The sequence below is a fragment of the Gigantopelta aegis genome, chromosome 6, assembly GCF_016097555.1.
Source record: "Gigantopelta aegis isolate Gae_Host chromosome 6, Gae_host_genome, whole genome shotgun sequence".
Lineage (NCBI taxonomy): Eukaryota > Metazoa > Mollusca > Gastropoda > Neomphalida > Peltospiridae > Gigantopelta > Gigantopelta aegis.
Genome location: NC_054704.1, coordinates 26698635 through 26941090, shown reverse-complemented (window position 1 = coordinate 26941090; position 242456 = coordinate 26698635). Strand labels below are relative to the sequence as shown.

Genomic DNA, 242456 nt, shown 5'->3' with positions numbered 1-242456 from the left:
AAGGCTTTTTGGAGGCTGCTTCAAAAGCCTTTAAGCATATCGCTCAGTTATCTTGCCGATTGTTTGCGAAGTCTTTTGTTACGGCGTGACCATTACCTGGCGGGTTTGAGTGCGTCAAATGCACATGTTCGGTATGGGGAAAACTTGTCGTGACCAGTCCCGAACACTCAACCTTCAACCTCTGGTAAACGTCGGTCCACGTTTTCGGGGTTCAAGCCTTCTCCTGTGAAAAAGGCTGCTTTTTTACAGTCTGCTCAGATCCCTAGGGTTCTTGACACTATAAGGCAACCAGATAACAACCCGCCTTCTACTAAGCGAGGACGCAAACGTCGTAATGCGTTCCGTTCTCAGTCCACCAAAGGCGGTGCACCTACGGGTGGTAAGCGGTTGGGGTGAGGGTACGTAAACGATTGGCTGTTGCTTTTGGAGGTACCGTTAGCAACCATACCCGTGGGCGGCAGGCTCCGCCATTTCCTTCGAAATTGGTGCACGCTGCTGGGTCTCGACCCCTGGGTTCTGTCAGTCGTTCAACACGGTTACAAAATACCCTTTTCTTTGAGCCCACCTCTTACTTCCACTCCGAGAATGCCACCGTTACCATCCGCGGATCGGCGGGTTTTAGTGAAGAGTATGATTGCCGAGTTTCTTGACAAAGGGGCCATCCAGAGAGTCAGTCTGGACACTCCGGGATTTTATTCTCATCTTTTCTTCGCCCAGAAGAAAAATGGGGAATGGAGACCAATCCTAAATTTGAAGCCACTGAATGTCTTCGTCGACGTTCCTTCCATGAAAATGGAAACGGTTCATTCGGTCTGGAACCTGCTTCACATTGGGGAGTGGGCTGTGTCTATCGATCTGCAAGATGCATACCTTGATTTTGGACATGATCCTTCAATTGGGTGAAATTGGTTCGTCCCACTGATGCACGTATCCACGATTTTCAAACGTCGGTGCGACGTTTGATTGGGGAGCAAAGTACTACAGTACGATCTCTCCACGTGGTGTTAGGGCACCTCGAATCTCTGGCCACATTGATCGTGCGGTTCAGACGATTCAAACGACCACTCCATTGGCATTTGTCCCCACGGTGGGACGGTCACAATTGGGACACGATAGTGTCTCTGGGCCCGTTTTAACTCATCTGATACAGGAGTGCCTGTCGGACAAGTGCATGTCCCTATCGATTCTGTTGCACACACACACACACACACACACACACCCTTGCTCTGGATCTGATCCTTTTCACGGATGCATTGATGCACAGGTATGGGGCGCATCTGTTGGATCAACACATTTCATGGGTATGGAATCTCTCCGAGAGGAAGCTTCATATCAACTGTTTGGAGATGGAGGCAGTGCATCGTGCCCGTCTTCATTTCCAGTGTGTTCTTCGACACTGTCGAATTCTGTTGAGATGCGACAATACGTCGGTAGTGGCATATCTCAACCGTTGGGGTGGTACCAAATCGGAGACTTTGGGTCGCAAAGCTCTTACGATTTTGGAATTCTGCGACCAACTAGGGACAACCCTGTGGGCGAAACACATTCCTTCTTCGGTGAATGTGTTAGCCGATGCCCTCAGTCGACATACCCCTGTTCAGACGGAGTGGATGTTGAACAAAGGGGTGGTCGCAGCGGTTCTCTGTGTTTGGGGCAGTCCACAGGTGGACATGTTTGCCACATGATTGATCAACTGATTGCCGATGTTCGTGTCCCCGGTACCGACACATTGGCGTTGGAGTACACGCGTTGAGTATGGATTGGACGGGACTGGATTTTTATGCCTTCCCTCCACCTGTCTTACTCGGCAAGGTGTTGACCAAAGTGGTCCAGGAACCTTGTCACGTGACATTGATAGCTCCTCTGTGGGTGGTGCAGCCCTGGCTCCGTATTCATAAACACACTTAAGTATACTTAAAGTATACTACTCAAAAGCATTTAAGGGTCAAAAATTTATAACCAAATAAGTTTCAGTGTATTAGATTGATGATGTAAACTACACCAAATTTTTTATTTATTGTTCCATATTTACAAAAAACCACAAATAAACGTCACTGTATACAAGAAAGTCACATGACATGCTGTCAAAGTTGAAGGTTGTCAAACATGGATTTTACACATTAGAACATTCGTTTAATAGTGTGTGAATCCACCCCTGGCGCGAATACACTCGACACATCGTTGCCTCATGCTGCTGATCAGACGTCTGAAGAACTCTTGGGGAATGGCCTGCCACTCTGCCATAAGAAGTTGACCCAGATCATGAAGGTTGGCCGGAGGGGCATGGTTATCCCGAACTCTCCTGCCTAATTCGTCCCAGGCGTTCTCTATTGGGGCTAAGTCAGGCGAATATGCTGGCCAATCCATCCTGGCGATACCTTGTTGTCTGAGAAAGTCCGTTACCACCCTGGCGCGGTGGGGTCTGGCATTGTCATCCTGCAGAACTGCCCCGCCGCCAATCTGCTGAAGGCCTGGGAGAACCAACGGCCGGATAATCTCATTCAGATAGCGGATTCCATTCACGTCACATTAACGTCAGCGAAGCGCTCCCCAGGACGTCTGTAGACACGAACCCGACCGTCGTTGAACTGGAGACTAAACCTGGACTCATCAGTGAACATCACTCGACCCCACTGAACACGTTGCCACCGCAGATGAAGGTGCACCAGTGACGTCTGGCCGTTCTGTGACGTGGTAGGAGTGGTGGTCGAACAGCCTGGCGACGGCAGCATAGATTATTGGCTCTCAGACGATTGCATATGGTTTGATCAGACACTCGAGTTCCAGTCGCAGTCCGCAGATTGTCACGTAATCGGCGTGCAGTGGTTGTGCGTTGACGTAGAGCCATATTGGTGATGTAGCGGTCCTCTCTATTTGTAGTGCTTCGGGGTCTTCCCGAACGTGGACGATTTCGAACAGAATTCGTTGCTTGGTACCATTGCCACAGTCGGCCAACGACACTCTGACTGACACCAAGTCTCAGAGCAACATTTCTTTGCGTATTGCCATCCTAAAGCCAAGCAATAGCCCTTCCTCGATCTTCGATAGTCAGTTGAAGTCGTACCATTGTCGAATTTGGAGTGTGCACCCTACACGAACGCAAGCTCCAATTATACGGAAATTCAGCATTGGGAACATGGAATACACGTGCAAAGCGTGCAAATGAAGCGCTTTGTGAAAAAGCAAGTTATGGGCACTTAGCAGACCTTTCGCTTTCGCCCTAATTTACGTGCAAATGTAAGCATGTTTTCGCCATTAGAACTAGTCGACAGTGTCAATGACAGTGGATTTTAATTCATTTATGGGTTGCTTAGACCCACTTTCGTCAAAATGGAACAATACCATGCGTGACATTATGGTCTAGCTAATATAATTGACATTCAGAAAATAATGTCGAAAATATCGTCTGACCTATAAATTCTTTTGAATAGTATACATAGATAAGTATCATACATTCACTTAAGTACATTTATGAATACAGAGCCTGGTTTCCACAGCTCCTGTCACTGTTAGTGGCAGTCCCGTTACGGTTACCTGCGTTGCCCGATCTTCTCTGTCAGTGATTTCGATCCCTTATCACCTACTGTCAACGATTTAGCGGAGTACTTTCTGGCGTTGCTCTTAAACAGTGTGGATGTCGTGACTTTTCTACGAACTTGGTGTTGCATGATTTACTTAAATCATTGCAATCCACGGTTGAACGACCTTCCATTATTCCGAAATGGAATGTCTTTCTTGTGTTACACACTCTTAAGGGTGCGCCTTATGAGCCGTTGAGGTTTGCTAGTCTTCACGCCTTGGTGTGGAAGACTGTTTCTGGTTTCACTGGCGGCTTTTCGTTGGATCAGTGAGATACATGCTTTTTTGCATGACTTGGTTGATTACAATTTGGATGGGTCTGTCACTTTACGTACCAACCCTATCTTTGTTGCTAAAAACCAGTCTCTGGGGGAAGAGTTTCCACCTACTGTCATTCACAGTTTATTTCGTACACTGTCATCTGACAACTCTGATAGACTTCTTAGCCCGGTGAAAGCATTGAAGTATTATATGGAGCATACGGGGGGAAAAAGGCGGGGTAAAAAGAGATTGTTTATCTCTTATACCATTTGGTCTGGTGATGTCACAAAAAAAGCTTTGTCTCGATGGATAGCAGCTACCATCAAGATAGCATATGAGATGGTGCGTGATCATCTGTTCCGGAATTTCTCTGTTAAACCACATGAAATCCGAGCCATTTCTGCTTTCCTGAACTTTCATGACTCTTTAGATATTATAAAGGTCATGAATGCAGGGGTTTGGAAAGGTTAGCACACTTTTGACTGTTTTTATTTCTGTGATATGGCGGTTGGTCCTGATGGTATGCGCAGGATCCAGACGGTCATTGCAGCTCAACACATCGCGTCTGTGCGCAGGGTAACGAAAAGGGGTAGACCTCTTTTCCATCCGACTGCCATCGATTCATGCTTTGGACATATTTAACACTCCACCCTTTTCTCAGGGATGGGGTTTTTGTAGTGTTGTCTACCATTTCCTCTCCTTGGGGAGATGTTTTTCCTCCCTTTCATGGGGATGAATTTGTTCTTTTCGGAAGCCCCTTTTTATTCTCAAAAGTCTTTTGACTCCTTGTTACCGTATGTCGTGGTTAATCCTATCTCCATGCCATTACTTTAAATGAGCTTTTTGGGTATGGGCAAGTTCTCTATTTTCTTACCTCCTCCAATTAATGCTGAATTCACATGCTCTAACGGTGCCTCTGCACGTCCGTTATAGCATGTTTGTTTGGGTGGACTTTTTGAACCGAGAATGAAGTTACAGGTAGCCTGTGCAAGGATAGCATTGCACATATCCGGCAAGGGAGAGAATTCGGCAGTGTCAAGTTATGACTCAGGTTGAATAGCATATTTGTGCTAGCACTAGGTAAGTATGAATAATAATGAAAATTAGAAACAAATTTTCAAATTATTTGTAAGGAGGGTGGGAAGGAGCTTTTAATAGCATGCAACTGTTAGATGTTAAACTAAAGACAATAATAATTATGGTCATGAATTTTAGCAAAGACTACATGCATTTCTTCAAATTGGCAGCAGGGGCGATATGTAGCCCAGTGGTAAAGCGCTCGCTTGATGCGTTGTCGGTTTGGGATCGATCCCTATCAGTCGGCCCATTGGGCTATTTCTCGCTCCAGCCAGTGCACCACGACTAGTACATCAAAGGTCGTGGTATGTGCTATTTGCCTATTGGATGGAATGAATGAATGAATGTTTAACAACACCCCAGCACAAAAAATACATTGGCTATTGGGTGTCAAACTATGGTAATGCAAACAAATGATGATCAACATCAATATAAAAATATTTAAATAAAAACAGTGTAAAGAACTGTGCAAAAATACAAAAATCACAGATAGATACTGACTTTTACTCAAAATTTCAATTTGTGCTGTACTGGCCATTCTCAAAGAGAATGTTACACCCCTGCACCACGGTGAGGTTACAGCATGCACAGGGGTCTATGGGATGGTGCATATAAAATATCCCTTGTTGCTAATTAAAAAGAGTAGCCTATGAAGTGGCGACAGCATGTTTCCTCCCTCAGTATCCTTAACCATATGTCCGACGCTATATAACCATAAATAAAATGTTAAATAAGCCATTTCCTTCTTCAAATTGGCAGCATGGAATCCTTTATTTGTTGTTATCCATTGACATGTACATTGGTCTTCACGATAACAGTCATGAATCATATGACCAGTTCCTATATTGTCAAGCAATGATCTTCATGTGTAACTGGGGATCTGGCTTAGTAAAGCACTTGCTTGAGGAGCTTTAGTTGTCTGATTTTTTTTCCCACATACAGGACAGTGCCCCATAACTGGTATATCAAAGGCTATGGTCTGTGGGAAAGTACATTTTAAAAATCCATTGCTGCTAATGAAAAAATATAGCAGATTTCTTCAGATTATATGTTAAAATTACCAAACGTTTGACATCCAAAAGTCAACGATTAAAATAAACCAGTGTGTTCTAGCAGTGTCATTATTTTGATATTCTGGTTGTAGTATCAATGTTATATTTAATGATACTTTTTGACTTCGGAATCATGTTTTTATACTAAGACAAAAACGTTTAACAATTTGGGAGATTAGCTTAAGTAAAAGAAAACTTTTGACTTTCAAAGAGAAACCAAACACTGAATTTAGATGATGCATCATTTGTCGGTATAAATAACAGGAGATTTTCAATACAAAATGAAATTGGTAACTGCAATGTCATTGGATGTAGCTTGGGGTTTAAAGTACAAAGAAAGAAACGCTTTATTTAATGACGCACTCAACACATTTTATTTACGGTTATATGGCGTCAGACATATGGTTAAGGACCACACACATTTTGAGAGGAAACCCGCTGTCGCCACTTCATGGGCTACTCTTTCCAATTAGCAGCAAGGGATCTTTTATTTGCCTTCCCACAGGCAGGATAGCACAAACCATGGCCTTTGTTGAACCAGATCACTGGTTGGTGCAAGTGGTTTACACCTACCCATTGAGCCTTGCAGAACACTCACTCAGGGTTTGGTATCGGTATCTGGATTAAAAATCCCATGCCTCGACTGGGATCTGAACCCAGTACCTACCAGCCTGTAGACTGATGGCTTAACCACGATGCCACCGAGGCCGGTGGTTTAAAGTACAATGCAGTAGTATCAAATTGTTTGTCTTAGTACATTAGGAAAGGTTGAAAACAAAATAGCAGTGAAGAAAACAAAAGAACAGAAAGCTGTAGACAAAACAAAAAACAAACTGCATTTTGTGTAGAGGTTTAATTGTAATAATAAAAAAAAATATTAGCAACAAATTTACAGATATTGCAGTGGTTATTTTCTTTATCAAATAATTATTATTGCAGCTAGATTGGAAAAAAGTTATACATATTGTATAAAAAAGCGCCATCCCTTAAGGAACATATTTAAATACACATTTAAGAAGTGGTTTTTTTAACACCGTATATATCACTAAAACATTATGATTCCTTCCAAGATTGTATTCAACATCTATTGCTGTAGTTACAAGAAACGTGTGTACATGAGACAATTCAACAATTATGAAATTTTCAATGAAAGCGAAGTAAGGAATGAATTTTTTTTTGCATTGACAGTGTTGAAAAGCAATACATTATTGTTGAACAGCCTTCATGTAGAACACGTTTGGACTTTGGCTCATACTTTAATGTAAACTTTTAGCACCCTTTAAATTTATATCATGGTAATTTGTATTTTTGATTCATTATGTTCACTAGCATTACTCACTTAGTCATTTAACTACAGGGGTAGTTAGAAAAAAGTGCACCTCCAACATATTTGGCATGAAGATTCAAATTCACCCAAATTACATTGTAAATTTTAATCGATAATTATTAATTGATCATTGAGCAGTTTGTGAAAGTGATAATTAGTGACAATTTTTCATTTCATATGCTTCAGGTCTTACATGAAAGGACTTGTATGAATCTGAGGTCTAAACCAAATGTGAGCCAGAGTCCAGACAGTGCACTTTTTATAGGCACAGGGCCTGATATCTTTATAAGATAAACAAACATACTATATCTATGTCCACTTGTGGTTTTATGTAGCACCAGTATACAAAATGAAGTAAATTTTTCATTTCATTTTAACTTATTTTCGTGCTTATATCCAAATTAATGTTCAAGCACGCTGTCCTGGGCACACACACACATACATCTCAGTTATCTGGGCTGTCTGTCCAGGACAGTGGGTTAGTGAGAGACAGAGGGTGTTGTGGTATTACACCTACCCACTGAGTTGTTAAAACTCGTTCTGGGTGGAAGCCAGTACCGGGCTGCAAATCCTGTACTTAACAGCCTTATGTCCAATGGCTTAACCAGGACACCACTGAGGCTGGTACAGATCTTTGTGTTTCTTCAAAACAGTTGTGAAAATGATAACAAAACAAACTCAAGCAGCCTGCACACCAAGAAGAATTAAATTGTCAAGTATGTACTTGAGGAAAGACTACCCTGTATCTCTAAAAAGTCTTGTCATTATAATCTTGACGTCAACTTTTTTTTTATCAGAATGAGAAATGCTTTATAATTGTCCTCAACTTAATGATCAAGGCTTCAAAATGAACCAACTTTGCCATACATGATAGCATTGCATGGGGAACATTGAATATTGTGGGCCATCGCATGGTCACTATGACATGCGATCATTATGGAGTTCCTAGGTCTCACTACATTGATGTCATCTGCCATTAAAATCCATGTTAAATTGCCCAACTTCAAATGAAGACTACCAATAGAACTGGTTCTCGTTGGCACTAACAACATACACCATTGTGAACATACATTATATAAGCATTTATTTTCACTCCAAAATTTAGAACATTTCCGTCTCAGTTTATTGCTATATGACCACATCTGGCGTTAGTACCAGCCCGAACAAGTGGTTCATTAACCGATTCACTCCGGCTGTCTCTTCCGCCAGACACCCATTACTGATTAATGAAGACCACACTGGAGTCCTGTGATTACCTGTAGCATCCCCTCTTAGAGCTATCTATAGATGAAGATGCAAGCAGATTGGATGGAGATGACATTCTCAAAGTAGTCTTAAAACACTTGGTACTTGGACATCAATAAACATGTTTCAATCCATTGTCTTGGTGTGCAGGACACTGCAGTTTCATCACAGACTCAAAGAGATTCCAAATAGGATTAAGTAAAATCCTGCACTAAAGCCAGTTCAGTTTTTAAATCTGCTGGTGTCAATTTTTCTCTCGAAACATAATGAATGAATTTTAAGCCCACTCTACAACCAATATCATTTGTTAGAATGTTGTACACAGTTTCTCGATACACATATATATATTTATCCTGCAACCACTGTTTCTATTGACAGATTATGATCACCGATTAAAACAAAGTCATAAACGTTTGCAAGCAGATTATGAATTTTGACATCACGCAACTGATGTCACATGCATAGTTACATTACTAAAGTCGCTCACTTGGCCTCTAGGTCATCATACAATGTCACTGAAATAACAGAAATAATAGTTTTTCACCTTAATTTTATGGACTGCAGGATAAAAATAATAACTAGGTAATGACGTCGGATATCAGCTTTATCCTGTGAAGGTAAGAATAGGAAATTCCACAAGACTTGCCGAGCAGAATTTCCCATTCAGCCTAAACAGGATATTATCTATTTATTTCTATTACAAATTATCTTACTTTGTTTAAAATTAGCATGGGATATTTGATTTCAAATATAAATACGTATGGGCTGAAGAATCATACAAATCACAAGAATATCAATACACTACCATAACCAGTCTTAAACCTGAACCTTTTCCTTCGTTTAACATATGTGGGACATCGTCAGGTAATATTGCAGGTAATATTGCGGAAAGTTTGGTCGTGCTACAGGAGGTAATGGACAGGATATCTACTGGAGGTTTTATATGATGCATGGCATGTTGGATTCATACTTGTTTAGAGCACCACAATGTTTTTATGCATTATTAATGCATAAATAGATAACTTGAACTTCACAAGCTTCACTCTTACTGCCCATCACAATCTGGTTTGAGCATACCTCTGTATCACTTGAAAGGTTTGTCACATCATTGCTTTTGCCTTGCTACTCACTGCAATTATTACTATAAATATTACACACTACTGCATTGTGTTAAATTTGAATATTCTCTTCTTATTTTGAATAGCATATAAATGGCACTAACAAGCAGATTCCTCCTTTGATTTAGCTTCATCTTTTATTTGTGAATGTTCATTCTGTTTGGCCTTTTGTTTTTCACTTGTTTCAGAATTTTTCAAAGGTTTATCTTCATCTTTGCTTTCCATTGGTTTGGCCTTCTCTTTGCTTTCATTTGACAAAGAATGTTCCATAGATTTGACCTTATCTTTGCTTTCACTTTTTTCAGAATGTTTTATTGGGTTGGCCTTCTCTTTGCTTTCACTTGCCTTGGACATTTCTGCAGCCTCATTTTCTTTTTCACTTGCTTTAGAATTCTCTAGAGCTTTAGCCTTTGATTTGCTTTTATTTTTCCTTTTCTTGGCCTTGTCTTTGCTTTCACTGGTTTTGACTGGACTTTCTGTTGATTTTGCTTCATCTTTGCTTTCACTGGTTTTGACTGGACTTTCTGTTGATTTTGCTTCATCTTTGCTTTCACTGGTTTTGACTGGACTTTCAGTTGATTTTGCTTCATCTTTGCTTTCACTGGTTTTGATTGGACTTTCTGTTGATTTTGCTTCATCTTTGCTTTCACTGGTTTTGACTGGTTTGTCTGTTGATTTTGCTTCATCTTGGCTATCACCGGTTTTGACTGGAACTGTTGTTGATTTTGTTTGCTCTTTGCTTTCATTTGAAGCTTTTGCACTGTCCTCTTTATTTGCATTGACTTTGAGAACTGGTTTTTTCTCTGATTTTATTGTGGGTGCTTTTCTCAGCTTGAAACCTTTCTTGATGTCTGTTAGAAGTCTGTCTATAATACAGCCATCATCGTCCTGGGGAGATTTCAACTCTTTACCTAAAAAGTTTACAAATCAGATTTTGTTTAGATTGCTTGGACTACATATAGGCACACTATGGTAGGGCCAACATGACATCACAAATGGCACACCAACATACAAAATACTAAGATTTTAATGCAAATCAAACATATAATAAAGTGACTGTATATACATTATGTAAATAATAAATGAAATTAAAGGTAATTTATGTTAATAATTTTTTTGCATTAGGTTACATGGAAATTGTAATGGAAAATGCTAAACACAAAAAAAAAAATGTCCCTAAAGAAATAAAATCCAGCATTAACCTGCATGCATCTTGAAGACAATGTCTGAACCAGTCTTACAGAGGTCAGTGAATTATATAAGAATTGTTTGTCTTTTTTGTGAATTTATCTATGTATAACAGTCACAAATTGTATATAATCACGAAGCATAGCAAGCAATTTTATACTATATTAACTTTTGTGACTGATATACATCGATAAATTCACAAAAATTACAAACAGTTTTTATAATTACAAACACTGCTTCTATTTAGTTAAAAATACACAAAATCAGTTTCTAACGTCCTTTCCATGACCTGTTTTACGAAATGATGTCCCATTTGACATAATAACATAATTTTCTGAGGTTTATCGAAGGATAACATTCATTTTTAAGTGACATTGTCCTATCACAATAAAGTAAATCATATAACTGCGGAAAGTTTGTAATTATACCTGTTTGTAATCCACAGTTTATGTATTCTTGCACCATACCCAGTATTATACTGAATACAAGAATCCAAAGCATTACACACTAATATTTAACAAGAACAAACTTGACTTTATTATCCACATGGTTCAACATAATCGGGTTAATAATAATCATACGAAGCACACATGTAATAACAAGTTTAATGACGTAATTTTGGGAAGCAACGTCATAACATGACGTTGTGAAGCGACGTCATAACATAATGTTGCTTTCACAGTCCTAGCCTTCTAGTTGTGGTTGAAACATTTTGAGACGGCCCTTGTTATTCATAACAAATAATAATACAATAATAATATGGATAAGAAAGAAATTATTACACTTGTGTGTGTGTCGTACTGATTTTACGAAACTCATGTCAGGATTTATATATTGCCCGAAAGAAATGCAAAAATCCTGACACTCATTTTGTAAAATCAAGCTTGTATAATAATCTCTATGTATTAATATAATTATAAAAATAACATTCTCACTTCCAACTCTGGCCTTCATAGCTTCTTGTTCTTTCTTTCTTCTCTCTGCTCGTATTTCCTGCTGTTTTCTTTGCTCATTATCCTACAACACAAAGAACCATGATACTAACAGTGATACAAATGTGGTCAGTTGGTGAATTCAGCTCAGAAATGTTTTCTACCATCAGGGGTGGGATGTAGACCAGTGGTAAAGCGCTCACTTGATGCGTGGTCGGTCTAGGATCGATCCCTGTCAGTGGGCACATTGGGTTATTTCTCGTTCCAGCCAGTGCACCACGACTGGTATATCAAAGGTTGTGGTATGTGCTATCCTGTCTGTGGGATGGTGCATATAAAAGATCCCTTGCTACTAATGGAAAAATGTAGTGGGTATCCTCTCTAAGACTATATGTCAAAATAACCAAATATTTGACATCCAGCAGCTGATGATTAACAAATCAATGTGCTCTAGTGGTGTTGTTAAACAAAACAAACTTTCTACCATCAGATGCCAAGAATACAGAGTCAACTAACTTTTTGCTCAGCTGACAGCTGTTGTATGTGGTAGACTTAATGGCCAATGGCTTTATATTACCACTGTACCATTGGTGATGGCAGGATCTTGCAGTTGGATAGACAAGGACTGGGATGTAAAGGTGGACAGCAAAAGAAGTTGAACCACAGGAGCTGCCAGATTGGGAAGAAATATGATGTGAATCAAAGGACAGAAAGGTGGTGGCATTTAAAAAAGTATTATAATTTCCTTAACTGTATAATATCCTCTGACCTCCCAACTTTGTGGTTTTGTCATTTCAATTTCATTTTGACAACATACTTGTGTCTTGTGGCCATCTGTGCCTCACACTTGCCATTTCCTTGATCAACTTAGCTTCGTGCTTAGTCTGATCAAGAAAAGGTATTTATCAATTAAGATAATATTATTTTATAAGTAAAACATGAAGCCTCACCTTCTCACACTGTTTGACCTTCTCACAGAACATTTTGAAGTTCATGATGCATTCCTCCATCTTAAAACTCTTCTCATCCTCACAGAAATGATAGGCCACCTTCTTTATGAGAACTTCAACTTCCTTTAGCCTCTCATCCAAATGTGCAATGTCCTCCATAGCAGTCTGTAATGAATGATATGATTGGCTTACACAGCTGTAACAAGTATTATAATTTGTGAGATGTCATGTTGCCAGGACTGTGCTTTTGTTTCTGAACTTATTATAGTAATTAGTATGTCCAATGACAAAATCTCAATTTTTACTCAAATTTAGTAATATAAGAAATAGTCTTGCTGTGTATATTTAAAAAAAAAATCTATTTACATATAAATATAACAAGATTATTATCTCAACAACAATGACTCTTTATGTGGTGTTGGGCCAAGTTTTACAATTTAAGACTAATTTGAGATAAGAAAATGACTTGGTCCCTTGGAGGCGAGACGTAGCCTAGTGGTAAAGCGCTTGCTTGATGCACGGTCGGTTTGGGATCGGATCCCTGTATCCCATTGGGCTATTTCTCACTCCAGCCAGTGCACCACAACTGGTATGTCAAAGACCGTGGTATGTGCTATCCTGTCTATGGGATAGTGCATATAAAAGATCCCTTGCTGCTAATCGAAAAGAGTAGCTCATGAAGTGGCGACAGCGGGTTTCCTGCATCAATATCTGTGTGGTCCTTAACAATATGTCCGATGCCAATAACCGTAAACAAATTGGGCATAACCTATAGTAACTGTATGAACTGATTGAACTGTTACCTGTATGAAATGATCGAGCTGTTACCTGTATGAACTGATCCAATTGTTACCTGTGTGAACTGATCGAACTGTTACCTGTATGAACTGATCGAACTGTTACCTGTATGAACTGATCCAATTGTTACCTGTGTGAACTGATCGAACTGTTACCTGTGTGAACTGATCGAACTGTTACCTGTGTGAACTGATCGAACTGTTACCTGTGTGAACTGATCGAACTGTTACCTGTGTGAACTGTATGAACTGATCAAACTGTTACCTGTATGAACTGATCAAACTGTTACCTGTGTGAACTGATCGAACTGTTACCTGTGTGAACTGATCGAACTGTTACCTGTGTGAACTGTATGAACTGATCAAACTGTTACCTGTATGAACTGATCGAATTGTTACCTGTATGAACTGATCAAACTGTTACCTGTATGAACTGATCAAACTGTTGCTTAACATCATTTTCAGACTTCTCAACCTGAGTCTTCAGTTTATTCACGTTGTTTTTCATCTGGTTCAGTTCAGACTTCATGTTGTCTAATGTCAATCTGAAAATATTTAATTCAACTGAAGATTTATATTATAGTTCAAGTTTAAAAAGTGCTGCACTGGTGTAGCAAGTGGCGGGGCAAGGGAGGCATGTGCCCCCACCCCCTACTTTGTGGGAACATCAATGTTTTTTATATATTTATACATGTATTTATATGTGTGTGTGCGCCCCTCCCCCCCCCCCCCCACACACACACACACTTTTTGGCACCTTCCTACACCCGTGTGCTGTGACTATTTTTGTAGTTAAATATGTAATAAAGAATATATTATGGAATGAGTTAAATAATTAATAGATGTGTGCTTTCTTATTCAGTGCAAGGATGGATGGGTGCAAGGATGGGTGGATAGATGGATGGATGGATGGATGGATGGATGGATGGGTGGAAAGATGGATGGATAGGTTGAAGGATGGTGGATGGGTGGATGGATGGGTGGATGGGTGGAAGGATGGATGGGTGGATGGATGGATGCATGTTTTTTGGTGACCCAACTGCATGGAAGCATTTATACTTACATGTAGTTGAGTCACCAAAAATGCATGGATAATGAATGGAATACTAATAAGCCTAATTGGAAATCGACTGATGAATAAGATATTCGGAGAGATCAATAAATAAATAAAAGTAATCAAAAGGAATGTTTGGTGTATTGAGATACTTCTAAATCAATTTTATTTTAATTGATACATTTAAAGACCGATTCTACTTAATAACTTTTGACCATTACAGTATTTTTGCAATTCATTACGTTTTGCTTACATTATCAAATCTGACAAACCCAAAGTATGTTTATGGTGATCCTAGTATTTGTAGTTGGTCTAAATGTTTCTTTATGTGAAAGAGAAAAGGTACTTAACTTAGTCACTAAGGTTACTTAAATAACAAGGATTCTTAAAGCAATTCCTAAAGCAATACATGTCGCCTACAGAGCCAAAAGGATTTTCATATCTTCTAAGTTCAAGGGCCATAACTCTGTCAAAAATAGGTAAATCGCCATGAAAGTCAAACTTGATCTGTAACTACATGATAAAGCTATACAAAAAAATGTCAGCTCAATATCTCAAGGCATTGTGAAAAAACCACCCAGAAAACTATATGTTGGACAGACAGACAGACCAGTAGGGGACTAATAATATTCAAGGTATAAAACAGCCCCACCTGGAAGCTGGAGTGAGAGTCGGTAGCATATCATCGGCGAACACCAAGATGTCCTTGTTTTCTTTCTGTGCCTCGTCCACCAGGTAGTGCAGCAGTGTGACGCGCGGTTTGTTGGCTCGTGTGTCTGCCAGCTTGTTGAGTGAGGCCACTTTGAAACCCAACGCATCCCCAGCATATCCACCCTGTTAACAGATAATCACATGTATACGTGTATTTGGTTTATTAAACTGTGGTGAGAGACCAGCTTGTTGAGTGAGGCCACTTTGAAACCCAGTGCACCCCCGGCATATCCACCCTGTTAACAGGTATTCACACGTAAGTTTGGATTATTAAACACTGGTGAGAGACCAGCTTGTCGAGTGAGGCCACCTTGAAACCCAGCGCATCCCCAGCAGATCCACCCTGTTAACAGGTAATCACATGTATATGTGTATTTGGATTATTAAACTGTGGTGAGAGACCAGCTTGTTGAGTGAGGCCACCTTGAAACCCAGCACATCCCCAGCATATCCACCCTGTTAACAGATAATCACATGTATGTTTGGATTATTAAACTGTGGTGAGAGACCAGCTTGTTGAGTGAGGCCACCTTGAAACCCAGTGCACCCCCGGCATATCCACCCTGTTAACAGATAATCACATGTAAGTTTGGATTATTAAACTGTGGTGAGAGACCAGCTTGTCGAGTGAGGCCACCTTGAAACCCAGTGCATCCCCAGCATATCCACCCTGTTAACAGATAATCACATGTATGTTTGGTTTATTAAACTGTGGTGAGAGACTAGATTGTTGAGTGAGGCCACCTTGAAACCAAGAGCATCCCCGGCATATCCACCCTGTTAACAGATAATCACATGTAAGTTTGGTTTATTAAACTGTGGTGAGAGACCAGATTGTTGAGTGAGGCCACCTTGAAACCCAGAGCATCCCCGGCATACCCTCCCTAGCAACAGATAATCACATGTATATTAGGTTTATTTTAAACTGTGGTGAGAGACCAGCTTGTTGAGTGAGGCCACCTTGAAACTCGGTGCATCCCCGCCATATCCACCCTGTCAACAAATAATCGCATGCAAGTTTAGTTTATTAAACTGTGGTGGGAGATATTTTCCCTTCCCTTTAAAAAACTATGTGACACATCTTTTCATGGGCTGTTGTATTTTTTTTAAATCTCAATCAGTTACTTTATGAGGTGGTCTGAGGACTGATATGGGTTTTATACTCAGTAACTGTAGTTAATTTCCACTTATTCTCCACTGGCACGCATGATACTTTTTTCCTCAAAGTTGATTTTTTTTTCTAATTTGTACATTATTTCTTTAAAACAAAATATTAGAGAGGTTTTACAACTACATTGCTAGTGATATGGATAGTAATACATGACCACTTTTTGTAACAAATTAGATATGATTTGTTTCCATCTCTTCACAATTAGAGGAAATGTAAATAAATTACATTTAGTGACATAGTTGGGTTTGGGTTTTTTCTTTGATGCACTGCACCATTTATTTGTATAGTAATAAATAGTAGATGTATAGGATAGTAGGTGTAAAGGTGTACTAGACATGTCAAAATATGTGTAGTAGCTATTATTCATGTGACCAGGTATTCAGAACCACATGATTTTTGGTAATGAAGTGCATTTTATCTGCTTCTCTCAATTAACATGAGCAAGTAGGGCCTGCCAGGTTCAAGATAATTGTAAGACGTTCTATCCAAATAGAGGTTAGCGTCTTGGGGGGGGGGGGGGGGGGGGGGCTTTTCCTTACAACAACTTAGAATTATTGTCTATAACTATTGAATTTTCAAAATGATCTTTCTCAACATTTTCCTTCTTTATGAGTAACTTATTCTGCACAGTAGCATCATAAACTACAGTGAAACCTCTTAAATCCGGACCCTCTGTAAACGGGAATCCTCTCAAAACCAGACCTTTTTGCAGTCCCCTTTTAAATATCTGTACAGAAGTGAACCTCTCTAAACTGGATACCTCTTAAAACTGGATGTTTTACTTCATCCCAAGGGTGTCCGGTTTAGAGGAGTTTCACTGTATAACATATATACCATATATAACATTGCATAATAACATAGTGTAGTGTTCATAGAAATAGCAGTGCAGTTGTGGCCAGCGCTTAACATTATAAAACAAAAATTTGTTAATCAAAAAAATTCTCATCACTTACAGCATTCATGAAGTTTCCTGTATGAAGGACAAAACGTAGAAAAGATTTCAGTGAGTCGGTTTCAGTGAGAATGCTGCAGGCTTTCATAAATAAGGTGACATTTGGCTGCAACGATTCCATGGTAACTCGTAGATCATCCTTGAGCAACATGCCTTCAATTCGAACTTTGAATCCAGTCAATGTACTCAGTAACAGGTAGAATTTTTCTGCATTACCAAGCTTTTCTTTGTCACCATCATATGCTTTCACCATTGCAATCTGAAATAATATGGTTATAAATATATTAAATGTCACTTTAGAAAATCATTTAATCAGTGGTTATTAGGTGGCATACAATGTCTAGAATATTGGAAAAGAAACCCACTGCCACACATAATACTCTTGATTACCAGCAAGAGATATTGCATAAACCTCTAACATGACAGCACATACCACAGCCTTTGACATATTAGTCATAAAGCACTAGTTGGAAATAAGCTTTTTGGATTTATTAATTGTGGCAACTCCATAATGTAAAGAAATATATGAATTAAAAAAAATAACGTTTAAAAGTTAGTTTAATGTTTTTTCACACTTTACTATTCATGTTACAATAAAATTGTGCCTATTTCATTTCATTTTATATAAAAATGTGTTGACCTGTCGACCTGTTGTGTATTAAAGATTAATAGAATATATCACCATTGTGATGTGTAGATAAGGCAATTTCAACTCTAGGAACAAAATGTTTTTTTATGAGGGCCGACAAGCAGATTTATCTACCACAGTGCAAAAGTTGGCTTATTTTATAAGGCTGTTACAAAAACATTTTGTCCTGAGGGTTGGAATTGCCTTATCTACATCTCATAACTGTGATTGATTCTTTTTCTTGCCCACTTAATTACAGTAACAAAATATTAATTTTGAAAGTTACAGTTTGTCTATTCTAGAATGATTCATAAACATTTCACCTACAAACTCATTTAATCATACATGGAAAAATAAAGTCCACATTATGCAACGACATAAAAATGTAACAACTTAACAAATAAATATAAAGTTAAAAATATTAATTTAAAAAAATAATGATCCAATATGAAATGGCTACTTTGAGAATAATTAATTTAACAGAATTCTGAGAAGAAAAAAACTGTGAATTATGATGTCAATCGTCGTAAAACATGAGTTATAATGTCAGGCGTATTTCGTTTAGGCTTGGAGGGCCAAACAGATTTATCTAGCACCATGCAAAAGCTGGCTTATCGAGTCCAGTGGGCAAGAAATATTAAACAAACCTCATCTGATTCTGGCAAAATCTTCTGAAGACCTCTCAACCTTTCTGCTCCGATGGTCTTGTCATCTCCACTCTTAATGAGCTCCACGACCTTCTCATTGGATGACTTGAACTGCTTCAAGAAGATGTTGATGTTCATGCTTTTCTTCATATCCAGCAGGTTCACCTGTCGTTATAATATTTTACATTGGTGTGAATGCTGTACAAAATGCATGAAGGAGTTCGAAAAATATTTACTTTGTGAACAAGAGAAATAACTGAATTAAGAGGGGTTTTAATTTTTTTATACTCAAAATGCTGATTTACATGCATACAGACATATATGTATGGTTTTCACTAACAACACTTTAAGAATATATAAGCCCCCCAAAAAAGGAAAAGTTTGTTTTGTTTAAAGACACCACTGGATCACATTGATTAATCAATCATCGGCTATTGGATGTCAAACATTTGGTAATTCTGACTACTAGTCATCAAAGGAAACCTGCTACATCATTCCTAATGCAGCAAGGGATCTTTTATATGCACTTTCCCACAGACAGGATAGCACATACCATGGCCTTTGATATACCAGTCGTGGTGCACTAGCTGGAACGAGAAATAGCCCAATAGGCCCACCGACAGGGATCGATCCCACATCGACCGCGCATCAAGCGAGTGCTTTACCACTGGGCTACGTCCTGCCCCTATATAAGTACAATACATATGTATAGCCAATGAAATCTTTATACCATGAATGTTACACAATACTGTAGATCCTGAAATTAACACATCCCTAATTAATTCGAGTGACAGTGGGCAGACTAAAATGTAACATTTCATTTCATTTCAACTTAGTTCCGTGCTTATATCCAATTCAGGTTCAAGGACACACACCTCAACTATCTGGGCTGTCTGTCCAGGACAGTGGGTTAGTTGTTAGTGAAAGAGAAGAGGGTGTAGTGGCCTTACACCTACCCAATGAGCCTTTAAGAACTTGTGTAACTGGGTGATTTAAACTACATTCACTACACACATACTATTTTAAAACACTATTCACTTAGTTTTATTCTGTCAGGTTATACTTGTGCAGGCTTTCTTTGTTTTCTTGCTTTCTCTGGTTTTCTGGGCTTGGGTTGTGCTCACTGACAACTCAGTTCTTGCAAGCCCAGTGTCATTGTTTCTGTGTTCTCCTGGTCAGAAGATTTATGACATTCAAGAACAGACCACTTTTATGAGAAGACAAGTTTTATTCACAGCAACTGCACAACTAACATTCACAGAGAATTTTAAAGGTAAACACATATTGTACATGATTTACACCTTAACTACCTGTTTTAATTACTTATTTTAATCAAGAAATGAGATTAGGAGATTTAGTGATTAATAATATAGTAATAGTATTGTAGTTATGTTAAATATAACATTGTTACTTAGCTTGATTAGCTTTTTATTAAATGGTTAATTTATATTTACAGAATAGGTTAAAGTCTATATTTTCTATCGTAAATGATTACAATATCTAATTTACAGTATTTAATCAAGTAACATAATAACTAAGTTATTATAAGATATTTGTTTAATTAGTATGTGTACAGTATGGATTTATGTGTAATTAATTGACTTTATTTTATTATTAGGTACCACAATCATGTAGGTGACAACCAGCATTATGCTTCTGTAAAGACCCGACCCACAGTCGGTAGGTAAACTATTTGTAGACAGGCTATGGTTTATTTAGCTTTGTATTTATGAAATATGTTATAAGTGGTTTTATAATGTTTCTGTAGAAAAGAATATTCAATGTATTAAATAGTTATATGTGTAATCAGTGATTTGTACCCCTGTGTGTGCTGTAACCTCACCGTGGTGCAGGGGTGTAACATTCTCTTTGAGAATGGCCAATACAGCACAACTCCCCTTTTGGGGCACCTTGTTGGCCGTGAGGTGCATCTCGTAATGCTGGATGATGGGATCCTGGTGGTTGAGTTCGGAGCATATCTACGGGTATGTTTCCTAGCAACATACTACTTTGGCCTGGAGTTCAGCCAGACGGGTGGTCAGGGAGGCCCGACCTAATCAATCAGCTGGTTACGCCAAGCTTGAGAGCAAATATCCTTTGTTTTGTTTATATAGTCAAGAACAAACATTGTTTCAATGGTCATTTGTATTTGGTGCTCTTTGGGCGGTGGCTAGGGTCAGTCAGGTGATTTGATTTTTTATTGCCTGAGTATATCAACCATGTATCACTGGCATGAATGTCTGCTGGTTATCCGCAGCATCATGTCCCCTTGTTGGACTCCGTGGTGGGTGGGGACATGGTTGATGAATATTTGAGCTTTTATTATGGCTAAACACAGCGTAATTACTTCTGATGGGGCCCTCAAGTGGGCCATCAGATGAAGACTACGAATTTGAATGTAAAAAAATCCAAGGTAATTTCTGGCAAAACCTGGCCAAGGTTCCTTGTCATCGGATTATCCGAAGATGGGGCCTTGCGGAAATTATCTCCATTTGCTATTGCAAAGGGTTTACAAGGGCTAGCTGGAGAGCTGAAAACAATTTTTAAAAACTGCGGAATGGCTCTTTGTTGGTGGAGTGTGCTACTGAGAGTCATTCTAAGAATCTTCTTAAATTGAAATTCTTATGCAATGTGCCAATTGAGGTTTCACCACATTCCTCCCTTAACTCTTCTAAGGGAGTGATCCGTTGTAGAGACTTGGAGGGAGTAAGAGAGGATGAGATTTGTACAAATCTTGCCTCACAGGGTGTTGTGTTGGTCAAACGAATAAGTGTTCATCGGAATAATGACCTTGTTCTGACGAATACTTTGATTTTGACTTTTAATGTGCCAACTCTCCCAAAATCGATAAAAGCAGGGTATTTAAACATACCTGTTGTACCTTTCATACCCAATCCCTTGAGATGCTTTAAGTGTCAAAAGTTTGGTCATGGGCAGAATACATGTCGTAACAGGTTGACATGTGCTCGTTGTGGTCAGTATAATCATGACAGCAAAGCATGTCGCAATGATATGGCATGTACCAACTGCAAAGGCCAACATTTTGCTTATTCACGCGAATGTCCAAGGTGGAAAGTGGAAAAGCAGGTACAGCAGGTCAAAATTTATAAAAACTTGTCTTTTTATGAGGCAAGAAAACTTGTGGAGACCTCTACAACTGTGGTGGCAGGCAGATCGTATGCTTCTGCAGTTAAGGTTTCTACAACCAGTGTTGCCTCTCAGACGGATTTAACTTGGCCTAATGGTGAAGATCAATTTAAGAAGATTTCAGACATTGACAAAGCTCAAAAGCAAGCTACAAAAAATATTCAAACAAAAGTTGTCAAGTCTACTCAAGGGTCTTTGGATTCTAAGAATCCACCAAAAGGTTTAACTGTGGAGTCAGGTCCCAGTAAATCTAAGTCAGGTAAAGACACTAAGACCCCACATAAGAATTGTTCTTCAGGTAGACTGAAGAAGTACAAAAAACAATCCTTATGAATCTTTGACTGATCTGGATGATGAGATGGATATATCACCATGTGATCATCCACATTCTAAACGATCACCCAAGAATAAAATTACACCCATACTTCCTCCTAATGACTAATTCAGTAATTCAGTGGAACTGCTGTGGGCTTAGGCCCAATTTTGATGAATTAAGTCTTTTAATTCAAAAACATAATTCTCATGCAGTGTGTCTTCAGGAAACTTTTTGAAGGACACTGATAATATTACCATGAGAGGATTTAACCTCAATCATAAATTTCAAGAAACTGAACATAGAGCAGCTGGGGGTGTTTCCATTCTTGTTAATGAAAACATTCCTCAGAGTTCAGTAAAATTGAATACTAATTAATGTACAAGCTGTGGCTGTAAAGGTTACAGCTCATAAAACTATTACTCTATGTTCAGTTTACTTGCCACCTCGTAATCATTTTAATTTTAATTCTAGGGACTTTCAATGTCTTATTGATCAGCTCCCTACTCCCTTTATTATTATGGGAGATTTTAATGGTCACCACACTTTGTGGGAATGCGAGGATATCAATATTAGAGGTAAACAATTAGAAGACTTAATTCTCAAAAATGACTTACTTTTATTTAATGATAAAGTCATACATATTTTCATTCTGCTAGCGTTTCTTTCACTTCTTTAGATTTAACCCTTTGCAGTCCTTCACTTTTTCTTGATTTCTCCTGGAAAGTTGGTTCAGACCCACTTTCCCATTATTTTGGAGAATGATGGACCTCCATCATTTGAAAGGGTTCAAAGGTGAAAGTTGGCGAAGGCAAATTGGGGTCAGTTTCAACATCTGTGCAGCACTCGTCTGCAACAATTTGCCATTACTGATGCTGATAATCCCATGTCTTTGTTCACTTCCATCTTGAAGGACACTGCAGATGCAGGTAAAGAATCCAGTAATACAGTTCATCCCTAAAGCTGAAAAGCAGTCCATTAATTTTTCATCTGAAAATGCTGAAGTGTATGGAGGAATTGCAGGATGCTCTTCGTAGAGCCCATGATACTTCAGTAGGACCAGATGAAATTCATTATCAGTTATTAAAACATTTACCTGAATCATCTTTGATGGTTCTTTTGAATATTTTTAATAACATCTGGATTTCTGGAGACTTACTTCTGACTGGAGGAAAGCTATTATCATTCCTATTCCTACTAGTTATCGCCCTATCGCTTGTTGCATTTGTAAAACCATGGAACGAATGATCAATCGTAGACTTGTCTGGTATCTTGAATCCCATAAATTGCTTACTAATGTGCAATGTGGGTTCAGATCTAGATGTAGCATGGTTGATCATCTTGTTAGATTTGAAATGTTTTGTAGGGAAACTTTCATCCATAATCAGCACTTGGTTTCAGTGTTTTTTGATTTGGAGAAAGCTTATGATACCACGTGGAAGTATGGGATTTTAAAAGACCTCCATGGCATAGCCTAAGAGGTCCACTTCCTGTTTTTATTTCTCAATTTTTAAAAGATAGATCTTTTAAAGTTCGGGTGGGGTCAACTTTGTCCGACATTCACCCACAGGAGATGGGTGTGCCTCAAGGTAGTATCCTGTCTAACTTTATTTTCTGTGAAAATTAACAGCATCAACCAGTGTTTAACACCTGGTGTGGATTGCTTGTTATATGTTGATGATTTTCAGCTTTGCTATCGATCATCCAATATGAGTATCATTGAACGTAAGTTGCAGCTTTGTTTGAATAAACTTCATCAATGGGCAACTGACAATGGCTTTAGATTCTCAAAGGCAAAAACGGTTTGTATGCATATCTGCCAGAAAAGAGGTCTCCACTTAGATCCACAGTTATTTCTGGACAAAATTCCAATTCCAGTTGTGGAGGAGACTAAATTTCTGGGGGTTATCTTTGACAGAAAGCTATCTTTTGTGCCCCATCTTAAATATGTTAAAAAGATGGGCTTAAAAGCTCTCAATATTTTAAAAGTTATTGGTAATGCTGAATGGGGAGCAGACTGAAAGGATATGCTCCATCTGTATAGATCTCTTGTGAGATCAAAACTAGATTATGGATGCATTGTATATGGGTCAGCACGCAAGTCTTACTTGCAGATGCTAGATCCTATACACAACCAGGGACTTAGGCTTTGTCTTGGTGCATTTAGAACATCTCCTGTAAAGAGCCTGTACATTGATGTACACGAACCTTGTTTGGGTGCTAGATGTGCAAAGCTTTCTCTGCAGTATGCTACCAAGATTAAATCTTTACCAACACATCCAACACATGATGCGGTGTTTGACAACAAATATATGAAGTTGTTTGATGCAAGGCTAAATGCTATTCGTACATTTGGTCTTCGCATTAAGCGCTTTTTGTTGCTTTCCAACATTGATTTAACCGACACTTTGTAAACTCCTTCATATTTTGTTTTACCACCTTGGTGTGTTACACCACCTAAAATTGTGTTTGATCTGGTGCATCTGAAGAAAGATCGAACAAATGCTGTTATTTATAAACAGTTTTTCGTGGAAATTCAAGACAAGTACCGTGATTACATTACTGTATATGCAGATGGATCACGGGATAGGAATTCTGTGGCTTGTGCTACAGTCTTTCCATCAGACACTATCATTTCCACGCAACTGCCTGACTCGGTATTGATCTTTAGTGCTGAAGTTTGGGCAGTCATTAAAGCCTTAGAAGAAATCAAAGATTCAATAGCATCCAAATTTATAAATTTTACTGGCTCACTTTTGTGTCTCCAAGCTTTGCGCAATATGAAGCTGGACCATTCCTTAATTGGGATGGTGATACGAAAGTGTGTCTTTTTATCTATTGCCAATAAAGATATTGTATTTTGTTGGGTGCCCAGCCATGTTGGCATCAGGGGTAATGAAAAGGCAGATTCTGCTGCCAAGTCTGCTTTGGATTTGCCTCATGCTAGGGTTGGTGTACCTTATACTGATTTTGAACTTAGTATCAACCAATTTATCTTTTCGACTTGGCAACTTGATTGGGACGGTGTGGTTGCGAACAAGCTTCATACTATCAAGCCAGTCTTGGGAGAGTGGCAGTCCTCCTATAGACAGTGCAGGAAGGATAAGGTAGTCTTGTATCATGCCCGCATCGGTCATACTTACTTGGCCCATTCATTTATCTTGAAGAAAGATCCTCCACCTCAGTGTGAGCACTGCCAGTGTCTTCTGACTGTGCGACACATTTTGGTGGAGTGTAAGCATTTGTCAGCAACTCAAAAAGATTTATTTCGACAAAGAAATGTGATGGAATCTTTTTGTTTCCATCCAGAACTTTTATTGCAGTTTTTACGTGATACAGACTTTTATTCTAAATTTTAATTTTATATATCTGTGATATTTGTATTTTTTGCACAGTTCTTTACCCTGTTTTTATTTGACTCTTTAATTTTTATATTCATGTTGATCAACAAATTTGTTTTCCATTTACCATGGTTTGACACCCAATAGCCGATATATTTTTCGTGCTGGGGTGTCGTTAAACATTCTTTCATTCATTCAGTGATTTGTAATCAGTGATTTCTAAGTTATTTCATGATTCCTTAAATTCAATGATATATTGAATTTAATGTATGGATACGTGCTTGGATAAGGTATTCTCTATTAATGCTTAAAAGGTCAGTGTGATAACACAGGCTAGTATATAGGTTAATTCTGAATATGAAGTATATAATTAATGTTAAGACTTATTATAAATGAGATTTCTATATACTGTATATGTGATTTTATGTATTCCCTTTTTGTTATTTCAGGGTTTTTGTGTGTTTGTGTGTGTATATGTCTGTTATAGCGATATCTGGAACAAGGGATCTTCATATCCCACCCGATTGATGATCCAGAATAAACCCTAAACCCCTGCCGAGTTGTTCGTGTTTTTCTCTCATACAACACTTAGGTAACACTTGCTCTTAGTTGGAGCCTGTACCAGATTACGAACCCTGTACCTACCAGCCTGTAGTCAGATGGCTTAACCACTGCACCACCGAGGCTGGTAATGGGACATGAAATTAATGCACTTGGCCTCCCTTTGAAATATTACTTTTCTAACAACACGTTTATGTACTTTTCAACTCACTAACATGTCTGTGTAAACATCAGTTCAGTCCCTGGTATTTTTGGTGAGATCAACTCAAAGCATATTATGTTTTCAGCAATCATTTACGTAATGTGTATATTTAGCTAAATCTGGCTAAACATTAGGATACATGTATGTACTATCACAACTGTATCTTCTTTATTTGTGAATGGTGATTTCATAGTCATAATGAAACAACATTTCACCCTGTGGTATGCAGACAAAGTTGCATCGAACTTGAACAATAAAAACAAAGAAACTATCGACCTCAGGATTAACATGCTAAAATACATTCACGCACGATGGATCATCTTGGCTATTGACGTTAGCCAAAGACCCTACAATCATCACACGTGGCTGGCATCTTACTGGACTATTGGACAATTTGTCTCGCCTACGATGAATTGTTATGTTATAAATATATTAGAATTTTAATCTTTGTTTTGTTTTAATAACGTCAGACACATAGACAAAAACATAGAAATAAATGTGTCATATTATTAATGTGAATAACACGAGCTCGCATTTTTCGCATTAATATTATGATCGCATTAATTTGAGGATCTACAGTATTTAATACACTGTTTATTTGATCCATATGGCTAATGATATATTGTTCATGTCATTTGCTTTAAACATTATTTATTTTTTAACTTAAAAGTAGTATGCATATATTTTTAATTAAAACAAATATATAACATAATTGGGAATGTTATCTCCTCATATGATGTCATAAAGAAATGTATATAGCTGAGGACTAGTCAATTGGAGATTCTTATTCTTAGTTTAAATTTCCATACATTTGAAGTGTTTTTGGTCATCCTGGTGTTTTTAATATCACAAAATGTATTTCTCATATTTTTAAAAATGCATGTGCGTCTGAGAAATAACAGTTATGGAGTCGAGTTTTAGTCAGAGACTTGTTTCACTCAATTGTAACTTTATCCAAATGTGTAACACGTTTGTAGATTAATTAAACTTAGTGTTAATTTTCACAGGTTGAAACTAGGGTCTGTCCCTTTAACTTGAGAACATCAATTTGATCTGTTATCAGTAATAGACATCAGCTTAACATGAGAACATCAATTTGATCTGTTATCAGTAATAGACATCAGCTTAACATGAGAACATCAATTTGATCTGTTATCAGTAATAGACATCAGCTTAACATGAGAACATCAATTTGATCTGTTATCAGTAATAGACATCAGCTTAACATGAGAACATCAATTTGATCTGTTATCAGTAATAGACATCAGCTTAACATGAGAACATCAATTTGATCTGTTATCAGTAATAGACATCAGCTTAACATGAGAACATCAATTTGATCTGTTATCAGTAATAGACATCAGTTTAACATGAGAACATCAATTTGATCTGTTATCAACAACAGACATCAGTTTAACTTGAGAACATCAATTTGATCTGTTATCAGTAATAGACATCAGTTTAACATGAGAACATCAATTTGATCTGTTATCAACAACAGACATCAGTTTAACTTGAGAACATCAATTTGATCTGTTATCAATAATAGACATCAGCTTAACATGAAGCAAAATCAAAACTGAACATTGGAAAAAGACAAGAAATATATGAAAAGTTTAGGCGCAAAAGACGATATATCCATTTTTCATTTTCAGTAAAAGTGATTTTTTTAATTGGCGTATATCGTGTTTTGATAAATAAAAAAAACGGGATTTACCCGATACAATTTCATAAGGTTCAATCGCGGCAAATCAGCGGGCCTACGATTAGCCCTTACTGACATACAATAGTGGCTTTAACTAAAGAAAGAAAGAAAATGGTTTATATCGCGTTTCGCGCCTGAACTCTTCATATATAATATGAACATACTGAATTACTGGTAGTCGTTAATGAATCTGAATCATGTCACTGTAAAAACATATATCAAAATTGCTGATGAAATGTACTGGTTAGTTGCCAGTTTATTTTGACAAGCTAATGGTAACATTTGTTGCAACCACACTGTATCAAACTTAGCAATTGGTTACTTTAATTGGTTACTTTTACAAACGACTAAAAATTCAAATACTGACCTCTGTTGGAGCTTTGACTTTTTTCTCCTCTGTAACCACGGCTTTCTCGACAGTCTTCTGACAGAAGAGCTGTTCAATAGTATCATACTTGACTTTAACCGTGTCAGACATGGACAGAACATCTTTCCATACATTCATCTCATCTGTAAAGTCATTTACAAGTTAATTTTTACTATTTATTTTGTAACCTCCATGTGTTTTCAGAATAGCCTGCTTGTGAGATATAAACATACATGTATAATAATATACAGTGAAACCCCTCTGGACCCTCTGTAAACTTCAATTCCCTAAAAACAAGGGGACTTATTCACAAAAGTCTCTCAGGCTCTGCTAGACAACAAAGCATCCTCTTTGTAAGTCTTTTAGCATTGCAATGCGAGATCGCAAAGTTGTGAGATTTTAGTGAATTAGGCCCCAGATGTTTTTCACAGGTCTCTTTTTAAATATCAGTACAAAACAGAACCTCTTTAAACTGGATACCCCTTGATACCAGATTTTACTTGATTCCGTGAGTGTCCAGTTTAGAAGGATTTCACTGCACATGTATTTAACTTTATCTTTCAGGGTGGATCCAGAATTAGTTTTTTGGGGGGTGGGGTGGGGGTATCCAAAGAAAAAAGAACACATGGACCAACTCTTGAAATAATATATGTATAATGTTCAGCCATTAGATAATTTTAGCGAACACAAATAAAATTATCATTTTTTAATCATCAATGGCCTTCCTCAATAATGAAAAATACACATCCGCATGTTTAAAATGATCAAACTGTAATATACTAAAAAGGAGTATATTTTTAAAATCTATCATTATGATTTATACATGCTTTCTGACAATAAAACTCATTCATGATAGAATTTTCCTCATTATAATTCTTATCACTACTAACATAAATTATTCAGTAGCTTATTTTTTAACTCCATCGCCTGTATGCGACAGAATTTATACATCACTGATTCACTGATTTAAGCATGCTGACATTGTGGCTGGCTCATATACAGTCACGCCTGTCATGTTTGAGTCACATGGTTGCTACATGGTATCTGTTATAGTCGGGTAACTGTCATGATGTACATTATAGACAGGTGATTACTAAGTACAGTGAAACCTGTCATGTTTGAGTCACATGGTTGCTACATGGTATCTGTTATAGTCGGGTATCCAGTTTAAAGAGGTTCTGTTCTGTACTGATATTTAAAAAGAGACTGGTTTATCAGATAATAGAGGGTCCGGTTTTGAGAGGTTTCACTGTAATACCCATTTTACAAACAGTACATAGACAACACTTAGTTATATAGTGCTTATTATAGACAACACTTAGATATATGGTGCTTATTATAGACAACACTTAGTTATATGGTGCTTATTATAGACAACACTTAGTTATATGGTGCTTATTATAGACAACACTTAGTTATATAGTGCTTATTATAGACAACACTTAGTTATATGGTGCCATTTATATACTGTTTGCTATATTGTGCTTATTATAGACAACACTTAGTTATATGGTGCCATTTATATACTGTTTGCTATATTGTGCTTATTATAGACAACACTTAGTTATATGGTGCTTATTATAGACAACACTTAGTTATATGGTGCTTATTATAGACAACACTTAGTTATATTGTGCTTATTATAGACAACACTTAGTTATATGGTGCTTATTATAGACAACACTTAGTTATATGGTGCCATTGATATACTGTTTGCTATATTGTGCTTATTATAGACAACACTTAGTTATATGGTGCCATTGATATACTGTTTGCTATATTGTGCTTATTATAGACAACACTTAGTTATATGGTGTCATAGATATACTGTTTGCTATATTGTGCTTATTATAGACAACAGTTAGTTATATGGTGCTTATTATAAACAACACTTAGTTATATGGTGCCATTTATAGACAGCACTTACTTATATGGTGCCATTTATAGACAACACTTAGTTATATGGTGCCATTTATAGACAACACTTAGTTATATGGTGCCATTTATATACTGTTTGCTATATTGTGCTTATTATAGACAACACTTAGTTATATGGTGCCATTTATATACTGTTTGCTATATTGTGCTTATTATAGACAACACTTCGTTATATGGTGCCATTTATATACTGTTTGCTATATTGTGCTTATTATAGACAACACTTAGTTATATGGTGCCATAGATATACTGTTTGCTATATTATGCTTATTATAGACAACACTTAGTTATATGGTGCCATTTATATACTGTTTGCTATATTGTGCTTATTATAAACAACACTTCGTTATATGGTGCCATTTATATACTGTTTGCTATATTGTGCTTATTATAGACAACAGTTAGTTATATGGTGCTTATTATAAACAACACTTAGTTATATGGTGCCATTTATAGACAACACTTAGTTATATGGTGCCATTTATAGACAACACTTAATTAGTTATATGGTGCCATTTATATACTGTTTGCTATATTGTGCTTATTATAAACAACACTTCGTTATATGGTGCCATTTATATACTGTTTGCTATATTGTGCTTATTATAAACAACACTTAGTTATATGGTGCCATTTATATACTGTTTGCTATATTGTGCTTATTATAGACAACACTTAGTTATATGGTGCCATAGATATACTGTTTGCTATATTATGCTTATTATAGACAACACTTAGTTATATGGTGCCATTTATATACTGTTTGCTATATTGTGCTTATTATAAACAACACTTCGTTATATGGTGCCATTTATATACTGTTTGCTATATTGTGCTTATTATAAACAACACTTCGTTATATGGTGCCATTTATATACTGTTTGCTATATTGTGCTTATTATAAACAACACTTAGTTATATGGTGCCATTTATATACTGTTTGCTATATTGTGCTTATTACAAACAACACTTAGTTATATGATGCCATTTATATACTGTTTGCTATATAGTGCTTATTATAAACAACACTTGGTTATATGGTACCCAATACTTAGTTTGTTATATAATGCCTATTAATAACATTTGGAAAGAAAGAAAGATCTGTTTTATTTAACGACATGCTCAGCACATTTTATTTATGGTTATATGGCATCAAACATATGGTTAAGGACCATATAGATATTGATAGAGGAAACCCGCTGTTGCCACTTCATGGGCTACTCTTTCCGATTAGCAGCAAGGGATCTTTTATATGCACCATCCCACAGACAGGATAGTACATACCACAGCTTTTGATATACAAGTCGTGGTGCACTGGCTGGAACGAGAAATAGCCCAATGGGCCCACCAATGGGGATCGATCCTACATTGACCACGCATCAAGCGAATGCTTTATCATTGGGCTACGTCCTGTCCATCTAACAACATTTGGTTCCATTATCTTGTTATACTGTTTATTATAGACAACACTTGGATACTGTTTATTATGTATAATGTCTATTATAGACAACACTTGGATACTGTTTATTATATATAATGTTTATTATAGACAACACTTGGATACTGTTTATTATGTATACTGTTTATTATAGACAACACTTGGATACTGTTTATTATATGTAATGTTTATTATAGACAACACTTGGATACTGTTTATTATATATAATGTTTGTTATAGACAACACTTGGATACTGTTTATTATATATAATGTCTGTTATAGACAACACATGGATACTGTTTATTATATACAACACTTGGATACTGTTTATTATATATAATGTTTATTATAGACAACATTTGGATACTGTTTATTATATATAATGTCTGTTATAGACAACACATGGATACTGTTTATTATATATGTCTGTTATAGACAACACTTGGATACTGTTTATTATAGACAACACTTGGATACTGTTTATTATATGTAATGTCTATTATAGACAACACTTGGATACTGTTTCTTATATATAATGTCTGTTATAGACAACACTTGGATACTGTTTATTATATGTAATGTCTGTTATAGACAACACTTGGATACTGTTTATTATAGACAACACGTGGATACTGTTTGTTATGTGTAATGTCTATTATAGACAACACGTGGATACTGTTTGTTATGTGTAATGTCTATTATAGACAACACGTGGATACTGTTTGTTATATGTAATGTCTATTATAGACAACAAGTGGATACTGTTTATTATATGTAATGTCTATTATAGACAACACTTGGATACTGTTTATTGTATATAATGTCTGTTATAGACAACACTTGGATACTGTTTATTATAGACAACACTTGGATACTGTTTATTATATGTAATGTCTATTATAGACAACACTTGAATGCTGTTTATTATATGTAATGTCTATTATAGACAACACGTGGATACTGTTTATTATATGTAATGTCTATTATAGACAACACTTGGATACTGTTTATTATATGTAATGTCTATTATAGACAACACGTGGATACTGTTTATTATATGTAATGTCTATTATAGACAACACTTGGATACTGTTTATTATATGTATTGTGTAATGTCTATTATAGACAACACTTGGATACTGTTTATTATGTGTAATGTCTATTATAGACAACACGTGGATACTGTTTATTATGTGTAATGTCTATTATAGACAACACGTGGATACTGTTTATTATATGTAATGTCTATTATAGAGAACACTTGGATACTGTTTATTATATAGTGCCTATTATAGACAACACTTGGATACTGTTTATTATATATAATGTCTATTATAGACAACACTTGGATACTGTTTATTATATAGAATGTCTATTATAGACAACACTTGGATACTATTTATTATATAGTGCCTGTTATAGACAACACTTGGATACTGTTTATTATATAGTGCCTGTTATAGACAACACTTGGATACTGTTTATTATATATAATGTCTATTATAGACAACACTTGGATACTATTTATTATACAGTGCCTGTTATAGACAACACTTGGATACTGTTTAGTATGTCTAATGTCTGTTATAGACAACACTTGGATACTGTTTATTATGTCTAATGTCTATTATAGACAACACTTGGATACTGTTTATTATATGTAATGTCTATTATAGACAACACTTGGATACTATTTATTATATAGTGCCTGTTATAGACAACACTTGGATACTGTTTAGTATGTCTAATGTCTGTTATAGACAACACTTGGATACTGTTTATTATGTCTAATGTCTATTATAGACAACACTTGGATACTGTTTATTATATATAATGTCTATTATAGACAACACTCGTATACTGTTTATTATATATAATGTCTATTATAGACAACACTTGAATACTGTTTATTATATATAATGTCTATTATAGACAACACTTGGATACTGTTTGTTATATAGTGCCTGTTATAGACAGTTTATGTTAAACAATGAACTTTACAGCAGAGTTAACTGTAGGCTCTTAAAACTGCTTAAGATGTAGCCAAATGATTTCACTGCATGTGGTTCTAACACTGTCATCGTAATCTGTTAACACTGTATTAATTCATATGGTTCCACGATTTTGAAAGTAACACTGCATGTTACAGAACTATTGAATGGATTAAAGGTCATGACCCAGGTGGGTTGCTGAGGTGACAAGTTCAGCTTGCACCAGATATTACTTTATAGAGCACAAATTATTGCACAAAGATAAATAACTGTATATCCAAAAATATCCAAAATATATTCAGTCCATAAACAATTAGTTTAATTCATTTTTAAGCAGTCTTTTTTCATAGACAAGAACAAATGCTCCATGTAAATGTCAGACTAGTGCCAATAATCTAACAACTGTAGCATATTTTTCAGACCATCTAATTTGTATACATGAAAAATCCACCTTTATGTACATGTAGGAAAGGTCTTAACAGTTTCGGTTGGTCTGGGATCAATCCTCGTCAGTGGATACATTGGGCTATTTCTTGTTCAAGCCAATGCACCACAACTGGTATATCAAAAGCCGGGGTAAATGCTGTCCTGTCTTTGGAATGGTGCGTATAAAATATCCCTTACTACTAATGGAAAAGTGTAGCGGGTTTCATCTCTAAGACTATATGTCAGAATTATCAAATGTTTGACATCCAACAGCCGATGATTAATAAAAAAATGTGCTCTAGTGGTGTCATTAAACAAAACAAACATACTTCTTTCACACAGAGAGAGAATAAATTGTCTGAGTAGTATACAAGCACTCACTGTTGAGTGATCCTGGCGCGACCTTGGACCAGTTGAAGGTCTTCATCCTGTGTTTAGGTTTCGGTGTTGTAATAGCTTGAAATCTCGGCACTGTCGGGTTGTGGTACTGAAACATTCCTAATCGGTTCAATCCCGGAGGGGGTGGAACTCCACTTCCTGGAGGGGGTGGTGGTGGGGGTGGCCCACCTGGTAGAGGTGGTGGTGGTGGAGGGCCACCAGGGGGTGGAGGAGGACGTGGAACACCCGGTAGAGGGGGTGGGGGTGGTGGAACAGAGGAGCCTGGGAGAGGGGGTGGGGGTGGGGGTGGAACAGATGAGCCTGGAAGAGGTGGTGGTGGGGGTGGAACAAAAGATCCTGGGAGAGGGGGTGGGGGTGGAACAGAAGAGCCTGGAAGAGGTGGTGGGGGTGGAACAGAAGATCCTGGGAGAGGAGGTGGTGGGGGTGGGGTGGGAACTCCTGGTAAAGGGGGAGGTGGAGGTGGCGTGGGAAAACCTGGGAGAGCGGGTGGTGGGGGTGGAACAGGAATGTTACTCTGAGACAAGGAGGTAGAAATATTTTGAGATCCTGGAAGTGGGGGTGCAGGTGGAGGGGACGGAATGGAGGCAAATCCTGAGAATGAAGGAGGTCGAGGGGAAGGGGAAACAGCACCATTAGTCAGTATTGCATTATCACAAACTCCATTGATGAGAGAATTAGAGTTAATATCAACATTATCACAACGAACATCCTTATTAGGCCCTGCCGAGCCAAGCCTACCAACCACATACTTCTCTCCTGTGGAAGGGGAGACAAGTCTCCTTCTCAGAGTTTCTTCATTTATTGCACTGCCAATGTCCGTCTGTCCAATCAGGTTTGTGATTTCCGTCTGTGTTTGTTTGTTTTCATTGTATACAGTGGTTTGCTCTTGATATTTGGATAACATTTTGTCCACAGAGGTTTTGTCCACAGTCTCCGAGTCATTTAAAACACTGGTCTTCACTGCAGCCAACTCCATCAGCTTCCACTGGTTATCACTGCAACATATAATAATGTTATCTTTTTTTTTTTCATTTCAACTTTATTTTCGTGCTTATATCCAAGGCTCAAGCATGCTGTCCTGGGCACACTCCTCAGCTATCTGGGCTGTCTGTCCAGGACAGTGGGTTAGTTGTTAGCTGTTACTGAGAGAAAGAGAAGAAGGTATAGTGGTCTTACACCTATGCATTGAGTCATTAAAACTCTGGGTGGGAGCTGGTACCAGGATGTGAACCCAGTACCTACCAGCTTAATGGCTGGTGTAATCAGATAGCTCTATGACATGCAGAATGTGGATGGATGGTTGGATGGACATGGTTAGATGGTTGGATGGATGGATGGATGGATGGACAGATAAATGGATGGATGGAGGTAAATTAAATAATGAATGGATGGATGGATGGATGGATGTGTAGATGAATGGTCAGATGGATGGGCATAGTCATATGAATGGACAGATGGATGGATGGAAATAAGGATGAATGGATGGAGAGATAAATGAAAAAATTGGATCAATGCATTGATGAACAATATAAATGAATAGATTTGACTGCATACATGTATAAATATGAAGTATTATCTTTATAGAGAAACTTAATTATCACAAAATTCTATACAAATGTATTACTACCTGAGGTTGATGTCCGGGTCTATTTGTAACAGCGACTGTAGGATCACCAGGAACATGTCGGCATGTGGAGTATTGTAGACCTGCAGAGGAACAGGAACCGATTTATCACACAGTTCAAGCATTAAGAAATGATTTCCAGACCAATGTCTGCTTTGTCAGCACAACTTACACATTAGCTTTTGGATGTACAATTAATATCAGTCTTAATGTATTTTTTTGAAGAATAAATTATGTAGATTCTTGCTTTATCCACACTACAGCATACACAGAAACACACCAAAATACAGACACATGTACAAACCACACACACCATTATAATTTACCACAACTACCATCCCTTTGAACATCATCACCATCATCATCATAGCATTGTTCCAGGTTATCATATTCATAATCATCATCAAAGTATAATGACCACCATCATAATCACCATAAGCATCACCATCATCACCACCACCATCATTATTGTTTTAATAAGCAACATCATTTTAACAATCATCAACATCAATGTCATCATCACCATTACCATCATCATCACCACCATCATCATTTTAATCATCAACATCATTCTTACCATCATCAAATTCCCTACCATCATCATTATCATCATCACCAGACACAACATCATCATCATCACTAACACCATCAATAAGTGTCATCATCACCATTACCATCATCAATCCATCATTATTACCACCACTGCCATCATAATTTTACTCAACATCATCATCATTACCATCACTATCATCACCACAACCATCATCATCATCACTGACACCATCACTAAGTGTCATCATCACCATTACCATCATCATCACCACCACCACCATCATCATTTTAGTCAACATCATCATTCTTGCCATCATCAACATGACAACCTTATTATCATCAACATTACCATCACCATCATCACCACAATCATGATTCTCCTCATAACCGACACCATTACTAAGTGTCATCATCCCCATCCCCATGATGACCCGTACCTTCTGTAGCACGGCCTTGAAGACCTCCTCGTGGTTGTTGATATCCAGGCTGGTGGCCATCAGACACATCACAACCACCACCAATCCCCATCCCCATGATGACCTGTACCTTCTGTAGCACGGCCTTGAAGACCTCCTCATGGTTGTTGATGTCCAGGCTGGTGGCCATCAGACACAACATCACCACCACAACCAATCCCCATCCCCATGATTACCCGTACCTTCTGTAGCACAGCCCTGAAGACCTCATCGTGGTTGTTGATGTCCAGGCTGGTGGTCATCAAACACAACAGCACCACCACAACCAATCCCCATGATGACCCGTACCTTCTGTAGCATGACCTTGAAGACCTCCTCAATGGTTGTTGATGTCCAGGCTGGTGGCCATCAGACACAACATCACCACCACAACCAATCCCCATCCCCATGATGACCCGTACCTTTTGTAGCACAGCCCTGAAGACCTCCCCGTGGTTGTTGATGTCCAGGCTGGTGGTCATCAAACAAAACAGCACCACCACAACCAATCCCCATATTGACCCGTACCTTCTGTAGCATGGCCTTGAAGACCTCCTCATGGTTGTTGACGTCCAGGCTGGTGGCCATCAGACACAACATCACCACCACAACCAATCCCCATCCCCATGATGACCCGTACCTTCTGTAGCACGGCCCTGAAGACCTCCTCATGGTTGTTGATGTCCAGGCTGGTTGTCATCAAACACAACATCACCACCACAACCAATCCCCATCCCCATGATGACCCGTACCTTCTGTAGCACGGCCTTGAAGACCACCTCATGGTTGTTGATATCCAGGCTGGTGGTCATCAGAGATTCAAGTTCGTCGTCGTCAAGGTGACGCTCGTCCTCAAACACCTCGCACTGGATCGCCAGCTCCTCATCCAGCTCGTCCTGCAGGCAGTGGATCACATCCAGCAGCTGCAGACCTGCATAGTGGTTACAAATGCGTGGTCTTATTAATACATACACTGATGGAAAGAAACAGGGGAACTCATGACATTTTAGATCAAATTTAATTCATTACCAATGTAGTTATTGGTATGTCTGTGTGTGTGTATATATATATATATATATATATATATATATATATATATATATATATATATATACTCTTCAAAAAAAGTAGGGTAACCTGAAATATTAAAACTTACGTTTTGACCACAGACATCCTAGTAAAGAATGTTCAAGTCTGTTTATCAACACACTGAAACACATTCCATAGTTTGCACATGCATCACGTAGTTGCCCCTTACACGTGCATGGGGTGTCATTATCGATTTTGACAATTTCCAGGAAGGTCCATTAATCACTGTGGAACATTATTTCTGTCAATCTTTTTCATTCTGTTGATCATACAGTTGTTATTGTTTTGTTTTTAGTAATTTTTATTGCTTGAATTTGCGAATTACTGATGAAAAAACATCAACTTCCAAATTTCACTTCTGACCCCAATCGTCCTTCAAGATCTTTGGTGACCATAAAACCTACTGTAATACTGAACTACCAGTTGTAATGTTTGCCCAATTAATTCACTATTATCATATAACCATTCCCCACAGCTAATATACCTTACAATTTTGGCAATTGTAAATTCTTATTAGAGTTCCCCTACTTTTTTTGAAGAGTATATATAAAGGCAGGGTGTGTTCATTATCTTTAAAAATAGAAGACTGTTTGAGGAAAATATCCATTCAAATTCCATAGCACCACCACCACCCCTCCCGCCTGCTACCAATTCAATCGGGCTGCTGGTGCTCCCTTGCACCTGCCAGCGCAGGCAGTCCCTCCTTGCCCCCCCCCCCCCCCCCCCCCACCTTTCCTGTCATGGACGGAGGAGCCGGCCAAGGCCGGCTCTTGTGCCCACAACAGGCGTGCACTACAACAGGTTGTTCTGAATGTGCACGTAAAACCCTATGACCTGACCTGAGGAAAATGGTTGGCTTTAATTAGTGAATGCAGAGCTTTATAACTGCAAGCATGGGAAATGGGTGATAGTACTCAAGTGGTAGTACCTAAAATTTGATACAAACAGATTATGTTTTGTCATTTCAGTTAACATTTTGAGATATGATCATATTCAATATTTCTATTCAGAATATTTTAGCCATGTTGCAAGTCTCAGAAGCTGTGCTGAAGTGTTGGTGGACAAATAATTGACTTAGTGAATAATATTTCTTTCTCTCTCTCTCTCTCTCTCTCTCTCTCTCTCTCTCTCTCTCTCTCTCTCTCTCTCTCTCTCTCTCTCTCTCTCTCTCTCTCTCTCTCTCTCTCTCTCTCTCTCTCTCTCTCTCTCACACTCTTACACACACTCTCTTTGTCTCACACTCTCTCTCTCTTTCTCTCTCTCTCTCTCTCTCACACACACACACACACACACACGCACAATGTAAAATGTTTGTTATCATAATCATATTGGTCATTAACATCATATTGTTCACATGTTCATGTTATATCATTAACCTCACTTTACATAGATGAAAATTATTAATATAGTAACTCATAATTAAATTGCTGATGCTTTCAGTTTAAGAAACAACTACAATTAGTAATATTAACAGTAATCAAATTGCCAATGCTTTCAGGAAATATCTATAGAACTGGTAATATCATCCACATAAAATCAATATATCTGTGGGTTTATATGTAACTAGTGCATCACAGGAGTTTTGTTTCTTACCAAATGGGGTGGAATGTAGCCCAGTGGTAAAGCATTCTCGCTTGATGCATAGTCAGTCTGGGATCGATCCCCTTCGGTGGGCCCATTGGGCTATTTCTCGTTCCAGCCAGTGCACCACAGCTGGTATATCAAAGGCCATGGTATGTGCTATCCTGTTTGTGGGATGGTGCATATAAAACATCTCTTGCTACTAATGGGAAAAATATAGTGGGTTTTCTCTTTAAGACTAAATGTTTGACATCAAAATAGCAGATGATTAATAAATCAATGTGCTCTAGTGGTGTTGTTAAACAAAACTAACTTTAACTTTCTTACCAATGAACTCGTTTCTAATCATGGATCGCTCCTTGAGTTCGTCGGTGGCCACCAGGATACAGTTGATGAAGGCCATCAGTGTGGTCTTGTACGGGACTAACTCCGCCGACTTCAGCTCATTGAGGATCAGGCTGAATCGGTATCGCAGTTTCTTCATTGTCTGAAATAACAATTTTCCAATAATTTGAAATACATGTAATAGCAGGCAGCAGCATAGGAAGTATATACATGTAGGCCTATTGTCCTGGGCCCCATTTTATGAAGCTATCTTAGCACTAAGATAACTGTAACTGCATGGCTACATAATGCGGAGCGGAGCGGATAATTTTAACATGCTCATATACCACTAAGGTTTCGAGCATGTCTATCCACTAGCCAGGGACTTGACTTGGGACAGGATCCCCATAATGCACTTAAAATGACAGACCACAGTTTCTAAAAATGCACATTCGTCTGAGAAGTAATGGTTAATGAGACAAGCTCTAGTTATTTTTAGACTGTATTTCCCTGTTTAAACATCACAGACTTTAGCTTCTCTCTGCTATGACTGAAACTATAGGGTCTGTGACTTTAAGGTGATTTTAGCGCTAAGATCGTTTCATAAAACAGGGCCCTGGGGAGTGTCACTGGAGCATCAATAACCTTGCAAAACTTTCCTCTGACTTAGTTTTGTGCAGAGATATAATTTTGATTGCAATACCTGTTTTGTCATTCAGAATCAACTTATTTGATCACTACTTCCATAAAACTAGCACTGGGGTACATGAGTATAGCATACAACAATGGTATAATACACATAAAACTAGCACTGGGGTACATGAGTATAGCATACAACAATGGTATAATACACATAAAACTAGCACTGGGGTACATGAGTATAGCATACAACAATGGTATAATACACATAAAACTAGCACTGGGGTACATGAGTATAGCATACAACAATGGTATAATACACATCAAATGAAGCAATAGTAGTAATATTTTCAGCAATGAATTTAATTCACAAAATGTTGTGGGTTCTTTATGATTTTGACAAGCTTTAATCAAGACACAGTGAAAAGATTTAAAAGATAGTCACTTTGTACTTTTGTTATTTAAAGTACATATTATCTTATTAAAAATGAATGACAGTCAAACAAATTATGATATTTATAGCCTACACACAGTATGGAACAATGCAAATGGATTATTGAAAGCCACAGATATAAATGTCAAGAGATCACAAACCTTAAAGCTATTATTTGGTATTTAGACAAATCCGTGACCTTATGATAAAAACACGAGAAAATGTAAGAGATACTTTCATAAATGTTATGGTATAAGAAAAAAACATCAAATTGCATTTTTCAAATTTGTCTTATTTTCAGACAAAATGAACAGATCAGAAAGATTAATTCACTAAAAGCTTTTAATGTTACAGTCAAACATTTATTAAATTCATTATCTTGTGTTATTTACTTTTCTTTTATATGGATCCAACTAGATTTCATGCCCAATAAAAACCAATATCAACCAGTTTAGTGCAATAAATATTATTTGTGAGATAAATCATTCCTATTTCTTATAAATTTTATTTCACAGATATGCTAAATATATATTTGAGCACTTTAATATGGATAAAATTTATGTTTTTATTTTCATTTAATGTTTTGTTTTATATTCATATTTTTTTCAAATTAAGTATCAAGTACACTGTCAAGGACATTTGTCTCAGGTATCTAAGCATCTGTGCAGAACAGAGCCTAATAAGGGTTACAGAATGAATCACGGCAATGGTCTTTCATTTGCCAGATGTGCTTGACACTAAATCTAGTCTACATGTATATTGACAGGGACATAGGCTGGGGGGGGGGGGGGGGTTGGGGGGACTGGGGGGTTACGATGCCCCCCCCCCCCCAAGACTATAACAATATTTTACAGTGCAATATTAGGCTATTCATAAAGGTGTCCAAGGAAAATGTAGCAAAAGAGTCTGCTAGGTTCATATTCACCCCCCTCCATGTCCAGACCACACTATGCCCCAGACTGTCAGTATCTACCAACCTTAAACATTCCACCTCTGACACTGGTCATTAAGTTTTTACATCTAGGTATGCAATGAAGTTTGATTTTAAAAAAGAAACAAGAAAATTTGTTTAGAATTTGTAAAAGCATTAAACAATTCTCCAACCTTGAATGTTTCGAGAGCATCAAGAGCGAGTCTGTAACCTTCTGGTGAGTACACACACAATGCAGACAGCAGTTCTATCACCTGCTTCTTCACCATTGCGTTTGACGTATCCAGAGCTAAAAAACAAAAACAATCATTTAATATACTGACAACAACCTATTTGATTTTAATACATAAAATAAACTCTTCCTCAAAAAGACTTGAAATCTGTTTATTTTATTATTTTTTTATTATTATTTATTTGTGGGGGTTTTTCCAGTAAATAGCCAATAAGCATTAAAACTAAATAATATATAAAACTCAGGTAGGTATTTTTTACAAAGTTCTAGAAGACAATACTGGAATACTAAACTATACGAGAGCCGAGTATTAAATATTTAAATAAATGTAGATATAGTACACACACAAATTATTACCCCATTTTTACTGAAATTTAAAATACACTTATTTTTCCAGCCGATTAAAAATAAACCAGTTAACTCAAAGTAGAAATTAAAGTCAGTTTCATATTTTGGACATTCCATGGATGCCCTACAATTTTGCAAAATTGCAATATACATTTAAATATGTCTTCATCAGGGTGATACGTCTTTGGCCAGTGCGAACTCGCGTTTGTGTGTACGTGTTCGTGCGTGCGTGCATGCATATTTTAAGCGAATATCAACTTTTTTCTTGGGTAAATATATTTTCCAGTGCTTTAGACTTGTAATCAGGAGATTGCCGTCAGAAAAACTAAATAGTTGAGAAACACCGAGTCCAGTGGAAATATGCGGCCTGCAATATATGCTAGATACAGGACTAACAATGTACTCTCAAGTCAAATTGTTCAAATTATATATATTATTCAAAATAGTAGAAGATATTAAAAACTAACACAATATAACATAGATTTTTAAATATTTTTCGGAAAAGTAATTAGTGGCTACGCAGAAACACTCAAGCGACAAGTCATTGACAAAAACAGTTCAAACCAGGTATGTGAGGTATGCCCGGGTGTGACCCAGAAATACTAGAGTCGTACGTTATTGTGCAAGTGAATTGTTCTTTCATACACTAATAACGGGGTAGTTCGCCAAGCACGTATGATTCCAAAGTGGCATGCTTCCCAATAGCATTTGGGAGATCCTGGCCCATTCCTCCCCGAGCGCGGCGCATAACGCTGCCAGTCTGGTCGGGTGACGTTACCGGTTTTGGAGACGTCATTACATGATATCCCATACGTGTTCTAAGGGTGAAATGTCTAGGCTCAGAGCTGGACATGATAGTGTGTTGTTGGTGTTTTGATGCTGCAGGTCCGCAGTGACCAGTCGACTATGGTGATTGTGGGTGTTGTGGTCCTGAAACAAAACGTCGTCCAGCCTGACGTGCGAAGGACGCAGCCATGGGTGCAAGGATGTTATCGGGATAGTAGTGGCTTGTAAGACTCCCGTGAACAACTGACATGGGTTATGGCAGTCACGGTGATGATACACCACACCATACTGACCCACCTCCAAATCGGTTATGAGGACGAACGTTGAGACATATCGTTCACCGGCACAATTATAAACACGGCCACGTCGATCATGGAAGTCAACTGCCACAGAACTTGTCGGAAAACGTTACACTAGACCAATATCTTTGACGTGTACACCAGCATGAAAATAAGCTCTAAGCAAACTGTTCCGAAGTGTCTGGCTTGTGACTCTGACTCCATTTCTAACATGGAGGTGGTTTAATTTGCGATTTAATTGGCTGATTAACTCAATTCCTCAAAGTATATGTCCTTATAAGTCGTGGCCCTTGGCCATCCTGAACACGGACGGTGATCCATATTAAAATTTCGGGTTTGCCGATGTTAGGCCCACAATCGGTGAATGGAATGGAATGATTGTTTAACGTACACATTCAGGACAGGAAAGGTGGGGTAGGGGGGGGGGGGGGGCCGCCTGCACTGGCAGGTGAAGAGGAGCACCAGCAGTCCGACCGTAGCCGGTAACAGGCGGAGGGTGGTATGGTGCTATGGTGCTATGGAATTTGGAATGTCTCGTAGGATTAAGCCAAAGAGAATGGGTGTGCATTTTGATGAAGGAAGTTTGGCGCAATTTGGAACGGTCGGTCTAAATGGAAAGGCAGGGAGCTACATCAGTTAATGACCGACTGTGATATATTATTATTGTCAGGCCACGTTTCGCTGGTTGGTGCCATCTTGCAGCATGCCCACAGCTCCGAGACGTTCCTGGCGCTGACGACGTCGCATTGTTACAACTTTACTACATGTTTGTTAAAAGACTTAAGGCAGTTTATGATTTTGTGTATTGATTATTGAATAATCATCACTGATACCGGTTATTTCGTCCAGTCTGAAAAGTACATAAAAATAACACCAGCCCCAAGTTCAACCAGCAAACGTTTCGCTAACTATTTTATTGGTTTCTGACGTGGCCATGTGGTTTAACATGAAGCGCATAAACCAGTCTGGCAGGACATTTTTCTGCTCGGTCTGGTTGAACGTAGGTCATGTTTCGTATGTACCCAAATATAGCCAATATGATTGACAGTTCTACTAAAAGTAGAACGTGTCGACGTATGAAATCTCTAAATGATATAGTAATAATGGATGTCAAGAAATATGTTGTAATGCTAGCTGGCTGTTCGTGTTATGGATAGCCTATCAGTAGGAATCACAAAATGAGCTAACAAGTCGCAAATCGTGCTAAAATATCTATCTACTAGACAGTTTTTAGTTCCATATTATGAAGCGGTTAATATCTGTCTTGGAAAGTGTCGTATTGCTAGATAATGACCATTTCCGATGACCATTTCCGTAATTTGAAATCGTCTGCATTTAGAGATAGAGCCTACATTGTAATTTGTATATGTTTTTTTGTTGTTGTTGTTTTTTGTTTGTTTGTTTGGGGGTTGGGTTTTTTGAGCATATAGTAGGCCTAGCCCTACAAGACACGATAAACGGTTAACAATTACATTTATAAACTATAACTGTTGATGTTAATTAACTAATTAATTAATTAATTAATAATATTAAAAAGAACTTGTTCAACAATCATTTCTGTTAGTATATTCTATCTAAACTGTAATTAACTTATTGACTTGTTGGAAATGACATTCTCCAATAGGAGTCTACATCACTGGCGTAGCCAGAATTTGATATTGGGGACAAGCCTCATTGTCTATGAGTCATGCTATGAGGTGATAGGAAAACACATAATGTGGTGGGGGCATTGCCTCCATGCCCCCTTTAAACACCCCCCCCCCCCCCCCCCCCCCCCCCCCCCTCTGCGACCCGGCTACGCCAGTCGCCTACACAAGTTTCGACGTTCGGACAGTTTTGTTTGGTTGATTGGTTGGTTTCTCTTTGCTTTTATTCAGTTTGTTGTTATTGTTGTTGTTTTTGTACGATTTTTAAAATAAAAGATATCATGTGTTCTGTTATGAGGATTAAGGTAACATCATTGTGACGTCATAAACGCTTGCACGTGACATTAACTTAGCAACCTAGAATATATCAAAAGGGGAGTATTTTATTTGACTGCTCGATCTTTTGTTATTTTGATGCATGAAAGGTAGGCTACACTACCCTTTAAATTCTTGTGTATGCAGACATACAAGATCCTACATTAAAAAAAACCCCGAGATTGACACTATAACTCTTTTTATTTACCAAATTAAGAAAATCAACTATGATCATCTTCAAAGTAGTTCCCTTCTGAGTTGACATACGATGCTGCCACGTTTTAAAGCAATTCCGCAGATCATGGTTTTTCGAGTTGTTCAATCGTTTTTTGCATCCACATCTACTTACAAAACTGTGTTCCTTTGTGCATGGACATCAGATCTATTGCCCATTATGACAGTTGTTCTGTAATGCTTTGGAGAGGTGAGACGTAGCCCAGTGGTAAAGCCCTTGCTTTATGTGCGGTCGGTTTGGGATCGATCCCGATCAGTTGCACGACTGGTACATAATTATTATATTGAGGAGGGAACCCGCTGTCGCCACTTCATGAGCTACTCTTTTCGATTAGCAGCAAGGGATCTTTTATATGCACCATCCCACAGACAGAATAGTACATACCACGGCCTTTTTTACATCAGTTGTGGAGCACTGGCTGGAACGAGATATAGCCCAATGGGTCCACCGACGAGGATGGATCCTTGACCGACCGCGCATCAAGCGAACGCTTTACCACTGGGCTACGTCCCGCCCCCATGATTGTGTTACAGTGCTTTGGTAACAACATTTTAAAGACGTCCCGTCATCAGCGACTTAGTGTGAGGATGAACCGAACGATGAAAGCCGTCATCCGAGCACGTGGTGGATTTACACGTTACTGATTAATTCTTGGCTACAAGTGTCTTCTTTGGACTGCACATGATTTAGTGTTTCTCACCAATGTTCATTTGCGTTACTGGTATCTTCTGGATTAGATACCTTCATACGTACTGTGTTTATTGTTTCCAACACAAACCAGTGTATGAATGACGTCTAAATCATGATTGAAATACCAAAATAACTGTAATTTTTATGGATTCTCATTGTCAGCGGTTTTGTCTTACAGATGTCATCATGACATTCATTTCTTGGAGTTCGTGTTGTCAAGATTTGTATGGCAGTATTCGTTTCATCAGTCACTGTCATACATACAGGGCGTGCTTAACCCTTTTTCCTTTAGTATATATAACCAATAATAGACAAAATAAAGTTGTATTGTTTGCCGCCTTTTCTTGCCTCTTTTTTTTTCCATTTGATACGACCTGTCAGTATATAGGCGCCAGTGCCAGTTTTATTATATGGATGTGAAATATGGGGATATGAAAAAGTTGATTTATTTAATTCTGTACAAATAAACTTTCTAAGACACATCATACCCGTTAAGAACGCAACACCAATATTTATGCTTTATGGAGAGTTAGGGAGAACGCCTGTCGAGTTAATTATATATAGAAGAATGGTATGTTACTGGGCGCGACTGATATCAGGAAAACAATCAAAATTGTCTACTCTTTTATACAAAATTATGTTAAATGACCACCTTACTAACGGAACTAACTATAACTGGATTAATACTGTTAAAAACACACTGAATAACTTGGGAATGGGTGACATCTGGATAAGACAATCTTTCATATCAGTAAATTGTCTCTCACAACAAATTAAACAAAGACAATGCGATCAGTATTTACATGGAAAAATAGCATATCACTGTCATCGAGAGGCAACACTTACCGATTATACAAAGAACAACTATTTTTTGAAAGCTATATCAATAAACTACCAGAAAAACTGTGGACAGCACTCTTAAAATTTAGAACGTCTAACCATTACCTTACCCGTTGAAATTGGACGTTGGAATAATATACTCATAGAAGATAGAATTTGCACATTATGTAATGTAATAGACATTGGCGACAAGTTCCATTATCTTTTTATTTGCCATTTTTTCCATAATTCAAGAGTCCAGTTGCTACACCCATATTATTATACGCGACCAAGTACTTATAAATTTAGAGAACTAATGGAGAATAAACGAATTAGTACCCTAAAGAAATTATCATATTTCATAAATATAATAACTAATGAATTCAAACGCCCTTGACTACAAACACCATCAAAACCAAACATAATTAACAAAATACTATCATTATCCACTGCACCATATATAAGTTTAACAATCTATTCGTTTATAAGTACTTGGATACCCGTATATTTGTATTAAATATCTGTATTATTACATAATATATTGATGTGCGTGATTGTATATGTTTGTATATGTATTTGTGTATGTATTGTTATTAATGTATTTACTGTCAACCATCTTGTCACGTGTATATAACAAAATGTTTATGTATATATTCCTCCTATGCCGTTGTGTAACAGCCCGAGTGTAAATAAAGTCTTGTCTTGCCTAGAGAAAGAAAATGCCCAATTGCTTATTTGACATGACAGTAATAAACTGTCAACACGGTCTCTTTGTTCTACACTAGTTTCTAAAAAAAATCACGAATATCTTTGTTTGATGTATTGAAAAAGTACATGTTCTTTTAGCGTATTATGAATATACATGCAGCAATATATTAATTATAGTCGAGACGTTATGTTTAGAGTCAATAAATAATAAAACATATGACATGTATGTCACATTAACCCAATTCAAACAGCACTGAACCTAAGGCAATCCAAAAAAAAATTCATGTAAGAAGTAAGTTGACCAGAATGTTTTACGTTCTACATAAATACATGCATTAGTTTTAATCCTGAGCTCGACGAGGAAAAGATTTGATTTTTTATGTCATGGTTGGTATTATACTCGAATAATTATATAGAAATATACTTTTTGCATGTTTCAGACTTTATTTTACCTAAATATACTTAAACAATATATTCCTTTCTTTTCGTGCAAGTGAAACATTAGGCTGAAACAAGAAACGCTTAACTAGGCAATGTCGTAATACATACACTTGTACATGTATACCAGCAGTAACATTGACTGCGGTTGGCACGCAAATATAACAACAAAACAATGCAAAGAATAGCAAAAAAAAAAGAAGAAAAAAGCCAAAGAAAGCCGAAAAAAGACGCAACAAAAACATTACAGTGGTGAAACATGTATCTGCTTTATTTATTAAAATAAAAGTGTTAAACATAAGCCACCAAATTTAAATAGTTGACTATCATTTATAATGTTTGGATTGTAGTAGTCTCTCACTAACCACTAATCCAACTGTGGACAGATAGCCCAGATAGCTGAAGTGCGTATCTAAGGACAGCGTGCTTGAACCTTAATTGGATATAAGCACGAAAACAAGTTGAAATGTTTGAATGAATGAATGAATGAATAAGTAGTCAAACGTATTTTATATTTTACTTTATTGATGGTTTAAATTAGTATCACATAAAACCGAATTCACTTCCCATTGATTCTGATTTTATCCCTTGAATAATGAATGAATCCGTTTCATCCAATTCTTCACGACTGGTATATTAAAGATATCCTGTCAGTCATTAAGAAAACCTGTGGTTTTGTTTTCCTTCCCTCTAAATGCCGCACTTACCATTTATTATGTTAGACACCTAATAATTGTGTTGAATAAAAGGTCTTGTTAAAGAAAAACATCTTTACTATCCTTCCTCGTAACGTTATACTTGAACATATTAGATTCAATACTGGCGGCTATGTGCATTTATGTAATAGTGGTACAGATTTAGTGTAGGCCTACTTTGATTTGCCACCAATTACAGTCTACGGTGATTTGTACGTGAAGTGTCGGAACAGAACATACTTGTTTAGGCTAAACCCGTTCTACAATGGAACTGGTGAACATACATAATGAAGTGAATAAATGTTACAGAGAATTAATCTACTTAAATGATGTTGAAGAAAGACACATAATCATAATCACGAATAAATGCATACAACTCAACACATATTGTATTGTCAAAGAGACGGAATATACAAAAGGTACATGGTGTTAATGCCCGCACAATTCAACGACATAATGCTTCAGTATTGCCCGATATTCATTATAAAACTATTATCCCTTTATATCTGTATATTTTTAGCACCTGATGTCTCTTCGATTACTCCTCTTTGTAAGTTTGTGCCTAAGTATCACTATCCCTTCGATGATGGATGGAGTAGGTTGGGTAGAGTGGGGTGATATCAGTGACGTGTTCAGGAAGCCGGGTGCTCGCGAAATTATTTGACTGGTGCCATCGTCTTCTATCGTATCACATTAATCTAACTTTAGGCGCAAAATCCAGGCTAGTGAGCGACCGTAATCGATCGCCCTTCTGAACATGCCCCAAGAGTGCTATTTAATCTCCTGGCTCGACGTAGATCTCGTATTTAAATTTTAAAAGGATATTTTTAATGTTTTTTAAGGGGTCACGAGGATTTAAAGCTTAATAACTTCACAAGTAATAATTATCACCACAACATTTTCAGAGCATAAGCACTATGTTGATGATAAAAGTTGGGAGGGGTGGTGGACATGAACAAACAGTCACTGGTAACTATACAGTTATATCATTATTTATTTATTTATTGTAATATGCATGCAGTTCTAGGAGTCGCCCCTAACTGGAATTCATACGTCTCTCTTTCTTCGTGGTGTCAAAATATTAGTTTTATACCAAAGTACTGGCCTAGGTACCGATATCAAAGGTGTGAATTCCAGCGAAGCAAATTAAACATTACTTGTACGTTTACATCAGTTTCTGGTCGGATGGTGTCAAAAACGGCGGAGCAGGGGGGTGGGGGTGGTGGAGGCTGGGGCTCCAATAATTCTGATTAAATCTTAAGGCAGAGAATAATTTTACTTGTAGAATGCAGGAAATTGCATTTCGGGACATCTAGTTTTAAAAATTGTACAGGGGAGCATACCCCCGAAGGCCCTAAGAAACTTTGTTTTGCGTCCTCGATCTCAGTCAGCCCCCGACCCCCACTCCCAATGTCTACTTGTTTCCGCCGTGCCTGGGTGTAAATGTTATAATGACAGTAACTGTATGAAGAGTTTCCTATTTCAAAAACGAACTTACGTCAACGTATGATACATATCTACCTTACTTTAAGTATGTAGGCAAGTATGATACATTGACTTACGTTTATGAATGTGGAGCCTGTATTTCTTTGTTGTAGTTTTATTATACGCTTTACGGTGGTCTTGTTTTCGTGTCTCGTCACTTTTATTATGACTAGGGCCTTCAAAAATACAATACACAATGAATATCATATTCACTTCATTAATAATACAGAAATATACAGTATGTATATTAGGTTTGTAAATATTATTATAACGTCCTACTTACTAGCTAAGGTGTCTGATGATAATTAATATTTTTGAGAAACTTTTTTTTTAAATTGAAATATGTTTCGTTGATATATCTGCAGTAAAATATCGTCTTCCAGATGAGTTGTTTGAAAATAATTCGATAATTGTTTGATTATCCAAACAATAGCGAAAAGAATACTGCGTTTTTAAATAAGTTTAATAAATTTCGGATAACTAAAATTTAAGTTTCATTATTACTTATCTTATAGAATATCGGGTTTTCTATGACCATAAATCACAAGACGCCGATGTAACATGAATGTTGACTAATATTAAGGCCTGTCTACACGATCATACATTTGTCCAAAAAACATTGTTGGACAAGACGGGACAAATGTCCCCACTTGTTGCAAAACAGATGTATGACCGTGTAGACTGGGTTTTATATTTGCAAAACATTATATTTTTAACTATATGGATAATTAATTAATTATTGTATATGCATATTACCTATTGCAAATTTAGGTGCGAACTGACCATTCAGAATGACGCATTCCAAACCGGAAGTAGAATTCATACATGCCCGGATGCAGAGGACACACTCCAAGGACAAGACAGCATTTAAGAAACTACTTCTGGTTTTTAAATTGTGCTCCATGCACTCAAACAGAAGCTCTAGTCCATGGTTTTCTACGAATTCCTCTGTCCAAGGCTTGTCGTTCGAACCCAGCTTCTTCTTCAGCTGACACAAGTTCTTAAGTGAAGGGTTGTACAGAAAATTCGCACAGGCCTTGGACAGGAAGCAGTCGTAAGCAATGTCTGCCATTTTGTTAAACGATTTGGAACGAATCCGAGAATCTTCATTTTTAATTGATTCACTACTGGTGACGTCAGATGAACTGGCACTGCGAATACGCTTCGAGACATTAGGAAAAAGCATCTTGGAAACTTAGTGTCGCTCATTCAGTCATATATTGTTACCACAGAATGCTAATCGTCAAATAAGGTATTCTACCTTTGTCACACGCTGTAAATATATCCACACCAATCCAATATTAAAGCTTGGTTACATCCGATATGAAATGTGTTGTTTTTTTGCCGACACAGTGTTTATTGATCGTTCGGGTAGTAAATATTCGTATTGCACGTTTATTGTATATCAATTTTCAAATAAATTGTGTCATAAGTTCTATTCATAAATCTTTTGTAATAACCTTTTGGTACATTTCGTGTGCATTATATTCCTTTATCACACCCAGTAAATATGTTTTAACATGGAGTATTCTTTTCACGTTTTACCAACCTTACGTCATAGCATTATTATTCTTAACATTTTCATCCGTATTGCATCCTTGGTCTCATCTAGAAACAAACATTTATTTTAATTATTGGATTCCTTTTCACTTTAAAAAAAAACAAAACAAGCATTGTAATCTACTTACACTTAGCATACTAAATCATGGTTAGGAGTTATTGAAAGAACATTCTGTTCCCTTCCACATTGTAATTAATAATTATGTCACAAATTCCAGAACCTTTTAACACAGACTATAATATTTGTGTTACTTCGCTGAACTCGGTAGCACATATCAATGATGTAGACTTCTACACTAGACGTTTCGGTTCCTAGTGTGTGGCCATGCTCCGATCGCTGTGAAAACAACATTAAAGTTTTACACCTCATAGGCTGTGTCAGGTGCTACCTACAATGTGTCATGATTCGCTTCAGTGACAACTGGGCTACTGTTATGGCACGTCACATGATCCAGTGGATAGTATCTTTAAAGGAGTGGATGCAGGGTATTTTTTTTTTCAGGCAGGGGTGCAACGTTTAAAAAGGGCACCTACAATTTTGAGGGAGAGCTGCAATGTTTAAAAAGGGACACCTATAGTATTCAGAGAGAAATGCAATGTTTAAAAAGGGACACCTATAGTATTCAGAGAGAAATGCAGTGTTTAAAAAGGGACACCTAAAGTATTCAGAGAGAAATGCAGTGTTTAAAAAGGGACACCTATAGTATTCAGAGAGAAATGCAATGTTTAAAAAGGGACACCTATAGTATTCAGAGAGAAATGCAGTGTTTAAAAAGGGACACCTATAGTATTCAGAGAGAAATGCAATGTTTAAAAAGGGACACCTATAGTATTCAGAGAGAAATGCAGTGTTTAAAAAGTGCACTTAAAAATAATACGTACAGTAGCACGCGTTATGTATGACAATGCACTCCAAAACACCAAGCCGACGAATATATTAATACGTCCCACTATAAACAAACAAATTCAATGTATTCATTTGCTGGCATTTTCGAAGCACTTCGAAATTCGAAGAGGGGTGCACCTTCAGCAACCCCTGAACCCTTGCCTGTTTTAAAAGTTTGCATTTATTGCGCAAAATTAAGAACCTCCAAAGTTTTTTGAATGAAAACATAATGTGTGTAACTATATATACACTACTACTATCGAAGACTTTTAAAAAATGTTTTAGCGTTGACATAATACCCAAAGGCACAAATCAATTAATTAACTCTGACAGAAAACATTATCACTTGGAATGACTCACATGGACTTCAAAGATCAAGACGTATATCGGTTCCCCGCTTCCGACGACTATGATAAGTAAAATCATGAATCATGAAGGTATTGTATAAGAGGACTATCGATCTATAGATCTCTGCTATTACATTTTCTATTTTATCATTAGTAATAGTAGATAATTAATTTGTAAAGATAACCTTTGAACACCCATGTATCAAGTTTAAGAATCTTTAAAACTTTTCAATGTTAACTTCTTTTCTTTTCTTTTTTTCCCATTGTAATATAAATTCAAAAATTTGAAAATATCTGTTAGTTTATGAAGAGTGCCCCAGAGAATCATAGTACTATGATTCGCAATTATCAAAACTCAGGAGATAATTTTAAATTTTCAGTGCTAAATGTGTTGTTTTTTTGTTTTTTTTAATTTAATAAAAATTATAAATTTCTAAAAATATATCTCTATTAGTTTGTGAAAACTTCCCCTAGGAATACTTATACTAAGTTTGAGAACTATTCAATCAAAACTCTAGAAGAAGACAGACTTTTACATTTTCAATATTAAATTTCAATTTAAAATATTTATATTTAATTAAAATTTAAAAATTCAAAATTTCCAAAAAAACTCTGTTATATAGTTTGTGAAGACTGATCCAGATAATCATTGTACCAACTTTCAGAACTATCTAATCAAAACGACCAGACCCACACCCAACACCTATTTATATTTATATATATTGTTGTAGGATAAATGGACAGGAATGCAGTATTCTATTTCTTACATACCCGCAAAACCAGGTTTTTAGCAAATTTAAACGTCTTTTCCCACTAAAACGTATTTGCAGACCTCGTGTCACAGTGTAATTGATTTCGATTGTGCCTCTTTTAATTTTCATTGGATGTATGCCATTGGCGACCTGGTCATCATCTAGGAGCAGCCAGTTGTATGTCTTGAAATTGTTATCACATGTACATGTGTTAACAGTATGTGTTAACAAAAATAACGAATGATGTTCTCACCAAAGGGTGTATTTTCAAAATCTTCAAAATGGCATATATCGTTAGTGCCAATCAGAACCCGTTCTATTAATTAATAATCTTAATTTAAGTTGATTTAATTTAACATCGATTTTAATGGCCGTGTTGAATTGGTATCATCTATGTAGTGAGACCCTGCTTTTCAACGAAGTCGTTCCTCGTGCCATCTTCGATGAATACAAATACACCGTATCATGTAATTGTCTCCAGTCACGCACTAGTAACGTTTAGTAGGTAATGTGATAGTTTACCTTTCACCATTTCTCAAAACTATTTCTATGTTTCAGCTGCCAATGTCTGTTTTAAGTGCACTGTGTTATCCTGTTAACGTGTTTTAATGGGTAAGATTAACATGACATATATCCCATGGATCATTGGATAAGCTGAATCATTTAAAGTAACTTTAGCAAGTATGTAAACAACTTTGTGTTCACTCCAACCACACTTGAATACAAATCATTTTTTGTTTTTGTTTTTGTGTTTTGTCGCCAGATAAAACTTACAACCATCGGTAGAAGGGATAGTTTTTGGTTTTTAATTTTGTTTCTTTGTTGCAAAAGTTACTGTTTTGAAATTGTAAGCAGACTCAAAATTGCTTTAGGTGAGCCGTTTGGCAAACACCTTTCACTATTGCCCAAGTAACAAATTCTTAATTTCGATCACTGCATACATGTATGTATGTACGTACGTACGTACGTACGTATGTATTGATGTATGAATATCTATGTATTGTGTGTCGAGATTGACTGTTACATACACAGACATTAACGCACTGGCGCAGGGGATAATTAAATCCATTCTGGCCTCACAAATTGTTCCATGCCGTTGCTGGAACTTGAACCTGTATGAATATCTATGTATTGTGTGTCGAGATTGACTGTTACATACACAGACATTAACGCACTGGCGCAGGGGTCTTTGCTAAACAAAACGATTCCGGCTCGTTAAAATTATTACTTATTAGCAATAGGAAAAGGTGATGTCTGTGATAATTTATGTTCATGGTTATATTATGTTCGTCATCATGGAATAGGTTTGCGTTCAATAGAGCGGAACTCGCAGCTGCCACATGGGCTACGCATGCCGATTAGCATTCGGCGAATTTTTAATACGCACTAAGCCAAGATAATACACCTGAGAATTCATGCGTGGAGCCTGGCAGTATACTCAGGCTGGGTTGGAGCATGTAGAGGATGAACTCTTATCCATCTTAAACCTTGCAGTGTACTCGGGCTGGGTTGGAGCATGTAGAGGATGAACTCTTATCCATCTTAAACCTTGCAGTGTACTCGGGCTGGGTTGGAGCATGTAGATGATGAACTCTTATCCATCTTAAACCTTGCAGTGTACTCCGGCTGGGTTGGAGCATGTAGATGATGAACTCTTATCCATCTTAAACCTTGCAGTGTACTAGGGCTGGGTTGGAGCATGGAGATGATGAACTCTTATCCATCTTAAACCTTGAAGTGTACTCGGACTGGGTTGGAGCATGTAGATGATGAACTCTTATCCATCTTAAACCTTGCAGTGTACTCCGGCTGGGTTGGAACATGTAGATGATGAACTCTAATCCATCTTAAACCTTGCAGTGTACTCCGGCTGGGTTGGAGCATGTAGAGGATGAACTCTTATCCATCTTAAACCTTGCAGTGTACTCGGGCTGGGTTGGAGCATGTAGAGGATGAACTCTTATCCATCTTAAACCTTGCAGTGTACTCGGGCTGGGTTGGAGCATGTAGATGATGAACTCTTATCCATCTTAAACCTTGCAGTGTACTCGGGCTGGGTTGGAGCATGTAGAGGATGAACTCTTATCCATCTTAAACCTTGCAGTGTACTCGGGCTGGGTTGGAGCATGTAGAGGATGAACTCTTATCCATCTTAAACCTTGCAGTGTACTCGGGCTGGGTTGGAGCATGTAGAGGATGAACTCTTATCCATCTTAAACCTTGCAGTGTACTCGGGCTGGGTTGGAGCATGTAGAGGATGAACTCTTCTCCATCTTAAACCTTGCAGTGTACTCGGGCTGGGTTGGAGCATGTAGAGGATGAACTCTTATCCATCTTAAACCTTGCAGTGTACTCGGGCTGGGTTGGAGCATGTAGAGGATGAACTCTTATCCATCTTAAACCTTGCAGTGTACTCGGGCTTGGTTGGAGCATGTAGAGGATGAACTCTTATCCATCTTAAACCTTGCAGTGTACTCGGGCTGGGTTGGAGCATGTAGAGGATGAACTCTTATCCATCTTAAACCTTGCAGTGTACTCGGACTAGGTTGGAGCATGTAGAGGATGAACTCTTATCCATCTTAAACCTTGCAGTGTACTCGGGCTGGGTTGGAGCATGTAGAGGATGAACTCTTATCCATCTTAAACCTTGCAGTGTACTCGGGCTGGGTTGGAGCATGTAGAGGATGAACTCTTATCCATCTTAAACCTTGCAGTGTACTCGGGCTGGGTTGGAGCATGTAGAGGATGAACTCTTATCCATCTTAAACCTTGCAGTGTACTCGGGCTGGGTTGGAGCATGTAGAGGATGAACTCTTATCCATCTTAAACCTTGCAGTGTACTCGGACTGGGTTAGAGCATGTTGTAGAGAACGAACTCCTACCAATCTTAAACCTTGCAGTGTACTCGGACTGGGTTAGAGCATGTTGTAGAGAACGAACTCCTACCAATCTTAAACCTTGCAGTGTACTGAGTCTTGGTTAGAGCATGTTGTAGAGAACGAACTCCTACCAATCTTAAACCTTGCAGTGTACTCGGACTGGGTTAGAGCATGTTGTAGAGAACGAACTCCTACCAATCTTAAACCTTGCAGTGTACTGAGTCTTGGTTAGAGCATGTTGTAGAGAACGAACTCCAACTAATCTAAAACCTTGCAGTGTACTGAGTCTGGGTTGGAGCATGTTGTAGAGAACGAACTCCTACCAATCTTAAACCTTGCAGTTTACTCAATCTTGGTTAGAGCATGTTGTAGAGAACGAACTCCAACTAATCTAAAACCTTGCAGTGTACTCAGTCTGGGTTGGAGAATGTTGGAGAGAACGAACTCTCACCAATCTTATACCTTGCAGTGTATTCAGTCTGGGTTGGAATTGGTAGTAATAGTAAGATACAAATTCCTACAAACCTCCAACATAGTTTGGGTTGAAGCTGGTGTTAGGATATTTTTACCGTCTCATCTTAAACCTTGCAGTGTACTCTGGGTTGTAGCTGCCAGTAGGATGTGAACTCCAACTGGACTTAAACTGTGCAGTGTACTCAGTCTAAGTTGCAGCCAGTAGGATACGGACTCCAATCAATCTCAAACACTTGCACTCATTTTGGGTTAGAGCTAGTGATAGAATACAAATTCCTGCCGATCTTAAATACCAGTACTCAGTCTGGGTTGGAGCTGTCGTAGGATAAAGGAAGGAAATGTTTTATTTAATGACGCACTCAACACATTTTATTTACAGTTATATGGCGTCAGACATATGGTTAAGGACCACACAGATATTGAGAGAGGAAACCCGCTGTCGCCACTTAATGGGCTACTCTTTTCAATTAGCAGCAAGGGATATTTTATATGCATCATCCCAGACAGGATAGTACATACCACGGCCTTTGTTACACCAGTTGTGGAGCACTGGCTAGAACAAGAAATAGCCCAATGGGTCCACCGACGGGGATCGATCCTAAACCGACCACGCATCAAGCGAGCGCTTTATCACTGAGCTACGTCCCGCCCCCTGTCGTAGGGTATCAAAGGTCGTGGTATGTACTACCCTGTCTGTGGGATGGTGCATATTCTTTCTTTCTTTCTGCCGTAGGATAAGAACTCCTATAGATCTTAAGGCGGATTCACTGGGCAACCGAGACTGATAACAAAACAACAATAATACTCTTTACAAGTTATGAAGAAAACCAATTTGTAAAAAAATTAAGGTTACATATAATGCAACCTTGATGGTGCTTTTCCTTACAAGTTGATATATTGAATTACACAATTTTAAATTTGAAACTGTCAATCAAATGTTTACACAAAACTGTCATGACAGCGTGATTCATTGATATAAGGCGTTGCCGCATATGTAATGTCTGTTTTAAAACGAGGATTGTTCCCAGAGGCAGAATAGGAGTTATGCGCACGTGGATTCCTACCTTTATTCCACACAGATTGTTAAAAAAAGGAACAAGAAAAAACCCGAAAACAAATGCGCGACTCGTGAGATATGATTGCAAACTTTACTCGATGAATTATAAATCATATTTGACAAAAAACACGAAATTTTCTATTTATTATATAATTTTTGGCAATTTACCTTTATTTTTAAGATGCCAGCAGTAAAATAGTTCCAGCTTTCTTACAGTGAAGATAACACTTTCTACTGTGACGATAACACATTCCAGAGTGAAAATGCCTCCCCCACCCCCAAATTTTGCGACAGTTATAATTTTATTATATATTAATTTTTATTTTTTTACGATCCCCTCTAAACTACCCCAAAGTTCCATTGGCATTCCATCTCATGTCATTGGGTCCCCCCTAAATGGATTTTCTGGATCCGCCACTGTAATATAAGGCGTTGTCGCATATGTAATGTCTGTATCGAGGATTGTTCCCAGAGGCAGAATAGGAGTTATGCGCACGTGGATTCCTACCTTTATTCCATACAGAATGTAAAAAAAGAAAGGAAGAAAATACCCCGGAAGAAAACCCGACCACCATTTACTATGTAAACACGTGTAAACGAAAGAAAAGGAAAACAGTATTTATTTAATGGCACTTCATCACCAACATAATTGGACGCCTTTAAAAATAAAATAAACAGACAATGTGGAAGTTATAAATGGGTTACTTCTTTAATGTTGAATTTAATTGATGTAAGGATTAAAACGGCCAGCACAACTTATATAAACTTGCACATTTTTGATTTTACAACGAAGTCGTTCATACATTAGCGTAGATGGAGTGTCTAGCCCTATTCTGTTTATATGTGATAACATGTCGGTTGAGCGCAAGAAAATGTCGTCTGCATTTTTCAAAGTTTCGACAAAAACGCTTTTCAAGGTTTACATTTTCACAACTACCTAACTTTAAAAAAAAAAACTAATGCATTATTTGGTATGATATAGAAATTGTAAAATAGCTATATAGTCTAAACATACTGAATTAAAAGGTTTTTCGATTAGTGACTAATTAGCAATTTTGTAAATGTAACCTTATTTGCATACAATATGTCGTTACAATTTGAATGCAAAAAAGTGCCGCATTGACAGATGGAACCTTATTGCGGGCAACATGCTTAACACCATCACGATGTTCCTGGCCAGTTATGTCTAATAATTATAGACTAAATAAATACAAGTATTTAAAAACAGAATAGGGCTAGAAGACTCTGAGCTAGCATTGGCCGTCCTTTCTAGTAAATTCACTCTCAATTTTAAGTCAGTTTGAATCTCAAAATCTCACTCTTGGAGTCGTAGGTCGATCTCTCTCAACGGACACGTATGATTTTACAAAATCAGCTAGTGTTCCTCAACTGGAATATCAAAAGCCTTAGTATCCTGCCTATAGCCGAGGTAGGCCTACAGCCAGACATGCTGCAACAAGCATATGGGGTATACCGATACTCAAATTTGTTGTCCAAGTTCCGGATACAGTCATTAAACTTATGGGGCTCATGAAATTATGAAGCTTAGGAAACAGAGTATTTCTGTCGTAATATTAATAATGGGGTTAACGGTCAACGATGACGTCATAAACGAATGCACGTGACTTTTACTTGGCAACCTAGAATTAAAAAAAATTGTCATCAGAAGTAAAATATAACAGTGATTTTGTTGCGGATCATTTTCATATAACCGATGTATATTTTGTGCGGAGGTGTCGTTAAACATTCATTCATCCATTCGTTCATTCGTGTTGCGGAATGTTATTTGTTTTACGGAAGTTGGTTTGTATGAACTGTATTCAACATGGCCGTACATTGCACGGTAGTTTAAGTAACATTCTTTTAATTATTATTATTATTTCACATACAACGGTCTTTTGATTTGGGTTTTTTTTTCTTTTTGTGTATTTCTTTCTTTCTTTCTTTCTTTCTTTCTTTATGAGATTGGTTTGATTTGGGCCCTACTTTTTGTCTTGTTTTTGAAAAAGCACAAAGCAATTTATGACAACTAATAGCTAACCTCCTTTGAACATTATTTTAATTATTATTATTTCAGATACAACGATATTTTTGTTTGGTTTTTCTTTTTCTTTTTTGTATTTCTTTCTTTAATTATGAGATTGGATTGGTTTAGGCCTAACTTTTTGTTTGGTTTTTGAAGATGCACAAAGTAATTTATGTCATAAGTAATAACTCGCGCAGTTTTATGATCGTCACGTGTAATCGTATGAGTATATTATTATTTTAGCTAATCCGTCTGTCACCACACCACCTGTCCGTTATGTTACCATCATGTTTTATTATATGAGTACAGTGCTCATTATTTAGTGTTTGCGTTTGTACAGCCTTGTTGCTAATGGAAACATGTGGTTTCATCTTTAACATCCAGCAGTCAATTATTAATAAATCAATGTTCTTAAACTAAACTTCTTCTTTTTTTCTTTCTTTTTTTTGTATTGGTATGTGTGTAATCTGGGTAACTCAGGCACGGCGGAAGCAAGTAGAAATTGGAAGTGGGGGAGGGGGAGGGGGAGCTGATTGACATCAAGGGCGCAAAGCAAAGTTTCTAAACGGTTAGAGGGTATGCTCCCCCATAAAATTTTGAAAACTAGATGTTCTGAAATGCAATTTCCTGCATTCTACAAGTAAAATGCATCTCTGCCTTAAGATTTACTACCAATTATTGGGAATTGGGAATCAGAATTATTGGGGGAGGGGGCTGGAGCCCCCAGTCGACCCCCTCCACCGTGCCTGTAACTTGCAAGTCGACCTCTGCAGACAGAATGCGATGTCATGTTCTACCCGTGCAAGTAATATACACAATCCTTAAAGGGACATACCCTAGTCTTTAAACACTAAGACATATTTTTGACTATTATAGCCGTTTTTGATAACTAAAATCATACTTCACGTAGATTTTATGGTTTAGATTATCAATGTTCGTACATTCGAAGTGATTTTGGTCTTCCTGGTGTTTTTAATATCACAAAATGTATTTATTATATTTTTAAAAACGCACGTGCGTCTGACAAGTAACAGTTACAGGGTCGAGTTTTAGTCTATTTTTAGAGGGTATTTCACCATTTCAAAGTCACAGACTCATGTTTCACTCAATTGTAACTTTATCCAAATGTGTTACAGATTTGTAGATTAAGGTCTCACTACACAGGTGTCAGTGTCATTGAAACCCATGTTAAATTGCCCAACTTCAAATGAAGATTGCCAATAGAACGGGTTCTCGTTGGCACTAACAACATACACCATTGTGAACATACATCATATAAGCATTTATTTGCACTCCAAAATTGAGAACATTTACGTCTCAGTTTTTTGCTATATGACCGCATCTGGCTGTAATACTGGTCCGAACAGGTGGTTCATTAACCGATTCACTCCGGCTATCTCTTACGCTATACACTCATGTCCCAAAAGCCCAATATACAATATTACAAAATAGCATAGGCAAGATACAGCCAGAAGGCTTACCATTGCACATACATATTAACTAGGGTCTGTCCCTTTAAGGTATAGAGTGATCGGATACACAGACAATTACGTGCACGCATGCGGATTACGTACACGCATGCGGATTACGGACAAATGGAAATGGAATTTACAAGGCATAGAGTGATCGGATATGGTGGCAGTATACAGTTAGCTCCCTTGTGTACCCGGATATGGTAGCAGTATACAGTTAGCTCCCTTGTGTACCTGGATATGGTAGCAGTATACAGTTAGCTCCCTTATGTACCCCAGTCGTGCAAAACGTTCGCTTGTTGGTTTTACATAGATCCATGTTTGAAGGCTAATTATTTGGAATAGGAAGTAAATTCTTAAGCTATGTAATAGCCAAGGAGTTATTTTTAAAAAATGACAATTGGTTTTTCATCAACGGTTTAGCTGTAATAAGGCTTGGTACACTGGGTTTTCCTGGCTTGTGGCAAAAGTCGGGCATGATCAATTTGGGTAATTTTGAAACAAGCTTATTTTGTGAAAAATTGAATAGCTAAACCTTTATTCAAATGAGGGGTTTAAACCCGTTGTGTAAGGTTTCTTTAGCAGTTTCGATAAATATATGTGTGATATCCGCCAACTCCCGTTTGAGTATGGTTTGTATGGGTGTGAACATTGTCAAAACTGCACCCAAAGTCATGCAGTTTGGGCACCTTACGGTTATGTTGAAAGTAAAACATTTAACTAAACATATTTAAAATGAGTCCTCTTTATAATTATGACCCTTTTAGTCATTTCCTTGAGACTAAAAATACCTGTATATTTCTTTATTTTTAAAACCATAGGTGGGCATTTAGAATGCCAGGGGATGGAATGCACAAATCTCAGCTGAAGACTCACAAATAGCTATAGTCTTCTACCTATACACATGGGTACGCAGGACGCATAAATAATTTTAAATGGAATCTACTCAACTCATTTGAAATTAAAGTGATTGATGCTGAATACGCATTACGGATAACATAAACGTATACGCTTGCGAATTTATGCTTAAGTGGTCCTTTGTCTCAAAGTTGACGGTGGAACTGAAAGTGACATCATGTAGTCCATGTATGCTAAATGATCGTGAGTTCAGACTGGGGCTTTTAACGTACACTTCACAAAATCTAGGTAGCATCCTTTGTAAATGATTCGAAATAACTGCATTTTATGAAAGCTAAACATTAGTCAAATGTTTTATTTAACAACACCACTAGAACATATTGATGTATTAATCATCGGCAATTTAAAGTTAAAGTTTTTTTAACGACACGACTAGAGCACATTGATTTATTAACTGGTAACTGGATGTCAAACATTTGGTGATTGTGACACGTTGTTTTCCGAAAAACGACGTTACATTTTTCTGTTGGCAGTAAGGGATTTTTACATGCACTTTACCACACACAGGACAGCACATACCACGATATATATATACCAGTAAAGAGGGGGGGGGGAGGGCGATCAGAGAATGGGTCCACCGAGGGAATTCGATCCTTGTACCCAAGCATATCAAGCGAGCGTTCTATCCACAGTTATATCGAGCCCCTATGTTTTATGAAGCTCGTATATACCCACGTGTTCGTGGATCATAAAACAGACTTCTTTTTTTACAACTCTTAAACACACGATCAGTTGTAGGTTTAAGTATTACTTGAAAAGACAAGAGTCGCTTGACATTAATATACAATTCGCGCCCTCAAGACTGTTATTCACAATTAGATCTAACACGTCCATGTCAATGAGCAAAGATAAGTACCAGTCAGTGAAATGTTAACTTTTCTAATGTAGAAGATTTAACCACACACATTTCGGTCCTATTATTTTGGCAATATAGATGTTGTTTCGGCCTCGATAAATATACGTTACGGCGTAAGGAAGTGGTAAGGTCAGTCGGGCTTTGGCCTATCTGGGGAGGGAGGGGGGGGGGGGGGGGGGCTTAATTTAAAAAGGTGCATGTTGTCGTTAACTGCTCGAAATGTCATCGAAACAAATTTCTTCCTCAAAATGCCCCCCAGAATGCAGTAAATAGTATCTATTTAAAACAAAATATACATGTACGTTCGGGGTATAGTGGATCCATTCAACTGATTGTTTTTTCTCGTCACTACCAGTGCAACACAACTGGTCAAAGGCCGTGGTATGTGCTTTCATGTCTATGGGAAAGTGCATAATAGATCCCTTGCAGCTAAATGAAAAATGTAGCGTTTTTTTACTGATGACTACGAGTCAGAATTACCAGAATGACATCCAATAGCCTATGATTAATTAATCAATATGCTCAAGTGGTGTCGTTAAGCAAAAAAAAACAACAAGAAAAACCCAAACAAACATATTTCACATCGTGAAGTCAACATAGGCCTTACGTGTACGTGTATTTGGCATAGCATAATTATGACAGACTGAATGTGTCGTAGTGAAAATGCTTCTCCTGTCACTTGCATCAGAGTACGGGAATGCATACGATACCATTGCTACATATTATTTATGAATTACCTCACAACTTATAAACCTCTCATATTAATTTAACCTGTCTTCGTGGAGACAGGTTTCTGTCACGTGTATCTAATAGATGGTGGGGGCGGGACGTAGCCTAGTGGTAAAGCGTTCGCTTGATGCGCGATCTGTCTAGGATCGATCCCCGTCAGTGGACTCATTGAACTATTTCTCTTTCCAGCCAGTGCTCCACAACTGGTGTAACAAAGGCCGTGGTATGTACTATCCTGTCTGTGGGATGGCGCATATAAAAGATCCCTTACTGCTACTAAAAAAGAGTAACCCATGAAGTGGCGACAGCGGGGTTTCCTCTCTTTATATCTGTGTGGTCCTTAACCATATGTCTGACGCTATATAACAGTAAATAAAATATGTTGAGTGCGTCGTTAAATAAAACATTTCCTTCCTTCCTCCTAATAGATGATAATTCATAAAGAATACAGAACATGAATATACGTGTGCTTCATTTCTTCCTTTAGTTTTTCAGTGGAACACAAATCTAATGATAAACGGTTTTACTTTGCACGTTAACAACAGTTTGTAAAGGTCAAGCCTACAGTTTTATACAGAGCTCCAAGCTACCGGCGGTTTACATTTTGACATTTACAGACCGTCCCCGTCCCATTCATCAAATAAAAAATGATTTAATGACGGGAAACCAATTGAAGAAGGCAGTACATCGTATCAAGTCCTGTCACCTCCCCAGTCTGACATACAATTCATCAATGACAAATTCCACTTTAAATTATACATTATATAAAATAATATATTTTATTAAGTGTATTTATGTATTTGTTATATTAAATATGTTTGTGTAATACATGTACATGTAACTCTTTTATAACATATATTTATATTACATTTTATGTCTGTTTACTTATTTTATTAAATCTGTACCGTGGATGTATTTTATATCATGTATATTTATATCATATTTGTGCAGTACTTAATGTAATATATTTATGTAATATATTTATGTAATTTTATAAAGTATAATATATTATTTACATATCATTTTATAAAATACATTTATGTAATACATGCATTTTATAAATAATATTTATGTAATATTTCATTAAAAGTATATTTAGAATAATGTATTAAAAATATTTATGTAATACGTGTATTGTATAAAATATATTATAAATGTAATGTTTTATAATGTATATTTATATATATAAATTAGTTGGTGCTGGGGTGTCATTAAATAAAAAGTCCTTTACTTGGCACCCAATAATCCACGCGAATTGTGTGTGTGTGTCTGTGTGTATATGTGAGCGCGCTCGTTATGGTGTAGCCCGAGTACTGTAAGAGAGCTAGACGGACATTTGGACATACACATGCTCTCATTACAATAAGAGCGTATTTATGTCCAAATGTCCGTCTAGCTCTCTTACAGTCAGAGTACTCGGGCTAGTTATGGTGGTGCTAAATATCCATGCATACTATCCACAGTGCACACACGCACATACATCAACATCTCTCGTATTAATAAATAATACTGCTGTTCTGCACGTTGTCAGGATACCATATATTCATATATTTGGAACACGTAGCCAAGTTAATTATATCATTTGTTAACTGTCATTTAGTTGGCGGTTTTTTTTTTTCGTTTGTGGATGTCGGAGTTTTTTTAACGTGGATATATTTTTTTAGTAGGGCTGTTTCGGTAAAAAAAGAAAAAAGAAAAAAGATGTATATATGTGAAGGAAGGAATCTTATTTAACGACGCATTCAACACATTTTAATTACAACTATATGGCGTCAGACATATGGTTAAGGTTTACACAGAGAGAGGAAACCCGCTGCCGGCATGCCATGGGCTACTCATTTTGATCGCTTCCTGATGTATGAAATGTCATGATATGTGCTGTTCTGTCTGTTGGAAAATGCACATAAAAGATCCCTTGCTGCTAAGCAAGACATCAGAACGTTCCAGCATTCAGTTCATTCAGGCTTAGGTTTAGGGTTAAGGTTAGTGCTAATATTAGCATGCATGCTGGAACGTTCGGAAGACTTTCCTGCTGCTATTGGTAAAATGTAGTTTCCTCAGGTCTAAGACTACGTGTCAGAATTATAAAATATTTGATAATCCAATAGTCGAAGATTAATAAATCAAAGTGCTTAGTGGTGTCGTTAAATAAAGCAAATTTTAACATAAATTAGTTGAACTGAATGGGGATAAGCTTCGGGGTGAAATTCAGGAACTAAAATAAAAGGTACAATCTTACCTTTGACAAGTCGACTGACGTACAAATCTCCGTTCTGCACCAGACATTCCAATCCAAGTTTGGAGTTCATCACAACCTTTACGCAAGAGACACATTCCAGCAGAAGCATGGCATCCGACAGCTGAGTTACCCGCTTACTACCCAGGGTATCCACGCAGTCCAGCAGAACACCGAGTCCGTTCGCATCCAGGAATCCCTGAATCCAGTCCCTACTGCTCTTCTTTATCTTTTTCTTCAAAGCGCCAAATGTTTGTACGGTCGAAATTTTTAAAATGCTGACCGCTATTTCGGGTTCACATTTATCAAAATCGACATGAAGCAGAGTTTGGCTGATCTTTCTTTTCAATACATGCTTTAATTTTAACTTCGGTTTTTGTTGGTTGTCATCATCACCAGTCTTTGCATCATTTTCTGGCTCCGGTGATAAATTTGAAGACGTTAATTCTTCAGAAATGGATTTTTCCGAATTTCTGGAGTCAGTCGAGCTACTGCGTCTTGTCTTCTCCATTATACCATTGGTACTGTCCTGACTGCTTGTAATGATAAAACTTTCATCTTGTTCATCACTGGATTCGTGTGGTCTCTCGGAGTTAATTTGTGCAACTGTCGTGCTTGTCACAGTGTCGTCTGCTAATACGTCATTTGCCAATACATCGTCTGCTGTCTCGGCAGCCATGTTGTATTTCTCTTCTGTGCGGTCTCTTTGACGGTCACGCGCCGCCGCTTTCTTTCGACTGCTTTTGCCGCCACATGTTTTGTCGTCTGCCTCAGAAAATGAGCTGACATGTTTGTCGGGCTCTCCTGTGTCTTTTTTCGACTTTTTGTCATTTTGGTCTCGATTTCGCTTCGACGTTCCCCAAACCAAGTTGGACACACGTCTGAAGAGAGTCGACATGTTCCACCACGCCTGTTAATACAAGAGAAAAAAAATTCATTAGAGATTTACATCGAATTACGATTCATACATGTCTGTTATGGGTACTCTCCCATTTCCAAGAAAAGCGTGCCCACAACACTGGGATGTTTTAGCGCAGTCTTCGAAAGGATCCCACGGTCATGTGGTTATGGGAGACAGTTTGTTACAAAACTAATAGTACCCACACGCACACTAAAACACAAACACACACACAAAACACACACAAAAAAAAAAGAACCTAAAAAAAAAAAAATTAATTGAAAAAATTAGCAGTTTAATCTAGTGATGTTCTAATGATCGATTATAATCGAAAATTAATTGGTTTGCTTTACCGGTGTGATGATCGATTATAAAACTCGATTATCTGGGGAAATGTTAACTGTAATTGTTCCTTCAGTTTAAGATAATGGAACTGATGTAACTATGTTAGGGTTGGTGTTTGTTTTCATGTGTACATAAAGAAAGGAAGATATTAAATAGTTATTAAAGGTAAAATTAGCCATTTGTAGTCTAAATCTCAATGACCATGACAATAGCAACCTCCGCAATTGCCCACGGCAATCGGCAATGCCGTGGAGATTGATGTGGAGTTATTTAATTCTCCACAGCACTTTTTTGCCTTGGACTATATTCAGGGGTTTTTTCAATGGCAAGTTTTTTTTTGCCGTACACATTTTTTTAATTGCAGGGGTTGCAATAGTTTTTTTAACGACACCGCTAGAGCACATTGATTTGTTAATCATCGGCTACTGGATGTCAATTATTTGGTAATTTTAACCTGCAGTCTTAGAGAGGAAACCCGCTAAATGTTTTCATTAGTAGCAAGGGATCTTTTATATGCAACATCCCAGAGACGGGATAGCACATACCACGGCCTTTGATATACAAGTCGTGGAGCACTGGTTGGAATGGGAGAAAGCATAATGGGCACGACAACAGGTTCACGGTTCTTATAATTCAAGTCCTTATATTTATATATTTATAATTCTAACCGATAGTCATGCCAACCGATTGTACCTGATATAGTTTAATCTTGCTTGGTATACCATTGACGAATCACCCCAACAGAACATTACCAGTGGAGATACTAATTAAAGTTATGTGCTTGTATCTATTTAAGATTCCATAACAATGTCTTGGGTTACCGGCCTCGGCGGTATCGTGGTTAAGCCATCGGACATAAGGCTGCTAGGCACTAGGTTCGCAGCCCGGTACCCGCTCCCTCACAGAACGAGTTTTAACGACTCGATGGGTAGGTAAAAGACCACTACACCCTCTTCTCTCACATTAACCACTAACCCTCTGATCTGGACAGGGTACCCAGATAGTTGATGTGTGTCCAGGACAGCGTGTTGACCATTAATTGGATATAAGCACGGAAATAAGATAAATTAATGTCCTGGGTAATAATGGGTATGCATTTCGGCTTACTGAGCTGTCAGACCAGGAGAAAGCGGTCGATGAGTTAGTAAGGAAACCAGCTGCCGTCACACACACATTACTCCTAACGATGTACATTAAGTGATTCTGTCCACTTTCTCAATGCCAGTGAGGACGAGATACCGGCTCACTGATAGAGCGCTTGTTTGAGGTGTGATCGGTCGATTTCTGCCTGGTCTCAATCAGTTGGCCTCAGACTAGAGTTATCCACCCATTTGGTTGTCCAAAATACGGAAGTTAATGCGAGAAAATATAGTTTTCTTGTGATGTGATTAATGGCTGGGGAGCTGCTTAGTATACTGGATTGTTACACTGGGTTTGACAGGTAAGAGGATGCAGTTAGTGAATATGTGCACTTGGTTTACACTGGATACTGCATAATGTCCCCCAGAGCACATTGAAGTCATGCAAAATTTGTGTAAAATGCAGAGAAATGGGTGTGATTCGGTCCCTTAGCCCACGTGTGTTTGTTTACATTGATATAACGCGGAAAAGAGCTGGACAACAGATGTCGTCCTTTCGAGTGTTCAATGGGCCCAGGCAGGTAATGTTTCCCGTGAAATGCTAATGGCCTGGTGAAATTAATAAAAGTGCTACAGTCACTGGGGCTACATGAGAATACATAGTGAAATTAATTGTGGTCTGAGGCCAGTTCCTCACGACTGGTATTTAGCTGAGGTCGTCAGTTGTGTCTTCCTGTCTATGGGGGGGGGGGGGGGGGGGGGGGGGGGGGGGGGGGGGGGGGGTGAGGGGGGATGTGTTTTGTTTAACGACACCATTAGAGCACATTTATTTGTTACGTATCAGCTACCAGATGTCAAAGATATAGTCTTAGGGAGAACACTCGCTACATTTTTTCCATTAGTAGTAAGGGATCTTTTATATGCACCATCCCACAAATAGGCAATTGATATACCAGTTGTGATGCACTGTCTAGAACGAGAAATAGCAGAATGGGTCCACCGACGGGGATCGATCCCAGACCGACCGAGCATCAGAAGAGCGCTTTACCACGGCTACACATATTCCACCCAGCCTATGAGAAACTGCGTATAAAATAACAAGTTCTGCTAACGGTAGGGGTAGCTTGTGTGGCGTCAGCAAGTTCTTGTCTCCATAGGCCAAGTGAAAACAAATTTATCCAGTCTTAGACACAACATAGCTGTAGTTCAAAGCGTGCTGAACAAATATAAATCTCTTTTCACTGCAATTGAAAGAAGACGCCTGGACGGCCTTGGGAGTCTTATATTCAGCACATTATCACTAAGTCTGCTAAGCTGCTGGCTTCTACGGCAGAAGTGGACGACTGATCCGATAATAAAAGATGTGTACTATATCCGAGATTCGTTTGATATATTAGTTTATATGCCATCTCCACACCTAAGCAACACGGCTCATTTAGAATACATACACAACTACAGTAATTTAGCGTACTTTCCTTGCTATTGCTTACACGGTGTCAGCGGGTCCAGATGGCGACCCAAGATCTTAAAATGTCCACATATTTTCTTGTTAATTTGACGAGGAAAAGATGGCCGTTTTTCATACATTTAAATTTTTTATATAAAAAGTTGTATTTTGAAGACAAAAAAAGTAAAGTTTGTTTTATTTAACGACGCCACTAGAGCACATTGATTTTTTTATTTTATCATCGGCTATTGGACGTCAAACATATGGTCATTCTGACATTGTTTTTCAGAGGAAACCCGCTATCGCTACATAGGCTACTCTTTTACGACAGGCAGCAAGAGATCTTTTATTTGTGCTTCCCACAGACAGGATAGCACAAACCATGGCCTTTGTTGAACCAGTTATGGATCACTGGTCGGTGCAAGTGGTTTACACCTACCCATTGAGCCTTGCGGAGCACTCACTCGGTGTTTGGAGTCGGTATCTGGATTAAAAATCCCATGCCTCGACTGGGATCCGAACCCAGTACATATCAACCTGTAGACCGATTACCTAACCACGACGCCACCGAGGCCGGTATATTTTGAAGACAAATGCACAAAATCTTTTATTTCTGAGATCCGATGTTTCCATGATCTACGTTTAGTAGTCTCCCTTTCCGTGCCCTAGCCTAACATAACTGAAGAAGGGCAGGGAGGGGAGGGGCAGTAAAAATGGAACCAAGGCCCAATAATAATTATAGGGACCATCATCAGCTAGTAAACAAAAATAATTCATTCATTTGCAGTCTTTTTAATTAAGGTTCAAGCATGCTGTCCTTGGCACACACCTCATCTACCTGGACTGTCTGTCAAGGATAGAGGGTAAGTGGTTAGTGAGAAGTAGGTGTAGTGGTCTTACTCGTTCTGGGTGGGAGCCCATTGAGGAGTCGAACCCAGTACCTAGTAGCCTTAAAGGGATATTCCTGAGTTTGCTGCATTTTTAAAGATTTTATCGACTAACAGAGACTATTTAGCGATTGTAATTACATATCAAATACGTTTTTCTGCGTAAAATATTAGCGGTTGTATATTAAACGTGTTTCTGGTCTTTCTAATATTTGTACTAGGTTAAATTTCATCTTATTTCCTAAAATACTGTTTTTTCGTACGTACGAAATTATTTGAAGATAAATCCAGTTTGGGCTACTTACAAATATTAAGACGACCAGAAACACACTGAATATACAGACACTAATATTCTAAACAAGAAATATATTTAACATGTAAGTTTAATTGTAGAACTATTTTATAAGTCGGAAACATCTTACAATGCAGCAAACTCAGGAATGTTCCTTTAAGTTCGATGACTTAACCATTACGCCACAGTGGCCGATAAAGAGGCATGAGTTCGACACGTACCCACTTTCAATGGTTAGGGTTAGGTTTAGTCTTTAGAGCCTTTGATATAGAGGAGTACAGGTCGAACTATGTCCGCCCACGACTCCCGCTCCACCAGCCAGCACCCCTCGAGATGATCATTGGTCTGCTAACCTGGTATTCAACCAGCATATACAAGAAAGCTTACCTTTATTCTAAAACACACCTGAAAATTAATAAACTAGACAAAAACTTAAATGTTATAGCCTGTTAGCATTACACAGTGTCATAATCCGTGACACATTCCACATCGAAATAACAAGGACACGTGCAAATAACTCCACATTATCCAGCGCATCCGTGATAAAACAGTAAAAGCTTGGGGTACCCAAGCGATAAATGTTTTTACTTGCCTAGAAGAAGAAAAGGATAAACAAACAGGTTTTCTATTATCCTTCACACTTCATGCGTTTCATTAAATATTTCCACTGTTCACTGAAATTGACTCGACTGTCCACTTTCTGCTTCAACGTACCGGTTTTCGGATGACACAATTTACGACGGGTTAATCAAACAAAACGATAAACCCACGAGTAACACTCCTGTGGAGTTAAAACGTCCCACCCGTTTTAGATCTGTACATACTGTCAGCGGGCCGTAAACAGTCTCCCGTTATAAATTTGTAGGTTTTCTAACCTGGACAAAAAGGACACTTGACCGAGTGTTGGAATATAAATTTTGTAGATGTTGACACCAAGTACGTAGTTTTAAATGTGCTGAGGTGTTGTTAAACAAACACTCCTTTTCTTTTAAAAAAAGTCGAAGTTTGTTTTGCTTAACGACACCGCTAGAGCATATATATTTTTAATCATCGGCTATTGGATATCAAACATTTGGTAATTCTGAGGCGTAACCTTCAAAGGAAACTCTCTAGATTTTATTTCAAAGGGTCTTTTATATGCACTCATTCATAGACAGGACAGCACATACCACGGTTTGTGATATATCAGTGGTAGGACACTGGTTCAACTCCATTGCTTACAGTGGTGTTATTATAATGCTGTTGTTGTTAAATTTTATCATGCTCCTATACCACTAAGGTTTCGAGCATGTCTATCCCAAGTCCCGTCTCTGGATGCCAGACGCCCGACTCGGGACAGAAAATTTAAAGGGCAATTTTGAATTTAATTCTAAATCATAAAATAAAAGGGTCAATTTACTTTATACAAAAAAAAAAGAAGATTTTTTTTTAATTTTGAGCGCAGTTGTAAATAATTTACTATAATATTTATGCTCTAGTCTACTATATTTTGGTCGCTATTTGATCGGGCTGCCTAAAATTAAATACACTATTACTAGCCCTGGGAGAAGGAAAGGCATTGGTGACATTTGGGGGCTCAACCTTGTTCTCAGGAAGGCTCTGCATGATCATTTAATTTATCAATTCTATCGGTAACCTTGGCGTGGGGGGGGGGGGGACCCGGCCAAAAAGAGGGGGGGGGGGGCGGCATCGCCCCGGACAAACCTATCTCTCCCTAGGCCTAATCGCCTACGCCTTAGCGCCAAAACACTAACTTCCGGTGCCACCCCACCCCCCACCCAATAGAACCTGACCTCTCCCCCCCCACCCCCACCCCCCAACCTCAGTGCCCTCCAGTTTCGATTCTCCTCTTCTTCATGTCATTTGTTATTTCAGCTTTTTAATTCGTCTGGCAAGTCGATGAGAGTGAAACGTATCTCCGATCCTGAAGTCCCGAGGCGCCTTATTATAATGCATCGCATATGCAATAAACCTGAATTGGAAAGACTACACCTTTGAAAGTTTACCGAATATTTGGTAAATTGTGGCTATAAAAACATTTGACTATGTTAAACAAGAAGCTCAACACTGCTCTGGAGATGACCTGTTACAGTACATAGATAAATCCCAGGCAACCCAACATCCGTCGAATTTGCAGAAACGCTAACATTTTCCTAACTAGTGACACTAGTGAAAGGTTGACTAAGACCTTATAGGCCTCACCTATTATCATTGCTGAAAGAAAACATGTCACTATAGCAAACCTTTTAAAATGTAACCAACTCCGTCACATAAATTATAAATCCCAGGCTGCAACGTAACAATTGTGGTTTTTAAATGTCAAAATGTTCTCAGCTGTAGTTATTTGTATGCCCACCAGCTTGCATACGCACCAGTTTGTTTATTCTTCTGAGGATGTTAATTTTACACTGACGAAACGTCGAACATTTTAATTATTTGTTTGCAACTTTAATTTTAAAGTGGTTTCAGTACAAATATTTTCTTTTCTTTATGTTTTAGAAAATAACATAAAAATAAACGGAAAAAATAGAGACAGTAGCTGATATATTACTTACAGAACGATACCACCGCTTCACATCATAAAACGCAGAGCAATAATTGCTTCACGCAATCCCCGCCGCACTAGTTACACCCAGAACACAGTCTCGATTCCCTCCGTATCAAAGCATTCGTGGAAATGGTAGCCGCGAAATTACAGTGTTCATCGTCAAACAGGCATGCGATGTCGATCGCATGTAGACACATCGCTGCTGTATTTTGACCATGGTAATAGCAGCATACTTCAGCAGCTGTTTTAATTTACATTGTCGAATTGTAGGTTATCCGCGGGTTTCATAGAGTTAACTGTAGGTCGTTAAGTCCTAACAAAAAGACGACACGCGAAGAGCATCACCTTGAATTAAAGGTACTATCTCGCGTGCATTTTTAATATTTAAAGACACGGACCCTATCAGGCAGAGTAAAAATATTTTAGCTATCACAGCTTTTAATAATTAAATTACACATTACTTACAACCTTTTGGTTAAATTATAAATTTTTGCAAATCCAATATGTTTTTGGTCGTCCTATTATGTTAATATTAAATTAGCTTAAAATGCATTTTATGCAAAACCGAAAAGGTACGTACTTCAAGACAAGAGTAAGTGACTTTACTAATTAAAATTGATTAATCCAGTTGTGTTTTATACCTGTACAACTAAAGTTTGTTTTAAAGTTAACGTTTGTGTTATTTAGAGCACATTGATTTATTAATCATCGGCTGTTGGAAAGAAGAAAGGATGGAAATGTTTTATTTAACGATGCATTCAACACATTTTATTTACGGTTATATGGCGTCGGACATATGGTTAAGGACCACACAGATATTGAGGGAAGAAACCCGCTGTCGCCACTTCATGGGCTACTCTTTTCAATTAAGGGATCTTTTATATACACCATCCCATAGACAGGATAGCACATACCACGGCTTTTGATGTGCCAGTCGTGGTGCATTGGCTGGAGCGAGAAATAGCCCAATGGGCCCACTGGCGGGGATCGATCCCAAACCGACCGCGCACCAAGCGAGCGCTTTACCACTGGGCTACCGGCTATTGGATGTCAAGCATTTGGTAATTTCAAAATTAAGTCTTAGAGAGAAAACCCGCTACATTTTTCCATTAGTAGAAAGGGATCTTTTATATATACCATCCTACAGACAGGATAGCACATACCACGGTCTTTGGTATACCAGTCGTCGTGCACTGGTTGGAACAAGAAATAGCCCACTAGGCCCACCGACAGGGGTCGATCCAAAACCGACAGCGCATCAAGCGAGCGCTTTACCACTGGGCTACGTCGTGCCCCCAAATTACATGTCATGTCAGGTCATAGGGTTTTACATGCACATTTAGAACAAGCTGTTGTAGCGCACGCCTGTCGTGGGCACAAGAGCCGGCCAAGGCCGGCTCCTCCGTCCACGACAGGAAAGGTGGGGGGAGGGGAGAGGAGGGACCGCCTGCACTGGCAGGTGCAAGGGAGCACCAGCAGCCCGATCAAATTACAGCCTTCGTCAGCTTCTTATCAAAGCCATTTGTATAACGTGTCGGTTTGACACATGCAAATGAAATCTCCTGCTACTGGAATCTATTTCAATAGAGCTCAGTTGGAGCAGAGGAATTGCCGGGAAATAATTTTATACTTATGGAAAATGTCACCGAATAAGTCGACGTTCTCATGACCTAGGCTTATTTTATTCGTGTGGTTTTCTTCTTCGTTTTTTTTTTTTTTTTTTTTTAAATATATTTTTGCTCACTTTTTTTGTGTGTGCAAGTTATTAGAAAGAAATGTATTTCGAAATGGCGACTATTATTTTTAATGACATAGTCACCTGATGTGTTTATTAAGACTGTGTCTCTCATTTGCATATATGTTAAATTATGTAAAGGCAAGATAGTGCCTTTAACGGGGACATATTGGCATAAACCTATCTTTGTTGTATGTCCCCATGGCGAGTTAAACAGGACCAACATGAATGCTCCGTTGACGGTCTTTTTATCACTGTATAAAATGTATAAACATTAGCGCCTTGGTGATGTCAAGATTAAAACCTATTTTTATGTGAGTGTCCCAAAAAGTGAGAACAATTATGTTAACGTCTTTAATAATGATACTATTGGTACTACAGGCCTGTGTGCAAGGAGGCCTAAACTGTGACGACCGAAGTTTGTTTATGGGGGTGTGGGGGGGGGGGGGGGGGGGGAAGAGAGTCATGCTTCCCAGGAAAATATATTGAAAAAAAACGTAATTTGCTTGAGCATGGAGGGGTTTCCATACCCGAAACCCTCCCCTGCACACACACCTGTACTATTAGAGTTCCAGTTACAGTAAACAGTTAATAAACAACTTAATAACTTAATAAGGGAGAGTAAATTATATTTGATCAACAAACAGCCATTTACTGGTGTCAAACGTACTAGTTTTCTACACGCGCACTTTAGAAACACCAAGAATTTCCCTTTGAACATTTCAACAGACACTACTTGTAAAGTCCTGCAGCTCGTTGGTACGAGGATTTTTGTGGAATATTAAAACGGACTTTTAAAAAGTACTAGTACTTGGTCCTCGTACATAACTGCGGGTATTTCTGGCTAAAACTTAGTTTCCTGATTAAATTATTAATTTCTTCACATATGGTGTCCTAAGGTGTATTTCCAAGTACACAAAGTTTGTTTTGTTTAATAACACCACTAGAGCATATTGATTTATTAATCATCGGTCATTGGATGTCAAACCCTTGGTAATTTTGACACAAAGTCTTGGAGGAAACTCTGTACATGTTCCCATTAGCAGCAAGGGATATTTTATATGTTGTTTTCCATAGACAGGACAGTACTTACCATGGCCTTTGATATACCAGCCATTAGTCCAACAAAAAAATTCTAATTTTGTTTGGAGATACGTAAATGTCTATGTTCGTTATCGACTGAGCAGTTATGAATAACCAGACATCCTGACGTACAATAAAGCGCATTTCCCAAGAGTAGTTTTAAATAGCAATATTATCCAAATTCTAGCAGTCGTCTAACACTGGCTCCAGCTATATACTGGGACAAGCGCAAACACACTGGATGCATAGAAATCAATAGTCTAAGTAAGAACTGCATGTCTGAGTTTCAATACGAAGCACCGTACAAATTTGCAAGAGGGTCATTGACCTTCAAAAGCACTGTTCTCAATTTGCTGCCATTGATGCATATCCGGACCACCAACACATACTGACACTTTAACCAATGAAAAACGCGTAATTTTAGAGTTAATAAAAAAACATGATTATTCCTGCTAACTGGGGGTAGCTATTTTGTTTTGTTTTTGTGACGTCCGGTGGTATAGCTTGGGGAGAAGTGACGTCAGCTCCGTCGAACTCCACTTAAGCACAGTGTAAAGAAACTTTCTAATTTACGACAAGGCGCTTCGCTTTCATCAACTTGACTTGTAAAACAACATAAATGACTTGATAGTATAATAAACTATTTAACTAAATATATTTCAATTTGCATCAATAGAACGAAATGGAGTTATAGTATTTTTCTCTTTAAAAAAAATCCAAAGAACAAATGCTTATTATTAGGCCTATTGGTAGGGTACGTTCGAGCAAAAACGACCACTCACGATACCCAAGTGATAATTTTCTTTTCTTTGGGACTACGTAATTGGTCACTTTGGTGATTTTAGATGGGAAAGTCTACTTAATCAAGGGTTTTACAGAATTACTTACAGTACTAAAGGCACGTCTTTTTAGTGTGTCTAGACACAGTGTCTGGGGACCGTCTAAATATACACCTGCCAATCAGGAACCACAGGTACAGGCCACGGAAAGAAAAGACCAATTAACCAAGAACAAACTCCGATTATTATTTCAGTACGTGGGTTAATTTATGTACAAAACATAATAGTTATTTCAACACTTTGACAATGGTGGCTTATTTTGTATTGAAAAATAATATATGTACTTGTTGCCGGCTTACTGGGCTGGATATTACTACAGAACGTTGCGATGCATTCGCAAAAATCAGGTATGTTTTGTTTCTTCATTTCGAAGACTAATTCCTGACGTGACACGTTAGGTATTACGTAACCACCAGCTCGCCAGAGGGCGTATTCACTGGGATGGTACAAAATGGCTGCGCCCGTTATATATAATAGCCGTCACATTTAAGCGTTTTATTAATTAACTATACGATTATACTTGTTGATATTAAACAGTAATGTGCGTTATATATCGTTGAATATGCATACCAGGCCAAATGCCTTAATTGTCCCTTCCTTTAAGACCTGTTTTCACTTTAGCGTATAAGGAAGGAAGGAAGAAAATGTTTTATTAAACGACGCACTGAACACATTTTATTTACGGTTATATGATGTCGGACATATGATTAAGGACCATACAGATATTGAGAGAGAAAACCCGCTGTCGCTACTTCATGGGCTACTCTTTTCGATAAGCAGCAAGGGGTCTTTTATATGCACCTTCCCACAGACAGGGTAGCACATACCACGGCCTTTGATATACCAGTCGTGGTGCACTGACTGAAACGAGAAATAGCCCAATGGGCCCACCGGCGGGGTTTGATCACAGACCGATCGCGCATCAAGCGAGCGCTTTACCACTGGGCTACGTCTCGCCCCCGACTCATCGTAAAACGACCAGCAAACACGTTTTTGCGTAACCCATCATGACTATGTTAAATGATGTCCTAAATTTATTGCGTGAACGAAAATATATAGGTTACGCAAAAGTTGACCTGCGCGAACGAAACAATTGTTTTCGCAATTTTCAGAGACCCGAGGGAGCTGCTTAAAAAGAAGCAGAAGAAGAAAAGAAGGAAATGACATACAATAATAAGAAGAAAGACTCGAATGTTTTTTATTTCAACATTAGTGTCCTCCCGATTAATTTGAATCAATGAACCAGTTTCTCACCCATTTTAAGCTATTTAACGACTACGAACCTATCAAAGAATATTTAGAATTTACACGCGATATATCATCTTTGAGGGTGGTGATGGTAAAATATATAGTATACAAAAGACCCTTTGTAGTTAAACGGAAAATAGTAGTTTTTATGATGGCAGCAGCAAGTTTCCTCTTTGATAGACTTACTATTTACTGACAGTCGATTAACTTGGTGTTTTGATATCAGTGAAGACGAATTCCTTTCGTTACTTATAGTGGACACTTAGTGTATAACGTCGTGTGTATATGTTGACATTGTACTTATTCCAACAACAACAGACTTTGGGTCAGCGGACGTCGGCAATTTGTGGCAGTTGTAGACGCTTATGATGGTCTTGTTAAAATCCAGCTAACTTATTAAATTTTACCTCACAGTCTTACAAATCTATATCTAACAAATATGATTATTGTAAACTAATTTTATTCAGTGTACGTTTAATTGCAATTGTATAAATACCGCATGTTCATTTCCCGCGATCTGCATGCGTGCTCTCTACCATGGGTACGAAATTAACAAAGACAAAGAAATAACCGAAACTGCAGTTAGGTATTCATTGCTGCGAACAACTATTGTTTTTCTACAAATTTACATCCAAGATTTACTCCTTTGTAATCGTATTGTTTAATGTCCGCAACAATGTCTCTTGACACGTGGGTGTCAGCTGACTGAAGCCTGACGTATTTGTGCCAAGAGCTTTCCTCAGTTCAACCAACGAATGTTCTTACTAACGTTCGCGAACTATTTGATTGGTATCTGTCGTGTCCATTTTGTTTAACGTGAAGCGCACAAACCAGTCTAGCAAACGTTTTCTTTTTGCTCGGTCTGGCTGAACTCAGCCCTTTGGATAGCCTTCATGTCTTTCGGCCCTGAACTGGCATGTGTATTCAAATTGACACGCATTGTCGGTCTGTTTTTATTACTTTGGTTCAAAGACTTTACAAAGTTAAAATAATATGTTACAGACTTTGATTTTATACATGTTGAATGCATGCCGTTAAAATTAATAACCGTGATTATTAAAATAAGCAAACTTCATTAGGCCCACGCTGTATTCTGGATGACATCGTTTCTTGTTACTGGTCGCGAGATCGCTATTAGGCCTACGCTAACTGAATATTTGGTATTATTATTATGTTTGAGTGTCGGATAGATTATGTAACAGTTTGTTGACATCAGAAGACAGAAAATGGCTTAGCCAAAATTTTAGCCACTTGCAAATTTTATTAGCCATTTTTTTGTAAAAATTAGCCAATGGCTAATTTAGCTACCGACAGCGCGAGCCCTGGTTATCGGCATTTTCGAGCTGTCCCATTCATGCTAACGTATTTGTGTCATATAAACTTTGCGATGTTATCCGTTATAACATGTCCCATCGGGCCTCTTGAATATAGCTGTCTGTTTGATTAAAGCCGCACACCCTAGTTCCATCCAGCGAAAATAAATTATAATTTGGTTAATCTACAAACCTGTAACACACTTAGATCACGTTTTTATCAAATGGAGTGGAAAAGCAGGTTTTATATCGATAAATACCATGGGAATCCCCATGTCCCAATTGCTTGAAATAATTTTTAAAGTTAGTATTCTGATGTCACCGGTAGATGTCGCTCGAAGCACAACAATGCCTACGTCACGACAAATTTCACAGACTTGGGGTGCGTTTGTTTCACCTCTCCTGGACATGTTCCAACTGTTCTGTCCTGGTTGTATCCCCTCTCCAGATATCGTAAGACTTAGCAGAATTATTGGTTTTAAGGGTTTGTAACGTTTTGTATTGAAACACTTACTTGTCTGAACTTTATTGTTACTGAAAATGTTCACGAACTGTGAAGAAAAATCTCACAAATGAACAACAACAAATCGGATGTTGATTGCGCGAACCGTGCACGAGAAAACAAACCGAACCAAAATGATAACGGTCACGTGATATACCAACGTCTGTGACATTGAAATGGAAATATCCCCTCTAAAAATAGACTGGACCTCGCTTGCTTAACGGTTTTTTCTCGACAGCACGTCTTGTGAAAAAATGCATAAAATGCATTTCGTGGTTTTACAAACATCAGGATTACCAAAAAGCACTTCAGGTGAATGGAAATGTGTATTCTAAATAATAAAATGTAAGTAAAGTGCAATTTTATTTGTGAAAAATGGGGTTAAATGTAAGTAAAGTGCAATTTTATTTGTGAAAAATGGGGTTTAATAGCGAAAAACAATGCCGTAATGGTTAACAAATAGCCGTAACTAGGGTGTGTCCCTTTAATACGCATTACAAAACAAGAACACTGCAACAACAACAACAAAAATAAAATAAATAATAATAATAATAATAATAATAAAAATAAACGATGAGATGGATTTCTACAGTGCTGCAAGGGTTACCGTATACTTGGTGCCTACAGGCGACTCATGAGATTGTGTCCTCTATAGCTAGTGACTGTTGAAAAGATATTTCAGTGTTACCCAATGTTGGTGCCCTATTGGACCGGGCAGTACTTCTAGGGTAACACAGGTGATAGTTGTTTGTTTCTTTTGTTTAACGACACCACTAGAGCACATTGATTTATTAATCATCGGCTATTGGATGTCAAACATTTGGTAATTTTGACATATAGTTTTAGAGAGGAAACCCGCTACATTTTTCCATTAGTAGCAAGGGATCTTTTATATGCCCGGTACCGGCTCTCACCCAGAGCGACCGCTACACCCTCTTCTCTCTCACTAACCACTAACAACTAACAACTAACCCACTGTCCTGGACAGACAGCCCAGATAGCTGCAATTTGCGGGCAATTCGGTGCCACGGGTTCGAGTCCCAGCAACGGCATGGGACAATTTGTGAGGCCAGAAAGGATTTAATTATCCCTTGTGCCAGTGCGTTAATATCTATGTATGTAACAGTCAACCTCGACATACATACAATATATAGATATTCATACATAAATACGTACACACACACACACACACACACACACACACACACACACACACACACACACACACACACACACACACACACACATATACATATATAAACATATACACACATACTATACACATATACCTGTGATATGAAAGGATGACTTACCCGATACTATCGTAAAGCTGTATCGTCACAAGTATAAATCCTACTCAGTCCTCTGTAGTGTCTCGCAGTTTGTAAGTTACTTGTTTATACTCAGTAGGCCTCCTTACCGCAGCGCTAAAACTGTCTATGTTTACTCAGTGACTCCGTCATAACTCATAAGGAAATGATGCTGGTGTATACAATATTACACTAAAGCATTCTAGTCTACGTACCACTGGCACTAGGTGAATAACACTGTTCAGAAAACCAAGTGTGTGCATTTTTGTGAGTCTTGGGAACAAGGGAAGTGTAGGAGGGGAAGTACATTGTTTTGTTAGTCGCTTTTATGTATCTAACCGTCATGTAACATTGTAATAAATATTGTGGCACCGTGCTTATAGAATTAGAGAAGAAACCTACTGTCGCCACGTGGGTATTACTAGCAAGGTGTCCTTTTGTGCACTTAGCAACAGAGAAGATAGCACGCACCATGGTCACTCAAATAAAACTGAATATAATGAAAACTAATCGCTGTATCTGTACTATGGCGGGTATCGATCCTACGATCCATGGCGCAAGATGCGAGTACACCACTGAACCACATTCCGTTCCTCTATTATTAATAATCAGCAACCCCAGTCAGATTTATTTATCTATTTATTTTATGTATTTCATTAATTTAATTATTTTATTTTATTCAGTTTAATTTAATTTAGTATAATTTATTATTTATAATTTAATTTAAGTTTATTTATTTATTAACTTACAATGGTTTAACTGATCATTTCCTACTCACTTCCAACCTTCATCAACACCCCTCCCTATTTGAATAACATATCCTTGTGACTAAACATAAATTATCACGAGAAAACGAATTTCATTTCCACCTCACTTCCAACCTTCATCAACACCCCTCGCTATTTAAATAGCACTTCCTTGTCATTGTGACTAAACATAAATTATCATGAAAAAACGAATTTCCACCTCACCTCCAACCTCCTTCAACACCCTTCCCCATATGAATAACACATCCTTGTAACTAAGCATAAGTTATCACGAGGAAACGGATATCATTTTCACCTCACCTCCAACCACCATCGACACCCCTCGCTATTTGAATAACATATCCTTGTGACGAAACATAAATTATCACGAGGAAACGAATTTTATTTCTATCTCACCTTGGTCTCCGCTTCGCCACTTCAATTTGCGGCAATTTTCCAAACCGAAAAAGTAATAAACAGACAGTCCCGGAGAACTAGACGTATCAGAGGTTGCATATGTGGAGTATCGATCGCATGTCCACCAGGACAGTGTCACTGTCATTGAAGCGAATCTCTAAATTCTGTACAGCCATTACAAAACATCCCATTCTAAAAATTCGACTGTTGTCTTGGGACATTTAAGACTGCGTGCTCGGTTTTTCTTGATCTAATGATACTATATACCCAACGTTTAGGTTACTGGGAGACGAACGTATCGATCTATATTAATCATTTAATACTGTCGGCATTTTTCAACCGAAGACGGAACATACGAATTTGCTCGACTGCTTTTTATAGAAACTGAGTTGTGATATAATATATAGTTATAATAACGGAGCCAGGTTTCTTGGGTTATCTTATTCTTCTTCTTTATTTTGTGTGTTAAATCCCGAATGAGATGAAATTCAGAAATAGATATAATTCTACATTTTCTTTTCTTTCTTTTACATTAAAATGTTTATGTCGAGGGTATTATTATTCCAACGTTAATATGGCTTCAGATGTGCGAATGCGTGTGTATAGCATGGGCCAAAGAGTGTTATTAGGTTTTATTTTGGGTAACGATATTTGTTTGTTTGTTTTGTTTAACGACATCACTAGAGCACATTGATTTATTAATCATCGGCTATTGGATGTCAAACATTTGGTATTTCTGATATATAGTCTTAGAGAGGAAACCCACTACATTTTCCCCATTAGTAGCAAGGGATTCTTTATACGCACCATCCCATAGACAGGATAGCACATACCACCGCCATTCATATACCAGTCCTTGTGCACTGGCTGGCATAGGCGTGCGGGCTCTCATTTTTGTAGGGAGGCAGGCTGGTTTTTTGTCTGAATTAAACAAAACTGCCCGAATCTAGATAACCAGTTTTTTTTTTTTTTTTTTTTATCCTATTAGCATTATTGCCGAACAGCTATATAGGGTTGTAAACGAATCACTGCGCATTTTTAAGTGAATTATAACTAATTTTGCGGGTAGAATGATGGAAATACATGGTAAAAAGGTCTCAGTTTAGCACATTTTGTCCGAATATCTCTATCGTTTTTGCCCGAATTTGAGGATTTGCTTCAGACCTAGGAGCAATTGCCCCCACCCCCTGTCCGCCCCCCACTGTCTGATATGATTATGCTGGCTGGAAAGAGAAGTAGAAATAATAGTCCAATAGGCCACCGGCGGAGATCGATCCTAAAGCGACCACACACCAGACGAGCGCTGTTCCCCTGAGTTACGTCCCGTTCCCCTGGGGGCACGAATGCTCAAATTCATTCGTGTCATGGTCCACATCCCTTGCATGAAAAATCGATTACAGTATTGCAAAACTTATAATAAAGTGTGTTTTTTATGGGGTGGTGGTGTGTTTTCAGTGGACGAATACAATCTACCAGTAGGCCTATAGCTAATACCAATTTATTAAAAACTATTTAACTTTGCCTTCAGCGGGAATTGATATGGTATCGTGGAACCTAATGAAAGTGTCTGGGTCGTGTTTGACGAGTGACTAATTCTGCCTCGACTGACCGACTCACTGGTGTAGGAGCCTAGAGACACCGGCTGTCAGTTCCAGTTATTAACGCATCCAGTCATCCGTCGAGCGGAACACCAGGACATGTATAATACGGTTACATAGACTAGGGTGTTCTCATGATCGGCCTTATGATCCATTAGCTCGATTTGGGTCTCAAATTTAAATGGACTCTTCCCGTTCCATCCTGAGTTCCTGGTACGCACCGTTCATGAAAAATTAATAAAGGTCTTAAGGCTGGTAGGTACTGGGTTCGAATCCCTGTACCAGCTCCCACTCAGTGTGAGTTTTAACGATCCAATGGGGAGGTATATGTTCCCTACACTAACCTCTCTCACTAACCACTAACGACTAACTACTGTCCATAGACAGACAGCCCAGATCTAGCTCAGGTGTGATCCCAGGACGGCGTGTTTGAACCTTAATTGGATATAAGTTACGATACTCATGTTAAACCGTTCATGGAGTGGGTTATAGCTTAGTGGTACAATTTTAGCAAGCTATTAAGAGCGCTACATATATACAGATTGGCCATTAATTAATTATTCCTTTAGGCTCAAATGTATTGGTCTATATGGGATTTTACTTGTTCTAACCGCTGTTCCTGGAATAGAGTTGTCCTGTTTGTGATGTCAACTTTCTATTTGAAGGAAATGTTTTATTTAACGACGCACTCAACACATTTTATTTACGGTTATATGGCGTCGGACATATGGTTAAGGAACACACAGATATTGAGGGAGGAAACCCGCTGTCGCCACTTTATGGGCTACTCTTTTCGATTAGCAGCAAGGGATCTTTTATATGCACCATCCCATAGACACGATAGCACATACCACGGCCTTTGATGTACCAGTCGTGGTGCACTGGCTGGAGCGAAAAATAGCCCAATGGGCCCACTAACGGTGATCGATCCCAAACCGACCGCGCATCAAGCGAGCGCTTCACCACTGGGCTACATCTCGCCCTACTTGCTATTTGATGTTAATCAGAAAGAACGGCCTATGGACGCGAACCGAGTTTCTTCTCTCACATTAACGCATCAAGTCTGATCAGCAGTCACGGGGGAATGGTACACGTACAAGTGGCCAAGATGCGTCAGCGTGCATAGACTTACATCTAGATCACATTATACATAGATTTCTAGACATGCCATTCATTTGTCTAAGTAAATTCAAATTCGTCTGTAGCTTAAGTAAAAGTGTTTCGAGGTCGAAACTCCCCTGTTCGATCAAATTTTCCTGATTTTCATTCTGAAATACATTTTCCGAGGGAGCATATCTCGACCCCCTCCCTATTAATTCCGCCCCCCCCCCCCCCCCCCCCCCGCCCCTGCTAAAATTCCCGCACTCGCGCCTGTGAAGCCTTCTATTATCGTTTTTATTAACTGTAAATATACGGTCCTTCCAGTCCTTGTTCCCGGCGAGTCTGATCTGTTGTCCATAACTTTGATTTTATTATTATTATTGTTCCGTTCCATGTCAGTGCGGACTATGATGATGATGGAAACAGAGGGCGCATATAATATATTCTGTCGAGATTTTATCATTGCTGCATACGGCATACATGTAATATACTCGAAGTCAGTATAAACTACAGGAGGCCGTACTGGATGGTAGAGGGGAAAACAGGGCAATGGTAATAACATTGATAGCTCACAACCTACCATTAGTAGTCACTATAAACTACAGGGGGCCGTACTGGATAGTAGAGGGGGAACAGGACAATGGTAATAACATTGATAGCTCACTAACTACCATTAGTGGTCACTATAAACTACAGGGGGCCGTACTGGATAGTAGAGGGGAAAACAGGGCAATGGTAATAACATTGATAGGTCACTAACTACCATTAGTAGTCACTATAAACTACAGAGGGCCCTACTGGATAGTAGAGGGGGAAACAGGGCAATGGTAATAACATTGATAGCTCACTAACTACCATTAGTAGTCACTATAAACTACAGGGGGCCGTACTGGATAGTAGAGGGGAAAACAGGGCAATGGTAATAACATTGATAGCTCACTAACTACCATTAGTAGTCACTATAAACTACAGGGGGCCGTACTGGATAGTAGAGGGGAAAACAGGGCAATGGTATTAACATTGATACCTCAAAAACGTATGGTAAACCACACTTTTGTACCTTCGCTAGATGCTAATGCATGAATGAATGAATGTTTAACGACACCCCAGCACGAAAAATACATCAGCTATTGGATGTCAAACTATGGTAAATGCAAACAGTAAGTGATGAATGAATGAATGAATGAATGTTTAACGACACCCCAGGACGAAAAATACATCAGCTATTGGGTGTCAAACTATGGTAAATGAAAACAGTAAGTGATGATGAATGAATGAATGAATGAATGAATGAATGAATGTTTAACGACACCCCAGCACGAAAAATACATCAGCTATTGGGTGTCAAACTATGGTAAATGCAAACAGTAAGTGAGATGCTAATGCATGCAATATCTATCTGATTAAAAACTTACATCAGCTATTTTAAATACTATTTTTTAAGTCTAAGCGTCGTTTGTGAACCCACTGGGTTATTTCCCGTTCCAACCAGTGCTCCACGACTGATATATTAAAGAAATGGCTAAACATTATTATGTCATTATATTATTGGATTTGCCGATCATCTCGGCCGCCGGTCTGTCAGGATTCGATGTGTGTTGCACGCCATGTTACAAGTACCGAACTGAATAATGCTATTAACATCTTGTACACTGCGCCGAAGAACCGCCAACATGACACTAACTCCGTTCGATTTTCTCTTGGTTAAAGCTGCTATATATGTCGAATATATTTCTATCATTTAACCATTTAGAACAGAACATTTGCATTCATTTTGTTACCCAGGCCCATAGTAACGACATCTGAAATGGGGGAGTACAATCTTTAATGGGGGTGGGGTGGGGGTGGGGGTGGGGGTATTACTAGTAGGGGGTACCAGCCAGATTTTAAACCTTATAAACCTTATACATGTATATAGTAACAGGGAAGGAAGGAAGGAAATGTTTTATTTAACGACGCACTCAACACATTGTATTTACGGTTATATGGCGTCAGACATATGGTTAAGGACCACACAGATATTGAAGGAGGAAACCCACTGTCGCCACTTTATGGGCTACTCTTTTCGATTGGCAGCAAGGGATCTTTTATATGCACCATCCCACAGACAGGATAGCACATACCACAGCCTTTGATGTACCAGTCGTTGTTCAGCACTGGCTGGAACGAGAAATAGCCCAATGGGTCCATAGTAAGACAGAGGGACGTAGCCCAGTGGTAAAGGGCTCGCTTGATGCGCTGTCGATTTGGGATCGACCGCAGTCCGGGGCCCATTCCAGCCAGTTCACCACGAATGATATATCAAAGGCTGTGGTATGTGCTATCCTGTCTGTGGGATGGTGCATATAAAAGATATCATGCTACTAATGGACAAAATGTAGCGGGTATTCGTCTTTAAGACTATACGTCAAAATTACCAAACGTTTGACATCCAATAGCCGATGATTAATAAATCAATGTGCTCTAGTGGTGTCGTCAAACAAAACAAACTTTAACTTTATATATAGTAAGACCCCCAAAAGAGTACCCCCTCCCCCACCCCCTCCCCCCCCCCCTCCCCCCCCCCCCCCCCCCCCCTCACGGTTCCTACGATCGTGTTACTATAGCGCACCAATGGGTGTTATTAAACATTGTAATATTCTAGGTGTTGTTAAGCAATGTAATATTTTAGGTGTTGTTAAACAATGTTCTGGGTGTTATTAAACAATGTTCTTGATGTTATTAAACAATGTTCTGGGTGTTATTAAACAATGTTCTGAGTGTTATCAAACAATGTAATATTATAGGTGTTATTAAACAATATAATATTATAGGTGTTATTAAACAATGTAATATTATAGGTGTTATTAAACAATGTTCTGGGGTCATTAAACACCAAATAATTCGTCGTTAAATACCAAAATAGTCGTAGTTTAAAATGTGCTGAGTAACGTTAAACAAATATTTCTTACCTTTCGCTTTAAAATTAAGGTATAACTGTAGGGTACTTGAGAATGTGTAAAGTAAATGTCCTTATGGTCCAATCTAGTGTATAGACTAAGTCTGTCCTTTCTTCCCCCGTCTATCAGTTACGACAAATTACCTGTCTTATATTTCAGTTGATTTGTTGATTCAAATGTATGCTCTGTAGGATATATGTATATATTAAGCCACAGCTGTTTAAAAAAAAAAAAACCATTCGCTGCTTTATGAATAATTCACGTGATAATAATGTGTCAGGGGATATAGCTCAGTGGTAGAGCATTCGACTGCAGATCGAGAGGTCCCCGGTTCGAACTCGGGTGTCCCCTAAATACTTATTTTTATATTGTTATATAAGCATACACAATCAAAATGATTTCAAAAGTACTGCAACATCGTAATACTAGTATAGCTTAGTTTTGTTTTCAATAGTTGTTGAGCTGTATCATTTTACTTGACATAAAAATTGTTTGTAACACGAAATTTCTGATTCAATTATTCTAAAGATACACATGACATATTCCAACACTGAATTAATAATAACTTAATTACAATAGTGACATTAATATGACATGCTAAATCTTATATTTAATAACCCATAATCTAGCAATATTTTTTTAAATGTCAGGGATATTAATAGGTCCATTTACAGACCACATGTCCAAAATCCTTCGTAATCAACATGCTGTACAAAACATGCACTGTGTCATTACAATTTGATATAATCTGTTAACTAATAAATTGTAAAAGCACGGCTGAAAGTTAAAAAGTTGAAGTTTGTTTTGTTTAACGACACCACTAGAGCTAAATGATTTATTAATCATCTACTATTTGGATGTGAAACATTTGGTGATTCTGACATATAGTCTTAGAGATGAAACCCGCTATTTTTGTTTCCATTAGTAGCAATATGCACGATCCCACAGACAGGATAACACATACCACAGCCTTTGATATACCAGTTGTGGAGCACTGGCTGGAACGAGAAACAGCCCAATGGGTCCACCGACGAGAATAGATCCCAGACCGACCGTGCATCAGGCGAATCTTTTACCACTGGGCTGCGTTCCGTACCCGTCTGAAATTTTAATTATAAAGAACTCGAATGTTCCCGCTCTCAACATACTGCACTTGAAAAGAAAGGAATGTTGCTTAACAGCGCCTCAGCACATTTTAAACTTCCACTGTTGATATTAGAGAGTAAGGATCGTTATATGACTTATGCGCTATGGGTCCGTTTCCTGCGTTCCGCGCCCGTGCCCTCTCCGCGTTAAAAAGCGTGTACATGAAAAAAGACCGCAGTGTAATGAAAACAGACAAGCAAAGTAGATGCGATATTGCTTAAAAGAGTTTGAGAGAGCTTTGTAAATTAGGCCCCTGCTACCGCGGCATAGACTACTCCAACTGAATAGCAATAAGGGCTCTTATTTATGTCCTTTCCTACGACCAGGGCAGTACATACGACCAAATGGTTGGGACGAGAAGCAAGTCACTTGGTTCACTGACGAGGATCGATGCTACGACCTATCATACCCCAAACGAAGACTCTACCACTATGTGTATCAAGCCACAGTTCATACACACAAAATGCACAAACAAGAGATACATAATTTTATATTAAAACCAAGGAAATTTAGTCCATGAAAGAAATCATTATTGTATGAGAACGTCTGTGTGTATTGTTACTTTCTGCCTGCTAGTATTGTAACAAGCCACAAAATATAAATAGGTTTTCCCAGGGAATTTAACTGTTGCAAATACTATCACTTTTAGCAAAATGCTATGAGTATAGAAGACTTCATTTACATATTATACACGTTGAAAGAAGCTTTACATCGCAGCAGTATAAAATAAGACAGCATTATTTGTTCCATATGTCTCAGTTTTGAAAATGTTTCTAATATCAGGCGCGGATTCGGACAAAGATTCAAAAGTTAGACATGAGTAGGATGAATCAACTCATTTTGGCTTTATGTTTTTGACCTAACTACTAAATTCGTATTCCAAATTCCGCCCACTTCAAACTTACCCCCCCCCCCCCCCCCCCCGGCCAAAACTCAGTCACTGGCGATGTCAGAGGTTAGGCCCGTAACAGGCGTGTGCGAAACCTCTGTGGTATATGCACACGTAAAACGAATTCAGCTCAGCTGAAAATAAATTATTTAGATTGCGCTTCAAATTTCTAATTACCCCCTTTTTATTTGGTGTTAAATTTCTAAATTGTCTCATTAATGTTCTGTCCCGAGTCAAGTCCCTGGCTGTTCAAAGTCAGGACCCGGGGATGGACATGCCTGAAATCTTAGTGGTACAGGGACATGTTAAAATAGTTCCAAGTCCAAGTCAAAAGACACGACCCTATGTTTGGTTCCATATTGTTTTGTGGTCGGTTGGGGCCCTGGGTGTGAGAAGTCTTGTTTACGTAACTTTACTACACTTAATATTATGACATCTTCCCTTAAATTCCTAAATCCTCATCTGGATACTAGTGATCTACAACAATAAGTGGGTTACACGCTGTTAACATGCCAATCTAATATGGAAGGAAGTAATTGAAATGGAAATCCGTTTATGTTCACGTCCATTAAGAAATAAGAATAACTCTATTTCGCTAGTTTACAAACGCGTGTGTATTATATGAATACCACTGACAACAAGTTGTAAACGAATCTAGTTCACAACTTCACAGTCGCACAAAAACGGCAATAACTGACAGAACTATCATCGACAGTGATGACAAGGGAATACTACAATTGAAAAGATTAAATATAATTTTAATATATTCATGCAAATGTTTTTCGTATATATAAATTGAACAATAGTAAAATCCCTATATAATGATAAATGATCATCAAGAACTTCTGTTCGTAGTCAACGCTAAATTAAGAAAATTAAAAAATCTTAAGAAACCTGTAAAATCTAGCACATAGTACTTAAAGGCTCGTTCACACCGGATGTTTGTTTTGTAAACGAACGCTTCCAGTATGAATGATTTCATTGGAAACAGTGTATTTAATTGTTTCAGCCGCACAACACGTATCGTTCTGCGTTCAGTGTGAATGAGCCCTAAAAAAGGGGAGACTATCGGAAAAAGAATCAAGGGACGTTGTTACAGAAAACATAAATATGTTACTGAAACCTTGATGCAGTTAAATTAAAAAACAAGAATGTATTAAAAACGACAAAAAAAGGGTTATATGCATAAACAGCTAATATACATAATTTTAAAATAATGTTTAAAAACGAATGAGCGTCAGAATTATCAAAACAATGTCACCCAAACAATAGACATGCACGTGCAAATTACGTAGATATACTTACTCTTGTGCATAGATTGGGGCGTGACATAGTACAGGCATTCACACGCTACTGTTGATACAGTTATTTTTACGTCTCTAACACACGCAATATACGGTTAACTAAGCACACGAAAGTCACAGTAAAATTACGAAAGCACATTTTCTTCCATTGTGACATAACATCTAAACGCACTTCACTTTCTCATTGCTCTACTCCAGTTGTGAACGTCAGTTTAACAACTAATTTACTTCACTGCACTCTATCTCGGACACAGATCCTTAAAACTGGTACAGATCCATCATCACTGGTTATTTAAAGAATGGAATGAATGAATGTTTAACGACACCCCAGCACAAAAATACACATCGGCTAGTGGGTGTCATAAATGGTAAGCAAATGTGAATTTCAATTAAAAATGTTGATCAGATATCACAAGATCCTTATTGTCCATAAAAACCTTGTAGTAGCATCCAACAGAGGGAAACATCACATCCGCAATAGCTGAGTTGCTCGCAGGCTATATAAACTTACTTACAGGCTATATTTAAATGTACTATATTTAATACTATAACACAAATTACGAAATGAAAAAGTATGCAAGTCTATTTTAACTACTCCATCAAGGATGCCTACTGTACATTTGCATAGATGTACACAATTAATTTGTCCGAAAATGGCTCGCTGATGGTCAAATTACTACACAGGTGCGAGATAATTAAGAAACGGAATACAGTGGTTCTGGAATGGTGGCTTACATGTCGGTAGACTTACGTTACGTTACGAAATATTTTACACGCAAGGACTTCGGCCAGTTGAAACACTAAACTTTGACCACACCCTAGTCCAGCTGGATAAAGTCCACAATTTTTCAACCACTGAAGCATGAGAAGAAATGCGAAAATTCAGAAAAACACAACTCGGTGGATGCGCTGTGTCAGATACGAAAAGAGATCGTATCAATCAAAAAGTTAAAAATTACCTTCCGGCAAAACGTTACATTCTGATTAGGACGAATTATTACAGGATTACTATCTTTAAGAACGCTGTCACGTTGGTATTAAGCAGTTACTGCTAGGTGATAACAGGGTTCGAAATAGCTACCTGCGAAAAGCAAAAAGCAGTCATTTTTTTTCGATCTAGCAGGTGAAATACAAAGTCACCTGCTAAAACTACAATAGTATCGCAGGCCACATTTAAAGAGACAGATGTACGTACGAAAATAGTGTCTGTTGTTTAGACCGTGAATCAATTATATTTGAATTTCATAATGATCTCAAATATACTTTTAAGGTCCTTAGATGACCTTATTTTCACACACACTGTACCAAACCCACCTCTCACCTTATATTGTCTTATTTCAAGCATCCAACCAGTTAACCACAACTGGTCAAAGGCTGTGGTATGCGCTTTCCTGTCTGTTGGAAAGTGCATATAAAAGATCCCTTGCTGCATTAGGGAAAATGTAGCGGGTTTCCTCTGATGACTACGTGCCAGAATTACCAAATGTTTGACATCCAGTAGCCGATGATTAATTAATCAATGTGCTCTAGTGGTGTTGTTAAACAAACTTTATTTCCAGCAGGCCATATTTTTTCTTAGCAGGACATATTTTGTTTGGCCTGCTACTGTTAAAAAATAGTATCAGGCCGTATTTTACTTCCTATTTCGAGCCCTAATATCACTGCGTGTGTGTGTATGTGTGTGTCTCAGTGTATGTGGTGTGTGTATGTGTGTGTGCGTGTGTGTATGTGTGTGTCTCTGTGTATGTGGGGTGTGTCTGTGTGTGTGTGTGTGTGTGCGTGTGTGTATATGTGTGTCTCTGTGTATGTGGTGTGTGTCTGTGTGTGCGTGTGTGTATGTATGTGTGTGTCTCTGTGTATGTGGTGTGTCTGTGTGTGCGTGTGTGTATGTGTGTGTCTCTGTGTATGTGGTGTGTGTCTGTGTGTGTGCGTGTGTGTATGTGTATGTGTGTGTCTCTGTGTATGTGGTGTGTGTCTCTGTGTGTGTGTGTGTGTATGTGTGTGTGTGTGTATGTATGTGTATCTGTGTGTGTGTCTCTGTGTATGTGGTGTGTGTCTGTGTATGTGCGTGTGTGTATGTGTGTGTCTCTGTGTATGTGGTGTGTGTCTGTATGTGCGTGTGTATCTGCGTATGTGGTGTGTGTGTGGTGTGTGTGTGTGTGTGCGTGTGTGTGTGTGTGTATGTGTGTGTCTCTGTGTATGTGGTGTGTGTCTGTGTGTGTGCGTGTGTGTATGTGTGTGTCTCTGTGTATGTGGTGTGTGTCTGTGTGTGTGCGTGTGTGTATGTGTGTGTCTCTGTGTATGTGGTGTGTGTCTGTGTGCGTGCGTGTGTGTATGTGTGTGTCTATGTGTATGTGATGTGTGTCTGTGTGCGTGCGTGTGTGTATGTGTGCATCTGTGTATGTGGTGTGTGTCTGTGTGTGTGTGTGTCCCTGTGTATGTGGTGTGTGTCTTTGTGGATGCGTGTGTGTATGTGTGTGTCTCTGTGTATGTGGTGTGTGTCTGTGTGTGCGTGTGTGTATGTGTGTGTCTCCGTGTATGTGTCTGTGTGTGCGTGTGTGTATGTGTATGTGTGTGCGTGTGTGTATGTGGTGTGTGTCTGTGTATGTGTGTGCGTGTGTGTATGTGTGTGTCTCTGTGTATGTGGTGGGTGTATGTGTGTGTGCGTGTAAGTGTGTGTATGTATGTGTATCTCTCTCTGTGTGTGTCTGTGTGTGTGCGTGCGTGTGTGTGTGTGTGTGTGTGTGTGTGTGTGTGTGTAAGTGTAAGTGTGTGTATGTGTATCTCTCTCTGTGTGTGTCTGTGTGTGTGTGTGTGGGTGTGTGTGCGTGCGCGCGTCTGTCTGTCTGTCTGTCTGTCTCTCTCTCTCTCTCTCTCTCTCTCTCTCTCTCTCTTTCTCTCTCTCTCTCCGTGTTTCTCTCTGTGTGTGCGTGTGTGTATGTGTTTGTGTGTGTGTGTGTCTGTCTGTCTGTCTGTCTGTCTGTCTGTCTGTCTGTCTGTCTGTCTGTCTCTCTCTCTCTCTCTCTCTCTCTCTCTCTCTCTCTCTCTCTCTCTCTCTGTGTGTGAATGTGTGTGTGTGTGTGTGTGTGTGTGTGTATGCACCATCTCACAGACAGGATAACGTACCACGGCCCTTGATATACCAGTCGTAATACACTGGCTAGAGCGAGAAGTAACCTAATGGGGCCACCGACGGGGATCGACCGTAGACCGACCGCGCATCAAGCGAGCGCTATACCACTGTGCTACGCCCTGCCCTAACTATACGTCTATGTGCAGAAACAAATAATATAGTACTCAGGGGCCAGAAACCTTGAAATAACTGCTCATAAGCGTACGAGAGGGGGGGGGGGGGGGGGGGAGCAGAATGTGAGCTTTAGTTATAGTGTTAAAAATGTTGTAAGAGCTTCTTAATGGTTAGTGAATGAGTAATCGGTATAGCAGTATAGTAGGCCTACTAGTGGCCATAGACCTCCCCGGTAAGCTAGGAACATGGTGGGTATGTAAAGTCGCAACAGTTGTGTCCAAGGGTTAAACGTGTTTTGTAAACACCAGGTGTGGGAGACAGCAAATCTGGGCAAACAGACGGGAGGTGTGAACGCCTTCCCAGAATGCTAATTAATCCAGAGAGTAAAGCACACAATTCTAGTATCATTCGCCTTGTATTCCGTTAATGTAGTGTAAACTAGCAAATACACTGAATCGCTCATTTTAAAAAAAAAAATCTCTTTTTTTCTAATGTGTTTTTTTATTTGTGCTTTTTGTGTTTATGTATATGTTTGATCTCTCTCTCTCTCTCTCTCTCTCTCTCTCTCTCTCTCTCTCTCTCTCTCTCTCTCTCTCTCTCTCTCTCTCTCTCTCTCTCTCTCTCTCTCTCTCTCTCTCTCTCTCTCTGCGCGCGCACATATAACCTACCCCAAATTAACGATGTCAAGATATCCCTCTCTCTTGTATAAATGTAAATATTCCGGAGACCATTATTTTTAGGCAGGGTCTACAGTTGAGTTTAGAATGTGAATGCTATGGGAAAAGACCAGTAAATAATGTGTAGATCAAATTAATTTAAATATATACATTTGTGTAAAAAAATCAAAAAAAATCTGAATGATGATTATATGACAAATATTTTAGTGACAAAATCAAAACCTTAATGTTTGTTTTGGTTAACGACACTACTAGAAGACATTGGTTTATTAATAATCGGCTATTATAGTCCGTCCCACAGGGAACACCTTTTTTATACGATGAAATTTACTACAAGTTATTTATTTCTAAGCAGATTGATTAGTAAATTGTACACAGAAATCGTTTTTTTTTATTATTATTATTTCCAAAACACTTTTACTTTTCTTCTTACTTCAAACCAAACTGAAATTATTTACAGAAACAGTTTTATAGAATGATGGGACGGACTGTAGATGACAAACTAATAATCGGCTACCGGATGTCAAACATTTGGTAATTTAACTAATAGTCTTCGGAGGAAACACAGTACAGTTTTCCATTAGCATCAAAAGATCTTTTATATATATATATATATATATATATATATATATATATGTACTTTCACACAAACAGAACAACACATACCACATCCTTTGATATACCAGTCGTGAATCGACCCTACACCGACCGCGCATCAGACGAGCGCTTTACCACTGGGATTTACTGATATGCAAGAAATATTAATGATCTAGTTTTGCAAGATGAGAATTTTTTTTACAGATATTCTGCAATAATACTGAAACATATATTGCATGTTTTCAATTTTGTTGAAAATTCAGATAGAAAATAATAAAAGGCCGAACACAACCAACTCACCTCCCTTGAAAACATGATCGCGAGGACCGCGACTACAATTACCAAAACAACGGCAGCTAATAGCAACTCCAGTACAATTCCTAGTTCCATTTTGAAAACAAACAAAAACATATGGAATATTCATCCATCAAAGATGTGTATATTATGAATACCATTATCTAGCCATTTGTTACAGAGAAATACCCCGCTTTGCAGGGCGATGAGGACATTTAAAACTGCAACATGTTTTATTGTCACATATGGCGATTCATCTCAATGCGAATTAAGGATAGTCATCGGTGAATTTTTATTGATTTATATATGGATACCTATATTAGTTATGGTCTGTTAAATACCATCCTAACTTTATCTATATTATATCTGCATATTAAAACATGTTCACTTTTCTAATGTAAACATTTAAAATATCTAAATTGAGGAATGGCATGTTCCCAAAACAGTTGAAGAAAGTCCCATGACCAGGCTTTTTCTGACCAATGCTTGCATTTTAGACATTTGCTATCGAATTATAAAAATGGGACTATAGGCCTAATAGAAAATGTATTAAGCTTGCAGTTTGTAATAATATTAAAAGGCATCCATACATATTACAGTATATAGAACACCGTACTATAGAATAATGATAATGTGAATTGAGAATACATCATATTTATTTTTTCAATTGGTAGATATGTAGTCAGTAATGCCATCTCCCCCTTTCTTTACGGTAAAATGTAATATTTAATCTATTTAAATTAAAGGTGCAGACCCTAGTTTCAACCCGTAAAAATGGACACTAAGTTCGGTTAAGTTACAAACCTATAACACATTTGGATAACGTTACAAAAGGGTGAAACAAGAGTCTGTGAAGTTGAAACGGTGAAAATAGACTAAAACTCGACTCCATAACTGTTACTTGTCAGACGCAAGTGCGTTTTTAAAAATATAATAAATGCATTTTGTGGTATTAGAAACACCAGGATGACCAGAAAATACTCCGGTTGTACGGAAATGGATAATCTAAACAATAAAATATAAGTAAAGTTTGATTTCCGTGATCATAAACGGCTCTAATAGTGAAAAATATGCCTATAGTGTTTAAAAACTAGGGTATGTCCCTTTAAAATTATAAATACTTACCAGAACAAACACATGAATGAGAAACAAAATGAATACTGAAAAAAATATAAGAATGAATCCCAACATCCTCTATCCTAGGTTGTCTGTTTTTTCTCTCTCTTATGTTTTTTTTTCACTTGAGTACCAATCGCGGTGTTTGGCGTGTCTTGTTTTACCAGTCACAGGGTACTGTTTTTTCTAAAGGTCAATTCTCACAGTGCAACTTACAATAATGATCTGTAACATGCAATCTAATTAGTTCATAATTAGATTAACATATTACGAACATGAAATAAAACCAGTTGTAACGGCATCGATGGGGCAGTGGTTAAGTCATCAGATTTAAGGCAAATAATAAAGGTGGTGTAGAAAAAAAGAGGTATGATTGGGGAATGACCCCATGCTCATCACTCGCGGCTACGCAAATAAAGTTCGACTGCGTCAAAAGGAAAACCATCGATCGGCATGCAACTCTATAATGAATAAATTAAAATAAAAACATATTATTAAGTTTTAAATCCATACCAACTCAACCTCTCTTTTTGGAGAAAAAGAAATCAGTGTAAATAACAAATTTCTATCAAATTATATAGATTAAATCTCATTTTCAATTTTGTACCGTGCTACTTTTACGATGGTGATAGAAGGCAACAGATATTACATAGTCGACTCCGCTTGGGAACTAGCGATCTAAATGGTCATAAATTTGCAAGACACGTAAGTGACAGTCCATTTTGTACTTGTGGACATCTTATTGAAGATGCAGAACATTTTTTATGTTATTGTCCACTATATAATGTAATTCGTAATACTCACCTGTCAAAATATCACAATCTTAATTGCAAGACTTTATTATTTGGTGACCCAAATTTTAGTACCCACGAAAATAGTGTTATATTTAAATCTGTTCAAGACTTTATAATTAATAGCAAACGTTTCGATAACTAACCATTTATTATTCCTCCTTCTCCCTTCCCAACTGTGACTAAATAATATCATATCAACTATCTATTTTTATTTTTCCTTTCTTCTCTCTCTCTTCCATTCTTCTCATCTTAGCTAATTTGAATTTATTTAAATTATTATACTATTTCTGTCATCTTGATGTATCAAACTTGTATTTATAAATGTAGGGAGAGGCCTTAATATAGGCTCTTGCCTGTTGGCCAATCCCAAACCGCATTTTGACGGCAATAAATATTGTTTAAACTATTTTCAATACAGGGGTGAAGACAAAATGCTAGAATAGCCAAGATATGCAACTTCACTTGCATCGTCACTGAAATAATCGATAATGCAGTACACAGAGATTAAAAATAGAACTGCACGTGCATTGTCTTGACTGTTTCATCAGCTGCCTACATATCTGTATCAGAAAGAAGGTTTAACCTATGCAGTTTGGTGGTAATTTGTAAAGAAACTTTTAAAACATTTATCATGAACTTTAAAGAAGAAGAAGATATTTGGGTTGGTATGGGTTTAAAACTTAATAATATGTTTTTATATGGGTTTAAAATTTAATAGTATATTTTTATATGAATTTTAACTTTATTCATTGTAGAGTTTCATGCCATTTCATTTGACACAAACGGACTATAATATCGTTACGATTTAGATACACTGACGCGCTGCAACTCAAATAGCTACTGCATATTGTTATTAGAAGTCGTGTCGTCAAAACGTACCTTAGGTAGGGATTACGAGAAAACTGCGACATTCCAACGTTCTGTTATACACACAATTACACCGCTATATGTACATATGAGGTTAATTTTGGCACAAGTACTTTCAAAATATATTTATTTCGTTACCTTTGAAAAAGCAGGAGGCAAGTTTGATCCATGCTACAAAGAGAGGAATAATTTGTGTGGGCGTCAAATAGGTCGCAGGGGAGGTTTGTGTGTGGGGGAGGGCTGTGTGTCTACACCTTCACTATAATAGTGTGAACTATTTCAAAAGCGAAAAAACAAACAAATAGAATTATAATATTATGGACCATTCCAGAATGTGTCACACACGGTAGCCTGGACTGAAAGCGATGGTGATATAAATAACTTGCCTGTTTATTATCCAGTTAGGTTGAAGCACGCTGTCCTGGGCGCGCACATCAATTTACTGATGTTGACGCAGCACTGGATGCTCACAGGCGACTAGACATCCAAGTACTACTTAGCGCGTCCTGCATTGGTTAACCACTGTACAAGAATCGGCGTGAAATAACCAACATAACTATCAGTATTTTATTATTAAAACATCAATTCCTGGAAATAGGATTTTAGGATGGTGGTGGCTGCATAAATGTATGTGTGATCTTTCTCCATGCATTTTTAAACCTTAACTAATTTTTCTTTCTTCTTTTATTCCTACTTTCTCTTTAAAATTTTCTCTCATTATTTTATCTCAGTCATCCTTCTCTCTGTCATCTTCTTTCTATCTTTCTCTCGTTTCACTCTTCTACTTTTTATTATATCCGCCCGTTTCGCTCTGAATTATTTCGTGTGCATGTAATATGTATGTCTATGTTTGTGTGAGTGTGTCTGTGTCAGGACTAGCACATGTTAAACACCAGTAGTCTCTTATACCAGGGCCGTAGCTAGCGGGGGGAGGGGGCAAGGGGGCAAGGGGGCAGTTGCCCTCCCCCGGAAAATAATCCGGAAAAAAATGATAGAAACTTAAAGAAAATTCTCTTCTTAACTGTTTAAGGAGTTTTAGACTATTAACTACTCCACCCCCCCCCCCCCCCCCCCAAACAAAAAATCCTAGCTACGGCCCTGTATACGTGTAGAATATAGATAGCTAAGAGTGTTGTAAAACAAACATTCTGTTCTTGATCTATTGACAAAGTTCATCATAACATTTGTAATGATGACTCTCGAAAAGTTGTTCACCCTTGACAAGTCATGACATATTTTCAACTATTACAATATATCTTAACTGACATATTCGTATATACACCTCGTGTTTTAAAGAACGAAATGTTTGTTGAATATTAAAACTGCCACTACAAACACATTTAGTCAGTGAACCATAACGTCTGGATTGTTAGATAACAAACGCTGCCAAATAGTAGTATTTTTTTTAACTATTGAAAGCAATGGGAACTTTTCTACAAAAAATAGCACATCAGAAACACGTTAACATATGACACTTGATAGACCAAACACGCTCTCCCACCACCAAACCACCAACCATCCCCAATCTCTCTCTCTCTCTCTCTCTCTCTCTCTCCTCTCTCTCTCTCTCTCTCTCTCTCTCTCTCTCTCTCTCTCTCTCTCTCTCTCTCTCTCTCTCACACACGTGTTTATATTTAATATATTTTTTATTACTAGCCACATAATTATTTATCATGCTTATATGTAGGGTTTATTTCGTTTATTTCAGACATGTATTGATTTTTCATGAATGAATGTGTTTTAGATAGCGCTATAGCGCTCCCCACCATTATCAGATATTGTACATATGTATTTATTATTTGTGTTTTTATTATAAAGCTTATATGTTGTATAGCTTAAAGCAATAATGAACTTGAAAATACACACACACACACACAGGAACCGGGGGGGGGGGGGGGGGCGGGGGGGGGGGGGGGGGGCGTGGGAGGTTTTTTCTTTTATCACATTAATATTTGCCATTGTAACCAAAATCTGATATAGCGTTTGCCCCCCTCCCCCAGGTTCCTACGAGCCTGCACACACACACACACACACACGTACGCACACATAAAAAATAAGCAAAGTTCACTTACTGTCTTGTTAACGTGTTCTTCCGTTTCTTCTTCCATTGTTTGTCTCACTATATTATTTATTTTAACTAAAATGTTTCTGGTTTTGTGCTGTTTTATGAACTACTAGCTAGGCTGCTTCCTCGTTGCAAAAGTTTATGTCCAGGTACAGGACATTTTAAGCGTCTGTTATCAGAACAGGTAGGCGACAAAACACGTTCCTGTAAAGTTGTTTGGATTCAGTACAATGCCTTTAATAAACCCATGTTTGTTGGTTCACTGGGACACATTTATTATGCACAAGTTTCCTGTAAACATCAAGTCACAGTTTGCACATACAATAAAGCTCACCACGTGAATCCTTGTGTAACGTGTTAAACCGGATTACATTCTGCAAACAGCAATGTTTTCCTGGCGACAAAATAAACCCATAAACCAAATTATGAAAAGTAAGCGTAGTAAAATAGTATAATTGCTTGGAGCTTAGCTTAGCTTCGTTTCAAAGATACAATCACTGCCCTCTTTTCATTTTGGTTTCACGTATTTTTTCTCTGATGATTAGCAACTCAGTGAACAAAAACGTCGACGTCAATGAAGCAGAACCGATGACTAGTTTTGAAGCTGGTGCGTCTGTATCATATTCCGACTCGCCCAACTGGTCCTAAGTCTGGTGGGGTCGCTTCCATGTGTCCCAAGTTAATTCAGTGCAAACAGCATGAAGTTCCAACTGCAACTGTAGAAACTCCACGTTTTCGAGGCTGCTTGAAATTCAAATACCTAAGCAGACGACAAGAACGTGCTGTTATATAGTTGGCGGGAATTCTGTATACCGAGGAGTTAACTTTTTAGTTTTAAAGTTTTGTCGTCTGAGTAATAGATAAGGGCGGTTCCATACATAATCATATGGGGTGTGCTTTTGGAATTCTTCTCATTTTGTTATTATTTTAATTAAAAATATATCGACCAAAATCAAACTGCACAAATGTATCATAGTTTTCATCTTGTACACCATCTGGATTATTTCCTGTTACAATCCCGTGTTCCAAACATGGTATGTCAAACATTTTGGTATGTGATGTCCCGTCTTTGATAAATGCATATGTGAGCTCCCTCACTGCTATTCGCGAAAATAAGCTGTACCGTGCGGATGCGGGTTTCTTTTCCAACCACTTAGATCACTTGTCGCAGTTGCCGTGTGTCGGAGACGTAGCCATATTAGCTGCTGATTAAATCAACATTAGACTAAATTTCCTTTCCATCCTCCATCCACCCATGTCATTCATTGTTGTTATAGAACAGCCCTAGCCCTAATACGAATAAGGAACATGTGACACTAAATTACATTCTTTAAAGATTATTCACAAAACGGTATTTCCTGGAAAGAGTAAACATAGAAAATGTCATAAACTGTTAACACACGGACCAGGAACACCCTACCAATGTGTGAAAAAATCTCAACACGTGACACATATTTCGCAAAACTGTTCCAGCTGTCGTGAATGAAGAGAACAGCAAACTCGGGACACCCCGAGACAGCGACATCAAACAGCTGTAAATTGTATACAGCAGCAAAGAACATTTCATAGAATGCATCTCCCAATAGGTTCCACTCCTCCAAAACAGTTACAATTGTGAATAATGTTTCTTTGTTTTTCAAGTTGTTTGTTTTTCTGTTTGTTGATTTATTTTTTACTAATAAAATTAATATATTCATCAAAGATGCCAGCAACTGTTGGGCTCGTTTTAACTCGCCCTACAAATGATGGGAAGAGATAACGAATATTCTAGCCATTTTAGCTGCATTTAGTGTGTGTGTGTGTGTGTGTGTGTGTGTGTGTGTGTGTGTGTGTACATTACCCACCCACGCCCCCTGCTTCCGACGCCTATGATTGGATAACAACTGTATGCCACATACATGTATACCAGTGTGCCACATACATGTATACCAGTATGCACTGGTCATACACAATTTGCACAAACTCTATCACTTATTACTACTATATTAGTCAGGACTGGAGTTGCTTTAAATTTTATTCCGTAAAAATATTGTGCACCTAGAATATGGAAACCGTAGAAGAGAGATGTAGATCGTGATAAAAAAAAAGTACTGTTCGGGACAAATCTTCTTCTACGTTAGACGGTTGTGTGACCAGAGTCTAAGTCCTGCTGATGCGGTGAATCGGAATATCCCCTCATGTCTGCAACTGGACGAGTAGTGGACATGATTCCAGCACGTGACCGGGTGTCTGGTCTACAATATCAGTAGCACAGCGATGATCCTGCAACACCAATCCTTTTCATTTAATTTCAACTTATTGTCGTGCCTATATTCATTTAAGGTTCAAGCACGCTGTCCAGGGCATACACCTCAGCTATTTGGGCTGTGGGTTAGTTGTTAGTTGGTTAGTGAGGGAGAAGAGGGTGTAGTGGCCTTACACCTACCCATTGAGCCCTTAAGAACTCACTCTGGGTTGGAGCCGGTACCGAGCTGCGAACCCTGTACCTACCAGCCTGTAGTATGATGGCTTAACCACTATGTCACCGAGGCCGGTAATCCTTAGACTGGACTACTGAACATATTTTAAATGGAAATTAGTAACGAAAATAGTCCAAATGCAAATTTAATGATATATCGAGGGGGGGGGGGGGGCGTGAAAAATAAATAATGTGTATGGGATTGGATTGGAGGTGGTACATAAAGAACATAACATGGGGTGTAAAATGGAAGATAAAATTAAATGTACCTAATAGAACAGAATATTGAAACATCACCAAACATCACTAAAACGGTGTGGGTGGGCATAACTCCCTTTCACCCATGTCTGTTCCGTGTGGATCTGTCACTGCCGTCTCATACAAGATGTATTAGTCTCAAACCGCAAGGGAGGTTTCATTTCATTATACATGTATAGCCTGTTCAGTCTTTTGTATATATAAAGTATATTCAGCATATTAAACCCCACGAAACCAAGCATGTCACATACGCTATTAGCTATAACTTTCCTTCTGAACAGAGTAAAGGAGAAAAAGCTCAATTGCTTTCAAAACGGAATAACATTTTATTTATTTTTTATATATAAAATGCAAAGATACATCAATATTAAATATAGAATTAAAAAAAAAAAAAAATTATTAACAGAAACGATTTTACGATTGTTTTGAACTTTGTACTTTTCAGCGGTAATTATTAATAATGTAGATGTAGGCTATTATATATTGATCTAGCTGTTGGTATAGCGCTCTCCTGAGGTGGATACGTCGTTAGTATAAGGGTCGACCCACCTCAGTGGACCCAATCTCTGATCCCTCTCGTATGGGCACGTTAAATGAGTTTCCCATTCCCATTCTCCGATCCCTCTGACATGGGCACGTTAAGTGAGTTTCCCATTCCCATTCTCTGATCCTTCTGATATGGGCACGTTAAATGAGTTTCCCATTCCCATTCTCTGATTCCGAGTTTTCCTGTCTCAACCAGTGCACCACGACTGGTATATCAAAGGCCGTGGAACTAACGGAACATTGTAGCGGGTTTCCTTTATGACTATGTCAGAATGACCAAATGTTTCACATCCAATAGCCGATTGTGATTAATAAATTAATGTGTTCTAGTGGTGTCGTAAAAAACCCAATGAACTTTAACATTAATACAGTAAAAAGCATATTATAAAGATAAAAAGTATATAGCTGAAATACTTTCTATTTAATAATTCTTGTGCTTTTGACACATTATCACTCATTTTAAAAACCTTAAGTATTTTACTGTACCGATCACATGGCGTACACTATACGTATAACACCGGCCTGTATCACAACAATATGCATGTTCACATACTGAAGTGTTAATGGATCATTGTTTGGCGATGTATCACGAGAGGAAGTTTGCTGTTTCGGTGATCATAAATACATATATATGAAATGTCACAAGCCACTAGACAGAATGGAAGTAACGAAGCACATGGCAATCTGTTATACAGATAGGATTTTATTGTTATCCGGATTTCACAGAGAGACGATTGTTTTTATACATAGTGGGCGGTCCTGGTGATAACAGGTGTTTTACTGTTAGACAGCTTTACAACCTTTCCATTTAAAGCCACAATGATGACATTATTTAGACAACTGCATAACTTGTAATTGATTATGCTATTTATAATTTCTGTCGTGGTGAAACAATCCAAGGACGCTTATCAGTTTATTATCATATTATATCGGGTGCAGCTCCTCTCCCCCCCCCCCCCCCAAAAAAAAAAAACCCCAAAAAACCTAAAAAAACCTGTACCCTTCTTTACCAATATTAACTTGATAAGTATTTATACCAGGATAAAAATATTCTATACCTGACAACATATGAGTATTATCCATTTGTGATTTTAAATTTAAAAAAAAGAAAAAATGTATATATATATATATATATATATATATATATATATATATATATATATATATATACAGACTGAATGTTTTTAAACAGAAAGAGAATCAAAATTGTCTGTCAAATTATTTTACTTAAAAAGATTATCAATGTGTCCCCCATCGTGTTTACAATAAAATCGTCTTGAAAAATTAGTTTACAAAACTAATTTTCCAATGTTTTCTAGAAAATTGCTTAATGTTCGTTTTGCTCCCCATAATTTTTCAGTAAAATAAGCTTCGGTTAGTCAGCGATAGCTTAGTCACCCCCATGGATGGGATTTAGTTCAGTCGGTTGAGCGCTCGCCTGAGCTGCTTGCGTCGCTGGATCGAATCACCTAGGTGGATCTATTCAACTGATTGGGATGTTTCTCCTTCCAATTAGTGCACCACAAAGTTCTGGTCAAAGGCCGTGGTATGTGCTTTCCTGTCTGGGGAAATTGCATATAAAAGATGCCTTGCTGCTAATGGAAAAATATAGTGAGTTTCCTCTGATGACTGTGTCAGAATTAACAAATGTTTGACATCCAATAGCCGATGATTATTTAATTAATGTGCTCTAATATTGTCGTTAAGCTAAACAAAGTTTTTGTCACCCTCACAGAACACATTAAAAAAAATCTTGGTAGTAATAGGTATAATATACTCTCAGAGATTTTCCAGGTAAAATAAGTAAAAACATAATCAGTCCTGCAGATACCGCGTATCCTACATTTAATTAAAAGTCAGTTCTGCTAATACCTCATGTCCAACACTTAAGTAACATTCAGTCCTGCAGATATCGTGTGTCCTACACTTAATTAACGATCAGTACTGCAGATACCGCATGTCCTACACTTAATTAACAGTCATTCCTGCAGATACCGCGTGTCCTATCAAGTTAGTGATACAAATACAGCGTGTCCTACGTTTAATCAAGTTAGTGATACAGATACAGCGTATCCTACATTTAATCAAGTTAGTGAGACAGATACAGCGTGTCCTACGTTTAATTAACGGCGAGTTCTGCAGATACCGCGTGTCCTACACTTAAGGAACAGTCACTCCTGCAGATACCACGTGTCCTACATTCAATCAACAGTCAGTCCTGCAGATACCGCGTGTCCTACATTTAATCAACAGTCAGTCCTGCAGATACCGCGTGTCCTATATTTAATCAACAGTCAGTCCTTCAGATGTAAAATGAAAATGGAAGTGGAACACGTGTATGTTTTAAAACGCGAAAATGTTATTCTACTGAATTGAATTGAATTGTATGTTTAGAATATTATTTTGAAGATATCTTTCAAATGTGAAACATGGTGAACCATTGTTCGGTGTATGGATGTACAAACGCTGCAGTTACAGGCAAAAGAAGTTTGCATATTTTTCCGAAAGACAAACCGACATTGTTTGCACGAAAACAACAAATACACGTACATACATTAAATATGTTTTTAAAAAACATCATTAAGTATATTAAACAAGGCGCATTCATCGTCAGTCTAATCATTACTTGGTTACTGACATCTACGATTGGTACCTGTTTCGTTTACAAAATATGAAAATAGTAGATTTTATTGTCGAAGTTAATACTTAAATTGGTTAACTAAAGGCTTATTTGCAAAAACAATACATGTCTACAGATTTCGCAGACATCGGTAGCTCGGACAGTATGTGACACAGTCGGCTCACTACGAGATCAAAGAACCTAAGTGGCTGTGTGTGTACTGCCAATATGCTACGGTATCTGTGATTATGTAATGTCGTTGTAAAGAGGTGCTGAGGTGTATCTTTGTGCCAAATATTAACAATGTACACTTCGGCATTAACATTCCATCTTCATAAATCAAGGCTAATATTCGTTCCTCGTATTCGAGAAACGAATATTAGCCTTGATTTATGAAGATGTAACATTCGGGCTTTGTTTTTGTCACAGAGCGACGTCCGGGCTCGTGCTGCAAATAGGCTGACCGCATTTGGCTCAACGGATCATCGTCGGTGTAGGCTACTACGGTTCAAACTGATAGGGAATGTACCCCTAACGGATTTTCTCCTTCCTCACCAATCCAGGTAGCATTAGAATAAATAAACAAATGCGACAGGTCCGAAATGTCCAAACTAACGTCCGATAATAATATAATGAGCTAGTTTCCGAACAATCATTACATGCTGTCGCCATGCTAACCTACTAATGATCGAATGAGTGGAATTCACCTGAAGCTACGTCACAGGTCAGATGCGGGTCAAATCGACTGGATCAGTGTTTTTTCCCCGAGCGTTTTACAAAAAGTCGCTTTATTAATAATTGGGGTGGTATTTTTTTTTTTTTTTATGGTTAATAATGTAATCTTTATGTATTTTTTTAAATACTGTGTATTAATAATGTGCCATGATTGTAGACCTTTTAGTTAGTTCTGCAGATACCGCATTTCCTACAGTTAATCAACAGTCAGTCCTACAGATACCGCGTGTCCTACATTTAATCAACAGTCAGTCCTGCAGATACCGCATGTCCTACACTTAATCAACGGTCAGTCCTGCAGATACCGCGTGTCCTACACTTAATCAACGGTCAATCCTGCAGATACTGCGTGTCCTAGCCTACATTTAATTAACAGCCACTGATATGTGGCCTACATTTAATTAGCAGCTAGTATTGTGCTAGGCACATGTGCAGATGTGGGGAGCGGAGGGTGTTCGGAAGTATAAACTTCCCTTGTCACAGTCTAAACCCCTACCCCTGCATAAATCCCTGCATACGCGCCTGTATACGTATATATATATATAGCGTTAAATTTACTGATCATCAAAAACTAAATATGGAGTTAGTCCGGAAGCAGATTCATTAACGGCTGGGTTGTCACCAAACCCCAACAGAACCCACACACGAACGTGCATTTTTTTTTTTTTTTTTTTTTTTTTTTTTTTTTTTTTTACAATTATCTCTTTTATACAAAACAAAAACGCAACGGTACGTGGGCGTATGGGGGTGATGGAGAAGATAAAACAACAACAAACACTTGGTGAAAATAGTTGACCAGCAAATGCATTGCTTTTCATGTCTCTAAATTTTCAGTATTTAAAATATGTATCAGCTTGTCGGGACATACAAACACTATGTAATAAAGAAAGAACTATTAAAGCAAACCATTTTTCGTCAAGATCCATCATTTCAACATGTGCTTTTACCAATGTATTTGATCTTCTGGTGGTTTATTGTTTTGTTTTTACACGTTTCAGAGCAGGGTGCGGCTCAATGCATGCACGAAGATGTACGGAGAGGGGGGACTAATAATCATATGGACTTTTTATGTCATTATTAAGTATTCCTAGGTCTGTTTAGCCTATGTATAAATTCGATCATATATATGTATATCTTTATTATACCAAAAATAAATAAATAAATAAATAAATAATACCCCCCCCCCAACCAAAAAAAAAAAAGCAAAAAAAAAAAAAAGCAAAAAGGAAAGAAAACCCCAACAAAACTGTCCCTTGCATTAATGGGTTTGTTCTCTTATTCACTAAAGCAAGAGTGGTACATATCATGTCAGATATCAAACAACAAAGCAATAGATGAGTCTCACTTTGTGAATAAAAACGAATTTAACACCATTCATTTGAAATGTTACAGAAATAAAGGTGAATTGCATGCACTGAAATGGGAAAAAACCCCACTGAAAGAGGATATTTTTTTTTTTATACATTTAATTATCTCTGATGCGATACTTATGTCGTTTAGTATGCCGCAAACGAGAGCCAGTTTACCAAGGGAGATAAATCTGATTTTAACACAACCCGGAACTTGGCACATGACAATTTTCGACAAACATGTCTCGAGACGAGGTAGGGGTCTTACATTGAGTCTTTGTCAAGTTGATATAAATACACATACACACAGTTCTAGAATAAATAAACTGTTCGTAGATTATGCAAGGATTTTTTAAATATTTTTTATTATTGTTATTAATTTTTTTTAAATTTTTGTTTTGTTATTGATGTTGTTGTTATTGTTGTTGTTAGCATTTCTCTGTTTTATTTTGTTTACAGATTACAAAAGAGGATGTAGAGTCTGTCCGGGACCGTGCTTTGACAAAGTTTGATGGTAAGTTTCACTGATTATTTTTGTTTATTCAGCATATATTTCTTTCTGATTTGTAATTTTGTAAGGAAGATTAGAAATTAATTATGACACTTCACATCCAGGAATATTATTGTAGAGTAATCATAGTTGCGCACATCAATAGTCGCACACGTCACATTTTTTCTAAAGCTCGCCAGCATGAGCGAACCATTGACGACACTTTTATCAACAAATGATAAAACAACACTTCCTGGTCCTTTAACAGAATATGATTACTTCAATATGTCTAAAATTTACATCATTTGTTGGGGGGGGGGGGTGTTGGGGGGATGGATGTAGCCCATTGGTAAAGTGTTCGCTTGATGTGCGGTCGGTCTAGGATTGATCCCCATCAGTGGACCCATTGAGCTATTTCTCATTCCAGCCAGTGCTCCACAACTGGTGTAACAAAGGCTGTGGTATGTATAAAAGATCCCTTGTTGCTAATTGAAGAGAGTAGCCCATGAAGTGTAGACAGCGGCCTCTCTCAATATCCTTAAAGAGACATACCTAGTTTTTAAACACTAAGGCAAATTTTTTACTGTTATAGCTGTTTTTGGAAACTGAAATCGTACTTTACTTAGATTTTATGGTTTAGATTATCAGTTTCCGTACATTCGAAGTGTTTTTGGTCATCCTGGTGTTTTTACTATCACAAAATGCTTTTCTCATATTTTTAAAAACGCATGTGCGTCTGAAAAGTAACAGTTATGGAGTCGAGTTGTAGTCTATTTTTAGAGGGTATTTCACCATTTCAGAGTTACAGACTCATGTTTCTCTCAATGGTAACTTTATCCAATGTGTTACAGGTTTGTAGATTAAATAAACTTAGTGTTAATTTTCACGGGTTGAAACTAGGGTCTGTCCCTTTAACCATATGTTTGACACCATATAAAAGTAAATAAAATGTGTTGAGTGTGTCGTTAAATAAAACATTTCCTTCCTTCCTTCATTTGTTTTTTCATCAGTGAAAAGTCATTTTTATATTAGGCAGCCAGTTCCATTGCTCTAATGGCTGGGAATACAACACAAATTTGTGCATGCACAGAGAAAGTACTCTACCCCTAAACTTTTGATTAGTAGAAAGGGCTGCCATACCTGTCTTCATCTTCTTTTCGTTCGCTTGTTGACTACACATCGAGACCAGCAGTGACTATGAACTAATACCGTACCTGTAACCAGTACCTATTTTGTCTTGAATCAAATCACGGGTAAAGAATTTTCATTCAAAGTACCAACATATTATGCTGTGGCCATGCCCAACAGCTAGTGGCAAAAAGAAAATTAACACATAAATAATTTAATTAAAACTTGTATTTGTAATATGAGGGGAGAGGTCCTAATACTAGGCTTCACTTAGCCTGTTGATTGATCCCAATGCTAAACACCCCCCAAAACACATTTAAATAAACAAAATAAATATTGTTTTAATGTTTTTTATTCCATAATATTTTGATTATGAAACTTTAACATAGCAACAATCTCAGCATGTGAAGGTTATGGACACGACTCTTGCTGCATAGGGCATTGGTTCTTTGTTATTTTTTAAATTAAGATTTTAAAAATAACTTTGTTATAAAAGCATATATACCTGTACCTTGTATTTAAAACACCTAAATTTCATATCTCAATAAATGACATGTCCTTTTACTAATGAATGTGCTATTTTTCAGAGAACTTTAACAGTGGTGTGTATGATGAGAGAGATGTGGACAAGTTCAAAACTGACGACGGTTTCGTGAAAACATTTATACGAGGACCAGGCCGACTGGATGAGGCTGTTGATCTGGTACATGAGTCACTCAAGTGGAGGAATGAATTCAAAATCAATGGTGATCATATCTAGTGTATATTGAGTACTGCTAATCTAATGTGTCACTCTGTGGGTTGTTTGTATTTGTGTTTTGAGGGATTTAAATTTTTTTAATAAAAAAATGTGTTTATATATTTAGATGTTGCATATTTTCTAAGTTAATTAAGGTTAAGATGTCCAATAGATCATACTTTGATAACCAGACAGACAAAAACAACTGAAAACATTCTTACTCAATACATGTGTACCTTTATAACAAAAAAATTCTAAATGAGAAAATGGATGTACAGTTTTTTGAAGTAGTAGGCATTTGTACATGTAATTACACATGCAGTTTGTAATAATTATTATTTTGAAAAAGGAAGTTAAAAGAAAGGAAACAACCTAATTCATGAGTGACAAAAAGTGAGTTTTAAGTTGATATACAGCCAACAATTAAACTATTTAAAAAGTTGGTTTTCTCTTTCAGATATCACAGAGGACACATTTGAACGATGGGCATGGGAAAGAGGAGCTGTATACTTTCACAATGTTGATAAAGATGGCCATGCTATTTGTAAGTGTTTTAATTGTTACCATACTGCATACACAGGGCTTCTAGAATTTTTATAAAATCCACTGGCCATGGGATCAGTGATTTTAAAAATTTACTAGCCACCATTAAAAATTCACTAGACCTACTTTACTTAAGTTAATACAATTTTACTAAATAATAGTAATAATCAGATATGTCACCAAAAGAGAGAGATAGAGCTTAAAAACACTAACATTGGGGTTCGGGGTGGGGTCAGGATATTTATATTTACAAAACAGACTTAACTGCAACATTTGACCCAAAAACATCGCTAGCCATCGGGCATGGAAATAGTAGTTATTTACTAGCCCAACATTGAATATCACTTGCCATGGGAGTGGGGCTACCATAATCTAGAAGCCTTGATACATACTCTGAATATTTACCCTTTTATTGTCTTTAAAAAAAGAAAAAAAAAGTTAAATTTTCATTAGTACAAAATGTAATTTCTTTTATTTACTCAATTTAAATTATTTTAAAATATGAAGATATGAATATTTAACTCATGCTGTTGACTAAACATCATATATAATTGTTCAGTTTTCTTTTTAATTTATAATAAAACAGAAAAAGTAATTTTACATGATGTTGATATGGTTTTGACAATACCATGAGTCCTATGTAGCAATTGATAAACTTATTTGCAGATTCTGTATGCAAATTATACTTTAATTTGTAAATGTAGAAGTAGTAGACATTTTATTATACATATTTTAAGAAAAGAAGTAAACTTGATTTCAGTAACTGCTATTTATATACAATGTTTAAGCTTACTTATTAATTTATAATAAATGAGAAAATAATTTTTCATGATGCTAATGTATTACAAAATTTAATGTTTTTTTTTACCAATACCATAGGTCCAGTTTAACATTACAATTGTTTTTATATTCTGTGGTATATTACTTTCACTTTCAGTGTATTTCCGTGTTAAGGAACACAAGAGAGGGGAACAACCAACTGAGAAAGTGAAGCAGTTTGTTGCATACTGGCTGGAGAGTGCGTTTAAAGAGAAGCCACACGAAAAGATTGTTGTTTTGTTTGACATGGCATCGACAGGCTTGTCCAATCTCGTAAGTATTTCAGAGTCTGAAGATACAATATACAGGGGTGGGAATTCTCCTCGGATCAGCTGTTTTCCTCTCATGGGACATTGCGTTTCCTCGCATTTTAATCGTCCTTTCCTCCAAAATGTGTCAGATGGCACAGATTTTAACCTAGGATTTCAAGAATTTCCTGGACCCCTCTAGATTTCCTCTTTTTTACAGTTCACCAATTCCCACCCCTGAATATAGCATATCAGTCCAGACACTGAACTACAAGACTAATGTATTTTTGAAAGAAATAAAATTGAAGTGTTATATACTGTATGAAAATCCCAAATTAGACAAGTTAAGCATCTTCAGTATTTCTGTTATAATACATGTCTGACATTTTGGCAGTAGGTAAACTGCCTTCACCACTAAAACATGATTCTGCTATAATTTATGTTATATCCATCTTTCTAATCAAGGGGCGGGATGTAGCCCAGTGGTAAAGTGCTTGTTTGATGCGTGGTCGGTTTGGGATCGATCCCCGTAGGTGGGTTCATTGGGCTATCTCTCGTTCCAGCCTGTGCACCATGACTGGTATATCAAAGGCTGTGGTATATGCTCTCCTGTCTGTGGAATGGTGCATATAAAAAATCCCTTGCTAATAATGAAAAAAAGTAGCGGGTTATCTCTCTAAGACTACATGTCAAAATTACCAAATGTTTGACATCCAATAGCCAATGATCAATGTGCTCTAGTGGTATCGTTAAAAAAACCTAATTTTTTAATCGAGAATAGCCTTTAATAAGGTATTTTAAAGTATTATTATAATACAAATAATTTAACAAAATTGTTAATCATGAGTAATAAAAAAACACCATTTTAGCATATTTTGCATCACCAGCAACTGTATATACATAATTAATTTTGGCCTTCTGTAGAATATCTTGTTATTGATAGAAACCTAAAAGGCTTGTCAAAATAGATGGCAACCAGCATCTTTCATTGGCTAAGGCAGTGTTGGTGCCAGCTAATTTGTACAATAAAATGTGACAGCCCAATCCTTACTGATTAATTATGTTAATTATAAGATGCTCTACACAACTGCATAACATGGCTAAGCTTCAAGGAAACGTGGCTGCAATACATGTTAATAATCTTTTCACTGTTGGCTTTAGGAGGCTTTAATAAAATGATGTTCATTTTAGTCATTAATCCATACAAGACTGAATTTATTTAGCTTTTCCTTATTTATGTTTTGTTTGAAGGTTTTCACTTGTTTGTTTCTTTTTGATGAGATAATTTCAATAAAATCATATTTTTTTAATTTACAGGACATGGATTTAATCAAATTTGTAATAACATCCTTCAAGTTGTATTATCCAACTTTGTTAGGTAAGTTTTTGTCTTATTTAAAAAAATTATATCCTTTAATATTTTCTTTTCATTTACTGCTCAAAATAATCATTTTAAAAAACCCTGCTGTTTGTATTCCTGTCTTTAAATTGTGTTATCTGCTACATCAAAAACATTGGTTTGTTTCAACTTGATATATTTGACAGATTGAAAACTGTCTTACTAACAGGAAAACACTAAGATTGATGACAGTCACTTTTTGCACCCTTGTTTTGGCTTTTTACACAATAAATATAGCATATCTTACCGTAATTTCACTTGAAATCCATATTTTGCAAAAGGTACAATTTTTTAATCACAAGATTAGTAATGTTCAAAAAAAAAAAATTCAATAGCAATTTTGCGGAAACGTCATATACCCAGTTTATGGTTATTGTAAGGAGATGGAAAGTGTCAAGTGACGTCATTGGAATATTGATATTCAAAATTAGCTATATTATTAGAATGCTTTGCCACATTAAAATAAAAACTGGTCTACTAACCTTGACTCCTGTCAAATTTCTATAACAAGCAGACAACACTGTTTACAGGTCAGTATTTTTTTATTTTTCATAATTCTGGACAAAATATTAATTTTAAGTTTTAAAAGATGAAATAAATAAAAAGGACCTTTTATCAAATATATCATATCAAAAAATTACCGTTGGATATGTTTTATTTATTGTGTACAAAGCCAAAACAAGGTCGCTCAAGCCAGTGCACCACTACTGGTATATCAAAGGCCGTGGTATATGCTATCCTGTCTGTGGGATGGTGCATATAAGAGATCCCTTGCTGCCAATCGATAAGAGTAGTCCATGAAGTGGCGACAGTGGGTTTCCTCCTTCAATATTTGTGTGGTCTTTAACCATATGTCTGACGCCATATAACCGTAAATAAAATGTGTTGAGTGCGTCATTAAATAAAATATTCCCTTCCTTCCAAAACAAGGGTTCAAAAAATGACTGTTGTCGACCTTAATACACATGTTCATGCCAGTCTGATGCATTTAAAGGCATATTGTTTACAGAGCTTGTGTAGCATCATGTAACAATAAATATAATACAGGTTCTTAGATTTATTAAGGATAATAAGAAATATTTAATTGATAATTTGTTGTTGTTTTTGTTTTCAACATACAACTTGCTTCTGTTACATTAAGCTAAAAGACCATGTTTTATTCTTATTTTTACTATTTGCAGCATACCTGCTGGTTTATGAGATGCCATGGGTACTAAGTGGTATGTAAATTACTCTATAACTGCTATACACCAAATTAAATCTAGATGATGATAAAGTTAACAATTTGTTTTATAAAATGATATTAACAGCAGATATAGTATAGGGCTAGCTCTGGATGAGCTAAATGTTTTGCCAAATTGTCTATTAAACTTCAAAAATTGCAGGAATCGCCAGTTACTTTCTAAAAAATATTAATTTTTACATGAAATTATTTTGCCAAATTAAAATACAATTCGCCAACTTGACGAGTGTCAGAGCTAGCCCTGGATATAATCAAACATAAAAAGTATTACATTGCTTACATTTTCCCCAAGAAAATGGTGGAATTTGTTTTCCTTCAAATGTTATTATTAAAGACTAACGACATTTGTATATAAATTTTATAATATAAGACTTAGTGTAGTTGTTTTGAAGAAAATGTATATAAATGTAAAGAAGAAAAAGGAATGTTCAGGAACTATAATAATTGCCATTAGTGACCAAAATGGGGGTGGAATTGAGAGTGCTTGGATTGAAGGATCAAATCCCCTCTGTGGACACATTCTATGCTTGTATGTCCCCTATCCCTATCAGTGCCTCACAACTGGTATATGAAAATATGGTATGTGCTGTCTTGTCTGTGGGAAAGTGCATATAACAAATCCTTTTCTGCAGTGAAAAAATGTAGTGGGTTTCCTCAGAAGACTACCTGTCAAAATTTGACATCCAGTAGCAGATAATTAATTAATCAATGTGCTGTGGTTAAACAAAGCAATTTTTTCTTGGTAGTCAAAACATTCTCTTCGATAGGGATGAAAAACCTTCAGAATTTAAGTGCTACCTAAACTGTTTCTGTCTTTTTTCTTTGATTTAACCCCCCCCCCCCCCCAAACAATAATCCCTTACTTAAATTGTTTTTAGATTTTTTGTCCAAAGTCTTTTTCATTTTTGCTACAACAATATTACACTACTTGTTGTTTTATACAATCTTTTGTTTTCATTTCAGCTGCGTGGAAAGTGATAAAGAGTTGGCTGAATACTGATGCACAGTCCAGACTGAAGTTTGTCACAAAGTCCGACATACAGGAATACATCAACAAAGACCAGCTGATGGAGCACATGGGGGGCACGGTGAGACACGTACCGCAGGTTGTGTTCACAAACACATAGAGTGATCATTTGAAGTTGGAAAAATTAAGGTCGACGGAAGTCACTTTTTGAACCCTTGTTTTGGCTTAATACACAATATTTAAAACATACCCAAGGGTAATTTTTTCATATGATATATTTGACAAAAGGTACTTTTTATTTCTTTCATCTTTTAAAACTTAAAATTAATATTTTGTCCAGAATTATAAATAATAAAAAAAATACTGACCAGCGTGGTCTGCTTGTTATAGAAATTTGATAGGGGTCAAGGTTAGTAGACCAGTTTTTATTTTAATGTGGCAGAGTATTGTAATAATATAGCTAATTTTGAATTTAAATGACATCAGTATTCCAATGACATCACTTTGCATCTCCTTACAATAACCATAAACTGGGTACATGACGTTTCTGTTTTAAGAATGCTGGAAAAATTCCAGTGCAAATTGCTATTGAAAGTTTTTTGTTTGAACATTACTAATGCACCTGAATGTGTTTGAAAAAAAATCTTGTGATTAAAAAATTGTACCTTTTATGAAATATGGATTTCAAGTGAAATTCCAGTAAAATATGTTATATTTATTGTGCACGAAGCCAAAACAAGGGTGCGAAGAGTGACTGTTGTCAACCGTAGTAGTCCTTTACCAAGCTGGTAAAATAAGCAATATCTTAGTAGAGTACTTCACATGTAATACATATCTTCTTGTATTAATTAATAACTGTGCGTTTTACAGAAAATCTTAACGTTTCATTATGTACTGTAATAATATGCTTGAAGCTCCGAATAAAAAAATTGAATAATAATAATAAAAAAGTAGTCCTTTACCAGTCCATAGGGGACTATAGGTTTCGTCTCCATCTTTTTTTCTGTCTGTCTGTCCATCCATCTGTCCCACATATAGTTTTCCTGACTTATTTTCAGAATGCCTCATGGTGTTTAACTTTATCATGTACTGTTACAGATCAAGTTTGACTTTCATGGCGATTTGCCCATTTTTAACAGGGTTATGGCCTTTGAACTTAGAAGATATGAAAGTTTGTTTTCTAATCTTTTTTTTGGAATGCCTCGAGATATTGAGGTGAAATATTTTATATAACTTTATCGTGTACTGTTACAGACCTGTCAATTTTGACTTTCATGGCGATTTACCCATTTTTCACAGAGTTATGACCCTTTAACTTAGAAGATATTAAATTTTGTTTGGCCCATAATGGGACATGTTTTGCTTTAGCAGTACTCACAGAATGCTAGTTTTATTTTAATTCACGATGACCAACATTTTTTATAAGCATACAAAGCATACTCTCTTACTACCATCTGCACCACTCCTCTTCTAACATGCTCTCTTACTACCATCTGCACCACTCCTTGTCTGACATGCTCTCTTACTACCATCTGCACCACTCCTCTTCTGACACGCTCTCTTACTACCATCTGCACCACTCCTCTTCTGACACGCTCTCTTACTACCATCTGCACCACTCCTGTTCTGACACGCTCTCTTACTACCATCTGCACCACTCCTCTTCTGACAAGCTCTCTTACTACCATCTGCACCACTCCTCTTCTGACATGCTCTCTTACTACCATCTGCACCACTCCTCTTCTGACATGCTCTCTTACTACCATCTGCACCACTCCTCTTCTGACATGCTCTCTTACTACCATCTGCACCACTCCTCTTCTGACATGCTCTCTTACTACCATCTGCACCACTCCTCTTCTGACACGCTCTCTTACTACCATCTGCACCACTCCTCTTCTGACACGCTCTCTTACTACCATCTGCACCACTCCTGTTCTGACACGCTCTCTTACTACCATCTGCACCACTCCTCGTCTGACACGCTCTCTTACTACCATCTGCACCACTCCTGTTCTGACACGCTCTCTTACTACCATCTGCACCACTCCTGTTCTGACACGCTCTCTTACTACCATCTGCACCACTCCTGTTCTGACACGCTCTCTTACTACCATCTGCACCACTCCTGTTCTGACACGCTCTCTTACTACCATCTGCACCACTCCTGTTCTGACACGCTCTCTTACTACCATCTGCACCACTCCTGTTCTGACACGCTCTCTTACTACCATCTGCACCACTCCTCTTCTGACATGCTCTCTTACTACCATCTGCACCACTCCTCTTCTGACATGCTCTCTTACTACCATCTGCACCACTCCTCTTCTGACATGCTCTCTTACTACCATCTGCACCACTCCTCTTCTGACATGCTCTCTTACTACCATCTGCACCACTCCTGTTCTGACACGCTCTCTTACTACCATCTGCACCACTCCTGTTCTGACACGCTCTCTTACTACCATCTGCACCACTCCTGTTCTGACACGCTCTCTTACTACCATCTGCACCACTCCTCGTCTGACACGCTCTCTTACTACCATCTGCACCACTCCTCGTCTGACACGCTCTCTTACTACCATCTGCACCACTCCTCTTCTGACACGCTCTCTTACTACCATCTGCACCACTCCTCTTCTGACACGCTCTCTTACTACCATCTGCACCACTCCTCTTCTGACACGCTCTCTTACTACCATCTGCACCACTCCTCTTCTGACACGCTCTCTTACTACCATCTGCACCACTCCTGTTCTGACACGCTCTCTTACTACCATCTGCACCACTCCTGTTCTGACACGCTCTCTTACTACCATCTGCACCACTCCTCGTCTGACACGCTCTCTTACTACCATCTGCACCACTCCTCGTCTGACACGCTCTCTTACTACCATCTGCACCACTCCTCGTCTGACACGCTCTCTTACTACCATCTGCACCACTCCTCGTCTGACACGCTCTCTTACTACCATCTGCACCACTCCTCGTCTGACACGCTCTCTTACTACCATCTCCACCACTCCTGTTCTGACACGCTCTCTTACTACCATCTCCACCACTCCTGTTCTGACACGCTCTCTTACTACCATCTGCACCACTCCTGTTCTGACACGCTCTCTTACTACCATCTGCACCACTCCTGTTCTGACACGCTCTCTTACTACCATCTGCACCACTCCTGTTCTGACACGCTCTCTTACTACCATCTGCACCACTCCTGTTCTGACACGCTCTCTTACTACCATCTGCACCACTCCTGTTCTGACACGCTCTCTTACTACCATCTGCACCACTCCTGTTCTGACACGCTCTCTTACTACCATCTGCACCACTCCTCTTGTGACACGCTCTCTTACTACCATCTGCACCACTCCTCTTGTGACATGACACGCTCTCTTACTACCATCTGCACCACTCCTCTTCAGACACGCTCTCTTACTACCATCTGCACCACTCCTCTTCTGACACGCTCTCTTACTACCATCTGCACCACTCCTCTTCTGACACGCTCTCTTACTACCATCTGCACCACTCCTCGTCTGACACGCTCTCTTACTACCATCTGCACCACTCCTCGTCTGACACGCTCTCTTACTACCATCTGCACCACTCCTCGTCTGACACGCTCTCTTACTACCATCTGCACCACTCCTCGTCTGACACGCTCTCTTACTACCATCTGCACCACTCTTCTGACACGCTCTCTTACTACCATCTGCACCACTCCTCTTCTGACACGCTCTCTTACTACCATCTGCACCACTCCTCTTCTGACACGCTCTCTTACTACCATCTGCACCACTCCTCGTCTGACACGCTCTCTTACTACCATCTGCACCACTCCTCGTCTGACACGCTCTCTTACTACCATATGCACCACTCCTCGTCTGACACGCTCTCTTACTACCATCTGCACCACTCCTCGTCTGACACGCTCTCTTACTACCATCTGCACCACTCCTGTTCTGACACGCTCTCTTACTACCATCTGCACCACTCCTCTTCTGACACGCTCTCTTACTACCATCTGCACCACTCCTCGTCTGACACGCTCTCTTACTACCATCTGCACCACTCCTCTTCTGACACGCTCTCTTACTACCATCTGCACCACTCCTCGTCTGACACGCTCTCTTACTACCATCTGCACCACTCCTCTTCTGACACGCTCTCTTACTACCATCTGCACCACTCCTCTTCTGACACGCTCTCTTACTACCATCTGCACCACTCCTCTTCTGACACGCTCTCTTACTACCATCTGCACCACTCCTGTTCTGACACGCTCTCTTACTACCATCTGCACCACTCCTGTTCTGACACGCTCTCTTACTACCATCTGCACCACTCCTCGTCTAACATACAATGTAACATCAAAGGCACAGACCCTAGTTTCAGCCCGTAAATATGTACACTAAGTTTAGTTAATCTACAAACCTGTAACACACAGTTGGCTAAAGTTATAACAGAGAGAAGCTAGTCTGGTATGTTTAAACAGGGAAATGCTGTCTACAAATAACTAGAACTTGTCTTGATAACCATTATTTTTAGAATGATGAAAAATGCATTTTGGGTATTGGCAAAAACTTGGATGACCAGAATCATTTTAGGTGTATGAAAATTAATATTCTAAATAATAAAATGTAAATAGTTTTAATTTAAACTATCAAAAAACAGCTTTAATAGTAAAAAATATGTTGTCATATCAAAACTAGGGTCTGTCACTTTAAAAATGTTAATTTTGCCAGGAATAATTTATGAAGTTCTTTTTTCTTTCTAAAAAGTGTACATACTGACCTTATACCACCACCCACCTCCCTCCTCTCTCTCGGTATATGATTTATATACTCATTAAAATGTTGATACTTGTGAACAATCCTTTAGTAAGAAATATTGGATTTTTTTACTATAGATGGCCAAATGTACTCGGCATCATGTTGTTGTGTGTCTGTTAATGTTTCAGGATACGTTCAAGTACAAGTACATTCCACCAGAGGAGAGAGAGTCTGGCAAGAAGAAGGTGAGTTTGTAGTGTCCTCGTCATTCAGAATGTAGACAAATATTAACTCAGCAAAACATATAATACAGTAGAGCTGGGCAGTATTTAAATTTTAGGTTCGGTATCGGTATTTTGAGGGTGATTTACTTCGGTACAGTATTCAGTATTGACACAATACCAATACTGATACCAATATCGAGCAGTATTTTCAGTATATTTGGCTTTAAATCCATTCTTGAGTTAAAGACTCGCTTGCTAATTTCATCCAAATAAAATTAACTTCCATATACAAGGCTCTTGACTGGTTTATACCCAACCCATTTTGTTTCTAGGAAAGGTAGACATAATGTCCATGATTCAGCTACTGGCTAAATGGCGGGAAACATTTTTCAGTACCCTAATTTCAGTATTTTGATATTTGCTTGGTACAATAAATTGATATTGAAATGATACCAATACCGAACGGTATATATGGTATACCATCCAGATCTAATACACAGTTTTTAACCTTTTGACTATTGGATTAATTATTGAATTAAAAATAACATTGAGAGGGTACAAGTTTATAAGATTTACTCACATATATTCTAAAAAAATATATATTTTACAGCAGTTAAGCAAGCAAAAAATCAGGAAGTTGCACATACCTGTATATGTAGTCAGATGTCCAATATTTATGGCCATTATTCCCTATGCTCTGTTTTTCTGACCATCTTTTTTTTTTAAACAAAATTAATATGATTCATATCCAAGCATTTCATAATTTCATTATTGATGGTAAAAGTCAAAGTTATTATCAAATTAGCTATCACCAATCAGCTATCAATTCCTCAAAATGACCATAACATTCTACCATTTTTGTCAAGCAAAAAAACCAAAACAAACTTTTTTAATTCAACATTTTTAGGTATATCTGATAAAAATGGAAAGTATATTATTAAGCATAATCTTGATCAAATCTATTTCGATTGGTCCTATTCAATTAGTGAATGCATTGCATGTGGTACAGAGCATATCATCTGGCATGAAGTTATCCAATAAATATCTCCCGTACAGTATCCAGAAGGTTGAAAACGGCCCATAATGTTTAGAGCAGTTTACCAAGATGTTAACAATAGTGGGAATCTATATGTTTTTAAGTCCTTTTATTTATAAAGAAAAAAACAAAACACAACACCAGGGTACATTAACAATGCATGTGTTATTTTTGTAGAATATAGTCAACCCATACTAACGAGGAGTAGTGTGCACATATTTGATGAAAGAAAAAGAGTGATGGAAATGTAGTTACAAATAATAGTTTTATAACAGAGATGTAGGGGCCGTCCATAATTTTCAACATTTTCACGAGCGTACAAACTGTACTCTTTTGACCCCCCTCCCCCCTCTAAAAGTGTACATCCCCAAATGAAAAATGTTGATCGACATTTTTCATTTTCAAAAAGGTGTACGCTGGCCCCTTAACCCCTTCCCCCCTACGTACGGTTTGTACACTCGTGAAAATGTTGAAAATTATGGACGGTCCCTTACACTATTAGAGTTTAATATGTATATTAATTATTGTTGTGTTTTCTTTTGCACCACAGAATGACACCAGCTAATATTTTGTTTGTGTTTGAGTGTTTTTAAACATCCATTCATCTTCAAACCTCCCTCCCATTTCTTTCCTTCACACGTCTCTCCATAACTCCTTCACTATTGATCCTTCCATCTCTCCGTCCATCTAACTCCTTCACTATTCATTCTTCCATCTCTCTCTCCATCTAACACCTTCACTATTCATCCTTTAATCTCTCTTTCCATCTAACTCCTTCACTATTCATCCTTCCATCTCTCCCTCCATCTAACTTCTTCACTATTCATCCTTCCATCTCTCTCTCCATCTACCTGTCTTCATCCCTGCCTCTCCTGCATCTCATTTAATTTCTCCAGGTTACCTCTTCACCCCTCCATCTCACTGCTGATGTTTCCCTATCTGCTTTCCCCTCAATCTAAGAAACACTTACCCACAGACTCAGAGCTAGCTGTGGGTTAACACAAAGTTCTGCCAAATTATCTATTAAACTTCAAAAATGATAGATGGAATTTGGCAACTGCCACAGCTAGCCCTGCCACTGATCCCACCCTTCAATGATTCCATCCCACAGATCTTCCCTCTAGGCATCATCATCCACCCCACCCAAATCCCACCCATCCATCAAATCCGTCCTTCCAATCCATCCATCCATTCTTCCAATCTATCCATCCATATTTCCAATCTATCCCATCCATCCAATCCATCCATCCAGTGCACCCCCCCCCCCCCCCCCCCCCCCCGAAAAAAATCCATAAAGCATTATAGAAACTTGAAGAAAATTCTCTTCATAACTGTTTAAGGTTTTAGACTATTAACTACTCGGTTGTATCCCCCAAACAAAAAATCCTAGCTACGGCCCTGGAAAAGAAAGGTGCAGTGGCGTAGCCAGGTAGGCCACAGGGACTATGTGCCTCCCCCTCCCCAATCAAACCTTTTTTGAAAACTATTAAAATTTATAAAATCATACATATATATATATATATATATATATATATATATATATATATATATATATATATATATATATATAATGTGTTCCCCCCCTCCCCCAATATAAAATTCTGGCTATGCCAGTGGAGAGGTGGGAATATTTTGCACCAGAATATGAAACCCCAGTATGCCCATAGCTATTAGCATTTATAGCTGCAAATCTCCATAAGCATGGTCAGTGAAAATGCCTGAGTCATGCTATACATAGTGGAACCTTGCATCAAAATATCCTTTAGCCCAGCCAGTAGAACCCATTCTCCAGCTGATACATTGAGTCTACTAAATCCTACTCCTATACCTTTGTACTGGAAAACGGGTGGATCCAGGGTTTTCTAAAGTGGGGAGTACACATTTTTAAATAGAGCAGTTTAACTGTTGTGGGTGATGAATTGGCATTTTTAAGTAATAAAAAGACATTTCAAATGGGCAACCCTTTTAAGGGGTCTGAAAAATAAATGCTATTTTAACATGATTTTAGGAACAATCATTTATATTATTAAAATAATTAAAATTAAATTCCAACAAGATAACAACAAAAATTATATTTTAAAAATAAAATAAGATGAATACTGTTGTTATAGTACAAATAACTCATTGTTACCAATAGATACATTTGTTACAACAGCTTTGACCTTTGACATGAGAGCTAAGTGACATCATCTTATTTGATGACATCATCATGTGATGACATCATCAGGAACCAACTGAGGTTTGTTGCTTAGTAACCAACATAGGGTCGCCATTTTGAAGAGGAAGTCAATTTTAAATCCACATTTTGTTTACTCTTGATGTTTTATCCTCAATCAAAGGTGACATTTGCAGACCAGACTCCTGCAGTATTTAGAAGTTTTTCAGAAAATCTCAACGAAGAATGTAAACCCAATGGAATTCCGACAGGCAAAGTGGTAGGTGGTGGTTTTTATACAGTTTCAGCTTTCTGTTGTCAGCATGGCCATTGACAGCTTCAGCTTCAAGTGACTTAATCTTACAATGCTTTGACATTTATTTTACAGTAGGTTGGTGAGTATAACCAGGAATGTTAATTTGTGAAATATATCATGATCAGGCTTTCTGCTGGAAGGTAATTTGAGGGTAGGGGAGCCTACGTAATAAAAACAAAGCAGACTACGAAGGTCACTTTTCGCATTCTTGTTTTGACTTTCTACACAATAATTATAACATATCTTATCGTAATTTCACTTCAAATCCATATTTAGTAAATAATAATAAAAAGAATTAATTACAAGGTTTTCTTCAAACACAGTCTTGTACATTTAATTTTCAAACAAACATTTTTAAATAGCAATTTTGCATTGGAATTTTCCCAGGTTATTATTGTCATTGTAAGGAGAAGAAAAGTGATGTCCTTAAAATGCTGATGCCATTCAAATTCAAAATTAGCTATATTATTACAATGCTACACCACATTAAAATAACAACTTATCTTGATCTTCTGTTAAAAAATAATCCAAGTTCTATATTGAGCAGACAATGCCATTTACAGGTCTGTATGTTTTTATTTTTCCAAATTTTAGACAAAAATTAAGTTTTAAATTTTGAAAGATGAAAGAAAAAAATATATATTTGTTTAATTTATATCCTATCAAAAAATTACCTTTGGATATGTTATATTTATACAAAGCCAAAAAAAAGGTGCAAAGAGTGACTAGGTGATTATGGGTGTTCAAAATGTTTTGAAATTGGACACTGCATTTCTGTACTTTAACGAAATTGAAACAGCAATTCTTTTACTATAATCATGTAAATATTACAAAGATATATCCATTAATTTTTAAGATTTTAGGGTACATAATTTTACCATCTGTACCCTCTGACATGAACCCCGATAGTAATTTATTTATTTATTTAGCATTGTGCATTTATTAAGGGAGGATCACATGGCAGTTGACCTATTTCTGTCCCTAAATAATAAAGGTGTAAGGTCAATGATACTATTACTGCACCATCATTTTGGATTTATAAACAATGTAACATACCAATGGTAACTTTTACAATGTTACATTTGACAAATGATACTCCTTTTTCCATCTTTCTAATCTTAACCTTAATATTTTGTCTACAATTATGAAAACTAAAAATCTTATCAATGTGAACTCGTAACTATTTTAATGGGGTGAAAGTGAGGAGAAATTCACCTACTAAAACCACCCAGAAATCATTGGTCATTTTTCAAAAGGCAGATGTATGTACAATTATCTTATCTACGGGTGGTTTAGCTTGTGATTCTGTTATATTAATTCCATAATACTCTTAACATACATTATCCCAAACCCTCTCCTCATCCTGTTTTGTCTAATTTTCAGCTGACCTTATATTTTCTTAGCAGGACATATTTCTTTAGGCTTGCTGTTAAAAACAATAACAGCTAGCCATATGTTATTTCCTATTTCGAGCCCTTAATGGTCTGTACTACACTTCACTTGTGTAATAAATTAGTATTATTGTTAATTACTATCCTTCCCACAGGGAACGCCTTTTTTCAAACTATGGAATTGACTACAATTTATTTATTTCTGAGCCGATTGTTTCTAAATTACTCACAAAAATAGGGGGTTTTTTTTATTATTATTTCTTAAAGACTTTTATTTTTCTTCTTACATCAAATCAAACTGAAATTATTTACCAATAAACATTTTTATAGGATGATGGGATGGACTATACATATAGGGGTTTTTTTCCACCAGTTATTACAATTGAATAAATGCATGTACATGTATATTACTGAGCAAATTAAGAATTTAAAGCTTTATAGCATACTAACGCTAACCATACATATATATATATATATATATATATATATATATATATATATATATATATATTATATTGAGAAGTGACCCTTTACTTACAGAAAATGCAAGTTGAGGAATATACTACATGTATAAGGTACATAGTTTATTACTATAACTATAAGATATAAATAAAATAATGTGACTGCTTAAAGAATCAATTATTCAGCTCTTTTTAAATGTGTAATCCATAATGTTTCGAATGTGTAGCCTACCCTATGATTAAGTGGTATTACAACAGTCCTCGACAGGATTTTTGCCCATAAATAATTTGAGGGTTCGTAATAAAAACAAAACAAACCTACTAGGTGGTTATGGGTATGGACACACTTTCATATGCTTTGACAGATTTTAAACAGCTGTTCTCTCACTAATACCATCTATCTAATATTTCTAAAAATATATCCATTGATTTCCAAAATTTTAGGTTAACATAATTTTACCCTCCGTACCCTATGGCAGAAACCCTGCTTGACTATAATAATATCTGCGTAATAGTATATGTCAGTCAAACACAGTGTATTATAACTATTGGCACTTGTAGGAGATAGCTTGACCAGTGTATTCATTAGGTTTCACAGTAGTTGATTGTTTGTCCTTTGAAGTAGGTTGTTAACTTCATAAAATACTGTACCCAACAAAAACAATTTACCAGTAATGTTTGCTTTACATCACATTTTAGTCTTGTTTTAAAATTCCTAACTGCATGTCTTTGTGAAAAACATAATGTATATGTATGACTTAGATTTAGTAAGAACTGATTAACCCAATGGGCCAAAGGACAAATTCATATAACAATCTGACAATGCCAAACATTTTGTTCAGTACTATGTTGCAATTTACTGTACAAATTTCAGATGGTATCACTATACATTTGATTAAAAATTAAATATTAGTGCTAAATATTTTAAATTTCTAATCATTGTAGCAAAATGTTCGCTGGACATTATTTTACCATTTGTTTCACATTACAAAAATTTCTTGCATAATGTCTTCAAAAAGTTTGTTTTGTTTAACGACACCACTAGAGAACATTGATTTATTAATCATCGACTATTGGATATCTAACATTTGGTAATTTTGACATGTAGTCTTAGAGAGGAAACCTGCTACATGTTTTGATTAGTAGCAGAGATCTTTTATATGCACCATCCCACAGACAGGATAGCACATACCACGTCCCTTTGATATACCAGTCGTGGTGCACTGGCTGGAGTAAGAAATAGTCCAATCATGAATGGGCCCACTGACGTGGATTGTTCCTACAATGACCACACATCAGGCGAGCGCTTTACCACTGGGCTACATCCTGACCCCAATTACTTCAAAAGCTCAGTGTAGTTGAAACTCACAGGTATTAAATACCCAGCAAGCACAATCTGTATTTTATTCTAATTTGGTAGTTAGTAACTGTATGAACACTGAGAAGTTTTCTTTATACCAAATAGCTGATAATGTTTGTTGATTTTCAGCTATTTTTGTTTTTTTGTACATGTAGTAACAGCTGTTAGCACTTTCTCAATTATAGGAGGCAACCCTGCTCCCCCACCGATCAAATTAATGGAATCCTAAATCAAATGAGCAGACTTCGAAAAATTCATGAGGATAAAATAAACGTAAGAGGACTAGACTACTGGTAGTGTATGTTTAAAGGCCAAAGTAATTAATATTGTTAAATTTTTTATAATAATTAAATATTTTTACAGATATATTAGACAAAAATGCCTTACAAGCAGGACAGTAATGTTTGTCACAATATGTGACTTGCAGGCTTTCTGCCAGGCAATAAGGTAGTCAAGGGTCTGAAATCTTTTGAAATTGAACAGTGCATTCATATACTTGTACTTTGACAAATTTTGAAGAGCTGTTCTGTTACTATAATTAATTAATTTCCAATCTTTTAGGGTACATAATTTTACCCGTCATACCCTCTGGCGGAAACCCTGACTTGGAAATAAATACTCGATTCAGTGATACAGATTTACATTTTTACAACAGTAATTTTGATTCTTAGTATGTTAAAAAGTTGATATTTTAAAAAAACCCCACGTTAAACATATACTTAACTGGTCCTGTAACTCGTCGGCACATCAAAGAATATCTTTAATTCTTCAAAGAAATTGTCTGAAATATATATTTAATAGGCTTTGTAATTTATGTACTTGTTCTCTGTGCCAATTTCATATGGAATTATCAGAACTTAATTAAAGCTACCATAATCGAATTCACATTCTTCAGTAGCAAGTCACTTGGTGAAATGTTTTATTTTAAACATTTTCTAAAAGAAAACAAAATCAAAAATAGATATTTTGGCTGAAATGAAAAGTGAGTTGGCCCTGTGTTCTTTAACAACTATTTCAGCATTACAGATTCTACAACTAAAGGTGCATTCCCACAGTGTGTCTTGTGGTAACAGTCCATGGTTTAATATATGCCCAATGATCTGGTCTCAAAATGTGACGTTTTCAACATAATTCCTAAAGTTTACCCATTCCTACAGTGTGATTGCTAGAAATTCTTACTACAAGCCACAGTGTGGAAATACACCAGTCAAAAACCAGCTATCCAGGAGTCCGACTACTACAGGTAGTTAACATTAAAAGGGTTCCTTTTTTATTCACACAGCAGCAGGCAATTCCATGATGGATTGATTTGTCATTGTGGTCAGCTTGTAAAAAAAAGAAAAGAACTGTGATTTAGTATTTTTCATGAACTAACATTTCTGCTTTTTCTTTTTTCTTTTAGAGTCTTTCATGTAGAAGAAGTATAATGTCAAGTCAAGATAATGAAGAGAATTGTTTCAATGGAAGACTCCTGACAATCAAGTAAGACTGTTTTTTGTTTTTAAAGAGAATCAAATGTCTTGTGTTTTTGATGCCATAATTTGTATAAAGACTGAAATGTATCTTTTGTTATCAGCACAGTTTAAAGTCTAAGACCACAGTACTCTGTCTGAAAAAGCATTGTTTTATCTTGAGCAGTTTACCTAGATAACTGACATATGCTTGAACTATAATTGAATATAAGCATGTAAATTAAATGCATTCATTTTGCAGTTCCTTGTATTTTATACACCATAAAATGTAACTTCCCTTTATGGAATTTTGTTTTATATTTTAGTATTTTATGAAATGTCTGTTTAACGACACCGTGGCACCTTTTAAACTGTCATTTATTTTCGGTTTATTATGTTACTTCTTATGACCAGTTAACATACTGGGCCCATATTTCAAAGCTATCTTAGCACTGCAATATTATAAAACCATCTACGGCTATGATGCATGCTGCAGTGAGATCATAACATCTGTCATTGGTTTTAAATATCGTAAAGCTAAGATAGCTTTGAATATGTGGGCCCTGTACTGTTCATTATTACTGTCTTATACTTTGTTTTTTGCAGACCAGCTGAAGTACTCGAATTTTCAGCTGCAGATGGATCCAAAGAGGCCTTTGATATTGTTTTCCTAACCAACACACTTCCTTACCCAATTGCTTACAAGGTAAGTACTAGTTCAGTTGAATGTGTGTGTGTGTCCATGTCTTAACAGATACCTTTCTGTATGGTATTTATATTTTTATCAGTTTGAAAATTTAATAACAATATTATTACAAGATGATGATGATAATAACAAAAATGGTAGTGGTGATGTTGATAATGATTGTATATATCAATAACTATTTTTAAAAATTAATCTAAAGTTCAAGCACATTTTACAGAGCATGCAATCTTGCTGTCTGTCCAGCACTGAGATAAGTTGAATTTTTTATTTTTTTTATTTTAGGTCAAAACAACATCTCCTGAAAAATATCGTGTCCGGCCCAGTTATGGTATTGTGAAACCTGGATCCTGCTCAAAAGTGTTCATATACCTTCATGCAGGTAAGTTGCCAAACTCTTATTTAACTTTTGATTTTACACCTAGAAATACAGTTACTGTACATTTTAGTATAAATAGTTTTTTATTTTTTGTTTAATCTTAATTATAATAAATGCTACCACATATTTTAAAAATATGCAAAACAGTTATTTGACAAGTTAATGAAAGGGAAAAGATGCTTATTTAATAACACATCTACACCAAAGGAAAGTAACTGTTCCAGAACCATGTTTCTAATTTACTCTTTTGACATCACTTATAAGCAATATTAATGTGTGTGTGTGTGTGTGTGTGTGTGTGTGTGTGTGTGTGTGTGTGTGTGTGTGTGTGTGTGTGTGTTTTGTTGTTGTTGATACATATCAGTTTAGTATTGATTTTATGGTACCAATTGGAAAAGTAAGACAGCCATAAAGAAAAATTACTCAACTCTTAAAAAATGCCTAACTAAAGTGAACTTACTTTTATTATCTATATGTATACGGTTTACCAACTTACCTACTTTTAAAATGGTGGCTATGAGTACACTACAGTAAACCAAAGTTTGTTATAAGGGGCTATATCAAAACTGGATAATGATCTAACTTCAATTTGTTTTTACATTTTGTTTTCTAAATGTAAAGTTTGTACCAGGCCTGGTGGTTATCAACTTTTTGAGTCTAGACTTGAGACTCTTAATATAGTCTGAGACAGTAATGTTATGACAACGCCATACAAACTGTATGTTTGTGACGTCATTAGAGATTGAGTCTAGACTCGAAAAGTTTTATAAACACGGACCCTTGTACAAGATGCACATAAAAAATAATTAAATAATTTCATGTACTGGTATTTGAAAAAAAGAAAGAAAAAAAAGAAGAATTATTGGAAAATCTTTAGAGTGCATGATGTCACATCACACACAGTACATAGAGGGCAAAAAGAACTTGCTACAGAATTCTTAAAGACTGCATTACAATTGTGGTCTTTTCGAATCAGATATACAAACATTATTTGAATGGTATATTAATTTCTAGTTATTTATCACAAGTAAATGTTTTTAACAAAGCGAACTATGGTATTTGTAACTAGGATATTGCACATTTAACGGCTGTTCTAGGATGATGTTTTTATTTGCAGAATATAACGACAATGTTCACAAGGACAGATTTCTCATCATGGCCATGGAGCTCACTGACGACAACTGTGACAATGCTGTTCACCTGTGGAAGTGTGTGCCCAAGGACTCCATCATGGAACATCGGTATTTATACAGCTTTTTTCTTCTAAAAACAAATTTCATTTCAGCTGGATGAATCGGGGATAAAAAAAAACCCAAAAAAACTCACGATCTGAGAGTGGTGGGGGGTGATTTTTGGATTTTAATGCCACCCGAAAACTGTTTATGTCCTTGTTCTTTAATGAAAAGCTTACAGTAATGCCCTACATTTTAAGACTGTAAAGCTTTCCAGATTTGTTTTACCAAGGTAATTTTCAGTTTCTATTGCACAGGTTTCATGCTTTAAAAAATCAGTAGCAAATGGATGTGAAATAAACTGTACGGCATAAATGCAAATAATCAGGGAGATTACAGTTGACAATAATTGTTGGTAGCTGGGTAAAACCAAGCACCTCAGCACACTGGTTACTTAGAATCTTTTACAATATAAGTGTCAAATATAGGTTTTTTGATGTGTAGTGTAGGACTGTAAAGGAAAACTCTGCTTCTGTTACATTAGCTATTCCATTTAGCAGAAGCCGATCTTTTATATGCACGGATGAGAGCATGAGCTCACCAAACATAATGGATACTGTGATCCAATGACACCCCATGCAGGCAACTACATGCTCAGCAATAGCTGGGGAATTTTATTTGATTCATTTGAATGCTAAATTATTATTTTTTGATGGATAAACTTCTCTTTTTTTTAAATAGTGGGGTATTTTAATTTTCACATTTTTGTGGTATACCATAAGTGGTATGAAGTATATACTACTCAAAAGAATTTAAGGGTCAAAAATTTATAACCAAATAAGTTTCAGAGTGTATTAGATTGATGATGTAAACTACACCAAATTTTTTATTTATTGTTCCATATTTACAAAAAAACACAAATAAACGTCACTGTATACAAGAAAGTCACATGACATGTTGTCAAAGTTGAAGGTTGTAAAACATGGATTTTACACATTAGAACATTCGTTTAATAGTGTGTGAATCCACCCCTGGCGCGAATACACTCGACACATCGTTGCCTCATGCTGTTGATCAGACGTCTGAAGAACTCTTGGGGAATGGCCTGCCACTCTGCCATAAGAAGTTGACCCAGATCATGAAGGTTGGCCGGAGGGGCATGGTTATCCCGAACTCTCCTGCCTAATTCGTCCCAGGCGTTCTCTTTTGGGGCCAAGTCAGGCGAATATGCTGGCCAATCCATCCTGGCGATACCTTGTTGTCTGAGAAAGTCCGTTACCACCCTGGCGCGGTGGGGTCTGGCATTGTCATCCTGCAGAACTGCCCCGCCGCCAATCTGCTGAAGTCCTGGGAGAACCAACGGCCGGATAATCTCATTCAGATAGCGGATTCCATTCAGATTGCCATCCACCACATAGAGGGGGGTCCTGTGGTGGATAGAGATGCCTCTCCACACCATGACGCTGCCACCACCGAACCGGTGACGTTGTCTAACGTTAATGTCAGCGAAGCGCTCCCCAGGACGTCTGTAGACACGAACCCGACCGTCGTTGAACTGGAGACTAAACCTGGACTCATCAGTGAACATCACTCGACCCCACTGAACACGTTGCCACCGCAGATGAAGCGTGCACCAGTGACGTCTGGCCGTTCTGTGACGTGGTAGGAGTGGTGGTCGAACAGCCTGGCGACGGCAGCGTAGATTATTGGCTCTCAGACAATTGCGTATGGTTTGATCAGACACTCGAGTTCCAGTCGCAGTCCACAGATTGTCACATAATCGGCATGCAGTGGTTGTGCGTTGACGTAGAGCCATATTGGTGATGTAGCGGTCCTCTCTATTTGTAGTGCTTCGGGGTCTTCCCGAACGTGGACGATTTCGAACAGAATTCGTTGCTTGGTACCGTTGCCACAGTCGGCCAACGACACTCTGACTGACACCAAGTCTCCGAGCAACATTTCTTTGCGTATTGCCATCCTGAAGCCAAGCAATAGCCCTTCCTCGATCTTCGATAGTCAGTTGAAGTCGTACCATTGTCGAATTTGGAGTGTGCACCGTACACGAACGCAAGCTCCAATTATACGGAAATTCAGCATTGGGAACATGGAATACACGTGCAAAGCGTGCAAATGAAGCGCTTTGTGAAAAAGCAAGTTATGGGCACTTAGCAGACCTTTCGCTTTTGCCCTAATTTACGTGCAAATGTAAGCATGTTTTCGCCATTAGAACTAGTCGACAGTGTCAATGACAGTAGATTTTAATTCATTTATGGGTTGCTTAGACCCACTTTCGTCAAAATGGAACAATACCATGCGTGACATTATGGTCTAGCTAATATAATTGACATTCAGAAAATAATGTCGAAAATATCGTCTGACCCTTAAATTCTTTTGAGTAGTATATTAAAAGAACTTTTTGTATGTCTGTCTATTAATATCTCCTTCTGTCTGTCCATCCGTCCATCTGTCATTATGTTTTTTTGCAGGTTGCGCTGTATATACAACCCGTGTGCGAGATCTCCAGGAAAACTACCAAGAGCACCAAAACTGTCTGCTGAGCAACAGTTGATCAAAATATCAGACCAGGTAAACATCGACTCACTATAATGTCTTCCCAGTTTGGAACTCCTCGTTTTACTTGTGGTTGTGGTGGATGGACATTTAGGTTATGACAATGGTTATTGTTCAATTTGGTGCATCTGGAGATGGTCCGTTTGTTTAGATGATTCCTTTTGATGTTGCCTGGAATCTCCTAGTTGTAAGATTACTTGTCAGTGGATGAGTTCTATTAGCTAATTTAATGGATGTGTGTTTGTGGTGCCATTGTAGTTAGCTATTAAATTGAGTTGGTAGTTTCTTAAAGATACTTTCTCTGGGCCTTTTTGATAAAAAATATTTGAATATAATATCATCACTGGCCTACATGGAGTTGTGGTTAAGCCACCAGACTTACCGCTGGTAGGTACTGGGTTCACCTCCCGGTACCAACTTCCACCCCACACAGTGGGTAGGTGTATGGCCACTACACAAACTCTCTCTCGCTAACAACCATTAACCCACTGTCCTGGACAGACACTCCAGATAGCTGAAGTGTGTGCCCAGGATAGCGTGCTTGAACATTAATTTGATATAAGCACGGAAAATAACTATAAATGAGTAAAATGAATGAATATAATTTGTCATTGCTAGCTGAGAGCTCTTGAAAGTGTTTCACTCTGGGTCAAGTATAACTCACCATGGGGACTGAAAGTGAGTAGTGTGTTTGCATAAAGTGAGTAGTCTGTTTGCATGGAGTTCTAGTTCATTTTGCATAGTGAGTTGTTTGCATACCATGTCTTCTATTTATGACAGTCACTGTTTTGCAGTGAGATTCAGAGAAGCTACGTTTGCTTAGGTTTAAAAGTCTGTGTTTTACTTCTGTCAAATGTGTTAGTAGGTAGGGAGGGTCAAAATGTTATTAATCCTGTATTGTATTGAAATGTGTATACTGTTATTGAAGATGACTTAGTGAATCCAGACAGCAGCAAGTGTTCACTCTCTGTCTTGAATTGGGCTCTTACTATATCCTGTTTTCAGCTACCTAGGTTCTATTGTTTCAAGTACAGTGTTTATTGTTAGAGGAGTTCTATTAGGTCTGTGATCATTTTACTTTTAAGCATTTACTGTTAACAAGAACACTCAATCTCATGTCATGATTTTGGTTTTGCGAAGTTTGAATAGGACTTGATTTGTTCTTGTTGGCACAACTATACATCAGTTCTAAACTGTTGGTCTTTTTTTTAAATCAGATTAATTACTATTGGTACATAGTTCATAGTGATGAAACAATGGAATGAAATGTTTCAATGAACTTTGATCTATGTTCAACTTGTAAACTTGTCAACTAAGTGTTAATATACTGGGCTTCAGTTTTTTTTGGCTTCTGGTTCTTGTGTTCTTACTCGACCAAATGAATTGATTTTTTCCCCTCAATGTTTGTTGCAATTGTTTTGTAGTTGTTTTTATTTTTTTTAATTTTGATTCTATTTTTCGGTTTACAATGTCAAGAAAGTACATGTACAATTATTTAATTTTGTGCTTGGATAGTGGGTATTGTAAAAAAAAAAATCTTCTTCAAATTCGATCATATCTACAAGTACATGTAAAACAACACTTATTTAATTTGTTTTTTACACCCAGATACAAGAACATAAATTATATAATTGATCTTAATGTCTTTATCATATGAATTTGCACTTACACGTATACATATAAATTAATGTTGCGTAGAATTTTAAAAAATAAATGTAAACAATAAAAGAACATTAGACATATGAAAGCTACAAATGTAACAATATATATTGAAATAAAATAATATATATAAAATAAATAAATTTGCCATCCTCTGACATTACTCCAAAAACATTTATAGTAACAAAACATCATTTATATTTAACTTTGATATTCTTTTGTATGGTGTTTCTTCTTTTTTCTTTTTTCTCTGTATTCGTAGTAGTATTGTAAGCTATGATCATGAGGTATTTCAGCCATTACCTGGTCACAATCACATGGGGATAATTAAAATTATAATAAGTTAATAAAATAATTAAACATTTTTTATTATTATTATTTTTCAGATGCAGTCGATGATAAGATCAAATAACCGACAGGAATATTTGATTCGGTGTCTGCTATTGTCTGTGTTCTTTCTGTACGGCATTATTGTGGTGATACTGTTCATACTTATACGACATCCAGAGTGGCTGAACATCCAGACCACCTGCAAGTCTGTTCTCTTTTAGACAGAAGAAACACTGGGGAAAAATTCATATGTGGACTTTTTTGTTTTAAAGTGGGATTTATATAAAAAAAATTAATGAAGAAGCATTTGATTTTTAATATATTGACGTAAGAATTTATTCCGGTTATTAATTTAAATTAAACTTTGAAGCACTGAATTATTTATTTTTTATTTAGATTAGAAACTTATTTGCTGTTTTTAATTTTAGAATAAGATGAAGAAGTATCAAAACTTATTTGTAATTTTTATTTAAAATGAAGATGTTTGTTTTTAGATATAGATTTTAAAATGATATGCCATTTTTAAATTCAAAATAAACATGTAGATGAAGAAGCACTGAAAATATTTTATATATACCAAAAGATTGTTTGCAGTTTAATTGCATTATTTTTGTACCTTTTATATTTAATACATTCATAGTGAGAAAATGTTTTAATGTTTAAAACAAGATAATTATGATGTAAAAATGGGGCACGTTTGCAGGTGTTATATATATATATATATTATGCACAAGCAATTTTAACAATGTGTGATATATTGATCTAAAAATATTATTTGAGTGAAATATTCTGTGTGTTAAATTAATTAGGCCTTTAGCTACCATTGGTTTGTCATGATACGATTTTTACTCATGGTATTTGTCAGTTAACTTTTCATAAAGCATCACTTTACTAATTTTGGCGACTGTTAAGTCGTCATGTTGAACTTCTCATACATTACTTTAGTGCCCTATGGTATATACTTTTAAGAATGGAATACTAAACTCCATATTGTTGAAATCAATAACCTTTTTTTTTTTTACAAAGTAAGAGAGCCAAAAGTTTTTTTTATCACTAACATTATTAATATTCAAAATATTTTCTCCAAATATTTTAATGATTCAGTTTCAAAATAATTTATCTCATCTATATATTTGTCCATGCAGAAATATATAGATCTAACTCTTATTTGCCAAATCTTTTAGGAGTATAAAAGGAACCCATCTGAGATTCAAAATCATAAATGAGAATACTCGCTATTATTACTTTTAATAACCATTATTTTGAGTCGTATTGTTATTGATACAAAATGTTATGCAATTTAAGTTTTCCACATCGACTTGAAGGTGACTTATTGAGATTATATATAAAAATTTTAAGTTACTGTAAATCTATATATGAAAATTTTAAGTTACTGTAAATGATGTAAGTGATGTATCAGCTCATTAATTAAATGACCCATTATATTTTAAACGAGTAATACAAGAATGAAAAACACAATAATTTTTATCCAGTGGCAAAGAAATCCTGACCGTAAGCTACTGAATTGTGCCACTATTAAGTAAACTACCCTATACAACTATATGCAGTGGGTTTTTTTTTTTTTTTTTTTTTAAACTAGATGCATTAATATCATGATGTATTATTTTCCTGAATTACAGTGTTTACAATTACTTCTGTAATCTATTGTCACAGTGGTGAACTTCACAAACCGCGTCACCTTTTGTTTAACCTTACCAGATTTAAGAAAATAATATTGTTTTTGTGTAATTTATGCAATATATTTATGACATGTTTATAGAGCATGTTGCAATATATTTATGTCATGTTTATAAAGCATGTTTATGTTTATTTGTTAAAGAATATTAAGATTTATTTGTTGAGAAATGCTGATTGTTACAATTACTATAATTTGTTTTAAGTACATAATTTATGCAAGGGCAAAATTACATAAAAATTAAAAAGTGTACATATGATATAGTGTCAAATTACTTTTAAAAATGTTACATTCTGTATATATGGTGAATCTATGACCAAGTTAAAATTATATATTTAAGAGAGTTGTAAAAGAAAACCAATCAAAAAATTAGAAGCAAAAATGTCTACTGTTATTTTGAAACTTACATAATTGAAAAAAATATGAATGGGGATATTTTCTGAAGTTTACTGGAAAACTAAATAAACTTATATGCATTGATCACTTTCTTGTTTTGTTTTTCACTTGCAAACATAAATGCTTGATTAAACAGTCACAAATATTAACATTTTGCAAATCTATTGCACCAGTATGTTCTAGTTGCAAAGATTACATGAGCTGTGTGCTGCACTAACTTTATAAAATGAGTTTATGAACTGGTTTTATTACCAGAGTGAGAAGTACAATTTATGAATTTGATAAATTATCAGAATATTTATTGGCAACATTTAGATATACGAAAAAACATTTAAAAATAAATTTCATTGATTTCAAAGTTCAAATACTGGTGATACACAAGTTCATATGGTATTTTTGTTCATTACATCACTGAACATTAAACCTTGCTGTTACAAGGTTCTTGTACTTGAAAAAACATTAATTTCAAGGACATTTCCTGGACATGAAATGTTCAATCAGTGAATGTTTTTACAACAAATTGTCTGAATTTAAACAGATTATGAGGACATAAAAGTAAAGATGCAAAAGAAATAAACCACCAATTTTTTTTGACATTTCCAGGACACTATAAAATTTAATGCTTTTTCAATGACATTCTAGGCCTGGATTTTAAAATCACAAAATTCAAGGTCATTCCGGGATTTCCAGTGTTAACCCAGAGTTAATTTCAAAACTCAGCATAGTATGTGAAAACGGTTCATGTTCTCTCACTTTAGGGGGTGTCGTTAAACATGTATTCTATTCTCTCACTTTTGAGGCGGATCATAGCCCGTCGGTGGGTCCATTTGGGCTATTTCTCGTTCCAGCCAGTGCACCACGACTTGTATATCAAAGGCTGTGGTATGTGCTATCCTGTCTGTAGGATAATGGATATAAAAGATCCCTTGGAAAAATGTAGCGAGTTTCCTTTGTTTGACATCCCATAGCCGATAATTAATAAATCAATGTGCTCTAGTGGTATTGTTAAACAAAACAAACTTTATATCAGTTTAACATTTGAAAGCCATGGTTAAATGCAGAGGTGAAAAGCCTCTGCGTAGTTTTGGAATTGCACTTTTTAACGCTGCATGAAAACTGATCAGTTGAGGCAAAAATAACAAAGATGCACACCTGTGTTTTATCCATTACCTGCTTATTCTGTTACATGCAGTATGTCGCAGACAGGACAACACATACCATATGATTTGTCTTTGATATACCAGTCATTGAACAATGGTTTTGTGATGTACAAAATCACCTAAATTAAAAACAATTACTCTCCAATCATCTTGTTCTTTCCCCTAGCCACCTTCCAAGTTGAAGCTTCAATGCAATTGCAGTTGCACAATTTCATCCTTTGGCAACACCCCATCATTTGTCGTGCCGTTACCAAGACCAAGACCAAATTGTTTAACGTGCACATTCAGAGCAAGCTGTTGTAGCACACGCCTGTCCTGGGCACAGGTACTGGCCTCAACCAGTTCATCCGTCCAGGACAGTGCCATTACTTGCTGTAGCAGCTTAATATAGTCCAGTTTAGGAATTAGTTCCTCATTAAAAAAAATACTTCAAAGTTCTGATATGCTTTTTGAAATCTTTCTTTGATATTACACATAGGTTGACCTCTCTAGTATTTAAATAACCCATTGGTGTGAATTAACTTGATATGTGTAGTACTGATAACAACTGTGTAAGTGGTGTGGTGCCACTTGTATAACAGCAACACAAGGCAGTGGTAAGGCACAGGGGCCATTAATTCAAAACTTTCGTGGTCGACTGGTGTTGATTTTTTTACACAGTACTTGTCAGTTGAGAGTACTCCCTAAAATTAGTAGTCCCATGACCCTCTCGACAGTGTTGTATTTTTCAAAGAATATATTCTGACAAAGAAATTGTATTGAACTGCATGGAGTAAGGAAGGAAATGTTTTATTTAATGACACACTCAACACATTTTATTTATAGTTATATGGCATTGGACATATGGTTAAAGACAACACAGATATTGAGAGAGAAAACTCACTGTCAACACTTTATGGGCTACTCTTTTCGATTAGCAGTAAGGTATCTTTTATATGCACCATCCCACAGACAGGGTAGTACATACCACAGCCTTTGAACTGCATGGAGTAAATAATAGTGGTGTGTAACCTTTATTGATAAGTCTTCCCCACAATGACGGTATTAAAGCGTAGTATTACATTGCATAGGCAATCCTTCATACATAGCCTATGTGTTGTGCTGCAACTATACAGAACAATATTGAAATAAACCCAATACATATTAAATCATTTTTATTAATTTGTGTTTTCTGTATATTTTATATTAAACATCCATTGTATCAAACAGAATACTCTGTCAAGTACATATAAATGAGACAAGAATTCTGGTACACTGAACTAGCAATCAAAGCACCTTGTTACAATACTGGTATATATATTTATATATTAAATACTCTTTCAATGAACTTCAAGAGACAATTTTCATAATTACACTGGCAATAATTGGCATGCTTTCGAAAAATAATAAATAACACAAGCTACTTTCAACCTAGAATCATAGAAGACAATTCAAGATTTGTTTTGAATCTAGAATAAATTCTGAAAAGAAACTGCTTCATATCCAGCAAATTTTAATCTGTTTAAAAGACCAATTTTGCATTTAATGTACTAGCTGAAACTAATACTATTCACTTTGTCTGATTTCTCGTTGGTGGTTCAAATGCAAAAGGCTTACCATATTTTTCAGCCTATAAGCAAGGTGCAGTTTATAAAACGATGTGCTTTATTTATGAATTTTACATTAACCCAGTGTGTGTATAAACCACACCTTTTTTTTCCATTCTCATAACAATAATATAGCAGACCAAACAACTGTTTATTAATTAAGCTAGGACTGAAGTATTATGATGGAATGGCTCTTTATTGTCTAGTCAGGCCAGAAACAATACAACTCTGGAGTATTGTTACACTTAGTGTCAAACAGACTCGACTGCAAAGTTTCTTAGTTTGATTTCTCAAACATTTATTGTTAGTAGTGCATCAGATGTGTTTATCTGGTGTTTTAAAATGAAGTAACTTGCCTCATATTATACAAAGTAAGGTTGTTAATAGTTTGTAGGTTGTACAATAACTTTTGATCATGTCAAATTATTTTATGTGCAAAATCATTCAGTCCAAACTGATTTTGAACAAAGATCAAAATTGAAGCCTGGGATTTATCCAGGCATTCTGTGCCGCCTGTGGGTCTGAACATTTCCCTTCCCAAAAGAACGTGGCACTGAAAATTCCCAATTTCTATTCTAAAAGTTCCCAATATATATTTATATTTAATAAATTAATTTAACAGTAGTGTACGACATCATTCAGTGACCAGAAAAAAAATATCCCAATTATGATTAGAAAGAAAGAAAGAAATGTTTTATTTAACGACGCACTCAAAACAATTTATTTATGGTTATATGGCGTCAGACATATGGTTTAGGACCACACAGATTTTGAGAGGAAACCCGTTGTTGCCACTACATGGGCTACTCTTCCGATTAGCAGCAAGGGACTTTTATTTGCGCTTCCCATAGGCAGGATAGCACAAACCATGGCCTTTGTTGAACCAGTTATGGATCACTGGTCGGTGCAAGTGGTTTACACCTACCCATTGAGCCTTGCGGAGCACTCACTCAGGGTCTGGAGTCTGTATCTGGATTAAAAATCCCATGCCTCGACTGGGATCTGAACCCAATACCTACCAGCCTGTAGACCTATGGCCTGCCACATTATGATAAAATCACACTAATTTTCCCAATCTCATCAGTCATGGGACCCTGGCGAAAACTCTTGGATAAATTCCTGGAAGCATTAATGGGAACTCCAAAGTTTAGTTTATTCTTTTACAAATCAAAATTGAATCGTTAATCACGGTTAAACCAGAACTTCAAGAGACAATTTTCAAAATTACATTGGCAATAATTGGCATGCTTTCAAAAATAATTAATAACAGAAGCTATTTTTAATTGGAATTGAATTTTTTTAGTGATATACAAAACATTAGATTACCACTAATTTGTAATAAAGGTAAAGCCTATTTTGGAATTAAAATCTATTTAATAACACCATTCTAGACTATTCCTTAATAATGTGTAAAATTTTAATGCCATCTTTATAAGTCAAATCATTCAATGTCTCACTAAATGGAAGACAAATGTGCCAAAAGTTGTAATAGAAGACTTTGTTACAGCATAATAAAACTGTAGTCTGTCCCATCCTCCTACCAAAATATTTTTTGTAAATAAATTCAGTTTGGTTTGACTTTAGAAGAAAAGTAAAAATGTTTTGGGAAAAAAAAAAAAACTAGAGAAATAAAAGAAGCTATATTTGTGTGCAATTTAGAAAACAATCAGCTTTGAAATAAATCACTTGTAGTAAATTCCATAGGATGAAAAATGGCGTTCCCTGTGGGAAGGACTATAGGTAGGCCTACTATGTTTTGTGAAATGGTCTGATTTTAAAATACCACCCAGGAGATAAATAATTACAGTAACAAAAATGGAAATAGAAAGTGTTACAACTGACAAATACAAAAACATTTGTATAAATATTAACTTTCATTTTCCAAAACATATACTATTCTTGTCTTACTGCAATTCACACACTATTAATTATTGCTACAATAGGTAACTAAAAACCAAAAGCTCCTGTAATAATACATTCCAACTATGATATGCAAATCTATTCAGATACAATTACTGCAGAATCAATATCACTTGTGTTAAATAACTAAACAGTATTATCATATAAAATAAGTGAAAACTGCTTGACTACAATAACAAAAGCATATACATATACTACTAAAATTGGTAAACAGTAATATCAAGTGAAATCACTGATGACAAGATTGGAGTTACAACTACAAATAGTTACAGTTGAAAAGTATGATCATATAAAAAATCAGGACCGAGACAAGCATAGATTCAACTAGGCCCGTGAACATTTATACAACACTTTCAACCTAGAATCATAAAAGATTCAAGATTTGTTTTGAATCTAAAATAAATTCTAAAAAGAAAATGCTTCATATCCAGCAAATTTTACTCCGTTTAAAAGACCAAATTTTTTGCATCTAATCTACTAGCTGAAACTAATACTACACTTTAAGAAAACTTTAAAAGTCTGATTTCAAATGCAAAAGGCTTACCATATTTTTCAGCCTATAAGCAGCTACTTTTTTACTGTGAATAGCAAGGTGCAGTTTATAAAACGATGTGCTTTATTTATGAATTTTACATTAACCGTTCTGTGTATAAACCGCACCTTTTTAACAATAATATAGCAGACCAAACAACTGTTTATTAATTAAGCTAGGACTGAAGTATTACGATGGAATGGCTCTTCATTGTCTAGTCAGGCCAGAAACAATACAACTTTGGAGTATTGTTACACTTAGTGTGTCAAACAGACTCGACTGCAAAATTTCTAAGTTCGATTTCTCAAACATTTATTGTTAGTAGTGCATCAGATGTGTTTATCTGATGTTTTAAAATGAAGTAACTCGCCTCATATTATACAAAGTAAGGTTGTTAATAGTTTGTAGTTTGTAGAATAAACTTTTGATCATGTCAGAAATGATGTTATGTGCAAAATCATTCAGTCCAAACCGATTTTGAACAAAGATCAAAATTAAAGCCAGGGATTTATCCAGGCATTCTATGGGTCCGAACACAGACCTCTTCCCAAAAGAAAGTGGCACTGAAAAGTGTACATCATTCAGTGGCCCCCAAAAATATCCCAATTATGATAAAATCACACTAATTTTCCCAATCTCATCAGTCATGGGACTCTGGCGAAAACTCTTGGATAAATTCCTGGAAGCATTAATGGGAACTCCAAAGTTTAGTTTATTCTTTTACAAATCAAAATTGAATCGTTAATCACGGTTAAACCAGAACTTAAGTGTTGGATTTTTAACTCTTTGTTTGATTAAATAATAGAATTGACAGTTTGTATCATAAAACAAGCATAGCAAAAAACAAAACAAAACCCCCACCCACCAAAACATGTGATACATTACATATATCCTGTTAAAAAAGGAAAAGTGTTTTTTTTTTTTTTTTTACACCTAGTGTTAAAAATATTTAAACAATAATTGTGGAACAGCCGAGTTCCCTAAAAACATGAGCCCGTCACATTCTAGAGATCTTTAACAAAACAATATTACAGCAGTATGGACAGTACAAAGAATTACCTTCGTTTAAAAACGTGAGGCACCTATTATCATAACACCAATACTTTTATTATTATTACTAATGCTATTGCAGGTAGCACCTCTGTAACAGTTTCAGTGTCAAATACAAATTAGATTTTGTGGACAGGTTAATTTTGGATGTCCATATGAATAAAAATACTGGCTTCATCAAGTTACTTTCTGCTGATGATTACTCACAGTTACTGACCACAATAACAGGCTGTAGATGTAGCAGGATTTTGGTGCTTCTGCAAATCTCAGATTTTGGGCCTGAAGCATAAGATTATGAGATGGAATCCCAAAATATCAATATGAAGTCATGTTCATGTTTATGATTCCGACAGAATCCTACAATCAAATCTTCAAATGCAATACCTGAATAATAAAGTTCAGACAAATGATTCTTTGTCTTCAGAACTAGAAACACTTGTCGATGCAGGAATCAAACTTTGATCTCGACAAATCACATGGACCTCTTTTGATGGCGAGACGTCACCCCCTTTCATTTCTTGTGACGGGCCATCTTTAAAAAACTGCTGTAGACTTGCGTCGAATGTCTTGGAGTTGCTCGATCCTTCTGCATGAATAGTTGTCATGCGTGAGATACTGGGACGTCTCTCGTTTTCCATCACCAACACTGCATTGTCACCACAGTGTGAAGACGATCGACGTCCATCATTTTCCATTTCTAAGCCACTGGCCTGTTGTACAAGACATGATTCTTCACTCTGTCTCTCTGGCACCGATGGAGCGACTTCTCCACGGTCCATCTGCACCAGTGGCAACATATCTGACGTGGAATTCATTGGATTTTCTAACACACGAAAGAACTGCTTTCCAACTTTCTCCAAGCTGGACGCGATGTTCTTCATCAACCCTTGTGGATGATTGTCATTAACATTACCATCATCATCATCATCATCATCGGCATGATGCTGATTTACATCTTGATGATCTCTCTCCTTTTCCTGGACTTCTGTGTCCGAACTGGAACCAAGATTAAACCTAACTTCAGAAGTACTGTTCTTCTGACCATTCTCATCACCTTCCTCCTCCTCAGATTGTTCTGTGAAATCTTCCAAAACTTCCTTAAGAATTTGCGACTCATACGTCAGCTGCTCCACAATGCTGTCATTGTGTTTGAAGTGGGCTTTTCGTACATCTGGCTTGTTCACTTCTGTGAGACTAGTCGAAGCAGCTTTCCCTCCGCAGTCTGATCCCGATCCAGAAACACCTGGCCCATCCTCTTGTTTTTCAATCCGACTTGAAGTCCCTGGTCTGTCACAACCAAGTGGCTTCCTGCTGCTGTCCCGACCAGCACCCCGAGACTGGCGAAGACAGTTGGACTGGTCCAATTCCATCATCCCCTCGGCCTGTCGCAGAGACAAGATGGTCGCCTTCATGAGCTGCCAGTCGCCAAACGTCATGTCCATTACCTTGCCGAGCTCTTCGATATCACAGTTGGCCAGCACCAAGCCGGTGATGTTGTTACTCTTGATGCTATGGGCATACTTGGGCACTGCTTGCTTGTGGATGCCTTCCACTTTCTTCAACAGATTACATACAGAATCTACAGATAGTGAACTTAGCATGATGGTCTCCATGTAATCCTGTGAAAACAAAAGTTAATTGATAGATATATTTATTATCCAAATAGTTCAAGATATACAGAGAAATATAACCAGTATGACAAATGTGTGTCATAACGATTTCATGTGACTAACGAATGACATCATTTTGGGAAGAGATGTCATAACATAATGTGGCTTCCCTAGTCTCTGTGTAATCACTGACTAAAATGACATCATTTCAAGGTCTCCTAGTTTATGTTTTGAAACATTTTGTCACAGTGCTTGTTAGCATATTGATAAAAAAATATATTATGGATAATAAAGAAATTATTACTCTCACATGTGAATTGTACTGGTTTTTACGAAATGCATGTTAGGATTCATGTATTGCCCTTGTTCCCGCTTGGGCAAATACAAGAATACTGACACTCATTTCATAAAATCAGTATGACACACAAGCTCGTATAATAATATAGCTCTATCTTATCTCATCTCATCTCATCTAATCTTAATCTATCTTTATCTTAATCTTAATAATAATCTTTACCTCTACTCTACTCTACCTCTACCCCTACCTCTACCCCTACCTCTACCCCTACCCCTACCCCTACCCTACCCCTACCTCTACCCTACCCCAACCTCTACCCTACCCTACTCTACCTCTACTCTACCCTACCTCTACCCCTACCCTACCCCTACCCTACCCCTACCTCTACCCTACCCTACCCCTACCCCACCTCTACCCCTACCCCACCCCTCCCCTCCCTTGAATGGTTATAGAAGAAACCTGCTGCCTCCATATGGGCTGCCACTTCTGGTTAGCATAAAGGTGAAAAGGAGACCCCTCCCTCACCCACTCCCCGGAAAAAAAGTATTTTTTAATAAAGTAGATTTAGTCGGTGTACCATTAAAAGTGAAAACCCTTTAAAAAAGTCTGGTGTTAAAGGGTATCTGGATAATGGAGGTTCTGTTCTGTACCAATATTTAAAAAGGGACCATAAAATATATCAGATTTTGAGGGAAATCCAGTTTACAGAGGGTCCAGTTTTAAAGGGTTTCACTGTATTAAGCTAACTTGACATTTAAATCCAATAAAATGCCCATCAATTTCTATCCCTCACCCATGTCACTGATTTTTATTTTGTGAGAATGGTAGTTATATTATGTTCCTAATCTGTGTTAATTCCACACACACACGCATGCATGCATGCACGCATGCACACACACACACACCACAGCTAGCATTGCAATGAACCATGACAACTGATCTGATTGTGGAATAGTAAAATTTTAAAAGAAAAAATGTTGCACATCACATCATTATAGAACTTTTCATCACAAGAATCAAATCCTTTTTCAGGTGTGTGTGATGCATGCGGATACTAAACAACTCTTTTAGGTAAATGTTTAAAATTGATCTCACATGAATAAAGTGTGATGGCGGAGCTCTTTGCACCGCTGGATAAGAATAAGGCATCATCCCCATTGGTCCATAAGGCATCATCTGATTTGCATACGGATTGAACATTGGATATCTTGGACCAATGACTTGTTGGTTTGGGAACACATCGTAACTGTTTTTAGTGCCCTGTGCCATGGTGCCTGTAGATGTGTTCCGCGTAACCGGGGCATAAAAACCAATTTGCTTTTCCAGATGAGCTTCAGCAGAACGCTCCATTTCTGTTGGCAAATTCAAAAAGTGAAAGAAGAATAAATGAATTAACCAATGAATGAATTAACAAAAAGAAATGAACAAATAAATGGACAAATGAAAGGATGAACAAAGAAATTAATATACCCAAAAAAAATGAATGCATGAACAAAGAAATGAAAACACAAAAAGTTAATGGAATGAACATCCTGTCCTAACATGAACAACTGATAGAGTAGTTTTAGAAAATTTGTTTCTAATTTTCATTATTATTCATACTTACCTAGTACTAGCACAACAACAATGCTATACGACCCTGAGTTATAACCTCCACTGCAGAATTATCTCCCCTTGCCGGATGTATAACCTACACCCGCGCATGGGTAGACCGTATATCCTCGTTATCGATTCAAAGTCCGGAATGACTGAATAAAAAAATACCTCCCTCAGGGCGGGTGGGAGGTAACGGTTGTTGTGCTAGTACTAGTTAAGTATTAATAATAATGAAAATTAGAAACAAATTTTCTAATAGTCTTATTCAACTTACCGTACTAGCACAACAACAATGCTATAACAGACGTGATATAACACCGTTAAAGCACGAGAATTTAAAATTAAAGGGAGGAGGTAAGAAAACAAGGAGGACTTACCCATTCAACCAGTAGTGTTCGTCTCAAGTAATGAGCTGCTCAACTCGGGGCTACGAGCGTGACACGACAAGGTTGCTGTCTGATCTTTGCCAGAACCTTGCCAAGCAGAACCGGAGGGGGAAAGGCGTAAAATCCAGTCCCGTCCAGTCCATGCTCAACACATTGTACTCCAGTGCCAGTGGGTCTGGTACCGGCGATACAAACACTGGCAACTGATTGTTCAGGCGAGTGGCAAACATATTGAGTTGAGGACAACTAAGGACTCGATAAGCCACCGTCCGGTGCAACATCCACTCCATCTGAACCGAGGAACGACGACTCAAAGCGTCCGCCAAGACGTTCACGGACGAAGGAATGGCCGATAACACCACTCCCCAATCGTCGCACCATTCCAGAATCTCCAAAGCCGCAAGACTCAATGACATGGATTTGGTGCCTCCCCACCGTTTGAGGTACGCAACAACCGACGTGTTGTCCGACCTCAACAAAATTTGACGATGTCGAATAACAGTCCTGAAATGGAGACAAGCGCGACACACTGGCTGATGTGACGACTCCTCTCTGAAGGAGTCCACACCCCTGTGCACCGAACCCCTCGAGGGAAGCATCAGTAAACAGGACCAACTCTGGAGAAAATGGGTGTAAAGGAACGGCCTGGGACATACACTTGTCCACTAGACACTCTTGGATCGGAAGAATGAACCAAGGCCCTAGTGGTATCATCCCAGCTGAGACCATCCCACACTCGGGACAAATGCCATTGAAGCGGTCTCTTGAACTGTCTGAACCGCACATTCAGCGCCGCCAGCGATTCGAGATGGCCTATCAACACATGGAGCGTGCGCACCGACGCACTTTGCTCCACCAGAAGACGTTGCGCCAACGTCATGAAATTGTGAAGTCGCGAATCCGTCAGAAGAACGGACACCTCCACAAGGTTGAAAACCACCCCAAGATAAGTGAAAACCTGCGTTGACACTAATTTCGACTTGACCCAATTGGGAATAAACCCCAATCGGAGAATCATGTCGATCACGAACTCCACGCCCACGAGACATGCTGTCTGTGACGCCGCCGGAATTAACCAATCGTCCAGGTAATTGTGCATCCGTATACCCAACAGATGTACACGCCCCACCACTGCCTTTACTACCCGAGTAAAGACGTGAGGGCTTGTGGCCAATCCGAACGGACGAACTTGAAACTCGTAAGCTCTGCCGTCGTAGAGGAACCGCCGCCCATTCCCCCACCTGAAGCAAAGCGCGAACAGACTGAACCGTCTCCATCTTCATAGATGGAATAACAACGTAAGAATTCAGCGGCTTCAGGTTTAGAATTGGTCGCCACTCGCCATTCTTCTTCTAGGTGAAGAACAGATGGGAATAAAATCCTGGAGTGCCCAAATCTACCTCCTGGATGGCTTTCTTGTCTAGAAACTCGACAACCATCTTCTCCACCAGTACTCGTTTGTCGACAGACGGTACTGCAGGTAACCGGGGGGAGGACGTCAGTGGAGGGGGTGATAAAAACGGAATTCTGTATCCGTTGCGGACAACCGACAAAACCCATGGGTCCAGATCTGGCACAATCTGCCCCCACAGGAAGATCTGCTAACGGAACCTCCATAAGCAGATGTCGATTGTCCATGCACCCTCATCCCGGCTGCTTTCCACCCCTGGGCGCCTTGCCCCGAGCAGAACCACGAAAACGTGCTGGCTTCCCCCGAAAACGTCCCTGTTTCGATGAACCACGGGCATTACCCGACTGCACGCCCGAATCAGACACCATCGGGATCTGATACCTGTCAAGATACCTGTCGATTTTTTAACAGGTGGAGGCTTAAAAGTAGATGCCGCCTGGCGCTTATGAGCAGTTCGGGACTGAGCAGCAAGGACGAATTTTGCCGCTTCTTGGTCCATGACCAAATTAAAATTGGTCCCAAAAAGTAAGGTTTCCCTTACTGAGCAACTACGAAAGTAGGTTTTAACCACACCCGTCTCTTTCAGTCCCGCCAGGTAGTAATCCCGACGCAGAAGTAGACTGTTGGCAAAAACACGCCCAGCAAGCTGAGCGACGTGATGAGAGGCTTTAGAAGCCGCCAACAAACAACCCTTAGCCATCGGCGGAAGACCTGTGACTGCTTTATCTAACCCAAATAGGAACGTACCTAAATGGTTATTGACTTGAAAAAGAAGTTTAGATAATCTCTCCAAAGTCTCTAAATCCGTGAGTGGCACACTGACATTAGGAGAAACATCGTTGTAAGACTGAACAGCCTCCTCCGTCGGACCTGTTCCCGTACAAAACCAAGAACCACCTGGTAATCATAATCGCCGTCTGGCATATCATCGGCCACATTGGGAATCTCATCGAGCACCAAACCTGGTGCCGACCCTTCCTCTGAACCACACACTGATTCGGAGTGGAAATCCTCTTCCGAAGAAGAAATTTTTTCAAACGACGCACCATGCGCTGACCGTAACGGAAACGAAACTGCATGGGCAGGACGATGTGGACTGGCCGAATCTGCAAACTGGTCCAATCCCGGTCTCGCTGAAAACCCCGTCAGTGGAGGGACTGGTGGAGGCGATTCCCCTAGCCAGGCCATGAAATTCTCAAAAAGAGAAACATAGTCCCCCCGAGTCTGCCCCTGAGGGCGACCCGAAACCATCGGACCCTGAACGAAAGGTTCCGCCCACGCAGTCGAGAGATAACGCCTGGAACCTCTACCCCAATCTGACAGTTCCGGATTGACCATCAGTGTAGACACAGGCGCACCCAAGAAAGCTGCAGTTTCCCTGATCCCTGCCGAAGCAGACAACGGGACTGATGGTGTCGGTTGAACCAGACCGTCAAGAAATTTGTACACGTACGAAACCTGCGGCGAATTCTGAACCCAACGTACCACGTGGATTAGCCAACCCAGTTGACGTAGCCATGTGCGAACAATCTAAAAGTTGAGGACACTGTACAGGCACCCCAACAACAGAAGGGACGCCCACTGGCGTCGCACCCGAAACAATGCCACCCGGCTCCGTGACCGAGACAACGTTGTGAGACTTCGCGATTTCGCCAAGTGGCTCGATCACCGAAGTAGCGCCGAAAGACGTGTTGGCCGAAACGGCGCCCTCGGACGCCACGACCAACCCTGCACCAGAAATCTGGTGAGACAACGGCACCGCGAAGCGGACTTCATCCTAGAGCCAATCGACCCCTCCACAGAAGGACCGATAACCCTGCCCCCATCAGCAAGATGGGAGTCGGAACTGAGAGACACAGTCGTTCCTGCCACGACTGCACTCCCTCCGACTGATGCCCTCGTTACAACCGTAACAGGCGCCGCCTCCACCGACGGAGGCAAAAGCAAATCCCTAGGTGGAACAGAGCCCGATCTGGAAGAAACCTTCCCTGCTTCGGCTGAAGCAGGGAGCAACAGCGCCCCATCCGCGCCAAGCGGCACTTCGGGTTTACTGGTATCACCATGAAGATGGCAAACAGATGAGGAGGCACCCTTGCGCCTATCACTTGTCCACAAGCTCTTTGAACTGGACACCGACTTGCCGACCGACGGCAAATCGGTATGGAGCACGACCCCGGAGGTTGCCACTGTGCTCCACCCGTCCCGTTTACGTCTAATCATCCTCTTACGCTCGGCGTCTTTTGACAGCTTCTTAGCCTTCCTCCACGTGGAGGGGGACCAATTTACACAGATATGACACTGGCGTTCAAAACAACAAGAACGACATAACAAATGCTGATCAAACTGGGGCAGTCGTTTAAGACAACCGCCCTCGGCACACACAACCAACCGGTTGGAGCCCGAGGAAGCCGTGTCAGACATTAACCCCCTGTGTAAATCACCCAAAAGACCTCGTATGACAGAGTAAAACAAAATTACAAATTAATAAACAATTTGACAAAAACAATTACTACAGAACTCGAACACGACTGCAATGGAGGATTGCAGAATCAAAAAACTAGGATATACGGTCTACCCATGCGCGGGTGTAGGTTATACATCCGGCAAGGGGAGATAATTCTGCAGTGGAGGTTATAACTCAGGGTCGTATAGCATTGTTGTTGTGCTAGTACGGTAAGTTGAATAAGACTATGATATATTAGACAAGGTAGAACAATAAACGGCAAAACAAAAATGAAATTTTATAGTAATAATAATAATAATAATAGGCAGATTAAAACTTTTTAAAACAATAAAATCTCACCCATTTGTCAGAAAATACCTGCACCCGCAACAGTGTTTCAGGTACTTAACAGGAAATATGAAAATGTAGTATATTAAACACAAACCTCTGATCAGTTTTCTTAAGAATGGATCCAGGTTAATTGTAACTGGAAGAAACTTTTTCAGATCGCCAACGTTTAGTAATGGCGTGTTTCCCGATTTGCTAGCTAGGAAAGCATCCAGTTTACGAACATCTCGATCAATATCAACCAACCGATTTACATCCCTGGATACAGGAATTCGAGGTATTACTCTGAAAAATATAATTTATATACATGGACAATCTGAGTAAATTCAATCACTACCTAAAAAAAACCTGGCCTTTTAATAAGGATTTTAATGCTGAAATTTCCTCCAATGTATTTTCATGTGTGGTCAACTCCACAACTGGATAATCATGACAGTGGAAATTAAACATTAACTACGCAAATCAAGAGCACTAGAACATTATACAGCAGGTTTTACTTACTTCTGGTACAAAAGACAGGTTATAAAGTAGGTTTTACTTACTTCTGGTACAAAAGAAAGGTTATAAAGTAGGTTTTACTTACTTCTGGTACAAAAGACAGGTTATAAAGTAGGGTTTACGTACTTCTGGTACAAAAGAAAGGTTATAAAGTAGGTTTTATGTACTTCTGGTACAAAAGAAAGGTTATAAAGTAGGTTTTACTTACTTCTGGTACAAAAGAAAGGTTATAAAGTAGGTTTTACTTACTTCTGGTACAAAAGACAGGTTATAAAGTAGGTTTTACGTACTTCTGGTACAAAAGACCGACTATAAGGCAGGTTTTACTTACTTCTGGTAGAAAAGACCAACTATAAGGCAGGTTTTACTTACTTCTGGTAGAAAAGACAGACTATAAGGTAGGTTTTACTTACTTCTGGTACAAAAGACCAGCTATAAAGCAGGTTTTACTTACTTCTGGTACAAAAAACCGGCTATAAAGCAGGTTTTACTTACTTCTGGTACAAAAGAAAGGTTATAAAGCAGGTTTTACTTACTTCTGGTACAAAAGACAGACTAAAGCAGGTTTTACTTACTTCTGGTACAAAAGAAAGGTTATAAAGCAGGTTTTACTTACTTCTGGTACAAAAGACCGGCTATAAGGCAGGTTTTACTTACTTCTGGTACAAAAGACCGGCTATAAAGCAGGTTTTACTTACTTCTGGTACATAGAACCACATACTAGTTGTTTTGCCATGTTATTTATTGCACTAGTTTATATGCACAAGAATATTATACCATGAGACTGGTTTTTGGCAAGTATTTTTACTTGACAACAATGGCGGCATGTTGCGGTAATTTTCAGGGATTGATAGCCGATCTTGACAGCTAATTTGATAATAAATTGGATAATTTTACCAACGAAAACCACCAAATATTGCGATATGCATCGTAGTTTATTTTTGTAAAAACATTCTGGTCACAAAACCACTGTTAGCGGGAATAATAGACATAAATACTGGACAGCTGGCCACCAAATCCCGGGACTTTTTCTATTTTTTACCTAATTTTAATCAGCATTAACTGATCTAAAATATCATTAAATTATACAACCCCATGAAAATAATACCGATTCATATATGAAATTATTTTATGTATTTATAACACATTTAAGTGAATATATCTGAGTAAAAATTATAAACTTGTACCCACTCAACATGGTTTTTGTCAAAAATTAATCCAGTAGTCTAAAGGTTAAGGATAGAAACAATATAGCATGTTCTACTTACTTCTGGTACAAGGTGTAGAGTGCGATTCATGTTCTACTTACTTCTAGTACAAGGTGTAGAGTGCGATTCATGTTCTACTTACTTCTGGTACAAGGTGTAGAGTACGATTCATGTTCTACTTACTTCTGGTACAAGGTGTAGAGTGCGATTCATGTTCTACTTACTTCTGGTACAAGGTGTAGAGTACGATTCATGTTCTACTTACTTCTGGTACAAGGTGTAGAGTGAGATTCATGATCTACTTACTGCTGATACAGGTTATAGAGTGAGATTCATGATCTACTTACTGCTGATACAGGTTATAGAGTGAGATTCATGATCTACTTACTGCTGATACAGGTTATAGAGTGAGATTCATGATCTACTTACTTCTGGTACAAGGTGTAGAGTGAGATTCATGATCTACTTACTGCTGATACAGGTTATAGAGTGAGATTCATGATCTACTTACTGCTGATACAGGTTATAGAGTGAGATTCATGATCTACTTACTTCTGGTACAAGGTGTAGAGTGAGATTCATGATCTACTTACTGCTGATACAGGTTATAGAGTGAGATTCATGATCTACTTACTGCTGATACAGGTTATAGAGTGAGATTCATGATCTACTTACTTCTGGTACAAGGTGTAGAGTGAGATTCATGATCTACTTACTGCTGATACAGGTTATAGAGTGCGATTCATGTTCTACTTACTTCTGGTACAAGGTGTAGAGTGAGATTCATGATCTAATTACTGCTGATACAGGTCATAGAGTGAGATTCATGATCTACTTACTGCTGATACAGGTCATAGAGTGAGACTGTATTGTCTTGGTCATCATTCTCCTCGTAGTAGTAGATAATCCACGACACCCGGTACGGCCACTGTTCAATGATGTTGATCCAAGCCATCAGTCGGTGCCAGACAAACTCAATATTGTAGGCTCGCAATAGTCGGGCTACGAATAAAAGAATCAGTCAGACAATAATAAAAAAAACCCCACCCTTTACCAGTATTTAACCACATTATGGCCAATTTGTTTTAGTAATATATTAACTTAACACTGTAATTTTAATGAAAAATAAAAAATTAATTAAAAACTAATTTTTCTCATACATGTATAAATAAATGAATGAATGAATGAATGAATGAATGAATGAATGAATGAATGAATAATTGAATGAATGAATGAATGTTTAATGACACCCCAGCACAAAAATACACATCAGCTATTTGGTGTCAAACAGCACTACATCTCAAATTACACGGCTCATTACACATAATTGCCACTGTTAAAAAAAAAAAAACCTGTTTTGAATACAGCCATTAAAGTTTAAATTGTTGAAAAACATAACATAAAAAATTGATTTAAGAAAGAAGATACAACATTGCCAACAATATCTATATATTAATTATGTTGGTTACGGAATAATACATGTAATACAGGTTTAGTTGAAGGCACATCTTTTGACATTAAGGTACAATTACCCCAGAACTGCCAACAAAATGAAACAAAGTGCCAAACATAACGATTCAAACCATAGGTCTCTGAACAATTGTGAGAGTGATAGTTTCGTTGGCACATTGCTCGCTTAAGTATAGTTTGTGTAACCAATTTATCGTTCGCGCATTGAATTTATGATATCATTTATATAGTCATGATGGGTTACATGAAAACAAAATGGTTTACCTGTGTATATATATATATATATATATATATATATATATATATATATATACATATATATAAAAACGAGTATGGACAAATGTATGTTGCAGTGACCTAGTTGTGTATGTTGCAGTGACCTAGTTGTGCATGTCGCAGTGACCTAGTTGTGTATGTCTCAGTGACCTAGTTGTGTATGTCGCAGTGACCTAGCTGTGTATGTCGCAGTGACCTAGCTGTGTATGTCGCAGTGACCTAGCTGTGTATGTCGCAGTGACCTAGTTGTTTTTGCGTAACCCATAAATGATTTACACAAATGTTCAATTCTCAGAGACCAGAAACCATCAATGTAAGCTTCCAAAAATGGGATAAAGATACTATGTTTGTTTAATGTCATCTCAGCGCACCATTTTCAGGGAAACTGTTTGGGAAAGGTAGGTGGATATGTTTACAGAATTTAATGACAGGGTACAATATTTCACGAGAACCGTTGTTCTGTTTGCGTGTCGGTTATGCAACTTTAAAATCACGTGAACCGCCAATTGGCTACGCGGTGAACCGCCAATTGGCTACGCGGTGAACCATTAATTTCTCAAAATTATAAGTACCTTATCAGAAGTCAAATTGAAAATCAATTTATTTTTTTAATACATTTGAACCACCAATGTAGCATAGAACCGTAGTTCAAGTGTTTTACAATTATGTAGGTCTAACTCATCGGTTACTAGAACTATATTCACGTAACTGAACAATCGGTTACCTAAGTAAAACTCACGTGAACCGACTTCCGGTTACCTAAGATTCTGAAATATTGTCTCCTGCAATGAGATGTATTTTTGAAATGTATGAATATTAGGCAGTGGTGGAAGTAGCTATAGCCACCAAACATAGCTGCCAGCTGTTTACTAATGAAGACTGCCAAGGGAGAGTAATAGTTTCTGGCACCAGTCCTTTTGTGGGTTTTGTTTTTTCTGACACAAGTCTCAAGAATCTGAGCTTTAGCCTAGTTGGTAAAGCACTCGCCTGATGCATAGTCGGTCTAAGATTGATCCTGTTAGTGGACCCATTGGACTATTTTTCATTCCAGTCAGTGCATAAAGACTGGTAAATTAAAGGCCATGACATGTGCTATCCTGTATGTAAGATGGTGCATGTAAAAGATCCCTTACTACTAATGGAAAAATGTAGCAGGTTTAAACTCTAAGACTGTATGTCAAATTACCAAACGTTTGACATCCAATAGCTGATGATTAATAAATCAATGTGCTCAAGTGGTGTTGTTAAACAAATAACTTTTTAACTTACCTGATGGTGGATGTACATTTTAACATGTGCACCAGGAAATCCTGCACAAATTTGTATCTATTCCACATAAGAAACAAGACCCTTTAACACTACTACTACTAGAGACAAACATACATAGACACAGAGACAGAGACAGACAGACACAGAGAAACAGACAGACACAGTAACAGACAGACACAGAGACAGACAGACACAGGGACAAACAGACACAGGGACAGACAGACAGACACAGCAACAGACAGACAGACACAGCGACAGACAGACAGACAGACACAGCGACAGACAGACACAGAGACAGACAGACACAGAGACAAACAGACACAGAAACAAACATACACAGAGACTGACAGACACAGAGACATACAGACACAGAGACAGACAGACACAGAGACAAACAGACACAGAGACAGACAAACATACAGAGACAAACAGACACAAAGACAAACATACACAGAGACAAACAGACACAGAGACAAACATAGACAGAGACAAACATACACAGAGACAGACAGACACAGAGACAGACAGACACAGAAACAAGACAGACACAGATCCAGACAGACACAGAGACAGACAGACACAGAGACAGACACAGAGACAAACAGACACAGAGACAGACAAACATACAGAGACAAACATACACAGATACAAACAGACACAGAGACAAACAGACATAAAGACAAACAGACATAGAGACAAACATACACAGATACAAACAGACACAGAGACAAACATAGACAGAGACAAACAGACACAGAGACAAACATACACAGAGACAATCAGACACAGAGACAATCAGACACAGAGACAGACAGACACAGAGACAAACATAGACAGAGACAAACATACACAGAGACAATCAGATACAGAGACAGACAGACACAGAAACAGACAGAGACAAACAGACACAGAGACAGACAGACACAGAGACAAAGAGACACAGAGACAAACCTGTGACAGCGACAATATTCATAAGTCGTTTCATACTCCGTGGATTGATATCGCTGAAGTAGTCATTTCGGATGACTGTGTGAGACAGGTCGAATGATGACGCACTCACAAACGGTTGAATACTGGAAATGCTGCCGTGTCGACTGGATCGCGCGAGTCTCTTAATGTACTTGTTCTCAGCACTACCTGCTGACATTGTAGAGTCTTGATGCTGGTATGATTTCTGTTAAACAAACATGCTTTGTCAAGTAAATAATCAGTTAAAAACTACTTACTGTGTATTGCTTTGAGGACTGAAGTGCAAGAGGGAGCAGGATGGATGATGTCTTAGATTCATGTTTAATATTTATTCACTTCAAATTTAACAAGTATTCCAAAAGTACTGCTAGAGCAATACAAGTGCCCTATTGGGCTCATTTATTTCAACTTATTTCCGTGGTTAGTGAGAGAAAAGAGGGTGTAGTGGCCTTACACCTACCCACTGAGTCCTTAAGAACTCGCTCTGGGTTGGAGCCTGTACCGGGCTGCGAACCCTGTACCTATCAGCCTGTAGTCCGATGGCTTAACCACTGCACCACCTAAGCTGGTAAAAATTTGGGCTCAACAAATGGTCTTATCTCCTCAGTTCAAGGACCAAAACTCTGTGAAAAAAATGGGTAAATAAAAGTCAAACTTGATCTGTAACAGTACATGATAAAGCTTTAAACAAAATTTCAGTTCATTATCTTGAAGTATTGTGAAAAAAGTCTGTAAAACTAATATTGGTAGTTGGGACAAAGATTAGCTGAAGGGAAAGGGTTGTACAATGGTCTAAAATGGCAATCTCATTTAGCCTAAACAATATCGTAAGTTTTGAACAGAGAATATGGAAATTGTTTGACAAACAGCGAAAACACTGTACAAACGATTCAAAATCCAGAACATTCCAGAAAACTTCCATCTCTGTCTAGTGGAGTTGTTAAATAAGAAAAAAAGTTAAAAGTTTGTTTTTGCTTACCATCACCACTAAAGCACACTGATTTATTAATCACTGGCTACTGGCTGTCAAACATATTTTTTTATATGCACCATCCCAAAAGCAGGATAGCACATACCACTGCTTTTGATATGCCAGTTGTGGTACACTGAAATGAGAAATAGCCCAATGGGCCCACTGACAGGGATCGATCCTAGACCAATACGTCCTGCCCTTTAACTAAGAAAAAAAAACCTTTCATCAAACAGGTGATGAGATATGTTTGAGACAGGGGGCTTGACGTAGCCCACTGGTAAAGAGCTCGCTTGATGCCCGGTTGGTCTGAGATTGATCCACGTCAGTGGGTCCATTGAGCTATTTCTCGTTCCAGCCAGTGCACCACGACTGGTATATCAAAAGGTTGTGGTATGTGTTATTCAGTCTGTGGGATGGTGCATATAAAAAGTCCCCTTGCTACTACTGAAAAAATGTAGCGAGTTTCCTCTCTAAAAAGGGTTGGGACATAGCCCAGTGGTAAAGTGCTTGCTTGATGCGTGGACCGTCTGAGGTCGATCCCCGTCGGTGACCCATTGAGCTATTTGTTGCTCAAGCTAGTGCACTACAACTGGTATATCAAAGGCCATGGTATGTGTTATTCTGTCTATGAGATGGTACATATCATATAAAAGATCCCTTGCTACTAATGGAAAAGTGTAGTGGGTTTCCTCTCTAAGACTATATGTCAAAATTACCATTCATTTATTAATCATCGGCTATTGGATGTCAAACATTTGGTATTTTGACATTTAGTCTTAGAGAGGAAACCCTACATTTTTCAATTAGTAGCAAGGGATCTTGCATATGCACCATCACACACACAGGATAGCACATGCCATGGCCTTTGATATACCAGTCGTGGTGTACTGGCTGGAATGAGCAATAGCCCAATGGGGCTACCGATCCCAAACCAACCACACATCAGAAAGAAAGAAAGAAATGTTTTATTCAACGATGCACTCAACACATTTTATTTACGGTTATATGGCATGAGACGTATGGTTAAGAACCACACAAATCTTGAGAGGAAACCCGCTGTCGCCACTACATGGGCTACTCTTTCCAATTAGCAGCAAGGGATCTTTTATTTGCGCTTCCCACAGGCAGGATAGCACAAACCATGGCCTTTGTTGAACCAGTTATGGATCACTGGTCGGTGCAAGTGGTTTACACCTACCCATTGAGCCTTGCGGAGCACTCACTCAAGGTTTGAAGTCGGTATCTGGATTAAAAATCCCATGCCTCGACTGGGATCCGAACCCAGTACCTACCAGCCTGTAGACCGATGGCCTAACCACGATGCCACTGAGGCTGGTCGACCACGCATCAAGCAGGTGCTTTACCACTGGGCTATGTCCCACCCTTTCTTAGAGAGGAAACACACTACATTTTTCCATTAGTAGCATGGGGTCTTTTATATGCACTATTCCACAGTCAAGATAACATACCATGGCCTATAAAATACCAGTCGTGGTGCATTGCCTGGAACAAGAAATAGCCCAATGGGCCCATCCGAGACACTCACCTTGACAGTGGAGCTTGTGGACTCTGTGCGCTGTCTCTCCACACTTTCCATCCTCTGTATCCTCAAGTTCTGAGCCTGCAGATAGAATGGCAGTTGCACCACGTTGCGGAGGTAGTCGTACCCGTTGATGTTGGAGTCGTGCACAGAAGACATCAGATTTTGTTCAATGCCCTTTATGATGATGTGCGGATCCACAGCAAGAACGGTAATGAATGGGGAATTATCCTCGGCAAACAATGCATTCACAGTGTCTAGTACCTGTATGGAAAAAAATAAGTTAAACAAGCATTCTAAGATTCCTGCTAATTTAAAATAAATACATGTCAGCTACTGGGCCCAACAAATTGTTACGGGGATGTAATAAAGAATTTATCCAGCAATTACTGTATATATTGGCAAGATATGATGACTAGAAAATATAGGTCACGTGACATAAGCCCGATTCGACTCAAGTATTTCAGAATAGATTTGCAGTAAACATACTCTTTAAATCATTTGTTGAAGTACAGTAAATACAAATAACTTTTAGTTTTGTGATAACAATACAAAACTTGTATATTTATATATGAATTAAGAGTTTAGAAACTCTTTTTTAATGTGACAGAATGTAGCTAGCGTCTTACAAATAATGACGTCATGTATCTTGTATGACATCATACGGCAAACTCCTTGCTATGTTGCCAATACTCGATTTGCGTACACAAAACTGGAATAAATAACGATTTTCCGAATATTCCTGTAGTATTGCAGGATAAAAGAAATAACTGGTTACTTCGCAGGATAAAGCCGATATCTTAAGACAGTAAACAGTTATTCCCTATATAATATTGCTAAGAGGGTGATAGTACATTTGCATCAATCCATAACTTAAAAAAGTGTGTGCATGCAGTCTGGCTAAACAAAATCAAAATACATTAGTTTCAATAAGAATGTCTAGACTGGATGCATGCAATGTATGTGTCTGCTATATGCATGCTGCCAGCCACAATGAAATAATTGTATATGGTGTATATGCCAAAAATGCAAGCCGCAGATGCATCAGTCAGACCGCACAGCTAGTCTCCATGAGCCTTAAGCCATACCTGTAGAACTATATCTTGCTTAAAGATGTTGAGTCCGTCTACAAACTAATTATAACCGATGATCAATGATGAAATTGCAACCAATTCCCAACATTAGACTCGGGTGGGGGAGGGGAAGTAGTGGGAAAGACAGCAAACAAATTCCCACCTAAGCCATACCTGTAGAAATATATCTTGCTCACAGCCGTCGAGTCCATCTATGAACTAATTATAACCAATGATCAATGTTGAAATTGCAACTGATTCCCAACACTAGTCTCGGGTGGGGGGGGGATGGAGTATTGAGGAAGGCAGCAAACAAAATCCCACTAAAGCTTTACCTGTAGAACTTTATCTTGCTCACAGCCGCTTATGAACTAATTATTACCAATGACCAATGATGGAATTGCAACCAATTCCCAACATTAGACTTAGGTAGGGGTGGGGTAGGTAGATATTGGGGAAGACAGCAAACAAATTGCCACGTAAGCCTTACCGTCCGTCTACAAACTAATTATAACCGATGATCAATGATGAAATTGCAACCGATTCCCAACACTAGACTCAGGTGTGTGTGTGTGTGTGGGGAGATATTGGGGAAGACAGCAAACAAATTCCCACCAAAGCCTTACCTGTAGAACTTTATCTTGCTCGCAGCTGTCGAGGCCATCGACGATGATGACAAGTCGCGTCTGCTTGTTGGTGAAGAAGTCCATGCAGTTGACCATCTGACTCATGAGGTCGACCTCCTCCTTCAGCTTTTCCATGAAGCCGTCCATCTTGAGCACTGCAATTTTGTTGGAAAACCTGAGGACGCGCGCCTTCTGGGACACGATGATCGCGGCCAGGGCCTGCACCAGCAGGAACATGTTGCTGATCAGTGTCAGGCCGATTATTGAGGCGAAGGTGATGAGCACAGCATTGACGGCAGTGTTTCCAGATATGCCGTACACACAGACTATAGCGATACCCACAGCCAGGACGAGCAGAAAGAGAATGACAAAAATGAAGTATGGAATGCAGCAGAGAGTCTTAAACATGTGCTTCTTGTATTCTGAAAAACAAGGAGAAAAAAACATTGCACTGGTCTTTATACGGAAATCTACTGGTTATGGAATGTTGCAGAGAGTCTTAAACATGTGCTTCTTGTATTTTGAAAAACAAGGAGAAAAAATCAAAAACATTACAATGTTTATTACATGGAAATCTACTGGTTATGGAATGCATCAAAGTCTTAAACATGCGCTTCTTATAGTGTGAAAAAAATAATAAGAAAAAAAACATTGCAACGTTCTTTACAAAGAAATTACAGGTTTATTTGTAGCAATAATAATTTATAGCAATTGTTCAACATAAAAGCAATAATTTTTCATTGCTTCCAAGTAAAAATGTTATAAATGGCCATGTAAGAAAATTAAACAATCTAATATTTGGTGAAACTGTATACCATAATTTCTTGTGCATTGCCTGTTGCTCCAGATATGTAGCATTTGCAAACCTGAAGCTTTATATAATGAAAATATTCAACAAAAAAAAATCCCTGTAAAAAGTCTCACTTTCAAATGGTGGCTTAAACACTCTGAAGAGTCTGGTAACCAGCATGCTGTATTCAGATTCCACAGCATCACACAGAGTGGCAATAGTCGCAGCCAAATACTTCTCACCGCCAACACTCGTCAAACGGGTACATTCAGAAAACAAAAAACTGAAAGTAACAAATATTTAATGTATTGTACAAAAAAATCATCAGCTATTAGATGTCAAACATTTGGTAATTCTTACTTATATTCATCAGGGGAAACTCGCTACATCTTTCCTAATGCAGCAAGGGATCTTTTATATGCACTTTCCCACAGACAGGATAGCACATACCACGGCCTTTGATATACCAGTCGTGGTGCACTGGCTGGAACGAGAAATAGCCCAATGGGCCCACTGACGTGTATTGTAAGACCTAGCTTCAAGAGTAATCAGTGCCTCCACAGTGCATATGTCCACATTCTGACCTCTAGAAAGAACAATGTTAACTACCTATGGCACTTAAGCTACCCACAAAAACAAAAATTAAGATAACCACTATTTCTATGTTATATTTCTATTGTTAATCCTGTCATAGCGCCACCATTTTAATTACATTGTGTATGTGACTGTGTGCTGCTATTACTTTGATGTTACAATAAGGCACAAGCCATGACATGATTCCCGTACAGATATCAGGAGGTTAACAAAAATATTATCCATAGTCTCTTTTAAATTATTTTTGTACAAAGTTATGCTTATATTCTCATGCACTATCATGCACCATTAGTACACATGCTTTCATTATTTTCATCCCAATTTTGATATAAAATATTTCCAAAGTTTTATTCCAACTTAATTAAAAAAAGAAATTTACCAAACTTTCAATGTCAAATCTTTTGTCTCTCAAACTATTTTCGTACAAAGTTATGCTTATATTCTCATACACTGTCATGCACCATAGTACCCATACTTTTATTATTTTCATCCCAATTTTGATATAAAACATTTCCAAAGTTTTATTCTAACTTAATAAAAAAAGAAATTTACCAAACTTTTAATGTCGAATCAAACTTCAGAGTTAACTACTCAAAGAACAATTGAACCGGGAGTCTTACCTGACATAAAATACTGTTCCCATTTCAGCCATTTTCTTAAACTCTTGTTTCTGTTGTTGGTTACAGAACAGCGTCTGCAGTAATAGTGTTAAAATCTGCAGTTTCCGGCCCAGAGCTCGACTCAGCTGAACTATCCAGTTGATTTCATACCGCTGTGCACAAAACAAAAGCACTCCTAAAAAAGAAAAATATATATAGAAGCAATCTTTTTTGTACTTGACATGTTTATTAAACCAAATGACAAATTTATTTTAGGACTGTTTGACATATGTTCATAATTATGGTTTCGACAATTTCTGATTTTAAAATAGTGTCAAAAATGCTCCTGAGCTCGTATTTCTTGGAAGGAAAAAACTAACTGAACAATCACCACTTTTTTAATTTAGAAGAAAAATGGCAAGAAAATGAAAGAAATGTTTTATTTAACGACGCACTCAACACATTTTATTTACGGTTATATAGCGTCAGACATATGGTTAGACAAGAAAATGCTTTTCTGAAATACGTTTTGATTATTAAAGATAATGCATACACCTTAAATGTTCCATCGAACAAGACCATTGGTGCAAAAATGGTGGGATACTATTTTAATACTTTTTTACGCTACATTTGAGTCAATAAAAACAAAATATTATAAAATTTAACTGGAGGTATAGCAAAATTATTTTTAAAAGGTTTATTAATACTTTTAAAAGATACTTTTGTTTTATTATTAATGAAAATAGCTTGATTTGTTCTATCTGGTGGAATTTGGTTCTGGTTATACATTTTGCAAGCTGTTTCTACAATTGACAAACAGACTTCAATTTTATACCTAGAAAAGCATATTCAGGGACAAAGAGACCTAATCCGACACCAAGTCCCACTTCAAATCGCACCGTGAGCCCCAACACCTCACCAATGATGACGTTGATGATTAGGAGAAAGACGAACAAAACCCACGTAAACGTGAACGGTTCTTGAACATTCTGCATCGTAAATGATTTCATCTCATCTGAAATATATAAAAGCACTGTTTATTATATAATACTACTCAGTTGTAAGCTTGTTAATTAATTTTGTCAAAAGGTTAACTTAAAAAAAATTAAAATCTGCAAAATTGTTTGGGTATGGCGCCATATCCATTGTACCCTCTGGCAGAAACCCTGGTTTTAAATAGTAGTGAGGAATCTTTTGTCAATATGTTCTTTCTAAATTGAAGGAACGGAGAAAACTTGGGAGTGTTTTCTCTTTTATTACCTGTCCTCAAACAAGAGGACTCCACCCCCTTACGGCTAGTAGTCTGGTCCGAACATCCTAAAAGCCAATGGGATGGCCTACTGCATACTCCCTTTAGTTCCGATATACAATCAAGCCTCCTGACTCAATACATTAAAAGAAAGAAAGAAAGAAAGAAGTGTTTTATTTAACGACGCACTCAACACATTTTATTTACGGTTATATGGCGTCAGACATATGGTTAAGGACCACACAGATTTTGAGAGGAAACCCGCTGTTGCCACTACATGAGCTACTCTTCCGATTGGCAGCAAGGGATCTTTTATTTGCGCTCCCCACAGGCAGGATAGCACAAACCATGGCCTTTGTTGAACCAGTTATGGATCACTGGTCGGTGCAAGTGGTTTACACCTACCCATTGAGCCTTGCGGATCACTCACTCAGGGTTTGGAGTCGGTATCTGGATTAAAAATCCCATGCCTCGACTGGGATCCGAACCCAGTACCTACCAGCCTGTAGACCGATGGCCTGCCACGACGCCACCGAGGCCGGTCAATACATTAAAACTACTGACCTGTAAGTCTTCCCAGTAAGAAGGACTTGCCACTGCCCCACTTGGCATACAGCCCCACCGTGATGGGGGTAACCAGTGACGGATCACTGAGGATGTCGGCCAGAGCACAGCTGTAGATCTCATAACCCAACAGGTTCTCGGCATCACTCGAGTTCAGGCTTCCTACAGTTTAAAAACATTATTATTTTAATTTTTAATTACTTTTTGTACTTATATCCACTTAAGGTTCAATCACACAATGATTTCTACATTCAAACAGCCTTTTAAAAATGTTACACTAGATATCAGACTAAATGCTCTCTTTTTTTTTGGGGGGGGGGGGGGTTGTAATCTAAGAGATTGGATTCTGATAATTTTAATTTATGGGAATATTACAGGAATCAATTTCCCAAATTTCCCCTGAAAAATTATAGCTGTTTTCACTTTCTAATGTGTGGCAGGGCTCACCCTGGATCAAAAATACCTGTAGCCAAAATATTAGCCAAATGGAATTTTTATTAGCCATAATGAAAATGTTTTAGCAAAAATTGTTTTATACATTACTGTATTGAGTATTTATATATGGATATGAAAATGCATCTTTTCCAGCTATTTTGTACCAACTGGAATAAATCTGAATAACAAACCCATATTACCTGATCAAAATCAAAGACAGCAATGGGGGTAGGGTCAGTTAATATATTACTTCAATTTTTCAGTGCAGGGTGGGGGGATGCATTATCTTCACAGTTGGAAGCCAGTACACTGTACACCCACATGTTAGTTTGAATTGCTTCTTTTTTTCTTTTTTTCTAACTTTTTTTTTAAGTAACCCATCAATTCACCACCCCCAACAATTTCATAATTTGCGCCATGTTGTTGCTGTTGATTTCAGCGTCGTGTTAAATGCTTGTGATTTCTGCTTATAAAATACCTAGGCTAAGAATGCCGACTCCACAGTATATTCCATTTATTAAAAACCCCACCAAAAAAACGTTAATAAAATACAAATTTACGGTCTTTTTAAAGTCCAGCTAACTTATTAAATGTCACCTCACAGTCTTACAAATTTACAACATTATCTAACAAATATGATTATTGTAAACAAATTTTATTCAGTGCACGTTTAACTGCAATTTGTATAAATACTGCATGTTCATTTCCCACGATCGCGATCTGCATGCGTGCTCTCGACCATAAGTACAAAATTAACAAAGACAAAGGAAAGTGTAGTTAAGTATTCATTGATGCGAACAACTATTGTTTTTCTACAAATTTACATCAACATTTACTTATGTGTCATCGTATTGTTTAATAGTCGCAACGATGTCTCTTGACATGTGGGTGTCAGCTGACTGAAGCGTGACATATATTCACATCGAGAGATGTTCTCAGTTCAGCCAATGAACGTTCATCCTAATGTTTGCAAACTATTTGATTGGTGTCCGTTGTGTCCATTTGGTTTAACGTGAAGCGCAAAAACCAGTCTAGTGAACATTTTGTTTTCGCTCGGTCTGGCTGAACTCAGCCCATGGGATAGCCTACATGTCTTTCGGCCCTGAACTGGCATGTGTATTCAAATTGATACGCATTGTCGATCTGTTTTTATTACTTTGGTTCAAAAACTTTACAAAGTTAAAATAACAAGTTACAGATCTTCCAGAAATTGCTTTCATACATGCCGTTAAAATTAATACCATGATTATTAAAATAAGCAAACATCATTAAACTTACACTGTATTCTGGATGACACCATTTCTCGTTACCAGTCGCGAGATCGCCATTACACTAATTGAATATTTGGTATTATTATTATGTCTGAGGTGTTGATAGATTATGTAACCGTGTGTTCACATGAGAAGATAGAAAATGGCTTAGCCAAAATTTTAGCCACTTGCAAATTTTATTAGCCATTTTTTGTAAAAATTAGCCAATGGCTAATTTGGCTACCGACAGCGCGAGCCCTGGTGTGGAGATTTAAAAGTAAGTCAAACAAATATTTAAATAGTCTTTTAAACTAAAATGTCCAGTAAATAATCAATAAATATAACCACATAACATAAACAGTTTTACAGAAAAAAAATTGAAGTTTGTTTTGTTTAACGACACCACTAGAGCACATTGATTCATTAATCATTGGCTATTGGATGTAAAACATTTAGTAACTTTTAGTCTTAGAAAGGAAACAAGCTAAACAATTTCCATAATTAGCAATGAATCTTATATATGCACCATTTCAGACAGGACAGCACATACCATGGCCTTTGATATACCAGTTATGAACAAGGTTTTAAAGAAAATAAAGATATATGTTGTCACGAGGAACTCACTATGTCCAAATATCTGAGCGAGCACTCCACGGGGATGATAGTTATCCATCATGTAAGGCGTTTCACCACTCTTGTTAGCTCGGTACAGCAGGCGGCCATTCTTTGGGTTACGAAGCAGTAACTCAGTGATCTTTTTGTTACGTGCTCGAATAGCTATATGCAGTGCAGTATCACCAGTCTAAAAATGAAGAATATTAAATTTTAGAGCTAAATACAGGGGACAATATTTCAAAATCTTAGGATACCGGAAGTCTGTTCACGTGAGTTTTACTTAGATAACCTATGATACAAACTTTTAATAAATATTGTATTGACAAAATGTTTTTGAACTTTTCAGTGGCGATTTTGGCTATAATAGCAACGTATTAAAAATTATATACTTTTCAATTATTAAATAATCAGAATGTTTCTTTATAATATAGGTGTATGTACTGTTTTTGCCACCTTTTATTGATATTGAATCCATACATAACAGTTTGCCTTTACATCAATTAGATTAAAATAATTTTCAATCAAACTTCCAAAGTTGGCACTCTCCAGGTCCACAATTTTAAAAGTTTAAAGGGACCTTACTGAGTTTGCTGCAATTTTTAAGATGTTATTGACTAACGGAGACTTTTTAACGATTGTAATTACATATCAAATATATTTTTCTGCATAAAATATTAGTGGCTGTATATTAAACATGTTTCTGATCATTCTAATATTTGTACTAGGTTAAATTTAATTTTATTTCCTAAAGACAAAATCCAATTTGGCCAAGGCCTTTGTTACACCAGTTGTTTAGCACTGGCTAGAATGAGAAATAGCCCAATGGGCCCACCAACGTACTGTTAAGAATACATTCTACAGCATTACCAGGACGTTTGACATCTCAGACCCTATTCACTTCATTTAAACATTTACTCATCTCCAGATGAAATTAGAATAATTATGGTTTGAGGAGTATTGGACATATAGATTATACACGAAGATATAAATGTTACATGTTTATATTAAAAAACAATTACTATACAAGGAAAATAAAGAGCTGTTTTAGCTGAAACTACTCTTCAGTGTTTTAAAAGAATGAATGACCATTAAAAAACAAAGAATTTTGAGAGTATTGCTAAAGCAATACACGTCCCTACTTGACCCAACAATTTTTCGTATCTCCTAAATTCAACGGACAAACATCTGTGAAAAGTGGATAAATAACCATGAAAGTTAAACTTGATCAGTAACGGTACATGATAAAGCTATATACAAAAATTCACCTCAGTGTTTTCAGGTATTGCCAAACAAAATTCCAGAAAACAAATTTTCATATCAACTACGTTCAAGGGCCATAACTCCGTCAAAAATGGGTAATCATGAAAGTCAAATTTGATCTGTAACAGTATATGATAAAGCTATACACAAAATTTCAACTCAATATCACAAAGCCTTCTGCAAAATACATCCGGAAAACATATGTCGGACGGACGGATGGATGGACAAACAGAGAGATGGACAGACAGACAGTCCCCTCCGGATGGACTGGCAGGAGACTAACAATGAAAACAATATGTTACCTTATCACAGGCTGACACCCTCGAACCCTTGTCAAGAAGAAGTTTGACACATTCTTCATTTCGACTCCTCACGGCTCGTAAGAGAGGGGTAACACCATCCTGAGGAACACAAAACACACCATGAAATACTAACAACAAATTCTATCAGTTTAAGATAATAAAAAACAAATATTTACATGAGAATTTTTTAATTTTTTTTTCACTACGCATGAAATGTTTTTAATTATTATTTTTATTTTATCGAATAACTGTCAAAATTAAGATTTTTTTTTTTATAATTCTGAAATGGAATTTTAAAATGTTATTATTATATATATATCTATCAAAGACAAAACCTTTTATTTAAAACTCTTCATGTTAATAGCATAATTGGAGATTTTAGTCTCCAAAAACTATGTCATAGAAAAACAAGTATAACAAAATAATCAAATTTGCATGGTTTATTTCAAAATTGTACTATAATTGTTTTAGCTCTTGTTTCAGAAATTTCATACAGCAGAATAATCACATAATAATCTCAGAAATTTTATACAGCCGAATAATCTCATAATAATCTGAGACAAACCTTTGTGCTGAGTTCAAGGTCAGGGTCACTATCTAGCAGTAATCTGGTTATCTCAGTATAACCCTTCTCCACTGACCAGTATAAAGCAGTCTTACCTTCCTGGAAAAAGAACACAACTTTTCAAAATCATTTATTCTAACATGATTATGCATTAAATTACATGCAATCAACATTTATTGTAACATGATTATGAATTAAATTGCATGTAGTCAACAATTATTCTAACATGATTATGAATTAAATTGCACGCAGTCAACATTTATTGTAACATGATTATGAATTAAATTGCATGCAGTCAACATTTATTGTAACATGATTATGAATTAAATTGCATGCAGTCAACAATTATTCTAACATGATTATGAATTAAATTGCACGCAGTCAACAATTATTTTAACATGATTGTGCATTAAATTGCATGCAGTCAACAATTATTCTAACATGATTATGAATTAAATTGCATGCAGTCAACATTTATGCTTTGAACCATCCTTAAAGGAAGGGACAATGAAGGCATTTGACCTGGTATGCATATTCAATGATATATAATGCACATTACATAATATCAACAAGTATAATCATATAGTTAATTAATAAAACGGTTAAATGTGACGGCTATTATATATAACGGGTGCAGCCATTTTGTATCATCCCAGTGAATACGCCCTCTGGCGAGCTGGTGGTTACGTAATACCTAATGTGTCACGTCAGGAATTAGTCTTCGAACTGAAGAAACAAAACATACCTGATTTTTTGCGGATGCATCGCAATATTCTGTAATAACAGTCATCCCAGTAAGCCAGCAACAATTATATATTATCAATACAAAATAAACCACCATTGTCAAAGTGTTGAAATAACTGTATTATGGTTTGTATATAAATTAAACCATGTACTGAAATAATAATCGGAGTGTTTTCTTAGTTAATTGGTCTTTTCTTTCCGTGGCCTTTCTATGGTTCCTGATTGGCAGGTGTATATTTAGACGGTCCCCAGACACTGTGTCTAGACTCACTAAAAATACGTGCCTCTTTTATGAAGATCACAGGGTATTGTGTGGTAACCGTACGGATACCCCTTCAATCGTAATGGGCATTATCAGCCGCCCTGCTTTATTACTGTAAGCAATTCTGTAAAACCCTTGATTAAGTAGACTTTCCCCATCTAAAATCACAAAACTGACCAATTACGTAGTCCCAAAGAAAAGAAAATTATCACTTGGGTATCGTGAGTGGTCGTTTTTGCTCGAACATAACATACCAATAGGCCTAATAATATGCTTTGTTTTTCTTTGGATTTAAAAAAAAAGAAAAACACTATAACTCCATTTCGTTCTATTGATGCAAATTGAAATATATTTAGTTAAACTGTATATTATACTATCAAGTCATTTATGTTGTTTTGCAAGTCAGGTTGATGAAAGCGAAGCGCCTTGTCGTAAATTAGAGCATTTGTTTACACTGTGCATAGAGCAGATGGACGGAGCTGACATCACTTCGCCCCAAGCTATGCCACCGGACGTCACAAAAACGAAACAAAATGGCTGCCCCCAGTTAGCAGGAATAATCATGTTTTTTTTATTAACTCTAAAATTACGCGTTTTTCATTTGTTAAAGTGTCAGTATGTGTTGGTGGTCCGCGTATGCATCTTTCCAACACATAAATCTCTTGTTTGAGTTTACTCTACCTTTAAAGAGACTGTCCTGATACTGCATAATGTTTTCAGCCAACAGAGCCTTTTTAAAAATCATTGTCCATGAATACAATGCATATTCCATCATGCTAATTTCTGTAGCAAGTCTTTCTTTATTTTACTTCGGAATCCTAATATATATTTTTTCACATGTACAAAATGTTTGGGAGCTAAAATTCAAACACATTGGATATATGGCTACTACCATATGAAAGTGTATTCACTAAGTAAGTTTCTTTATTAAAAAGGCTCTATGAATTGGCAACATCCGACTAAGGCAGCAAACTCAGGAGTCTTTAGAAGACTGGGTTTCCTGTAATCCAACAACAATTTCAGTACAGAGTTTAACAAAACACTTTCTCTTAAAGACAGAGAAGTTCTCAGTCCATGTCAGCTTCTATCAATTTATTTCATTTCATTTCTTTTCAACTTCATTTTCATGCTTATATCCTAGTAAGGTTCAAGCATGCTGTCCTGGGCACATACCTCAGCTATCTGGGCTGTCTGTCCAGGACAGTGACTTAGTTGTTAGGTGTTAGTGGTTAGTGAGAGAGAAGAGGTGGGTAGTGGTCTTACACCTACCCACTGAGTCGTTAAAATTCGCTCTGGGTGGGAGCCGGTACCGGGTTGTGAACCCAGTACCTACCAGCACCTGTCCGATGGCTTAACCACAAGACCACCAATGCCGATGCTTGTACCAATTAGAAGACTAATGATGCAGATGGTCCCTTTAAAGAGATGGCTGTCCGAGCCAGTTTGGATGAATTCCCTAAAACACATCTGATAAGAAACAACGAACTGTACATACTGATCCCGCAACGTCAACATCTACATATTTGTTGAGTAGAACTTTAACAATCTCTGTATGTCCACCCTTTACAGCGTGGATGAGGATTGTGTCTCCTGCCTGAAAAAGAAAAGGAAAAAAGAGAAGATTTTTAGTTTATTCCTATACATTTAACATTATTAATTTAAATCAGTCATTCACATATATTGGTTCAGCCAATTCCATCTCTTCTATTCTTTCATGTGCTTGACGACCAATCTGTCCATGAAATTTATTATTGGTGTATCACTCAAAAGACATCCACCCACCCAAGATCCATCTGTTCATGCATACACATCCATCCATTAATCCATCCATCCATCGGTTCATCCATCCAACCATCAATCCATTTATTAGTCTAAATATCCAAATAGCCATTTTGCACATATAATATAATATAATATAATAGATAGATAGATAGATAGATAGATAGATAGATAGATAGATAGATAGATAGATAGATAGATAGATAGATAGATAGATAGATAGATAGATAGATATAGATATAGATATAGATAGATATACATATACATATTATAATATTTAAATAGATATATAATATTTATGCATAACATTATGCACAAAAAAAATCCCACAAACAAAACAAGAAACAGTTTCTACTGGTTTAAATTACATTATTTGTGAAATGATAATCTCACCCTGTCTGTAACATTGACATAAGCTCCTTTTGCAACAAGGCTGTGCACAATCTCTGGACAACCTTCCTTGGCAGCCATTGCCAACACAGTAAGTCCATCCTAGAATACAAACACAAATGAGTTTAATAACAATTCACTTCATGTCAATCTGAAAGATATCCTTGATCATAAATTATTTCCCCCAAGTTGTTGTTTTAAAAATTAACAATGAACAAAATTCTACTCAGGTGGCACTGTCTTTAAAAAAGGGTCTTGGATACTTAGACCAATCGTAGGAATTTTATGGAGATAATTCTGAAATGGAATTTTAAAGTATTATTATAATATCATAGACAAAACCTTTGATTTAAAACTCTTCAAGTTAATAGGATAATTGGAGACTCTCAGTTTGGATGCTTAATTACTAGTGACTTCTAATTCATTGAAGACAGAAAAGAATAGAAGTCAATATACCCTGTCTGTAGCATTGATGTTTGGGTCGTATTCTAGAAGAGCACGAACCACATCAACAAAGCGTCCACTTGTTGCTACCAGTAATGGAGTCCATGAGTTCTGAAACATGCAAAAAGAATTAGTCTTACCCTGAATAAAATTAAGGTCAATATTTTAAAAATAAAACATTGAAATATTTGTTTTATGTCAGGGGGATGTCAGTAGAAAACATAAGTTTTAAAACATAATTGTTACATGTTAATACTGCACAAGAATTTCTTTTCAGTTTATTCTTCAAACATTAAAGATGGGATGGAGTTTAAAAATTTAATTATTATACTTTACAATCCAGCCTAATTTCAATAAAAATCTGTTTTCAGGATTTAGAAATGTAATATATTTGTTTATCCTATAAGTTACCCATGATATCCATGTCATAAACCCATGTGATAATTTTAGTGTATTAACCCAGTTAATAATGGTATGCAAATTTGCAAGGTCTCAAGGTAATGTGTTGCTGTGGATGGGTCATTTGCTTACAAACCAACAAGATCTGTGTACCTGAGCTTAACGTTTTCAAAACTTTAGTTAAAATGTGTGACGTCAAACTAATTTGTGCTAATCGTGAAGATGTCATATTACCAATGGTGGCGACTTTAGTACTGTGATTTACTAAAAATTTAATTAAAATGTTATTTTAGAAGTGTTACAGGAGAAATAGAATTTGCTACTCGTGTTTTTTAATATGTAAAATATCAACCTCATCTGCCGAGACAAATACCAATTAACATAGACTCGGTTGATATTTTTTATATTAAAAAATCCTCTATTTAACTAATGAATAGCATACATGTTTGTTTATTGAGACTTCTGAACATTGTACAATCAGTAATTACTACATTTAGGTAAGATATCAAACATATGATCACCTGGTCTACCATGTTATAAGAAGGACAAACTCAGCTGTAACTGGTCATAAAATGGATAAATACCATTCCAGATGAATCAACATTGGCACCCTCAGCAAGAAGAAGTTCAACAATTTCCTGATAACCTTTACGAGCTGCCCAGATCAATGGAGTTGTCCCATACTGAAAATACAGTAACGCTGAATTCAATTTGCTGTTTTCAATCATAGAGAACATCATTAATTAATATAAAACACAATGAGGAAAACATTGATAATTTTTATATTCTCAGGAATACTTACTGTAACCGGACCTCTCAACCACAGTGTATTCCTTCTACTACCCATGGACTGGCCATTAATATTCATTCCATTAAGCCATAAAATGTCTGGAAATTTCATCTGTGTCTGGGGTACCCGTATCCAACAATGTGGCTACATGTGTGTGTGTGTGTGTGTGTGTGTATATACATATATATATATATCTTCCTTGTTTTACTTTTTAACTCAGTATAGCAAAAAAAAAAAAAAATACTGCTAAGCAGTGAATCAAGTTAATTAAATTAGACTTTGAGGGAAGAATTATGACGTATGAAGAATTATGACCTCTGAAACATATTTTAGATAATTATGGAATTAAAATATTACCGAATTATGAGCTAAATAGCAGATAAGATAATCGTGTGTGCATTTTTCTCTTGAGTAGCAGGTAAATTTTTACTTAACCTGCCAGGTCTAAAACATTTACCATTTTTTGCTTTTCACAGTCAGCTATTTCGAGTCATGTGTGTATATACCAGTTAGTTTACATGTAGTGTTGGTAAAATAAAGAGTCCCCTCCCCTAAATATTCAGACTACAGGAGTTCCGAATGTTCGACTCGACTAGAAATAACCTATTTGATTGGCAAATTGCATTCATTATTCACAGATGTAAAAAAAAAAAAAAAACACTTCTTCTTTTTTTGGGGGGGGGGGGGGGGGGGGGGGGGAGGGTGTAATTTATAAATAAAATAACTAACTAACCACCAATATCTAACCATTGACCCTCAAATGGTCCAAATAGTTGAAATTCTTAATTGGATACAAGCACAAAAATCAAGTTACGGAAATGACTACAGAAATGAGGCCAGTTGAGTGATTTTTTCACACCTCTAGTCATAAATACACGTAGTCACATGTTGTCTATGAAGACACTCTCTCACCTTGTCACTGGAATTGATCTTGGCTCCCTTCTTGATGAGCATCTTAACTATTTCCAGATAACCTCGTCCGGCTGCCCAAGCCAAGCATGTCATGTTGTGCTGTGGAAAATAATCAATGTATTATTCAAATAATTGGACGGACGGACGGACGGATGGAGACATACATATCGTTTCTATATTTGTAAAAAGAACAGCTGTATAAAACATTAGTCAATTTTATGGGGTCAGTCAAAACGTGGGGCCATGGACAGGTGCTTTCTTTACTTTTTACACAACAGGACAGTTAAAAAATAGGTAATACATACCTCAGCCTTTACATTTAGGTTAGCATCAATATCGAGCAGTTCTTGCACCACCATAGAATGTCCCTTGTAGCATGCCCACATTAGAGCAGTCCATCCATTCTAAAAAAAAACAAAGAAACAAAAGTGAACAAATAAACTTTAACTCATTTTGGAATTAAATAAGAAAATTTAAAATAGTTGCCTTTTAATTTGATTTGACATATAATATACTAGGTAACTTTAAAAACTTAAACTCCCTAAAATTTGATAAATCTCACCGACCCATTCAATTTTGAATTTAATGATGTCTGACTTTATATGAAAACAAGAATACTTGATATTTAATTATCATTTTGTCTAGGTACTGATAGTGTCATAAAATCCAGCATCTAATATAAGTATAGCCGAGGTATTTTTCGTGCTGGGGTGTCGTTAAACATTCAATCATTCATTCTAATATACGTGTTATGAGCAAACCTACCATATCTCTATGCTCTATGATTGCATACTTTTCCAGAAGTACAATAACAATCTCCAAATGTCCCTCTTTAGCCGCACAAAGCAGTGCACTCCAGTTATCCTGAAATCAAACTCTCATGTTAATATCAATGTAATATAGACTTAGTCCTTCAAGAGAAAAGTTAATCAGAAGCCAGTTAAAATATACAGTGTATTTAATATTAAGAGAAAGTAAAATTATTGGGATGATTTACAAGGCACTGAATAAAATAATTTATTCCATACAGGGATAGAAATGACATTGGTAAAACAAATCTCAAAAACTCAATTTGCAAGGTCTTGAAATACAGGGGTTTACTGTGAACCTTTCATCATACACATGTAGACCAGTAAACCAATACTAGAACCAATTTTTGGCTGGCATTAAAATATAGAATTCTGGGTATTTTCATCTTGGTACATACCTAGTCCGTATTTCTGCCAGAAAGAAATTTTTGAATATGATGCTATGGAATTGAATGCAACAACAGTCAACAGGGGTTATGGGGGGGGGGGGGGGGGGGGGGGGCCTCCCCCGAAAGAAAATGGGTTAAGTTTAGGGTTAGGGTTAAGAAAATAATAGAGTAATGATAAGAGTAATAAGTTTGTCAAAGGTTAACTTTAAAAAACCCCATAAATTTGGGTATGGCACCATACCGGTATTACCCTCTGGCCGTAACCCTGTGAATCTTCAATGTCAGTATTTAACTTACATTATCCACAGCATTAACGTCCACTTCAGCATCAAGCAGTTCTCGGACAATATGGAGTTCACCTTTCTCACTGGCCAGCATGAGAAACGTTTGTCCATTCTACATGTTTAGAAGAAGAAAAAAGAGAGCTGTACTGGTATTTAAACGCGATATACATACAGTAATTTAGGCCAATCTAAAACAAACAAAATTGGATCTGTAGCTAGACAGAATAATAAAATATGACCCAAAGCCAATTTTCTGGTTTTATCCACACTTTTAACTCCTACAATAAAATAAAAATTAAATTATTATTATTAAAGTTAAAGTTTGCTTTATTTAACAACACCACTAGTGTATACTGGTGGATTAATCAACGGCTATTGAATGTCAAACATTTGGTAATTTTTACATATAGTCATAGAGAGGAAACCTACTACATTTTTCCATTACTAGCAAGTATCTTTTATATGCACCATCACACAGACAGGATAACACATATCACAGCCTTTAAAAGCCTGGAACAAGCAATAGCCCAATGGGCCCATCGATGGGAATCAATCCCAGACTGACCATGCATCAAGCGAATGCTTTATCAATGGGCTATGTCCCGCCCCTTTATTATTATTATCATTATTATTTTTATTAAAGGCATACTGTCACGGATTTAAGACCTTATTTCTCTAAAAATGGATAATAAATAAAAATTACATTAATTATTGGAAACCAAATCTAGCTATCGGATCTCCTTAACAGAACCATGATAGATGGAAATCCATGTCATCCCTCTCGGCAATTTTAGTTTTTGAATTATGGACCACATAATTGCCATAATTTAATTATTTTTTTACAAAATGTCATTAATAAATGGAATGTGGTGGATATGAAGATGGCTGAATAAAGTACATTTAGGGACAAGTCAAATTATTTTTGTTCAGGTAATACTTTGTTAGACCATTAAATAGGTCAGGGGTCTGTGACAATATGCCTTTAAGCATGGTCTCATATAGGGTGTATATACTAACAAATCAAATCCCATAGACGACAATAGTAATATAAAAATATACCCGGTTTCCTCAGTAAGACTATATGTCGAAATTACCAAATCTTTGACATCCAATAGCCAATAATTAATAAGTTAATGTGCTCTAGTAGTGTCGTTAAACAAAACAAACTTTAACTTAATACTTTTAATTAATAACTGAAAATCACAAATCCAAGAAGGAAAATGGATACAGCCTAAGGGGCCTTTCAAATATTACACAAGGCTATTTTTGTCAAAATTAGACACCTCCCATCCCTTTAACGCTATGTAAAGCTAGACCATATATACACCACAAACAAACAAAAAAATAAATAAAAAGTAACACCTGGAACTCCCCCTCCCCTCCATGTCCAAACAAGTCATGCAATGGGTGTAATATAATTTCACTGGCATAAGAAACAAGGGGCAAGGGGGCATGATCTAGTAGCAGCAGAGATGGTTTATATATATTTATATACCGGTATATATGTGCCCCCTCTCCCCCCCCCCCCCCACTTTTTGGCACCTTACTACGTGCTGTTTATGTATTTTGGAGAAGTTCCATGTCTACTTTTTATTGCTGTAAGTAGTGAAAAATTGTCAGTTTGGTTTACTTCAGTAATATTTCTTTATTTAGGCATTCCTATAGATTATTTACTATAGTCCATCCCACTGGGAATGCCTTTTTTCAAACTATAAAATTTACTACAAGTTATTTATTTCAGAGTCAGTTGTCTTCTAAATGGCACACAAAAATAGTATTTATTTTGGTTACTTCCAAAACACTTTTACTTTTCTTCTTACGTCAAACTAAACTGAAATTATTTACAAAAATAAAAAACAATTTTGTTGGAGGATGGGATGGACTATAGGTGCATTTCACTTGTCTTCTTCAACAACCCCAATCAGACCCCATTATATCGAATGGTAAATTTTATGAAATATATGCTGTAGCAGTCAAAGGTCAAGGTTGAAATACACTGTTTTAAAGTTTTGACGATAAAATATTTAGAGTTTGGGACATTTTAGAAGTAATCCATCATATTAGTTCCTAGGCTACGATATGTATGAACCTGTCATAGGATCTACGATGTATTTATGATATTTTAGACTTAGACAATTTCAAAAATACACTATGACATTTTCCGCAGTCACTTAAAACGGATTTATGATATATTGTAGCTAAGATAACTTCAAAAGTACTGGCCCAGGCCCATAATTTACAATAACCTGTACCGTACATGTATGGGTTATCAGTCACTATACTTATTTTGATGTCTCCTAAGTACAAGTACTTGTATACTTAAACATGTTAGAATATACATTTACAGTCTGTTATTTGAGCCTTTCAATCCATCACCTACCCACACATATCAGATATCCACTTAAAACAACAATTTAAGGTAAATAAAGGTTTCACAGACAACCACTACAAACTGTGTGTTCAGTTGAGTGCTGGTTTTACCTCCGTAATAAGTATACTCAAACAAATTCTTGCTATGTCACTGATGTAACTAATACAGGTAGCCTGTGTCAGCCAAACATGAAGAGTTACATGACAAATTAATATGTGAATTAAAAACTCCATTATGACTCATAGAGGTATGTGACATTCAAAGTAATGTATGAATTTTTTTTAATTAAAAATTCCTTTATGGCCCAGTTATGTGACATTCAAACTAATGTACATATTTCACTGTGAATTAAAAACTCCTTTATGGTCCATAAAGTTATGTGACATTCAAATTAATGTATGGATTTTACTGTGAATTAAAAACTTCTATATGACCCATAGGCTTATGTGAGCACTAACATTGAAATTAATGTACAGATTTTACTGTGAACTAAAAACTTCTATATGACCTGTAGAGTTATGTGATATTCAAAATAATGTACGGATTTTACTGTGAATTAAAAACTCCTTTAAGACCCATAGAGTTCTGTGACATTCAAAATAACATATGGATTTTACTGTGAACTAAAAACTTCTATATGACCTATAGAGTTATGTATGTGATATTCAAAATAATGTACGGATTTTACTATGAATTAAAAACTCCTTTAAGACCCATAGAGTTCTGTGACATTCAAAATAACATATGGATTTTACTGTGAACTAAAAACTTCTATATGACATATAGAGTTATATATGTGATATTCAAAATAATGTACGGATTTTACTGTGAATTAAAAACTCCTTTAAGACCCATAGAGTTCTGTGACATTCAAATTAATGTATAGATTTTATTGTTAATTAAAAACTTTGTTATGACCCACCTCATCTCTTTCTTCAAGGTTTATATTTTCTCCTTCCAAGAGTCCGTGCACTGCAGACAGATCTCCCTTCTCTATGTTGTCCCATAGCAACTGAGATTTGAAATTAGCCATCTCTTCTGTTTAGCAACTAAAGAATTGCTAAACCAAAAGGCTGTCTGCTTCTCTCCTGTTTTAATCAGGAAAAAATAGTCTGAAAACAAACCACACAAAGAGGTTATTAGAAAAAACAATTATCACAATGCCAGTCTTGTTGAATTATAGTACAAAAACCATAACTGGTTAAAAGTACAGGACAATGACACCCTAGCACATTATTAAATCAGCAATGGTTAGGTATTTCATGTATGTAAGTGCAACACATATATAGTCTAGAAAATGAACTTTAAAAAAAACCACCCACTAACCAGGCAGAACAAAACATACCACAGGTTAAAAAAGAAATGAAAAGTTTGTTTTATTTAACGACGCCACTAGAGCACATTGATTTTTTATCTTATCATCAGCTATTGAACGTCAAACACATGGTCATTCTGACACGTTTTTTTAGAGGAAACCCGCTGTCACCACATAGGCTACTCTTTTTACGATAGGCAGCAAGTGATCTTTTATTTGCGCTTCCCACAGACAGGATAGTACAAACCATGGCCTTTGTTGAACCAGTTATGGATCACTGGTCGGTGCAAGTGGTTTACACCTATCCATTGAGCCTTGCGGAGCACTCACTCAGGGTTTGGAGTCGGTATCTGGATTAAAAATCCCATGCCTCGACTGGGATCCGAACCCAGTACCTACCAGCCTGTAGACCGATGGCCTAACCATGATACCACAGAGGCTAGTACCACAGGTTAAGGCATATAACCCAACTACATATATATGGTTGTTAGATTGATCCTAAAAACTGGTGGGCTTTACACAAATTTAGACTCTACTACTACTGAACTACATCTCACTCTTTTTTGTTGCTTAATAACACCACTAGAGCACATTGATTTATTAATCATCGGCTACTGGATGTCAATCATTTGGTAATTCTGACATATGGCCTTAGAGAGGAAACTCACTACATTTTTCCATTAGTAGAAAGAGATCTTTTATATGCAACATCCCACAGACAGGATAGCACATACCACGGCCTTTGATATGCCAATCGTGGTGCACTGGCTGGAATGAGAAATAGCCCAATGGGCCCACTGACAGGTTTTAATACATTGAATTCACTTGTAACTAATATTGATGAAACAGTAGCTGCTCTAGCTAAAAGTTTACACAGTTCACAACAGATATCATCAGATATCCTACAGGTATATGTCACCAAGTTGAATACCAAGTTGAATAACAAGTTATTCCCAGTATAAGTTTACCTCCATGCACAATGTACTTCAGTTACTCCACAAACAATAATACATCCAGTACAAATGTTCAACACAAAAGTCAGGTGTGCAGTTAAATATATTATCAGGCCTGAACCAGTTTTAACAGGTATGGAGACACACTTGTTATCAGTTACTTAATCTGCATGCTGACATCCAAGCAAGGAAAAGGAAACCGAGCTGCTGGTGATGACATCTATAAGGTAAAAGACCATGACCTAGCAATGACATGTTTAATATAGTCCACGTAACTCAATCCCTACACACAACTCAATCACATGGCTTGACAGGTACACCAAATGCAAACACTCATTTTTAACTGATGGAAAATATTTACTGTAAACTGATGGGAAATATTTAGCAGAAATTTTGTTTTGACAACTAATCAACAGTAAGACCATACAAGGGGCTGTTCATAATTTACAACAAATGTATATATATAGTGGGGATGATGGGGTTATTATCAGTGTTTGTGTTTAAAATGGGGGTGGGTGGGTGGTGTTAACCGATAAAAATAGCCCTTACAAAATCAACATTTTTGTGTATACTTTTGGAATATTAGCACATACAAAAAAAGAGTATTATTTTTTGTATATCTAAGAAAATGTTGATGACTTAATGGTCGTTAAATGTACTAATAGCTATACAGCTTTTAAAGTTTCTCTTTTGCAATGATAGTTATTTGGTGCTAATGATATACATATTTTTAATTACATTATTTTCTTTTAAAAATCAGTCAAATGCATTATTTAGTAATGTTCCAGCCAGTGCACCACAACTGGTATATCAAATACCATGGTATGTGCTATCCTGTCTGTTGGATGGTGCATATAAAAGATCCCTTGCTACTAATGGAAAAATAGAAGTGGGTTTCCTCTCTATGAGTTTCTTCCCTCAAGATCTGTGTGGTCCATAACCATATAACCGTAAATAAAATGTGTTGAGTGCATCTTTAAATAAACCATTTTCCTTCTCATACATGTCTCCTACCGGTCCCAACAATTTTTCGTATCTCCTAAATTCAAGGGCCATAACTCTGAAAAGTGGGTAAATCACCACTAAACTTCAACTTGATCTGTAAAGCTATATACAAATGATAAAGCTATATACAAAATTTCATCTTGATATCTCCAGGCATTGCAAAAATCCAGAAAACTAATTTTTACATCTCCTAAGTTCAAGGGACATAACTGTATCAAACATAGGTAAATCATTATGAAGGTCAAACTTGATCTGTAACAGTATATGATAAAACCATACACAAAATTTGAACTCAATATCTCAAAGCCTTCTGCAAAAAACATCCGGTAAACATATGTGGGACAGACGGATGGACGGAGATGAACCCTATAGTCCCTTCTGGTTAGACCAGTAGGGGACTAATAAATCAATGTTAAACAAAACAAACTTTATTTAGTAATGTGCGAGCAAAACATTTTCAATCGCAATTCTGCACTGGAATTTTATGTACAAAGACCACATAATCTTAACACAAAACTGTAACACCACACATTGTTGGTTCACTTAATTACTTAAAGAATAATATTTGTTACTTTAATTTTTAATTATTTTTTTCATTATAAAATAAACATAAATAAAAAGTTGCATTGATAATTAAACTAAATAACAATAAAATAATAAATAAAATAAAGCCAGGACTTTAGATTGCACCAAGGTTGAGGTGATAAAGGGTGTGTCCAAAACACATTGACCCATAATAAACAAGTCCAAGGTTCAAGCATGCTGTCCTGGACACACACCTCAGAAATCTGGGCTGTCTGTCCAGGACAGTGGGTTAGTTGTTAGTGAGATAGAAGAGGGTGTAGTGGTTTTACACCTACCCAGTGAGTCATTAAAACTTGCAGTGAACCCTGTACTTAACAGCCGTATGTCTGATGGCTAAGCCATGACACTACCTGCAAGGCCGGTTGCCAAATTAAGTACAAACATGCTAACCTCAAAACATTTCACCTCAAAATATATAGAATGTTCAGCTGTAATTTGATTAAAATAACTTGAAATGTATTTCTGAATAAGTGCAACCCTTTACTAGCTATTATTAACTTTTACTGCTAAAAAAAAAGACCTTGGTATATTTAGAACAGACAAAAAACTTGTAGTAACCAAATTAGTGTGATCTACAGCGTGAAATGTTAAAGTTAAAGTTTGTTTTATTTAACGACACCACTAGAGCACACTGATTAATTAATCATCGGCTATTGGATGTCAAACAGCTAGTAATTTTAACACATCAGAGGAAACCTGCTATGTACATTTTCTTAATGCAGCAAGGGATCTTTTACAATTTTATATGCATTTTCCCACAGACAGGTAAGCATATATCACAGCCTTTGACCAGTTGTGATGCAAGCACCGCAAGCGAGCACTCAACCGACTGAGCTAAATCCCCCCCCCCCCCCCCCCCCCCCCCTATAGCCATGAAAGCACTGAGAAGATGACAATTGGAAAGCACATAAAATTTACCTTCATTACACCAGCCTGAAATGTCAGCTTTGGTATTCAAAGTACTTATCTAAAATCCCCCACCCACACACACCCGGGGTTCTGCCAGAAAATAATTTCAGGGTATGTAATAAAAACAAAAACAGACAGTCTATTAGGTGGTTACAGGTTTGAAATATTTTGAAATTCAATGCTACATTTCATGAACTTTGACAAAGTTTAAACAGCAATTGTCTTATTATAATCTTTCTAAAAAAAAAATAAAGTGTATCCATTAATTTCCAAGATTTTAGGGTAAATAATTTTACCCTTCGTGCCCTCTGACAGAACACACACCCCACGCCTACCCCGTGCTGTAGCAAATCTGCAATTTTAGAACAAAAATTTTAGCTTTTCAGGTAAAATGAGCTGGCCTGAAACCTTTTCACCATGTTTTTCCATCATTCTACTCACAATATTTGTTGTGATCCATGTAGCTGTTTGGCAGTAAAATTAATTATATGAATAAATGGCTTTTTTTTTTAATTTGGACAAAAATCAGCCTTCTCCATACAAAAATGGGAGCCTGTACGCTTATGAAAACTAGTTCCATCGTTGTCCAAAACTGCGTTTCGGCTACCAATAAAAACATGAATACACTACCTACAAAAAGAATATTATATATTTTTTGGTTACAATATATAAAATAACATACATTCCAATCGGTTAACGAAAAAATATCAACAATGTGTAATGCCATCTGGTAAACAGGAACGTATTTAGCTTCTAACTGTATTTAAGCACATGCATTTGAAAAAATAACCTCTGGGACTGTTCATTATTATGTATCATCGCCATTTTTGTCAATATTAAATGCCCTCCATCCCCCCTGTAATGTCCCATAACTCTAGACAATACACACACCCCAAAATATTACATAACTCTTGGCAACTCCCCATCATCTATAAATGAGTCATGTGGTGGAAGTAATATAATCTTAACATATTGTTTTGCCATTTCGAAAAGTGCAAATACCCATTACAACTCGATTTATAATCATTATTGTGTGTATACATCTAGCTATAACTATGTTAAACATTGTTGCCGTGACAGCACCCACCCATGCCTTCGAGCATCACGTAATATTTGAATGGCCACTTTTTGTGCATGTGTGGTTCATCATTTTCCATTTTTAAAGTTACTACCTGGTACATGAACAAAAATATATGTTTTTTAAATATGCTCAGTGGACGAACACTTTCATTAATATTTTTTTTAAAGGAAAAATAGTTTATCAAGAGCTCTCAGTTCATATCTTTTCCACTATGATTGCCAAGAACACTTGATGTCCATACATTCATACCAGTGAATAGTTTGTAAACCATAAATTTTCTAATGAACTGTTTCTTAATTTACATAATAATGTTCCCGAACTGTGAAAAAAAACACCTCATAAATGCACGACAAGCATAATGCTGAACTTCTACAAATGAACAACTTCGGTGGGTATATTTTATTTCAATAAATGCTTGAAAGCATTAATAACAAAACAACAACAACATTATTTTATTAAGCAAAGATGTTAATTCAGAATCCCAGTTTACGACCAGTTATTACCAGACTATTATTTGCTATTGCCAGATGATCTGAATGTGACTTCTGAATTTCTTGATCCTACTTGGACAACTCAAGGTAAATAACAATGCATAATGATGACCTAATAAACATATGCAATATTAGCTTTTCCTATTCAATGGAACGGTTTTCGATAGGAAGAGATTTTTTTTAACCTTTGTTTTGTCGCTTTTTAGTTTTGGTTTCAGTGAATACGGAGTTTTTATTTTAAATGTTTACATAATATGATAATTGACGTCGATTCAATCAGATATTACCAACAGTTAACAAACCCTCTGAATAAAATAAACAAACTCACCTATAATTTACTTTTTGTGTCACACAAAACATACTCTTGTTCTTGTTAAACAGCGATCCCAAGTTGATACGCTACGTTTTTCTATGGCTTTATTTCGTACCGTAGATCATTTCGTACCAAGGCTAAGTCGTACCATGACATCGTGGGTACGTCCCTCTGTACTTAACGTTATCTAACGCAAGAGGTTTTGTGCTTTAAATTTCCAAAATGTCCACCAGTCGTCATTGATATACTATATTATGCGTATACTGTATTCATATATTGCACCACAAATTATGAATTTATTATTTTATTTCAATTACCTATCATAAAAACGGGCGATTTTTGTTTACTCCCTTCCCCGTATAAAGTTTTTTAAAATTAATTTCTTCTTTATTTTGTGCTTACGAGGCCATAATATAATTTCAATTATTTGCAATTGCAACTGGCCTATAAGAGGCATAGTATGCAACACATTCTTCTTCTTAAACAATAAATAATATGGCTGCTTAAAAGTAAGTAATGAACAGCTAGACTGAAAATATAGGCAATGTTACCTCGCCGATATTGCCTACGGTGTAAAATCAAAAAGATACCTTATTTACAGTGTCCTATTCTAAAATAAAAGATGTCATGATTTTAGTGTTGCTTTTAAAATATTAAAATTCAGACAGAGGCAGATCAAGTAAAAATTGCAATAGATATTGTTTTCTTTTCTTTTAAAGTCATTGTTACGTATTGTACTTATTCTAAATCGTCCGGGTGAGGAACTTATTTTCACCCTGTATTATTTATTGTAAACATACATGGCCTCTGATCGCTAAAATGACAGCAGTAGAACTGGGCTCAAATTCTATTTCTGCAATGAATACTGTAGAAAATAGTAGCGCATCCACTGACGTAAATGATGCAGAGGACGACAGTTCCAAAAAGAAAGAGGAAGAAGAGCTGGAAAAGTTGGTTTAAAAGCAATAAGATAGTTAAAAGAAACGTCTTGGACTAATACGCCCTTACACACAGTGACACACACCACATAGGCACACTGGTTCCATATTACACCCATCTTCCTGTAGACTGAGTGTAGACAATCAAGATATACCTCAGGTTATGGCTTATTCTTTGATAGCCTGAAGGGACATAGAATGTGTGGTTCTTCTACATTCGAACCTTATTATCCTAAACTAGTCATCGAATTCCATCCCCCATCGAATTCCATCCCATATCACTTCCCCACTCGTTCTAATAACACTGTGCAAGCACAAACTTTAATACCACTGCACTAACCAAGCCTCGATCGATCAATATTGAAAATGAGGGTGGAAAAAGGTATGATTTTTTTTTTGTCTCCCTTGTACAGTACTGGTAATTCTATTAGTGCATACAGGAACCATATCCAAAGGTTATAATACATTAAAATCATTATAAATGAATAGACTAGATTTGACAGATCGGTAATGATTGTCATCTGCTTGAGTTGTCTATATTTGGTAACAAGTCACATGACTGACACTCTTAAAGGGGTGTGTATATGGAAGGTTGTTTGTGTCAGATCCACAATTGTTATTGAGAAACAACATTTTTTTACATTTCGTAGAAGAAAGCTTTTTATTTTTTTTCAATTGCCTACAAAAGTTGTTAGCACAAGAAACCCATTTGCCTATATTCATGAAAATTTATTGTCTACTTCAGGCCTGCACAAATTGCACGAATGACCATTTCGTTCGTGCATCGGTTATGCCATTTTTTTGGCATAACCGATTTACTGTTCATGTAAAATTGACTGAATGATTAGTCCCGGCAACATACCAACATATTTTTGTCACGAGTACAAACATTAGACTTGTTCCCGACGCAGTGCTTTTTTGTAGCGCGTGACATAACCAGTCAGGTTTGTATACATATCTTATGAAGTAGGTGCATATCCATTGGTTGTTAGAAGGCGTTATAGCCAAATTTAACCAATCAAAAATGGCGATATTGTGATGGTCATTACAATCGCGAACTGGATCAGCAACCAGGGTAAACCAGAGTCACAGTGACCCTGTTATTAACTGTAATTCCGCATTGGATAGTGACAGTGACAACGACAACAGTGTCAATGATAATGACAGAGACAGTATCAGTATCCACTGTTCCTCAGATGAGGAGGATAGCACTGAGTCTCCCATTCAGGACTGAATGTCATGACATTATATACACATAAAAGACTAATATTATAAAATTAATGGTAAGAGATTGCCTAGCCCGAGTATTCTGATTGTAAGAGACAGTTATATACGCTCTCATTACAGTCTGAGACCAAGCTATGTAATTTTCTGGCAATCGCTGCCCACCAAAAAGTAGTCAAAGATTCCCGCTCTAATACCACAACAATCCTATGTTTGATGTCAAATACATTTACATCGATAATTTTCGAGTTCCTTGATTAAAAAAACCCCAATCAGATATTAATAACTAATACACACACTACAGAAAGAAACCTGACAGCGCCCACATTCAGCTAAGTTTCGTCAAACAGAATTCTAAGTTCGCCAACCTATATCGTGACTAGTGTCACATGATTGCCCACTCAGCCATTCCGTCTTCTAGGGGCCGTCACATACAATAATACGACAAGTGGCCGACAATCACCAAAAAAGAAAAGAAGTTTACTCGGGCTAGAGAAAGAAAGAAATGTTTTATTTAACGACACACTCAACACATTTTTATTTACGGTTATATATGGCGTCAGACATATGGTTACGGACCACATAGATTTTGAGAGGAAACCCGCTGTCGCCACTACATGAGCTACTCTTTCCGATTAGCAGCAAGGGATCTTTTATTTGCGCTTCCCACAGGCAGGATAGCACAAACCATGGCCTTTGTTGAACCAGTTATGGATCACTGGTCGGTGCAAGTGGTTTACACCTACCCATTGAGCCTTGAGGTTTGGAGTCGGTGTCTGGATTAAAAATCCCATGCCTCGACTAGGATCCGAACCCAGTACCTACCAGCCTGTAGACCAATGGCGTAACCACGACGCCACTGAGGCCGGTCATCGGGCTAGAGATTGCCTTGCAGTGAATTCTTATTTATTCACATGTAGTTATGCACACATGATGATGTCTTTTATATAATAGGTGACGCCTGACATTCACTATGTTTTGGTAATTTATTACAGTAGTCCAAATTATTATTATTATTTTTGAATCTCTTAAACATTTGTATACATATACTTTTTACTTGCCATTGTCACTCTCTTGTTTCTCAAAATTAAGCTTTTGTTGTTTTTGTTTTGTTTTTTTAATTATAAAGAAAAAACCCCAGGTTATTCAACCCAAAATAGGTTATGCAAAATCTTTTGGCATAACCCCTTTTCAGGTTATGCAAATTTTTAATTTGCGCAGGCCTGTACTTAAAAAGCTGTTAAAAGTGGCATGACTGTTTACAAAGCATCTAAAAAAATCAAATTCTAAAACAAACTATAAAGAACAAAACAGCAAGGGGAACTTTCTAATCTCGAACACAGTGGTGTTGGTCGACAACCAATGTTCACCAAAAATTTGTATATATGTTCATAATTCATTTACGTTTGCTTCATTGGCAGTCTGTTGTGTTGTTCCCACAATTTTATGATGGGTGACCCATTCATCTATTTCTCGCTCCAGCCAGTGCACCATGACTGGTATGTGCTATCCTGTCTATGGGATGGTGCATATAAAAGATCCTTTGCTACTACTGGATAAAAATGTAGAGGGTTTCCTGTTAGACTATATATCAAAATTACCAAATGTTTGACATCCAATAGCTGATGATTAATAAATCAGTGTGCTCTAGTGGTGTCATTAAACAAAACAAACTTTAACTGACAGGAATGCAGAAGTAAGTAATGGCAACTGTGCCAGATTATTCATCTTCATTATCGAGGACCAAATGTTTGTTGTGATGAGTATTCGGAATAAGTGAAATCAGTATTAATAGTTGGTATAGTTGTTAAAACATTAAAATACAAAAATGGTATTAGGAGCAGCAGGTTTATTACTTGTAAACATATATTTTTTACATTTGCTTGCGCTATAATTATTTTATACGGTGGATGGTTTGAAACACAATAGTGACCAGGTTTTTGTTAATGCTTCCTTCATTCTGAAATGTTTTTATTGAAACAATTTTTAAAAAGAAAATGCATTTATTGAATTAGAATGGGGATAACTATGTTGTATTTGACCATTTGCAGACGTTCTTGCTGGTTTTACAGTCCCAAATATCTGTTTCACCGTCTCCATTCTGCATCGCGGGTAAAACTCCGTTTGCAACTGTAAAACCAGCATGAATGTCCACAAATGGTCAAATACAACATAGTTATCCTCTAAATAACGTCAGGTACATCAACACTCAGTTTTATAATTGATTAAATACATGTATGTAAGTAAAATTGTGTTTTTCTCTTTTTAGGTTGGCAATGAATGAAATTCTGATAGAAACAAAAAGACGTGCTGAAACTGCTAGAGAACTTGGAGCACTGGGGTGGTTAGTTTCAATTAGAACTATATCTTAGATCCAGCTGCTCAGATCTTTTAAAAATCTATTCATTGTAACTACCATTTTATATGCTTATTTATTACACACCAGTGTAAGATATTGCTCATGTCATAACAATCACTCAATATCTAACTAGTGTAATATTGGCGTGACATGAGCGTGATGTGGATCACTTGCTGACCCAATTCGTAAAAAAAATAACGTAGTAGATCTCGATATCTGCTTACTTCTGCGTTGCAGCTTGTTTGCAGTTGGTTTGTAATAAATAAAATACTAAACTTGTTTGCCTGTCATAACATTATTATGAAACTTGTGAACAGTGTTGGTATCTGTCTTGCTTTCGCTCGTCAGATACCAAAACTGTTCACTCATTTCATAAAAATGGTATGACAGGCAAGTTTGTTTAGTATTCTATATTAAGCTCTTACAGTATCATCTCAGTATTGTAAAATTGGTCATCGGACTACAGGTTGGTAGATACAGGGTTCGCAGCCCAGTACTGGATCCAACCCAAAGGCCATGGACAAAACTTGTAAATGCAAAAACTATGATAGGGCCAACTATATTAATAGATCTAAGCAATCTGTAAAGCACTATACACATAAGCTACTATTATTAATAATCTATCTCAGTTGGGGGAAACAAGCTCATTAAGAGGCTTAGTCAATGACAATATTGCAGGACAGTAAAGAAAAGGTCAAGCTCGTATTTCAGAACCAAAACTACATGGCACAAAATGAAAGTACCTGTAGGCTGGATGAATGCAGTATACATTGTATGCTGGTTGACAGTGAACTCTTTGATATTGGCGCTGCAGTGCATATACAGCTATTACATGGAATAATACAGCAATATAATCCATTGTTCTCACAATAGTGGTTAATTCAACTCTCATTTATCAAAGAAAGTTTGTTTTGTTTAATGACACCACTGGAGCACATTGATTAATTAATCATGGACGTCAAACATTTGGTAATTTTGACTCATAGTCATCAGAGGAAACCTGCTACATTTTTTCTAATGCAGCAAGGGATCTTTTATATGCACTTTCCCACAGACAGGAAAACACATACCACAGCCTTTGTCCAGTTGTAGTGCTGCAACGATAAACCGGTATACCGGTATACCGCGATAATTGATCAGCTCGATACAAACCGCGGTACAGTTTTGCGTATCGCGATTTGTATACGCTATTTTTGTTCCTTGTATCTTATTTGACTTGAAATAGGCAAACAAACAAACAAACAAAAACCACATCATTTTATTAATTGGTGATGACAGAAAATGTAACAATCACGTCAAGCGTAGTCGGCTTACTTGTTGGCATACGAAGTGATAGGTCGGTTATACTTGGTTCTAACTTCTAAACAAAACGTGTTAAAAGTCCAGTGAAAATAACCAATTAACAATAATTACAAATAAATGTTTTGTTACTTACACATTATCATTCATTGTTCATTTACGTTGGAATACGGCTACGGCTATCATCTTCAAAGAAATAAACCAACAAATGAGAATCACACTTTGCTGTTTTTCACTGAACTCTGAATACTTCAGCCGATCGTTCAAAATACCTCGGCTAATAACCTCGGAAAAGCCCGATAGTAAGGATTTCCGAATGTGACAATTTATAAATAGTTTGACACCGTCACACCGGTGTTCTAGTAGACTAGTATTGTGTTAAAAAAAAAAAATATGGCCTAAAATATTTAGCCTGACAGCTGAAACTAATAAAGATCATTAAAAAGTTATGGCTTCTGTTTTCATTACAAAAACAACCCATAAATATTAAATTTAAATAATATCAACTATATTGCAATACATATTGCAATACAGTTTCTTATATCGCAATATATCACAATACGGTTTTGACCGTATCGTTGCACCCCTATCCAGTTGTGGTGCCATTTATTAAAGATGTTTGTTTTGATGTAGTTAACTCCTACCTGAGTACATGTACTCTTGTTAACTTCTCAAAATCATTGTCAGAATTTTTACTTACTCAATTAGTCTGTTACTTATTTAGATTAGTCAGTGAAGTATTATGCAAAAGCATTTTCTGATAATTTCTAAAATTGTGATGCAAATGTCTGTTGCGGTGAAAAAACTTTTGTTTTAGCTAGTCTCAGAAATGTTCAGTATTTTTCATAAAATTTAATCGGTCAGTCATTTACACAAAAGTTTAGTAGCCAAATAATTTTTTAAACCAATCTGTTTAAAAAACACTTAGCATTTGGCTAATTCAATAACAGAGAAGTTGGGCTGATTAACATTCTTGAATCAAGATTGGGTAAAAGTAGCTCAAACCTCTAACCATATCAACCTGTATGGCAGTATAGTACATGTACAGTGAAACCTCTCAAAACCGGACTGTCTGTAAATTGGAATTTCCCCAAAACCGGACCGTCTGTAAATTGGAATTTCCCCAAAACCGGACGTTTTTCGTGATCCCTTTTAAAATATTTGTTCAGAAGAGAACCTCTGTAAATCAGATACCTGTTAAAACTGAACTTTTTACTTGATCCTGAGCATGTCCGGTTTAGAGGAGTTTCACTGTAGTTTGTATTGTTAAAGCTAGTATTTGTTCACGTCCATTTTGCTTTGGCAATTAAATTACAATTTTTTTTAAAACAAAAAACACTGAGTTGTTTTACATCTTTGTAATTTCTTACTTATCTGATATAATTCTGCATACAGTTTGATCCCCCTGATTAGGGCAACTACATCAACTCTTTAAGTTATGTGCCATAATATGTATCATTATTTGTCTCTTATCTTTGTAGGCAAAAGTCTCCACTGCTTCCTGTAAACAAACAGTTTCTAAAGAACACATTGGTCAGCACACTGAGAAGTGTACCAGAAGTTAAAAAGGACAAGAAACTAAGAGAGCAACAAATCTGGAAGAATCCAGAATATAAGCGTAACTACCGACGTCGCAATTCCGACAATGATGAAGGAAGGTCAAGACACAGAGATCAACCCACGAAATTAGACGAGAGAGACCAAAGTTCATCTAAAGACTCTAATCGAAGATTTCGACTTAGTCAGCCATCTAATGACAGATATGTTCATTCTCGTCACAGTGATAGACAACGTTCTTCTCAAAACAAGACACGTGACTCAGGTTCCAGTAAAAACTCTGATCCAAGTCTTAACAAGAACGAGTTAAAATCAGAAACTGATCAGGCCCAAACTAAAGAGAAAGGGACTAATTCTGTGGATAACAATTCAAAGGAAAATGACCAGGCAAAATCTGACTCAAAGAATGATTCGGCGATATTAAATGAGAAAGAAATGGCTGTTGACAATGATCTGAAATTAAAGGAAGAGGAGCAGAATATATCTAATGAACCTGAACACAAAGTTCGTTCACGGTCACTCAAAAGAAAACGATCAAAGACTCGTGGTGAGAAAAATGCATCTTCAAAGAAGAGAAAACATCACAGCAAGCATAAAAAAGATGGTGAAAAGAAACACAAAAGTAAAAGAAAGTCCAAAAAGCACAAAAAGAAGGATTCTGAAATGTAACAGAATTGTGTACAGTATTGCTGTTTTACCTGGGCATTTAATTATACTTAGTTACACATATCACCGAGTTCATTTCACATTCATAAACATTTACATTTTAACAGTCATGTTCATACTTACTACTGTCCATATCTTTCACAGAAAAAAAATACAAAATTTGTTTTCTTGTGTGTACATCTATACAACATCAGTAAATGATTAGTGGACCACTAGCCCGAGTACTCTGCCATTCGAGAGCTAGCACAGAGATAACTATATAGTGAAAACACAGAATGGCTGCCTTTCAAAATGTATCATCGGGTAGGGAACAATTCCCGCTCTAATACAACAATAACCCTGTTTGACTCTAAATACCATTACATTGATCATTTTCGAGTTCGCTAATATTTGACATATTAATCACTGATACACACACTACAGGAAGAAACCCATCAGCAGCCATGTATTTAACTGGAACATTATTGAAAGGGGATGCAGTCTGGTTCCTTCTTGTAGTGTGTGTATTGGTGGTTAATATTTGTTATTGGCAAACTTAAAAATGATCAATGTAATGGTATTTAGTACCAAACATAGGGTTATTGTTTTATTAGAGTGGGCATCATTGCCTACTCGGTGATGGGCAGCCATTCCATGTTTTCACTATACACCTGATAGTTAACTCATAACTGTCCAAATGTCTGTCTAGGTCTCGAATGGCAGAATATTCGGGCTAGTAGACCACATGACACTTCTAAGATGTAGCATAAAGTTCATACATTGCTTCATAACTGAAATTTGCTATAACAAAGTTGATCCTACTTGAAATCCTACTAGAACTGCTGCATGACAATCCTTAGTGAAGCTTTTCGTAATACTGATTTGTTTGGCCTTTGTCCATCGTTCATCTAGCAACATTTTCTTTAAAGCCTTCTAGAGTTTTAATTGGATTGTTCTAAAACATGGTACAATGATCTTCTAGTGCACTACACAACTAAGAGAGAGAGGTTGATTTAGCAATTTTTTTATATTTATTCATTTTATTTTTAATTTAAATTGAAAATTTGAAAGTCTGATCCTCTCCTAGAGTTTGGATCGGATAGTTATGAAACTTGGTACTATAATTCTCTGGGGCAGTGACCACAAACTAATAGTGAGATATGTTGGAACTTTTGGATTTTTGTTATATTAAAAGAAAGATTAAATAGAATATTTAAAATTGAATGTCTGTCTTCAAGAGATTTAATAGGATAGTTCTGAAACTCAGATATATAGATTCTCAGTGGCAATCTTCATAAATTAACAGAGGAATGAATGTTTAAAGGCACCATACCACAAAATATACTTTGGGAATTGAATGTCAGTTAAATTAAAACAGCATTTAGCATTCAATTGTTTTTGTCTGTTTTCTCCAAGAGTTAAAGTAAAAAGATTTAAATAAACATTTAGCATTCAAAATTTGAAAGTCTCTCTTCTCATAGTTTTTATCAAATAGTTATGAAATTTGGTACTCTGATATAACTTATAGTGCTCTTTATAGTGCCTTTTTGTATTGTGAATTAGCCAGGTTGTTCATGTGTACCACTTAGTCGTTAAGATTTTGTATTGCTTCACGCTGATCAGATGTACAAAAGATAGAAATCGTATGTAAACACTGAACAGCAGCCAAGTAGGGTTCCACTACAGCAGCCAAAATCATGCTTTTTTAAAATATGTCTCATAGAGTTAATTGGATAATTCTTAAACTTTACAAATTAATGGTTTATCGTCTGCTAGTGTTAAAGTTTGTTTTGTTTAACGACACCACTAGAACACATTGATTAATTATTTAGTCATCAGCTATTGGATGTCAAACATTTGGTCATTCTGACACATCAGAGGAAACCCGCTACATTTTCTTAATGCAGCAAGGGATCTTTTATATGTACTTTCCCACAGACAGGAAAGCACATACCACGGCCGTTGAACAGTTGTGGTGCACTGGTTGGAACAAGCTTCTACTGGTGACAAAATTGTCCAATAGGCCTTGTGTATTTTAATAGAACATTTCTTTAAGGATGTTTTAGATTGACATTTGAAACTTAATCTTTTTTTGGTTAAATAAAATATCAGTCTGAACAGTATTCCAAGGCTGACATTTGTGTGATTTGAATGATACAACAATCTACCGAAATAAGCTAATATTAAACTTTGGACGTAATACTCTACTTCCCTTTCTTGGATTTCACTAAATAGCTTTCGACATTGTATTGCCAGTATCAATCATTATAAATGTTTATATGCTGTACCCATCATTTAACAATTATTTCTGGTGAAACTATGTAATGCACAGGATCAAAACTAACAAGAGAATCTGAATAATCGTAACTTATTTTAAGGATCAATATACATGTTGATGTATTTCACAAGCAGTGAAAGTGCAAGCCATGTAAGTTCTTATGGTGAAATGACACATTTTATAGTTTTGTAAGGCTTGTTTATCAAGTTACTTTAGTTAAAAGAAGGAAAATTGTTTGCTTTTGTAAAAATGATTGGACATTTTTTGTACTTGTATCTAAAAATATGAAGAATAAAATAATTTCAGTATTTCTTAAAATGTTTTAACATTTATTAGCTTATCAAACTCTTACTAGATATTAGATCAGTATTGGCGAAGATAGTTGAGTATGCTTTATTTCAGAGCGAACAATGAAAAATGTTAAATTTTGTTTGAAATAATATGGAATATGGTCCAATGCCACCCCCAAGTCTCTTCCATATCTAGATACAAGATTTTAATGTTTCAATCCAAAGGCAGTATCAGTCGAGTGGTTTTGTAAAATCAGGATTTAAGGTGCTACCTGAAAACTATTACTGCCCGTGTTCTTCGATTTAAATAAAATAAATACACATCACAGCAATCCTTTACTTTTCAAGACTGCAATATGTTCTATATAGATTGTTTGCCCCATGTGATTTTCAATACTCGGTTTTGAGGGCAGCATGCTGTTGATCCGCAGTAGTCTAAAACTATGAATTTATCGTTTTCGAAAATATTGTCCCGTCGGTCATTGTGAAGATATACGTGATGCGGACCTCTCAACACCCGACCAAATGAATTTTCCTCTTCTTTTTTTTTTAAATATTTTTTTTTCTGCAGAATCATGACTTGAACCCCCTAGACACTTGGCACGTTAAAACCTAGACCCCGACCCCCCCCCCCCCCCCCCCCCCCCCCCCTCACGCATGCATAATTTCCTGCACACACTTGTAATACATGTATTTCTACGGAGGAAAAATCCATCAGTTTTTCACTCGTCTACTAGCTTCCATTTTTCTCCGGTCTTCTAACCTGCTGTCAGTTGCTCTTATTCACCTCCCCTGTCACACACACAGAACCGCACGATGCTGCATATAATACATGATACATGTATATGGGTGTAATTGAATACAAAAACACACATTCATTATTTTGAAATATTTATTATTAAAACATCAATATATACAGAATTTACATGTTAAAATAGAGAACACATTATCGCTATAAAGATTCCATTAAGCGTTTAGTATAATTATTCCAACGCTATAATTGCTGTTTTACTTCTTTACACGATAGAAAAATAATTTATACCAAACCACATAACATTAAATAATAATTTGTTGAAGATCATATTTGTATTCTGAATAAATTTTGTTCTGTTTTTGTCCAGTCCTTTTACAAAGGTAACGCTGAAAATTGAATACAAATGTATCTTGTACGGCAAGATGTGAAAAGAAAGATAAAAACAGTAGGCCTTAATAGCTTTGGCCCCAAGGATCAAAGATGTTTGTCGTAGTAATATATAAACTAACATACTGAACGAATTTAGTTCAGGCCCGCCGGAGGGTGTAGAAGCTAGTACATATATAATATAATGAATGATAGTGATATTATTTAAGATACGGAAATGAGCGTTAACAAATAGTTTTGATAGCTCAATGCGGTAACATGTCTGACGAGATTTTCACCTATAGTCCGTCCAATCCTACAAAAATGTTTTTTATTTTTTTTAAATAAATAATTTCAGTTTGGTTTGACTTTAGAAAAAAAGTAAAAGTGTTTTGGAAACAACGAAAAAAAATGTATGCAATTTAGAAATCGGCTCAGAAATAAATAACTAGTAGTAAATTTTATAATATGAAAAAAAGCGTTCCCAATGGGACGGACTATAGCCAACCTCTCGACTTCAACGGTCCTGCACTTGAAAATGACAGTATAGTAATTTATTTATTTATTATTTTTATTTTTTATTTTTTTTATAATGGACAAACGTTTTTAATTTAAAGAGTATTGTATGTTTAATAAGATGGATAAAAAAAAACCCACATACAAACAGTTGTACACAAAAACAAAAATAAAAAACATTTAAAAACATAACCAAACACACAATATAATGCAAATATTTTAGAATGATCTAGGTTCTAATATTAGGATTTACAAATAAATCGAAAGGTCATAATTCAACCCATAAACTTTTACTTATTCTAAAAAAAAAAAAATATATTAAAACGAATACATTCGTGCTGTTTCTAACGGTAAATGTAATACTCCGATACCGATATGTGCGATAAAATATTTTTGGTATGACGAAATAACGTTCAAACACCTGTGGCAAAGTCTATATATCATACAGAATGCTAAAATGTTCCTAATTAATAGTCAGCGAAGCGTGAGAAAATCGAAGTAAACATATGGGCCGAATTTACGAATCCTGTTTTTCTAAAACTCGTTATAAATGTTTGTATTTACACGCGTGTAAGACATAAACAGGCTTCGTAAATCCGGCCCATTCCGTTTGAGGTAGTAACGCTTTAAAATAAAATTCACATATGATGTACTACAGTTAGTGCATGGTTCAGTTACCGTGGACATATTAGAGTACATGTATTTCAATCATGGGAGACCAGAACTAATTTGATAGATGGAGTTTCACTACAGGGCGGATCCAGGAGAATGGTGTTGGAGGTGGGTCTTCCTTCTCCCCCACACAATTTTGAATTACCACGACAGGTCCAGTGTGTAGCAAATGAATGCAATGGATTAATTTTTGTTTAGTTGGGGACGTACGGTCTTCGTTGGCTTGCTGCTTTGGGAAGAGTATTGCCATATATAATGCATATGTACTTTTGAATATTGTAGGTGCCCTTTTTAAGCGGTGCACCCCTTCCTGAATCTTGTAGTTGCCAATTTGAAACGTTCCATCTCTCCCTGGAAAAATACTAATTTTGCCCCTGGTCACTATATTGTTTAATCGGATTATCAGCCCGAATGTCCACTATATTCAGCAACTCACCTTGTATTTCTATAATAGACTTTACCATTTGACCTGTTTTCTACTTACATTGTATTTGGACCTGTTTCTTAAAAGAAAGGTCAAGTCGATACACTAAATAATTTAAGACGTTTGCTTACAATGTGTATTCGTATTGTTTTAACATATCCGATTAAGATATTAATGACGAATGTTGATAGGGTTCTTAAAACAGAGTTGTATTTGAATTCCTAGATCGAGTTGTTAATAAAAAATATGATTTATGATTCAGAATTAGTCTATAGTACTTTCATTCCTAAAAGTAATTAATACAAATCATGTTGCCCGACCCTCACGCCTTTTTCATCATTCCTTGAATCGGTTACACGAATACAAGATTTCAATGATTACAACATAGCTGTACAAAGCAAAACTAAATCAACCTACAGACAGCCTCAAGTTATATCCATATAAGCAATAATTTTAACAACGAAAATGTTTTATTGAAGAAACATTATTATTTCTTTTGCATGCGAGACCTTAGTATTATTGGACCAAGAGGAAAAGATTATTTTTGACACAAAGTTTAACAAGTTTTATTTGTTTTAATTTAAAGATGGTAGTTAAAATCCATATTAACTTACCTACCTTATAAAACTTCATGGGGCAAAGGGAATTAGGCGCTTTTGAAGTTTACGTTTGATGAAAAAGATTAACAAGTTTCAAAACGTTTTAATGTGTAGATAGTACTAGTATTAACTTACTGACTGTTTATTAAACCAAATAAAACTCTTGTAAAATGTGAGGGGTCACACAACATTGCAGAACCATCTGCAACTTGCTTTGCTGCCTTAAGGAAACGAGAGCGCGAAACTGTTAAAAACGTAACTACTGAAAGTCTCTTTAACTGTACTTTTTAACTTTATAGTGACGTCCTGAAAAGCCGGATCCAGAACAAAGCGATGAATGTTCGTCTACATGAATTCAGCATTGATCACCGTGTTTAACTTGGCAGAGATAAAATGGACGTTGGTAAAATGATCACATATATTGACGTAACCTCAGATATCTGTGTACAAACTGTGATAATCACAATCGCATTGTTAACAGAGCATTTGTTCATTCAGCAGTCCCCTATGGATCGAGCCGCTTTTAACAGCCTTGGTATCCCGTGTCCCTTTTCCGCTTTTTGTTCCATAGCAAATGAGCACTAGATAATGCAGTTAGTATAACGTATTATTTGTCATTTTGTTTTCCATCTAGTACTTTCCCTTTAGTCTTCGATACGACTTTCCTTTTCTCCACAACAACAATTTTGTTAAGTAATACACATTACATATCAGATTATGTATCTCATCAGGTTGCCGATTAACGTCAATAATCCAATTCGTTTCTCTCAGATCACTGGAAGATACTAGTAATCACTATTTATAATAAAGTATTAACAGTGTTGACTCTCAAATTTGCATTATGCAGATGATGACGTGGCATATCATTTTGACCGGTGAGAAAAGCAGGGTGACATTTCATGTTAGCTGACATCAGACAAGTATACTGGAAATAATGAAGTCTTTGGAATACTGGACTATTTACAGAACGATCGTATCCGTGTTTATGCTATTTCCTCCCCGTCGTCCTTCCTTAGTTTCTCCATCTCTGAGGATTCGGCGAAGACAACGGGCTTCTTTACGATGGGTGTATCGGTTGCCAAATCGATATAGACCCCAGCAGTGATGGCAGACGATCTTTGTACTTTTTTCGCCCTTTCGAATTCGATGTCTCTTTGACTGTAATGGAAAACAAAAAAGTGAAACTGATGTCGAAGGCAATCAAATGAAACCTACAATTAGCCGTGTTCTTGGACATGGTAATACTAGAATACTATAGTTCAAACTTCATTTTAAAAGGTTTCAAATTGGGTTGCTAGACAAGATGATATTATGTAAGAGTGGTACTTAATGGGGGGGGGGGGGGGGGGGGTGGGGTGGTGGGGTGATACAGCATTGGTATTGATCAAAATGTTATAATAAAGTTTTGTCAGGATCGAATTGTTAAGTTTGAAGACAAAAATAATTTTTAAAACAAAAACAACTATCCCCCCAGAAAAAATTAAATAAAAACTACTATTAAATGTATAGAACTAGAAGTAGCTAATCCAGGATCGTCTCATAATGTACGTGTTTTGAGGGTTTGTGTTAGGGGTGGTAGATGATGGCAGGTTGGTTGTTTGATGGATATATTTTTGCGGGGGGGGGGGGGGGGGGGGGGGGGAGAGTATTTATTGCTGTTCTGGGATTACTTTTTGCGGTGTGTGTGTGTGTGTGTTTTGTTTTGTGACCTTTTTGTGTTTTTTGTTTTGTGACCTTTTTGTGTTTGTTTATTAGTTTGTTGTGTTTTTTGTTTGTTGTTATTGTGGGGGGTTTTTGGTGGGTATGTGGGGTGTTTGTATAACTCGCGGTAAAGTTTATTGAAATCGTATTTTCAGAAACTGTTTGGAAAAACAACGGACAATATACAGACACACACCAATATAAATATATGGACCTGCCACTGCACAATGTGCAGGTATGTACTGCGTTATACTTACCGCTTTCGTCTGATCCAGACGGCGAGGACGACGACGACAACAGCGACTAGGATGACAACGCCGCTGACGATGCCCATCACAACACCTGCAAAACAAAAACAATCCACGTATGTTTAATGACGTCCCAGCACGTTGTAGCCAAAAGCCCTTAGTCTGATTGGTGTCAAACATTGTCAAATGACACTTGCTCAAAATAATGAAGAAAAAACGTTTTCGTTCGTTTTGTTTAATGACACCACTAGAGCACATCGATTTATTAATCGACGGCTATTGGATGTCAAACATTTGGTAATTTTGACCACGGGTATCCGGGTCCAGGGCTGTGTACAGACAGACCGAGCGGAAAAACGCCCGCTAGACTGGTTTATGCGCTTCACGGTAAACCAAATGGCCACCTTAGCGAAACGTTTGCTGGCTGAACTGGGTTAGAACCACTACATGTCGTATATAGTCAACACAAGGTATGACTCGTTCTATCGAGTTGCACTAACTAAACACCCATCAACTCCAACCAGGACCCAAACGCCCGTGATTTTGAGATATATTCTTGGTGAGGAAACCAGCTACATTTTTTCATTTGTAGCAAGGTATTTTTTATATGCATCATCCAACAGAAAGGATATCACATACCACGGCCTTTGATATACCGGTCACGCTGCAATGGCTGGAACGTGAAATAGCCCAATGGGCCCACCGATAGGGATCGACCCTAGACCGACCGCGTATCTTGCGAGCACCTTATCACTAGGCTACGTCCCGCCCCTAAATAATGAAAAAAGAAACTCAGTGCCATCACATTGGCACCTTTGATTAGCGACAAACGGTATTTGATATAGAAATACTATGGGGCCGAATTTATGAAGGTGTGTAGTTATAATGCATGAAAACAAAAGCAGGCTTAGTAAATTCGGTCTAAAGTAGTTTTTTTTTAAACCAATGGTACACTGTATGCAATGAAAAATAGCCAATAGTAGATCAAAAGAGAATGGATCCCGCGACCCATGACATCTCAGTGAGAAAATCTACCACCAAGATGCGCACGCATATTTTTTATTAGCAGAGTCATGTCCCTTTAAAACCGTACCAAAAAGTACAGGAGTCCAATATACATTAGCCGTGCAATAACGTCTTTATTTGAAAACTTGAAAGACATTTAAAGTATTTAACATATTAAAATATTTCAATGAATAATAAAACAGTATTACATACCAACACTAGCCCCTTGTTCCACGGCCATCACTTCTAACGTCTCATTATCGTCTGGTGACGGCATGTCCAATGTTGAATTAAAAACCTTTTCTCCACTAGTTTCTGAAAAAGAAGAAGAAACAACCTTTCATTTGGGGGACAGGATGATAACAGGCCCATTGGAGATCATTTTGAAATGGGGTAGTGTGAGCATTAACAATTGGCATCGGATGGCCGAGAACTGCTCAAGAAGTTTCAGTTACACCATCAAAAAAGAAGGTTTCTACATATTATACTAGTACTAATATCAAGTTTACTGCATGATCAAGGCGATCGCCAATACCCCCGGGCCCCGCTAAGATAAGTACAGGGATGAAGACGGGGTTTTTTTTGGCGGATAAAGAGGGGTTCACAGGGGTCCTGTGATCCCCCCCCCCCCCCCCACCTTCCCGTTTGATATGCCCTTTTAATCACTGGTTTGTTTTGAAGGCTTTTTTAATTCATCATCCACAATATGCAACACTAAAACTGCTCTGAGCATCGTTATTCCCTAATTTCCTGGGGAGCATGCCCCCACCCACGCACACACCCCTAACCAGTAATCGTTGGTTTATAACGGACGTGCTTTCGGATACATGTCTTAGGATCAATCAATGTACCCTAGTGGTGTCGTTAAAAAAAAACCCACACTTTAGACTGTATTTGGATCCGTTTAACGCATGTGTTAACGGATCCGATAAACGGGTCAGTTTAACAGACACTGAATTGTACTTGATTGAAAATGGTTTTCAAAGGGCACAGTATGGTTAACAATGTACCAGTTCAATAAAGCTGAATTTTTTCTCAGTTTGTATGTATCCCCATAAAATTCAAAAAGGTATGTAAACGGTGTCGTCCTATTTGTTCGAATTCCCAATTGGTCAAAATGCCAATTGGTCGAAAAATAAGTACTCGTCTGTTATATAACCACTACCTGATTACCTGTGTATGTAATGAACATGACCACCTTATGAAGCTGCAGTGATTGGGACATTGTGAGTGTAACATTCTGAAAGAAACTGCTGCTCAAGTGGAAATTTGTACTTGTATGTGTACTTGAAAGAATGAAAATTTTAATATGTTGAATTTTTTTTTGCTTTTTGTGAAATAAACATTTTTAGATGGAGACCTTTTTTAATTATTTACAGATATTCACTACATTCGATACATGGATTATTTCGATATTTGTCATATTTGCATACTTTATGCGTTAAGCGATATCTATACCATCTATAGAATCTGGAACAATGACTGAGGTAACAACATGCATGTCAGTAAGACCACTGAACCATATCTATTGTTGTTTTAGCACATTTTAGTTCATTCGACCACATGGGAGTAAGCCATGTAAACGATAGGCACTCCTTATACACTTGAATGGTCGACTAGGGAATGTGTATAAATACACAAACATCAGTCAATTGTTATGGCGACTGTAACAACTGTCATAGGGATTTTGATGACTGTATTTAAGGAACTGGCAACATTGTAAAAACAGACGTTATTTACAGGCACCTAAATAGATATCACGAGCTGTTGTCATTATAAATACATGTATATAATATATAATACTTTTTGTGAAATTCCGATTTGTATGTCATGATAAGAATATCATAAAACATTTTACTTTCTTCTTCTTTTTTTTCTTTTTGTGTAAAACTTGACTGATCTGTTGTAGATTTTGTCAGCTGTCTGTCCGTACTGAGATGCAAAACCCTGCACCCACAAACCTTAAAACGATGGTTTAACCACTATGCAACACAAGCGATAAAAAGCCGGTATATATCGATTACAAGACTGGCGTTTACAAACCCGCTCCTGTGTCCCGTAAGGCAAAAGTAATTTACTAGTATTGTAATCGCACTATCTCGTAATTAACTCGCAAATACCGAAAAGGGAATTATATAGCATTTCCACTGGCAAATTCCCATTACCAGTTATTCAAAATGTTCAGTGTTCGGGAATAATGATAATATAGTTCTAGTGTTAAACCACACTGTCCTGGGCACACCACTCGATGGCATGCGCTCACTACTCAGGCCAGATCACGAAATGTTAAAGGCACTGTCTCGAATTTGTTGTCGTTGTTAAGTTGTCAAGATATTTTAATGACTAATGCTAGGCTAAGACTATCAACTGCCAGCAGAAAGTTGGCCAATTCGACGGTTGAGTTGCAATTGTAATTTTCCCCATCTCCCGAATTACGACGAGTGCCCTCAGATTAACAACTAATGGGTTATATAAGACTCGAGTTGTAAGAGCGCTCAGACTAAAAATAGCAACTTTCTGCTGGCAGTCTTATTTTAGCATAAAATTGCATTTTAAATACATTTTTTTTCCTCCATAAAATGTCAGTGGCTGAATATTAAATGCGTTTCTGGTCGTCGTAGTGTTTGTTGTAGGTCAACTTCATTTTATTTTTTTATTTTTTTCTTCTTACGAAATTACTGGGAGACCAAATCCATTTTGGGCTACTTACCAACGTTAGGATGACCAGAAACATATTAAATATACAAAAACTGACTGTGATATTCTAAACAAGAACTACATTTTGTATGTAGTTTTAGTCGTTAAAATATTTCAGTATTCGGAAATATCTAACAAGCGCAGAAAACCATGGACAGTCTCTTTAATTGGTTAGCTCGAGTGTATGGGTAATGCACGTTCTTACAGGTTGCAGACCCACTGCGTCGTTTGATACACATCCAGGGGCCGTTCATAGTTCATCGAATAGCATAATAAGACGAATGAATGCCTATTATACAGTGTATTCGAGGTATTTTCAACCGACAGCAAACAACTGACAGCTAAGAATGAAAGGAATGTCTGTTTAACAACACCCCAGCACACTGATTAATCAACGGCCATTAGGGCCGAGTTCAGCAAGTACAAGTATAAACCAGTCTAGAGAACGGTTTTTGTTTTAAAAAACCGTTCTCTAGACTGGTTTATGCGCTTCTCGTTAAACCGAATGACCACACCAGGGACCAGTCAAATATTTCGCAGACGTTAGCGTTGCTGTCGCCGAACACTGGGCAGGTGTTTCGCGCTTCTGATTATGACGAACGTAAAACTTACTGTGCAGCCTACATTTTGATCAATAGAAGTAGATTGTTTTCGGATACAGACTTCACACCAGGCTTTGGTAAACGCCTTGAACAATTGACAATAAACAAAAACACTGGTCACACGTAATACTCGTAGGAGAATGATCATATATAGGACTTTGTAAAAGTTATCAGTTTTTATATTTGATTTCAATGTTGATGTTGTTGGGGTTTTTGTGGGGGTTTTGTGGGGTTTTCTGGTTTTCTGGGGTTTTTTTTTTTTTGTTGGTTTTTTTGGGCGGAGAGTTTTTTTTTTTTTTTTTGTTGTTGACAAAGTGAGTTATTAACACCACTACCCCATACATAGCAGTCGAAAACTGGGGGAGGACAGGGACATTGCACATCACCCCTCCCAACTGTGAAGATAATACTTCCCTGTTGGAAGGCAGATTAATATGTTATTGGTGACTCCAGTTGCAGGCATCTTGTCTATGCCATTTAAACAAACACACGATACCCACAAAAAACAACAAAACCCCCAAAACAAACACCCACAAAATAATAATAATAATAACAATAATAATAATAATAAAAATCAACATATAAACTACAATAATATTAAATCAATTTACTATTAAAGGGGAGGAGGTGAAGGCTAGACCCAATTCTATTCTATTTATTTTTCATAATATCACAAAAGAACATCTTAGACCTACAGCAGTCTGCAGCGTTTCCATGACTGAACTTGCATTATATTTAAACAAATATCGCCAGAGGCGACAGGTTTGAGTCTATAGGTCTGTCTTACCGGCCAGAAGACCTATTAAAACATCTAGTACGTGTGCACAGACGTTCACTGTACAGGCTAATAACAAGCTGTTGGTGACAGTTCTTTTCTCTCCGCCGTCTGTATCCAGCCAATAAGCTTAATACGGTGTGAACTAATAAAGCTATGCGCGGTATAATACAATTAATATGTCAGGCAGGAAAATCCCGGCTGTCACAGATCTCGAACAAAATATTCAGGTCACAGACTGAACTAAATAAAATATCCTCGGAAAAACACACTGGGCCGAACTTACAAAGCCTGTTTTAGACTTACACGCGTGTAACTACGTACATTTGCAATGCTTATAAACACCTGCGTTTAAGCAAAAACAGGCTTCGCAAATTCGGCCCACTCTCTCTTAATCAGCGGTGTCAAAAATAATATCACAGTAAATGAGTTATTTGTTTGAACAGAAATCCATTTAGAAGCACTGGATGCTTTTATAATAGGCATTGCCCCATAGATAGGTCACGGAATATTATGACCTTTGATGAAGCAGGCAAAATGGAACACTGGTTTAAATGTCAAAATCATGCTATATCCCCCCTAGGGGTATCGATCGTATGACCTACAGCGTCTCAGGCGTTATTGAGCTACACCGACCCCAGCTCTCTTACTAAACTAAATCGATCCCTCTTGATGAAAACCAAAAATCACCAAAAAACAAACCATTAGCGAAGTTGCTTTCAGTAATATAATAATAAATAACCTACTTTTGGCTAAAATATTTTTAGTAATGATCGAAAAAGCCAAGAATACCCCAAAAATGTTATTAACTCTAGATCAGCGTCTATCTAATCTCGTAGTTAACTTCGTGTTATTAATCTTATTATTTGCTACCCAAATTAAAGACTCGAGTATTTGTCATGTATTAAATATTAACCCAGTCTGACCCTGTAGGCCTACGCAGAATAAGGTCGAACACACGCTTAAGTAATGTATAATGTCGATATTGTCTGTGGTAAAGTGTATATTATAAAATTAAATGGGGGAAAAGTAACCTTTGCGCCCAGAGGGGATTCGTTCCTTGCCCCATACCATATATGGCGCAATTATTGTACTCACGACTGACACATAATCAGTTATAGTGGCCGCAAGGGAAGACCACAAGATCCACATTTGCTGTTATCACACCACAACTGGTCAAAGGCTGTGGTATGTGCTTTACTGTCTGTAAAAAAGTACATATAAAAGATCCCTTGCTGCATTAGGAAAAATGTAGCGGATTCCCTCTGGTGATTACGGGTCAGAATTACAAAATGTTTGACATCTAATAGCCGATGATTAACTATTCAATGTGCTCTAGTGGTGTCGTTAAACATTTAAAAAAATTATTATACTGTTATCACCACTACTCCTAATAAAAAAAATAAACATACAAAGAAATAATAATAATAATAATAACAGAAAATTAAATTGATTAAAATTGAAAATATTACCTATAGTTTTGCTGCAGATGTCATGAAATCGTGTTTTAAGCAATCCAAATACACTATATGTATATATGTATGTGTGTATATTGATGTATGAATACATACATATATATATATATATATATATATATATATATATATATAGTGTGTGTGTGTGTGTGTTCATGAGCGTGTACATGGGGAGGGTGTCGGGTGTCGAAACCCCTCCCTGCACAAAACTTGTTTTTCTCTTAAATATATTTTTTCGGAGAGCATGCCTTGACCCTCCCCGCCCACCCCTATTAACTCCAGTCGCCAGTCTAGGCCACCCTCAGCTAAATTGTCTGCACACGCGCCTGGTATATATGTATGAATGTGTGTGTGCGTGCGTGCGTGCGTGCGTGCATGTGTGCCGTGTATCATATCTGTATTTATAGGCCTAATGTGTGTATCCATCTCTCATGTGAAAATAACTGTACATGTTATATATTGATATGTACAAACTTATGTATCTACATGTATTAGAAAAGGTTAAAAAAAAGTTCTATATAAATTAGAAATAAATTAATAGAACACGCGCCCGCACATGTACGTGCATGTACACGCACGCACAGACACAGACAGTTTACTACCATATGAACAGAACCAGATATTAACCATTCATTAGAAGTGACATTTGATTCTGGTATCTGCCTTTGAACTTTCTCTCATTATTTCTCTTATCCCATATCATTATCAACGTTATTCATATCAGTGGACCTTGAACTATGGTTAAACCTCAATAATAAACATAAAGAAAAACCACCACTGAAACAAAATGACTACACAACATCAGCCAAAATAACATAACAACATGTCAAAAAACAATACCTTATTTTCGTCTTTCAAATCCACGGAATAAACGTAGAAATAAACCACTGTTCTAAACGCGTGTTTACAAGCACTGCCTTCGCCTACTATTTCGGTTGTAAACAACACTAATCCCATGCAATCACGTGGTCAGCTACAAACGATTCTATTGGTCGAGGGCTCAGCATGAACAACGCAGTATAGCAGAAAAGTGGTTCAAGCGGGGCTAATGCAAGTACTTGGTGCACATGTCAACGAATGTGACATGAAACATGCAGCGTAAGGGTTTTATAACTTGATTTTCTTGTCTGCCGTAGTCATTCCCAACGGCAAATAAAACAATTACATGTGTGTTATTTTTAAAGAGTCTTTTCATGTGCTGATTAGTAGACCAACATATATATAACATTAAGAGCCTTTAAAGAGGTCGTTTACTATCATTATATTAACATTTTTACCAGCATCCAAACCGTACGCTAGGGGAAGCAGGTGCGTTTACAGTAATTCTAGCAGGGGGGGGGGGGGGGGGGGAGATAGTCTGGACTGTGGCGACCTAAGTTTTAATGGGGGGTCGAGTCATGCTATCCAGGTATATACTAGTATATTGAGAAAAAGACCCCCTACATTATCAATATTTTCTTTTTTCTTTCTCTTTTCTTTTGAAGTTGGGTGTAGATAAAACAAGTTGTCGTTGTAAATTTGTTGCACGGTATTTTAGGCGACAGCAAGAAAATCATTTTAATGTCCATTCCCTAGCTTTGTCTACAACCATTAAAATACATTAAAACAAAATGGAAAAAGAAAAGAGACCGCGCTAAACAAACAACATTTCTACGGGAGTGGCTGTATCAGCCACAGCGAACCGTGGCGTTAATTGCTGCTTGTTATGTAACACACAATGCCATCTGCCGTTCCTTCACCTTTCCCATTTACCGACTTTGTTGTGTGCTTCCCTTGGTGTTGTCGTGGAACATTTAATAATGTTACATAAGTGGCGACTCCAAGGTCTGCACTGGATACGAGTCGAACACAGCCAGTAGACGAAGATCAAGAATAATATATCAGTACATACTACAGGAGGGTTTTCGTTTTGAAACTTTGGTTTTGTGTTTTGCCTCTTTTCCAAAAACAAGTATGGAAGGAATGAATGTTTTATTTAACGAGACACATACAACACATTTTAATGACGGTTATATGGCGTCGGAATTTTCCAAAAATAAAAACCTAACTTTTGTTATTTTTATACAACCATAAAATACTATCACAAAGTTGACTAAATGGCGCTGACCCTACTGGCAGTGTAAAATACTTTTTGTGATTTTTTTTTTTTTAATCGTTGAATTACACATTACTTTAAATATCTAGTTTAAATTAGGTATTAGGATCAGTGACTTTAAAACTTGATCAATAGCATAGTAGTACAGGGAAGACTCAATTTACAATGGAAACGGAAAGTTTTGTTTGTTGTTTATAAGGAATACCCGCTTCTTCCACATAAGATACACTTTTATATTCAGTGACGCGTTAGCCTATTACACTTATTGTGATCTGTCTTACTGTGTCAGTCCGCTTTAGTTTTTGTTTATCTAAGCTCAACAGCTGACCCACACACACACACACACTCACTCACTCGAGTGGTCGCTTATACCAACCGCACCGGACTGTCGCCGATACGCCTTACGTGTTTTCAGAACGTTTCGGTAATAACTTTTCGCACCTACGCAGTTAGCAATAAACCAAACTTTGAAATTAGTTATTACAGGCGCCAGGTCAGTTCATAAAGGACGACAAGGTCCATTACCTTTGATGTTGCAATCACTGGTTTTATGCTCTATAGTTTCATATAAACTTGGTTCCCATCAAAAATGTAACGAGCGCAGCATCGTGTATAAAAACAGATACGTCGTATCTAGCGATTACTATTTCGGGTGTTTAAATTACAATTACTATAGCTTCGGGATAGGTATTTTCTTCTTTCAAAACGTGTTTTACATGTATAAATACTACGAAAAGAACGGTTACACTGTATTCGGGGTATAGGCATATTACCAGGCATCTGTATTTCAATTACATGTATAACAAATAATATACACACATGAAGATAAAATATGTATACGGTATTAGGGAATTTTGTTTTTAAAGGTTAACGGGTGACAAATGACTCTTTAGGTGAGAATTTCTGTCCCGGATCGGATCACTCGCCATCTCTCTGTCTCTGTCTCTCTGTGTCTGTCTCCGTCTCCGTATCTGTCTCTGTTTGTCTGTCTGTGTCTCTCTCTCTCTCTCTCTCTCTCTCTCTCTCTCTCTCTCTCTCTCTCTCTCTCTCTCTCTCTCTCTCTCTCTCTCTCTCTCTGTCTCTGTTTTCTTATGCTACATTATTCAAAGTATTAGTAAAAAAATTAAAAAATTAAACCAAACACGTGGAGAGTAGTGGGGTGGAACACATGAACAACAACACAAAATATTTTAAAACTGAACAACCTGTTGACATATACAGAATATTACTTCGATACTGATGACAATCAATTCTTACTAAAACAAAATTCAACACACACTTTCCATAGCCGCCTCTTTGTGTGCGCTTTAGGGCCCCGTTCCACGAAGCGATCTTAGCCCTAAGATCACCATAAGTGCATAGCTACCTTATGCACTAAGGTGATCTTAGTGCTAAGATCGCTTCGTGGAACGGGGCCCAGAGCAATACGTGTAGAGATGGAACACTCGAAATACGAATTTCTAATATAGGCTATTACTAGTATTTTGCACACCGTGAGATGCAGACACTTCGCGGCAAATCTGCAAAGTTGAACAGATTTCCCCAACCCCAATATTTGTTTTTACTGGACCCACATCACAGCGGTTCAGCCAGTGCGACATGGTCAATAATGTTAGTTTTGGTGTTTAATTCTCTTATTGCGCTGTGACGGCCACGAGTCAATAGTGTATCAGTGCGGACATAGACTAGTCAAAGGCATAAATAATAAACATTTGTCAGTGTTAAGCAACTCAGTGGATCAATGTAGCCAGCTGTGATTGTTATTAAACATATGACACACTGACCCACATCCAACAGCTGATACCATGTTTCATAACAACACAACTTTTCTTTTTTTATTTAAACATAAAAAAAGTAAAGTTTGTTTTTATTTAACGACGCCACTAGAGCACATTGATTTATATTTAAACATAAATGTTGGTTTAAAAAAAAAGGAAAAGAAAAAAAAAACCTATCCACATTTTAAATAAGTTTTTGAACCTTTCAGTTTGTCAGTGCTATGATGTGCTAAAGTTAAAATTAATGTTTGTTTTGTTTAACGAAACCACAAGAGTAGATGGATGAACAAATCACAGGCCATTTGATGTCAAACATTTTGTAATTCTGATTCGTAGTGTTCAGAAGAAACCTGTTACATTTCCTCATTAGCAGAAAGGAATCTTTTATACGCACTTTCCCACAAGTAGCATATATACTAGGCTTTTGATATACTAGTTGTCGGGCATTGGCTAGAACATGAAAAAAAAGTCAATCAGAAAATAGGTTCACCACGGGCGTTCGATCCTTTGACCTAAGCACCTCAAGCGAGTGCTCTATGGTGTGCTATGCTGTTTAAAAACAAACACATTAAAGTCATATTTCAGTTTTCTTCCTCACACTATTCCAAAACATTAACTTTAAATTGACAATTTTACATCAATGGCTAAATTATTTTTAAAATGATTGACAGACGTTATTATTATATTGTTAAACTGCCTCTCTTTTTTTTTCCCCTCATTATTATTATTATTTTTTTTATTAGGAAAGAACCTAAATATAAATTTGGGACAGTAAACACATATGTACATGTGTATGAGTACGAATACGTGCATGTGTATGAATATGTACATCCTATCATCGACCAAACGAGACGTGACGTGCCTCATAATTAAAGATGATTCATTTGAGAACCTGCTTCAAACATGACATTAGTACGCGTTCAACTGACTTTGTTTTTCTTCACATATTTTGTCTGTAAAGTCCCATGTATCATTTTTGATATTTATAGGAAGCATAGACTAATATGTGAAAAAAACCCAACCCCAAAAAGTTTGCCCAAAAGCTTAATATAAAGGGCTTGATATACGCGTCAGTATGAGTCTAGCACTCACTCACTCACTCTCTCACTCTCTCTCTCTCTCTCTCTTTAGATTGTTATGAGGAGCATATCCATTGTTGTTATGGCATCATATCCCCCCCCCCCACCCCACCTCTCTCTCTCTCTCTCTCTCTCTCTCTCTCTCTCTCTCTCTCTCTCTCAAATTGTGTCGCTATCTCTTTGCCCTTCTTTATGTGGTGTGTGATGCGTGTGTACGTCTTGAGAAAAAAACTTCACAATAAACTATGACGTCATTGGTAAAGATTAAAGCCCATTTTACTCCCCCTTCACCAATTCCAAACATACAGGAACTATCAATTCTGCCACCTGCTAATCACTTCACTGCTGTAGGTGGTGTTCGTAAGTTCTGTCCAAACAGGTGAGATTAATGGTCAAGTCGGCATAATCGGATAGAGCATACCTGACTTCTTGACCTGACACTAATGAGATAACTCGCTGACGTGCACGTATTACGATGGGACTGAATAACTTGTTAGACACCACTTCACATTATTAATACTGTTGTGCACGAACTTCACTTGTAGTCTCACTTCCCCCTTACCCCCTCGTCCTGCCCCGGAACCACCCACTGGCTATGTCAGAGGCTGGATCCGTGATCGGCGTGCCTGGACCATTCAAGGATATGGGCACGTCAATAGAGTTCCCATTTCCCAGTGTAGTCTCACTAATTGTTTTCACTGAATAATCGCATGTCTTATTTACATTTCATGACGGGCATGAATTGTCAAAGCATCATTGCTGTGCACAATAGTTCCACACTTTGTAAGGTCACAAACTGTTAAAAGCAACTGTGTATTTTATTTACATTTCAGGCCATTTCAAACTCAAGTTATTTCACAATACTTTTTATTTCAGAAATAATTTTTATCAACACATACATCCTATTTGCTTTAATGTACCTAAAATGTGATTGTTTAGTAATTATTGTTGTTGACAAATTACGTAATAAGAGAACTAATATCATATGTACCTGTATTATATGCTATAACCAAACACGGAACGGTCTATTTAAAAAAACAAACATAACTAATCTCCGTTTAATATTTTGATTAAAATTTTAAAAATTATTTAATGATGGTTATCTGTGTTTTAAATTGTAGTGCATAACATACAATTAAATATTACTAGTAATACTTTTACATAATTTATGTATACTAAGTCTTATTGACATATAAATTACCGTATTCTCGAAACTGCTCTTTTGTAGGAGTGGGGGCGGAATCTAGCTCAGTCGGTAAAGCGCTCGTCTAAGGTGCTCGGTCCTAGGATCGAACCCCTTCGGTGGACCTATTCCTTGATTTGATTTTCCCGTCCCAACCAGTACTCCACTACAGGTATATTGAAGGCCTTGGTATATGCTGTTCTAGCTGTGCTAAAGTGAATATCCCTTATTTCTACTGGCATAGGTGTACGGGACGGGGGCGGGGAGGATGCTGGAGCAAAACAACAAATTCGGGCAAAAATTATAGATATTCGGGCAAAATGTGCTAAACTGAGACCTTTTTACCATGTATTTCCATTATTCTACCATCAAAATTAGTTGTAATCCATGTAAAAATGCGTAGCTGTTGGATAGAAATGCTAATATGAATAGATGTTGTTATCCAGATTCGGGCATTTTCGTTTAATTCGGGCAAAAGCCAGCCTGCCCCCCTCCCCCTTTATAAAATGGAAGCCCGTAAGCCTATGCCTACTGGTATTAATGGAAACACGTTGCGAATTGCCTCTAAGACCACATGTCTGAATTATCAAATGTTTGACATCCAGTAGCCGATGATTAATTAATAAATGTGCTCTACTGTGTGTGGTGTTATGTATGTAGTAAGTTTGACTAAATATGATAGTCTTCTCACACCACGGAAACCCCTAACAGCCTGCGACACGTCAGTCCTACATACACTATGTATAAATACATGTAGTGTGTAGTTACGCATGGCTGATTATGGAACAACAAAATATTACTTCTTTGTCTAAAAAATAAAACCACTAAACCTGAATTTACAATATGTATTACACTACTACACGTTTTAGGTACATAAGTGAACATCATGTTAAGAATTTAATCTAAATAACTTCATTATATGTTTTGTTTCTGCTTAAGGAAAGGGAAACCAAAACTAGAGAAACTAAAATCATGAATCATAACAAAGAAACTTCACAAACACGACTGAACCAATCACAACAGAAAAAATCTTATCTGTCAGTTACAGACAACTTAAAAAACGTTTATACAACTAACTAATTATAACGTTATAACTGTACGTCCGAAAGCTCGTTTTAATTATTCTATCCAAAGCGGGAAATTCTTACCTGACGTCTGTCTTTGTTGACTTGCTCCTCAATATGGAGACTAAGTGGGTCAGACCTGCACCTTGTGACAATCCCTACGTCATGGGTGACAAAGCCTGTTGACTCTCAATAAAGCCTCTACCTGTTATACGATACCCCAGGAGAAATAGTTCGGATGTTTAGCAAAATAATACGTGTGTCTTGATACGAGGCGTAATGTTGTTGACGTAATTCACTTTCCAGATTACACCAGTGAAAGTTTAAAAAGTATGCTTTGAGAACATTGATTTATTAAACATCGTTTACTGTATGTCAAATATTTGGTAATTGGGTCGCAGAGGAACCCACTACATATTTCCATTTGCAGCAAGGAATCTTTTATATGTACTTTCCAGACACGACAGCACATGCCACGGTTTTTGAAATACCAGTCGTGGGGCACTGGCTGGGACGGAAAAAAACCCACAATTAGAGAATGGGTCCACTGAGGTGATTCGATCCTACGACGAAAGAACCCCAGGTGAGCGCTCTCCGACTGAACTAAATCCCAACCCTTCATCAATGAAAGTTCAAGGACACTTTCCTGAGCAAGAAATACGGCTGCTTTGGCTGCCTTTTCATATATCGATGCTACTGAACTGAGCTAATGAAAAGAGGAAACCCGCACCTACATTTCCAACAAACAGCATAAGCGTACGAGACGGGGGGGGGGGGGGGGGGGGGGGGGCAGGGTGGCAGGGGCAGGAAATTCAGCTGTCACCCTAGTGCTGGAGCAAATCCTTAAATTCGGACAAACGATAGAGATATTCTGAGAAAATGTGCTGACATTTTAACCATATATTTCCATAATTTTACCCGGAAAATTAGTTATAATCCATGTAAAAATGAATAGTGATTCGTTTGCAACCGTATATAGTTGTTTGGAAGTATTGCTAATATGAATAAATGTTGTTTTCCAGATTCGGGTATTTTCGTTTAATTCGGGCAAAAACCTGTCTACGCCCCCCCCCCCCCCCCCCCCCCCCCCCCCCTCCAATACACTACAAAAATAGCCCAGAATAACACATACCACGACCTTTGTTTACGTTATGAAAAGAAAGGTATTTTTATTCGCTGACATTCCACCATATTACTAAGGAAGGAAGAAATGATTTATTTAACGACGCACAACACATTTTAATTATGGTTATAAGGCGTCGGACATATGGTTAAGTACCACACAGATAATAAAAGTTTTGTTTTTGTTTAACGACACCACTAGAGCACATTGATTCATTAGTCATCAGCTATTGGATGTTAAACGTTTGGTAATTTTGACTTATAATTAAACAGAAAACCTTCTACATTGTTTCCATCTTTCTTATAGGCCCACATACAGAATTGATCCTAGACCGACTGCGCATCAGGATTCAGGCGAGCGCTTTACCACTGGGCTAGGCCCCATTGCAACTGTTGTTAGGCGTCTAATATAATAATTAACCTTGCGAAAAACTAAAACCTACCGCCATATAGGCTACCATTACTGGCAGGAAGTAGTTAAAAACTGATTGGTGTATATGTCTATTATATTAACGATGCAGTATTTCATTTCAACTTTTTATTTCGTGCTTATATCCAATTAAGGTTCAAGCACGCTGTTCTGGGCACACACCTCAGCTATATGGACTGTCAGTCCAGGACAGTGGGTTAGTTGGATAATTGTTAGTGAGAGAGAAGAGGGTGTAGTAGCCTTAAGAACTCGCTCTAGGTTGGAGCCGGTATCGGGCTGCGAACCCTGTACGTACCAGCCTGTAGTCCGATGGCTTAACCACTGCGCCACCCAGTCCGGTTGTGATGCAGTGACCAGGTTAGGAATTCAAACGCACTGCTGACAGACCGTGTAGCATCTGTATCTTATTTAAGCCTTATAAACCTGCCCCAAGTTCAGCCAGCTATCGTTTCGCTGACGTTCGCGAACTGTTTGATTAGGTCCCGACGTGACCATTTGGTTTAAAATGAAGAGCATTAACCAGTCTAGCGGATGTTTTTCTGCGAATCGATTAGGTTAGGTCTGAACGATCCTAACGTTTTGGGTTATTAGTTTTGTAGATATTATGTTCCATTTTAACTAGAGCTGTAACGATACGGCGATACAGTATCGTATTGCGATACGAGGGACACGATACGAAACGTCGATTCAGGACAGCTGTATCGCGATACAACACGATACATTCATGTTGTAATAACGGGTGGTTTTCAGCACAGCAAGGGATGTTGTAACTGCCCAGTGGTCTGCACTGGAACCTAAACATGTTAACACGTTGATCTTTCTCAAGAAAAACCTGAAATTCCACTGAACTGCATTGAACAAGCATGTTATGATAATTTTTCTGAAGACTTCCGATTTGTATTTCAAAATATTTTAATTTCATTTTATTGTCAGGTGACAATAAAACTATCTTATAATACAGCTTGTGTCATGTCTTAAATATTTATTAAGATTATCATGTTTCATGAACATTAACTAAACAGTTTAATTATCAATGATTGATATGAAAAGTTAAGTGTCACGATACGTATCATATCGCGACCCAAGTATTGGGATACGTATCATATCGCGACCCAAGTATTGGGATACGTATCATATCGCGACAAAAGTATTGGGATACGTATCATATCGCGACCCAAGTATAGGGATACGTATCATATCGCGACCCAAGTATCGGGATACGTATCGTATCGCGACCCAAGTATAGGGATACGTATCCTATCGCGACCCAAGTATCGGGATACGTATCGTATCGCGACTTCCCGTATCGTTACAGCTCTAATTTTAACCAATATTTTTATTAAAAATATATAACAGAAGTTAGTGTAGTAGTCACCAAAATCATTGTTAATGAATAATGAATTAAGTTGGAGAATGGATTATGCACTCGGAAGTGTAGATTCATGAAAAATCTGTCACTATGGGGCTCGTGAATTATTGTTCACGAATCTACACCTCCTCATACATTCTCCACTACATAAAACATCATTTAAAAATTAATGTGCATTTGCATGTACAAGCATGTATAAGCATGCACGTTTTGTGTGTGTGTGTGTGTGTGTGTGTGCGCGCGTGTGCGCGTGTGCGCGCGCGCGTGTGTGTGTGTGTAAGAGAGGTACATGCGTGCTTGTGTTGGGTACATTCGTGCTTGCTTCCGTATGTGCGTGCGCGCGCATATGTGTATGTGTATGTGTATGTGTATGTGTGTGCGTGTGTGTGTTACTGTAATTCAGTTAAAACAGATAAAACAAAATAATTTATAACCTGTCCAGTGAGTCATGAAAGACAAGGAAACGCATTCAGCAGAATGTAACGTAATGCATTGGACATTTAATAACAAGCCGCTGAAGGAAGAATTTGTTTTAATTAACGACACAACTAGAGCACATTGATTAATTAATCATTGACTATTGGATGTGAAACATTTGGTAATTTTGACACGTAGTCATCGGAGGAAACATTTGTCCTAATTCAGCAAGGGATCTTTTATATGTAGTTTCCCGATAGACAGGAAAGCACATACATGTACCACGGTCTTTGTCCACTTGTTAAAGGAAGAAGTTTCCAGTATTACAACGCGCCGTCAGTTCTATTAATAAAGATTACAAAGATTACATGGCGGTAAATATATACTCGTATACTTTATTAATTTATTGATTTTGTCGGGGGGGGGGGGGGGGGGGGTATGGGGAAAATGTGCATGTATGGTGGTGGTGGTTTGTGTGTGGGGGGATTATTTTCATATATTATTTGTAAAAAGGCCCCATTATAATTTGTTGCACATAATATTATTATTATTATTATTATTATTATAGTAAATAAATAAATATAGTAATTGTTTTAATACAGTAATAGTTGCAGAAATAGCAGCAATTGTAATAGTACCAACAGAAGTACTAGTATAAGTACTAGCAATAGTAGTAGCAGCAGCAGCAGTAGTAGTAGTAGCAGCAGCAGCAGCAGTAGTAGTAGCAGCAGCAGCAGCAGTAGTAGTAACAGCAGCAGTAGCAGTAGTAGTAGTAGTAGTAGCAGCAGCAGTAGTAGTAGTAGTAGTGGTAGTAGTAGTAGTAGTAGTAGCAGCATAAGCAGCGGTAGCAGTAGTAGTAGTAGCAATAGCAGTAGTAGTAGCAATAGCAGTACTAGTAGCAGTAGTAGTAGTAGTAGTAGCAGCAGCAGCATCAGTAGTAGTAGCAATAGCAGTACTAGTAGTAGTAGTAGTAGTAGTAGTAGTAGTAGTAGTAGTAGCAGCAGCAGCAGTAGTAGTAGTAGTAGCAGTAGCAGTAGTAGTAGCAGCAGCAGTAGCAGCAGTTTCAGTAGTAGTAGCAGCAGCAGCAGCAGCAGCAGCAGTAGCAGTAGTAGTAGTAGTAGTAGTAGTAGTAGTAGTAGCAGCAGTAGTAATAGTAGAAGCAGGGGGCAGGACGTAGCCCAGTGGTACAGCGCTCGCTCGATGCGCGGTCGATGTGGGATCGATCCCCGTCGGTGGGCCCATTGGGCTATTTCTCGTTTCAGCCAGTGCACCACGACTGGTATATCAAAGGCCGTAGTATGTATTACCCTGTCTGTGGGATGGTGCATATAATAGATCCCTTGATGCTAATCGAAAAGCGTAGCCTATTAAGTGGCGACAGCGGGTTTCCTCTCTCATTCTCTGTGTGGTCCTTCACCATATGTTTGATGCCATATATCCGTAAATAAAATGTGCTGAGTGCGTCGTTAAATAAAACATTTCTTTTTTTTCTTTAGTAGAAGCAGTAGCAGTAGTAGAAGCAGTAGCAGTAGTAGAAGCAGTAGCAGTAGTAGTTACTAGTAGTAGTAGTGGTGGTGGTGGTGGTAGTACAATGTAGTAGGGGGTGGGGCCTATTACAATGCCTCGCATACCCGTATATCCGGAAAACAACAAAAGAAGAAAAGCCAACAGACACTAGAATGGAAACGGAAAGAAGGAAGAGAACTTACACGCTACGTGTGACCAGAAACGACTTAATCACCTATGACCAACTGGCGTTTTATCTAAACACCTTCAGAGAGTGGTGGCGGACGAAGTACAATCGTATTGGACTTTACCTCAACATCAGGTAAAGCAAACAACATGCACACAATGAACGACTCGTCTTACGAGCCACATGACTCATTCCACTGCGCATTGTTTGTTCGGTGCATTTTTAAAACATGTTTGCACTGTCATATGTAAATAATTACATGAAGTTAAAACACACCAGTAATTGTGTTTACTGAAGTTGGCTGTATTACGTTTCCTTTTCAATATTTAATTTTCGTTGAGCCGCTTAATCCATAGGTGGACAACAAAAAACCCTGTCGTATTTCTGGGTTCGATTTCATTATACGAGCCGTTAAGTTTTACGAATGTGCACCGATATAATGCTGTGCATTAGTGTGAACTCGATAGCAAGCATTAACACCGACAATAACAAAGAAACAAAACAAATGAGGAAATGAAATCGCCTGTTGAAGTTACTAGTAATCGTCAACTGGAATAATAAACAACCCGTAACCTGTAGTCCCACTCAGTTTCCATCCACCGTATTTAGGAATTTACACCTAGGCATTTGTCAAATAGTGTGAACCTGCTAACGAGCATTAACAAAGAAGAAATAATGAAGCAAAAGAAAGAAAGCAAGAAAGAAAGAAATGAAGAAAAAATCAAAATGAAGGAAAGGAATAGCATAGGGAGGTGTTGAAAAGTGTAATCACGTGCAACAATGAGCTGTTAATTAGGCATACAACACGACCACGTAGCGGGAACCCAGTTTCCTCTCACCTTTACCTGTACCGGCGTCTTGTGCGTTGACTGTTGTAAACAGCACGGCGAGGTACACTATAACACCTGTGTACATCCACACCACTGACATTGCTGTTTAAAAATCCTTGCACTTCACTTCCGTGAAAAAGTATTAAATGCCCACACACATAATGGATTAGTAATTTCCTATCGGTGACGTCATCGTACAGTGTAACCGTCCCAGTGGATATTTTACCGGTGTCCCGTGTATAATGTTGGCGATATCAAACGGGTGCATGTAAACATACGTAGCAGTCGAATACTGGCCCAGCTATAAATAAACTTGTCACCCTTTTCAGTGGGGATATAAAAAACACACGCACTTTTATTCTATACGTATTTCTAGACTGACAGTTATTTAAAAAAAAAAAAAAAAAAAAAAAAATTCTTTTTAAAAATAATAATAATGTTTTCTTGCCAGTTACTGAACGTTTATTTGAAATGCGATACACCTTGTCACTGTTAGGATATTTTTTACACTGAAAAAGCCACAGTCTTCCATTGTAAAACTAATGACACCTGTCAAATATAATCCTTAAATCAAGTGTCTTGCCCTGTTAACACGTAGACAATGCTGTAAATCGTATTTCCCCCCTACAAGTCTGTTGGAATTTGCCGTTGTAGTTGTTTGACATACGTGCTTTTTCTCTCGGATGTCGGTTAAAACAAGAACGTTTATTAAGACTGAGTCTGGTTTCTAATATTGATTGTTTTTATGCCTTCTAAAACCTGTTGACATCCTATACCGCAGGACTGATCTCTTCAAGTAGTGATGTTCAACAAATGTCAAGAGTGTTCCGTGTGTATTTACGGCCGTGCGTACACAATAATGATAGGAGAAAGAGGTTTGGCTTTTAGAAATTCAATAAGCATATCCATTGCGCGCGCGCGCATATGCACGCACGCACGCACACACACACATACACACACACAAACACACGCAAACACACACACACACACACACACACACACGCAAACACTCAAAACAAAACAAGAAAGAAAAACCACAAAACCACAACACAACAAAAGACAATCCAAACCACCATCACCACAAAAAAAGAAAAGAAAGCAAATTAAAAGTATAATAATATTTTTAAATCTTCATAAAACTAAAACAAAAATAAAACAAAACGAACACGAACCCCCCCCCCCCCCCCAAAAAAAAAAAAAAAACACACGTTAAAACACAGACAATAATAATAGTGTATTTAAAAACAATAATAATATATTCACTCCTTTAGGTCCAGATAAATAACATTTCAACGTTAAACATGTAGTACTTTTTTTTTTACTGATAAAAAAAAACAGAAGAAGAAGAAAAAAAACATTCAAAATAGGGAGATAAAATTATGGATCGAAATATGGTTTTCTAGATGGGGTCGAGATCTATTACTATTTATTAATTTGTCTTCTTTGTTTTGTGTTGTTTAATTCCACAGCCAACTCATTATTGAGATGTTTTTATGCTTTGCTGTAAGGGTTTTGTAATACTTTATGCAATAAACTATATATAATTATATATATAGATATAGGTATCCGTAACAGTAATGGTGTGTGGTAGCGAAACCTCTCTAATATATTATTATTGAGTGAAAATAATACTACGTGAGTTTTGTTAGGGTTCAACATGCGCCATGATTAACATTTGATTTGACCATTAGTGAAATTACTGTATAACATAAAGTAGAGATGCTGGTCCAGTTGTAAAAGAAGGGTTTATTGAATGAATGAATCAATGAATGAATGAATGAATGAATTTTTAACGACACCCCAGCACAAAAATATAACCGGCTATTGAGTGTCAGAAAAGGTAAGTATATGGAAAGAGAAGAGGGGTTTATTCTAAAACTTTTAGTACACGTAAATTTTTGTTTTGCAATGTGTTAGTTAATTTTGTTTTGCTTTTTCTGAGAATTTCTGTAATAGCTCATAGGCAATTTCGAGACATTTTTATACTTTTGTTAGCCTAGCATTTGTGTATATGTTCACATGTACGTACGTACGTACGTACGCGTGCCTGTGTGGCAGTGCGTGTGTGTATGCATGTGTATTATATCGTTTTCCCATTTTCTTTCTCCTACTTTGTTTTAAATTCTAGACCCGATACACTGAGGGTGAGGGTAGTCTTGATTTCAAAACGGTGACGTCAAAAGTCCAGCAATATAAATCGACGTAGAAATGAGATGTACTGAACGAATGAATGAATGAATGAATGAAAAAATTACTGTTTAACGACACTTTTGGGTGTTAATTAATTAATCAATCAACCATTTAACATGTTGGGGCGTAGTCAGAGAGGAAAAACACGCCGAGGAAAACCAGACCTTTAAAATAAATATCAGTGTCATGGGGAAAATCTGATCGTCATCAATGTGACGTACAGCAACGGAAATATCCCGTCTAGTCAAACCTGGGTTTTCCTCAATTCTATTTTTAATCCCAGCTGTATTATACAGTGTCATCAATCGATCATATTCAGGCACGTTTTCAATGCACGCACGCACGCACGCACACACACACACACACACACACACGCGCGCGCGCGCAAATAATAAAGAAAAAAAACAACAAACCTACAATAAATACCCAAAACGAAAACAAACAAAAGCAGGCGCGTGTGAAGGAATTTTAGCAGGCAGGGGGGTTTTGCCTGTGGTGAGCGACCTTTAAGGGGAGGGGGTGGGGAGGGGGTCGAGTCATGATAACCCGGAATATATATTGAAAAAAAACCCCAGAGAATAAAATTTGGTTGAGCAGAGGGGGGTTTCGATCCGCCGAAACCCTTCCCCTGTACACGTGCCTGAAATCTACTCATAGCCTGTGTAGTCACAATCTAATTAAAATTAGCTCCACTATTACATGTAATAGTGGAGCTAATTTTAATTAGATTGGTGTAGTCAGCATTAGTTTTGGATCTGGGTTTTGAGGAAATATTTAATGCTTGTTTTCTGTTTCTGTTGAAAACATCAAGAAAGCACAACTTCTAAATTCGTTGGCCGAATGGGAATATTTTGTTTATAAAGAACACACACGTTCAGTAACGGCGATAGAAAGATTCCACCTAAAGTTGTCTCAATCCCGGGCAAGCCGTCTTCTTTGTATTATATTGTAATATAAATGTAGCATTTAACTATTAAAAAGTGCTAACTATAGTGACTGGATGGACCAAAAATACAGACTACACAACGTCCTTTATGTGAGAAACTTAATTAACACGATGGGATTTATCGGACAGACATATTTTCATTGTTCACTGAATTTGCTGTTTTCATTCTGTTACTTTACAGGTAACTCTAATAAGTGCACAGCTGATATTCACATGGATAACTTTGCCATTTGCTTAGTCTTTATTTTTTGTATTATGTGCATGACTGTAGATTTTAAATATCCGGCGCCAATATATTATATGCGAAGACATCAAACTTCAGGATTATTCTTAACATGTGGATTAATAAAGAATAGATATGTTCAGTAATAGCTAGACCTATAGGTGGATTTCATTCTTTGATTAATCATTTTAAAGATGGATTCAGCAGATGCTCAAGCACATTCTACAATCCATACTACAAACGGCGGACAACTGATTACAGAAGCCGACAGAATTAAGCACAGGGTCGATTCTTTTCAAGGCTGGCGTGGAAATAAAACTCCGACCCAGCTGGCAATCGCAGGATTCCGATACACGGGCTTGTCCGACAAAGTGATCTGTGATACCTGTGCACTCAAGTTATACAACTGGCTGGAGAAGGATAACCCAGTCCAAACGCACAAATTACATTCCCCAGACTGCAGTTTCATAAAGAAATGGTTCTCGAGTCAAGAAACCTCAACAGGGAACCCCAATACACAAGCCAGTCTTCCACCTCCAAGATATCCAAACTATTCCACCTACGAAGACCGGGTGGACAGTTTCTATGGATGGCCATGTAAACATGAACATCAGTCTCCCTCTTGCATGGCTCAACAAGGCTTCTTCTACATCGGGTCCGCAGACAGGGTATCGTGCTTCCAATGTGGACTGCGTCTTCGAGACTGGGACGAGTGTGATTATCCTTCAGACTGCCATAGAGAATGGTCGCCGGACTGTCCTTTTATTAACAAACGCAAGCCTTGTGAGCTTGGTGCTACAGTAAAAGACACTGTGGATACTGTACCTGAGACTTCTGAAGACAGCAGGATAGTGCAAACAACAACTGCTGCTGCAAATAACCTAACACTATGTGACAATAATACAGCTTCTTGTACTTCATCAGACTCTGGGGAGGGCTCGGAAAAAAGTAGTTGCATTACTGATGCTAGATGCGCTTCTGATGTCCGTCAAGGTCAAGTGGACTGGAGTAGTCCCAAGATACAGGCAGTCTTAGAGATGGGATGTTCAAAGGAGATCATAGAACAAGTAACAACTGAACGACTGAGAAATGCTGGAAAGGATTTTCTCAATGCTGCTTCACTTTATGAAGCCATTCTTAAAGTGGAACATAATACAGCTTGAAGGCAAGTCCAAATATACCCCTTTCACTAACAATTACGGGTATGATAATAAATTAGTGCAGGTTGGAAAATAGATGGAAAACCAATAATGTGTAATCTGTTCCATATATTGATCTTTATGGAGATTCAGAGCCACGTCGGCCTCTGCATGTAGGCAAATGATAAAACGTAATACTGTCAGTTGTCAACACAGTTTATTTATTAAATCTTTTATTTATTTATTTATTTATTTATTTAAATGAAATTAATTTTCGTATTTGACGGAATAGGACAACTCAGACAAACTTAGAAGTTTGAACGCAAACGGAAATGAATTATAGAAATGAAACAAAGTCTCTAAAAAGACACATGCTATATAAATACACTGTGAGGGTTTAATCTAGAGCCAGATTGCAATATGTGGGGAGAAATACGGAGGAAGGGAAACAACTCTTATGAAAACTGGACTGGCAGTTAGCTTTGAATAATTATACTATTGTTATTATTCAATATTGTAAGGCTGTTTTTATTATTTTTAAAATTAATATTATTCAATTATGCCTTTAAACAAAAATTAAATTATGATCACTGCATAATTAAATTTTAAAATTCCAAGTTTGTAAAAACAAATTATGATTTCTATTTAAGAGTTTTTGTAATCCTAGTAAACAGAAGTAGACGCTCCAGTTTATCAAAACTTAATAAAATAAAATAATAAATACAAACAAGAAGAAAAAATTAATGAAAGGAAAGAAAAAATTAATGAAAGAAAAAGACCAAAGAAAAAAAGAAAGACTATAAATTAAGTGGCATGTTAAGCGAGAACTAATGTATTATTACCTACGGATACGACCACAGACAAAGTGTTCGAAACGTATAGACACTGGCGTAGGAAGCACATGCCCTCCTTGCCCCCCCCCCCCCCCTTCAGATATTTTGTTTTACATTTGCTTTATAATAGTGTAAAAGTGTGCAAATATAAAACATTTTTTGGCACCTTCCTATGCCACTGCCTATAGACAGCAACTAGGGTGGGAAATTCAGGATATTTTAGTGTTTTTAAAGTAATGAGCTGAAATCAGGGTCGGGGTGCTCTGTGATCCCGTGTATATATCTACTGAAGGTTCATGCACGTTCACTACGAACATGGGAACTGAAATCCTATGCAATTGTCTTTATATATGCAGTTGAATCTAAATATAGGGTTTACAGATGATTATGTTGTCAACGATATAAATACTGAGGTTTTGTAGGGTATGGCAATGAGAGAGAAGGGGTTAGGAGAGAGAGAGAGAGAGAGAGAGAGAGAGAGAGAGAGAGAGAGAGAGAGAGAGAGAGAGAGAGAGAGAGATGGCTGCATGAATCGACGTTTGTATTATTGGTAATAAACTAATTACATTTAATTTTTCAGGTCAACAAAGGTGACACAATATTTGCCATCCGACCTACAGTCATTTTAACTACAAGAAGTGATTTTTTTTTTAACACAAAAAGATTAGCATGCTATAATGACTGGACTAAGCATACATACGTAGTCCAAATATTGCATCTGTATTAACATGTATTTTTACGAAAAGCATCATGACATCCGAAAAAAAAAACGACCGGATTAGTTGGATGCTGGATATTCCGTCTCAACATCCAAGAGGGTGCACTAATAATTGTTTAATAAATGTAATATTTTATTATGAGTATTCACAAATAAGAATATCACATCAACAAGTTCTTATGTGTACGTCAAAGAGGGTATTCACATACAAGAATATCACATCTACAAGTTCTTGTGTCTACGTCAAAGAGGGTAGAGTACTCACATACAAGAATATCACATCTACAAGTTCTTGTGTCTACGTCAAAGAGGGTAGAGTATTCACATACAAGAATATCACATCTACAAGTTCTTGTGTGTACGTCAAAGAGGGTAGAGGATTCACAAACAAGAATATCACATCTACAAGTTCTTATGTGTACGTCAAAGAGGGTAGAGTATTCACATACAAGAATATCACATCTACAAGTTCTTGTGTCTACGTCAAAGAGGGTAGAGTATTCACATACAAGAATATCACATCTACAAGTACTTGTGTCTACTACGCCAAAGTGGGTAGAGTATTCACAAACAAGAATATCACATCTACAAGTACTTGTGTGTACGTCAAAGAGGGTAGAGTATTCACATACAGGAATATCACATCTACAAGTTCTTATGTGTACGTCAAAGAGGGTAGAGTATTCACATACAAGAATATCACATCTACAAGTACTTGTGTCTACTACGCCAAAGTGGGTAGAGTATTCACAAACAAGAATATCACATCTACAAGTACTTGTGTGTACGTCAAAGAGGGTAGAGTATTCACAAACAAGAATATCACATCTACAAGTACTTGTGTGTACGTCAAAGAGGGTAGAGTATTCACATACAGGAATATCACATCTACAAGTACTTGTGTGTACGTCAAAGAGGGTAGAGTATTCACATACAGGAATATCACATCTACAAGTACTTGTGTCTATGTCAAAGAGGGATGATCCAGTGAACCACCTGGACAGTTGCAAAATCGTCGTTTTTCCGTAACGGAAAAGCAGCAATAGAATCCAACCATCTAATTCACTAAAGGCGACACCACACAGTTCAGATAACGTTCCTATGGATCTGCAGTGTGACACTAAAAATACGTTTTCTATCATTTACATAACCATCAAAATTGGCACACTGACACACACACACACACACACACACACACACACACACACACACACACACACACACAGTTATACAAATACACACAGTAACACACAGCACACACACACACACGCACGCATGCGCGCACACAAATACATACACTGTAACACACAACATACGTGCGCACAGATAAACACTACAACTATTGTTTTTGTCTTTTCACAGATTTTTGGTACATGTATGTTGGACGTTTGCAGCTGTTCACTTTCAAATCGTGTGTGTGTGTGTGTGTGTGTGTGTGTGTGTGTGTTTCGATTCAGTATTGGTACATACACTGCACGTTTTCAGGTTGCGCTCAGAAACGCGCGCGCGCGCGCGCACACACACACACACACACACACACACACACACACAACCACAACACACACACACACACAACCACTTAACACACACACACACACACTTAGACTTGCCCACTATAAACATTAATCCCGTCATATTCATAAGCGTACGAGACGGGGGGGGGGGGGGGGGGGGGGGGGGGGGGGGCAAAACGTGCTAACCCGAAGCCTGTTTACCATGTATTTCCATTATTCTACCAGCAAAATGAGTTGTAATTCATGTAAAAACGTGTAATGAAGGTAGGAAGGAAATGTTTTATTTAACGACGCAAAATGTGTAGTGATTCGCTTGCAACCCCATACAGCCGATTGGCAATGATGCAGTAATGCTAATATGAAAACAACGTTAGGGCATTTTCGTTTAATTCGGGCAAAAAACAGCGTGTGCCCCTACAAAAATGGGAGCCCGTACGCCTATGGTCATACTGATATTTATACCCCGCCCAGGGCCGTACCCTCCGGGGGGGGGGGGGAGAGGGACATGGGGAGCAATTGCCCCCCCCCCCCCCCCACGTGAATCTCACCTTTTTTTTTAATAGCATACACATCTCAGGGTTCAATTTGTATAGTGTTTCCTTTGTTTATAAAAAAAACAACCTAGGATTTTGATCAGGGTACGGCCCTGTCGCCCCTATACAAAATTGTTGTCAACTGTTTAATAAACTAAACTAAAACATCTTATATCTAAATAATAAACAATTTAAATTAGGCCTATATTAAATGTGAAATGTATAGACTGTAACATTATGTCCTGTGCAAATGAACAAATATGTGATGTAAGCAGTAAATAAAATGTTTTGTAAAAAGACAAGTGTTGATAAATTACCTCCAGTTACATGTACATATTTATTTCAGTACTGTTACGAAAGACTACAAAATAGTTTGTTTACGTAGCCATACGTATTATGGGTTTTCCCGATCTATTTTTGGCCATTATTAATGGTCGTACGCAGTCTTTTTTAGTGTGGTCCAGACATCGAAATAATTGGGGTACAGGGGAGGAGGTAGTACTAAAACTACTAATTTATTAATTCACTTTTCAACTTGGGGTGGTGTGGTAAGCATTATATTGATTTGGGGTAGTGCTTTCAGCCCCATCCTTTCCCATCCCCCTCGAACAAATTCCGTTGTTCTATTTTTAACTATTAAGCGACGTAGTACCAATATCAACATCACACCGAACTTAATCATTCACTATACAGTTTTCTCTCAATAAAGGTGGTTTTATTCGTTGTGGTTAAGCTGAAATACTGTACATACAAAAAGTTAGCTTCTACATTTTGTAACAGACTAGTAGCTGACACCGAAAACTGACGATGGTTTACACTTTAAGGCTGGTACATATTGTTTTACTATTTTCAAACATGAACTCCAGGGACTCTCAACCCAGCGAAACAACGCCTGTTAATGGTGACATGGTCAAGGAAGCGGACAGAATTAAATACAGGATCGATTCTTTTCAAGGCTGGTGTGGAAAAAAAACTCCGACTCAGCTGGCAATCGCAGGATTCCGATACACGGGCTTGTCCGACAAAGTGATCTGTGATACCTGTGGACTCAAGTTATACAACTGGCTGGAGAAGGATAACCCAGTCCAAACGCACAAATTACATTCCCCAGACTGTAGTTTCATAAAGAAATGGTTCTCGAGTCAAGAAACCTCAACAGGGAACCCCAATACACAAGCCAGTCTTCCGCCTCCAAGATATCCGAACTATTCCACATACGAAGAGCGGGTGGACAGTTTCTATGGATGGCCATGTAAACATGAACATCAGTCTCCCTCTTGCATGGCTCAACAAGGCTTCTTCTACATCGGGTCCGCAGACAGGGTGTCGTGCTTCCAATGTGGACTGCGTCTTCGAGACTGGGACGAGTGTGATTATCCTTCAGACTGCCATAGAGAATGGTCGCCGGACTGTCCTTTTATTAACAAAAACAGCTCAACTAATACTAGGCCAATTCAAGGGGTTGAAGATCCATCTTCTAAAGTGCCATATGACACGGCAGACACTTCAGAAGGTGACTCGGACACAGCCTTAGCTGGTGCGACGTCTGCTACAGATAATTCACCCACAGAAGCAGCACCTGATGTCCAGGAGAATGAAGATACTCTTAATGTCGACCCCCAAAACAATGATTCTACGGCAGGTCTTGGCAATACCGCTTCTAGTAGCTGGACAGATGATCAACCAGATACCTGTCGCGTGAACTGGAGCAGCCCTAGAGTACAAGCTGTCTTAGAGATGGGATGTGAAAGGAAGCTCGTTGAACTTGTAACTACTGAACATTTTAAAAATACTGGCCAGGATTTCCCTAATGCTGCAGTACTCTACGAGGCCATCCTCGCCGTGGAATCCAGTACTATTTGAAGGCAAGTATATGCAGGGTTTTATTTCTAAAATTTGATGTGACGCCCATGGCTTTGACTTTGGCATCCTTTCACAAAAACAATGTGAATTTTCAGTTTTTGCATTTTGAAATGTTATGGAGTATGGAATGGGTGTTACGTGACGTTTTCAAAATATCTTTATAGTAATAATAATAAAAAAAAAGGTAATTATTTACATTCAAATTGGGATTCTTTTTTTTACTCCAAAACTGAGAATATAAAAACGACATGGCCTTTGAGAAATGCTGGTGAATGGTTTCGATTGTCGGAATCAAGAAAGATAAGTGATAAATCCCATATGTATGTAGCACCTTACGCTTAGTATGTCAGGCATAAAGATAGAGTCAGTAACTTGTTTTGTGAAGAAAAAAGAAAAAACTGGTGTTGTATCTATATTTTTAAGCACTTCACACTTTTCCATCCGTGTGGTTTGGTTTTACAGTTTGGCTGCTAACGGCATGCAGTAATTACTTAACAATCGTATATTTTAACTGGAACTCTATCACCTATGGTCATCATTAGTAAAAGTTTAGTTTCACAAAGCTTACAATATTTTGTAAAATTATCACATATCGGCCCGTTGGGGGTCGGCGGGGAGGGGTGGGGGGTGGCAACAGTGGTGGTGGCCTTTTTTCCTTCTAAATAACAAAATATTACCTTATTTAAGATAATCATGGTTCTGGGTACAATATTATAATTTAAGTGCATAATATACATGTTTCTATAATATTTATTTTTATTTCTGTTTCAGCAAAAGTGAACAAAAGTTCATAATTTATGGAAAAGACAGTAGACGCGGACTTTTGACACCACACTGTCTAGTGACCTGAGTGAATATACTTTACATGACTGAAATTTTTTTTAAAAGTAAATTTGCAAAGGGCATGTCAACAAAAAAGGTGTCCCTTTTCAAGAACTTAAATACTGAACTATTGATATTTTGTAAATGTTGGTGCTGTAATGTTAAGATATTATAAAGACATTATTATAAGGGCATTACCTATAAACATTTAAACGGACTGTTCTGTCTGAGTGTCATTTATTTTCTTTTTGTCTTCTTACTTTATATAAACTGAAATGAACAGATATATATTTCTGATGTGTAGATATAAAAAAACACAAAAAAACACACAAAAAACAAACAAATATATATTAGGCCCATAAAAACCTGGGGCGGGGGGGGGGGGCTTTGGGGTACGTTCTTCCCACTTGTGGGCCTTTTTTTTTTACGTGCCCCCCCCCCCCCCCCCGCACTTGTGAGCCTTTTTTTTTTTACATATTAATGTTTGCAATTGTAACCAAAATCTGATATAGAGTTTGTACGCGATCCGTCAATACCCCCTCCCTCCCCCCCCCCCCACACACACACACACTCCCAAAGTAATATATGTGGCGGTTGCTTCATTTTCTGTGTGTGTGTGTGGGGGGGGGGGGGTGCAACTTTTAAAAAAAACACCGACAGTATTCCAAAATATACTAAAATGCACGAGCAATCTACTCCCATTTATATTTGAGTTGTATGTTGTTGCTTTTTGTCTATAACATATTTTTCCTTTTACAATGCAGTCATGCCTAATTTCCCTACTACCTGTGTCCGTAATGTTGGCGTGATGCGTATTGGAACGATAGCCGAGGACTTCGGGAATTAACGCAACACGCATCATGCATTGCGTACACATGGAAGCGCTTCAGTTGATTTCTATATAAACTGTTTAAGCACCACGCACTACGTATTATGCACTACGTAGACATGGATGCAACGAATTGTAACTAGCCATTTATAAAACTGGCGTAGCCAGTATTTTATATTGGGAGCAACCTATATGGGGGGGGGGGGGGGGGGGGGCAACCCACACTGTGTATGTATGTATGTATGTATGTATGTATTTTATACAATTTAACTGCTGTATATATGGGAAACTTAAACTATTTAAAAAGACACTATCAAGCAATTAACACTATTTTCGTCTTTTTCAGGAAACTTGTGCTTGGTTGTAACTAATATATTTTTGTTCAAGATATACAATTATAATATTAGAAAATATGCAAAGACCTGTTCCAAAATGAATATGTGCATTTGGGGATGGGTACGACATGCATTTCTTTCCATCCCATTGTTGTTGTTTTTTTTGTTTTTTTTTTGTTGGGTTGGGGTTTTTTGTGGGTTTTGTTTTTGTTGTTTTGTTGTGGGTTTTTTTTTTTTTTTTTTTTTGGGGGGGGGGGGGTAAGGGTGTATTTCCAAAACACTTTTACTTTTTTTCTTACGTCAAACAAAACTGAAATTATTTACCAAAAACATTTTTTGTAGAAGGATAGGACGGACTATAGGTGCTCCTTGGGTTGTATTTGAATAGTATATATATGATTATCCGTTAACAAATAGGCTAGTTAGTGATTTCTATCATTGTTAAAGGCCTGTTTTGATTGTACATGTATTAATAGACCCGCAATACGTGGAATATTTCATTTATACTGGTCATGTATTTATGAATAAACTGATTTGATTTTATTTATTTATTTTTAAATTATATATATACACACATATACACATATACATATACATATACATATACATATATATACACATATAGACATATATATATATATATATATATATATATATATATATATATATATAAAATCAGTGTTTCTGTCAGAAAGCCATTTTTGGGTATGGCGCTATCGAATTTAATGCAACAACTCAGCAGGGGGTATGGAGGACCTCCCCCAGAAAGAAAGACAATGGGTTAAGTTTAGGGTTGGGCGGCATAAGAAAATCATACAATAATGATAAGAGTAATTAATTTTATCAACTTAGATTGTTTTGTTTTTAAATCTGCAAATGTTTTTGGGTATGGCGTTATACCCGTTTTACCCTCTGGCAGAAACCCTGATACTATATATATACTAAAAGGCAAAAGTTATTGTGACACACAAAAGACAAAGATAACTGATAATAAGTTTTTAATGCTGTGTATGAAACGTTATAACATGGAAGAGAAATGTCCGAAGGTATGGAAACGAGCAACAGTCCACGAAAAGGGCGCACCTGCCATGTGCAAATGAGCCACATCACTAGAGGGGGTCCAGAGCGAAGTTCACACAGTCAGTAGCAAGTGTGTCCACCTTGAGCGTTGATACAGGCCTGGCGCCGTCGTCTCACTGAGGCCACTAAACGCTGGAGAAAGGGATGACACGGGCTGTGAGGGTTGCTGGCTGGAACCTGTTTCGCGTGGTTCGGATCCATGTGTCTTGGCGAGGGGTTGTCACGGGTGGTCGGCCGCTACGGGGACGGTCCCTGACCTGGTTGTTTTGTTGATATCGTTGCCATAAGTGCCATATGGTGTTTCTGTGCGACGTCACGCTGCGAGGTCCCAGATTCAAGCATCCCTATGACTCGCCATCTGTCATTTTCACCGAGGCGTGGCATGACGAAATTGCATCAAACAGTTCACTAATGGTGTATTTCTTACTTCTGGACTTCTGAAGGCTGCACAGAGTGGCAATGATTTGCGACTGAATGTGTGGCCTTTTATGGTGAACACTGAACAGCATTTCTCCCGAATATTCCATGTTTCTTGCGCAAAGCATTCAATCGCTGCAACAACTGCATTTCTTTGAGCTGTTTCATGCATATTTTCTCTGGTTTACATCCATAAATCCATTCACAAATTTATTACTCCAAACAATCCATGTCACAATAACTTTTGCCTTTGAGTATATATTGATAAATTTTAAATATTAAATTATTATTTTATAGTTCTTATTCTTAGCAGTCCACTTTTCGCCCCCCCCCCCCCCCCCACCCCCCTCAAGATAAAACATTGGCCTCGCATTTATATACCGTACTGTATTACTAGCCCCTCCAGCTACCGGCATCGTCAGACACCTATCAGTGGCGGATCCAGAAAATCCATTTATGGGAGGGGAGAGGCAATGACATGTCGCCGAAGGCCACTCTCCAACGTAAAAAAACATGAAAACATAAAAATATAACTGGTGCAAAATTTAGGGGCACTGGGCTTCTGGATTCACACACCCCCTCCCCCAAACCCCCCCCCCCCCCCCCCCCCCACCCCCCACCCCCATCCCCAGTAGATCCACCACTGCCTATGTTTAACGTCTGAAGAATGTATTAGACAAATATAAAATCTTAAATAATTTAAAGTGCAACTACGGCAAAATAATTTGTAAATCGGTCTAGTTCTAACTTCTATTCTACATTACGAAAAATATTAGGCCCCTATTGTTTGAAATAACCTAAACTATACCCAAGTGTTTAAAACGGTACGCGAAAATCATATAATACTTTTTTTAATTTATTATTTAATGTTTCTAGATTACATTTGCTTATTAGACAATTCTTACCATTTCGTAGAGGTTCGAGGTCCACATCCATGGCATTTGTCAGATTCTGCAAGGTGCGTAATGGCTGATATTCAAGGGAGCTAACTCTAGACAAAAACATGCGGTTCCACCCTACCCCACATCATACCGGTACATAAAAATAAATGAAATCACTCAAATACATGATTTATTTTAGTTTAAATGACCGCCCTACATAACGTCCATCCCCCACACCACGGCCACCCCTACACACATGAACACCAGGGCCGTATCTGGTTGACGGGGGGGGGGGGGGGGCACAAAAAGGATCCCATTTTTGTAGGGTGCCCGGTGGGGTGGGGGTGGGGGACAGGGGTTGATTTTTGCCCGAATCTGGATAACAGCTATATAGAGTTGTAACCACGCATTTTTGTGGACAGAATCATGATAATGATGGAAATACATGGAGAATAACTGGTTACTGCCTTAAAGGCGCTCAGTCACGGATGGTTGACCTAATTATTGACCCAACAAAGTATTCTATGACAATATATACATTTGATTTGTACCTAAAAGTATTTTATTGAACCATCCACATAACCACCATATCCCACTTATTATTGATATTTTATAAAAATAATTGAATTATGTCGACGGTCTATAATTAAGAGAAAAATAATGGTTATTTGGAGAGCAGAAGTTTAACGTATTATTTTGAGTCACGTGACGGGCATCCCCGAATAACCGCAGTATCAAAACAATTTACCAAGCTCGTGTAACGCGTGGCCGTCCTCTGCGACGTAGGGTAAATAGAAAAAAACCCACAATGAAAATAAGTTATTAAAAATTAATAAAAACATGTACTGAATGATACATTAATTTATTTTAATAATCGACAATCCCGACTAGTTAGGCCTTTGCATCTATAACTAAATTTATCGTTAGTCGTAGGCGAAAACCTCTAAACATCTGGATCACAAACACCTTCATTTTCCAACTTGTCAAATTCATTATTATGCTAAATATACCATAACAGCTGACTTGGGATAGGAATTGTTAGTCCTACATTTTTAAAGAATACTCAGAATAAGACGGTGTTTATATACGATGTGACTATATATATATATATATATATATATATATATATATATATATATATATATATATATATATATATATATATATATATATATACATACATACGACGGCCGTGTATATAGCCTCCGCTAATATAACGAGGGCTGGCTATATTCACAGCAAAAATGTACCGGTATATATGCGGTAAATAAGTATTTGATTGATCCATATTACCGAACCATCTGGAACAGGAGGAATACATACTAAGTACTGTACGAACAGTGCGTTTGCTGAACTGGGGACGGGGGAGGGGGGGAGTATATGAATCTAGCGGACCCTTTTGTGTACGTTTTCCTTAGACATATGAATAGCGTAATATTGCCCCTACAGTACTAATAAAAAATTAATAATAAATAAATAAATAGCAATAGCAATAACAATAATAACAATAATAAATAAATAAATAAATAAATAAAAATAAAAATTACAAATTATCAGCCGCTGAGGTAGATTATCTGAAAGACACACTTGCTTGATAATAATAATAATAATAATAATAATAATAATAATAATAATAATAATAAATGGTTAGTTCATGTTCCGAGTGTTTATTATTTTATTTCAGCGTATTCGCAGTTATTTTCGTCATGATATAATATTTTTTTAAATTATTTGTCATGTATATAGCCGGCCTTCGTTTGCCAAGTCTCTATACACGGCGGTCGTTTATATAAAATTCAAAAATACATTATACGGTTGTCGTATATATAGCCTCATCACTACGAGTCTGTTTTCCCGTATTTTTCATGTCTCATCACAAGAAGAGTTCCAAATTTTAAAAAAGAAGCGTATCATGGAATTCCCTCGATCGTAGTTCAATTAAAATATTTTGGATCATACAATAACTAGGTTTGGTATTCCAAATGAATGTAAGTTTCATTTATAATGCATATTTAGAGAAACAAGGCCCACTAAATCCGTGATTGAGCTCCTTTAATGACAATAATCTGTAAATTAACTTATTAAAATAGGTCAAGTAAATATAGTATAATACATGTGTATTATAATTAACTATTGGTTGAGAAAAAATATATATGGCAATGGGGTTGGAGAGGGAATAAAATAGAAAAGAAAGGAATAAAAAAAAGATATATATTAGATAAACTACTGGGTATAACACAATAAAAATAATAAAATTTGATATGTGGCAAATATATTGTATTACACAAATGTTTTAACTCCCATATAAAGTACATGTATGAGTATTTGGTACTGTTTTCAGTAATAGTAGATGACAAGCTTGGGGCATATGACTACACGAGTTAATTATTTTGAGCACTTCAGGCTAAACAATTAATAATGTCTTTACCAACAGGATAACTTGACCTCTAGCCATTCTGTTCACCAGAACATAAAAAGACAGTAATTTAATGTTTTAATTAATGGATACCCTGCAATGAACACTCAACAATAAATACAGGGATTTATTTAGGATTTTTTGGCAGGGTCCCATGACTGATGGGACCAGGAAAAATTAGCACAAGTAAATCATAAAAAGAACACTATTTTCAGGCCATTGTTAAATTAATTTATCAGAACAGACATAATTAAATATACATATAGCAGAATGTGTATATAGTTTTTATAAACAAAGTTAGGTTTTAAAATTTTTATTGTCATAAAATATTATAAACATAACAAACACTAAAATTGGGTTTTTAACACTTTTATTGTCATAAAATAGCATAAACTAATTCTAAATACAAGTCTAAATGTAATTCAAACTCAGTATCCAAGCTTGAAGTTTTAACTTGTTTATTCTTCTGTTTCTTCTCAGTCTGGCTATAATAGCTTGTCTTTCTATTGTTTCTGCATTACTGATAGAAGCTAAGTGTGTCTCAATCTGCAGGTGTCTTTTCTTCTTACTGGTTGTTCCAGCTTGGCTTTTGATAAAAGAGTCTTTATTTTATGTGAAACATCCAAACTGCTTCATTCTGCTGCTGTTTGTGATCTTGAGTGTTGTTGGAAGTTGTTGCACGGTATTTTCACAGTTTTACACCAGGCTAACCTTTGTCTCAAAGATAAGGGTTTTAAAATAGTCCGGAATAAACGTCTTCGAACCCCTCATCACAGACTTGTTGTATTGAGCACAAAATAAACAAATACAACCTGTGTTACATACATATATACGTACATACATACATACCTACATACACATATATATACATACACATATACACACATCACTACGAGTCTGTACAGCCGTATTTTTAACGACTTTTCACAAGAAGAGTTCCAAATTTTAAAAATGAAGTGTGTCATGGAATTCCCTCGATCGTAGTTCAATTAAAATATTTTGGATCATACAATAACTAGGTTTGGTATTCCAAATGAATGTAATTATAATGCATATTTAGAGAAATGAGCCCACTAGATCCGTGACTGAGTGCCTTTAAGATATCGGCTTTATCCTGTATTACAATGGCGAATGCTGCGAGGCAGGATGAAGTCGATTTATCCTGCAATCACTGTATACCTTGGCAAGATATAATGACCAAATAAATATCTATATTTTCGGTCATTGACCAAAAATATAGGTCACGAGCCCGACTCGACTCAAGTATTTCAGACTAGATTTTCAATAAACATACTCTTTAAATAATTTGTTTTAATGCAGTAAATACAAATAACTTTTATGTTTTCGATCTTCTATACAAAACTTGTATATTTATTTATGAATTAGAGTTTAGACAGTGACAAAATATTGAGATTTATCTAGTCATCATATCTTGCCAATGTATACAGTGATTGCAGGATAAATCGAAGTGGTTTCAGACAAGCTAATTTTGCCAGAATATCCCAGGCTATCATTTACACCCGAATTTGATTATTTGCTACAGCCCTGGGGGGACTGTTGCCCATT

The 242456-nt window shown here is 37.2% G+C and overlaps 7 protein-coding genes and 1 non-coding gene across 14 annotated transcripts; 5 read left to right on the top strand and 3 right to left on the bottom strand.

The window, feature by feature from the left end:
* Positions 1–8363: 8363 nt before the first annotated feature.
* LOC121374345 (inverted formin-2-like) lies at positions 8364–103086 on the bottom strand. 2 transcript variants are annotated; one of them, XM_041501418.1, is made up of 15 exons: positions 102365–103086; positions 67038–67944; positions 42320–42435; positions 40147–40306; positions 37902–38080; positions 36146–36225; positions 34501–35513; positions 28326–28468; positions 18690–18854; positions 17416–17673; positions 15233–15414; positions 13951–14071; positions 12730–12894; positions 11783–11864; positions 8364–10570 (listed from the first exon to the last, which is right to left on the bottom strand). In XM_041501418.1, the coding sequence occupies exons 1-15, from the start codon at positions 102398–102400 to the stop codon at positions 9759–9761; spliced, it is 4419 nt and encodes a 1472-aa protein (XP_041357352.1). In that variant the 5' UTR covers positions 102401–103086; the 3' UTR covers positions 8364–9758. The 2 variants fall into 2 exon arrangements, with proteins under 2 accessions (XP_041357352.1, XP_041357353.1); XM_041501419.1 differs by lacking the exon at positions 102365–103086 and adding an exon at positions 97522–97595.
* Positions 89641–89712, top strand: Trnac-gca. Its single transcript has one exon. It is a non-coding gene; the product is annotated as a tRNA-Cys (tRNA).
* Positions 103087–110532: 7446 nt separating the features above from the next.
* LOC121374993 (motile sperm domain-containing protein 2-like) lies at positions 110533–140061 on the top strand. 3 transcript variants are annotated; one of them, XM_041502173.1, is made up of 19 exons: positions 110533–110578; positions 110783–110837; positions 112529–112687; positions 113138–113224; positions 114161–114315; positions 115608–115668; positions 116871–116909; positions 117896–118020; positions 122866–122922; positions 126277–126372; positions 128340–128374; positions 129806–129893; positions 131023–131102; positions 131678–131777; positions 132060–132156; positions 133271–133394; positions 135812–135911; positions 136515–136574; positions 137942–140061. In XM_041502173.1, the coding sequence occupies exons 1-19, from the start codon at positions 110564–110566 to the stop codon at positions 138104–138106; spliced, it is 1698 nt and encodes a 565-aa protein (XP_041358107.1). In that variant the 5' UTR covers positions 110533–110563; the 3' UTR covers positions 138107–140061. The 3 variants fall into 3 exon arrangements, with proteins under 3 accessions (XP_041358107.1, XP_041358108.1, XP_041358109.1); XM_041502174.1 differs by lacking the exon at positions 136515–136574; XM_041502175.1 differs by lacking the exons at positions 128340–128374; positions 129806–129893.
* A 4303-nt stretch (positions 140062–144364) lies between these two features.
* On the bottom strand, positions 144365–188762 carry LOC121375300 (kinase D-interacting substrate of 220 kDa B-like). Of its 2 annotated transcripts, none has more exons than XM_041502683.1 (24): positions 188683–188762; positions 182938–183127; positions 179658–179756; positions 178928–179026; positions 178468–178566; positions 178163–178261; positions 177045–177143; positions 176074–176172; positions 175621–175719; positions 174944–175042; positions 172443–172541; positions 171878–171976; positions 170325–170502; positions 168016–168177; positions 167038–167217; positions 166224–166398; positions 165144–165292; positions 164220–164641; positions 162527–162784; positions 159990–160212; positions 156863–157025; positions 154415–154602; positions 149229–149485; positions 144365–147844 (listed from the first exon to the last, which is right to left on the bottom strand). In XM_041502683.1, exons 2-24 carry the CDS (start codon positions 183046–183048, stop codon positions 146624–146626), a joined length of 4677 nt encoding a protein of 1558 aa, XP_041358617.1. In that variant the 5' UTR covers positions 183049–183127; positions 188683–188762; the 3' UTR covers positions 144365–146623. The 2 variants fall into 2 exon arrangements, with proteins under 2 accessions (XP_041358617.1, XP_041358618.1); XM_041502684.1 differs by lacking the exon at positions 188683–188762 and adding an exon at positions 184299–184436.
* Positions 188763–189478: 716 nt separating this feature from the next.
* Positions 189479–197908, top strand: LOC121374248 (protein FAM133-like). Its single transcript, XM_041501267.1, has 3 exons — positions 189479–189617; positions 193099–193173; positions 195969–197908. Exons 1-3 carry the CDS (start codon positions 189487–189489, stop codon positions 196711–196713), a joined length of 951 nt encoding a protein of 316 aa, XP_041357201.1. The 5' UTR covers positions 189479–189486; the 3' UTR covers positions 196714–197908.
* Positions 197909–200135: 2227 nt separating this feature from the next.
* On the bottom strand, positions 200136–224757 carry LOC121374249. 3 transcript variants are annotated; one of them, XM_041501268.1, is made up of 4 exons: positions 224161–224757; positions 205756–205857; positions 204547–204631; positions 200136–203746 (listed from the first exon to the last, which is right to left on the bottom strand). In XM_041501268.1, the coding sequence occupies exons 1-4, from the start codon at positions 224249–224251 to the stop codon at positions 203572–203574; spliced, it is 453 nt and encodes a 150-aa protein (XP_041357202.1). In that variant the 5' UTR covers positions 224252–224757; the 3' UTR covers positions 200136–203571. The 3 variants fall into 3 exon arrangements, with proteins under 3 accessions (XP_041357202.1, XP_041357204.1, XP_041357203.1); XM_041501270.1 differs by lacking the exon at positions 224161–224757 and adding an exon at positions 218375–218432; XM_041501269.1 differs by lacking the exon at positions 224161–224757 and adding an exon at positions 211932–212059.
* Positions 224758–227704: 2947 nt separating this feature from the next.
* LOC121374445 (baculoviral IAP repeat-containing protein 7-A-like) lies at positions 227705–228808 on the top strand. The gene has a single exon (XM_041501546.1). The coding sequence runs from the start codon at positions 227705–227707 to the stop codon at positions 228671–228673; it is 969 nt and encodes a 322-aa protein (XP_041357480.1). The 3' UTR covers positions 228674–228808.
* Positions 228809–232283: 3475 nt separating this feature from the next.
* Positions 232284–235326, top strand: LOC121374247 (baculoviral IAP repeat-containing protein 2-like). The gene is made up of 2 exons (XM_041501266.1): positions 232284–234112; positions 234882–235326. The coding sequence occupies exon 1, from the start codon at positions 233055–233057 to the stop codon at positions 234108–234110; it is 1056 nt and encodes a 351-aa protein (XP_041357200.1). The 5' UTR covers positions 232284–233054; the 3' UTR covers positions 234111–234112; positions 234882–235326.
* Positions 235327–242456: the final 7130 nt, after the last annotated feature.

Bases quoted from the DNA above. Each gene is read 5' to 3' on its own strand.
- LOC121374345 (XM_041501418.1), bottom strand. From the start codon at position 102,400: ATGGAAGAAGAAACGGAAGAACACGTTAACAAGACA. The intron at 18,855-28,325 runs GTCAGTATTTGA...TTATAACGACAG, and splicing joins AAGTCAAAGCTCCAACAGAG to GTGAACCTGCTGGATATGAA. The intron at 10,571-11,782 runs GTGAGAATGTTA...TAAACTTTTTAG, and splicing joins TATGAAGGCCAGAGTTGGAA to GTAAAGAGTTGAAATCTCCC.
- LOC121374993 (XM_041502173.1), top strand. The intron at 129,894-131,022 runs GTAAGAGGACTA...TTTTTCTTTTAG, and splicing joins TTCATGAGGATAAAATAAAC to AGTCTTTCATGTAGAAGAAG. The intron at 136,575-137,941 runs GTGAGTAGTGTG...ATTATTTTTCAG, and splicing joins ACTCACCATGGGGACTGAAA to ATGCAGTCGATGATAAGATC.
- LOC121375300 (XM_041502683.1), bottom strand. From the start codon at position 183,048: ATGGCTAATTTCAAATCTCAGTTGCTATGGGACAACATAGAGAAGGGA. The intron at 170,503-171,877 runs GTAACATATTGT...CTTCATTTTTAG, and splicing joins GGGTGTCAGCCTGTGATAAG to ACTGGTGATACTGCACTGCA. The intron at 162,785-164,219 runs GTAAGGCTTTGG...TTTTCCATACAG, and splicing joins AGCAAGATAAAGTTCTACAG to GTACTAGACACTGTGAATGC.
- LOC121374248 (XM_041501267.1), top strand. From the start codon at position 189,487: ATGACAGCAGTAGAACTGGGCTCAAATTCTATTTCTGCAATGAATACT. The intron at 189,618-193,098 runs GTTGGTTTAAAA...TTCTCTTTTTAG, and splicing joins GAGGAAGAAGAGCTGGAAAA to GTTGGCAATGAATGAAATTC. The intron at 193,174-195,968 runs GTTAGTTTCAAT...TTATCTTTGTAG, and splicing joins GAACTTGGAGCACTGGGGTG to GCAAAAGTCTCCACTGCTTC.
- LOC121374249 (XM_041501268.1), bottom strand. From the start codon at position 224,251: ATGTCAGTGGTGTGGATGTACACAGGTGTTATAGTGTACCTCGCCGTG. The intron at 205,858-224,160 runs GTGAGAGGAAAC...CTTCTTTTTCAG, and splicing joins AGACGCCGGTACAGGTAAAG to AAACTAGTGGAGAAAAGGTT. The intron at 204,632-205,755 runs GTATGTAATACT...TTTGTTTTGCAG, and splicing joins GGAACAAGGGGCTAGTGTTG to GTGTTGTGATGGGCATCGTC.
- LOC121374445 (XM_041501546.1), top strand. From the start codon at position 227,705: ATGGATTCAGCAGATGCTCAAGCACATTCTACAATCCATACTACAAAC.
- LOC121374247 (XM_041501266.1), top strand. From the start codon at position 233,055: ATGGTTTACACTTTAAGGCTGGTACATATTGTTTTACTATTTTCAAAC.